Source organism: Dendrobates tinctorius, unplaced genomic scaffold (genome assembly GCF_039654945.1).
Source record: "Dendrobates tinctorius isolate UK_male_01 unplaced genomic scaffold, ASM3965494v1 ptg000151l, whole genome shotgun sequence".
Classification (NCBI taxonomy): Eukaryota; Metazoa; Chordata; class Amphibia; order Anura; family Dendrobatidae; genus Dendrobates; species Dendrobates tinctorius.
Window position 1 is genome coordinate 6,385,368 of NW_027361818.1, and position 288,358 is coordinate 6,673,725.

Consider the following 288,358-nt stretch of genomic DNA (forward strand, 5'->3'; position numbering starts at 1 on the left):
TGGGACCTGCTGCAGCACGTCCCTCAGACATCCATCTTCTTTCTTCTCTCTCCTCTAACCAACTCCGAACAACTCTCACTCTTCCCACTCTTTTGTATCATCTCACTCCACCCGCCTCCCAGCACATCTCGTGTTACAAAGCAGGGTTCCACGAGGGGTGCTCTGTTAACCTCCAGTCTGAAGCTGTTAGGTGGCCCCACTGAACTATCCTGTGTGTGGAATGCAGGTGTGGAGTGTGGTCAGGAGTTCCCACCTTACCTGGATGGTGGGGCACTACACCTTAGGAGAAGGTGCAGTACCTCTGTGGCGACTGAAGCCTCAGGGGCACCACACACTTGTCTCCGGTGCGAAGCTAAGTCAGCCGAGAAGATCAGAATGTCGTCCAGCTAGACAACAACACAAGTATAGAGCAGATCCCTGAAAAAGTCATTGACAAATTCCTGAAAAACCGCGGGTGCATTGCTTAGGCCAAACGACAATACCGGGTATTCGTAGTGGCCATCACGGGTGTTGAAGACTGTTTTCCATTTGTTTCCTTCTCGTATTCGGATCAGGTTGTAGGCCCCTCTGAGATCCAATTTGGTGAAGATCTTGGCCCCTCGGAGACGATCAAACAGTTCTGAAATAAGAGGTAATGGATACCTGTTTTTCACCGTGATCTGGTTTAGGCCCTGTTAGTCGATACAGGGCTGCAGGGATCCGTCCTTCTTTTTCACAAAGAAGAATCCTGCTCCTGCTGGTGAAGATAACTTTCGGATAAATCCTCTGGCCAGGTTGTCTTGGATGTAGTCCGACATAGCTTGAGTCTCTGCTTGGGAAAAGGGGATAAACTCTCCCACGGGGAGGAGATGTTCCGGGAACAAGATCAATCAGGCAGTCATACGACCTATGTGGAGGAAGTCTCTCTGCCTCCTTTTTCCCAAAGACATCCGAGAAAGACCAGTAAGAGGAAGGTAACCCTGGCAAGGTAACAGGATGGACAGGAAACGAAACTGGTAGGACCCAGATAAAGCATCAGTCCACACAGTAATCACCCCAGCGCAGTACTTCTCCTGTTCTCCAGTTAAGGATCAGTTTGTGCATCTGGAACTATGGTAAGCCTAAAAGCAAGGGGTGAGGCAAACCGGGGTACACATAAAAACGGATTCTTTCAGAGTTCATTAGACCTACCCAGAGTTCCACAGGCTCGGTCTGGAAATGGACGGGCTTCGTCAGTGGCTTGTCATCTATGGCGGTCACTCGCAACGGGTTAGGAAGACGCTGGACTGGTAAGCGGTAATGATCCACAAGCGCCTGCTGGATAAAGTTCCCGGCAGCTCCGGAATCCAGCAGACAAAGGTCAGAAAATTTTATTGCTTCGAAGGACACGGAGACTGAGATTTGCAATGAGGGAGAGGAATGTTGTCTACCTAGGGTGGCCTCTCCTACCGAACCTAGGCACTGGAGTTTTCCGACCTCTTTGGACAGGTACGAATCAGGTGCTCGGGACTACAACAGTAGAGGCAACTTCCTTCTTTGCAACATGCCTCCTGTCGGCGGCTGGCCAAACTTGATCAACCTCTTTATGCATCCATTAGCCCTCTGTGTCTGTACTGATACACACTTAACATTATGGCTGGTCAATACAATTAGGGCAACTGTTACCACCCACCTTTCGTGTCTCCCTTTTTTTTTCCTCATAGATTGTAAGCTTGCGAGCAGGGCCCTCATTCCTCTTGGTATTTGTTATAATCTATGTGATTATTGTTATGCTGTAATGTCTATTGTCTGTACAAATCCCCTCCGAAATGTAAAGTGCTGCGGAATATGTCGGCGCTATAGAAATAAAATTTATTATTATTATTATTATTATTATTATTAACCTCCATGACCTCAGGGGAGGGAGGCGAGGTAGCCAATAGGAGAACTAGAACCCAGGTGGTAGGGCCTTTTGTCTTGTTTGAGCTCCTTGGATCGTTCCTGAAAACGCAGGTCAATCCTGGTTGCCAAGGTTATCAGATCATCCAAGGTAGTAGGCCTGTCCCTTCCCACCAGCTCATCCTTGATTCTTCCCTTTAGGCCCCCCCAGAAGGTAGCCACCAAGGACTCGTTGTTCCAGGATAACTCGGACAAGAGAGTACGGAACTGAACAGCATACTGAACCACCGTGAGAGTTCCTTGACGTAAACGGAGCAAAGCTGAAGCTGTCGACGTGGCACGGCCAGGTACATCGAAGGTCCTGCGAAAAGCTTCTAGGAAAGATTGAAGATTATTAACCAGAGGGTCCCCTCTCTCCCATAGAAGGTTCAACCAGGCGAGAACCTCTCCAACAAGATGTGACATCATGAAGCCCACGATGGCTCGGTCAAAAGCAAACATATGCCCCAGGATTTCGAAGTGCAGAGTGCACTGATTGATGAAACCCCAAAACTGAGTGGGGTCTCTGTGGAAGCGGATGGGTGCTGCCAGGCAAGGACCTTTACTTGCCGTGCAGGCAGATACCTGGGTGCTGGTAAACGAGTCAGGTGCAGTCGAGGTCTGCAGGGAATCCATGTGGGTAGACAAGCTGTGAAGATAAGTCGTGATCTTGTCCTGTTGATCCCTTAAACGGGTCACCTCTTGGCAAAGCTCCACAGTCGGAGGCCTCTGGGATCCAGCGGGTTCCATGGCTGGAGCAATCTGTAACGAATGGAATTGGAGGCACAGATGGTGAATTTCACATTGTTTTTTTATTTTTAGAGTGGAACCTCGGGACCATGGTCCAGGGGGCTCCGATGGTGGCGTGACGAGTGAGCCCCAGGTATCTGTAGTAAAGTCCCTCGAACAGGACCAGAATGGAATACCTGGGGGACACAGATGCTACCTCCAGTTAGACTCCGGACACGTGACAGTGTCGAGGTAGCTATTTTGGGAGGGCTAAATTAACCCTTCACGGTTGATCCAGTGATTTCCAAATTATTCCAGTGTTGCTAGCAACTCAAATGACCACACGGAGACTAGGGTCTCTGTACGGGAGGATCGAGGCAGATCACTAAGCCCCTTTATTTTAGTCACATCTTTTATAATCTTTTGCTTAATTATGCAAGGTTCTCAAGTACCAATAGCATCATTTGACTTTGTAAGCCAATAATATTGCAAGAAAACCGGAAACTACATATATGTCCGTACCTAAATAGAGTAGAAAGTAGTATAATGGCATATTCTTCAGAGTTTTACACCCCCGACTCCCTTATCTTATACAGATGGGAACAGTCTGGTTTCATGACAGCCCATGCCAATTATAAAAATTTATCTTACAACAACAAAAACGGAGAAACAAAACCTCCAGAGAATGGATAAAACGAAACTTCAACTCTGATTTTAGTATTAACCCTTCACAACAGCTGTCCCAGCAGGACAAACAGGTAATAGATATAACAGATCAGATGGTACTGACCGGCAGACACCGGGTGGTATCCGTGGTGAAGCTGGCAGTGGTGAGGAAGGTCAGGTCCTGAGTAGATGATAGGAGCTGGCTTCAGTAACCTTAACGTAGTCCTCGGGTTCGGATGGCAATTGGCGGAACGGGATGGCACTTGCATAGATGGATACTGATGTTGCCTGAGATAGTTGAACACTGGTCACTGATACTCTGTGGAGACAAACAGTATGAGCAAGTGCAAACGGATTGCTAACGCAGCGCAGACAGAATAGTGACTGAACCGGATGTAGCAAGAGTAGATGCTCGTTGCTCCGTCACTCTCCCTATGGAGGAGAGGCCAGAAATAGTAATCCATGTGCTGCCATTGGATAATTGCTATTTTCAAAAAATGTGTGCTGTCCCTTTAAGAGACCAGAGGGAAGCGCGCTCACGTCCTAAGCACTCTCCCTGAAGGCCTACTGGCAGCATACAAGGAAGTGGGGGAGGTAGAAGCAACAACAGGATGAGAGACTGACAGACCATGAGGATCCAGGCAGGGACCTCGCTGAGGTACAGGGGCAGTGTGGAAAGCAGGAGCAGGTGAGGGAGCAGAACTGGGGGCAGCGCCAGAATTGGGTGCAGGGCCAGAACCGAGACCGGGTGTAACTATATGACTTTTGTTAAATATTCATGGTAAAAGCATATTTTACATTTAAATACTGAAATAAAGAAAATAATAATGAAGTAAAGGCAGGGGGTCCTGGGTTCCCTATCACACCTGGAACATATAAACAGTGACAGAACAGTAGAGCATCAGGCCACCATAACCAAAATAAATGCTTGAATGGCACTATGAACATAGAGATCAGCATGTAAACATGGAGCAATAAAAATCAAATATCAATGCTGGCAAAAATGATCATAGGTTGATATATACGCTCACAATAACAACTGAATGTGCACAGATATCTGAAGTATTGGTGGTGAAACAGTTATAATCAACTGGCACATTCAATCAAAAACACTATAGGATAAGCAGTAAATTACCTGTGGCCATGATGTAGAGAATATGTGGTATTTGACCGTGCCTCAACGCGCGTTTCACCGCCTCTGTAGTTTCATCAGGAGGTGATCAGCAGGTTCAGACAACATTAGTCTAATGTATATGGGGGCTTTCAGATGTTTTCCATTGGAGTATAGGAGCTTCAAGTTGTGCCTCCAGGTTAAGCGAAAGCTTTAGAGACTCCAGCAGAGACTTCTGACTCAGTAGGATGGAGAATAAGTTGGGTAATCCTCTCCTTATGGAGAGACCTTGCAGTAGACAACATTTGCATGAGCTCTTCTTTATGGTACTTCCTTGAAGAGAAGATATCTCAGGCCTTTAAAATGTTACATTTGATGAATTTGAAAATAAATGTATTAATCCTTTGTATTTCATCAGCTCCTTCATTACATTAAGACTGTAGATTTTGAGACTAAAGACAAAACTCGCATATTTTTTGATGATAAAGGGGATCCTCCCGCCCTCTACGACATTGTAAACTGGCAGCCGAGCTCCACTGGTTCCATGGAACAGAAGATAGTGGGAAGTTATGATTCCAGATTGCCGGAAGGAATTCGAATGAAAATTAACAATGCCGATATTATGTGGAGTACTGAGGTAGGACATTATATTCTGAGCAGGTTTAATCTCAAATGCAAGAAGAAGGATTGAGGATGTGGGAGATTTGGGAAGTAGATTGTTGTGATATTTTCCTTTCAGAGATTTTTTGTTGTCCTTTTGGGGTTATTCAGCAGCTGTACAAGTTGTCCTTGTTCTAGGGGAATTCAAAATGTTCCCCTTTAACTTCCTTTGATCTTTATTGTAAAGCTAGGTATCTGATGATCAGTGATAGCCCTCTGTCTCCCATCCTTTTCTCTAGTAATCCCCACAATTTTTAGTTATAACACATAGTCCACATTTCCTTCCACCCTTTAATCCAGCCACAAGTGCAGTTTTCAATGCAGGATCAAGTGTCCATCTTGCCATAATGTTGCAATAGAGTTCTACTGGCTTCTTCAGCTTTTAGATATATACATACAGTGCCTTGCGATAGTATTCGGCTCCCTGGAACTTTTCAACCTTTTCCCACATATCATGCTTCAAACATAAAGATACCAAATGTACATTTTTGATGAAAAATCAACAAGTGGGGCACAATTGTGAAGTGGAACAAAATTTATTGGTTATTTTAAATTTTTGTGGAAATTCAAAAACTGAAAAGTGGGGCGTGCAATATTATTCGGCCCCTTTACTTTCAGTGCAGCAAACTCACTCCAGAAGTTCATTGTGGATCTCTGAATGATCCAATATTGTCCTAAATGACTAATGATGATAAATATAATCCACCTGTGTGTAATCAAGTCTCCGTATAAATGCACCTGCTCTGTGATAGTCTCAGGGTTCTGTTTGAAGCACAGAGAGCATCATGAAGACCAAGGAACACAACAGGCAGGTCTGTGATACTGTTGTGGAGAAGTTTCAAGACGAATTTGGATACAAAATGATTTCCAAAACTTTAAACATCCTAAGGAGCACTGTGCAAGCGATCATATTGAAATGGAAGGAGTATCAGACCACTGCAAATCTACCAAGACCTGGCCGTCCCTCTAAACTTTCATCTCAAACAAGGAGAAGACTGATCAGAGATGCAGCCAAGAGGCCCATGATCACTCTGGATGAACTGCAGAGATCTACAGCCGAGGTGGGACAGTCTGTCCACAGGACAACAATCAGTCGTACACTGCACAAATCTTGTCTTTATGGAAGTGTGGCAAGAAGAAAGCCATTTCTCAAAGCTATCCATAAAAAGTGTTGTTTAAAGTTTGCAACAAGCCACCTGGGAGACACACCAAACATGTGGAAGAAGGTGCTCTGGTCAGATTAAACCAAAATCGAACTTTTTGGCAACAATGCCAAATAATATGTTTGGCGTAAAGGCAACACAGCTCATCAACCTGAACACACCATCCCCACTGTCAAACATGATGGTGGCATCATCATGGTTTGGGCCTTCTTTTCTTCAGCAGGGACAGGGGAGATGGTTTAAAATTGATGGGAAGATGGATGGAGCCAAATACAGGACCATTCTTGAAGAAAACCTGTTGAAGTCTGCAAAAGACCTGAGTATGGGACAGAGATTTGTTTTCCAACAAGACAATGATCCCAAACATAAAGCAAAATCTACAATGGAATGGTTCACAAATAAACATATCCAGGTGTTAGAATGGCCAAGTCACAGTCCAGACCTGAATCCAATCGAGAATCTGTGTAAAGAGCTGAAAACTGCTGTTCACAAACGATCTCCATCAAACCTCACTGAGCTCGAGCTGTTTGCCAAGGAACAATGGGCAAGAATTTCAGTCTGTCGATGTACAAAACTGATAGAGACATACCCCAAGCGACTTGCAGCTGTAATCGCAGCAAAAGGAGGCGCAGCAAAGTATTAGGGGCCGAGTAATATTGCACGCCCCACTTTTCAGTTTTTGAATTTCCACAAACATTTAAAATCAATAAATTTCATTCAACTTCACAATTGTGTCCCACTGGTTGTTGATTCTTCACCAAAAATTTACATTTGATATCTTTATGTTTGAAGCATGATATGTGGGAAAAGGTTGAAAAGTTCCAGGGGGCTGAATACTTTCGCAATGCACTGAATATATACAGTGGGTACGGAAAGTATTCAGACCCCTTTTAATTTTTCACTAATTCTTTCATTGCAGCATTTGGTAAATTCAAAACAGTTCATTTTTTTCTCATTAATGTACACTCTGCACCCCATCTTGACTGAAAAAATACAAATGTAGAAATTTTTGCAAATTTATTAAAAAAGAAACTGAAATATCACATTGTCATAAGTATTCAGACCCTTTGCTCAGTATTGAGTAGAATTACCCTTTTGAGCTAGTACAGCCATGAGTCTTCTTGGTAATGATATAAGTTTTTACACCTGGATTTGGGGATCCTCTTCCATTCTTCCGTGCAGATCCTCTCCAGTTCCGTCAGGTTGGATGGTGATCGTTGGTGGACAGCCATTTTCTGGTCGCTCCAGAGATGATCAATTGGGTTTAGGTCAGGGCTCTGGCTGGGTCCATCAAGAATGGTCACAGAGTTGTTCTGAAGCCACACCTTTGTTTTTTTAGCTGTGTGCTTAGGGTCATTGTCTTGTTGGAAGGTGAACCTTCGGCCAAGTTTGAGGTCCAGAGCACTCTGGAAGAGGTTTTCATTCAGGATATCTCTGTACTTGGCCACATTCATATTTCCTTCAATGGCAACCAGTCATCCTGTCTCTGCAGCTGAAAAACACCCCATAGTATGATGCTGCCACCACCATGTTTCACTGTTGGGATTGTATTGGGCAGGTGACGAGCAGTGCCTGGTTTTCTCCACACATAGCACTTAGAATTATCACCAAAAAGGTCTATCTTCGTCTCATCAGACCAGAGTATCATATTTCTCATTTTCTATGCGGGCTTTTATATGTCTGGCACTGAGGAGAGACTTCCGTCGAGCCACTCTGCCATAAAGGCCTGACAGGTGGAGGGCTGCAGTGATAGTTGACTTTGTGGAACTTTCTCCCAGCTCTCTACTGCATCTTTGGAGCTCAGGCACAGTGATCTTGGGGTTCTTCTTTACCTCTCTCACCAAGTCTCTCCTCCCACGATTGCTCAGTTTGGCTGGACGGCTAGGTCTAGGAAGACTTTTGGTGGTCCCAAACTTCTTCCATTTAAGGATTATGGAAGCCACTGTGCTCTTATGAACCTTGAGTATTCCAGAAATTCTTTTGTAACTTTGACCAGATCTGTGCCTTGCCACCATTCTGTCTCTGAGCTCCTTGGCCAGTTCCTTTGACCTCATGATTCTCAATTGGTCTGACATGCACTGTGAGCTGTGAAGCCTTATGTAGACAGGTGTGTGCCTTTACAAATCAAGTCCTATCAGTTTAATTAAACACAGCTGGACTCCAATGAAGGAGTAGAACCATCTCAAGGAGGATCACAAGGAAATGGACAGCATGTGACTTACATATGAGTGGGTGAGAAAAGAATCTGAATACTTATGACCATGTGATATTTCAGTTTTTCTTTTTTTATAAATTTGCAAAAATTCCTACATTACCAGGTTTAAAGCAGTCAAGATGGGGTGCAGAGTGTACATTAATGAGAAAAAAATGAACTATTTTGAATTTACCAAATGGCTGCAATGAAAGAAAGAGTGAAAAATTTAAAAGAGTCTGAATACTTTCCGTACCCACCGTGTGTATGTATGTGTATATATATATATATATATATATATATATATATATTCTCCAAAGTTGTTAGGCGGACAGTTATCTGAATTGTGTGGCCAATTTTAAAGTTACTTTAGGCTACTTTCACAGTTGCGTTTTTTTGCGGTGCGTTTTTTGCGCACACAAACGCATGAAAAAAACGCATCATGTGTTTGTGAGCTTTTTTTGCGGGTTTTGGTGCATTTTTTAAAAAAAAAACCACATGCTTTTTTTGCGCATACGTATGCGCACCCATAGACTATAATGGGTGTTTTGCTGTAAAAAAAAACGCATTGCGTGCGCATGCGTTTTTGGGGGGCAAGTCGGACGCACAAAAAATGCAACAGGATGCATTTTGTGCGCCCGAGCGCACACTACAAAAAAACGCATGCGCATACAAACGCGTACATACGCATGTGTGTGCGCACTTATGCGCACCCATGTAAAAGATAGGAGAAAAAACGCAAGTGTGAAACCAGCCTTAGTTCATAAATTTGCTTCCCCCCTCTTAAATGGAGTTCTAGGCACCTGCCTGTTCTGTTTTTATGTTACACTTCCACCACCTACATGCTTTAGCAGAAAACTTGAATATGAAATGTCAAGCTCTCCTTTATGAGTCTTTAAAATATTGTTCTCCAGCTTTCAATGTGTAAATACCCATTTGGTGAATTCTTATATTTAGACTCCTCAATCAATATGCAGTCCAAGTTGTCCTTTAGGAACCCGAAAGGTAACAATTCCAGGAAAGCCCACGTGCTGCTCCAAGTGCGTCCAGTGCCCAAAAGGAGAGATTGCAAATGTCACAGGTACCATAAATACAGCCATAAGCTATCATGTATCTTACATGTGGAATTTACAAACAATTTGACCCCATGTTCTTCTCTAGATGCTGTGAAGTGTCAAAAATGCTCTTGGAATACTTGGCCCAATACCCATCAGGACTTGTGCTTACGAAGAACCATTGAATTTCTCTCCTATGATGAAGCTATGGGTATCAGCTTGGCAGCGCTGTCTATTGTATCCTCTCTCATCCCCATTGGAGCTTTGAGAATCTTTATTCATTACAACACCACACCGATCGTCCGAGCCAATAACTGGTCCCTTAGCTGTCTTCTCCTCATGGCCTTATTTTTCTGCTTCCTTAGCTCATTAGCTTTCATTGGATATCCACATCCTGAGAAGTGCCTGTTACGTCAGGTGGCATTTGGCTTGGCTTTTACTCTCTGCATTTCTTGTGTCTTGGCCAAAACTATAACAGTTGTTATTGCTTTCAAGGCCACCAAGCCTGGGACTAGATTACGACGATGGACTGGGGGAAAGTTGTCCTACTCTGTTATTGTGATTTGTGTTCTCATCCAGATATCTGTCTGTGTGACTTGGCTTTTCTACTCTCCTCCATTTCCTGAGTATGACACCCAGACTCCTTCTAGCAGTATCATTTTTAACTGTAATGAAGGGTCACCTTTTGCATTTTGGGTTATGTTGGGGTATTTGGGTCTTCTCGCCACTGTCAGCTTCATCGTGGCCTTCTTGGCAAGAAGACTTCCTGACAGCTTCAATGAGGCCAAGTATATTACATTTAGCATGTTGGCCTTCCTTTGTGTCTGGATTTCCTTCATCCCAGCAACTCTCAGCTCCCGTGGGAAGTACACAGTGGCCATGGAGATCTTCGCCATCCTTTCCTCCAGTTGGGCCATAGTTGTTTGTATATTTTTACCCAAATGTTTCATCATATTGTTTCGACCTCACTTGAATGTAAGGAAAAATCTAATAAGAAACGTGTTTGACCGCAATAGGACATCAGAGCTTTATACTTGACCTCAACCATATGTGATCACGTCACTTCTACCATCAAACCCTACTAGACACTGCTTCAGAACATACAAAAAATCATCTAAAACTGACCAAAAGTGTAGTTATATCACTTATTCAATAGTGCTATATTTGGCGTATACATTGAATTTGGAGCTTAAAATTATCACGCCTCTTCTAGTATGTCAGAATAAAAGTGCTTATACCCATTGGATAGTAGTTGAGGCAAAAAAATATATATATAAAAAATGGGGTATTTGTGATATTATAAAGTTGTTTTGTTGTATAATATGCACAAGAAAAATGCAACAGGTCCGGGTAAGGGAATGTCTGTGTGACGAAAGGGGAGTGTGAGATCCGAAAGGGGTCTATGTGTGGAGAAGGTCTGAGATGCCGACTATGACATGTAACTGAAAGAAAGGTACAAGAGATGGAAGACGTGAGAAAGACAGCCGTCCTAGGTCAGGTCCCCGACACCACGGACACCCCTGAAGGAGAAAGATGGACACCGGCAATGATCTGGTAGGTGTGAGGCCTCGATCATGGCGTACCGGAGAGTGGAAGATGACAGAAGGGGAGAGTAGGGGAAGGTACACGCCATAGAGAGAATATGGGTGTACCTAGCCCAATTTGAAAGACGTTGTCATGTGGCGTGCGCGCTGGTGAGGTGCAGTAGACTGCTCAGAGCATGGTGCTCCCAGTATGGTTCGGCCCCCACGGGTAGTGGGTTTGGCCCAACAACTGGTCCGACAACAGAGTGTAGGTGAAGCTTCAGAACGACGAAGGCAGGGATTACGATTGTCGAGGACGACAGTAGACAAAGGAAGGGGGAGTGTAGGGAAGGTGACCTGACGGACTGACTTGTCAGAATAGAGAAAGGAAGGTTTGCACAGTTTAGACAGCTGTCAGTTACTACAGTGGGGAAACAGCTGGGAAAGTGTAGTGGACATGCAGTACCTTGGGTTGACCATTAGAGGGCAGGGAGGAGTGTGAGCAAAGGACTTGACATCAGCTTAGGCTTAGGAAACCATTGGTCATGGGGGCGGAGTTACAGGGAACTGGGAATGATATAAATTTGACAGGGGGGTTCCAGAAAGTTCCAGTCACCAGGGGGAGCTCCAGTGACAGGAGGACTACGACAGTTTGTGCACTGTGAGGAAAACCAAACTAGGGGGACTGAGGAGAGAGAACATCAGGGGGGTGGTCCTGACAGGAAGAACCGCAGTATAGACGAGGCACGCGGTGAAGGACACCGTATTTGGAACGACGAAACTGACCAGTAAAATGTTGATGGTGTACGGGCCTAAGGCTGCCACAGTGACTGAGCTGACCAGATCGTCACAGAGTGAAAAAGGGGCGGTACGTATAAATACGTCCCTGGTGTAAAGTACGGTGTGTGAAGCGGTCCTGGACACGGAGGGCCGTGAGAAAGATATTGCGGTGTGCTGTGAGGGCTGTCAGTCGGACGGTGGAAAATAAACTTGGACCTGTTGCACCCGAAACTTACCTCTATCTTGTGTCTGTACGTCACTGCGCGGTATACAGAGGGACCACCCCCCAGCCCGGCCCACCAACTCTTCAAATACACATTGGATAACATCAGCTGAATTAGCCCATATTGATGGGTTTTACTAAGAGTCTAATGCCAATGGAGACTCTAGACAGATGATTATCAGAAGAGATAAGGATCCGGATGGATATGTATTAAAATATAGATCCTTTTTTTCTCCAATAGATAAGCCACTTCAAAAGATGCCCGACAGTGGCTCTAGCAGAGAGCATAGAATTGTTCAGCATATCGAGCGCTTCTGTGTATGGGAGAGTTTGGCGGCATAACTGCTAGCCAATCGGTCAAAACATCGTTAACAGCTGTCTAAAGTGTTTGTTGGCCTTAATGAAATACTTGTTGATCTGACAACATTTGACAGGAATACAGCACCAGAACCACCATCAGTACATGAATACATCACTAGAACCACCATCAGTAGATGAAAACAGAACCAGAACCATCATCAGTACATTTATACATCACCAGAACAGTTATCAGTACTGGAATACATAAACAGAACCACCCGCAGTCATTTAAAAATCATGATTGCCCATTGTGTTTGTACCTTTTATCCAAGTACCTTGAAGCCGACATCTTTTCTGATTCAATCAGCTTTCATCCATTCTTAATCATCTGGTCCTGACAATATGATGGCTTTCCACATCCACAGCTCATCTCTGCAAACTTCCCTCTTCTCTATTCTTCTGCAGCATGTCTGACACAGTGCCCTAAAAAATAAGAGTGTTATTATAATACCCTGTGAATAAAATATCCTCCATACTGTGCCCCTGAATAAATGATTACCCCCTCACTGTGCTGCACAAGAAATCACCCACACACTATCCCTCAAGGTACATAGCCTCCACAATGTTCTCTTCTAAAGAATATTGCCTCCACGTTGTCCTCCCTCGTGAATTATGACCTCCATTTTGCCCCCTTATGAATTATAACCAACCACATCAACTTCCTTTACAAATTTTGGATTCTACCCTGTCCATACTTCATTAACTTATTATGCCCACGCTGCACCTTGTCAATATTGTGCCCTTCTCCTTACTATACACTGTAGCCACACTAAGCCTCCCCATACTGTGCTCTCATTGTGTCCCTCCCATTTACTGTCCCCCATATTGTTTCCTCACACTATATACTGCCTCCACATTTGGGGCACTCACACTACATACTGTCCAATCATATTGTGCCCTTATGCAATATAGTAACCCCAGTACAGTAAATTCACTTTCTATACTGACGCCCAATACTGTGCCCTCATCCTTTATATTGATTTCCATATAGTGCCCTCACTCTCTATACCGACCTTCAATACTATGCCCTCATTCTCTGCACTGCTCCCCCACTGTGCCCTCATCCTCTATACTGACACCACCATAGTTGTGCCCTCCTTCTCTGTACTGACCCCCCATATTTTGCTCTTACTTTCTATTCTGAACTCCCCCATACTGTACCCTCACTCTATACTGACCTCCCCAAAACTTTGCCCTCACCCTCTTTACTGAACCCCCCTTACTGTGCCCTCACTACCTAATCTGTCCCCCATATAGTGCCTCACGCTCTATTCTGCCCCCCCATGGTGTGCCTTCACTTTCTATACTGATATACTGAACCCCAATACTGTGCCTAGCTCACTATACTGACCCCCAATACTATGCCCTCAGTCTCTACACTGTTGCCCCCATATAGTGCCCTTAACTTCTATACTGATCCTGATACTGTGCCCTCACTCACTACACTGACCCACAGATTGTGTCCTCCCTCTGTGCTGAGTCTATTCTAGTGAGCATGGCCTCGCTCCATACAAGTGTATGGAGCAAGGGCGTGGCCGTCTAGTGGGTGTGACTGTCAAGTTAGTGCGGTCATCTAGTGGACGCATTGCTCAATGCACTTGTATGGAGCGAGGTCGTGCACACTATACGGGCTCTGCCCGGGAGTATGGATATTGTATATATCACCGCTGTTTCGGTTCAGAAACCAGCAAATCCTCGCAGTGCACCAAGCGTACTCGGAGGGGCGTCAAAAGTCTGCAGTCACAATGAGTGCCTTTTTTTAGACAAGACAATCCCTTTAAAATGTAATACTTGATCTAATATTTTTCTATCTCATATGCAATGTTTTGCGAAAACTATGTCATTGGTAGTATACTGAGAAAGACATAATAGCTAACAAAATCTCATAACGTGTGTGAGAAGAGGGCAGCTGATGGAAACTTCCAATGGCAACTACATTTGTCTGTAAATGGTATAAGAATCTTGCTCACATGGTACTAAACAGAATTGCTTAAGCTCACAATGGTGTGCACTTCTTTTCTCAGAGCACTTATGACTGAGAAAGCCGAGTCGCACAATTTGGCCCCACTGGTGATCTCATAATGTGACTTGGAGTCAAAACACAGAGCTACAACATGAGCAATGAGAAACATGAGCCTGTCACTGCATATCGGGGCTGGGAGCTGAGTGGAGTTCCACTGACCCCGAAAGTGCTAGCGCATTCGGAGGTTTATTTGAGTCTTAAAGATGCAAATGCTAATTAATGCATCATGTCTGCCCAACTCCAGTGCCTAGAGAAAAATATGGGTCTGACTGTGAGTACAATGGGATGCGGTACGCTAATGGATATCCTTTATGTTCTATGTGTCACGCTGCAGCACTGCAGGTAGTTGCAGAGTAGTGCAAACTCCACTAGATGGCAGCAGAGTAGAACAGATGTCCTGCACAGAGCAGAACCACAGAACTGCAGTGAGGCTACCACCAAGTGGCAGCAGAATAGTCAGCAAGTCGGGTCGATACCAGAGAATAGCGAAGTACAAAGGGAAATTACAAACTCAGATTCAGGGGATTGCAAATAGGTTAGTGCCAGTCAGTAGAGGAGTTATCAGAAGGAAGACACTGAATCAGGTCAGAGCCAAAGCCAAATCAAGTACCAGGGAATCCAAAAGACACAGGGGCACACAGAGACAGGACGGGCAGGGACAGAGTACACAGACACAAGCAAAGTCAGCAAAATGCAGCAGGACAAACCAGGGGTTCTCCAGAGCCAGCTACACTCACCATAGGTAAGAAATATAACTGACACTGACTGCAAGATGCAGCACAGAGATATAGCTGGCCTGACACAGGAACGAGGCAAAGAAAGTTAACCCCTGACATGACCAGACCGGGAAAGGATAGACAAGACCAAAACCCAGTCTGGATCATGACAGTACCATCCTCTCAAGGGGGGCCACCGGACCCCCAGGTTTCCCAGGATAATGTGCATGAAAAGCCCAAATCAACCGATCAGCATTGACTGATTGCGCCGGAACCCAAGATTGATCCTCAGGACCGTAACCCCTCCAACGTACTAAGTACTGAAGCTAACCACGAACCATCCGAGTGTCGACAATACGTTCAATTTCATACTCAGTTTGTCCATCCACAGAAACAGGAGGTGGGGGGGTATAGACTCAGCTGAGGAAGGTACAATCGATTTAAGAAGAAACCTGTGGAACACATTGGGGATACGAAGCGACGGAGGTAAACGTAAATGAAAGGCAACTGGATTGACAACCTCAATGATCTCATAAGGTCCAATAAACTTGGGACCCAGCTTAACGAAGGGAATTTTGAGATATATGCTCTTGGTTGACAGCCACACTTTATCTCCTACCAGAAATTTAGGTTCTACAGATCATCACTTATCAGCAAACTTTCTGTTTGCTCTGAGCCACCCCAATGTTCTTCTGGACCTCCCTCCAAACCTCCCCCAACCGTTGAACTGCCGAGTCAGCCCCTGGACACCATGAATCCAATCAGGAAAACTCACCAAAATGGGGGTGAAAACCATAGTTACAGAAAAATGGAGAGGTGCCAGTGGACTGATTAACTCGATTATTAAACGCAAACTCAGCCACTGGCAACGAGTTACACCAATCATCCTGCTGGGATGTCGCAAGACACCGCAAAATCTGTTCTAGTGACTGATTGGTCCTCTCCGTCTGACCGTTGATCTCGGGATGGCAGGCAGAGGAGAAGGTCAAACTAATACCCAATCTCAAAATAAATACAATTTTGCGCTGGTTCCAGTACACTTAGAAAGTCATGTCTCTACACTCTGTTCTAATGCTAAATGGTATATTCAACTAAAACAATATGGACAAAGGAAATTAAGTTACCTTGATTTTCACAATATAAAGTGCTGATCATATAAGCAGAATATTGCACAGAAAAAGGAGAGCAAGACCAGGGTCCTTAAAGTATAAAATTGGGTACAATTGTGGCACTGTTCCAATGTTTAATCCAAAGCTCAGTGATATATTCGATTAGAACCGTTGAGGGTTAATTTACCTTAATTCAACGGAGTGGGTTACTATTCCAATGCGGGTACTGCCATAAAGCACCCAATGAAGTCAGAAAATACATCATTAATGAAATTTTGAAAAACTGCAGGCGTGTTAGTGCGACCAAAGGTTATAACCAAATTTTCAAACAAACCCTCAGAGGTGAGAACCGCCATTTTCCACTCATCCCCCTCCCAAATACAGATAATATTATACTCTCTACTGAGATCCAACTTGGAAAACCACTAAGCCCCAGATAATGGTTTTAAAGATCTGGAATAAGTGGGAGAGGGTAAGTATTTCTCAGCGTAATTTTATTTAGTTCCTGAAAATCGAGGCAGGGGCGTAAACCACCATCTTTCTTTTTAACAAAAAAGAATCCAGCGGCCAGAGGAGAGACAGATGTGACCTTTGCGTAAACTTTTAGAGATATAATTTTTCATAGCAGTACGTTCTGGGCCGGAAAGATTGTAGAAACAGACCTTGGGCAATTTAGCACCCGGAATAAGATTAATAGCACAATCATAGGGGCGATGGAGTGGCAATACCTCAGCCTCTTTTTCGGAAAACACGTCCTCAAAATCTTTCAGGTACTCCGGAATACGCTCTTGATTAACAGACGTCATCAGCACAGCGGAAAGACAACCATTTGAACAATTAGGACCCCATTTCACAATATCCTGAGATTCCCAGTCAATTACAGGATTATGCAATTGGCAATTGTAACCAGGGAAATCCCAACACCAGTACCGCTGGAAGATTATCCAGAACATAACATAAAATTCGTTCCTGATGCAAGGAACCCACCTTGAGGAGAAACTCTTCAGAGACAAATTTAACAACATTTTTTGCCAACGGTAACTTATCAATGGCAATGATATGGATTGGGGTCTCTAGCCTAACTGTCCCTATCTTAGGCTAGTTTCACACTAGCGTTTTTTTGCGCTGTGTTTCTTGTGCACATCAAACGCATGACAAAAACGCATACAAACGCTTGTAAACACTGCTTTTTTTGTCGCCTCATCGTGCGCGTTAAGTCAAAGAAACGCAGCGTTTTTCATGCGTTTGCTTTATTTCAAAGTAGGAAAATTCTAGAAAAATTATTGCAACAGACAACACCAATGGGACATCAGGGGGCGTGTGTAATGGTAATTCTTTATATAGACCCTGTGTACAGCTGAATTCTTCACATTTGCTTGCTTTTTCTCTGGACAACATGGATCTGCGCTGGAAGAGTTTTCACTTCAACTTGGAGCTGGACGTCAGGATGGCTCAGGCTTATGCAGTTGCTTGCCATCAACAGAGGGAGAGAGAGAAACCAGCGAAGACGGCAGCGGCGGCGTATGTGGATACATCCGATTGTTGAACTCCGTGAGAGCTGTGGAGTGTACCACACCCTCTACAGCGAGCTACAGGCAAACCCGGAGAAATTTACTGATTAAACACGGATGTCCCAACAAAGCTTCAGGGATTAACTTGCTCGTGTTGAACAATCCATCCTGAGACAGGACACGCAGCTCCGTCGTGTGATTCTTCCTGAGGAACGGCTCCTGGTCACTTTACGGTATGTAATAATGTTTACAAAACAATGCCTGCATAATTTTCTTTGTTCTGCCATGTACTATTCCATAGCATGCAAATTTCTGGGTCGGCAATGTACTAAATTTTTGTTTTCTTTTGTGTTTTCAAATAACCATATAAAGCAATATTAAAATTTTCTTTCTTTGTCTGTTTCTCAGATTCCTTGCGACTGGAGAGACCCTCTCTTCACTCCACTTTCAGTACCGGATTGGAATTTCCACCTTGTCGGGAATTGTTGCGGACACCTTCCGGGCTTTGTGGAACGTTCTTGTCCAGAATTTCTGCCCCTGCCGACCACTGAAAAGTGGATGGAAATTGCTGACAAATTCTGGACTGTCTGCAATTTCCCCAACTGTTTGGGAGCTGTTGATGGGAAACACATTCAGATAATCAAATGCAAAAGAACTGGATCAGAGTTCTATAACTACAAAAAGTACTTTTCTACAGTACTCATGGCCATTGCGGATGCCGGATGTATGTTTGTAGCAGTGGACATTGGTGCATTTGGCCGTGGGAATGACTCTCAGGCTTTTAAGAACTCGGACATGGGCCAGAGGTTGTATGGCAATCAACTTAATTTCCCCATGCCACGGCATCTTCCCCACACCGAAGCTCCGCCACAGCCCTTTGTAATGGTTGGGGATGAGGCTTTTCAAATGTGCGCAAACCTGCTGAAACCCTACTCCAGCCGGGACTTTGACCACACAAAAAAAATCTTTAATTACAGGCTGACCAGGGCCAGAACTGTAGAGTGTGCTTTTGGGATTCTTGTCTCCAGATGGCGAATTCTCAGCACAGCCATTAATCTTAAACTGGAAACAGTCGATGAGGTGGTGAAGGCCTGTGTGGTTCTTCATAATTTTGTGATGGCTAAAGAGCACCCGACCTTTGAACTCGATGTTGCTGCTCCTAACCCATTGCCTGAATTCACTCAGCACCCTCTCAGGTCATCCGCTGAAGTTGGCCAAATGAGGGACCAATTTGCGGCCTACTTCATCTCAGATGTAGGACAGGTGGAATGGCAAGAGCAAATGGTGTAGAAAATTTTTATTGTGTGTATATATTAATAAATAAACCTGTACGGAGTGCACTATGTCTTTTTACACTGCAATACAATTATCAACTGTGCAAGTATTCCTGTGAATTCATGATGCTGTGTTTTGTGCATCATGAATTTACTAGCACTCCTGACTAGGTGACTATGCATACACACAATTTGTATGACCTTTATCAACTCTACAGTTTCTGTTCAATTTTTAGCGACAGTGGATAATACAAATAATATTTGTGTCACATGATCTGAAGTTAAAAATTGTGATTTGGGTATGCACTCGCATCCGTCATTTTTTATGGGACACCTGACCATGTGACTCTAAATATTATTTGTAGGATCACCACTGTGGCTTGAGTTTGAACTGAGACTGGACAGATAATAAAGTTTATACAACTTCTACAATCGCCAAGGCCTAGTGTCATGATGAAGTGAGGACTCCCAAAATAACGCATCCTGACTTCAGAATGTTATCACATCTGGCCAGGTAAATACACATATGAGTTAAACTGCAGCATCGCTACAGTCTGCGTGAAATATGTTCAGACTGAAGCAGCGCTGCAGGTTAAAAATCATATGTGTATTCATCAGACCAGTTTTGATATATAGTTATGATACTAGGCCTGGGTATTGTACATATGACTTATTTTTTAACCATCATTTCCTCAGTTAATTCAACACACACTGAATAGAGGATGTGGCTATTTACAAGGTATATCTATAGAATTCCCCGGGCTGGTCTCACAAAAAGGAGGATGGTGAAAACAGACCATCCTCAATTCAGTTTTTATGAAACCTGACAAGGTGACAATAGATATGCCTTGCACTCAACACCATCTTCTAATAAGTCTGTGCAATTTTAGCAAACTGAAGAGAGGGGTGGTCAGAATACAAGTCATATATTTGTTTTGTTGACAACACCTATTTCCTTGAAACACAAGAAACGTGTCAGTAGTGGAGATATGAGTGGGCAAATAAACAAAGTGTACGGTGCAGTGTGTGTACGGCGCAGTGTGTGCAGGCGGCGACAAAGACATTAATAAAACGTTATTATGGTAAACCATGACTGCAAGCTTATTTTAAACAAAATTAAAAATTTTTTTCATTTTTTCCTTCGTTTGGGGAAACGACTTACAGTGGATGAAGGTGTTCTAGGAGAAGGGGCGACAAAAGTTGTGGGGGAAGGGAGGTCACTGATGGAAATGGAGGTAGACAAACTAGGAGGAGATGGGGGAGGTACAGTCAAATTTTTTAGTCTTTTTTTGGCTCCTTAAAGTAGTCTGCCTGGACCTCCTTGTGCCCAATGCCCACCTTGAGTCTTGTGCATGCATAGAAGTTTGAGCAAATATGGAATGGGGGTCCCCGTTTGCTGCAGCTGTTGTGGCTGCTGTTGCTGCGGCTGTGTCTGCTGCTGTTGTGGCTGCTGCTGCTGTGGCGGCTGCTGCACAGTGGTGGCGGTGGTAGTGCTTGTCCTTGCAGGAGGACTGGTGGCGGCAGTGCTGGTCCATGTTTGTGGAGCGGTGGAGGCAGGGCTACAACATGTAGGAGGGGTGGCGGCAGGGCTGTTCCACGTTGGAGTAGTGGTCACAGTGGTAGTGCTCCAAGCAGGTGTGTGGGTGGTGGTGGTGTTCCAGATAGGAGCAGCGCTTGCCATGGTGGTGGCGGTGAGGTGACGAGCAGCACTCAGACTTGTGGTGGTGTAATAGTGGCTGTCAAGGCTTTGCATAGAGGTGGCCGTGCAGTGGTATGCAGCATAAGTCGGTACTGTTGTGAAGCTAGTCAGTGGTGGCACAAGTGGGAATGACACCCATGACTGCTGCACGTACCGATTCTGCTGCATAGACTGCAAGTAAGCAGTGTTGCAGGCCTGCAACACACTCAGCTGTTGCTCAGGAATAAGTTGATCCGCCATGCCCCGTTCGATTTTACTAAAGAAATGGTGAGCTGGTCTGTTGAGGTCGGTCTCCAGACGGTCAAGGCGCTGTTCGACAGAGTTGAACGGTGTTCCATTTGGTTAAAACCTCTTTCCATGAGGGAAAAACAGCTTTCAACTCTGTCTGACAGCGACTTGAGGCTGGCATGAAAGGCCTCGCTCAAGTGCATGAACTCGGGCAAGACAGGCCTGTCCAAGGCCCTCTGCTGCTGGCGGGTAGTGCCCGCATAACCAGTGGCAGAGACCTGGAACAGGGGAACGCCTGATTGACCAGCTTCCTGGTCACCAGCTGTCTGTGTTGCTGACCTGCAAGGTGCTTCCTGGCTGTCGGATGGCTGGCACGGGTCCGAGGAAGGACCGCTCCAGGGATAGGTTGCAGGGTGCTGTTCCAGGTGCTGTGGAAAGAAAGGAAAAACATTACTGTCATGCATTTACAAGACGCATCAGCTGTGGACTAGAAAAGCATTTATTTTTAAAACCACCAAAAAAAAAAATACTTACGCTCTGGTGGCAAGGACCGGTCTTAGGAATTCCAAATTATGATGGTGCCGGTATTTGGTTCTGGTCCTTGCCGCTAAACCACTGCGAACCTGTCCCTCAGCACGAACATCAATGTTGAAGCGGTCCTTCATCGAGTGCCACCGTGTTCTGACTTTGTTCACTGTTGGAAAAAAAAAATTATGAGTATGATGCAAGATATATTCTATGAGTAAACAAAACTGTGCCATCAGTACAAACAGTCAATGCAGCACAATTCAGCAATACAATACCCAAAGCGTTCACTATTGATCCTGATATTACGGTTGTGTTTCACATAGAATATATCTATGAGTAAACACAACTGTGCCATCAGTACAAACAGTCAATGCAGCACAATTCAGCAATACAATACCCAAAGCAGTCACTGTTGATCCTGATATTATGGTTGTGTTTACAGATAGACTATATCTATCAGTAAACACAACAGAGTAATCAAGGTCAATAGTGACTGCGGCATCACAGAGCAGGTAAATACTTACGCCTTTTTGGAGGTTGCAGGGGCGCTGTCCTAGCCATCCATCAACGCTGCGGCCACCTCATTCCACAGCCTCCGGGTCACCACATTGTCCTTGTGCATCTGGTCACTGCTGTCACACAACGGGACACGCTCCTGGACAAGTTGTATCAGGTGTTCATTATCCAGGTAGATGTCTTCATCCCGTTGTGGAACCTAGAAAAAAAATCAAAAAAATTAGAATCTTTGTGTGAATGAAAATGTTTAAAAAAAAAACAGGAAAGAAGAATGATAGAAGATTAAAAAAAAGAAAATTAAAAAAATCAACATTCAAATTGATTAGACTTACATTACGTGTCACCGCCGGGACTTGGCTTTGCTGCTCATGCTGTTCAGTGTCACTAGACGGGTCCGATGATGTTGTCTGAAAAAAAGAATAAAAATTATTAGACATTTGTATAGGCAGCAGCTATACTTACCCAAAGGATCAAAAATAATCACCTCACGCTCTGCTTGGGCCACTTCCTCCCGGGATGGGGAATAATTGGATTCAGAAGAAGACATACTGCTTGTAAAAAAAAATGCAAACCATTAGTACATAATAAACTTGACAAGCCAGGCATACATTTAGATGAAGAATACTCACATTCTTGCTGCTGAAGCTCCAAAATTCTGTGTGGTTTTGCTGTCTGCCTGCTGTCTGTAGAGTTGTGGTACAGTGCAGGCAGACACCTTATTTATCTAAACTCATCCCAAACAATGTTGCTTGTGTAGGGGGTGGTTTCAACCAGTGTCTAGACATTGTTTACTCAAAAAAAGCATGTTATGATAAGCGCTGATAAGCGCTGACGTGAGCTGAGCCATGCGCTCGTCATCACACCCATAGACTGTAAGGCTAGTTTTTGCGCATTCCGGGTGCACACGTGCGCATATGCATTTTTTCGGATGTTGGGCGGAACAAAAAATGCAACATGTAGCGTCTGGCGCGACTGGGCGCACACCTGGAAAAAACGCAGCGCACGAAAATCGCTAATGAACGCTTACATGCGCTAAACCACGCGCACACATGTTAATATAGGGGAGCAATGCACATGCGCACTATAGCGCACAAGGTGCAGCGCTAAAACATAACCTCCCTTCACGTCGTCGCTTCCTCTCCTTCTCCTTGAGGTTAGTGGCCCCAACTTCCATAGGATCCATATAGGGCATCACTTCGGGTGTAGCAAGATGGATAGGGTCCTCTCGCTGGATTACTCCTCTCTCCTGCAACCTCCGATCCATATGAATGGCATCCTCCAAGGAACTGGGTGGCAGATGGAGAGCCAGAGCGTCCTTAAGATGATCTGACAGTCCTCTCCTGAACTGACATCTTAACGCAGTCATCCCAAGATACTTCGTGGACCACCATCTAAACTCCGAACAATATCATTCCGCAGTGAGTTTACCCTGAAAGAGACCCATGATCGTGCCTCTGCGACCCTGACCTTGTCTGGTTTGTTGAAAATCAGTCCTAAAGCCTCAAAGAACTTATCACAGACACATGTTCAGGGGCAGTCACAGGTAAAGAAAAAGCCCAAGTTTGAGTACCCTCCCGGAGTAAAGAAATGATTATCCCCACCCATTGACTCTCATCACCTGAAGAAGCAGCTTACAACTCTCTCTGAATGTACAGAACTTCTCTTTTTCCCTGTAGAAAATATCAGGTTCAGGAGAGTGTAAAGAGACATCTATGGAGTCTGAGTGCTTACAGGCTAATTATGTCATAGAACCCTGAACAGACTTAACTGTCTCAGTAAGTTCCCTCTCGAGTTGATTATGGGAAGTAGCCAGAGTTCTATGTTCAACAGACAAATCCCGCATCATTTGAGTCAAATTTGACATCTCATTTGCAAGGGCATGAAGCGGATCCATAGCAAAAAGGAAAAAAAAAACTGACTATGGTCATTTATAATGTCATGCTGCAGCACTGCAGGTAGCTGCAGAGTAGTGCAAACTCAACTAGATAGCAGCAGAGGGGAGAATGAATAGAAGTCCTGCACAGGGCAGAACTACATAACTGCAGCGAGGCTACCGGCAGCAGAATAGTCAGCAAGCCGGATCGATACCAGAGAGTAGCGAAGTACAAAGGGGAATTACAAATTCAGAGTCAGAGGAGTGTAAGTAGATCAGTGCCACTCAGTAGAAGAGGTATCAGAAGGAAGACACAGAATCAGGTCAGAGCCAAAGCCGAGCCAAGTACTGGGGAATCCAAACCCAAAGGGACACACAGAGACGGGACAGGCAGGAATGAGTACACAGACACAAGCAAAGTCAGCTAAACACAGGACAAACCAGGGGCTCTCCAGAGCCAGCTTCACATGCCATAGGCAGGAAATATAACTGACACTGCCTTCAGGATGCAGCACAAAGATATAGCTGACCTTACACAGGAGCGAGGCAGAGAAAGTTAACCCCTGACATGACATCACCAGACCGGGAAAGGAGAGACAAGACCAAAACCCGGTCCATGTAGTTGGGATCGCCAACCAGGTTAATTTGTATGGGGTCCACTTGACTCTCCATTGTCAGACAATATTTACAGAGAGAAGGATTTCAGAGGCTGAACCTTTTGTTCGCCGTGGAGATAACTTGCTACCAGAAGAGTCATTCAGCCATTTTCTTAGAGAACACAGGAGCATTCAGTCAGAGTCAGGAGTGAGAGGTATTGGTCAATCATTTGGCCAGCAGTTATCTAATGTATATAGAAGGCCTTCAGTGATCTGGTGCCATCTTTCATTTTACTATTTCCAATTCCATTTTTATTGAATGCCTCTTTCATAAATAAGGCTAAGAAATACATGCTGTATAGAACTAACTGATTTCTGTTAATGGAAACTTTTACTTTTTTGTTTGCTGAATCAAAAAGTCATCAGATTTCAGACTCATCTAAGGCAGTTATTACAGGGCCTACATGAAGGGCATTGGTAGCAGTCCCAGCTGGACTCTTGTGCCAGAAGGAGCCCAATGTTCACTTGGATAATGACACTTGATAGGCAGGGGGTGTCAGAAATTTTGTTTTGACACAGGAGCTTCAGGTTAGGCTTCTGCTCATAGGGTTGTCATCCAGTTTACCACAGACCATAAATTCCCTCTTTGTTCCCTCTCCCATCTACTACTGTTACATCCAGAAAAGAGCAGGTAATGAATGAAGGCAAGGCAGATAACCTATAACATTATCATTGAAAAGCAACTGCCCATCTCCACTCTCACTTCTTACTCTTCACTTCAACCACCAACCTAAAGAATTGGTACCATGTCATCCACATCCAAATGTGGACAATTAATAATGACAGATTTTTCCTAATATGTGAGATCTGAAACAATAGTTATTATGTATGGTGACAATCAGTTTGGTAGTGTGGCACCCCAGGAGTTCGGTTGCCACAGTGGCCTTGCCTCCCTCCAGTGGGGAGTGATGTCATGCCTGGAAGCAAAGAAGGAATTTCCTTATCAGGTATTTCCAGCATACAACACAGTTCCTGCTCCAGGCCAGCAGGGGGAGCTCTAAACCCGACTTGAGGGGAGCTGCTCTCTCTGGTCAGGAGGAGGAAGTTAGTGTAGGAGTTAGAGCTTGAACAGGGAAGAGAGAGGACGTACGGAGCGAAGCTGGGGACAGGCGGTACAGAGGAGCTCATCACCAGGCTTGAACGCCTGAGACCAGATGCCGGAGTCCGAGGCTGGGTGGATACTAAAGGTCCCACAGCAGAATCCAGAGGACAGAAGGCGGCAGATCCTCTGTCCCCAAATGAAACTCGATGACATAGCCTAATTTTTTTCTTCCCTTCATCTGATGTATGGCTTCTTCTCTTCATACACAACACCATTTCTATTCAAATCTGCAAGCAGCGAGACCATAGGTCTCTTATTTCTCAATGCTTAGCCCTATCTGCTAACAAACAGGAAATTGAATTGCTGTGTGCTCATGTAACTTCTCCCTTACTGGGCTAGTCCCCAACTATTAACCCTGTTTTCTGCTAACAAACTTGCTGTGTAGAAAATAAATAAAACAACATTTCAAAACATGGCAATGCATTATATGATCTCAAGATCTTCAGGGCGTATGTGGGCAGCTTTTCCACTTCATTACAATTATACTGTTAGGAGGGCTTTGTGGGGGCCATTATACTGGGTGCAGGCCATTATATAAGGTGGAGAATTGTGTTTGGGTGATCATAATGTGTATAGGGTTGTTTAGGAGTCATCATACAGTATAGAAGAGTGTAAGGGCTGTTATACTGTATGGAGGGCCATTTTACTGTATGGAGGGCTATGTCGGGGCCATCATACTGTGTTGTGATCACTGTGGAGTCATAATACTTTGTGGGGAAGCAGGTATGTAGGATCATCAAGCTGTACATATGGTGGGTACTGTCTATGAATTCATTGTGCGGGTATTATACTGAGTTTGGTGGGGACTTTTGTTGGCATCATACTTTATGGTGGCTAAGATAGGGGTATCTTAATGCGTGAGACTACCAAGGGGCTTCAATATGAGAAAAATTACTTTGTAAGGGCTGCAAATTTGTAAGGTATGCTCTTCTGTGACCCAGGCAAATATAATTTTCTTGTTTTTCTGTGGGGGGCCTAGCTAGGACTTCTGCTATGAAACCTCATGATTTCTATGTACACCCCTGGTACTTCTGTCTGACACAATAGAGCTGCTCTTAGTTGTTAGCAGATCCCAGAATCCATCTAGAATGACTCTCAGACCCTGTGGAGTTGAGATTTCGAGTTTAGCTAAGGGTACGAGCCGGGTATGTGCATACTACAACTTTTGTCGAAAAACACACAAACACAAACATTTCTATGTAAAAATAACTTGATGTGCACATGTTCATATTTTTGGGCGACTTCTAAAAGCTTCAGGTTCCCAAAGAACACAAGTGGATTAAAGAAGTGAGTGCATCATTCTTCAGGCATCTTCTGCTATGAAGATGCTCTATACTTTAAAATTGAAGTCAATGGGAATGCTGAAATCATGGCTGGACATTTTTACAAGTGTTTTAAGACCGTTTCTGCAAAAGTGCTGGAAAAAACACTAAAAAAACTCACCAGTGGTCGAAAACGTCAAAAATGAATTGCCAAGAGATAGAGAAGGTGGAAATATCAAAAGACACTGAGATACTCTAAAGGATTCAGACAAGGCTGTGATGTGACTCTGGACACAGGTAACAACAATTCTTACGACTTCTGACAGAATGAATTATGTAAGTAAAGCAGATATACCCCAACACAGTGCAGGTGAGGGTTGGACCACCAGTCATGTCTCCTCTGGAGGTCTCAATCCAGTTTAGTCTAATCGCGTTATATTTGGAGAGTTAATTAAACAATTCTTGCAAAATTGTAATATAATGTATTTATAAAATCTACAGTAACCAAGAACATTTCCATCAAATATGTCTCAATGACCCCAACTTTCTTTTGGGAATGCCTCCTATTAGGGCAACATTTTTTATACACTGCTCAAAAAAATAAAGGGAACACTCAAACAACAGAATATAACTCCAAGTAAATCCATCTTCTGTGAAATCAAACTGTCCACTTAGGAAGCAACACTGATTGACAATCAATTTCACATGTTGTTGTGCAAAAGGAATAAACAACAGATGGAAATTATTGGCAATTATCAAGACACCCTCAATAAAGGAGTGGTTCTGCAGGTGGGGACCACAGACCACATCCCACTACCAATGCTTTCTGGCTGATGTTTTGGTCAATATTGAATGTTGGTTGTGCTTTCACACTCTTGGTAGCATGAGATGGACTCTACATCCCACACAAGTGGCTCAGGTAGTGCAGCTCATCCAGGATGGCATATCAATGCGAGTTGTGGCAAGATGGTTTGCTGTGTCTGTCAGAAAAGTGTTCAGAGGCTGGAGACGCTACCAGGAGAGAGGCCAGTACACCAGGAGACATTGAGGGGGCTGTAGGAGGGCAACAACCCAGCAGCAGGAATGCTACCTCGGCCTTTATGCAAGGAGGAACAGGAGGAGCACTGCCAGAGCCCTGCAAAATGACCTCCAGCAGGCCACAAATGTGCATGTGTCTGCATAAACGGTTAGAAACCGACTCAATGAGGATGGTCTGAGTGCCCGACGTCCACAGATGGGGGTTGTGCTCACAGTCCAACACCGTTCAGGACGCTTGTTATTTGCCACAGAACACCAGGATTGGCAAATTTGCCACTGGCACCCTGTGCTCTTCACAGTTGAAAGCAGGTTCACACTGAGTACATGTAACAGACATGACAGAGTCTGGAGACACCGTGGAGAGCGATCTGCTGCCTGCAACATCCTTCAGCATGACCGGTTTGGCAGTAGGTCAGTAATGATGTGGGGTGGCATTTCTTTGGAGGGCCGCACAGCCCTCCATGTGCTCGCCAGAGGTATCCTGACTGCCATTAGGTACCCAGATGAGATCCTCAGTCCCCTTGTGAGACCATATGCTGGTACGGTTGGCTCTGGGTTCCTCCTAATGCAGGACAATTCCAGGCCTCATGTGGCTGGAGTGTGTCAGCAGTTCCTGCAAGATGAAGGCATTGAAGTTATGGACAGGCCCGCCCGTTCCCCAGACCTGAAACCGATTGAGCACATCTGGGACATTATGTCTCGCTCCATCCACCAATGTCACGTCGCACTACAGACTGTCCAGGAGTTGGCGGATGCTTTAGTCCAGTTCTTGGAGGAGATCCCTCAGGAGACCATCCGCCGCCTCATCAGGAGCATGCCCAAACATTGTAGGGAGGTCATACAGGCACGTGGAGTCCACTCACAATACTGAGCATCATTTTGACTTGTTTTTAAGGACATTACAATCCACTTTAATTTTGTGTGTGACTCCAAATCCAGGCCTCCATTGGTTAATAAATTTGATTTCCATTGATGATTTTTGTATGATTTTGTTGTCAGCACAGTCAATTTTGTACAGAACAAAGTATTCAATGAGAATATTTCATTCATTCAGATCTGGGATGTGTTATTTGAGTGTTCCCTTTATTTTTTTTTTCAGCAGTGTATTTCTTTTATTTCGGTTGGATGATTTCATTATGAGCAGGTTGTAAATTATTCTAGTATAAGATGATGACAAGTCACTTGGGATGTTTAGTGGTTTTGACAGCTTCCTTTCCAATAATTACCCTCTAGCCTCCCAGGAACAATTCACCTTTTAAGTATTTAAACCACGGATCTTCTTGCTCTCTGAGAGATGGCATTATGTGTGTGTGCTGTGTTTGTGGAATACTTTTGCACACATGACTGAGAGTAAGCTGTGCTCGATGATAGGGACTGGCTGTGTTCTCAATATGTTCTAGACTAAAATATGTTTTTTTTTGTGGGGGATTTTGTTGGGGTGAGATATTTGATTCTCAGCCACACAAAACACCCTTCAGGGATTATTTAAACTTCTGGTACTAAAAGGACATTTTACAAGTGACTGGATATAGAGACTTTCAAGGCAAAGAAGTAAAGAAGTTAAAAGGGTAAAGGGAAGGAGGTCAGGAAGAAGGGGAGAACAAAAAAAACAGGGGAAAGGAAGAGAAAGAAGAAAAAACAATAGGAGACGAGAAAGAGAGTAAGAGTAGATTAAAGAAAAGGAAGGGAGAGAACTGAATATAAGAGAAGGGGAAGAAGGAAGGACAGGAACCCTGATAAGACAAAAAGACAAAGAAAAGGAGGGCGAAAGGACGAGGAGGAAAAGGCAAGAGAAGAGTAGGAAAAGGAAAGAAGAAAAAAGAATGACAAAAGAAGCATAAGGGAGAGAAAACAAGAGGGGAGGGAGCTGAAGAAGAAAGTCAAAGCCAAGAGAAACTAAAGGGACAAAGAAGGTGAAGGAAGCAAAGAAGGTGAAGGAAAGGCTGATGGTTTCTATAAACCCATGACTTGAATGTATCTGGTTTCTCTAAGTAGATGAGATCTCTTACTGTGTGTGTGAGCCTAAGACTATTGTCTTATTCGAAGATTTTACATTATTTGAGTAGAAGAAAGGTAGAAAATAGAAGATTGTGGCTCTTTGGGTGGTCTTCTTCACCTCATCAACTTTCTAGTCCCATATCTCTATGTGAAAGTCGATCATGACGGTTTATCTAATTTTTGATCTGCAAGTTCTGAATGCAACCTTACGACATATGCAGTGGCTATATAAGATCACATCCCTGTTGCTTTGTGAGGTTTGGCTTTTATATACCTGCTCTGTGCAAATGAATGAAGGCGTGAAGTCCAATGTAGGCTGCCAGATACCTGGTGGCAATTTCAGTGGGTATCTAGGTCAGTTTGGGGACCTGGTCATAGGAGGAACATTTTCCATTCATGTGAAAAGAATTTATTCAGAAACTCATTTTACAAGCAAACCAGAAGATCTTATATGTCAACAGTAAGTCTATCGAAATCTACAAGACTTGTATTTGTTTTCATTTGGCAGTAGGTAGATATGAAGTCCAGCACTGGTGGGGAGGGCTTATTAATACCAGATATCCGATACTAGGATGTTATATGATGGTAATTGTTACAGGACACGAGGACATGGCGTCGTTCTTTAAAGTAGATAATTATGGAAGCACAATGGCCTTTGCCAATGCCCGATAAGTGAACTTTCTCTGCTGGAACCCAATAATAAAAATAATGTTGCGGGAGAGAAACCTTCTAACTTGTTCCAGTCCTATTGGAGATATGAAGCTACCTTCTCATGGGAGCAAATACCAATTCTATGTCTGCCCTTTCTCAGTTCAGAGGTAAGTTACTAGTGAAAAATAGCCGTCATTTTAATTCTTAAGAAAAGAGAATGTTACTTCAGAAGGATCTTGGTTAGGATTTGAGAGGTTGATTAGGCTTTATCCTGAGGAAGAAGTCCTGTGTGACTTTAAAACCTGTCCTAATAAAACTTTTTCAAGGAACTTCTCGATATCCTAGAATCTCCATCAGGTACACAGGTACAGACACATCTTACCTGGATCAACAATTGAGAAGGATCTATGGAGAGATTATTAATGGGGTGAATATCAGTAGTCTTGGGTGAGTGATACATTTTCCAAATGTGAAATGAACAGATGAATTGGGACAGTATTTATAAAGGCTTTTCTTACAAAATCCTAATGTATCTCTCTATCATAACTAATCGATTCCAGGTTATACCCTTGAATCAACATTTACAGCGCCAGCCTAACGTGTTTTAAAAAAGGAAGTGGGAATTGTAGATCCATAAGACCTAAGGGATGGTTAAGGAGAATAGTATGACATGTTCTACTACATAGATACAGGTATGTGCAAAAAATACCTTCAACATCTACATTTTATTCTATTAGACTTGAAGTTCGAAACTACCAGATCATGCAAGCTCTTATATTCGCTGTAGACGAGATCAATAAAAACCCAGATCTTCTTCCCAATATCACTCTGGGATTCCAGATTTATGAAATTTGCACTGTCGTGAAAAGAGTAGCAGAAGGCACCTTGTGGATGTTATCAGGAGGGGAACCAAGAGTCCCAAATTATCATTGTGGTGAAGAAAGAACACTGGCTGGGATTATTGGTGATTCTGCATCTACACGCTCAATCCTCATGGCTCAGATCTTGGGTCTATACAGATATCCGCAGGTAAGGTGAACATGGTTCTCCTTGTTTGAGGAACAGTTTATGTCCCAGAACGGTCCTTCCTGTCTAAATAAATCCTTGTCCACATATCCACATGTTCCTTTCCTTACCACGTGTTTTATCTAAGCTACTACAAATTTTTCACCTCTGTGTTTTTATCTGAATTTTCTTGAATTGGTTCACACTACTAGCAAGGGACACATGTCAGCCCACTTATACAGTATGTGAAAGTTTGGGCATCCTGAGGTAAAATTACAGTTATTGTGAACAGTTAAGCAAATAGAAGATAAAATGATCTTTAAGAGGCCTAAAGTTAAAGATGACACATTTCCTTTCTATTTTATGCAAAATATATATGCATTTTCATCTTTTACATTTTAAAAATTACGAAAAGGAAATGGGTTGATGCAAAATTTTGGGCACCTTACATTGTTAGTACCTAGCAACGCCCCCGTTTGAGACTATCACAGCTTGAAAACACTTTTTGTGTCTTATTCTTGTTTGAAGCATTTGCTTCCATTCTTCCTTGGAAAATTCTTCCAGTTCTGTGAGATTCCTGGGTTGTTTTGCATCCTCTGATATTTTGAGGTCTACCACAGAATTATCAATGATGTTTAGATCAGAGGACTGTCAGGGCCATTGTAAACCTTCATTTTGCACCTTTTGAGGTTGTCTATAGTGGATTCTGATGTGTGTTTAGGATCATTATCCATTTGTAGATGCCATCCTCTTCCTATTTTCACCTTCAGCTTTTCTACAGATGGTGTTATGTTTGCAACAAGAATTTGTTGAAATTTCGTTGAATCTATTTTTCCCTCTACCCGTGAAATGTTGCCCATACCATTTGCTGCAACCCAATTCCAACGCATGATTGATCCACACCGATGCTTAATGGTTGGCGTTTGGTTCTTTTCCTGAGATTCTGTGCCCTTTTTTCTCCACCTTTGATCATTGTGGCAAAGTGTTGTATTTTATCCTCATCGGGCCAAAGGTCATGCTTCCAAATTCATCAGGCTTGTTTATATGTTCTTTTGCAACTTTCTGACACAGAATTTTGTGGTGACGATGCAGCAGAGGTTTTCTTCTGATGACTCTTCCATGAAGGCCATATGTTCGGGTGTCTCTGAACAGTAGAATATTGTTACACAACTCCAGAGTCTGCTAAATCTTTCTGAAGGTCTTTTTCAATCAAGTGGGGCTTCTGATTTGCCTCTCTAGAAATCTTACAAGTAGCTCTCACTGCAATTTTACTTGGTCTTCCAGACCTTATCTTGACCTCCACTGTTCCTGCTAACTGTCATTTCTTAATTACATTTCAAACTGAGGAAAGGGCAACTTGAAAATGCTTTGCTATCTTCTTATAGCCTTCTTCTGCTTTGCGGGCCTACACCTTTTTCATTTTCAGAGTGCTAAGCAGCTGCTTAGAAGAACTCATGGCTGCTGTTTTTTGTCAGAAGGTTAGAGGAGGCTGGGTTTTTATAAAGCTGAGAAAGTTGCATCACCTGGCCTTTCCTACCAATGAGAGCGAACATGCCATAACCCTAACAGGCTAATTAAGGTCTGAAACCTTGGTCAAAGTTATCTGAACACACAAATTTCCAAGTTTTACATATGCCCATTTTTCTCTTTGTAATTTTTAAAATAAAAAAATGACATTATTTATCTTTTTGCCTAAAATGCAAAGGAAGTATGTCATCTTTAACTTTAGGCCTTTTAGGAATCATTTCATCTTTCACAATAATAGGGATTTTGACCTGGGGCGCCCAAAAATGCCACTGTAACAAAAAATTAGGTCTGTCAAGTCAGATTTTGCCAGTACTTCTCTCCCTATAATTGATTACATGATGTGTGCCATATCACTGTTTAAATAGTCAATATGGCCATCATATTGATCCAAAACATATTTTTCTCTCTTTTGTCTACAGATAAGTTACTTTTCCACCAGTCCGTTCCTCAGCAATAGGAACTTGTTCCATTCATTTTTCCGCACAATACCAAGTGACACGTTTCAATCTCGAGGTCTAGCTGAGCTAATCCTATACTTTGGATGGACGTGGGTTGGGTTACTGGCCACCGATAATGATTATGGTCAATCTGGCATTCAGATAGTAAAGCAAGAACTAGTCCAAGCTGGAGCTTGTGTGGCCTTCATTGAGACTATCATGACTGGACAATCCAATAGAGGTGCTCCACGTATCGTTAATGTTATCAAAGACTCATCAGCCAAGGTGGTGCTAGTCTTGTCTGCAGATTTTGATTTCATGCCTGTGGTGGAAGAATTGACCAAACAAAACATAACTGGGAAAATCTGGATAGCCAGTGAATCATGGTCAACGTCTATACTTCTTAACATAGAAGAATTCCAACCTGTCTTGATGGGCACCATAGGTTTTGCTATTCATGGCGGGCAGATGGATGGATTTGTAGAGCATCTAAACAGTTTACACCCCTCAGAGTCTCAAAATGATCAATTTTTACTTGAATTTTGGGAGGAGACATTTTCTTGCAAGTGGATGAACCTCCATACTAGAACTGATGGCATGCCAAACCAAACAATAAATGAATGTATCGGGGAGGAAAATTTTAAAAGTGTCATGGCTAATGTGGACCTCAGAATAACATTTAATGCCTACACAGCAGTTTATGCCTTTGCGTGGGCCATACATAACTTGCTGAAATGTGAACCAGGAAATGGTCCATTCCTTAATGGTACCTGTGCCAACATCTCATCCTTACGTCCTTGGCAGGTAAAGAAGCTGCGTATTTATATTTGTAGAAGAACCAACAAAATATCCAAAGCAATGGACTAAAAGGAAATACCGGACACAAAGTATTCCAATGAAATTGCCTTAACTTCACAAATGTGGCAAACAGTGGTATTGCTAAAAGACATGTGCATATTAGGAATATATTTAAGGCAATACAGAAAAAAATAAATAGAAAGGAATGTATATATAAATCCAATGCTGAGAGTGGTGGACCAGAAAAGAGTAATTGATCACAAAAAAATGAAAAAAATATTTAAGATAAATAATCAAAAAAACAGCCCCATAAAAATGATTCAAAAATTCATGTCAACGTATATCAAAAAATGATATGAAATGTATAAAAATAATAAAAGCAACAATAAATAGTGGGCCGCCATACACATATTAGACTGTCAGCCAAACATGCTGATATCAATAGGTTTAGCCAACATTAGTCTAGTGTTTTGGGTGTTTTTAGACATTTTCTGTTGGAGCACAGGAGCTTCAAGTTGTGCCTCCAGGTTATGTGTAAGCTTTAGAGACTCCAGCAGAGACTTCTGACTCAGTGGGATGGAGAATAGGTTGGATAATCCTCTCCTTATGGAGTGAGCTTGCAGTAGACAACATTTGCATGAGCTCTTCTTTATGGTACATCCTTGAAGAGAAGATGATCTCAAGCTTTAAAAATGTTACATTAGATGAATTAGATAATAAATGTATTAATCCTTTGTATTTCCTCAGCTCCTTCATTACATTAAGACTGTAGATTTTGAGACTAAAGACAAAACTCACATATTTTTTGACGATAAAGGGGATCCTCCAGCCCTCTACGACATTGTAAACTGGCAGCCGAGCTCCACTGGTTCCATGGGACAGAAGATAGTGGGAAGTTATGATTCCAGATTGCCGGAAGGAATTCGGATGGAAATTACCAATGCCGATATTATGTGGAGTACTGAGGTAGGACATTATATTCTGCACAGGTTTAATCCCAAATGCAAGTACAAGGGGTGAGGATGCGGGAGATTTGGGAAGTGGATTGTTGAGGTGCTTTACTTTCAGAGGGTTTTTGGTTTTAATTTTGGGATTAGGAAGTAGCGGTACACGTCCTGATTCTGGGGGAATTCAAAATGTTCTCCTACACCTTCCTTTGATCTTTATTGTAAAGCTAGGTATCTGATTGATCATACACAGCCTCCTGACTCCCAATCTTTTCTCTAGTAATACCCACAATTTTTAGGTATAACACATATTCCACATTTCCTTCCACCCTTTTTATCCAGCCACAAGTGCAGTTTTCAATGCAAGATCAAGTGTCCATCTTGCGATAACGTTGCAATAGAGTATAATGGCTCCTTCAGTTTCTTTGTATGTATTTTCTCTATAGCTGTTAGGCGGATAATTATCTAAATTGTTTGGCCATTTTTAAATTTATTTTAGCTCATAAATTTGGTTCACTTATTTAAATGGCATCCTAGGCACCTGCCTGTTCTGTTTATATGTTGCAACTTCACTGTCTACATCAGGGGTGGGGAACCTTTTTCCAGCCGGGGCCATTTGGACATTTCTACCATCATTCGGTGGCCACACAAAAATGATCACCTTGAAAATTACCCCGGTATATTTAGTCAAACAATTAATTACGGGAACTCACCCTTAATGTGACGGGTTCGAGCTGCTTCTCTTTGGTGCAGCTGTGATCTTAGGTGATACTGATCATGTTGTTTCTCACTGCTGCTTTTCCAGGTTTGTGTCGGCCAGGAAAGCAGTCAACTTTTTGTCATAATAAGTTTTGTAAATCATATACATCACATTAGAGACACTGGGACTACTATATATACAACACATAGGAGACGCTGAGGCAGCTGTTATACACCACATAGGAGATGATGGGACTGCTGTCTATACATCACATAGGAGGCGCTGAGACTGCTGTATCTATATCACATAGAGGACGCTGAGACAGCTGTATATACATTATATAGGAGACGCTGGGACTGCTGTACATACGTAATATAAATAATAAAGCATAAGACAATTTCTGTTGGAAATTGGCATAAATCTCACCCAAAAAAATAAATATGTAATACAAAGCAATAGGTGAAAAATAAAACATAACCTTTAATCCGTCAATTAAAATACTAACATATGTCACCCATGTGAAATAAAAGAGCATACAAATGCTCCACTGGCAGGTGGGCCCCGAATAAGGGAAGTAAGAGCCCCACCTAAAAATTAAAGATATAGATGGTCACCTAATGATCAATTTAGGTAGACAAAACATCTAATAGATACAGCAATTGTGAAAAATCACTCATAAATGCCATAACCTAATTGCACATATATGAAAGAGTCATGTAAAATTACAAAAGGTCTCTCAAGACCAAGAAATAGACAATCAGGTGAGGAAATAATAAAAGGAACAGTCTCACCAAGTAGAGTCATGGGTCAGGAGTCACAGAAAATCCTCTGTTCAGTCCAACTGGAGGATAGATAAAGGGAAGACAGTACCCTGCCAAATCCCTAAGGGGCTAACAATAAACTGATCCCCAGACTCCTGCCCTAACAAGGGCAGTCCACAACTAGCCCTAAATTTCACACGCCCTGCACTTTCCCTAAGGCAGTGTCCCGACGCATTTCATCCAAGAACAATCTTCAGGAGACTAAGCTTGTAAAGTGCCATAGTGCTATTAATGAGAGGAAAACTTCCACTCCCTATGCTGTCCGCGGGTAGTGGAGGAAAAAGGGCATATATGTAGAAAACCTCATGTGCAATCACACATAGTTGGTAACACCTGTCGCTGCATTTAATTACCTTATATGTCACATATGCTATTCCACATGCGTGGAACATCTCTTGACGGTTCCTCCGACAAGCGCCGTTACCCACGCCATTTCCGGTTGTGGAACGCATGCCAGAAAGAAAAGAGACATCACTCAGCCTCTAACACCACCGGTGCATCCTAAAACGGCAGTCGACTTCCGGTCCAGGGGAATGACGTACGCGTCAGAGGCGTTACTCCGCCTCTGACACTGCTTGTGCACCCTAAGAACACGGCCGACTTCCGGTCCAGGGAGGTGACGCGATACGTCACAGGCAGAGACATGGCTCTGCCTAACAAAACGCTGGCGCCCAAAGTGTGTCACAAAAAGGCGGCCGATTTCCGGTCCGCAAAAGATGACAAAAGGCGGACTAAACCCCGCCTCCCAAAGCGTTGGCGCACCAAGTGCACCCTGACAAGGCAGCCGACTTCCGGTCCACAAAAAAATGTCAGACATATGGGCACAAAAGGAGTTCCTCTTACCTCCCCCGGTGACAATTACTGTATGCACATATACTTCCGGTCCATGCAGAAAAAATGCCACGGTGACATCAATCAGATGTATACCCCTATCAGATAAAAAGCGCCCCACATAAGAAATCGAGTGATCAAAGGGGATGTATAAACTCTCCCCCCCAGCACATGCATTAGTGTTGCGCCACTTAATAGACATAATCAGCCAGTCCATAATAAGACGCACTAAGCAGCGCATCACAGCACTAATCAATAACTGCTAAGCAGAAAAAAGAAACACCATCATTAAGGGGAATTGTTATTATGTCCCATTTATAGCAGACAAGTACTGGTCAAATACTGCTGAGCAGAAGAGCGCCGAAATATCCCTCCATATGCTAAAAATATAATCATTAAGGGGAGTGCCAATTAATTTTTATACATACCACTTCTAATAAGAGGGAAAGGGGGAAGGGGGGAAGGGGGGAAGGGGGGGTTTACTCCTTAATTAAGACATATATAAGGACATATAGAAGGCGACACATTTTGATTGCATATATGTAAACAAAATCCTCACATGAGGTGACAAAAGAAAGGAGATTATAGCATAGTGGTTGTAAGGCTACTGTAGGAAAAGAGGCCAAAGAAAAATTCAAATAAAACACCCAAAATTTATCTGGTCATAAAGGCCTTTGGGAGCAACTGTACCCAGGTAAAAAATCCACTTAGCCTCTCGTTGAAGAAGCAATTGGTCCCAGTTGCCCCCCCTTTTTGGTTTAAAGACCCTATCAATGGCCATAAACTTCAAAGATCCAATTTGTCCATTGTGTACACTGTGGATATGTCTCGAAATCAGGGTGTCCCTCTTATGTGACACATCCCCAACATGCTCACCGATCCTCCTCCTAAATTCACGAATAGTCTTACCCACATATCCCAATCCACAGATGCAAGTTGCCTTGTATATAACACCTTTCGTACCACAATTCATGAAATGTCTGATGTGGTGACTCTTCCCCATTACGTTACTCACAAAGCTCTTGCCCACTCCAATATATTGACATGCCACACAGTGGCCACATTTATAACAACCCACGATGTCATTATCCAACCATGTTTTTGAAGTTGGAGTGGAAAAATGACTATGCACGAGTCTATTATTGAGGGACCTGCCTTTCCTATAGGTGATTTGAGGATGATTACTCAAAAAAGGAGAAACATCATTGTCCATCTGTAAAATAGCCCAATGTTATGGAATAATGTTCCTCACAGGGACCGCCCCGTTGTTATAGGTTGTGATAAACCTCAAAGTCTCATTTTCCACACCTTTTTTGCTACTATTAGAGTTCAGCAGCTCAACCCGCTCACAGCCCTTAGCCTTTTGATATGCTTCTTTCAATACATTTTGGGGATAGCCCCTATCAAGAAATCTGTCCCTCAGATCTCTGGCTTGAGTTTCAAAGGTCATGGTATCGGAACAGTTTCTTCGGATCCTAAGGTACTGTCCCTTAGGGATAGCCCTTTTCAGATGCTGTGGGTGGTGGCTGTCCCAATGTAACAAGGAATTGGTCGATGTTGGCTTCCTGTATGTGGAAGTAACCAAATCCCCTTTTTCGGTTTTCTCTATAAGGATGTCAAGAAAGGGCAATTTAGAGGTTTCAATTACTGATGTGAAAAAGAGACCTATGTCATTACAATTCAGCCTATTCACAAAGTCACCAAAATCCTTTTCTGAGTTATTCCAGACAATTAATATATCTTCTATGTATCGTGTCCATAACTCAGGGACACGGCACATAGACGAACCATCCAACTGGTCACCCTCAAACACTACCGTCTCCTCCCACCAGCAAAGGGGGAGATTAGCATAAGCCGGCGCACAGGGGCTCCCCATGGCGGTCCCCCTCAGCTGGTGGTAGAATTTACGGTTAAATGTGAAAAAATTGTGTGTTAAACAAAAGCGGAAGAGCTTCAATACAAAATGATTATGTTCATGGTACTGGCAACCTCTCACGTTCAGAAAGTATTTTACCGCTTCCAGACCATGAACATGGGGTATAGATGAATAAAGGGCCTCAATGTCTATACTTGCCAAGTATGACTGAGGATCAATGGTGATTCCCTCCAACCGGCGGAGAAGATCCGGTGAATCCTTAACAAAGGATTGAAGAGAAGAGACAATCGGAGACAAAATCCGATCCAAATAAATTCCAGCATTCTGACAAAGACTGCCCACCCCTGAAACAATTGACCTGCCTTTAAGAGGGCTAAGCCCCTTGTGGACCTTTGGCAGGCAATAAAATGTGGCAATGACTGGATGACTAGGAAAAATAAAGTCAAATTCAGTCTTGCTGATGATTTTATCTGATAATGCCTCCAATAATATCTGTCGTAGTTCCTCACGATACACATTCATGGGATTAGAAGACAAAATCTCATAGGTATCTCCATCAGCAAGAATTGAGTCGCATAACTGTTGGTAATCAGCGACTCCCAGGATGACAACATTGCCACCCTTATCAGAGGGTTTAATAACAATGCTGTCATCCTGTTCGAGCTGTTTAATGGCCTCCATTTCGTCCCTGGAACAATTAAAGTTACGATGGAACTGAGAATGTGAAAGTTCGATTAGGTCCTGAGTCACTAAATTACAGAAAACATTCACTGCCGATAAATCACCTGTCGGTGGAGGCATTCTAGTGCTTTTACACTTTAGTTCTGTAAAAGGACCAAGGCCTATAGTATTAGGATCGACTTCTGCAATAGAATCCAATAGTCTAACATCGGGCAACATATCTTCCGGTATGCCCAATTCCAAGCTAGTATTAAAATCCTGTTTTCGAAAAAACTTTTTCGACCTAACATTTCTCAAAAACAGATTAAGATCCTTAATTGTCCTAAAAAGATCAAAATCTGTATTTGGGACAAAAGAGAGGTCCCTACTCAGCACAGATCTCTCAAAACGATCAATAACTCTTTCTGATAAATTGATTATCTGAATACTCTGAGCAGAGGACGGCTCGTTAGCTAAAGGTTCGATTACTTCTTGGTTTGGGGGGGGTCTGTTCCTGAGGGCATAAACTTGATCTAAAAAATGACCACTAGAGGTATTATCAGATCTATCCAATGGTCCCCGTGAGCCCCGAACTCTACCCCGACCTCTATTCCTCCCTCTGTTGGGGCGATTCCTACTCTCTGATTCTGAAAAGTCAGTGTCAGTGGATGAAAGTTCCGTCTCTCTTTCGACGACCCCAGTACGTGTAGCTAATACTAAATATTAGAGTTGAGCGAAACGGGTCAAAAAATTCAAAAGCCACCGACTTTCGCCAAAGTCGGGTTTCATGAAACGAAACCCGACCTTAGCGTGAGGTCGGCCACGAGGTCGGCGAATTTAGCGCCTGTAAAATAATGCATATCCTGTAAAATACTCAGGACTAGTTACCAGATAAAAATATAGTGGTTTATTTGGTTTCTTCCATCAAAGAAAGGTTATTACAGAAAAACAGGTGAATAAAAATAGGTGAAAGAGAAATTGTCCATTAGATCATGTTCTGAGATCCCACATGGCAAAAGCAACATGTATTCTTCTTCTCTCCGAGATCCTGAATAGCAAATGGCTGCTGTGTCTCAGTTCGGCTTCTCTCCTCGCCGTCAAGTAATATACCAGCTGTTATGTCATGTCATCTTGCGTCTGTCTCTCATGATGGTGAGGGAAGAAGAGAGCACCCTCTACAGTTAGCCATGAATTATATACGTCTCCTAAAGCACGTGGTCTCTACATATATGGAGCTGTCTTTCTACCATGAGCCAAGCTTAAAAATAGCTTATGTCATGTAAGCTAAAGCATTCTACAGAACTGGGTCTTATAAGAAATTAACGGATTATTAATATTTAACAATTCCCCCTTTTGAGGGAGACAGACATTAATTGGAACCCTCAAATATAACGATCTTCTTTCTTCTTTTCTTCTTCTTTGACAAAATAATTTAATATCAATAATAATAATAATAATAATATCAGATTACCGTTATAAGTACTCAATGACATAATTGATGTGAATTCATGTTATGGTAAGTCGTGAACAATATTCATATAAAATATGTATAATTATACTTCCCTAAGTCTAAATTGAAGCATCTCAGGTCCAATCATCATCATCTGATGTCATCTGGTCTTCATTTTGATGTCTTCTGTCTTCTTCTTGGTTCTTTTAAAAATACAGTTTTCTTATAACATATAGATGTGTTGTGTATCAAATCAAAGTCCATAATTTCAAATGTTAATACGAAAACAAAGTCTATGCAGCTTTAATATCTGTGCAGTGTTATCTTTAAAAACCTGGGCTTACATTGGCTCGCCTTGGATATTCTGGAATCCTCCATCGGTACTGGTCTTTGAACAGGTGTGACGTCTTTGGTCAGCAAAGCAAGGGTTAAAATGACTCTTCCTTGCTAAACATAGCACCATAACCAGTCCTTGTCCTAATGCACAGGACATATGTCAGGGTTGTAGCTTCCTGATAATTACCTTCATTGTTCACCAGCTTTCATCGAAGCTTTTCAGGTGATTGAAAACCTCTGGAACTTGATAAGAACGTGATAACACCGTTCATCTCAGCATCATAGGGTCATCGTCCTCTGGTTGTCAGGTTAGACACTTTAATTGTGACTGTCAGTGGTGGATACTGCATTTGTAATTAACAGTCTATTACTCAGTAATCATAGCTTTGTTACCTTCTGGGATTTCTGGATCGCGGCATTCTTCTTCTTGCAACTGATAAAAATCAATGAAGTTTAGAAATGTGAAAAGTCTTTATTAACATAATTTCAGTATCTTGCTTGAAGTCTTCATTCCCTATTCTATACCAAATCTGGTAATTTCCCTATCCCATAATATCACAGCGTACCATAGCAATCAGTAATATCCATATAATTATTATCAGAATTTGTACTGTATATGGATTTCAATATTTGAAATAATAAACCAATAATAAGTGATAATACATTATTATCCATTTTTTTCATGTGATAGAACATTTTTTTATGTCATAGGTGTAATTACCTTTTTCAACCCATAGGTGTCACTGTGTTTTATGTAACCAGTGTTTTCATCTTTATTAATAAGGAATATATTTATTATACTAATAATATGTAGGAATGTAAAGCCATGAACCAAAATAAGAATATATGAGTGAGCGAATGAATGAATAAAAGAATTGTTGCATATAACTCAGAAGTGAAACATTTTCCTTAGTAATAGAACCATATAATTGCTATATTTAATGAAGCAATATTCTCAGTAGATATTACTTTACTAAATATTGGTGAAAGAATTAAAAATAATGAAAAATAAGAATAAAAATAAAAATAAGAATAAGGCCTTTATGTTGATGCAGAGTAGTTATGTCTTCAGTAACATATACCCTTAATATTTCCATGATCTGGATTATTTCATAATTGTCATAAACTTGTGTTATCAAAATATTCAAATCATGCAACTTTGCATGTAATTCCTCTTAGTGTAAAGAAATGACTCTTTATAATACTTATTATTATACCCAATACTTATACCATTGTACCTTATTAATATTTTTTTTTCCTATTAAAATGTGTGAAGAAGAGGTATTAATCAAATGTGATTATGTAGTCAGGATAAAAAACATATTTCCCCCTTAATACCAAAAAATATTGTTTCATGAAATAATTCATTTATCAAAACCAAAATTAAAAATAATTAATGTATAAATTATGTGAATTTATACTTGCTTATACCATTATTTGTCTGAAGATGTGTAACCATCAAAATTAATTTGAATATCATAAAATTATCCTTTGGAAAAATTAATTTAAATGTAGTTTAAGATTAACACACTTGGACAGAGAAGGAAGGTCCACTATTCCCAGATGCAGCTGGTGAATACCAGGCTCTGTGCTGGTGCCTGTTTAAAAGAGCTAAAGCTGATAAGGAAAGAATAGATTTTCTTCCTAAACTATTTTCTATTTTGTTGTGCGATTGCACTTATCCACAATTAACTAAATCAAGAAATAATAATTACTATAGAAATATAGAAATATATGTTGTATAGATAATATTTCATTATGTATCTTAATATTCTAATAATTTCCTAAAGATAAAAGCTTTGGGGGGTTTTTTTTTTTTTTCTTTCTCTCATGCATTCAGGATCCTGAGGTCTCACAAACGTATCACATTACTCGCTCAGCAGCTGCTCATACACTCAGTCACTGTCACTCAGACAGTGTCACATATTAACTTTAATACACGTATTTTAACCCAAATTATCCTAATTATCAATGCATTGTAAACTATTTCAATTTAGTCTCTTAATATTTCTTTGAATATTCCCCAAATACACATGACATAAATATATGTATAGCTATACTTGACATTTAGGCCTGGAAAAAAAATTCCATTGCTTTGCAAAAGTTGAGACCCCCTTTAAAATTCTTTTCCTAAGGAACAGGGACATAGTATACTGGTATACTTGTATTATTAGAACAAGGTTCAAATTCCCCTGCTGTGGTTGTCATTCAAACCATGCAGTAAAAAAAACACACACCCAGAACATTTTAAAAAGCAATTGGTTATTTCCTTTTAAGGGTTAGATATATAAAATCATGCAATTATTGCAACATCCTGTGTAAATAAAGGCATAAATCCTTGGAAGAGAATTTTTCTCGATTAAGTCCTGCTTTGAAATGAAAATTCTAAGGAAACATAAAAAATAAGGTTAATATCATATTCATATTCTAAATATTATTACTGATGTAGATTTTAATTTTCATTAAAAAATACAGTTCTACTATTTCTACTTCTACAAACACTCTATATATACTGTATGACTATGTATATATCCACAAACCATAAAACTACAGGATTATACTCTATAACTCACTAATTGTATAACACTGTTACACAATATATATTACTTTTTTCCTAGCCAATTCCTACACCCATACTTATTTCTCTGCAAAAAATATCCTGAAAGGTTCTTGCCATTTTAAAGCTGATAGATTCTTGGAGCAGAGTATTCAGTTTACAGGCCATGATGTCACTCACCACCTGTTTCTGTCTGTTAAATTCGGCCATCTTTGTTACAGAAAGAAAATCAGAACTCATCATTTTTCTTAATTCAATTTGTGTCTTTTCGGTGTTCTTTTGCATCATTCCATATGGTTTATAACAAACATGTGATTTTCTTTTTCTTTCTTCGTAGATTTGATTTTGGGGAAATCTCATTTTAGAAGGCTTTGCTAATACAGGCTTCTGATAAGATTTTACTCTGCCTGTCTTTACAAAATTAGCACAATTTACTTTCCTCTCACGATTCTCGTGTTTTCTGGCAAAATCAAGAAATTGCGCACATTCAAACAAAGAATCTTTTTGTGACGCAATAACACGAGATGCAGGATTTAGAAACCAAAATTTGCTTACAAAACTCCTTATGAGGGACGGTGTTTTGACATTCTCACTCAGCATTTTGTACAAACGTTCATATATGGACATGAACGTAAAAATACATTCCTTCCGACCAATCCTTAATTTTTGAAGAATATCAATATCTGGATGATTTTCATTTGATGAACAAAAAATGAGAATTTTTAATCTGTCCTTATCAGTTAAATTCTCATGTGTCTCACCAGATAACTTTAAAGACAATCTCCTAGCAAAATTTACAGGGATCCACATTTTGAACAACTGATTCTTCTCCTCGTTAGATAAATCAAAGTTATCAGTACAACTTTCAAAGATCTCAGAGTTTCTATAAACATCTATTTTGTTGTCATAAGCAGGAATTATTTGGCATATTTTTATCAAATTCTTCCTCACGCTACTTCGGATTTGGGCCTGTGAGTCTTCTATTTTTAGTGGTACGTCTTTCCCTTGTACGTCCTCTACGTCAGTTCTGAAGTCTCCTCCTACTTCTCCATCTTGTTCCACGTCTGCAAGGTCACCTTCAATGGCTGCTACAGACACTTGATTACAGTCAATCTCACTAACTTTACAGCCAATCTCGAGAACATCACAACAATCATTTTTGGATTTCTCTGACACAGATCTATGAAATATATCTACCATCTGTAGAATATTTTTTAATCTCTCTCTTTCTCTATTGAAAAACTTAGAATCTAACCTCTGATTCTCGAGTTCACACTCGGCATATAAACTTAACCATAAAACTTCTGAATTAGAATTGTCTACAGACTTAAATTTCAATTTACTCTGCTTAGCAAGACAATTAATGACATCCATTTTATCTTACCTTGAAATGTCTCAGCTCCTTTGATGGACAACGCTGGGTTCCTGTCTTCACACGTCTGGCTTACGTCTGGTACTTTTGGCACTTGTAGTACTTCTCAATCTATCTGGTACTTCTTACTTCTAGGTTCTGTTAAATTCTTGTAAGTAGTGGAATTCCCGATAACTTGCACATATGATTTGACGTTAGCAAAGTCCAATCCCCCGTGTGGGCAAGTTGAGGGAAATCCGCAAAAAAGTACAAAAATTCAGATCTGGCTGGCTCTCCAATGTAAAATAATGCATATCCTGTAAAATACTCAGGACTAGTTACCAGATAAAAATATAGTGGTTTATTTGGTTTCTTCCATCAAAGAAAGGTTATTACAGAAAAACAGGTGAATAAAAATAGGTGAAAGAGAAATTGTCCATTAGATCATGTTCTGAGATCCCACATGGCAAAAGCAACATGTATTCTTCTTCTCTCCGAGATCCTGAATAGCAAATGGCTGCTGTGTCTCAGTTCGGCTTCTCTCCTCGCCGTCAAGTAATATACCAGCTGTTATGTCATGTCATCTTGCGTCTGTCTCTCATGATGGTGAGGGAAGAAGAGAGCACCCTCTACAGTTAGCCATGAATTATATACGTCTCCTAAAGCACGTGGTCTCTACATATATGGAGCTGTCTTTCTACCATGAGCCAAGCTTAAAAATAGCTTATGTCATGTAAGCTAAAGCATTCTACAGAACTGGGTCTTATAAGAAATTAACGGATTATTAATATTTAACAGCGCCAAAGTCACGTTTCAAAAGTTGCTTTAGCGCCCTTTTTCAAGTGATTGGCTTGCTTTGTGGGACGTCACAGGGGGGTATAAAAGGGCGTGTACGCCGACCGCCATGTTACTCATGCTGATCTCAGAATAGGGAGGGCTGCTGCTGCTTATTCTGTAGGGAGAGCGTTAGGAAGGCAAAAAGAAAAAAAAACTGCTTCTGCTGATAGCGCTTTTCACTGTAGTTACTGTGCAGTGAAAGGTGAAGATTTTTGCTTTTGTGCAGCAGCGCTGGTGGTGATTAGCCTGCCTTTTAAGGCTTGCTGCATTGCTGTGTGCACACTGGTGTTCAAACTGCTTTTTTAAAAGCAATCCAAATTTTATTGTTTTGTCCTGGTGAGGTACTGAGTGCTCATTTTTTCACACACTGTGCAGTGGTGTACGCTCCTCACACAGTACCGTGTAATGGCTGTTATCACGGCCAAATTGAAGCTATCTAAGTGTGTGACTCTGTAAGGAAAAGCCGAGGAGTTTGTCCGTTCTTACAGACCTACACCTTATAGTTTTGTCCGTTTTTCAAACAGTTTAGTATATCTGCTGTTTGATTACATTCAAAACTTGAGAGAGACGGTGTGTGTCAGTCCGTATCAAAAACACGGTGCTTGACAATTTTACATACACCGTAAAGCGGTGTACGTGTACGCTCCTCTCACAGAACCGTGTAACAGCTGTTATCCCGGCCAAATTGAAGCTATTTAAGTGTGTGACTCTAAGGAAAAGCCGAGGAGTTTGTACGTTCTTACAGACCTACACTCTAGGGAGATTCCAACTCTGCCCAATTCTATATTCACCTTGTAGTTTGTCATACACTAGGCAATTTCTGCATGTCACATTGCGGTGTAATATACACAGGGCCTGACAGAATCCAACTGTGTCCTGAAGTCTAGAGAGATTCAAATTCTCCCCAGTCCTCTATACACCTTTCTTACACCATCCAGAATCTGCCTGTCACATTGCGGTGTAATATAAACAGGGCCTGACAGAATCCAACTGTGTCCTGAAGTCTAGAGAGATTCCAATTCTCTCCAGTCCTCTATACACCTTTCTTACACCATCCAGAATCTGCCTGTCACATTGTGGTGTAATATAAACAGGGCCTGACAGAATCCAACTGTGTCCTGAAGTCTAGAGAGATTCCAATTCTCCCCAGTCCTCTATACACCTTTCTTACACCATCCAGAATCTGCCTGTCACATTGCGGTGTAATATAAACAGGGCCTGACAGAATCCAACTGTGTCCTGAAGTCTAGAGAGATTCAAATTCTCCTCAGTCCTCTATACACCTTTCTTACACCATCCAGAATCTGCCTGTCACATTGCGGTGTAATATAAACTGGGCCTGACAGAATCCAACTGTGTCCTGAAGTCTAGACAGATTCCAATTCTCCCCAATCCTCTATACACCTTTCTTACACCATCCAGAATCTGCCTGTCACATTGCGGTGTAATATAAACAGGGCCTGACAGAATCCAACTGTGTCCTGAAGTCTAGAGAGATTCAAATTCTCCCCACTACTATATACACCTTGTACCTTGTTTTACAGTACCATATAGTTGGTGGTTTTTTGGGTACATTTTCCACAAAAATGAGGAAGTGTGGTGGAAGAGTCCGTGGAAGTGGGCAGGGGTTGGCAGCTGGTAATGATGGTGTTGGATCTGCTGGTAGTGGCAAAAGCAAAATAGCACCTAATGCAGGAGGTGTTGAGCCTGCGTCATCGTCTGGCTACACAAGGCTTCGAAGGCTCCCTTTTCTGGGAGTAGGTAAACCGCTTTTAAAGCCGGAGCTTCAAGAACAAGTTTTGGCTTACATTGCTGACTCAGCCTCCAGCTCTATCGCCTCCTCTTCTGAAGTTTTAAAAAATAAAAGCACTGAGTCGTCATTGGAGGCTCATGGTCATGAACCACACCTTTCCTTGTGTCCTTCACCCCAACCAAAATTGAAGGATGCGGCAGGCCACACTACAGATTACTCCATGGAGCTGTTTTCACATATCATGCCTGGGTTATCAAGTCAAATCATGAATTACCCAGGCCAAGATGAATCTGACATGGAGTGCACTGATGCACAGCCACTGATAGATGATTCTGCTGGTACATTCACTCAGAGCACTACATTGTCCTTGCAGTGTACTGAGGCAGTGTCATGTCGGATGCTATTCACACCACAGCGTCCGGCAGGCAGCGGTAGTTCCATCTCCGTCCACTATAGCCTCAGTGGCGCCGGCTTGATTTTACTCAGGTTATCGGGGGTTAATCTAGCTGGAAATCAGGTGGAATGTTTGGTCACGCCTACGGTTTTTAAATAGTCATGCTGGCCTATGGGCGTCGCCGATTATAGCTTGTGTTTTATGCCAAGTGGTTCCGGTCTGGAGAGGAGGTGTTGGAGAGAGAAATTTGTATCTGGTGGCGTATGATCCGTTGTTACCTTTTCGCCTTCCTATATTTGTGTTTTGTTTTGCCCTGTTCACATTACGGTATTTTCCTGTGTGTATGCGGCACGGTGCGGTTTAAGTTCTCCCTGTCTGTCATTACTGTGTGGGCTTTGGTGGTTTGACGACTCACAGGGTGGAGGGTGGAGGGTTCAGCTTAGGGCTGAGCAGGAGATAAGGAAAGGTTGGAGGCTCAGGCATTTGCACCATTAGCAAAAACCCTGGGTTGAGGGTCAGACAGGGTTTTCCCTAGTTGGAGGGACTCTGCAGGGGCCCCGCGTATTTCAGCCTTCTTTGACCTAAGCCCCGCGTAACATTATAATCGGCCCACAATATTTTGGTAGTCCATGGATTCCATGACTTCCATAAACTGCCAGTTGGCGGCGCTATCCTTACAGGTCACCGAGTTGAAGGGGGCAGTTCAGCAGCAGGGCCTGGTTGTAGCTAATGTGCAAGCGGCTTCTGCAGGTGCAAGTGCAGAGCCAAAGATTCCGCTGCCTGAACGATTTGCTGGGGAACGCAGCAAATTTGTCATCTTTCGGGAGACCTGCAAGTTATTCTTTCGCATGCGCCCTGTCTCCTCAGGTAATGAGGCTCAACGGGTGGGTCTGGTGTTATCATTACTGAGTGGGGACCCCCAAGCATGGGCGTTTTCCTTACCAGCTGACTCTGCTACGTTTCATTCGGTTGAGAATGTTTTTTCAGCACTCGGGCTCATTTATGATGATCCCGACAGCCAGCTCTAGCGGAATCTAAAATCCGCGCCCTCCGTCAGAGGGAACGTATGGCGGAAGGCTATTGTTCAGAATTTCACCGTTGGGCAGTAAACACACAGTGGAACGACCCAGCGCTCCGGAGTCAGTTTATTCATGGGGTTTCAGGAAGAGTTAAACAGGCCCTCCTGATGTATGAGACTCCGGCATCGTTAGAGTCTGCCATGAGTTTGGTTATTCGTATTGATCGCCGTTTGCGTCAGGGGGCGCAGGAGACGCTGCCCCTGGGGGAAAGCAGGGGTGTAAGTGTGGTTGCTGCAGGTGAGCCCACGGAACCTATGCAAATCGCTGGGGTATCACATGTTAAGCGTCGCGTTCCTGGGTTCAGGAAGCAAGGAGCATGTTTTTACTGTGGTAAAAGAGATCATTATGTAAATGCTTGTCCTGTGCTACCCAAGAAAGTCGCACCGGCGGAAAACTGGTAAGCTCAGAGGGTATGGAAGAGGCCCAACTGAGCGTATGTATATCCTCCATGATGGTATCTCAATGTATGCTCCCTGCCAGGGTTATTATTGCGGGCAGAAAGCTACCAATATCAGTGTTTGTGGATAGCGGTTCCACCACCAATCTCATGGATGAGGAGTTTGCACGCACGGCCGGTTTTAAGATCGAAAAACTCCCTCATCCTATTTGCGTGGTTACCATTAATGCCGCTCCCCTCCCACAGGGGGAGATTACTGAGTTTGTAGCTGAGGTTAAACTCCACATTGGGGTCCTACATTCTGAGTTTGTTACATGTAGGGTACTCAATAATCTCCCAGCACAAATGGTCCTGGGTTCCCATGGTTGTCCAAGCACAACCCGGTGATTGACTGGAGAACCCAGGACATAGTCCAGTGGAGTGGTTTCTGCCAGGAAAATTGCTTGGCCACATGTGTGTCCGCCGTGAAGTCCAGCCTTCCGGAGGCATTGCTGGATTTTGCGGACGTATTCTCTGAGAGGGGTTGCTAAGAACTACCTCCACATCGAACCTATGACTGTGTGATTAGGTTAAAACCCGGGGCCAAATTGCCAAAGGCTAGGATGTTTAGTATTTCTGGTCCGGAGAGACAAGCTCTTAAAGACTACATCGCGGAGAGTCTAAGTAAAGGGCACATCCGGCCTTCATCCTCGCCTGTAGCAGCGGGGTTTTTCTTCATTAAGAAGAAAGATGGGGGGTTACACCCGTGTCTGGATTTCCGGGAGTTAAACCAGATTACGGTCCGTGATCCCTACCCGATGCCTCTGATCCCTGATTTGTTCAACCAGGTGGCTGGTGCGAAGTGGTTTTCCAAACTTGACCTCAGGGGGGCGTACAACCTCATAAGGGTCCGTCAGGGGGATGAGTGGAAGACGGCGTTTAATACCCCTGAGGGTCATTTTGAAAGCCTAGTTATGCCATTTGGGTTGACAAACGCGCCTGCTGTTTTCCAACATTTCATAAATGATGTATTCGCTCATGTGCTGGGGAAATTTGTGATTGTGTACCTGGATGATATCCTCATTTATTCGAGTGACCGGGACACTCATTTACAGCATGTCAGGCAGGTGTTACAGTTGCTCCATGAAAATAAGCTCTATGCTAAGCTTGAAAAATGCGTATTTTTTGTTCAGGAGTTGCCTTTTTTGGAATATATTGTGTCCGCCGCAGGGTTTAAAATGGACGCTGCGAAGGAGCAAGCGGTGCTGCGATCGGAACGGCCTGATAATCTAAAAGCGCTCCAGCGGTTCCTTGGGTTTGCCAACTATTATAGGAAGTTTATTAAGAATTTTTCTACTATAGCCAAACCGCTCACGGACATGACGAGAAAAGGTACCAATCTCGCTATCTGGTCTGAGGTTGCGGTGCGTGCATTTGAGCTTCTGAAAAACCGTTTTGCTTCAGCCCCCATTCTGGTGCAACCGGACATATCTAAACCTTTTACTGTGGAGGTCGATGCGCCTGAGGTGGGAGTGGGGGCAGTACTGTCACAGGGCTCGTCCTAGAGCAATATGCGTCCATGCGCCTACTTCTCCAAGAAGCTGTCGCCTGCCGAACGGAATTACGATATCAGCAACAGGGAGTTGTTGGCCATCAAATTGGCTTTTGAGGAATGGTGACACTTCTGGGAGTGAGCGGCCCACCAGGTCACAGTCATCACCGACCATAAAAACCTGCTCTATCTGGAGTCGGCCAAGCGTCTGTCTCCCAGGCAGGCTCGCTGGGCATTGTTTTTTTACACGATTTAACTTTCTGGTGACTTACCGTCCTGGGGCTAAAAACACCAAGGCGGATGCCTTGTCCAGGTGTTTTCCGGGGGGAGTACCTCGGGAAGATCCGGTACCCATCCTCCAGGAAGGTGTAGTGGTTTCGGCTCTCACGACTGAGGTAGAGGCGGAGATTGCCGAGGCCCAGGAGGAGGTACCACCAGGACTTCCCGCTAACAAGTCATTCGTACCCCTTCATCTTCGTCTTAAGGTGTTGGGGAAACACCACGACTCTGTCCTGGCCGGTCATCCAGGGGTTAGGAGTAGAGTTGAGCGACTTTTGGTTTTTTAGGGTCGCGTTTCGTTTCGTGAAACCCGACTTTTCCAAAAGTCGGGTCGAGCAAGATCGTCCGATTATAGGGAAAAGTCGGGGTCGTCCCGAAACACGAAACCCAATGTAAGTCAATGGGGAATAAAAGTCGGCAGTGAGAGGAGGACAGGAAACACACCTACAGTGCCCATTTGAATGCCAAAAGCATCAATTCTTCTTACTTAAGCTTGTCAACCTTAATTAACTTCATAATACAAGTTACGCACTGAAAAATGGGGGTTATTTGGCTAAAGTTGTGGGGGGGAGGGCTGGCTGCAGGTTTTCATGTGCCCTGGGCGAAAGAGCGCCCCTTTAACACATACCACAACTCATCATGCTCCGATACGGCAGATAAATAGCGGTATAGTACAATGAAAAATACCTCACTTTTTACATCTCATGACGAGGCCCATCTATTTCTCCATACAGAATCATTGGTCCCATATAATGTTTGAAACAGTATATGATGAGCTCCACATAATGCTACAGTATATGTTGGTCCCCATGGATGAAGCTCCACTGTCTTATGGGCCCAAATAATGCTCCAAACATAATGGGCCCCATTTCCAATGCTCTAGTGTATTATGGGCCCTGTAAATGCTGCTCCAGTGTCTGGTGTCCACCTTTGGAATGTTCCAGTGTATGGTGGGCCCCATCTATCATTCTCCAGAGTATAGTGCTCCCCAAAAATTGCTGTCCCAACATTGAAAACAATCAAATAAGTCTCCTCGCTAGGGAATCCCTGTACTTGTCTGGACAGGTGCTGTAGCTTGCTTAACAGCTCGCCAGCCGTTCTCACGCCCAGTATGGATTGCACGTGATTGCACAAAGGTTAGAAAGGGTACCGTATCCCTGGATAACATGTATGGATAGCGTACACATTCAAAATATATGTCTCAGGAGGCAGGCTCAGACGGTGTCAGGCCCAGTATGGATTGCACGTGATTGCACTAAGGTTAGAAAGGGTACCGTATCCCTGGATAACATGTATGGATAGCGTACACATTCAAAATATATGTCTCAGGAGGCAGGCTCAGACGGTGTTAGGCCCAGTATGGATTGCACGTGATTGCACAAAGGTTAGAAAGGGTACCGTATCCCCGGATAACATGTATGGATAGCGTACACATTCAAAATATATGTCTCAGGAGGCAGGCTCAGACGGTGTCAGGCCCAGTATGGATTGCACGTGATTGCACAAAGGTTAGAAAGGGTACCGTATCCCTGGATAACATGTATGGATAGCGTACACATTCAAAATATATGTCTCAGGAGGCAGGCTCAGACGGTGTCAGGCCCAGTATGGATTGCACGTGATTGCACAAAGGTTAGAAAGGGTACCGTATCCCTGGATAACATGTATGGATAGCGTACACATTCAAAATATATGTCTCAGGAGGCAGGCTCAGACGGTGTTAGGCCCAGTATGGATTGCACGTGATTGCACAAAGGTTAGAAAGGGTACCGTATCCCCGGATAACATGTATGGATAGCGTACACATTCAAAATATATGTCTCAGGAGGCAGGCTCAGACGGTGTCAGGCCCAGTATGGATTGCACGTGATTGCACAAAGGTTAGAAAGGGTACCGTATCCCTGGATAACATGTATGGATAGCGTACACATTCAAAATATATGTCTCAGGAGGCAGGCTCAGACGGTGTTAGGCCCAGTATGGATTGCACGTGATTGCACAAAGGTTAGAAAGTGTACCGTATCCCCGGATAACATGTATGGATAGCGTACACATTCAAAATATATGTCTCAGGAGGCAGGCTCAAACGGTGTCAGGCCCAGTATGGATTGCACGTGATTGCACAAAGGTTAGAAAGGGTACCGTATCCCCGGATAACATGTATGGATAGCGTACACATTCAAAATATATGTCTCAGGAGGCAGGCTCAGACGGTGTCAGTCCCAGTATGGATTGCACATGATTGCACAAAGGTTAGAAAGGGTACCGTATCCCTGGATAACATGTATGGATAGCGTACACATTCAAAATATATGTCTCAGGAGGCAGGCTCAGACGGTGTCAGGCACAGTATGGATTGCACGTGATTGCACAAAGGTTAGAAAGGGTACCGTATCCCTGGATAACATGTATGGATAGCGTACACATTCAAAATATATGTCTCAGGAGGAAGGCTCAGACGGTGTCAGGCACAGTATGGATTTGACGGCCCAGATTACACAGCGGAGGAGCAGGGAGAGGTAAAGATTGCAAATGCTGGGGCCCTGCCCAAGCAAGGGGGGCGCACTCGTGGGCGTCGGTACTGGCACTGGGCCCCTCATAGTACAGAGGTGTGTCTGACGGCGGGTGTGCACCACCACCGTCAGAGACACTTGATTGCACTATGAGGGACCCTGTGCCAGTGCCCGTGCCCAAGAGTCGGCCTACCCACCTGTCCAGGGCAACGGCACTCGCACGGTGTCGTGCGGTAGGTGGTGACCCCGGCCATGGGGGGGGAGGCAGCACAGTTAGGGAGTTTTAGAAAGTGGCATATGTTGATGTTGGACATTCAGCTGATGCAAAAGGTGAAATAGGTGAAGTACCAGGAAGAGGTGGACCAAAGCAAGCCATTTTTCTGTCACCCTATGTGTCATCAGGGGAAGGTGGGACAAAATCCTTGGAAACCCATGCGTGGTTCATTTTAATGAAGGTTAGATCATCCACATTTTGGGTTGACAGACGGGTCCTTTTTTCTGTCAGGATTGATCCAGCTGCACTGAAGACTCTTTCCGATAGCACACTTGCAGCTGGGCAAGCGAGCTCCTGTAAGGCATATTGGGCCAATTCAGGCCAGGTGTCCAGTTTAGCGGCCCAATAGTCAAAGGGGAATGACCTGTGTGGGAGAACATCGATATGGGAGGAAAAGTAGTTTGTAACCATAGTTGACAACTGCTGTGTCCTGTCACTTTCCATCGATGCAGTATTACCAGTTGTGTGAGCGGTATTTGAAAAATCAGTCCACAACATTGTCATGAAACCCCTGTCTCCAACGCCACTTCTGCTGTGTGCACCACGAACACCTCTGCCAAGCTGCCCCCGGCCCGTACGGCTCGTGTGAGAACCATCACCACTGCTGTGTGCTGGGAATGCCTCAAGCAACCGATTTACCAGAGTTGCTTGTTTATTAGCCAATATTAGGTCAAGGTTCTCCTGTGGCATGATGTTTTGTAATTTGCCTTTATAGCGTGGATCCAGGATGCTGGCCAACCAGTAGTCGTCATCGTTCATCATTTTGGCAATGCGGGGGTCCCTTTTTAGGATCCGCAAGGCATAATCTGACATGTGGGCCAATGTTCCCGGTGTCAATGATGCACTGCGAGTGCTGGGTGGAGGAGCACTTTCTGGCAAATCCACATCCCTCCAGTCACGCACAAACCCTGTACCAGACCTTGCCACGCCAACATTTTCACTTGCCCCACGAGATGCATCCTCCTCCCCTAAGTAATCATCCCCATCATCCTCCTCCTCCTCCTCTTCTTCCTCCACCTCGTCCAGGAGAGGTCCCTGAGCAGACAATGGCTGAATGTCATCAAGGATTCCCTCCTCCTCTTCCTCCTCATCAACATTGGCTGCAGACGCCTGCTCCTTAAGGTGCGTCAAAGTTTGCATGAGCAGACGCATAAGTGGGATGCTCATGCTTAGGATGGCGTCGTCTGCGCTTACCAGCCATGTGCATTCCTCAAAACACTGAAGGACTTTACAAAGGTCTTTCAGCTTCGACCACTGCACGCCTGTCAACTCCATGTCTGCTCTCAAAGTGCCTGGCCGTGTATCCTCCCACAAATGCATTATGGCCTGCCTCTGCTCGCACAGCCGCTCCACCATGTGCAGGGTGGAGTTCCACCTTGTTGCAATGTCGATAATGAGGCGGTGGTTGGGAAGGTGGAGCAATCGCTGCAGCTTCTGCATACGAACGGAGTGTACAGGCGACCGGCGGATGTGCGCGCACAGTCTTCGCACCTTCTGGAGCAGGGCTGTTAACTCCGGATAATTTTTGAGGAAGCACTGCACCACCAGGTTCAAGGTGTGAGCCAAGCAAGGTATGTGGCTGAGTTTTGAAAGGGCTATGGCTGCCACAAAATTACGGCCGTTATCACTAACTACCTTGCCTGCCTCAAGATGTACACTGCCCAGCCATGACTCAGTTTGTCTCTGAAAGTACTCGGCCAGCACCTCGGCGGTGTGTCTGTCGCCCAAACACATCATCTGCAACACAGCCTGCTGACGCTTTCCACTAGCTGCTCGATAGGGGGACACATCGTGTGCAACAGTGGCAGCTACAGATGGAGTGCTCGTACGACTGCGCTCTGTGGACGAGCTTTCGCTTCTGGAGGAGGAGGAGGAGGAGGAGGGTCGAACGCCTACAGCCAACTGTTTCCTATACCGTGGGCTAGGCAGCACTGTCCCACCACCGCTGTCCCCTGTGGACCCTGCATCCACCACATTAACCCAGTGCGCAGTGATGGACACGTAACGGCCCTGGCCATGCCGACTGGACCATGCATCAGTTGTGAGGTGCACCTTTCCGCTCACTGACTGCTTGAGTGCATGGACAATGCGGTCTTTCACATGATGGTGGAGGGCTGGGATGACTTTGCGAGAGAAGAAGTGGCGACTGGGTAGGTCATAGCGTGGTACTGCATAGGCCATGAGTTCGCGGAAAGCTGTGCTTTCCACCAACCGAAAGGGCATCATCTCAAACGAGATTAGTTTGGCAATGTGGGCGTTCAAACCCAGTGTACGCGGATGAGAGACTGAGTACTTTCTTGACCTACTCATAGTGTCTGAGAGGGTGAGCTGGACTTGAGAGCTGCATATGGTGGAAGTAGCGGTGGACAGGGCGGACTGAGAGAGGGTTGATGATGGTGATGGAGTTGGTGTTCTTTCTCATGGCCTAGAATCAGTCTTTCGTTGATATAACAGTGGGATTCCCTGACTGCTGTGGTCTTGCAACGACACCTCAACATTTGCTGCTGTGCTAACCGGTGGGCTTACAGTGGGGGAAACAATGTAGCGTTGCTGACTACCTTCGTTGTGATCAGTTGCACATGTGGCACTTGAGGTTTGGTGTTGTGTCCACGCTTGCAAGTGCATGCTGGTTAAATGTCTAAACATGCAACTGGTATTCAAATTTTTCAGATTTTTCCCTCGGCTAAAGGTCTTTGCGCGCTTCTTACAGATAACCTTGGCCTGATCATGAGGATTTTGTTCAAAAAAGTGCCACACTGCACTCTTCCTACTTTGGCAGACATTTTGCGGCCTAGCACGCTGTGATCTTTTGACCCTCTGGACAAGCTGTCCAGCAACTCTTTTGATGTTTGGAACCTGTCTTTGGAGTGCTCCGGGCCTGCCAGATAACAGCTGTTGCGATGTCGATGTCTGCTGTGGATGCTCCTCATCTGAGCTATTGGACGCAGCACCCTCTTCCCCCAATGGATGCCAATCTGAGTCAACAACTGGGTCATCCATCACCTCCTCTTCTATGTCATGTGCACCTTTCTCTGTGTCGCCGTGTATGGTGGTATAGTGTGCGGGAAGGGGCACCTGAGTCTCATCAGGGTCAAAATCTGGCTCTGTACACTGCGAGGACAATGTAGTGCTCTGAGTGAATGTACCAGCAGAATCATCCATCAGCGGCTGTGCATCAGTGCACTCCATGTCAGATTCATCTTGGCCTGGGTAATTCACCATTTCACTTGATAATCCAGGCATGGTATGTGAAAACAGCTCCATGTAGTAATCAGTAGTATGGCCTGCATCATCCTTCAATCTTGATTGGGGTGAAGGACACAAGGAAAGGTGTGGTTCATGAACATGAGCCTCCAATGACGACTCAGTGCTTTTACTTTTTACAACTGAAGAAGAGGAGGCGATAGAGCTGGAGGCTGAGTCAGCAATGTAAGACAAAACTTTTTCCTGATGCTCTGCCTTTAAAAGCGGTTTGCCAACTCCTAGAAAACTAAGCGTTCGAGGCCTTATGTAGCCAGACGATGACGCAGGGTCAGCACCTCCTGCATTCGGTCCTATTTTGCTCTTGCCACTACCATCAAATCCACCACCAACACCATCATTACCAGCTGCCAACCCCCGCCCAATTCCACGGCCTCTTCCACCAGCCTTCCTCATTTTTGGTAGAAATGTAGACAAAATCCAACAAACTATATAGTAATGTAAAACAAGGTACAAGGTGTCTATAGGACAGGGGAGATTTAGAATTTCTGCACACACTTGTGGACAGTGGACACTTTTGGATTGTGTGAGGCCCACTGATATCTGAGCGCTATGTGACAGGCTCGATGGCACAGCTGCCTGTGACCAAAGTGACGAGAGGATAATGGAGATTTTGAATCTCTGCGCACACTTTTGGACACTGGACACTTGTGGATTGTGTGAGGCCCACTGATATCTGAGCGCTATGTGACACGCTCGATGGCACAGCTGCCTGTGACCAAAGTGACGAGAGGATAATGGAGATTTTGAATCTCTGCGCACACTTTTGGACACTGGACACTTGTGGATTGTGTGAGGCCCACTGATATCTGAGCGCTATGTGACACGCTCGATGGCACAGCTGCCTGTGACCAAAGTGACGAGAGGATAATGGAGATTTTGAATCTCTGCGCACACTTTTGGACACTGGACACTTGTGGATTGTGTGAGGCCCACTGATATCTGAGCGCTATGTGACACGCTCGATGGCACAGCTGCCTGTGACCAAAGTGACGAGAGGATAATGGAGATTTTGAATCTCTGCGCACACTTTTGGACACTGGACACTTGTGGATTGTGTGAGGCCCACTGATATCTGAGCGCTATGTGACACGCTCGATGGCACAGCTGCCTGTGACCAAAGTGACGAGAGGATAATGGAGATTTTGAATCTCTGCGCACACTTTTGGACACTGGACACTTGTGGATTGTGTGAGGCCCACTGATATCTGAGCGCTATGTGACACGCTCGATGGCACAGCTGCCTGTGACCAAAGTGACGAGAGGATAATGGAGATTTTGAATCTCTGCGCACACTTTTGGACACTGGACACTTGTGGATTGTGTGAGGCCCACTGATATCTGAGCGCTATGTGACACGCTCGATGGCACAGCTGCCTGTGACCAAAGTGACGAGAGGATAATGGAGATTTTGAATCTCTGCGCACACTTTTGGACACTGGACACTTGTGGATTGTGTGAGGCCCACTGATATCTGAGCGCTATGTGACACGCTCGATGGCACAGCTGCCTGTGACCAAAGTGACGAGAGGATAATGGAGATTTTGAATCTCTGCGCACACTTTTGGACACTGGACACTTGTGGATTGTGTGAGGCCCACTGATATCTGAGCGCTATGTGACACGCTCGATGGCACAGCTGCCTGTGACCAAAGTGACGAGAGGATAATGGAGATTTTGAATCTCTGCGCACACTTTTGGACACTGGACACTTGTGGATTGTGTGAGGTCCACTGATATCTGAGCGCTATGTGACACGCTCGATGGCACAGCTGCCTGTGACCAAAGTGACGAGAGGATAATGGAGATTTTGAATCTCTGCGCACACTTTTGGACACTGGACACTTGTGGATTGTGTGTGGTCCACTGATATCTGAGCGCTATGTGACACGCTCGATGGCACAGCTGCCTGTGACCAAAGTGACGAGAGGATAATGGAGATTTTGAATCTCTGCGCACACTTTTGGACACTGGACACTTGTGGATTGTGTGAGGTCCACTGATATCTGAGCGCTATGTGACACGCTCGATGGCACAGCTGCCTGTGACCAAAGTGACGAGAGGATAATGGAGATTTTGAATCTCTGCGCACACTTTTGGACACTGGACACTTGTGGATTGTGTGAGGCCCACTGATATCTGAGCGCTATGTGACACGCTCGATGGCACAGCTGCCTGTGACCAAAGTGACGAGAGGATAATGGAGATTTTGAATCTCTGCGCACACTTTTGGACACTGGACACTTGTGGATTGTGTGAGGCCCACTGATATCTGAGCGCTATGTGACAGGCTCGATGGCACAGCTGCCTGTGACAAAAGTGACGAGAGGATAATGGAGATTTTGAATCTCTGCGCACACTTTTGGACACTGGACACTTGTGGATTGTGTGAGGCCCACTGATATCTGAGCGCTATGTGACACGCTCGATGGCACAGCTGTGACCAAAGTGACGAGAGGATAATGGAGATTTTGAATCTCTGCGCACACTTTTGGACACTGGACACTTGTGGATTGTGTGAGGCCCACTGATATCTGAGCGCTATGTGACAGGCTCGATGGCACAGCTGCCTGTGACAAAAGTGATGAGAGGATAATGGAGATTTTGAATCTCTGCGCACACTTTTGGACACTGGACACTTGTGGATTGTGTGAGGCCCACTGATATCTGAGCGCTATGTGACACGCTCGATGGCACAGCTGCCTGTGACCAAAGTGACGAGAGGATAATGGAGATTTTGAATCTCTGCGCACACTTTTGGACACTGGACACTTGTGGATTGTGTGAGGCCCACTGATATCTGAGCGCTATGTGACACGCTCGATGGCACAGCTGCCTGTGACCAAAGTGACGAGAGGATAATGGAGATTTTGAATCTCTGCGCACACTTTTGGACACTGGACACTTGTGGATTGTGTGAGGCCCACTGATATCTGAGCGCTATGTGACAGGCTCGATGGCACAGCTGCCTGTGACAAAAGTGACGAGAGGATAATGGAGATTTTGAATCTCTGCGCACACTTTTGGACACTGGACACTTGTGGATTGTGTGAGGCCCACTGATATCTGAGCGCTATGTGACAGGCTCGATGGCACAGCTGTGACCAAAGTGACGAGAGGATAATGGAGATTTTGAATCTCTGCGCACACTTTTGGACACTGGACACTTGTGGATTGTGTGAGGCCCACTGATATCTGAGCGCTATGTGACAGGCTCGATGGCACAGCTGCCTGTGACAAAAGTGATGAGAGGATAATGGAGATTTTGAATCTCTGCGCACACTTTTGGACACTGGACACTTGTGGATTGTGTGAGGCCCACTGATATCTGAGCGCTATGTGACACGCTCGATGGCACAGCTGCCTGTGACCAAAGTGACGAGAGGATAATGGAGATTTTGAATCTCTGCGCACACTTTTGGACACTGGACACTTGTGGATTGTGTGAGGCCCACTGATATCTGAGCGCTATGTGACAGGCTCGATGGCACAGCTGTGACAAAAGTGACTAGAGGATAAGGGAGATTGGATTGCTTTTAAAAAAGCAGTTTGCGGAGCAGTGGGTAAACAGCAATGCCAGCGTGTCAGGAAGCCTTAAAAGGCAGCCCAACAACCAACACCACTGATACACCACAATATAGCCTCCCCTTGCACTGCACACACAGTGACTTGTGTGTTGTGCAGGCCAAATCGCTAGCAGCAGAAGCAGTTTTTTTGTCTTCTTCCCTGCCTAACGCTCTCCCTACAGAATCAGCAGCAACCTCTCCCTATACTAAGATCGGCAGAAGTAAGATGGCGGTCGGCGTGCACGCCCTTTTATACCCCCTGTGACGCCCACCAAAGCAAGCCAATCACTTGCATGCCCTTCTGAAAGATGGTGGTGACCCGTGCCTAGGTCATCACGTTGCCCACAGTGTCCGTGGATCCTGATTGGCTGAAAAAGAGCGCAAAACAAACTTTTGAAACGCGACTTTGGCGCGTAAGTCGCCGACCTCGTGGCCGACCTCATCCTAGGGTCGGGTTTCATTTCATGAAACCCGACTTTGCCAAAAGTCGGCGATTTTTGAATTTTTTCGACCCGTTTCGCTCAACTCTAGTTAGGAGCACCTTGGAGATGGTATCGCGCCGCTTCTGGTGGCCAAAAATCCGGCAGGACGTGGTCTCGTACGTGGCAGCTTGCATCACGTGCGCCAGGGCCAAGTCGCCCAGATCCCGTCCTGCTGGCACTCTACAGCCTCTGGGGATACCTAGTAGGCCATGGACAGAAATCTCCATGGACTTTATCATAGACTTGCCTGCCTCGGCGGGGAACACGGTCATCCTGGTGGTGGTTGATCGATTTTCGAAGATGGCGCATTTTGTGTCGTTGCCTTCCTTGCCCAACGCGAAGACGTTGGCTCAGGTTTTTGTGCAGGAGGTGGTCAGACTACACGGAGTTCCGTCGGACATAGTGTCTGATAGGGGTACCCAGTTTGTGGCGAAGTTTTGGAAAGCTTTTTGCTCACGATTGGGGATCAAGTTGTCTCATTCGTCGGCGTTTCATCCGCAGTCAAATGGTCAAACTGAGCGCATGAACTAAAATATGGAGCAGTATTTACGATGTTTTGTGTCTGACAACCAAGAGGAGTGGTCGACATTCCTTCCCTTGGCCGAGTTCGTGTTAAATAATCAACGCCAAGAATCATCGGGAGAGTCTCCATTCTTTTGTGTTTACGGGCACCATCCTCAATTTTGTACCTTGCGTCAGGGTGGCTCTGGGGGCGTCCTGGAGGAGGACCAGCTAGGAGTTCAACTATCATCGGTCTGGAGGAGTGTGAAACAGGGATTGCTGAGCATGAGTGCAAGGTACAAACAAGTGGCTGACGCTAGACGCGTGCCAGGTCCGGACCTGTGTGTGGGTGATTGGGTGTGGTTAGCTACTAAAAACATAAAACTCAAGATTCCATCATTGAAATTGGGTCCAAAGTTTATTGGCCCTTTTAAGATTGCTGCCATCATTAACGCGGTTGCTTATCAGTTGGAACTTCCTGCGGTATACAAGATACACAACGTGTTTCACAGGGCTTTATTGAAAAAAGTGGTAGGCTCTGTGGACACGACGCCGATGCCACCTCCAGTCATGGTGGATGGCGATTTAGAGTTTGAAGTCTCCAAGGTGGTGGACTCTCAAGTACTGCGCCGTACTCTTCAGTATTTGGTACACTGGCGGGGGTATGGTCCAGAGGAGAGGTCTTGGGTACCAACCACGGACATACATGCGGATCGGCTGGTCAGTTCGTTTCACCGCCGTCATCCGGACAAGCCGGGTCCTGAGTCTTGAGGGCCCTGGGGTCCCTCGTAGAAGACGGGGTACTGTCATGTCGGACGCTATTCACACCACAGCATCCTGCAGGCAGCGGTAGTTCCATCTCCGTCCACTATAGCCTCAGTGGTGCCGGCTTGATTTTACTCAGGTTATCGGGGGTTAATCTAGCTGGAAATCAGGTGGGATGTTTGGTCACGCCCACGGTCTTTAAATAGTCGTGCTGGCCTATGGGCGTCGCCGATTATAGCTTGTGTTTTATGCTAAGTGGTTCCGGTCTGGAGAGGAGGTGTTGGAGAGAGAAATTCGTATCTGGTGGCGTATGACCCGTTGTTACCTTTTCGCCTTCCTATATTTGTGTTTTGTTTTGCCCTGTTCACATTACGGTATTTTCCTGTGTGTATGCGGCGCGGTGCGGTTTAAGTTCTCCCTGTCTGTCATTACTGTGTGGGCTTTGGTGGTTTGACGACTCACTGGGTGGAGGGTGGAGGGTTCAGCTTAGGGCTGAGCAGGAGATAAGGAAAGGTCGGAGGCTCAGGCATTTGCACCATTAGCAAAAACCCTGGGTTGAGGGTCAGACAGGGTTATCCCTAGTTGGAGGGACTCCGCAGGGGCCCCGGGTATTTCAGCCTTCTTTGACCTAAGCCAGGCGTAACAGGCAGAATCTGACCCTGATAAAACTCAGGTGCCCCTTCCCGCATACTATACCACCATACACGGTGACACAGAGGAAGGTGCACATGACATTGAAGAGGAGGTGATGGATGACCCAGTTGTTGACCCAGATTGGCATCCATTGGGGGTAGAGGGTACCGCTGCCAATAGCTCAAAAGAGGAGAAGGAGCATTCGCAGCGGGCATCGACATCACAACAGCTGTTATCTGGCAGGCCTGGAGCAGTCCAAAAACAGGTTACAAAAACCAAAAGAGTTGCAGGACAGCTTGGCCAGACGATCAAAATAGCACAGCGTGCAAGGCCTCAAAATGTCTTCCATAGTAGGAAGAGTGCAGTGTGGCACTTTTTTGAACAAAATGCTAATGATCAGGCAAAGGTTATCTGCAAGAAGTGCGCAAAGACCTTTAGCCGAGGGAAAAATCTGAGAAATTTGAATACCAGTTGCATGCTAAGACATTTAACCACCATGCACTTGCAAGCGTGGACGGACTACCAAAACTCATGTACCACATGTGCAACTGCTCCCAAAGAAGGTAGTCAGCAACACTACATTGTTTCCCCCCTGTAAGCCCACCGGTTAGCACACCACCAGCAGCAAATGTTGAGTTGTCGTCACAAGGGCAAATCAGTCAGGGAATCACACTGTTATTGCAAAGAAAGACTGAATCTAGGCCATCAGAAAGAACACCAACTCCATCACCATCATCAACCCTCTCTCAGTCCGCCATGTCCACAGCTAGTTCGACCATATGCAGCTCTCAACTCACCCTACCAGAGACTATGAGTAGGACAAGAAAGTACTCATTCTCTCATCCACGTACACTGGGTTTGAACACCCACATTGCCAAACTAATCTCATTAGATTAGATTAGAGCAGGGGGTTGGACCAGATGGCCCAGGAGGTCCCTTCCAACTCTACAATTGTGTGAGTCTATGATTCTATGATTCTATGATGCCTGTTATGAATGGATCACCGTGGAGGAAAAACCTAAACAAGCTAAGCCCCAGAGAGGTTGGTAACTATGCAGATTGCAGATCCCTGATCCTAACCACACAACTAGCAGCAGCCGTGGAGCGTACCTACGATGAACCTAGATGCCTCGTCACGGCCAGAGGACTAAATAAGCTTAAAGCAAGAAAAGGGGAAAACTAACTGCCCCAGAGCAGACCCCAAAGGAATAGACAGCCCCCACACATGTATTGACGGTGAAACAAGATGAAAACACAAACATAGGCAGGAAAATAGGCTGAGCAAACGATGGGGCCAAAACTAACTAGAAAGGATAGGAAAGGAAAGACACTGTCTGCAATCTGCCAAAAACCCTACAAAAATAATGTCCAACACTTCTGATAACAAAATTAACCCTGAAGTTACTAGACTTCTCCCACTATATCAGCACTCTGAAATATTCTGAGGCAGAGCAAAAAAAGGCCAATCTAATAAGGGACAAAAAGCAAATTGGCAAATACAGATAAATAAGAGTGGAAATTCAGCACAGCCCCAGCCGGGGCTGGCTGACCACACAAAAAACTGAATAGACCAACAAAATCAAGTGTGAACATTAGCAGAAAAACTTAGCTTGAGCTGACTGGAACAGAGCTGAGAACCAAGACTTGACCAGCCAGAAGGAATCACCAGCACCAGAATTGGGCGTCGGCTGTCTTAAATCCTGTCTGAGATTCCTGAGGTCCAATCGTCATCTTCCTTATCAGGTGGCAAATCTCTACTGATTAAATCAGCCTCACTACCTCCTGTTACCACCAGAGGGAGCCTGGAAGGAGAACTCACAACTGGTAGACCAGAAAATGAACTCACAACAGATGCCCTATCGGTTGGTTGAAAGCGCAGCTTTCCGCGAACTCATGGCCTACGCAATACCACGCTATGACCTACCCAGTTGCCAATTCTTTTCTCGCAAAGCCATCCCAGCCCTCCACCTTCATGTGAAAGACCGCATTGTACATGCACTCAAGCAATCAGTGAGTGGAAAGGTGCACCTCACAACTGATGCATGGTCCAGTAGGCATGGCCAGGGCCGTTACGTGTCCATCACTGCGCACTGGGTTAATGTGGTGGATGCAGGGTCCACAGGGGACAGCGGTGGTGGGACAGTGCTGCCTAGCCCACGGTATAGGAAACAGTTGGCTGTAGGCGTTCGACACTCCTCCTCCTCCTCCAGAAGCGAAAGCTCGTCCACAGAACGCAGTCACACGAGCACTCCATCCGCAGCTGCCAGTGTTGCACACGAGGTGTCCCCCTATCAATTAGCTAGTGGAAAACTTCAGCAGGCTGTGTTGAAGATGATATGTTTGGGCGACAGACACACCGCGGAGGTACTGGCCGACTACTTTCAGCGACAAACTGAGTCATGGCTGGGCAGTCTACATCTTGAGGCAGGCAAGGTAGTTAGTGATAACGGCCGGAATTTTGTGGCAGCCATAGCCCTTTCAAACCTCAGACACATACCTTGCTTCATATACCAAAAATAGACTACTTAAAAACCAAAATTTACCAAAATGTTGTTCAATTAAACAATTTTTATTAATTAAACACAGCAACAAGGATTTATTTAAAAACAGTTTTTTAAAAAAAAGCATATTAGAGGAAACAGGTCAGCATACACTATCAAAGTATAGTAACCATGACCAGGCCATATGATATCTCCAATAATTTGAAAATAATTAATATAACCACATATAATAAAATTCCAGTGCTCATGTGCAAACTATTGCTAACATATTATGCTAATAATAGACCAAGTGTCACCATATTCTAATTGTAAGTAGATCCATAAAGTGCATAATCAAAAAGTAAATCTAAATAATACTGATAATATAAAGTAAATCTGAGTCATGATAAACAAAGATTAATTTAACCGACCTGGATTCATGCCTTGCTTGGCTCACACCTTGAACCTGGTGGTGCAGTGCTTCCTCAATAATTATCCGGAGTTAACAGCCCTGCTCCAGAAGGTCCGAAGACTGTGCTCGCACATCCACCGGTCGCCGGTACACTCCAGTCGTATGCAGAAGCTGCAGCGATTGCTCCACCTTCCCAAGCACCGTCTAATTATCGACGTTGCAACAAGGTGGAACTCCACCCTGCACATGGTTGAGCGACTGTGCGAACAGAGGCAGGCCGTAATGCATTTGTGGGAGGAAACACTGGCAGGCACTTTGAGGGCAGACATGGAGTTGACAGGTGTGCAGTGGTCGAAGCTGAAAGACCTCTGTAAAGTCCTTCAGTGTTTTGAGGAATGCACACAGCTGGTAAGCGCAGACGACGCCATCATAAGCATGAGCATCCTACTTATGCGTCTGCTCATGCGAACTTTGACGCACATTAAGGAGCAGGCGTCTGCAGCCGAGGATGATGAGGAAGAGGAGGAGGGAAGCCTTGATGACAGTCAGCCATTGTCTGCTCCGGGAACTATCCTGGAAGAGGTGGAGGAAGAAGAGGAAGAGGAGGAGGATGATGATGGGGATGATTATTTAGGGGAGGAGGATGCTTCTCGTGGGGCAAGAGAAAATGTTGGCGTGGCAAGGTCTGGTACAGGGTTTGTGCGTGACTGGAGGGATGTGGATTTGCCAGAAAGTGCTCCTCCACCCAGCACTCGCAGTGCATCATTGACACCGGGAACATTGGCCCACAGGTCAGATTATGCCTTGCAGATCCTAAAAAGTGACCCCCGCATTGCCAAAATCATGAACGATGACGACTACTGGTTGGCCAGCATCCTGGATCCACGCTATAAAGGCAAATTCCAAAACATCATGCCACAGGAGAACCTTGACCTAATATTGGCTAACAAACAAGCAACTCTGGTAAACCGGTTGGTTGAGGCATTCCCAGCACACAGCAGCGGTGATGGTTCTCACGCGAGCCGTAGGGGCCGGGGGCAGCTTGGAAGAGGTGTTGGTGGTGCACACATCAGAAGTGGCGTTGGAGACAGGGGTTTCATGACCATTGTGAGAATCATGTGGGAATAGTGGATGAGGGCAGGTATATCTCGCCCGCATTCTCCACCAGTTAATCATTTAATCATTTAAAGTCCATAATGCATGTAATCTTCATCGTTGTAGTTCTTCCTGAATTTCTTCTCTTTATCTTTGTTCAAACCAGTGGTTTTCCACAATGCATACAATCAGCCAGGTCCACTGACGTTTGCTTGTTGCAGAATATACATTTACGCTGAACAGTGGTTATAAAGGTTGTCATCACTTTTGTCTGATTGATTCCTGAATTGGCCTCAATTTTGGCACTACCTTTACCTGGAAAACATTTACAATTAGAACCAAGAATTTTCTTTATGAGCAAAACAAATAGTCTTATCATTACAGCAATAACCAATATCACAAAAACTGCTTGAATTAAAAAAATGAATTATTCCTGATATCCATCCACCTATCCCCTTAAACAGATTTAAAGGATTTAACCATGCGAGCCATTCAGGAAAGGGCAAATCTTCTAAGGCATTGACCTTTCGTATTCCTTCCTTTATCAGCCTGGCTTGTTCTATATCATGAGTAACTCTCATCAATCCAGATGGATCGATATAGTGACAGCATGCGGGTCCTACTACCTGACAGAATCCCCCTTGAGATGCCGTAAGATAGTCAAGCACCATAGAATGTTGATTAGTTATAACTATGAGCTGTCTCATATAAGCAGATTCTACATTAATGGCATCAAATAGATACTCTGTCACATTATCAAAAATATCACCCAATTCTTCTATCATCTGTGCATTTCTTAAAGTTCCGAACATAACTCCCAAAGGACCAGTAAGAACCATCCCTGTCTTAAGGTACCATGGGGTATGCATTAGATGCTTAGGTGGCTGGGGTGAGGGTGCACTACGTTTCGCTATCATGTGACCAGGAACATTTTTATAAGGAAAGTCATTCTCATTCCATACCCAGGTGGCTGGCTCTAATTTAGCTAGTGTACATGCACCTTCAGCTCCTTTTGGAATCCATCTATATGCATTACTTCCACAGACTACATAAACTCCTTTTGGTAATTCAAACTGAAATTCATTAAGGAAAGCTATCGCTATTGAAACCAACCGGGTAGTGTCAGTATAAAGGCACCAAGAATCATCTAAATCTGTAGTAACTGCCCTATAATATCGTAATGGTTGGCATTCCGGTTCTGTATTGAGGCTTATAGACATCTCAGCTGCTCCATCTCCATACTGACCTTCTCTGGTTTCTTCATCTACATGAACCGCCTCTCTTGCAGTGCACTGTGTTGTATTGCCATAAAGTAATGAATGATTCCTTGTCCAATTTGTATCATGTAGGAATCGTTCCAAACACACCTGGTCACTGCAAATTTGTTTATCTCCCAGAGAAAAGGGAGTTTTTACTGCAAAGCTAAGTTTTAGCTCCTGATCGGGCACTTTCCCTATATAATTTTTATCAGTAGCCTTATTTCCCCAGTTTCCATCATATTCCTTAAATTCGAATAGATTGATCGGTCGTTTATCTACAGGTTCCTGCCTCCTAGTGAGATTTATTTGAAACCATGGCTGCTTTGTCCAACCTGTAATAGGCAAGGCAGCAGAAGTCTGACTCTGTTGTTCAGCCAGATTAAGGGCCCGCATTTCCCAACACCCTCCCCTGAACAGCTCCTCCTCTGTTAGTGGAGTTACGAAATATGGCATAGTTTTTGCAGCAATGGGGGCATGTGAACAAATCCAACAATTGGATAAATTTCGGACCTGAGCAATATAGCTATGGTACTGGACAAATTTATTAGCCCACTGTTTTGATACATCACTATCCCATGGTTCAAAAACATCATTATCTTTTTTACATTGCATAGACGACATCACAGTGAGGAGCAAGAATGGATAGTACTGCCCAAATTCCATCCTTCTTAGTTTCTGTGGAACTTTTTGCAGTGAGAAGCGTGAATCCAGGTGGTTTTTCCCTCCAGCTTAACAGATGTAGGCGTGGTCAGCTGGACCTGGTAGGGTCCTTCAAAGCGAGGATCCAGACTTTTCCTTAGATGCTTTCGCGTCACCACCCAATCTCCAGGCTTAAGATCATGTGAGCCTGATAAGGAGGACGGATCTGGAAGGGAACTGAAAACACGCGCATGAATTTGCTGTAACACCTGTTGTAACGCGCCTACATAGGCCGTCATATTTGAATGAGAGGCCTGCATCTGCTGGGGAAAGTACAATCCTGTCTTGGGAGGGCTCCCAAACAACACTTCATATGGACTTAAACTTGTCTTTCGGTTGGGAGTTACCCTAGCAGTGTACAATGCAATGGGAAGACACTCAGTCCATGGTTTACCTGTCTCTGCCATTGCCTTTTGAATTTTCAATTTCAGTGTACCATTTAACCTTTCCACCCTGCCACTACTCTGAGGGTGATAGGGAGTATGAAAAGATTGTTCCATCCCTAAGGCTCGAGTGATTCTTTGGCACACCTGTGAAGTAAAGTGACTACCTCGGTCACTTTCGATTACCTCTGGTACTCCAAATCTGCAAACAACTTCTGAGATTAACTTTTTAACCACAGTACGTGCATTTGCATGAGCACAGGGCCATGCTTCTGGCCAATTTGAGAAAAGATCCACACATACCAGCACATATTCATAGTTGCCTACCCTTGGAAGCTGAATGAAATCAATCTGCAGTCGCTGAAAAGGGTACAATGGCCTCGGGGTGCACTTTAGTGGCACCTTTACTGTTTTTCCCACATTGTGGCATGCGCAGATTACACATCCCTGTACGAATTTTGCAGCAGCATAATGGAACCCTGGTGCGACCCAACTTGCTTTTACCTGACTTACCATTCCATCCTTGGATTGATGGGTTATTCCGTGGGAGAGGGAGCACACCATAGGGTACAATGCCCTGGGCAAACAATACCTATCATCCGCTCTCCACAATCCATCTTCTTCCTTCGCACCTGAGTGCCTTTGCCATCCCTCCTTTTCTGGTGCAGAGGCCTGATCTTGCAGGTTCTGAAGTAATTGTAGACCCACCTCCCCCGACACCTGTACAGTGTATGTTCCTGCGGGAAGAGGGAATAAAGCAGCAGCCTTGGCTGCAATATCAGCTCGGTTATTACCTTCAGCTTCCTTAGTGCGCTCCTTTGTGTGAGCTTGCACTTTTACTACAGCAACTTTCTTAGGCAGCTCCAATGCTCTAAGGAGCTGGGCCACCAATTCTGCATTTTTAATGGGCTTACCAGAGGAACCAACAAACTTTCTGCTCTTCCATATGGGACCATAATCATGGCATATGCCAAATGCATAGCGGCTATCTGTGAAGATATTTGCTGTCAAATGTTCAGCGATTACACACGCCTGAGCGAGCGCTTTCAATTCAGCCTCCTGTGCAGACATTTCGGCTGGCAGTGCTTCACTCTTCACCACCTCATGCTGATCTACAATTGCATATCCTGTATGAGGTACACCATTTTGATAATACCGTGATCCGTCTACATACAACTCTAAGTCTGCATTAGAAATTGGTGTCTCTTGCACATTGGCAGGTGGTTGTGTTTCCGCCTCCATAAGCTCAAAGCAGTCATGCTGAGCTTCAATTATTTCTGAATCATCAGTGTCTGGCAGCAAAGTAGCGGGGTTCAGAACTGTACACCTTCTTATAGTTACATTCAGGGGTGTAAGCAGAGCCACTTCATACTTTGTTAACCTATTCATGGACAAATGTTTTGTCCTTGCCTGGAGCAGTAGCTCCTGCACAGAGTGTGGTACCAGAATTTCCAAGGGATTGTCTAGCACCAAGTCTGCAACTTTTTCCTTCAGCATTGCACAAGCTGCGACTGCTCTGATGCATGTTGGTGCTCCCTGTGCTACTGTGTCAAGTTTGGCTGAATAGTATCCTAGGGGGCGATGCTTCCCTCCATGTTGTTGTGTAAGCACCCCTTTAGCATGTCCCCCTGATTCATGACAGTACAAACGGAAAGGCAGGGCATAGTTTGGGATTCCTAGGGCCGGTGCAGAGACAATGGCTTCCTTCAGGTTTTGGAACCCCTCTTTGGCTTCCGAGGTCAGCTGGTATGGCTGCCCTTTATTACATGCGGATAACACGTCAAAGAGAGGCGGCATCATTTGCGATGCAGCAGGAATCCATTCTCTGCAGTAACCAATCAATCCCCAAAATGTTCTCAGTGCAGTATTTGAGGTAGGCTCAATGGCTTGGCTTATGGCCTTTTTCCTCTGTAATGTTATATGTTTTAATTGAAATGAAATGCAATGTCCCAAGAAAATGACCTTTTCCTTCGCTATCTGTAATTTGTCTTTTGACACCTTGCATCCTTCATGATACAAGAATATCAGTAATGAAGCAGTTTCCTTTAGACACACTTGCCTATCTGGGGTACAAAGAAGTAAGTCATCCACGTACTGTATCAACTGCACATCTTCCCTTTCAGGGTGCCAGGAAAGAAGGATTCCTGCCATTGCCTCGGAAAATACAGAAGGGGAAGTAGCTCCCCCTTGAGGCAATCGTGTCCAACAGTACTGCTTGCCAGCATGTGTAAAAGCAAACAGCATTTGGCTTTCTTCATCAATTGGCACCGAGAAAAAGGCATTGCTGGGATCAATAACAGTAAAACATTTTGCATTACTTGGAATCTGATTCAACAAGGTATGAGGATTTGGCACAATAGGTATGTCCACTATCATTAGTTTGTTAATTTCCCTTAAATCATGTACCATCCGGTACACCGCAGGTTGCCCTGCCACAGTCTGCTTCTTCTTTATTGGAAAAAGAGGTGTATTAAAAATGGATTCTGTGTTTCGTCCTGGCCTGGTAAACTTAGTGCCCATAGCAAAAAGCTATCTGAATCAGAAGCTGTCAAGGTCAGCCACCTCCTATCTTCAGCTCTGTCTGTCTGTTTCAGAAACTGTCAAGGTCGGCTATTCCTATCTTCAGTTCTGACTGTCTATATCGGAAACCGTCACGGTCAGCTACTCCTATCTTCAGTTCCGATATCTAGCAGGATCCCACTGGTCGATTATGATGTCCAGCAGTCTCTGCTTCTAAAGTAACAAGCTGAACTTGTACTTTCTGTTCTGCCCTGATTCTACTACACACCTTGTAGAACAGGTAACTATAAGTTGCTACAAATAATATTATTCCAAAAGCAAGCCCTACATATTCCTTATACATCAGAATCAGATCCTGAGTTTTCACTAGACTCTGAGCATGTCAAATCTATTCCTGAGTCTATTTCAGAGAGATCAAAATAAAATACTCGGTACAATTTATTTGCTCTTCTGTACTGATGAGGAACAACTGGCGTTAAATTGCTCTTTCCAAAAACCAATCAGACCTTAATCTTCTCACCCTTTTTTTTGACAAATCGTAACTGAGCACAAACAACTTCCACACGGCATGTACAAGTAACACGTACACTTCACAAACTAGTATTCATCTCAAAGTGTCTCAAAGCCACCGGACAGTAACTGGCTCCTGTACTTCCAAATCTTCGCAATATCTCTGCTATCTCACAATTGACCGGGGTATCTCGAGGCACTCTAAAATGAATATTTATAGTCAAAATATACACTCTCACAGATCCAAGCCAGGTTATGGCAGCCCACCAGCCAACTCCTCCCGTGATTTTCCCCTCAGTCTTCCAGTAACGTGGGGTCGCATCTGTCTGCAAACTCTTTATAACTATACTTTGAACACACTGATCACAGGACATTTATCAACCAATTCTTATCCTTTTACTACTTAGCTTATTCTTTCTACTACTTAGCAACTAGCAGAGCAACAAAAACACATAATAACATAATCCACCAACCAAAGAAAAACCAGAATAGCAATCAAAGTGAGAAGGGTGGAACATGTATAACACAACATTACTTTCTATTTTCAGTTCTGCCTTCTACATATAACACCCATTCAACTCACACACCTTTCAAGATTTAAGATCATTCATAAGAAAATTTTTAGCAGCACTTCTGATCTGTTGCCCGGTCTTGTACTGGCAATACAATCAAGCACACAAAATTAGAATGTTAGGATGGTTAGTATTTTTAGACAGATAAACAAATACAAATATACAACCACAAACAATACAAACTACATTAAAGCCATTAAAGCCAAGAAACAAAAGAAACAAAAATTAAAAAACTTAAAATAAAATAAAAAAAAAATAAAACAAACCTTAATTTTTGTTACCCGAGGGGATTCCCATTCAAAGATCCAGACAGACTGACCTATGTGGCCTAGTCTGGTCAGTATCACACCTGCTTGCTAATGAATAATGGGAGGTGGATATAAAAGGATGCAAGGTGGTTGTGTGAGTGTCTCAGCCTGGGAACACAGAGAGCCTGTCTGTGTGAGAGACACGTGAGTGGAAGCAGTGCCCACTGCAACTGTGGTTTGGCTGGACGGGAGAAGCCCGCCAGTTGGTAGTTAGGTTGTCCATTGTTTAGTTAGTGCCGGACAGGCAAGGATTTGTTTTATGTTTTATTTCCTTTTGCATTGCTTTCATCGTTAATAAACCTGACCCAGTGTCAGTTACACCCGAATCCCAGCTCTGCACCTGAGTTTCATGCTGAATGCACGTGACCTTTGACCCCAGCAAAGGCGATCCTGGAGTGTTTTATCACACCATGTTGTGGACTGATTTTTCAAGTCCCGCTCACACGACTGGTAATATTGCATCGATTGAAAGTGACAGGAGACAGCACTTGTCAACTATGGTTACAAACTACTTTTCCTCCCATATCGATGTTCTCCCTCACAGGTCATTCCCATTTGACTAATGGGCCGCTAAACTGGACACCTGGCCTGAATTGGCACAATATGCCTTACAGGAGCTCGCTTGCCCAGCTGCAAGTGTGCTATCGGAAAGAGTCTTCAGTACTGCTGGATCAATCCTGACAGAAAAAAGGATCCGTCTCTCGACCCAAAATGTGGATGATCTAGCCTTCATTAAAATGAACCATGCATGGGTTTCCAAGGATTTTGTCACACCTTACCCTGATGACACATAGGTTGCCAGAAAAATGGCTTTCTTTGGTCCTCCTCTTCCTGGGACTTGACCAATTTCGCCTTTAGCAGCAGGTGAATGTCCCACATCAACATATGCCATTTTGTAAACCTCCCTAACTGGGCTGCCTCCTTCCCCCATGGCCGGGGTCACCACCTAGCGCATGCAACCGTGCGAGTGCCGTTGCCCTGGACAGGTGGGTGGGCTGACTCTTGGGCATGGGCACTGGCACAGGGTCCCTCATAGTGCAATCAAGTGTCTCTGACGGTGGGTTGCACACCCGCCGTCAGACACACCGCTGTACTATGAGGGGCCCAGTGCCAGTACCGCCGCCCATGAGTGGGCCCCCCTTGCTTGGGCAGGGCCCCAGCATTTGCAATGTTAACCTCACCCTGCTCCTCCGCTGTGTAGTCTGGGCTGTCAAATCCTTCACTGGGACTGCCACTGCAAATTTGGTGAACTGATAGAAGATGATGGTTAAGACGTAGCTATGCCCTGTCCCGCTGACCGGGCTCTAGCTTCAGATGATCAATGGCTTCCATTTCTTATGGACGTCAACTCACAATGAGATGCAGTGGTGGTTTCTCATCAGCTTTCACAGTTTTCCTACCCACAGACATGTGACATTTCAGCGCACATTTTTAAATGTGTCCACTCATGCCAATCCAATTGAATCGCCTACGGCCTGTGGCTTCTGTGTTTTGCACTCCAAAATTACGTGACAGATCATGATAGGCAGTGAGCACCATGTTTACATCTCTCCCTGTGATCAAACTTGGATGGATATGAGTAACGGCGATGGGATCAACGGTACTGCGATACAGCAACACTTTCTTCACAAAAAAAGGTTTTTGCTGTCTCCACACACTAATTAATTGAGGGTCAGCATTGCCTCTGAGAATTGTGACAGAAGTTTTTCCCGTGAATAGTAATTCCTAGATTTCTGCAATCACTAGACTTTATGTCAGTAATTGTATGCATCTCATTTCCTATTGCGGAGAGTCTGGACTGTCTTACGGAGACAGAAATATATATGAAGATTAAAAAATGCCACCAATAGTGTATACTGGTGTACGCTTCAAATACATTTCCTTTTTTCGACTTTTTAGATTGTTGTCTAATACATACTGAGAACATGGAGATTTTAAATGATTAAACTATGCTATATATACCTGCTATCCAGTGATAATGTACCCTTTCTCAACTTTGTACAATCTGGTCAAATCCATACTGGACCTGAGAACGTCTGAGTCTGCCTCCTGATCTATAGACATATATTTTTGTGTTAACTATGCTATACATACCTGTTATCCAGTGATACGTTGGTAACCTTAGTCACCTTTGTCCAATCACGTCTAATCCATACTGGGCCTGAGACCGTCTGAGCCTGTCTCCTGATCTATAGATATAGGTTTTTAATGTGTAAACTATGGTATACATACCTGTTATCCAGTGATACGGTACCCTTTCTCACCTTTGTCCAATCCCGTCTAATCCATACTGGGCCTGAGACCGTCTGAGCCTGCCTCCTGATATATAGACATAGGTTTTTAATGTGCAAACTATGCTACATATATATGTGTTATCCGGTGAAACTGTACCCTTTCTCAACTTTCTAGAATTTTGTCGAATCCATACTGGGCCTGAGAATGGCTGCCGAGCTGTTAAGCAACCTACAGCACCAGTGCTTTGGACACGTAATTTTTTGCATTTTCTCAGGAATGACGGTTAGGCCTAATTCAGGAATTGCGGTTGACCTGCACTTACTGGGAAATCATCGTTCGCGGGGAATAATTGGAATCACAGATCCCCATCACTAACGGTGTTCAGTGGGTTATCTGCACCTGTAAGCGACAAAAGCTGGTCTTGCAGTGTAGCACGCATGCAGCCCTGGACATGTAAGGCCATGATAGACCTGTTATTGCTCGATCTCACGTGCCAGAGCCTCGCGTATCCCTCTAGTAAGTTTGAAGCGTACCGCGGGGGCATGCCGGAGTCTCGTTCGTTAACGAAATAAAGCTCACAAATCGCTAGCACAACTACAAATGGACATATCACACCACACACAGAATCGACAAAACTTTCAATATGTGCATCTTTTCTTAAGGTGGCATGGTTGTGGTTTCTCGGGTGGAGTCAAATTAAGCCGCAGGCTCCACTCCTGGTGGTGCCCTTTTGGATATTCCTTTAAGGTTCAGCTTTGCAATCATACTGCCCCCGGAAAGCAAAAACTTTGCCATCATGGACACTGTTTGTAGGTTCGTGGGAATAACGCCGCCCGATCGCCAGTTGGCATAATTTATTGGTGGGAAGTCCAACGGTATATGTTTTTTTTGGTTGGTATTTTACATTTTTATTCCAGCCTTTCTTGACTTCATAAGGGAATGACAAGCCTATATCTGTGTCTCCTCCACCTCCTCCTTTTACTCCTCCACCTCTTTTCTAAATGTAGTTGCCCTTTTCCATATGTTCATATTTGTCTTCTGAGCATTTTTTCGGCTTTGAGACACCTTTTAAGGTGTTTTGTAATTGTTTTCTATGTGTTAGTATGTGTTTGTGTTTGCCTGCCATTGTTTTCAATGTGGTTAAATGAACATTCGACGAACTTGCCTCCTGTGCGACGAACCAAAACACTAGCAGGGTGGCTCAACACTACTCCTGATATATAGACGTACATTGTGAATGTTTAAACCATGCTATATATTCCTGCTATCTGATGATACTGTACACTTTGTCTACTTTTTATATTCTTGTCTAATCCATACTGAGCCTGTGAGCATCTCTGTGTGACTGATGGAATATATATGGAGATTGACAACTATCCTTTGACTGAATAGAGCTGTACGCTTCTGATACAGTGCCATATATCTGATGTTATTTTGTGTCTATTTTGTGCTAAATTTTGAAGTTTGGTGGAAGAGGCCGCGGACGTGGGCATCGGGGGGCCAGCTGGTGCTGATGGTGGTGGCGCATCTGCTGGTAGTGGCAAAAGCACAATAGCAGCTAAGACAGGAGGTGTTGAGCCTGAATCATGATCTGGCTCCGAAACGCCTGAAAGGCTACCTTTTCTGGGAGTAGGTTAACCGCTTTTAAAGCCGGAGCATGAGGAACTGGTTTTGGCTTACATTGCCGAAACAGACTCCAGCAAATATGCCCTCCTCTTCTGAAGTTTCAAAAAATGCAAGCACTGAGTCATCAAGTGCTGGCTCCTGGTCAGGAAGCACCCCTTTCCTTGTGTCCTGCACCCCCACCCAAACTGAGGCAGCAGGCCACACTTTACATTAGTCCATGTAGCTCTTTCTATCATACCATGCCTGGGTTATCAAGTCAAATCGTGAATTCCCCTTTCCAAGATGAATCTGACATGGAGTGTGGGTGGCCAGCCAGGGCAGTGGGGTTAATCGGTACCGGGCCGGTGTCTCTCAGGGATGTGTCACGGTGGTGGTGACCCGTTCCGTGGCCCTGGGCGTCCATGCAAAGGGGTGAATTATGTTTATAGGTGAATTATACGTGACGCCACCTGTGGTTTCTGATTAGATTGACCAGCGCTGCAGTGTCGCTTCTCTGGGACAGATGTTGTGGTGCAGCTAAGATGTAGAAGCCCTGCACAGGTAGGGCCATAGTCGCAGGGCAGATGAAAGAGTTGGTAGATGGTGTGCAGTGCAGGATGTAGCAGAGCCGTGTGCCAGGCGCAGGAGAAAGATGACAGACACAGTTGTGCAGTTCCTTTACCTGTACTTGGTAAGTGCCGTCCAGGACCCAGAGTACAGATGGAGAAGGAGTTGGTCAGCCTGGAAGCCAATTTGGAATTCTCTCTCTGCAGATAGGTAGTGTGGCCTCCGTTCTAGCACTTATCTGAGGTACTCGCAGTGCTGAGTTCAATGAAGTTCCCTCTGTTGACTCTCTTTTGGAACTTTCTCGTAGCCTTTTCCTTCTGGCTCCCACACATCGCTGCTGGGGCCTCCGAGCCTTAGTTGGGTACAGAGCATTTGCAACTGCTACTTCCTCCGGTTTCGGCTGCAGGAACGTCAGTGTCCCTACAAACTCGGAGACCGGAATCCGGACCATGCGCTCCAGCTAGGAGTGAGCCTTAACTCTGCTCATCCTCCAGCTCCCCTTCTCACGTCCACAAACTTCCCCTTCCCTTCACAGACTGCCCCAATTTACCTCCTCCCGACCACAGAGAGCAGCTCCTCAGCAGTCAGGTTCAGAGGTCTCCCTGCTGGCCTGGAATGGGAAATGTGTTGTGTGTTGGTTTAACTGCTAGAAAGATCCTTCATTGCTCCCAAGCATGACATCACACTCCCTAGGAGGAAGGTAATGCCACTGTGGCGACCATACTCCTGGGGGCGCCACAAGTGCATTGATGCCCAGCCACTGCTAGATGATTCTGCTGGTACATTGACCCGGACGACTACATTCCCCTCGCACTCTACACAGCCAGAATCTGACCCTGATGAAGCTCAGGTTACCCTTCCCATATACTGTACCACCTTACACGGTGACAAAGAGGAAGGTGTATATGAAAGTGCAGGTTCGGCCCACCCGCCATCAGACACATTGCCGTACTATGAGGGGCCCTGTGCCAGTGCCGTCGCCAACAAGTGGGCCCCCCCTGCTTGCTCAGGATCACAGCACTTGCAAAGTTGAAATACTTACCTCTCCCTGCTCCACCGCCATGACGTCTTCCGCGTTTCCTGACAGTGATATTCTGATCAGAGAGCGCAATGACATCATGTCTGTACGCCAAGACTAGTACAGGGATTCCCTAGCGAGGAGACTTATTTAATTATTTTCAATGTTGGGACAGCAAATTTTGGGGAGCACTATACTCTGGAGAATGATATATGGGGCCCACCATACACTGGAGCATTCCAAAGGTGGACATCAGACACTGGAGCAGCATTTACTGGGCCCATTATACACTAGAGCATTAGACATGGGGCGCATTATATAAGGAGCATTATTTGGGCCCATAAGACAGTGCAGCTTCAACCATGGGGACCAACATATACTGTAGCATTATGTGGAGCTCATCATATACTGTTTCAAACATTATATGGGACCAATGGTTCTGTATGGAGAAATAGATGGGCCTCATTACTCTGTATAGTGCACTATGTGGTGGCCATGATACTGTATGGAGTAATATACTGTCCGTTTTTGGAGCTATTGGAGAATTTAAAATGGATATCAGTCATGAGATGTAAGAAGTGAAGTATTTTTCATTGTACTATACTGCTATTTCTCTGCTGTATCGGAGCATGATGAGTTGTGCTATGTGTTAAAAGGGCGCTCTTTGGCCCAGGGCACATAAAAACCTGGAGCCAGCCCTACCCCCCCCACAAATTTAGCCAAATAACCCCCATTTTTCAGTGCGTAACTAGTATTATGAAGTAAATTAAGGTTGAAATGCTTCAGTAACAAGAATTGATGTTTTTGGCATTCAAAAGGGCACTGTAGGTGTGTTTACTGTCCTCCACTCACTGCCGACTTTTCTTCCCCATTGACTTGCATTGGGTTTCGTGTTTCAGTCGGCCTTCGACTTTTCACAAAAATCGGCCGATTTTGTTCGACCCGACTTTTGCGAAAGATGGGTTTCATGAAACCCGACTCGACCCGAATAAAGGCAAAGTCGCTCATCTCTACCAAATATGCCTTGCTGTCTTTGAAGTCTTTAACGTCACACAACTACTGTATATGTTTTCTCTCTTTGAGGTGGAACTGAAAATGCTCAATATGTGGTAGGAGTTTAACTTCTTTAACTCCTAAGGCACTTTCAAGAGAAAATTTTTTGGTGATTTCAATATGCTCCTTTAATTTCTCATTCAAAAGGTTAAGGGTCACCTTCTCCTCATCTAATAGAAGCTGCATGAAACGTAAGGAACTCTCAGTAGCCTCCCGTTCCCACTTATGTATAAAAGCTGGGTTTTTATGTCTGTTACCCACTGTTAAATTAATTCTCAAACCCTGTGGGACAATTTTGGCCTTGAGGTAGTTTTCCAAACTTTGGACTTCCCACCAAGAAGTAATCTGGTCCCTATAAACTTGTTGAAGTTCTTTAAAGGCCACATTAAATGTAGGCAGATATTTCTTTTGTGTGAATGTGTTCTCAGAGAAAACTTCCTTAGCCTCTGCAAGCCAATTGTCAGTATTTAAACCTACAGATAAAAAACCTGCCATATCTCTTTATACAAATCGAAATAATAATAAAGCATAAGACAATTTCTGTTGGAAATTGGCATAAATCTCACCCAAAAAAATAAATATATAATATAAAGCAATAGGTGGAAAATAAAACATAACCTTTAATCCGTCAATTAAAATACTAACATATGTCACCCATGTGAAATAAAAGAGCATACAAATGCTCCACAGGCAGGTGGGCCCCGAATAAGGGAAGTAAGAGCCCCACCTAAAAATTAAAGATATAGATGGTCGCCTAATGATCAATTTAGGTAGACAAAACATCTAATAGATACAGCAATTGAGAAAAATCACTTAAAAATGCCATAACCTAATTGCACATATATGAAAGAGTCATGTAAAATTACAAAAGTTCTCTCAAGACAAAGAAATAGACAATCATGTGAGGAAATAATAAAAGGAACAGTCTCACCAAGTAGAGTCATGGGTCAGGAGTCACAGAAAATCCTCTGTTCAGTCCAACTGGAGGATAGATGAAGGGAAGACCCTGCCAAATCCCTTAGGGGCTAACAATAAACTGATTATCAGATAAAATCATCAGCAAGACTGAATTTGACTTTATTTTTCCTAGTCATCCAGTCATTGCCACATTTTATTGCCTGCCAAAGGTCCACAAGGGGCTTAGCCCTCTTAAAGGCAGGTCAATTGTTTCAGGGGTGGGCAGTCTTTGTCAGAATGCTGGAATTTATTTGGATCGGATTTTGTCTCCGTTCGTCTCTTCTCTTCAATTCTTTGTTAAGGATACACCGGATCTTCTCCGCCGGTTGGAGGGACTCACCATTGATCCTCAGTCATACTTGGCAAGTATAGACGTTGAGGCCCTTTATTCATCTATACCCCATGTTCATGGTCTGGAAGCGGTAAAATACTTTCTGAACATGAGAGGTTGCCAGTACCATGAACATAATCATTTTGTATTGAAGCTCCTCCGTTTTTGTTTAACACAATTTTTTCACATTTAACCGTAAATTCTACCACCAGCTGAGGGGGACCGCCATGGGGAGCCCCTGTGCGCCGGCTTATGCTAATCTCCTCCTTGGCTGGTGGGAGGAGAAGGTAGTGTTTGAGGGTGACCAGTTGGATGGTTCGTCTATGTGCCGTGTCCCTGAGTTATGGACACGATACATAGATTATATATTCATTGTCTGGAAAAACTCAGAAAAGGATTTTGGTGACTTTGTGAATAGGCTGAATTGTAATGACATAGGTCTCTTTTTCACATCAGTAATTGAAACCTCTAAATTGCCCTTTCTTGACATCCTTATTGAGAAAGCCAAAAAAGGGGATTTGGTTACTTCCACATACAGGAAGCCAACATCGACCAATTCCCTGTTACATTGGAACAGCCACCACCCACAGCATCTGAAAAGGGCTATCCCTAAGGGACAGTACCTTAGGATCCGAAGAAACTGTTCCGATACCATGACCTTTGAAACTCAAGCCAGAGATCTGAGGGACAGATTTCTTGATAGGGGCTATCCCCGGAATGTATTGAAAGAAGCATATCAAAAGGCTAAGGGCTGCGAGTGGGTTGAGCTGCTGAACTCTAATAGTAGCAAAAAAGGTGTGGAAAATGAGACTTTGAGGTTTATCACAACCTATAACAACGGGGCGGTCCCTGTGAGGAACATTATTCCATAACATTGGGCTATTTTACAGATGGACAATGATGTTTCTCCTTTTTTGAGTAATCATCCTCAAATCACCTATAGGAAAGGCAGGTCCCTCAATAATAGACTCGTGCATAGTCATTTTTCCACTCCAACTTCAAAAACATGGTTGGATAATGACATCGCGGGTTGTTATAAATGTGGCCACTGTGTGGCATGTCAACATATTGGAGTGGGCAAGAGCTTTGTGAGTAACGTAATGGGGAAGAGTCACCACATCAGACATTTCATGAATTGTGGCACGAAAGGTGTTATATACAAGGCAACTTGCATCTGTGGATTGGAATATGTGGGTAAGACTATTCGTGAATTTAGGAGGAGGATCGGTGAGCATGTTGGGGATGTGTCACATAAGAGGGACACCCCGATTTTGAGACATATCCACAGTGTACACAATGGACAAATTGGATCTTTGAAGTTTATGGCCATTGATAGGGTCTTTAAACCAAAAAGGGGGGGCAACTGTGACCAATTGCTTCTTCAACGAGAGGCTAGGTGGATTTTTTACCTGGGTACAGTTGCACCCAAAGGCCTTTATGACCAGATAAATTTTGGGTGTTTTATTTGAATTTTTCTTTGGCCTCTTTTCCTACAGTAGCCTTACAACCACTATGCTATAATCTCCTTTCTTTTGTCACCTCATGTGAGGATTTTGTTTACATAAATGCAATCAAAATGTGTCGCCTTCTATATGTCCTTATATATGTCTTAATTAAGGAGTAAACCCCCCCTTCCCCCCTTCCCCCCCTCCCCCTTTCCCTCTTATTAGAAGTGGTATGTATAAAAATTAATTGGTACTGCCCTTAATGATTATATTTTTAGCATATGAAGGGATATTTCGGTGCTCTTCTGCTCAGCAGTATTTGACCAGTACTTGTCTGCTATAAATGGGACATAATAACAATTCCCCTTAATGATGGTGTTTCTTTTTTCTGCTTAGCAGTTATTGATTAGCGCTGTGATGCGCTGCTTAGTGCGTCTTATTATGGACTGGCTGATTATGTCTATTAAGTGGCGCAACACTAATGCATGTGCTGGGGGGGAGAGTTTATACATCCCCTTTGATCACTCGATTTCTTATGTGGGGCGCTTTTTATCTGACAGGGGTATACATCTGATTGATGTCACCGTGGCATTTTTTCTGCATGGACCGGAAGTATATGTGCATACAGTAATTGTCACCGGGGGAGGTAAGAGGAACTCCTTTTGTGCCCATATTTCTGACATTTTTTTGCGGACCGGAAGTCGGACGCCTTGTCAGGGTGCACTTGGTGCGCCAACGCTTTGGGAGGCGGGGTTTAGTCCGCCTTTTGTCATCTTTTGCGGACCGGAAATCGGCCGCCTTTTTGTGACACACTTTGGGCGCCAGCGTTTTGTTAGGCAGAGCCATGTCTCTGCCTGTGACGAATCGCGTCACCTCCCTGGACCGGAAGTCGGTCGTGTTCTTAGGGTGCACAAGCAGTGTCAGAAGCGGAGTAACGCCTCTGACGCGTACGTCATTCCCCTAGACCGGAAGTCGACCGCCGTTTTAGGATGCACCGGCGGTGTTAGAGGCTGAGTAACGCCTCTTTTCTTTCTGGCATGCGTTCCACAACCGGAAATGGCGTGGGTAACGGCGCTTGTCGGGGGAACCGTCAAAAAATGTTCCACGCATGTGGAATAGCATATGTGACATATAAGGTAATTAAATGCGGCGACAGGTGTTACCAACTATGTGTGATTGCACATGAGGTTTTCTACATATATGCCCTTTTTCCTCCACTACCCGCCGACAGCATAGGGAGTGGAAGTTTTCCTCTCATTAATAGCACTATGGCACTTTTCAAGCTTAGTCTCCTGAAGATTGTTCTTGGATGAAATGCGTCGGGACACTGCCTTAGGGAAAGTGAATGGCGTGTGCAATTTAGGGCTAGTTGTGGACTGCCCTTGTTAGGGCAGGAGTCTGGGGATCAGTTTATTGTTAGCCCCTTAGGGATTTGGCAGGGTACTGTCTTCCCTTTATCTATCCTCCAGTTGGACTGAACAGAGGATTTTCTGTGACTCCTGACCCATGACTCTACTTGGTGAGACTGTTCCTTTTATTATTTCCTCACCTGATTGTCTATTTCTTGGTCTTGAGAGACCTTTTGTAATTTTACATGACTCTTTCATATTTGTGCAATTAGGTTATGGCATTTATGAGTGATTGTTCTCAATTGCTGTATCTATTAGATGTTTTGTCTACCTAAATTGATCATTAGGTGACCATCTATATCTTTAATTTTTAGGTGGGGCTCTTACTTCCCTTATTCGGGGCCCACCTGCCAGTGGAGCATTTGTATGCTCTTTTATTTCACATGGGTGACATATGTTAGTATTTTAATTGACGGATTAAAGGTGATATTTTATTTTTCACCTATTGCTATATATTACATACGTAACATAGGAAACATTGACACTCCTGTATATGCATTACAGGAGACTCTGGGGTCATATAAATTACAGGAGGGGCTTAGACATCACAGGATATGCTGGGACATATTCATCACTGGGGAGGCTGAGGGAATAGACATCACTGAGGGGCTATATACATCACTAGAAAGCGCAGACAGCACTGGGGGTATATATATATACCTGGGGGTAAAATACATTACCAGTGGGGACAAATACATCACTGGGGGCTATATACAGCACAGGAGGCTATATACCTCACAAGTGGGGGGAAATACAGCACTGGGGGATATACAGTACTCAGGGGGATATACAGTACTTCTGGGTTAAATGCAGCACTGAGGAATATACATATTACTTGGGGGCACAAACAGCCCTGGGGGGATATAAAGCACTGTGGGAGGGGGCAAATACAGCACTGGGGGGGCAGGCATCGCCAGGGAGTCACATAGATCACCGGGTGGGGCTTATAGCTGGGGGGCACAGAGATCACCAATGGGGGGCACAAAGATCACAGGAGGGCACATAGCTGGGGGACACAGAGATCACAGAGGGGCACATAGCTGGGGGAACAGAGATCACGGAAGGGCACATAACTGGACAGGAGTGCATTGGGCGCTAATCCCGCCCACTCCATTGACATCATCACTCATGTGCAGGCAGCGTTGTATAATGAACGCTGCATACCGTGCACTTGAGAATTAAAGGGCCGCCAGCTGGCCAGATACAGCTGCCAATCGAGCATTGCGAACTCTGGCTACCTGTTTGTGGAGCGCATGAAAAGTCACCGCGGGCCACATGCGGCCCATGGACCGTAGGTTCCCCACCCTTGGTCTACATGCTTTAGCAGAAAACTTAAACGTGAGTCTTTAATATATCATTCTCCAGCTTTCAATGTGTAAATGTCCATATGGTAAATTCTTCTACTTAGACTCCTCAATCAATATGCAGCCCAAGTTGTCCTTTAGGAACCAGAAAGGTAATAATTCCAGGAAAGCCAACGTGCTGCTTCAAGTGCGTCCAGTGCCCAAAAGGAGAGATTGCAAATGTCACAGGTACCATAAATACAATCATAAAGTATCATGTATCTTTTATACGTGGAATTTACAAATAACTTAACCCCCATGTTCTTCTCTAGATTCTGTGGAATGCCAAAAATGCTCTTGGGATAATTGGCCCAATACCCAGCAGGACTTGTGCTTACGAAGAATCATTGAATTTCTCTCCTATGATGAAGCTATGGGAATCAGCTTGGCAGCGCTGTCTATTTTTTCCTCGCTCATCCCCATTGTAGCTCTGAGAATCTTTATTCGTTACAACACAACACCGATCGTCCGAGCCAATAACTGGTCCCTTAGCTGTCTTCTCCTCATTGCCTTATTTTTCTGCTTCCTCAGTTCATTAGCTTTCATTGGATATCCACATCCTGAGAAGTGCCTGTTGCGTCAGGTGGCATTTGGCTTGGCTTTTACTCTGTGCATCTCTTGTGTCTTGGCCAAAACCATAACAGTGGTTATTGCTTTCAAGGCCACCAAGCCTGGGACTAGATTACGACGATGGACTGGGGGGAAAGTATCCTACTCTGTTATTGTGATTTGTGTTCTCATCCAGATATCTGTCTGTGTGACTTGGCTTTTCTACTCTCCTCCATTTCCTGAGTATGACACCCAGAATCCATCCAGTGCTATCATTCTTAACTGTAATGAGGGTTCTCCTTTTGCATTTTGGGTTATGTTGGGGCATTTGGGTCTTCTGGCCACTGTCAGCTTCATCGTAGCCTTCTTGGCTAGGAGACTTCCTGACAGTTTCAATGAAGCCAAGTACATTACATTTAGCATGTTGGCCTTCCTTTGTGTCTGGATATCCTTCATCCCAGCAACTCTCAGCTCACGTGGGAAGTACACAGTGGCCATGGAGATCTTCGCCATCCTTTCCTCCAGTTGGGCCATTGTTGTTTGTATATTCTTACCCAAATGCTTCATCATATTGTTTCGACCTCATTTGAATGTAAGACAAAATTTAATGAGATAAGTGTACGACCTATGTAGGACATCAAGTTTTATTCTTGACCTTAACGATATGTGATCACCTCACCTCTTTCAGCAAACACTACCAGACATTGCTTTAGAACAGACAAAAAAAATCACCTAAAACTGAGTGAATCAACTATAAATATAGAGTGTTGTGAAAAAGTGTTTGCCTCCTTCCTGATTTCCTATTCTTTTGCATGTTTGTCACACTTAAATATTTTAGATCACCAAACAAATGTAAATATTATACAAAAATAATACAAGTAAACACAAAATGCAGTTTTTAAATAAAGTTCTCTATTATTAAGGGAAAAAGGAATCCAAACATACAGTGCCATTTGTGAAAAAAGTGATTGTTCCCCCTTAAAACATGAATTAACTGTGGCTTATCACATCTTTGGGAAGCTGAGTTTAAATTCCCTAGCTGCATGTGGGCCTGATTACTGCCACACCTGTCCTCAATCAAGAAATCACTTAAACAGGACCTGCCTGACAAAGTGAAGTAGACCAAGAGATCCTCAAAAACTAGACATCATGCCGCAAACCAAAGAAATTCTGGAACAAATGAGAAACAAAGCAATTGAGATTTAACAGTCTGGAAAAGGTTATAAAAGGTTATAAAGCCATTTCTAAAGCTTTGGGACTCTTGCAAACCACACAGAGTAATTATCCACAAATGGTGAAAACGTGGAACAATGGTGAACCTTCCCAGGAGTGGCCAGCTGACCAAAATTACCCCAAGAATGCAGCAACGACTCATCCAATAGGTCAGAAAAGAACTCACAGCAACATCCAAAGAACTGCAGGCCTCACTTGCCTCAGTTAAGGTCAGTGTTCATGTGTCCATGATAAGAAAGAGGCTGAGCAAAAATGTCCTGCAGTTCCAAGACGAAAACCACAGCTGAGCAACAAGAACATAGACTCATCTCAGTTTGGCCAGAAAACATCTTGATCAGGGGCGGACATATCATTGGTGCAACCAGGGGCTGGCTGGCACATTTTAGGCTGGGGGGCAAGCACACATCAGTGGCCCATCACTAGTGGCCCATAATTAAAAAGGTTGTCCGATCTTAAGCTACAAGTCTAAAGTCACTATATGTGAATCCTCACATCATGTGCGCTGTGAGGATTTTCTGGTGCTGGCGGTGGGAGCGGGCACTTATGTGATCAAGTATGTGATGTGTATATTCCCGGCCATATTATAACTAGACTGTTTCTGGCCTTGCTCAATACAGGTGTAATAAGCGGGGCTGAGTAAGGCTAGTTGTCATGTATGCAAATCACATACCTGCAGTCACGCGCCTGCCGAATCACGACAGCACTGCGAGCAATGTGAGGATTTATGAGTCTGCAGTCACAGAGTGATTTGTAACTTAAATCTGGACATCCCCCTTAACATGTTTACCTCCGGCTGCTTCATAGGCTATATGCCTACTACTGTATTGCCTGTCTGAGAGCTGTTCAATGAAAAACCAGAAAGTTCTGGGATCAGCTCAGATGAGCGTTTCTATTGATCAGACAAATCACATATTATGCTCATGTATTATTAATTTTAAACTGGATATACATTTTCAGATATGTAGTAAAGCAAAGTATGCTATGCTTCTCATCATTACCTAGGATTTTTTTTCCCAGTGCTCTATACTGGTCACACCTGGACCTGCCTACAGAACCTCAGATATCACATATGGAGCTATATAAGTTTCAGTTTTAACATAGCCATGAAGCACATTATGGCTTGCTACATGTGTATATGATCAGAACCAGTAGTTGAATGAAGTGACAGAACCATCAGTAGATACATGCAGCACCAGAATCACCGACAATAGATAAATGTAGCACCAGAATCCCCATCAGTAGATGAATGCAGGGCCAGAACCACCATCAGTAGATGAATGCAGAGCCAGAACCACCATCAGTAGATGAATGCAGGGCCACAACCACCATCAGTAGATGAATGCAGGGTCAGAACCACCATCAGTAGATGAATGCAGGGCCAGAACCACCATCAGTAGATGAATACAGGGCCAGAACCACCATCAGTAGATGAATGCAGGGCCAGAACCACCATCAGTAGATGAATACAGGGCCAGAACCACCATCAGTAGATGAATGCAGGGCCAGAACTACCATCAGTATATGAATGCAGCAACAGAACCACCATCAGAAGATGAATGCAGGGCCAAAATCACCATCAGCAGATGAATGCAGGGCCAAAATCACCATCAGTAGATGAATGCAGGGACACAGCCACCATCAGTAGATGAATGCAGGGTCAGAACCACCATCAGTAGATGAATGCAGCAACAGAACCACCATCAGAAGATGAATGCAGCAACAGAACCAACATCAGTAGATGAATGCAGCAACAGAACCAACATCAGTAGAAGAATGCAGCAACAAAACCAACATCAGTAGAAGAATGCAGTAACAGAACCACCATCAGTAGATGAATGCAGGGCCAAAATCACCATCAGTAGATGAATGCAGGGACACAGCCACCATCAGTAGATGAATGCAGGGTCAGAACCACCATCAGTAGATGAATGCAGCCACAGAACCACCATCAGTAGATGAATGCAGCAACAGAACCACCATCAGTAGATGAATCCAGAAACAGAACCAGAATCAGTAGATGAATGCAGGGACACAGCCACCATCAGTAGATGAATGCAGGGCCAGAACCACCATCAGTAGATGAATGCAGGGACACAGCCACCATCAGTAGATGAATGCAGGACCAGAACCACGATCAGTAGATGAATGCAGGGCCAGAACTACCATCAGTAGATGAATGCAGCAACAGAACCACCATCAGAAGATGAATGCAGCAACAGAACCAACATCAGTAGATGAATGCAGTAACAGAACCAACATCAGTAGATGAATGCAGGGCCAGAACCACGATCAGTAGATGAATACAGGGCCAGAACCACCATCAGTAGATGAATGCAGGGCCAGAACCACCATCAGTAGATGAATACAGGGCCAGAACCACCATCAGTAGATGAATGCAGGGCCAGAACTACCATCAGTAGATGAATGCAGCAACAGAACCACCATCAGAAGATGAATGCAGCAACAGAACCAACATCAGTAGATGAATGCAGCAACAGAACCAACATCAGTAGATGAATGCAGCAACAGAACCAACATCAGTAGATGAATGCAGGGCCAAAATCACCATCAGCAGATGAATGCAGGGCCAAAATCACCATCAGTAGATGAATGCAGGGACACAGCCACCATCAGTAGATGAATGCAGGGTCAGAACCACCATCAGTAGATGAATGCAGCAACAGAACCACCATCAGAAGATGAATGCAGCAACAGAACCACCATCAGAAGATGAATGCAGCAACAGAACCAACATCAGTAGATGAATGCAGGGCCAAAATCACCATCAGCAGATGAATGCAGGGCCAAAATCACCATCAGTAGATGAATGCAGGGACACAGCCACCATCAGTAGATGAATGCAGGGTCAGAACCACCATCAGTAGATGAATGCAGCAACAGAACCACCATCAGAAGATGAATGCAGCAACAGAACCAACATCAGTAGATGAATGCAGCAACAGAACCAACATCAGTACAGCAACAGAACCAACATCAGTAGATGAATGCAGCAACAGAACCAATATCAGTAGATGAATGCAGTAACAGAACCACCATCAGTAGATGAATGCAGGGCCAAAATCACCATCAGTAGATGAATGCAGGGACACAGCCACCATCAGTAGATGAATGCAGGGTCAGAACCACCATCAGTAGATGAATGCAGCCACAGAACCACCATCAGTAGATGAATGCAGCAACAGAACCACCATCAGTAGATGAATCCAGAAACAGAACCAGAATCAGTAGATGAATGCAGGGACACAGCCACCATCAGTAGATGAATGCAGGGCCAGAACCACCATCAGTAGATGAATGCAGGGACACAGCCACCATCAGTAGATGAATGCGGGACCAGAACCACCATCAGTAGATGAATGCAGGGCCAGAACTACCATCAGTAGATGAATGCAGCAACAGAACCACCATCAGAAGATGAATGCAGCAACAGAACCAACATCAGTAGATGAATGCAGCAACAGAACCAACATCAGTAGATGAATGCAGCAACAGAACCAACATCAGTAGGTGAATGCAGCAACAGAACCACCATCAGAAGATGAATGCAGCAACAGAACCAATATCAGTAGATGAATGCAGGGCCAAAATCACCATCAGCAGATGAATGCAGGGCCAAAATCACCATCAGTAGATGAATGCAGGGACACAGCCACCATCAGTAGATGAATGCAGGGTCAGAATCACCATCAGTAGATGAATGCAGCCACAGAACCACCATCAGTAGATGAATGCAGCAACAGAACCACCATCACTAGATGAATCCAGAAACAGAACCAGAATCAGTAGATGAATGCAGGGCCAGAAACACCATCAGTAGATGAATGCAGGGCCAGAACCACCATCAACAGATGAATGCAGGGACACAGCCACCATCAGTAGATGAATGCAGCAACAGAACCACCATCAGTAGATGAATGCAGCAACAGAACCACCATCAGTAGATGAATGCAGCAACAGAACCACCATCAATAGATGAATGCAGGGCCAGAATCACTGTCAGTAGATGAATGCAGGGACACAGCCACCATCAGTAGATGAATGCACGGTCAGAACCACCATCAGTAGATGAATGCAGCAACAGAACCACCATCAGTAGATGAATGCAGCAACAGAACCACCATCAGTAGATGAATGCAGGGCCAGAACCACCATCAGTAGATGAATGCAGGGACACAGCCACCATCAGTAGATGAATGCAGGGTCAGAACCACCATCAGTAGATGAATGCAGCAGCAGAACCACCATCAGTAGATGAATGCAGCAACAGAACCACCATCAGTAGATGAATGCAGGGTCAGAACCACCATCAGTAGATGAATGCAAGGTCAGAACCACCATCAGTAGATGAATGGCAGGGACAGAACCACCATCAGTAGATGAATGCAGGGCCAGAACCACCATCAGTAGATGAATGCAGGGCCAGAACCACCATCAGTAGATGAATGCAGCAACAGAACCACCATCAGAAGATGAATGCAGCAACAGAACCAACATCAGTAGATGAATGCAGCAACAGAACCAACATCAGTAGATGAATGCAGCAATAGAACCACTATCAGTAGATGAATGCAGGGCCAGAACCACCATCAGTAGATGAATGCAGCAACAGAACCACCATCAGAAGATGAATGCAGCAACAGAACCAACATCAGTAGATGAATGCAGAAATAGAACCACTATCAGTAGATGAATGCAGCAACAGAACCACCATCAGTAGATGAACGCAGGGACAAAATCACCATCAGTAGATGAATGCAGGGACACATCCACCATCAGTAGATGAACGCAGGGTCAGAACCACCAGAAGTAGATGAATGCAGCCACAGAACCACCATCAGTAGATGAATGCAGCAACAGAACCACCATCAGTAGATGAATCCAGAAACAGAACCAGAATCAGTAGATACATGCAGGGCCAGAACCACCATCAGTAGATGAATGCAGGGCCAGAACCACCATCAGTAGATGAATGCAGGGCCAGAACCACAATCAGTAGATGAATGCAGGGCCAGAACCACCATCAGTAGATGAATGCAGCAACAGAACCACCATCAGAAGATGAATGCAGCAACAGAACCAACATCAGTAGATGAATGCAGCAACAGAACCAACATCAGTAGATGAATGCAGCAATAGAACCACTATCAGTAGATGAATGCAGGGCCAGAACCACCATCAGTAGATGAATGCAGCAACAGAACCACCATCAGAAGATGAATGCAGCAACAGAACCAACATCAGTAGATGAATGCAGAAATAGAACCACTATCAGTAGATGAATGCAGCAACAGAACCACCATCAGTAGATGAACGCAGGGCCAAAATCACCATCAGTAGATGAATGCAGGGACACATCCACCATCAGTAGATGAACGCAGGGTCAGAACCACCATAAGTAGATGAATGCAGCCACAGAACCACCATCAGTAGATGAATGCAGCCACAGAACCACCATCAGTAGATGAATCCAGAAACAGAACCAGAATCAGTAGATACATGCAGGGCCAGAACCACCATCAGTAGATGAATGCAGGGCCAGAACCACCATCAACAGATGAATGCAGGGACACAGCCACCATCACTAGATGAATACAGCAACAGAACCACCATCAGTAGATGAATGCAGCAACAGAACCACCATCAGTAGATGAATGCAGCAACAGAACCACCATCAATAGATGAATACAGGGCCAGAATCACTGTCAGTAGATGAATGCAGGGACACAGCCACCATCAGTAGATGAATGCAGGGTCAGAACCACCATCAGTAGATGAATGCAGCAACAGAACCACCATCAGTAGATGAATGCAGCAACAGAACCACCATCAGTAGATGAATGCAGGGCCAGAACCACCATCAGTAGATGAATGCAGGGCCAGAACCACCATCAGTAGATGAATGCAGGGACACAGCCACCATCAGTAGATGAATGCAGGGTCAGAACCACCATCAGTAGATGAATGCAGCAACAGAACCACCATCAGTAGATGAATGCAGCAACAGAACTAACATCAATAGATGAATGCAGGGCCAGAATCACCATCAGTAGCTGAATGCAGGGACACAGCCACCATCAGTAGATGAATACAGGGTCAGAACCACCATCAGTAGATGAATGCAGCAACAGAACCACCATCAGTAGATGAATGCAGGGTCGGAACCACCATCAGTAGATGAATTCAGCAACAGAACCACCATCAGTAGATAAATGCAGGGCCAGAACCACCATCAGTAGATGAATGCAGCACCAGAACCACCATCAGTAGATGAATGCAGGGTCAGAACCACCATCAGTAGATGAATTCAGGGCCAGAACCACCATCAGTAGTTAAATGCAGGGCCAGAACCACCATCAGTAGATGAATGCAGCGCCAGAACCACCATCAGTAGATGAATGCAGCAACAGAACCACCATCAGTAGATGAATGTAACATTAGAACCACCATCAGTAGATGAATGCAGCGCCAGAACCACCATCAGTAGATGAATGCAGCAACAGAACCACCATCAGTAGATGAATGTAACATTAGAACCACCATCAGTAGATGAATGCAGCAACAGAACCACCATCAGTAGATGAATGCAGGTACACAGCCACCATCAGTAGATGAATGCAGGGACAGAACCACCATCAGTAGATGAATGCAGGGTCATGAATACCATCAGTAGATGAATGCAGCGACAGAACCACGTCAGTAGATGAATGTAACATTAGAACCACCATCAGTAGATGAATGCAGCACCACGCTTATTACAGTGGTCAATTTCAGTGTTAGATCAGCCCCATGATACACTTGTATGACATGAACATGGAGCTCCCAGTATGTCCTTAACTATGGTAAGAAGATACTGGGAGTTGTTGCTACCTTTATCATCAGACAGCGGACCATACAGGAACCTCACTACTTATGAGATGTGGTCAGTATTAGAGATATCAATGAATTGGCACCCTTACACCAGATACAAATCCAACCAATTACCGAAATTGCAAAAATCACTGACTGTGGTGGAAAAATAATAAAACTTAACTTTTAATAAATTGTGAATAAATAATATATCAAATCATCCACCGTGCTTGTGTGCAGTCTGTCCAATCAACCCCTACCACAAGAGGGGGTCATAAAGGACACTAATATAATTATACAGCATTGTATTCATGGACTCCAAGACACTCTTTAATGAGGGAAGATCTCACTAGGCATCCTTTTTTAAGGGAAGTGTTTAACAATTATTGCATATATGGATATACCATTGCATCATTCCCAATCATTAATAGCCAATTTTACACTCCAATATCCGTAGACTAAAGTGCTAATGCTATTGCACATTGTCCCCAATAGAATAACGGAATCTCCCTAATACAGTGTCATCCGTTGACTACACAAAGGCTCCTTTGCCCAATTGAAACAGATGCCAGCCAGTGACCGAATGATTTATCTCACTCACTCAGTCCGTAGATGTCACCTCTCACATGCACATGCTTATTCACATGGGAGTAACATTAATATAGTCTTCCAGTAGACTGAGCCATAAACGTAAGGCTCTACCACATCCCGGCAATTTTGCCTCATCCCCGTACTCATAATGGGATTAATATGTCCACAATGTGCCTGAGATGGTAAGCCGTGATATTAAGCTCTTCACACCTCGGCAATGTTGCCTCAACTCGTATCATATTAGGGTACATCAGGAGGCTTAGCCCTTTTGCTGTGCGCTTATGATTTTACAACGGCGCAAAATACTCCTGGCCACGATGAGAGCCGCGTGCGGCGGCGCGGACGCCAAGCTTTTATAAACAACGTGCGTGGCTCTCATCATGGCCAGGAGTATTTTGTGCCGTTGTAAAATCATTATACTGTCAGCAAAGTATAAATATCTACCATGTTGTGCCCCTGACGAAATAATTGCCCTTCAATGTGCTTCCTGCACAAAAAATCCCCCTAGACTGTCTCTCTCCATAATATCCCTCCCACATCACCCTTCTCTATAATATACCCCCTACACCGCACCTCCCCATAATATACCCTCTACACCACAACTCCCCATAATATACCCCCTACACCACCCCTCACCATAATATGCCCCCTACACCACACTTCCCCATAATATGCCCCTACACCACACTTCCCCATAATATGCCTCTACACCACACTTCCCCATAATATGCCCCCTACACCGCACCGCCCCATAAGATACTTCCCACACACTGCACCCCTCCCCATAATATACCCCCCACACCACCCCTCTCCATAATATACCCTCCACACAACCCCTCTCCATAATATACCCCCTGCACCGCCACTCACCATTATACCCCCCACACCTCCCCTCTCCATAATATACCCCCACACCACCCCTCTCCATAATATACCCCCTACACTGCCCCTCACCAAAATATACCCCCACACATGCCGCCCCTCCCCATGATAAATGTCCCTCTCCATAATATCCTGCCTACACTACCCCTCTCCATAATATCCCCTTCACTGACTCTCCCTATAATATACCCCATACACCACCCCTCTCCAAAACATACCTCTCCATCCCATAATATCCCACCTACACCGTCCCTCTCCATAATGTTCGTCTCCATAATGTCCCCCACATACTGCCCCTAGTCTCTATAATGTCCTCCCTCCACACTGCCCGTCTGAACACACACACACATACACACACTCACTTACACATACTCATACACACACACACTCATACACACACTCATACACACACACACAGTCATACACACACTCATTTTCACATACTCACACACAGTCACTTACACATACTCATACACACACACTCATACTCACACTCACTTACACATACTTATACACACACACACTCATATACACACACTCACTTCCACATACTTATATACACACACACTCATGCACACACACACACACACACACAGTCATACACACACTCACTTACACATAATCATACACACACTCACTTACACATACTCATACACACACACTCACTTACACATACACTCACACACACTCATATACACACACACCACACTTACACACACTCATACACACACACTCTCATACACACAATGCTGTGCGGCTGCCCTTGTGGACTAACACCATGGATTCATGCCCCATACCTTATGCATGCACAGCAAATGACAGCTCTCGAATCTTCAGCAGCTCAGCTCCTGCTCCTCATTTGAGCGCTGCTGCTCACCATTTTTCCCGCCGGCCGCCTTGTCCCCACCTCTTCTTCCCTGCTCTGCGTCGCCAGCAGCAGTGTGAGGAGGTCGCAGCATGATGACTTCATCACTCTGCTGCACGCTAGGCCGCGGAGCAGCAACAACGGCGATGCTCTGCTCTGTGCCATATATAATGCATTCAAATGTATTCGCGTCTCAAAGATGCAAATACATCTGGATGCATCATTCATGCGCGATCAGGAAGGAGTCTGCCAGCCCGGCCGCAAATGAAGTTTTGGCGGCCGCAATAAAAAGTACAGTGCCAGGCCTCCGGCGGCCCTGAACAGCCGTCTGGGGACCGGCCCGGGGGGCAAATGCATCCCTGCCACCCGGCCCAGCCCGCCACTGGGTGCAACCTAAGAAACCGTACAGGGGTCCCAGAGATAAGAAGGCCCAATTGTACCTCCAAAGCAGGTGCAATTTTCCATTTTTAAGAGTTCTTGGACTTCAAAGGGCACATATATTGTTCTTGCACATGGGCCCTTTACTGTCTGTGACCGCCAGTGATCTTGATGCCCCCCAAGCCTTTTGGGAGAATACTCTTTGGACTGCAAGACAAAAGTTGAACTTTTTGGAAAGTGTATATCCCATTACATCTTGCGTAGAAGTCACACAGCATTTCAGAAAAGGAATATCATACTAGCAGTAAAATAAGGTAGTGGTAGTGTGATGTCTGGGGCTGTTTTGCTGCTTCAGGACCTGGAAGACTTGCTGTGGTAAATGGAGCCATGAATTTTGCTGTAAAAAAAAATCCCAAAGGAAAATATCTGTCCATCTGTTCAGACCTCAAGCTGAAGTGCACTTCTGTTATGCAGCAGAAAATGTATCCAAAACACATCAGTAAGTCCACCTGTTAGGAACGGCGGAATTAACTAAATAAAAATAATAATAAAGTGCGTTCGCTGCTCGGGGTCCACCGTGCAGTAGATGATATGACTGCTGCTAAGTGGTGGCAGGCAAGCAATATGGCGGAAATGCGCACGTGGGTTAAACGTCACCCAGGTGCGCAGAGCAATCTCTGTTAAGTCATAGAGGTGCCAACAAGACAAATACAATAAGGCTGAGCCTGTTGGAGTCACAGTACTCAGAGTAAATGCACACACGGTATTTGGTCACAGGAGCAGAGCCAAAGACAGCGTAATTGCGTCCGTCTAGACCTACCGTGCGTGCGACATCGCAACTGCAGACGCCAAGGAGGGCTGCAACTGCAGCGCGGCGTAGGACACTGCCGCTAGATGACAAAGCTAGTACGCAAGCGCAATGTCAGACGCTAGCAACTGTGGATGATGTAGTAGTGGCGCGCTGGCGCTGACTCTAAGCTTAGTTCCTGTCCACATACGTAATATCAGAGGGAAGGGGTTTCAAATGAGTCAGTCACCAGAATCATACATCCATCATCATTCACACAGTAGCAACTAGAGACTATACTAGCGCATGGCGGAACGGCCATGCGTGCTTTTTATAGCAGCCGGGACCTTCCGGAAGCTTCCAGATCTCTGAGATGGACCAATGAGATCTGGAGCAGGACCTGAGCACATGACTCCCGATCTCCAATGGAAAATCGTCTCATGAGCATGCTCAGTAGGAGGACAGAGGGACTTAGCCCATGGAGAGATTTGCTGCAAGGCAATCTCCTCTGCGGTAGATAAACAGCAAGAGACCGCAGAATGTAAGGGTCTGGATTCCTGCAGAGCAGACACAGAAACCTGACGCCTAACCCCACCTCTGAAAGGCTTAAGAAAAACAAAATTAAGACTTTGAAGTGGCCTAGTCAAAGTGCTGACCTTAATCCGACTGAGATGCTTTGGTATGACTTTAACCCCTTTAAGCCCACGGGTGGCTTGCATGTTAATGACGGGTCAAATTTTACAATTCTGACCACTATCCCTTTATGAGGTAATAACTCTGGAACGCTTTCATGGATCCTAGTGATTCTAACATTGTTTTCTTATGAAATATTGTACTCCATGATAGTAGTAAAATTTGTTTGATATGACTTGCGTTTATTTGTGAAAAAAATGGAAATTTGGCGAAAATTTTGAACATTTTGCAATTTTCCAACTTTGAATTTTCATGCCCTTAAATCACAGAGATATGTCACATAAAATACTTAATAAGTAACATTTCCCACATGTTTACTTTACATCAGCACAATTTTGGAACCAAAATTTTTTTGTTAGGAAGTTATAAAGGGTTAAAATTTAAACAGCGATTTCTCATTTTTACAACACCTTTTTTTTAGGGACCACATCACATTTGAAATCACTTTGAGGGGTCTATGTGATGGAAAATACCCAAAAGTGACACCATTCTAAAAACTGCACCCCTGAAGGTGCTCAAAACCACATTCAAGAAGTTTATTAACCCTTCAGGTGCTTCACAGGAATTTTTGGAATGTTTAAAAAAAATGAACATTTAACTTTTTTCACAAAAAATTTACTTCAGAACAATTTTTTTTACTTTACCAAGGGTAACAGGAGAAATTGCACCCCAAAAGTTGTTGTCCCATTTGTCCTGAGTATGCTGATACCTGATATGTAGGGGGGGAACCACTGTTTGGGTGCACAGCAGAGCTCGGAAGGGAAGGAGCGTTGTTTCACTTTCTCAATGCAGAATTGGCTGCATGTCGCGTTTGGAGAGCACCTGATGTGCCTAAAGAGTGGAAACCCCCCAATTCTAACTCCAACCCTGACCCCAGCACACCCCTAACCCTAATCCCAATCCTAACCATAACCCTAACCACAAACCTAACCCTAACACACCCCTAACCCTAATCCCAACCCTAACTCTAATCCCAACCACAACCATAATCCAAACCTTAAGCACAACTCTAGCCCCAAACCTAATCCTATCTTTATCCCCAACCCTAACCCTAACTTTAGCCCCACCCTAACCTAACTTTAGCCCCAACCCTAACCCTAACTTTAGCCCAACTCACTTTAGCCCAACTCTAACCCTAATGGGAAAATGGAAATAAATACATTTTTTATTTTATTATTTTTCCCTAACTAAGGGGGAGATAAAGGGGGGTTTGATTTAATTTTTTTTTTATTTTGATCACTGTGGTAGGGTCTATCACAGTGATCAAAATGAACCAATAGGAAAAAATCTTTTATTGTTGCCGGGGGCTGGCTGGCAGATCTCGGCGGGCGCACTGTGCATGCGCCCACCATTTTCTCCCAGAAGTAGAAGCCGGCAGCCTGGGGGACTTCAGGGGGCCTGCTTGGACAATGGAGGTACTGGGGGGGTGATCGGGGGACCCTATTTCTCTCTCCTGTGATGTATGATCAAATCAGAGGAGAGAGAAGTTAAATGGAAAATCGTACTCTTTTTTGCGGTCACCGTTATATCATTAATAACGGAGATGGCAACACCAGTGTCAGTAAAAACCGACCCGAATCATGTTCACTAGGGTCTCGGCTACCCCTGGCAGCCGATACAATAAAGAAATTCTGACACTGGGGGCTCTATAACCTTAACCTCAGTGCCGTTAGAAAGCGGCGCTGTGGTTTAAGTACCCTTAATTGCCGCCGTTAAAGGGCGTATCGACGATCGTTAAGGGGTTAAATATAACTCTCATCATTCTCCCCTGCTTGTGCCGATCTCTGACAGAGGAGGGGAGAATGATGAGAGCTGTGATCAGCACTCGGCAACGGGGAACAGTGCTCAATGTAACGCTTCTTCCCGGGCGCCCACACGTGTGCCGCAAGTTTTACACACACAGACACTGACATCTCCGGTACTGGAAATATCAGGACGTGTGAAAGAGGCCTTATAGCGGGTTTTTATGTTTGGCAGCTGTCACACACTAAAAGACGCTTTTTATTGCAAAAAATAGTTTTTGCATGACCACATATTGAGAGCTATAATTTTTCCATATTTTGACCCACCGAGTCATGAGAGGTCTTATTTTTTGTGGGACGAGTTGACGTTTTTATTGGTACCATTTTTGGGCACATGACTGTTTTGATCGCTTTCTATTCTGATTTTTGGGAGACAAGATGAACAAAAAACAGCATTTCATGAATTTCTTTTGGAGGGTGCGTTTATACCGTTCCGCATGTGGTAAAATTGATAAAGCTGTTGTATTCTTCTGGTCAGTACGATTACAGCGATACCTCATTTATTTTTTTTTATGTTTTGGTGCTTTTATACAATAAAAACAATTTTCTATAAAAAATAATTATTTTTGCATCACTTTATTCTGACAGCTATAACTTTTATTTTTTCGCTGATAACATTGTATTGCAGCTCGTTTTTTGTGAGACAAGATGACGTTTTCAGCGGTACCATGGTTATTTATATCCATCTTTTTGATAGCGTGTTATTCCACTTTTTGTTTGGTGGTATGATGATAAAGCATTGTTTTTGCCTTGATTTTTTATGATGTTCAATAAAGGGGTGAACTAGTGGAACATGCAGCGATACCAAATATGTGTACTTTTATTGTTTAGATTTTTTTTTCATTCAAATATTTATTCATTTATAGAGTAAATATTGATTTTTTTATTTTTTCAATATTTTTACAATTATTTAATTTTTTTTTTATTTCATTCTGACTTTTACACTTTGTCCCACTATGGGACACTCATTTGGGCAATCACATTTTCACACAGGGCCCTGTAGGTTTGGATTTCTTTTTCCCTTAATAATAAAGAGCTTAATTTAAAAACTGCATTTTGTGTTTACTTGTGTTATCTTTGTCTAATCTTTACATTTGTTTGCTGATCTGAAACATTTCACCCCTTAGTGACAGAGCCAATTTTGTCCTTAATGACCTAGCCTATTTTTACAATTCTGACCCACTGCCGCTTTATGAAGTTATAGCTCTGGAATCCTTCAATGTATCCCACTGATTCTGAAACTAATTTTTCGTGACTTATTGTACTTCATGTTAGTGGTAAAATTTCTTCGATATGAAAAAAAAAGAAAATCTTTAAAATTTTTCAATTTTCAAAGTAAATTACCCTTAAACCTGAGAGTGGTATCACATACAATAGTTAATATATAACATTTACTACATATTAACTTTACATTAGCACAATTTTGGAAACTTTTTTTTTTGTTAGGAAGTTATAAGGGTTAAAAGTTTACCAGCAGTTTCTCATTTTTGCAACAAAATTTACAAAACCATTTTTTTAGGGACAGGTAAAAAGGAAAAAGTACAGCTCACCCCATTATGTCCAGGTTCCTTGGCTGGTCATCAGCGCACGGAGACGCACTGGTCCCGGCGTTATGGAAATCCAATGTGCAAGAATGTCTGTCTGTTACGCTGAGATGTAATCCATGATTAAGACTGTGTAGGTTGAAACATGTAGGATTTTCCTTTCACTAGGATTGCCCATATCTGCATATCTGTGCTTTTTAATATGATGATCAAATAAACGTCAAGTTTTAAGAATCATATTTCCTGTGGTCGCTGGAGACAACTTTTCTTGCACATTTTTGAGGGACCACCACATTTGAAGTGAGTTTGGGGGATCGATATAACAGAAAATTCCCAAAAGTCACATCAGTCTAAAAACTGCACCCTTCACGGTGCACAAAACCACATTCAATAAGTTTATTAACCCTTTAGGTGCTTCACGAGAACTAAAGCAAGGTTACCCCATATGTGGTGGAAATCCACTGTTTTGAAGGCATGGCAGGACTAAGAGGGGAGGGAGCACCATTTGACTTTTTGAGCTAAAAAATGGCTGGAATCATGTCGCCATGTCGCATTTGGAGGCCCCCTGATGTAGCTAAACAGTGGAAAATCCCCAATTCTAACTCCTATCCTAACAGTCCTAAACCCAACCCTAACCCCAGCACAACCCTATTGTCCCAAACTTAACCACAACCATAACCCCAACACAATCTTAACCTCAACACCACCATAACCCCAACACCACAACCATAACCCCAACATAACCATAACCCAACACAACCCTAACCCTAACACAACCCTACTTTAGCCACAACCCTATCCCTAGCCCAACCTTAACCCTAGCCCAACCCTTACCCTAGCTCTAACAATAGTCCCAACCCTAACCCTAGCTCTAACCCTAGCCCCAACGCCAACCCTAGCCCAACTCTAACCCCAACTCTAACCCTAGATCAAACCCAAACCCTAGCCCCAATCCTAACTGCAAAGAATGGAAAAAATGCATTTTTTAATTTTATTATTTTTACCTAACTAAGGGGATGACAAAGGGGGTTTACTATTTTTTTTTATTTTGATCACTCTGATAGGGTCTATCACATTGACCAAAATGAACCAATATGAAAAATCTCCTATTGTTGCCCGGTGCCAGCCGGCAGATATCCGCAGGCACACTGCACATGAGACCATGATTTTCTTCTTGAAAAGCTACACGGAGGGTCGGGGATTGGAGTCGGGAGGTCCATGATATTCTAATTTAGTGAGAAGCACTTCCATATGGGTGACCTTTAGTGATCTGGTGCCAACTTTTGTGGTACAATCTACGATTCCAATTTTGTTGAATACCTCAGTCATAAATAAGGCTAATAAATACATGAACTATAAAACTAATTGTAATCTTCTTTTTTGTTTCCTATATATATATATATATATATATATATATATATATATATATATATTAAAAAAATCATCAGATTTTGTGTGAAAAATATTCATAATTGAGAGTCCTCAGTGGTTGATACCTTTTAATGGCTAACTGAAAAGATGGTAACACATTGCAAGCTTTCCAGACTACTCAGGTCTCTTCATCAGGCTAGACTAATACAACATCTGAAGAATCACATATTTATACACAAGACAGCACAGAAATAACGCAATAGATGAGACAAGTGACGTGAAGCAGAATTATCCTTATGGGAGAGGGATAAACAGTTGTGGCCACAAATATTGGAACAGTTCATAGATAATGAGTGTGTGTGAATGTTTTATAGTCCTCTGATTGAGGTCTGGTTCTGTTATGTGATGCTCCAATAAGGTCATAAGGTCTTATTTTGTGTGGCACCAACTAATGGCAGCCAATACATTGCCTACAGTCAGGGACATTGTTAGCAGTCATATCTGGAACCCAGTGCCTGGGACACCAGGATTATTAATTACACTTAATAGGCAGGGGGGGCTAGAGCTTTTGTTTTGAAACCCACGAGCTTCAAGTTATGGCTCTACTCATAGGGTTGTCACCCATTTTTCCACAGACCATTCTGTAAATTCCCACTTGTGGTTTTACACTGTCTACTGTTCTATGTAAGGGTTGGACTTTACTATTGCATTCTTGCCCTTGAAGACAACAATGGCATCATGCATATAGTGCCATGCGTCTCTTACATATATTGTCATGTGAAGTGTTCACTATGTCCTGCAGTTTATAGTGCATATTGTGATACGTAAACCTACATAGTGTGAATCACAGAGAGTTAGAGTTGGAAGGGACCTCCTGGGTCATCATGTCAAACGCCCTGCTCAATGCAGGATTCACTATACTATCACAGACAGATGTCTGTCCAGCATCTGAAGGTAATGCATAATGCGAGTAGTGTATAGTGCAGAATATGTATAGGGTATGATATAGTTTAGGGCTTAGGACGTAAGCTAGGTAGGATAAGATACTTACAATAAGGTAACATAGACTGTGATAAGCATTGTAAGAGTAATATGCTTTGTGCATACTCTTATAAGATGCATAGTGTTTGTAAGGGAGGTCTTCCCAGCAACATGATGCAGGGACAGAAAAATGTAAGTGTTGGGACTAGCCCAAAGGGGGAGGCCTTAATTTTAGGGACAGGACTGTGCTTCCTAGATAGAGTTAGAGTTTGATGAGTAGAGTGACAATATCAAGTTAAAAGTGCAGTGGGCTTGATAGCAAGAAGAGTACATATTGTTCTGGGCAGTATGAAGCCCTGCAACATTCCAGCAATGTTTAGAGCTAAAGGCTTGATACAGGTGCTAGAGTACCTCAATCCCTTCTGTACAGCGGAAAATAGGAGTGGGACCGCATGTGGAAAAGGTTTCGGGTCTCGGTAATACTGTGGAACTGGACTGAGTATACCTGGCGCTGGCAGGAACAGTGAACATAGGTATAGTCCAGGCAACAAAAATCCCATAGATAAAAGGTGATAAGGAGACAAGGGACAACCAGCTCCAACACCCTAAGCGCAAGCTCAAGACATATTAATAATAGGAGGAAAAACATAGGAGCACACAATAAATTCCATATAGAAAAATACAAATTTTTATTAAATATATAACAGCAATACAAAATGGATAGCAAAAGATGTGCTCATGAACAATTTGAACAATATGTCCCATGAACCAACCTCACACCCCCCAGATGGAAAACCCGGTGAGTAAAAACCATGGACCATAGATCATATCCCCAATCAGGATGCCACACCAGCAACTATAGGGTGAATCGCCTTGATAGCGGTGACAAAATGTAATATTACCAATGCCCACTAACAATGAGGGTCAAAGATAAGCCCAATGCTGGTTGGAGTCAGAGGACCGCATACTAAAGACCATGGAGCAACTTACCAGGGAGGGGAGGAGGAGGGGGTCCAGCAGTGGGGCCTCCGACATGCGTTTCGCGACGTCCCCTGCCGCTTTATCAAGGAGGAGAGTGAGTACAGAAGTCCCAGTAGGGCCTTCAAATAGCCCATGACCCCGGTCACATGACCGGCGTCCACCAATAGAAATGGCACAAGCGGCGCATGCTCTATGGTGTCTGCAGGTCCTGTGCTGCAGCACGGCGTCCACACACTGCGCACGCGTCGGGAACCCGGAGCAGAGCGCACTGTGTTTAAGGACACCGACCACAGCATGGAGCCACACACCACACGGCGATGCGCACGGCCATGCAGGGATTGTAGGACACATTGTATATAATCCCAAATACAGGGATCTACATCAAAAGACCAAAATGGTGTAGAGATACACCCCATATCATAGTGCAATATTGCATACAGTATAATTAAAGGCAACCACGCAGTATAAAATATAGTAAATATACATTACGCGCTGTAAATGGTATACAAAGGACCCCTCACAGTAGTATATATAACCATACAATAAAGTATAAAATCAAGATAATAGTTATAATAATCAAATATATGATCACTACAAATAAGGTACATTAGAATATACAATCAGAGAGGGGAAAGATGACCATATTCAAATATACAGCATGTTGCAAGTTGACAGATCTGTGGGGGCATCCATAGGTATCCTTGATTGTAGAAAGTAGAGCATCAGATCCACTATATAGGGCTATTTGGAGCCGAACAGAGACACGTAAAGTGATAAACTGAAAATGACAAACAAAGAGTATATCTATTTGTTAAAAACAATATGAGAATAAAAAGAAAAATAGTATTAAAAACAACCACTGCAGAACGACATGGGAAATATGAAGTCATGCGGGAACCACCAACAAAGGGAACCATATCACACATATTCCTTCAGAATAAAATCTAAACCCAAAAGGAGGAGGAGGGAATGTCGCGTTATACAAGAGGAGGAGAAGGAAAAAAAATATATATTTGATTATTATAACTATTATCTTGATCTTATTGCACTATGATATGGGGTGTATCTCTACACCATTTTGGTCTTTTGATGTAGATCCCTGTATTTGGGATTATATACAATGTGTCCTACAATCCCTGTATGGCCGTGCGCATCGCCGTGTGGTGTGTGGCTCCATGCTGTGGTCGGTGTCCTTAAACACAGTGCGCTCTGCTCCGGGTTCCCGACGTGTGCGCAGTGTGTGGACGTCGTGCTGCAGCACAGGACCTGCAGACACCATGGCGCATGCGCCGCTTGTGCCATTTCTATTGGTGGACGCCGGTCATGTAACCGGGGTCATGGGCTATTTGAAGGCCCTACTGGGAATTCTGTACTCACTCTCCTCCTTGATAAAGCGGCGGGGGACGTCGCGAAACGCACGTCGGAGGCCCCACTGCTGGACCCCCTCCTCCTCCCCTCCCTGGTAAGTTGCTCCATGGTCTTTAGTATGCGGTCCTCTGACTCCAACCAGCATTGGGCTTATCTTTGACCCTCATTGTTAGTGGGCATTGGTAATATTACATTTTGTCACCGCTATCAAGGCGATTCACCCTATAGTTGCTGGTGTGGCATCCTGATTGGGGATATGATCTATGGTCCATGGTTTGTACTCACCGGGTTTTCCATCTGGGGGTGTGAGGTTGGTTCATGGGACATATTGTTCAAATTGTTCATGAGCACATCTTTTGCTATCCATTTTGTATTGCTGTTATATATTTAATAAAAATTTGTATTTTTCTATATGGAATTTATTGTGTGCTCCTATGTTTCTCCTCCTATTATTAATAGGTATAGTCCAGGTATAACGGAGAGAAAATGTACTATATTACAGAAACAATGAGCAGAGGATGCTTTAACCGACAGTGTGTATTAGTATCTGATGAACTTGAACTGTCGAGTAAACTTTTGTGTGTTAAAACGAGCTGGGTGTCCCCTGATCTGTGCTAGGGCAGCTCCTGTACCTGAAAAGGTGGAGATGGCTGAGGACTGCGTCTTTCAAGTGAGTGTGATGCACCCCACAAGTGACAGTACACTGGGTCTGGGACACAATTTTCTTGCAAAGTGCCAGGGTGTCATGGAGCAGCAGTTCAACCATAGCTATTGTCCTCTGGCACATTACAGCTACATACAGAAAATATAGGGCTACGTAATGAAGGGAACGCAGATCATTTCTTTATTATTCAACAGCAACTGTCCGTCTTCACTACCACTTCTTACTCTTCACTAGAAAATTTGCTCGGATTTTGGGCTCGGATCTGATTTTGACAAATTCGGGCCATATTCGAACATGATTCTTGCCGAATTTATGTCTTATGTTCGGTTCAGAACATATTCGGAAATTCCTACTCCCATTGACTCTAATGATGTTCGGATGTGTTTAACGAATAATGTGAAACAAAAATTCAAATCCGATCGTATTCGAAACCGAATTCGAACAAATTCGCTCATCTCTACTCTTCACCTCAAAAACCAACCAAAATTTTTAGTACCATTTCATCCAAATACAAATGTGGAAACTGCATATTGCTAGTACGAATGGAAGACTCTGCCTAGTCCGTGAGATGTGGAAGCCATGGTTATTATATATGGTGACATTCAGGTTGGTAGCATGCTGTGCATTGCCTAGTATGGACTAAAACACCAATGACAAAGGAGGGAATGTTGAGATTTGCATCATCTGTGGTGAAATACTTAGGGAGTTGCTTGATTTTCATTGTACAAGTCTCTCAATGTTAACTACATCATGACCACAGGAGAAATAAAGCATTGCATGGTGGTACTCATTAAAATCAATGTGATGTGGATGAGTTGGTTCTCCAAGAAGTTCTCTCATCAGGATTTCTTTTTTGCTTTTTTATTAGGAATTTAGATAACGACAAACACCAGGGATGTAAAAAGTCTTCTAATCTTTTTTTATCAAGATATGTTAAGAAACTTACTTCGAACCTGACAGTAGAGAAAATGTTCATCACGAAACACAAAATTGCGTAATTTCCACAAAAAGTAGATGATACATATGCGATATACACACACTGTATATACAGTCTTTTGTACATTCTGAAAGCACATTTTTTTAACAATGTCTTAATGTCCCTCCCAAAGATGGCGTCATGTCATAAAGTAGAATATCAAAGACCATGTGTAAGGGGTTGTCTAAACCCGTGATATACTTGCCTCTTATCTATGTTATGCATAGTTAATGTTCACCATATGCTTTTGTGTATGCTTCCACATACTACAGAAGTATTGTTTATAGTATTTATGTAGGGAAAGAGTACCCTAGTTGGTCCACTAGATGGAGGTAGGATGATGCTTAGCTTGTAATTAGTTAATGTAGGAGGGGCTAACTGCGGTTAAGCCAGGGAGCATCAGGCATTTTAGTCAGTTGGGCTAGGGTGCCCTCACAGGGCAGTCAGCCCCATAATGTTTAAGTACACGAGCCCAGCCACACGGGGCCTGAGGGCCATAGAAGACAGCTACAAAGATAACAGCAGTGCAGTTCTCCTTAGCACAGAACATAGTAATGAAGATTGCAGCGGTACAGAGTATCACACTACAGATAGCAGGATGACAGTGGCAGCAGTTCAGCCACACAGGTCGCTCATCATGCGGCAGAATTCTATGTGGGTGGATGCCCTCCTGTCTGGGGTGAAACGGATAGGGGAACTCCCTAGAGTAGTGAAGCTGAATGGTGAGGACGCTGTGCTGATGGCTGGGACAGGACAACCCAGGGATATGCTGAAGAATGATAGTGAGAGTATAGGGAAAGTGAAGAAGGAAAACTGTGTGAAACCTGATGTGTACACTGTAATTGATGTGAACCGGCTGAGATTGGATAACAGTAAAGTTACTTGTTTGAAGTTGGAAATGAACTGTGACTTTGTTTGTTCCTCAGCATCTGAGGAAAATAAACAGCAGCTGAGAGAAAGCACAGAGGGAGAGACCACAACAGGTATGCGGATGATGACCTGTGATTTTCATGTGAAAGGAGAACAGGGCACATCAGAGCTGTCTACCTCAGCCACAACTACGGCCCTGTCTTTCCCTCACATGTGCATGATGTGCCCATAGGGGTATAAACAACAAAAAACACCAGTTTTTCATGGACCTGCATCAATTGTGGCCACAAGCATCAAGCAGTGGCCTGTTAAGTGGCTCTATGTTCCTTTTTAATCGCCGAAGTTCCAGAAATGCAGGTGTTCACATGATTGACTGATCAAAAAGGGTCCCCAATCAAGTTAGGACCTGGATAGGCTTGATGCCACATTGGGTGAAGAGGTTAAAGTTGATCATGGAAAAATTATGTAGGGAAAACTAGGAGGCCCCTAAAAGTGAGAATTTGGGGAGCACTTTGGCGATATTAAACACAAAAGGGATACATCACTGGCTCGCCATATAGTCAGTGTCCACCAGTCCCAGAGGCTGGCTGGGTGACTGGAACAGAAGGATCCTACAGAGGGAAACACAATGGATATTTCTTATTTCTGTTAGAGTCCATGAGTCCAGGGGGGATTAACTGCTAGGAATCCAGGTTTGTGTGCACTTGCACCTTATGCAGATAATAGGCCTATTTACTTGCCTAAGATTTAATGGCTAGATAATCCATGCACAGCGCTTGCACCTTATATTGTTTTCATGTCTACCCAATTTACTTAGGCCTCTTTCACACTTCAGTTTTTTTGCATCAGTTCAAATCCGCCAAAAAGTCATACAAGCGGATCCGTTGTTAACTGATGTGAACGGATGGCACAGGATCCGTTTTTAGACGGATCCTGAAAATGCGGAAATTCTGGCGAGAGATAGAGAGAGAGAGAGAGAGAGAGAGAATTTTTTTTTTTTTGGCCGGCACCCAGAAAGAATTTCGGGTTAAATGAGTGTCTGGAGGATCCGCCACAGAAAAAAACGTTACAAGCTCCGTTTTGAAATCTTTGAGGATGGTGACGGACAGCAATTTTTGGCGGATCCTCAAAAAAAACGGATGCAACGGACAGCAATCCGTCACAATCCGCCATTAATGCAAGTCAATGGGGAAAAAAACGGATCCTCAAAAAAAATTTGAGGATCCGTTTTTTTCAAAACCTGGCGGATTGTGACTGATTGTAAAAAACGGAAGTGTGAAAGAGGCCTTAGGATCTCATTGCTGGACAGTTTAGCATAGGACTTTGATTGGCATATTGTGCATAGCACTTCATTTGGCATACAGTTGTGCTCAAAAGTTTACATACTCCAGCAGAATTTTTGCTTTCTTGGCCTTTTTTTCAGAGAATATCAATGATAACACCAAAACTTTTTCTCCACTCATGGTTAGTGGTTGTGTGAAGCCATTTACTGTCAAACTACCATTTTTTCTCTTTTTAAATCATAATGACAACCCAGAACATCCAAATGACCCGGATCAAAAGTTCACACACCCCATTTCTTAATACCGTGTATTGCCCTCTCTAACATCAATGACAGTGTGAAGTCTTTTATGGTAGTTGTAGATGAGGTTCTTTATTTTCTCAGATGGTAAAGCTGCTCACTCTTCTTGGCAAAAAGCCTCCAGTTCCTGAAAATTCCTGGTCTGTCTAGCATTGACTGTGCACCTGAGATCTCCCCAGAGTGGCTCAATGATATTGAGATCAGGAAACTGAGATGGCCACTCCAGATAATTCACTTTGTTCTGCTGTACTTAATGACAGGTCGACTTGGCCTTGTGTTTTAGATTGTTGGATTGTTCAAATGCGTCCTATTGCGCAGCTTCCGAGCTGATGATTGCAAATTTGCCTCCAGTATTTGCTGATAACGTGCTGCATTCACCTTTCTTTCAACTTTGACCAAGTTTCCTGTGCCTTTGTAGCTCACACATCCCCAAAACATCAGCGATCCACCTCCGTGCTTTACAGTAGGAATGGTGTTCCTTTCATCAGGCCTTGTTGACCTCTCTCCAAATGTAACGTGTATGCTTGTGGCCAAAAAGTTCAATTTTGGTCTCATCACTCCAAATTACCTTGTTCCAGAAGTTTTGAGGCTTGCCTCTGTGCTGTTTTGCGTATTGTAGGCGAGGTACTTTGTTGCATTTGTGCAGTAAAGGCTTTTTTCTGGCGACTCAACCATGCAGCCCATTTTTCTTCAAGTGCCTCCTTATGGTGCATCTTGAAAAAGCCACACCGCTAGTTTTCAGAGAGTCCAGTATTTCAGCTGATGTTATTTGTGAGTTTTTCTTTGCATCCTGAACAATTTTCCTGGCAGTAGTGGACAAAATTTTTGTTGTTCTACCTGACCGCGGTTTTGTTTTTACAGAGCCCCTGATTTTCCATTTGTTAATCACAGTTAGAACGCTGCTGACTGGCATTATCAATTCCTTGGATATCTTTTAGTATCCCTTTCCTCTTTATACAGTTCAACTACCTTTTCCCGTAGATCAGTTGACAATTCTGTTGCTTACCCCATGACTCAATCCAGAAATGTCAGTGGCTGGATGAAAGATGCAAGAGTCTGTCTGGATCCCAGAATCTCACTCAGCTTTTATGCACACACACTGATTACAAGCAAACAGGTCACAGGTGAGGATGTTACCTTTAGTAGCCATTCAAACCCATTTGTGTCAACTTCTGTGCATGTTATCAGGCCAAAATCACCAGGGTATGTGAACTTTTGATCAGGGTCATTTGGATGTTTTGGATTGTCATTATGATTTAAAAGAGAAAACACAGTAATCTGACAATAAATGGCTTCACCCAACCACTAACCATGAGTGGAGAAAAAGTTTTGGTGTTATCATTCATATTCTCTGCAAAAAGGTCAAGAAAGCAAAAATTCTGCCGGGGCATGTAAACTTTTGAGCACAACTGTATATGTAAAGTATATATATTCTTTTTATTTTGATGAAATCCCTTTTTTAACATCTTTTGCACAGCACTTTATTTATTAATCATGTACTGTATATGACCATTCAATAATAATTTTTTTTCACTTCATTATATTTACGTAACTGTTTGGACACTACACATATGATGTATTGATCATTTTTTGGCTATGTAATTTGGATTCATTTTTACCTACATGATCTCACACCGGTGGCTATTCCTGTTTTACATCTTCAACATTTCTCTATATTTTTTAAATAAACATTTCTTGTCTTTTTATTCATTACTAATAAGAATTATGACTTTTACAGGGGCTCAGCACTTCTACTTTTCTCTGTAGGTTATTTCTGATTTTTTTTTAAGTTTGCCCCTATATATTTCTAGCCTCCCCCCGTTTCTAGGAATTATTGTTGTGCGGCTGGAGGTTGGACCACCAGTCATGTCTACTCTGGACGACTCCATCTAGTCTAGAGTAATCCTGGTATATTTGGAGAGTTAATTAAACAATTCTTGTAAAACTGTGATTTAATTTATTTATAACAGGGTTCCCCAACTCCAGTCCTCAAGGCCCACAAACAGGTCATGTTTTCAGAATTTCCTAGTATTGCCCGGTGATAATTGCATCACTTGTACAATACAAGGGAAATCCTGAAAACATGACCTGTTGGTAGGCCTTGAGGACTGGAGTTGGGGTACTCTGATTTATAAGATCTACACTATCCAAGATCATTTCCATTAAAAATGTCTCAATGACCCCAACTTTCTTTTGGGAAGATATTGCCTAATGCCTCCTATCAGGGCAACATTTGAGATATTTCTTTTATTTCAGTTGGAGGATTGCATTATGAGCAGGTTGTAAATTATACTAGCAAAAGATGATGACAAGTCACTTGGGATGTTTAATTGGTATTGACATCATCATCCGTTCCAATAATTACCCTCTAGCCCCCCAGGACCAATTCATCTTTTAAGTATTTATACCACTGATCTTGTTGCTCTCTGAGAGATGGCATTATGTGTGTGTGTTGTGCTTGTGAAATACTTTTGCACACATGAGTGAGAGTAAGCTGTGCTCGATGATTGGGACTGGTTGCGTTCTAGATATGTTCTAGACTAAAATATCATTTTTGAGGGGGATTTGGTTGGGGTGGAATATTTGATTATCGGCGACACAAAACAGAACACAAGGATTATTAACATTTCTGGCACTAAAAGAACATTTTATAAGTGACTGGATATAGAGAATTTCAAGGCAAAGAAGGAAAGAAGTTAAAAGGACAAAGAGAGGGAGGTAGGAAAGAAGGCGAGGGGAAAACAAAAAGGAAGAATAGGGGAAAGGAAGAGAAGGGAGAGAAAAGAATAGGGATAGAGAGCGAGAAAGTGAATAAGAGTAGAATACAAAACGGGAAGGGAGAGACGTGAATAAAAGATAAGGGAAAGAAGGAAGGAGAGGAATGCTGGTAAGAGAAAAAGAGGGAGAAGAGAAGGAAAAGGCAAGAGAAGAGTAGGGAAGGGAAAGAGAAGCAGAAACAAGAATGACGAGAGAAGCATAAGGGAGAAAAAACAAGGGGGGGAAGGTAAAAAAGACAAGAGAAAATAGAGGGTGAAAGAAGGTAAAGGAAACAAAGAAGGTGAAGGTAAGGATGATGGGGTCTATAAACCCATTACATGAATGTATCTGGTTTCTCTAAGGTAGACCTATTAGTATGTATGTGAGCCTAAGACTATTCTCTTACTGGAAGATTTTACACCATTTGAGTAGTATACATTAAAAATAGAAGATTGGGGCTCTTTGGGTGGTCTTCTTCACCTCATCAACTCTCTAGTCCCATATCTCTATGTGAAAGCCGATCATGACATTTTATCCAATTTTTGATCTGCTGTTTATGAACGTAACCTTACGACATATGCGATGTCTATATAAGATCACATCTCTGTTGCTTTGTGAGGTTTGGCTTTTGTATATCTGCGCTGTGCAAGGATGTAAAGGTGTGACGTCCACTGCAGGCTGCCATATGCCTAATAGCCATTTCAGTGGGTATCTAGGTCAGTTTGGGGACCTGGTCATAGGAGGAACATTTTCCATTCATGTGAAAAGAATTTATTCAGAAACTCATTTTACAAGCAAACCAGAAGATCTTATATGTCAACAGTAAGTCTATTGAAATCTATAAGGGTTGTATTTGTTTTGATTTGGCAGTATGTAGATATGAAGTCCAGCACTGGTGGGGAGGGCTCATCAATACCAGGTATCTGATACTAGGATGTTATATGATGGTAATTGTTACAGCAAAACCAGGACACAAGGACATGGCGTCGTTCTTCAAAGTGGCCAGTGCCCAGTATTATTATTTCTTTATTATTATTATTATTTATTTATTTATATAGCACCATTGGTTCCATGGTGCTGTACATGAGAAGGGGTTACATACAAATTACAGATATCACTTACAGTAAACAAACTAACAATGACAGACTGATACAGAGGGGAGAGAACCCTCCCCTTTCGGGCTTACATGCTACAGGATGATGGGGAAGGAGACAGTAGGTTGGTGGGTTGCAGCAGTTCTGGTGTTGGTTGAGGTGATATCTCTGGTAGTGGTGAGAGAGAAGGAGGTAGCGGGGTCATTGCTGGCTGTAGGCTTTCTTGAAGAGGTGGGTTTTCAGGTTCCGCCTGAAGGATCCAAATGTGGTTGATAGAGGGACTTGTTGAGGCAAAGAATTCCAGAGGATAGGGGATATTCGGGAGAAGTCTTGGAGGCAGTTGGGTGAGGAGCGAATAAGTGTGGAGGAGAGAAGGAGGTCTTGGGAGGACCGGAGATTACATGAGGGAAGGTATCGGGAGACTAGTTCAGAGTCATATGGGGGAGACAGGTTATAGATAGCCTTGTAGGTCAGTATTAGTAATTTGAACAGGATACGCTGAGGGAATGGGAGCCAGTGAATAGATTTGCAGAGGGGAGAAGTGGAGGAGTAGCGAGGAGAGAGATGAATTAGTCAGGCAGCAAAGATAAGGATGGACTGGAGAGGTGCGAGGGTGTTAGCAGGGAGACCACAGAAAAGGATGTTGCGGTAGTCAAGGCGGGAGATGATGAGGGCATGCACAAGCATTTTAGTAGATTGAGGGTTGAGGAAAGGACGGATTCTGGAAATATTTTGAGCTGGAGGAGGTGGAAATAGCTTGGATGTGCGTTTCAAGGACAGGGCAGAGTCAAAGGTTACTCTGAGGCAGCGGACTTCCGGTACTGAGGAAAGTGTGATGTCATTAATTGTTATAGCTAGGTCAGGTAAGGAAGATCTGTGAGATGGAATAAAGATGATGAGCTCAGATTTGTCCACATTGAGCTTGAGGAAGTGAGAGGAGAAGAAGGAGGATATGGCTGATAGACACTCTGAGATTCTGGACAGCAGAGAGGTGACGTCTGGGCCAGAGAGGTAGATCTGAGTGTCATCAGCATAAAGGTTGTACTGGAATCCGTGGGACTTTATGAGTTGCCCCAGACCAAGTGTATAGATTGAGAAGAGTAGGGGGCCTAAAACAGAGCCTTGGGGGACTCCAAAAGAGAGAGGGAGGGATGAGGAGCAGTTGTGGGAGTGGGAAACGCTGAATGTATGATTGGAAAGGTATGAGGAGATTCAGGATAGGGCAAGGTCTTTGATGCTGAAGGAGGAGAGGATCTGTGGTAGGAGGCAGTGGTCAACTGTGTCGAATGCAGAGGACAGTTCTAGAAGCAGGAGTATAGAGTATTGTCCATTTGATTTGGCTGTAAGTAGGTTGTTAGTAATTTTGGTCAGGGCTGTCTCAGTGGAGTGATGGGGGCGGAAACCAGATTGTAGATTGTCAAAGAGCAAGTTAGATGATGGGTGGGAGAAAAGCTCAGCGTGGACGTGCTGTTCCTGGAGTTTGGAAGTGAATGGGAGCAACGATATTGGGCGATAGCTGGACATAGCGGTTTGGTCAAGGGTTGACTTTTTAAGGATAGGCGTGATTGTGGCATGTTTGAAAGCAGAAAGGAAGGTATCGGACATTAGTGATAGGTTGAAGAGGTGGGTTAGGGATGGGATAAGTGTGGTGGTGAGGTTGGAGAGGAGGTGGGATGGGATAGGGTCGAGTGCACAGGTTGTGAGGTGCGATTTGGAGAAGAGACAATTAAGCTCTCCTTCAGTGATGTTGGAGAGTGAGGTTATGGGGTTTGGGCATTGGTCTGGTATACAAAGGGGTTGTGGTGGTTGAGTGATGAAGACTTGCCTTGTTTGGTCAATCTTATTTTTGAAGTGTGTGGCAAAGCCCTCGGCAGAGATGAGGGAGGTTGGAGGAGGCAGTGGTGGGCGGAGGAGTGAGTTAAAAGTTTTGAATAACTGTTTGGGGTTGTAGGATAGGGAAGATACGAGGGTTGTGAATTAGGCCTGTTTAGCAGAGGTGAGGACAAATTTGAAATCGAGTATTGCCTGTTTGAATGCGGTGAAGTCGTCTTACGAATTTGTTTTCTTCCAGCGCCGCTCTGCAATCCTGGACACGTGCCGGAGCTTTTTAGTGGTGTTATTGTGCCAGGGTAGTCTGTTGATACATCGCATTCTGCTATGAACAAGAGAGGCAACCGCATCAATAGCTGATGCGAGAGTGGCATTGTAGAAAGCAGGGGCACCGTCTGTGTCGTGGAGTGAGGATATGGATGCCAGTGGTAGAATAGAGTCAGAGAGCGTGTGGGTGTCTAGGTGTGCAAGGTTTCTGCGGGGGTGCGCGTGTTGCTGGACATGGGTGACAGGTGAGGAGGACAGGGATAAGAAAGTGAGTAGATGGTGGTCAGATAGAGGGAGAGGGGAAGTGGTGAAGTTAGAAAGAGAGCAAAGGTGGGTGAAGACCAGGTCTAATGTGTGTCAGTCTGTGTGGTTGGCTGAGGAGGACCACTGAGTAAGTCCAAAGGATGAAGTAAGGGACAGGGGTTTGGAGGCTGCTGACTGAAGGGAATCAGTGGGGATGTTGAAGTCACCCATGATGATAGTGGGGGTGTCAGTTGAAAGAAATTGAAGAAGCCAGGTAGAGAATTGGTCAATGAAGGCAGTGGACAGGCCTGGAGGTCGGTATATGACGGCCACTTGGAGGTTGCAGGGAGAGTAGATGCGGACAGAGTGGACTTCAAAAGAGGGGAGGATTAGGGAGGGAAGAGGTGGTATTGGGTTGAAGGTACAGTTAGAAGAAAGGAGAAGACCCACTCCTCCACCATGTCTATTGCCAGGGCAAGGAGTGTGGGTGAAGGGGAGGCCGCCGTAACACAGCGCAGCAGGGGAGGTGGTGTCAGAGGGTGTCAGCCATGTTTCTGTGAGGCCAAGGAACGCAAGATTGCGAGAGAGAAAGAGGTCATGAATCACATGGAGCTTATTGCAGACGGAGCGGACATTCCAAAGTGCTCCCGAGAGAGGGAGCAGGGGGTTGGGTGTCAATGGCAAAGGTTTTAAGTTGGAAAGATTGCGGTAGTATGTGAACTTTCTCTGCCGGAACCCAATAATAAAAATAATGTTGCAGAAGAGAAACCTTCTAACTTGTTACAGTCCTGCTAGAAATATGAAGCTACCATCTCGTGGGAGCAAATACCAATTCTATGTCTAATCGGCCCTTTCCTCAACCCTCAATCTACTAAAATGCTTATGCATGCCCTCATCATCCCCCACCTCAACTACTGCAACATCCTTTTCTGTGGCCTCCCTGCTAACACCCTCGCACCTCTCCGAGTCCATCCTTAACTCTGCTGCCCGACTAATTTATCTCTTTCCTCGCTACTCCTCCGCTTCTCCCCTCTGCAAATCTCTTCACTGGCTCCCGTTCCCTCAGCGTATCCTGTTCAAATTACTAATACTGACCTACCACGCCATCTATAATCTGTCTCCTCCATATATCTCTGAACTAATCTCTCGATCCCTTCCCTCACGTAATCTCAGGTCCTCCCAAGACCTCCTTCTCTCCTCCACACTTATTCGCTCCTCACCCAACCACCTCCAAGACTTCTCCCAAATAGCCCCCATCCTCTGGAATTCTTTGCCCCAACACCTCCAACTATCAACCACATTCGGATCCTTCAGACAGAACCTGAAAACCCATCTCTTCAGGAAAGCTTACAGCCTGCAATGACCCCGCTACCGCCTCACCACAATCGGACATATCGCCTCAACCAACACCGGAATTGCTGCAATCCCCCAACCTACTGTCTCCTTCCCCACCATCCTGTAGAATGTAAGCCTACAAGAGCAGGGTCATCTCCCCTCTGTATCAGTCTGTGATTGCTAGTTTGTTTACTGTAAGTGATATCTGCAATTTGCATGTAACCCCTTCTCAGGTACAGCACCATGGAATCAATGGTGCTATATTAATAATAATAATAATAATAATAATAATAATAATAATACCCTTTCTCAGTTTAGAGGTAAGTTACTAGTGAAAAATAGCTGTCATATTTATTTTTAAGGAAGGAGAATGTTACTTCAGAAGGATCTTGGTTAGGTTTTGAGAGATTGATTAGGTTTTGTCCTGAGGAAGAAGTCCTGCGTGACTTTGAAACCAAAATAAAACTTTTTCAAAGAACTTCTCGATATCCTAGAATCTCCATCAGCAGCGCAGGTACAGACACTTCTTACTTGGATTAACAATTGAGAAGGATCTATGGAGAGATTATTAATGTGGTGAATATCACTAATCTGGGGTGAGTGATACATTTCCCAAATTTTAAATGGACAGATGAATTGGGACAGTATTTATAAAGGCTTTTCTCATAAAATCCTAATGTATCTCTCTATCATAACTAATCTAGTCCAGGTTATACCCTTAAATCAACATTTACAGCGCCAGCCTAACGTGTTTTAGAAAAGGAAGTAGAAATTGTAGATCCATAAGACCAAAGGGATGGTTAAGGAGAATAGTACGACATGTTCTACTACATAGATACAGATATATGCAGAAAAAACCCTTCAACCATCTACATTTTATTCCATTAGACTTGAAGTTCGAGCCTTCCAGATCATGCACGCCTTTATATTCGCTGTGGAACAGATCAATAAAAACCCAGATCTTCTTCCCAATATCACGCTGGGATTCCAGATTTATGAAATTTGCACTGCCGTGAGAAGAGCAGCAGAAGGCACCTTGTGGATGTTATCTGGAGGAGAACCAAGTGTCCCAAATTATCATTGTCGTGAAGAAGTAACACTGGCTGGGATTATTGGTGATTCTGCATCTACACGCTCAATCCTCATGGCTCAAATCTTGGGTCTATACAGATATCCACAGGTAAGGCGCACAGCGTCCTCCTTGTTTGAGGAACAGTTTATGTCCCAGAAGTGTCCTTCCTGTTTAAATAAGTTCTTGTCCATATATTCACATATTCCTCTTTCCTTACCAGATGCTTTATCTAAGCTACTACCAATTTTTCACCTCTGTGTTTTTATCTGAATTTTCTTGAATTGGTTCACATTAGTGTTGAGCGAAACAGGTCGGTCAGATTCAAAAGTCGCCGACTTTCGACAAAGTCGGGTTGCATGAAACGAAATCCGACCACAGTGTGAAGTCGGCCAAGCGGTCGGCGACCCAAGCGCCAAAGTCGGGTTTCGCCGAATGCTTGCACGTGACTTTTTTCAGCCAATGAGAGAAGCAGAGCATAGCATAGCGGAAGCATAGCTGGAGTGGGAGTGGGAGATAGAGAGAGGGAGAGGGAGAAGAGAGGGAGAAGATAGAGAGAAGAGAGAGAGAAGAGAGAGCGATTTTGCCGCCTCTAGGGTTAAGCCCTTCCTGACATCAGACGTACTATCCCGTCCATGGGACCCGGGCCCCTATGCCCATGGACGGAATAGTACGTCTAGCGCGATCAGCGGCGCCCACGTGGTGAGCGCCGCTGATCGCGGCCGGTTGTCAGCTGATTATCACAGCTGACACCCGGCACTATGTGTCAGGGGTGGTCACGGACCGCCCCCGACACGTTAACCCCTTGCAAACCGCGATCAAACATGATCGCGGTGTACCGGGAGTTAAAGGGAAGCATCGGCAGGGAGGGGGCTCCCTCCGTGCTTCCCTGAGCCCCCCACGGCAGCGCAATGTGCAGCGCTGCTGCGGGGGACTCCTTTCCTCCAGGCCCCCGGATCCAAGATGGCGACGGGGGCCTTCGGGGGCCTGGAGGAAGCTGGCTTCCTCAGTGCCTGCAAAGCGCAGGCATGAGGAAGCCTTGTGCACTGCCTGTGACAGATTGCTGATCTGTCACAGTGATCTGTGATGTGACAGATCAGCGATCTGTCACAGGACAGTGATGTCCCACCTGGGACTATGTAATAAAGTAAAAAAAAAATTAAAAAAAAGTGTAAAAATAATTTTAAAAAAATCGCCAAATAAATTAGTAAAAAAAAAAAAAAATATTCCCCAATAAATTCATTTTTTGAAAATAAAAAAAAACCAAAACAATAAAAGTACACATATTAGGTATCGCCGCGTCCGTAACGACCCGCCCTATAAAACTGACCCAATAGTTAACCCCTTTAGCGAACCCCTTAAAAAATATAAAAAAAAAACTAAGCAAAAAATAATGATTTATTATCATACCGCCAAACAAAAAGTGCAATAACGCGCGATCAAAAAGACGCATATAAATATCCATGGTACCGCTGAAAACGTCATCTTGTCCCGCAGAAAACGAGCTGCCACACAGCATCATCAGCAAAAAAATAAAAAAGTTATAGCTCGCAGAATAAAGCGATGCAAAAATAATTATTTTTTATATAAAATAGTTTTCATTGCATAAAACCGACAAAACATAAAAAAAGACCTAAATGAGGTATCGCTGTAACCGTACTGACCCGAAGAATAAAACGGCTTTATCAATTTTACCGCACACGGAACGGTGTAAACGCACTCCCCCAAAAGAAATTTATGAAACGCTGGTTTTTGTTCATTCTGTGTCCCAAAAATCGGAATAAAAAGCGATCAAAAAATGTCACGTGCCCGAAAATGGTACCAATAAAAACGTCAACTCGTCCCGCAAAAAATAAGACCTCACATGACGCGGTGGGTCAAAATACGGAAAAATTATAGCTCTCAATATGTGGTGATGCAAAAACTATTTTTACAATAAAAAGCGTCTTTTAGCATGCGACAGCTGCCAAAAATAAAACCGCCATAAATAGTAAATCATAAATAGGGAAAAATAATAAAATTAAAAAAATGTATTTATTTCCATTTTTCCATTAGGGCTAGGGTTAGGGCTAGGGCTAGCGTTAGGGCTAGGGTTAGGGCTAGGGTTAGGACTTGGGTTAGGGCTGAGATTAGGGTTAGGGGTGTGTTGGGGTTTGGGTTGGAGTTAGAATTGGGGGTTTCCACTGTTTGGGCACATCAGGGGCTCTCCAAATGCAACATTGCGTCTGATCTCAATTCCAGCCCATTCTGAGTTGAAAAAGTCATATGGTGCTCCTTCCCTTCCAAGCTCTGCCATGCGCCCAAACAGTGTTTTACCCCCACATATGGGGTATCAGCCTACTCAGGACAAATTGCAAAACAATTTTTGGGGTCCAATTTCTCCTGTTACCCTTAGGAAAATAAAAAATTGGGGGCAAAAATATCATTTTTGTGGGAATAAATTTTTTATTTTCACGTCCGAGCGTTATAAACTTCTGTGAAGCACTTGGGGGTTCAAAGTGCTCACCACACATCTAGATAAGTTCCGTGGGGGGGTCTAGTGTCCAAAATGGTGTCATTTGTGGGGGGTTTCCACTGTTTTGGTACATCAGGGGTTTTCCAATCGCGACATGATGTCGGATCTCAATTCCAGCCAAAAACGTCAAATGGCGCTGCTTCCCTTCCGAGCTCTGCCATGCGCCCAAATAGTGGTTTACCCCCACATGTGGGGTATCAGCATACTCAGGACAAATTGCACAATAACTTTTAGGGTCCTGTTACCCTTGGGAAAATAAAAATTGGGGTGAAAAGATCATTTTTGTGGAAAAAATATGATTTTTTAATTGTACCGCTGTACGTTATAAACTTCTGTAAAGCCCTTGTGGGTTCAAAGTTCTCACCACATATCTAGATAAGTTCCTTGGGGGGTCTAGTTTCCAAAATGGGGTCACTTGTAGGGGGTTTCCACTGTTTAGGTACATCAGGGACTCTCCAAACGTGACATGGCGTCCGATCTGAATTCCAGCCAATTTTGCATTGAAAAAGTCAAACGGCGCTCCTTCCATTCTGAGCTCTGCCATGCGCCGAAACAGTCGTTCCCCCCCACAAATCAGGTATCAGCGTACTCAGGACAAATTGCACAATAACTTTTGCAGTCCAATTTCTCCTGTTACCCTTGGTAAAATAAAAAAAATTGAACCTGAAGTATTTTTCTTGTGAAAAAAAGTTAGATGTTCATTTTTTTTAAAATATTCAAAAAAATTCCTGTGACGCACCTAAAGGGTTAATAAACTTCTTGAATGTGGTTTTGAGCACCTTAAGGAGTGCAGTTTTTAGAATGGTGTCACTTTTGGGTATTTTCTATCATATAGACCCCTCAAAGTGGCTTCAAATGTAATGTGGTCCTAAAAATAAAATGGTGTTGTAAAAATGAGAAATCGCTGGTCAACTTTTAACCCTTATAACTTCCTAACAAAAAAAAATTTTGGTTCCAAAATTGTGCTGATGTAAAGTAAACATGTGGGAAATGTTAGTTATCAAGTTTTTTGTGTGCCGTATCTCTGTGATTTAAGGGCATAAAAATTCAAAGTTGTAAAATTGCAAAATTTTCAAAATTTTTGCCAAATTTCCATTTTTTTTCACAAATAAACGCAAGTTATTTGAATGAAATTTTACCAGTAACATGAAGTACAATATGTCATGAGAAAACAATGTCAGAATCACCGGGATCCATAGAAGCGTTCCAGAGTTATGGCTTCATAAAGGTACAGTGGTCAGAATTGTAAAAATTGGCCCGGTCATGAACGTGCAAACCACCCTTGGGGGTGAAGGGGTTAAAATTCATGCCAGTTGTGTTTAGTCCTCCACTCACTGCCAACTTTTCTCCCCATTGACTTGCATTGGGTTTCGTGTCACGACTAGAGTTGAGCGACTTTTGGTTTTTTAGGGTCGAGTTTCGTTTCGCGAAACCCGACTTTTCCAAAAGTCGGGTCGAGCAAGATCGGCCGACTATAGGGAAAAGTCGGGGTCAGCCCGAAACACGAAACCCAATGTAAGTCAATGGGGAATAAAAGTCGGCAGTGAGAGGAGGACAGGAAACACACCTACAGTGCCCATTTGAATGCCAAAAGCATCAATTCTTCTTTCATAAGCTTGTCAACCTTAATTAACTTCATAATACAAGTTATGCACTGAAAAATGGGGGTTATTTGGCTAAAGTTGTGGGGGGGGAGGGCTGGCTCCAGGTTTTCATGTGCCCTGGGCGAAAGAGCGCCCCTTTAACACATACCACAACTCATCATGCTCCGATACGGCAGAGAAATAGCGGTATAGTACAATGAAAAATACTTCACTTTATACATCTCATGACAAGGCCCATCTATTTCTCCATACAGAATCATTGGTCCCATATAATGTTTGAAACAGTATATGATGAGCTCCACATAATGCTACAGTATATGTTGGTCCCCATGGATGAAGCTCCACTGTCTTATGGGCCCAAATAATGCTCCAAACATAATGGGCCCCATTTCTAATGCTCTAGTGTATAATGGGCCCTGTAAATGCTGCTCCAGTGTCTGATGTCCACCTTTGGAATGTTCCAGTGTATAGTGGGCCCCATCTATCATTCTCCAGAGTATAGTGCTCCCAAAAATTGCTGTCCCAACATTGAAAACAATGAAATAAGTCTCCTCGCTAGGGAATCCCTGTACTAGTCTGGACTCCTCGTCGTTCCCAAGGTATTTCAACCTTGCAAGTGCTGTGATCCTGAGCAAGCAGGGGGGGCCCACTCGTTGGCGACGGCACTGGCACAGGGCCCCTGATAGTACGGTGGTGTGTCTGATGGCGGGTGGGCCGAACCTGCACTTTCATCTGCAGCTACCTCTTTGTCACCGTGTAAGATGGAACTGTATATGGGAAGGGTAACCTGAGTTTCATCAGGGTCAGATTCAGGCCGTGTAGCGTGCGAGGGGAATGTAGTGGTCTGGGTCAATGTACCAGCAGATTCATCGAGCAGTGGCTGGGTATCAGTGCACTTGTGTCGCCCCCAGGAGTATGGTCGCCACAGTGGCATTACCTTCCTCCTAGGGAGTGTGATGTCATGCTTGGGAGCAATGAAGGATCTCTCTAGCAGGTTAACTGATTGGGCGGCGTTATTCCCACGAGTCATGACCCTCCAAACAGCGTTCATGAAGGCAAAGTGTTTGTTTTACGTGGGCAGTATGGTTGCAAAGCTGAACCTTAAAGGAATGTCCAGTAGGGCACCACAAGGAGTGGAGCCTACGGTTTAATTCAACTCCACCTGGGAAACCTCAACCATGCCAGCTACAGAACAGATGCACACATTGCAAGCTTAATTCCGTTAACGAACGAGACTCCGTCATGCCCCGCGGTCCGAGTCCGGCTTACTAGAGGGACACGTGAGGCTCTGGCACATGAGATTGGCCAATAACTGGTGTGTCATGCCCTTACATGTCCGTGGCTGCATGTGCACTACACTGAAAAGGCCAGCGTTTGTCGCTTACAGGTGCAGATAACCCGCTGAACAACGTTAGTGATGGGGATCTGTGATTACAATTATTACCCGCGAATAGTGTTGAGCATTCCGATACCGCAAGTATCGGGTATCGGCCGATACTTGCTGTATCGGAATTCCGATACCGACTTCCGATATTTTTTCAATATCGGAATTCGGCATCGGAATCGGAAGTTCAGTTGATTGACGGCCTGACGTCATCATGATGCGCGGTGTGTGCGCATCATGATGCGCCGTCATTTCGGGCCTTCCGGGGGTCTCTGCCGGCCTGCCGGGGGGCTGTGCCGGCCTGCCGGGGGGCTGTGTGGACTGCCCGGGGTCTCTGCCGGCCTGCCGGGGGGCTGTGCCGGCCTGCCGGGGGGCTGTGCACCCTGTGGGGGGCTGTACCGGCCTGCCGGGGGGCTGTGCCGGCCTGCCGGGGGGCTGTGCTGATGTCCGGGGGTCTGTGCAAGCATCGTCCGATGGGACTACAAGTCCCATCGGGCGATGCCTGCTACCATGACAGTGATTGACACATTAGCCAATGATGGGACAGTAGTAGTCCCATCATCCGGCTAATGTGTTAAATGTTAAAAAAAAAAAAAAAAAAATACTACATACATACTACATGCTACATACATACTACATATATACTACATACATACTACATACATACTACATACATACTACATGCATGCTACATACATACTACATATATACTACATACATACTACATACATACTGCATGCTACATACATACTACATACATACTACATACATACTACATGCATGCTACATATATACTACATGCTACATACATACCACATACATACTACATGCATGCTACATATATACTACATGCATGCTACATACATACTACATATATACTACATGCATGCTACATACATACTACATGCTACATGCATGCTACATACATACTACATACATGCTACATATATACTACATACATACTACATATATACTACATGCATGCTACATATATACTACATACATACTACATATATACTACATGCATGCTACATATATACTACATACATACTACATATATACTACATGCATGCTACATATATACTACATACATACTACATATATACTACATACATGCTACATATATACTACATACATACTACATATATACTACATACATACTACATATATACTACATACATGCTACATATATACTACATACATGCTACATATATACTACATACATACTACATATATACTACATACATGCTACATACATACTACATACATACTACATATATACTACATGCATGCTACATATATACTACATGCTACATACATACCACATACATACTACATACATGCTACATATATACTACATGCATGCTACATACATACTACATATATACTACATGCATGCTACATACATACTACATGCTACATGCATGCTACATACATACTACATACATACTACATGCTACATACATACCACATATATACTACATACATACAATACATTCATACAATACATACATAGACATACAGTACATATAACATAGAGTAACATACTTACCAATACTTGTCACATTGTTCCCCGAAGCCATTGTCTTTCCGGAATAAATATTAACATAACAAACCACAAAAATACTCACCCACGATCCGAAGCAGTCCACGAGTGTGTCCCACGACGATCTTGGGTAGAGAACTGCAGCATCAGATGATGCTGCCGTTCTCTACGGGCTGCAGGAATCCAATGACGGAAGGTAGGTATCCTTCCGCACTGTATTCCTCCGCCACTTAAAAAAAAAAAAAGTCCCTAGTCTCACTTTATGCCATTGCTGTGTGGGAAATTCCCACACAGCAATGGCATAAAGTGAGACTAGGGACTTTTTTTTTTTTAAGTGGCGGAGGAATACAGTGCGGAAGGATACCTACCTTCCGTCATTGGATTCCTGCAGCCCGTAGAGAACGGCAGCATCAGCTGATGCTGCAGTTCTCTACCCAAGATCGTCGTGGGACACACTCGTGGACTGCTTCGGATCGTGGGTGAGTATTTTTGTGGTTTGTTATGTTAATATTTATTCCGTAGACGACAATGGCTTCGGGGAACAATGTGACAAGTATTGGTAAGTATGTTACTCTATGTTATATGTACTGTATGTCTATGTATGTATTGTATGAATGTATTGTATGTATGTAGTATATATGTGGTATGTATGTAGCATGTAGTATGTATGTAGCATGCATGTAGCATGTAGTATGTATGTAGCATGCATGTAGTATATATGTAGTATGTATGTAGCATGCATGTAGTATGTATGTGGTATGTATGTAGTATATATGTAGCATGTATGTAGTATGTATGTAGCATGCATGTAGTATATATGTAGTATGTATGTAGCATGCATGTAGTATATATGTAGTATGTATGTAGTATATATGTAGCATGTATGTAGTATGTATGTAGCATGCATGTAGCATGTAGTATGTATGTAGCATGCATGTAGTATATATGTAGTATGTATGTAGCATGCATGTAGTATATATGTAGTATGTATGTAGTATATATGTAGCATGTATGTAGTATATATGTAGCATGCATGTAGCATGTAGTATGTATGTAGCATGCATGTAGTATATATGTAGTATGTATGTAGCATGCATGTAGTATATATGTAGCATGCATGTAGTATATATGTAGTATGTATGTAGTATATATGTAGCATGCATGTAGTATATATGTAGTATGTATGTAGCATGCATGTAGTATATATGTAGCATGCATGTAGTATATATGTAGTATGTATGTAGTATGTATGTAGCATGCATGTAGCATGTAGTATGTATGTAGCATGCATGTAGTATATATGTAGTATGTATCATGTAGTATGTATGTAGCATGCATGTAGTATATATGTAGCATGCATGTAGTATATATGTAGTATGTATGTTGCATGTAGTATGAATGTAGCATGTATGTAGTATGTAGTATGAATGTAGCATGTATGTAGTATGTAGTATGAATGTAGCATGTAATTTTTTTTTTTTTTTTTTTTTACATTTAACACATTAGCCGGATGATGGGACTACTACTGTCCCATCATTGGCTAATGTGTCAATCACTGTCATGGTAGCAGGCATCGCCCGATGGGACTTGTAGTCCCATCGGACGATGCCTGCACAGACCCCCGGAGCCTGCACAGACCACCGGCAGGCCGGCACAGCCCCCCGGCAGGCCGGCACAGCCCCCCGGAGCCTGCACAGACCACCGGCAGGCCGGCACAGACCACCGGAGCCTGCACAGACCCCCTGGCAGGCCGGCACAGCCCCCCGGCAGGCCGGCACAGCCCCCCGGCAGGCCGGCACAGCCCCCCGGAGCCTGCACAGACCACCGGCAGGCCGGCACAGACCACCGGAGCCTGCACAGACCCCCTGGCAGGCCGGCACAGCCCCCCGAAAGGCCCGTACAGACCCCAGAGAGGCTGTACAAGGGCAGGAAAGGGTTTTTCTTATTCCGATACCGGAAGTCCCATAGACTTGAATGGGACTTCCGGTATCGGAATCGGCGATACCGATACTTTTTTTAAAGATCGGCCGATACCATCCGATACGATACTTTGAAGTATCGGATGGTATCGCTCAACTCTACCCGCGAACGATGATTTCCCAGTAAGTGCAGGTCAACCGCAGTTCCGGAATTAGGCCTAACCGTCATTCCTGAAAAAATGAAAAACTTACGTGTGCAAACCACAGGTGCTGTAGCTTGCTTAACAGCTCGCCAGCCGTTCTCAGGCCCAGAATGGATTACACGTGATTGCACAAAGGTGAGAAAGGGTACCGTATCCCCGGATAACATGTATGGATAGCATAGTGTACACATTCAAAATATATGTCTATACATCAGGAGGCAGGCTCAGACGGTGTTAGGCCCAGTATGGATTGCACGTGATTGCATAAAGGTGAGAAAGGGTACCGTATCCCCGGATAACATGTATGGATAGCATAGTGTACACATTCAAAATATATGTCTATACATCAAGAGGCAGGCTCAGACGGTGTCAGGCACAGTATGGATTTGACGGCCCAGACTACACAGCGGAGGAGCAGGGAGAGGTAAAGATTGCAAACGCTGGGGCCCTGCCCAAGCAAGGGGGGCCCACTCGTGGGCGTCGGTACTGGCACTGGGCCCCTCATAGTACGGCGGTGTGTCTGATGGCGGGTGTGCACCACCACCGTCAGAGACACTTGATTGCACTATGAGGGACCCTGTGCCAGTGCCCGCGCCCAAGAGTCGGCCTACCCACCTGTCCAGGGCAACGGCACTCGCACGGTGTCGTGCGCTAGGTGGTGACCCCGGCCATAGGGGGGGAGGCAGCACAGTTAGGGAGTTTTAGAAAGTTGCATATGTTGATGTTAGACATTCAGCTGATGCAAAAGGCGAAATAGGTGAAGTACCAGGAAGAGGTGGACCAAAGCAAGCCATTTTTCTGTCACCCTATGTGTCATCAGGGGAAGGTGGGACAAAATCCTTGGAAACCCATGCATGGTTCATTTTAATGAAGGTTAGATCATCCACATTTTGGGTTGACAGACGGGTCCTTTTTTCTGTCAGGATTGATCCAGCTGCACTGAAGACTCTTTCCGTTAGCACACTTGCAGCTGGGCAAGCGAGCTCCTGTAAGGCATATTGTGCCAATTCAGGCCAGGTGTCCAGTTTAGCGGCCCAATAGTCAAAGGGGATTGACCTGTGTTTGAGAACATCGATATGGGAGGAAAAGTAGTTTGTAACCATAGTTGACAACTGCTGTCTCCTGTCACTTTCCATCGATGCAGTATTACCAGTTGTGTGAGCGGTACTTGAAAAATCAGTCCACAACATTGTCATGAAACCCCTGTCTCCAACGCCACTTCTGCTGTGTGCACCATGAACACCTCTGCCAAGCTGCCCCCAGCCCGTACGGCTCGTGTGAGAACCATCACCGCTGCTGTGTGCTGGGAATGCCTCAAGCAACCGATTTACCAGAGTTGCTTGTTTATTAGCCAATATTAGGTCAAGGTTCTCCTGTGGCATGATGTTTTGTAATTTGCCTTTATAGCGTGGATCCAGGATGCTGGCCAACCAGTAGTCGTCATCGTTCATCATTTTGGCAATGCGGGGGTCCCTTTTTAGGATCTGCAAGGCATAATCTGACATGTAGGCCAATGTTCCCGGTGTCAATGATGCACTGCGAGTGCTGGTTGGAGGAGCACTTTCTGGCAAATCCACATCCCTCCAGTCATGCACAAACCCTGTACCAGACCTTGCCACGCCAACATTTTCACTTGCCCCACGAGATGCATCCTCCTCCCCTAAGTAATCATCCCCATCATCATCCTCCTCCTCCTCTTCTTCCTCCACCTCGTCCAGGAGAGGTCCCTGAGCAGACAATGGCTGAATGTCATCAAGGATTCCCTCCTCGTCAACATTGGCTTCAGACGCCTGCTCCTTAAGGTGCGTCAAAGTTTGCATGAGCAGACGCATAAGTGGGATGCTCATGCTTAGGATGGCGTCGTCTGCGCTTACCAGCCGTGTGCATTCCTCAAAACACTGAAGGACTTTACAGAGGTCTTTCAGCTTCGACCACTGCACACCTGTCAACTCCATGTCTGCTCTCAAAGTGCCTGGCCGTGTATCCTCCCACAAATGCATTATGGCCTGCCTCTGCTCGCACAGCCGCTCAACCATGTGCAGGGTGGAGTTCCACCTTGTTGCAATGTCGATAATGAGGCGGTGGTTGGGAAGGTGGAGCAACCGCTGCAGCTTCTGCATACGAACGGAGTGTACAGGCGACCGGCGGATGTGCGCGCACAGTCTTCGCACCTTCTGGAGCAGGGCTGTTAACTCCGGATAATTTTCGAGGAAATACTGCACCACCAGGTTCAAGGTGTGAGCCAAGCAAGGTATGTGGCTGAGTTTTGAAAGGGCTATGGCTGCCACAAAATTACGGCCGTTATCACTAACTACCTTGCCTGCCTCAAGATGTACACTGCCCAGCCATGACTCAGTTTGTCTCTGAAAGTACTCGGCCAGCACCTCGGCGGTGTGTCTGTCGCCCAAACACATCATCTGCAACACAGCCTGCTGACGCTTTCCACTAGCTGCTCGATAGGAGGACACCTCGTGTGCAACAGTGGCAGCTGCAGATGGAGTGCTCGTACGACTGCGCTCTGTGGATGAGCTTTCGCTTCTGGAGGAGGAGGAGGAGGGTCGAATGCTTACAGCCAACTGTTTCCTATACCGTGGGCTAGGCAGCACTGTCCCACCACCGCTGTCCCCTGTGGACCCTGCATCCACCACATTAACCCAGTGCGCAGTGATAGACACGTAACGGCCCTGGCCATGCCGACAGGACCATGCATCAGTTGTGAGGTGCACCTTTCCACTCACTGACTGCTTGAGTGCATGGACAATGCTGTCTTTCACATGATGGTGGAGGGCTGGGATGGCTTTGCGAGAGAAGAAGTGGCGACTGGGTAGGTCATAGCGTGGTACTGCATAGGCCATGAGTTCGCGGAAAGCTGCGCTTTCCACCAACCGATAGGGCATCATCTCAAACGAGATTAGTTTGGCAATGTGGGCGTTCAAACCCAGTGTACGCGGATGAGAGACTGAGTACTTTCTTGACCTACTCATAGTGTCTGGGAGGGTGAGCTGGACTTGAGAGCTGCATATGGTGGAAGTAGCGGTGGACAGGGCGGACTGAGAGAGGGTTGATGATTGTGATGGAGTTGGTGTTCTTTCTGATGGCCTAGATTCAGTATTTCGTTGATATAACAGTGGGATTCCCTGACTGCTGTGGCCTTGCAACGACACCTCAACATTTGCTGCTGTGCTGACCGGTGGGCTTACAGTGGGGGAAACAATGTAGCATTGCTGACTACCTTCTTTGTGATCAGTTGCACATGTGGTACTTGAGGTTTGGTGTTGTGTCCATGCTTGCAAGTGCATGGTGGTTAAATGTCTAAGCATGCAACTGGTATTCAAATTTTTCAGATTTTTCCCTCGGCTAAAGGTCTTTGCGCACTTCTTACAGTTAACCTTGGTCTGATCATGAGGATTTTGTTCAAAAAAGTGCCACACTGCACTCTTCCTACTTTGGCAGACATTTTGCGGCCTAGCACGCTGTGATATTTTGACTCTCTGGACAAGCTGTCCAGCAACTCTTTTGATTTTTGGAACCTGTCTTTGGAGTGCTCCGTGCCTGCCAGATAACAGCTGTTGCGATGTCGATGTCTGCTGTGGATGCTCCTCATCTGAGCTATTGGAAGCAGCACCCTCTTCCCCCAATGGATGCCAATTTGGGTCAACAACTGGGTTATCCATCACCTCCTCTTCAATGTCATGTGCACCTTCCTCTGTGTCACCGTGTATGGTGGTATAGTGTGCGGGAAGGGGCACCTGAGTCTCATCAGGGTCAGAATCTGGCTCTGTACACTACGAGGACAATGTAGTGCTCTGAGTGAATGTACCAGCAGAATCATCTATCAGTGGCTGTGCATCAGTGCACTCCATGTCAGATTCATCTTGGCCTGGGTAATTCACCATTTCACTTGATAATCCAGGCATGGTATGTGAAAACAGCTCCATGGAGTAATCAGTAGTATGGCCTGCGTCATCCTTCAATCTTGGTATGGGTGAAGGACACAAGGAAAGGTGTGGTTCATGAACATGAGCCTCCAATGACGACTCAGTGCTTTTACTTTTTACAACTTCAGAAGAGGAGGTGATAGAGCTGGAGGCTGAGTCAGCAATGTAAGCCAAAACTTTTTCCTGCAGCTCTGGCTTTAAAAGCGGTTTGCCAACTCCTAGAAAAGTAACCCTTCGAGGCCTTGTGGAGCCAGACGATGACGCAGGCTCAACACCTCCTGCATTCAGTCCTATTTTGCTTTTGCCATACCATCAGATCCACCACCAACACCATCATTACCAGCTGCCAACCCCCGCCCAATTCCACGGCCTATTCCACCAGCCTTCCTCATTTTTGGTAGAAATGTAGACAAAATCCAACAAACTATATAGTAATGTAAAACAAGGTACAAGGTGTCTATAGGACAGGGGAGATTTTGAATTTCTGCACACACTTGTGGACACTGGACACTTATGGATTGTGTGAGGCCCACTGAATATCAGAGCGCTATGTCACAGGCTCGATGGCACAGGTGTGAAAAAAGTGACTACAGGATAAGGGAGATTTTGAATTTCTGCACACACTTGTGGACACAAACACTTATGGATTGTGTGAGGCCCACTGAATATCAGAGCGCTATGTCACAGGCTCGATGGCACAGGTGTGAAAAAAGTGACTAGAGGATAAGGGAGATTTTGAATTTCTGCACACACTTGTGGACACTGAACACTTATGGATTGTGTGAGGCCAACTGAATATCAGAGCGCTATGTCACAGGCTCGATGGCACAGGTGTGAAAAAAGTGACTACAGGATCACGGAGATTTTGAATTTCTGCACACACTAGTGGACACTGGACACTTTTGGATTGTGTGAGGCCCACTGAATATCACAGTGCTATGTCACAGGCAGAAATTGGCTAGTGTATCACAAACTACAAGGTGTATATAGAATTGGGCAGAATAGGAATCTCCCTAGAGTGTAGGTCTGTAAGAACGGAACATGTCCTCGACTTATTCTCACAGAGTGACACACAGATAGCTTCACTGTGGCTGTGATAACAGCCGTTACACGGTACTGTGTGAGGAGTGTGCACCGCTGTATGGTGTGAAAAAATGCACGCTCAGTACCTCAGCAGGACAAAAAAAAAAATTGGGATTGCTTTTAAAAAAGCAGTTTGCAGAGCAGTGGGTAAACAGCAATGCAGCCGTCAGGAAGCCTTAGAAGGCAGCCTAACAACCAACACCGCTGATCCACCAAAATATAGCCTCCCCTTGCACTGCACACACAGTGACTGGTGTGTTGTACAGGCAAAATCGCTAGCAGCAGAAGCAGTTTTTTTTTCTTCTTCCCTGCCTAACGCTCTCCCTACAGAATCAGCAGCAGCACCTCTCCCTATGCTAAGATCGGCAGAAGTAAGATGGAGGTCGGCGTGCACGCCCTTTTATACCCCCTGTGACGCCCACCAAAGCAAGCCAATCACTTGCATGCCCTTCTGAAAGATGGTGGTGACCCCTGCCTATGTCATCACGTTGCCTACAGTGTCCGTGGATCCTGATTGGCTGAAAAAGAGCGCAAAACAAACTTTTGAAACGCGACTTTGGCGCGTAAGTCGCCGACCTCGTGGCCGACCTCATCCTAGGGTCGGGTTTCGTTTCATGAAACCCGACTTTGCCAAAAGTCGGCGACTTTTGAAATTTTTCGACTAGTTTCGCTCAACTGTAGTCACGACTTTTCCCTATAGTCGGCCGATTTCGTTCGACTCGACTTTTGAGAAAGTCGAGTCTCATGAAACCTGACTCGACCCTGTCGCTCATCTCTAGTTCACACTACTAGCAAGGGACACATGTCAGCCCACTTATACAGTGCCACGTAAAAGTTTGGGCACCCCCTAAATTAAAACTACTGTTATTGTGAACAGATAAGCAAGTAGAAGATAAAATGATCTTTAAGAGACCTAAAGTTAAAAATGACACAGTTCCTTTGTATATTAGGCAAAATATATATATTTTTTCATCTTTTACATTTTAAAAATTACAAAAAGGAAAATGGGCTGATGCAAATGTTTGGGCACCCTACATGGTTAGTACCTAGCAGCACCCCCTTTTGAGATTATCAAAGCTTGTAAACACCATTTGTAGCCAGAGAAGAGACCTTTTCTTGTTTGAGGGATTTTCTTCCATTTTTTCTTGGAAAATTCTTCCAGTTCTGTGAGTTTCCTGGGTCGTCTTGCATCCTCTGCTAGTTTGGAGAACTAGCCACAGATTCTCAATGATGTTCATATCAGGGGACTGTGAGGGCCATTGTAAACCTACATCTTGCACCTTTTGAGGTTGTCTGTTGTGGATTATGACGTGTGTTTAGGATCATTCTCCATTTGTAGAAGCCATCCTCTTCCTCTTTTCACCGTCAGCTTTTTTACAGATTGTGTTATGTTTCCAACAAGAATTTGTTGAAATTTCAAAGAATCTATTTTTCCCTCTACCCGTGAAATGTTCCCCATGCCGTTCTCTGCAACCCATCCCAATGCATGATTGATCCGCCCCGATCCTTAATGGTTGGTGTTTGGTTCTTTTTCTGAAATTCTTTGCCCTTTTTTCTCCACCTTTTTTTTTCAATTGTAATTTTATTTTTTATTTTATAATAGGATAGAAGGACAAGGGAAGGACAAAATCAGGAACAAAATCGATAGACGAAATCCAAGTCAGGAAGAAGCCGGGGTCAGATACCAGGTGATCAGTAACAGCCCAGTCTGCGTGCAGTATAGATACTGTGGAACCTGGTGACAGAGGCCATACCGAAACATGTCTGGGCAGAGATGTAACAGTCAGAAGGCCGCAGGTAGATGGTGACGGTCCTTCTATACAGCTCCAGCAGTGATGGTGGATCTGCTGGACTTCATGCCGCTGGTTCTGAGGTTTCCCATCTTTTAGATGACTCTAGGGGAACAGTGAAAACATGTAAATACATGAGCAGCCCTGGATAATCCGCACGGGCAGGATGATAAGATCTGGCGGAAGATGGAACCTCGTCTCTTTTTCCCCTTTTCCACATTTTATGATTTTTATTGTTCTCACAATGGGGACAAGGATGGCAAGCTGTGTATAGCATCATCTCTATCAGATTCAGGAAAATACTTTTTATGCATTCCTGAGATGTTTCTGCCTGATGCTGGGGTACACACTAGAGGGGACTTGCGATCCTCGTTGTTTGTCATCTTGTGTCCTCTGTTATGATGAGTCACCGCAGGAGGAAAATACAAAATACCAGCTAAGTCCAGAAAAACCAGAGAGGTTGGCAGCTATCGGATTGCAGACCCCTGAACCTATCCACAACAACTAGCAATAGCCGTGGGGGGTTACTACGGTGCCCTAGACCCCTCGATCACAGCCGGAGAACTATATAGCCTAAAGTGTTATGAATGAGTCACCGTAGGAGGCAGACACAAAAATAGCAGCTAAGTCCAGAAAACCGGAGAAGTTGGCAACTATCAGATTGCAGACCCCTGAACCTAACAACACAACTAGCAGTAGCCGTGGGGGGTTCCTACGGTGCCCTAGACCCCTCGATCACAGCCGGAGAAGCTAAATAGCCTAAAGACAGAAAAAGGAAATCTAAACTGCCCCAGAGCAGACCCCAAAGTAAAAGGCAACCCCCAACATATAATGACGGTGAAGCAAGATGAAAAAACACACACACAGATAGAAAGATAGGCTGAGCAAACAATGGGGCCCAAGCTAACTAAAAATAGGACAGGATAGAACAGCTGCTGTCTGCAATCTGCAAAAAACCCTAAAAAGACAATAGCCAACAGGCTGATATGGAAAAAGGCCCTGAAGCAGCTAGGCTTCAAAAACTATATCAGCACTCAGGTATTTTCTGAAGACAGAGCTAAAGGAATTCAGATCACCCCAGCAGGGAATGACAGAAATCCAGCAAAACAAAGACAACGTACAAATGCAAACGGCAGAGCAGAAAACTTAGCTTTTGGAGAGCAGGAATTCAGACTGGTATCCAAGGATCCCACAGAGAAATCACCCGCAGAGCAGGAGGGCATGGACAGCCTTATATCCAGTCAGAAACTCCACTCAGCCAATCATCATCATTAGACCCAGATGCCTGATAATCAGGCTCACTATCTTTCTTTACTAGAAGAGGGTGTCAGGAATCGAACCTGGAACCTCTTGTCTGCTGGCCAGCAGCTCAGCCATCTGAGCTATGCGGCTGCTTGGAAGATCCCATGCGAAACCAGATACCAGTGATTCTTGTTCTTGATCAGCTCCACCCTGTGCTCTCCTAATTGGCTCATTGATTGCTAATTGCCCACCCTATATAACCTCAGCCAGTACACTTCCTCATTGTGTGATTATTGTGCTTCCAGCCTGTAGTCAAGCTCCTTCTCCTGCTGCTGCTGCAGCTGCTCCATCTGCTAAGTATCGCTGATCCCGTGTACCGACTTCTGGCTTTTCCTCTGACTTCGTTAGCCGCCTGCTCCATCTGCTAAGTATCACTGATCCCGTGTACCGACTTCTGGCTTTTCCTCTGACTTCGTTATCCGCCTGCTCCATCTGCTAAGTATCGCTGATCCCGTGTACCAACTTCTGGCTTTTCCTCTAACTTCGTTATCTGGCTGCTCCATTGCTAAAGTATTGCTTATCCAGTGTACTGACTTTCGGCTTCACCTGACTACGCTTCCTGCCTTGCTCCCTCTAGTGGTTGCAATAACACTGGCTCCAACCTGAACCAGATCGTGACAGAGGGAGTTCATCGGGCCTCAGTGGTAAAGGGGAAAATGAACTCACAACACTAAAGACAGAAAGGGGAAAAACTAAACTGCCCCAGAGCAGACCCCAAAGCAATAGGCAGCCCCCAACATATAATGACGGTGAAGCAAGATGAAAACACTAACGCAGATAGAAAGATAGGTTGAGCAAATGATTGGGCCCAAGCTAACTACATAGGACAGGATAGGAAAGCTGCTGTCTGCCATCCGCAAAAACCCTGTCAAAATGAGCCAACCGACTGATAGGAAAAACAGGCCCTGAAGTCGCTAGGCTTCAAAAGACTATATCAGCACTCAGGTATATTCTGAAGACAGAGCAAAATATCAACAGATCAGAGACAAAAATGGAATTCAGCTTACCCCTGGCAGAACTCCCAAGAAACAAGGCAAAATTTGAACAAAACTGAAGAGTACAAAGCAGAGCAGAAAAACTTACCTTTGAGATGAGATGCAGGAATCAGACTGGTCTCCAAGAATCCAGCAGGAAAATCACCAGCCAAGAAGACGGGCATCGGCAGCCTTATATCCAGTCCTCAATCCCAGCCACCCAGTCATCATCTAGCTGCCCAGGTGTTTGGTAATCAGTCTCACTACCTTCCTTCACTAGAGGAGGGAGTTCATCAAACCTCAATGGTGAAGGGAAAAATGAACTCACAACAGTACCTCCCCCTTGAGGAGGGGTCACCGAACCCTCATCCATGCCACCAGGGTGATCCGGGTGAGCCCGATGAAAGGCACGCACCAATCTTTCGGCATGAATATCAGAGGCAGAGACCCAGGAATTATCCTCCTGACCATAACCCTTCCACTTAACCAAATACTGGAGTCTCCGTCTAGCCAGACGGGAATCCAGTATCTTCTCTAACTCATATTCCATGTTACCTTCAACCAATATAGGGTCAGGAGGTGCCACCACAGGAACTACTGGTTCAACAAACCTCTTCAACAAGGACTTATGAAACACATTATGAATTTTAAATGTGACAGGAAGAGCCAACCGAAAAGACACCGGATTAATAATCTCCAAAATCTTGTAAGGTCCAATAAATCTAGGCTTAAACTTAGGAGAAGCCACCTTCATAGCGATATTTTTTGATGACAACCAAACCATATCACCCACCTTAAACTGGGGACCCACGGTCCTACGCCAGTTGGAAAACCGCTGGGCCTTTTCCTGGGAGAGAGACAACTTATCCACTACTTGGTCCCAGATCTGTTGCATTCTCTCCACCACAGTGTCAACGCCTGGGCAGGCAGAAGGCTCCACCTGCCCTGAAGAAAATCGAGGGTGAAAACCAAAGTTACAAAAAAAAGGTGACATCAAAGTGGCAGAACTAGCTCTATTATTTAAAGCAAATTCGGCCAAGGGCAAAAATGAAACCCAATCATCCTGATCGGCAGAAATAAAACATCTCAAATACGACTCCAAAGTCTGGTTTGTTCTCTCCGTCTGCCCATTGGTCTGAGGGTGAAACGCAGAGGAGAAGGACAACTGAATTCCCAGCTTGGAACAGAAAGTCCTCCAAAATCTAGACACAAACTGAACTCCTCTGTCAGATACAATGTTCTCAGGAATCCCGTGCAAGCGAACCACCTGTTGCAAAAACAAGGGCACCAACTCAGACGAAGATGGCAACTTAGGGAGTGGTACAAGATGGACCATCTTAGAGAATCTATCACAAATCACCCAAATAACAGTCATTCTCTGAGAGACAGGCATATCAGAGTTAAAATCCATTGAAATATGGGTCCATGGCCTCCTGGGTACCGGCAAAGGCATCAACAAGCCACTAGAGCGAGAACAAGGTTTAGACCGGGAGCAAGTCCCACAGGACTGCACAAAATTCCTGACATCACGAGACAAGACGGGCCACCAAAAAGATCGACTCACCAGATCTCTAGTACCAAAAATACCTGGATGACCAGCCAATGCAGAGCAATGAACTTCAGACATCACTCTCTTCCTCCACTGGTCAGGAACATACAACTTTCCACTGGGACAACGCTCAGGTTTGTCCTCCTGAAACTCTTCCAGAGCACGTCTCAATTCAGGCGAGATGGCAGAAAGAACTACCCTCTCGCCTAAGATGGTAGCAGGCTTAGTCACAACAGGAGAATCAGCAAGGAAACTCCTAGAGAGGGCGTCTGCCTTGACATTCTTAGTGCCCGGAAGAAAAGAGACCACAAAATCAAAACGTGTGAAAAACAAGGCCCACCTAGCCTGTATAGGATTCAAGCGCTTGGCCGACTCCAGGTAAATCAAATTCTTGTGGTCAGTAAGGACCATGACTTGGTGTTTGGCTCCCTCCAACCAATGTCTCCACTCCTCAAATGCCCATTTCATGGCCAACAGTTCCCGATTCCCCACATCATAGTTACGTTCGGATGGGGAGAACTTTCAGGAAAAGAAAGCACAAGGATTCATTTTAGATGTCACAGGATCTTTTTGGGACAACACCGCTCCTGCACCAATCTGAGAAGCGTCCACCTCCACCAGAAACGGGAATGAGACATCAGGTTGCCGCAAAACCGGAGCAGAAGTGAATCTTTGCTTCAGCTCCTGAAAGGAAGAAACAGCACATCAACACCCTTCCTAGTCAAATCCGTCAATGGCTTGGCAATACCAGAAAAATTAGCTATAAATTTCCGATAAAAATTAGCAAAACCCAAAAATTTCTGGAGGGCCTTCAAAGAAGTGGGCTGAATCCAATCATAAATGGCCTGTACCTTGGCCGGGTCCATTTCAATAGTTGACGGAGACAAAATAAATCCCAAAAATGAAATCCTCTGTACCCCAAAAAGGCATTTCGATCCCTTGACATACAGGGAATTCTCCCTCAAAATCCGGAACACAGTCCGAACATGTACCACATTAGAGTCCCAATTCTTGGAGAAGATCAAAATATCATCCAGATAGATAATCAAAAACGTATCCACAAAGTCTCGGAATGTATCGTTCATGAAGCACTGGAAGACAGAAGGGGCATTAGTGAGCCCAAAAGGCATCACCAGGTACTCAAAATGTCCCTCCGGAGTATTAAACGCCGTCTTCCATTCATCCCCATGCTTAATGCGAATAAGATTATACGCTCCCCTGAGGTCAAGCTTGGTAAACCAGCAAGCACCTTTAACTCTGGAGAATAGATCAGAAATCAGGGGTAACGGATACTGATATTTTACAGTAATTTTGTTGAGGGCACGATAGTCAATACAAGGCCTTAATGAACCATCCTTTTCAGCCACGAAAAAAAACCCAGCACCCAAGGGTGAAGAGGATGGTCTAATATGACCCTTCTCCAATGCCTCCTTAATATAGGATCGCATAGCCTCGTGCTCGGGTACAGATAAATTGAAAAGCCAACCCTTGGGGAATTTACACCCCGGGTTCAGCTCAATAGCACAGTCATAACTCCTATGAGGAGGCAAAGACGCAGACTCATTCTCACTAAATACATCATAAAAGTCAGCCAAATAGTCAGGAGCATCATGTGACTGGGGAGAGGTGGAGAAAACAGTAGCATCACTAAGGGCACACCGACAACCGCAACTCACCACAGACAAAGATTTCCAATCCAGAACTGGATTATGGATTTGCAACCAGGGAAACCCCAGAACAATGGTATCATGCAAATTATGCAACACCAAAAATCTGCAATTTTCTTGATGGTCTGGGACGACCCGCATTACCACCTGGGTCCAAAACTGAGGTTTATTCTTCGCCAAAGGAGTAGCATCAAAACCCCTCAAAGGGATAGGCGTTCGCAGAGGTGTCATAGGAAATCCACAACGTTTAGCAAAATCCAAGTCTGTTGTGAGTTCATTTTTCCCTTCACCATTGAGGTCTGATGAACTCCCTCCTCTAGTGAAGGAAGGTAGTGAGACTGATTACCAAACACCTGGGCAGCTAGATGATGACTGGGTGGCTGGAATTGAGGACTGGATATAAGGCCGCCGACGCCCGTCTTCCTGGCTGGTGACTTTCCTGCTGGATTCTTGGAGACCAGTCTGATTCCTGCATCTCAAAGCTAAGTTTTTCTGCTCTGCTTTGTACTCTTCAGTTTTGTTCTTGTTTTGCCTTGTTTTTTGGGAGTTCTGCCATCCCCGGCCAGGGGTGAGCTGAATTTCATTTTTGTCTCTGATCTGTTGATATTTTGCTCTGTCTTCAGAATATACCTGAGTGCTGATATAGTCTTTTTGAAGCCTAGCGACTTCAGGGCCTGTTTTTCCTATCAGTCCGTTGGGTCATTTTGATAGGGTTTTTGCGGATAGCAGACAGCAGCTTTCCTATCCTGTCCTGTGTAGTTAGCTTGGGCCCCATCATTTGCTCAACCTATCTTTCTATCTGAGTTAGTGTTTTCGTCTTGCTTCACCGTCATTATATGTTGGGGGCTGCCTAGTGCTTTGGGGTCTGCTCTGGGGCAGTTTACTTTTTCCCCTTTCTGTCTTTAGGCTATATAGTTCTCCGGCTGTGACCGAGGGGTCTAGGGCACCGTAGGAACCCCCCACGGCTACAGCTAGTTGTTGTGGATAGGTTCAGGGGTCTGCAATCCGATAGCTGTCAACCTCTCTGGTTTTTCTGGACTTAGCTGGTATTTTGTTTTTTCCTCCTGCGGTGACTCATCATAACAGAATCACCAGCCATACCGCAGATCCTAGGGTGCTCAGTAGCAGGAGAGAATTGTAAAAAAAAAAAAAAAAAAAAGGGTCAGAATTTTTTTTTTTTTGTGTGCATATTTTTTCCTCTATATCTCTGAGGCCGTAGGGGGAATTTTTCTCTCAATGGAGATGAAGCAATTGTCTGATCGTGTGGAGCAGCTCACTACTGAAGTGCGGGGAATTTCCGCCTATCTTGCTCATTCACATGCTGCTGAACCAAAGATTCCTTCTCCTGATGTATTTTTGGGGGATTGGTCTAAATTCTTGAATTTCAAGAATAATTGTAAATTATTTTTTGCCTTGAAGCCTAACTCGTCGGGGAACTCCGCGCAGCAGGTTAAAATTGTCATCTCTTTGCTGCGCGGCGATCCCCAGGATTGGGCGTTTTCTTTGAAACCTGATGATCCTATTCAGAATAATGTGAACGCATTTTTTCAAGCCTTGGAGATGTTGTATGATGAACCTAATGCTATTGATCAGGCTGAAAAGACCCTGTTGGCATTAAGCCAGGGTCGGGATTCGGCAGAGTTGTACTGTCAAAAATTCCGAAAGTGGGCGGTCCTTACTACCTAGAATGATGGTGCCTTGGCAGCCCTCTTTCGGAAGGGTTTGTCAGAAACTGTAAAAGATACTATGGTGGGAATTCCTGTTCCCTCTGGTCTTGAGGATTCTATGTCATTAGCCATTCAGGTGGATCGGCGTCTACGTGAACGCAAAACTACACGAGATGTTACCACCTGTTGAACAAATGTCTGAACCTATGCAATGTGTGAAGAGTTGAGCGATACCAGCCGATACTTGAAAATATCGGATCGGAATGGATCGGCCGATCTTAAAAAAAATTATCGGTATCGCCGATTCCGATACCGGGAACCAATGCAAGTCAATGGGGCCAAAATATCGGAATTAAAAAAAACCCTTTCTTTCCTTGTAGGTTAATTCTACATGAAGAAAAACAACTAAGAATAATGTAGAATGTATTGTGGGAGGTGGAGGAGACATTAAAGCCATAGAGGTTTAGCCCAATCAAATGGAATAGCAGGAATTAAACTTTTTTTTTAAAGACGTTAGGAGTTACAAAGATATTGACTATGTTAGCCTCATTTATATTTTGCCAGACATGTATGTCTTCTTCTTCTTTCTTCTTTCTTCTTCTTCTTCTTCCTTTTTTTACCTTCTTCTTCTTCTTATTCCTTTTTTTACATTCTTCTTCTTCCTTTTTTTACATTCTTCTACTTCCTTTTTTTACATTCTTCTTCTTATTCCTTTTTTTACATTCTTCTTCTTTTTTTAAATTCTTCTACTTCCTTTTTTTACATTCTTCATATTCTTCTTATTCAACAATTATTATTCTACATATTCAACTTCTTCATCTTCTTCCTATTCTTCTTCATCATATTCTTGTTTGTGTCAGGCATTCCTGTAGTTGTTATCTAGAAAAGTTAGAAGTTTACACCTTCCGTTCTGCCTGTCACAAAAGATTTACAACAGGATTTGTCCGCGTTCAGTTTGGCCTGCAGCAGCAGGCCTTTTCCAGGGGCACCACGAGGAGGAACGGACTCACCCCCATACACTGCTTAGTCTTCTTCTGCTTATAAATAAGATAATATCATTTGCTCAGAGTATTAGTCTTATGCTTAATGTTCTTCTGCTTTGTTTTTTTATGCTTCTTTGTCTTCTCTCTCTTGTTGTTCTGCATCTTGGTGGTTGTCTTCCTGTTCTTTGTTCTCTTGAACCAGCTGACGGTACTGGCACCCGGAGGGGCAGCAGAAGGAACAAGAGCCAATGGCACAACCGAGGACCAGCTGACGGTGCTGGAACCCGGTTACTAAGCAGGAGGTACCTGTGCTACAAAGCACTACCAAGGACCAGCAGACGTTGCCGGAACTCGGATACCGAGATGGAGGCACCTAGGCCAAAGGCTCTGACGAGAACCAGCTGACGGTGCTGGAACCCGGAGGGGTAGCATAAGCTGCAAGAGCAAATGGAAGTAGCGAGGACCAGCTGACAGTGCTGGCACCCGGAGGGGCAGCAGATGGAATAAGAGCCAATGGCACAACCGAGGACCAGCTGACGGTGCTGGAACCCGGTTACTAAGCAGGAGGTATCTGTGTTACAAAGCACTACCAAGGACCAGCAGACGTTGCCGGAACTCGGATACCGAGATGGAGGCACCTAGGCCAAAGGCTCTGACGAGAACCAGCTGATGGTGCTGGAACCCGGAGGGGTAGCATAAGCTGCAAGAGCAAATGGAAATAGCGAGGACCAGCTGACAGTGCTGGCACCCGGAGGGGCAGCAGAAGGAATAAGAGCCAATGCCACAACCGAGGACCAGCTGACGGTGCTGGAACCCGGTTACTAAGCAGGAGGTACCTGTGCTACAAAGCACTACCAAGGACCAGCAGACGTTGCCGGAACTCGGATACCGAGATGGAGGCACCTAGGCCAAAGGCTCTGACGAGAACCAGCTGACGGTGCTGGAACCCGGAGGGGTAGCAGAAGTTACCCCTGAAAAGCAAAGTTGGCATGCCGCAAGCTGGCCGCAGTTACCGAATCACACAGTCCTACAGGGGGTGCTTGTCCTACTGGCACTACGGAACAAGCCTTTCTTACCAGAACCCGCAGTCCACATAGGAAGCACCTAAACTGCTGGCACCCTAGCCTCGGCTAACCCAACCGCAACACGACATGGCAACTTGGGGTGGCAAACTGACATTGACACTTCCCGGAAACAGCAGGCAGGGCTGGAACCAAGCTGGGCAGGAGGGAGTACCCGTGCCAAAGTCAGTTATGAGCAGCAACTGGCGATGTTGGAGCCCAGGGACAAGAACTTAGCAGGCTGAGGCCTGATGTGCTGTCAATTGGGAGGCAGCAGGACAGATTGCCATCAAAACAGCAGGGGAACAGCTGACATTACTGAACCCCACAAATACAGGAGCTAGTGTTTTACTCTGTGAAGACGGCACTTCCGAGCAACAACTGGCTGTGTTGAAGCCCAGGGACAAGCACGGAGCAGGCTGAGGCTGCATTGAAGAAATTTTAAGATCGGTTGTAGACTTCTACTAATTTTAACCAAGCTCCACTTAGGCCTGTGGCTTCACTGATTTTCGTATTTCCCCTGTCCTCCAACCCCGCCAGTTACAGCTCCGAAATGGCGTCTGCACAATCCACACTTGTTCCTGTGTTACAGGTGTTCAGTCCGGTCAGTTAATCCCCTGATGTGTGTCCGGCAATGTCGCCTGCTCTGTCCACATTCCCATAACTAGTGGACAGAGCAGGCGACATTGCCGGACACACATCAGGGGATTAACTGACCGGACTGAACACCTGTAACACAGGAACAAGTGTGGATTGTGCAGACGCCACTTCGGAGCTGTAACTGGCGGGGTTGGAGGACAGGGGAAATACAAATATCAGTGATACTCGTATTTCCCCTGTCCTCCAACCCTGCCAGTTACAGCTCCGAAGTGGCGTCTGCACAATTCACACTTGTTCCTGTGTTACAGGTGTTCAGTCGGGTCAGTTAATCCCCTGATGTGTGTCCGGCAATGTCGCCTGCTCTGTCCACATTCCCATAAGTTATGGGAATGTGGACAGAGCAGGCGACATTGCCGGACACACATCAGGGGATTAACTGACCCGACTGAACACCTGTAACACAGGAACAAGTGTGGATTGTGCAGACGCCACTTCGGAGCTGTAACTGGCAAGGTTGGAGGACAGGGGAAATACGAGAGACAGTGGAGCCACAGGCCTAATTGGAGCACGGTTAAAAATCAGTAGTGGTACGACTGTGTAGGCAGCAGGAGACTTTGCCATCCACACAGCAGGGGATCAGCTGACGTTACTGAACCCCACTGAGACACGGGAGCAAGTGTCTCTTTCCGTGTGGACGGCACTTCCGAGCTACAACTGGCTGTGTTGAAGCCCAGGAAATAGGAGGGTGTAGGCAGAGGCCTACTGTCTTTGGAATGTGGTGACAGCAGGAGAGACTGCCATCCACACAGCAGGGGATCAGCTGACGTTACTGAACCCCACTGAGACACGGGAGCAAGTGTCTCTTTCCGTGTGGACGGCACTTCCGAGCTACAACTGGCTGTGTTGAAGCCCAGGAAATAGGAGGGTGTAGGCAGAGGCCTACTGTCTTTGGAATGTGGAGACAGCAGGAGAGACTGCCATCCACACAGCAGGGGATCAGCTGACGTTACTGAACCCCACTGAGACACGGGAGCAAGTGTCTCTTTCCGTGTGGACGGCACTTCCGAGCTACAACTGGCTGTGTTGAAGCCCAGGAAATAGGAGGGTGTAGGCAGAGGCCTACTGTCTTTGGAATGTGGAGACAGCAGGAGAGACTGCCATCCACACAGCAGGGGATCAGCAGACGTTACTGAACCCCACTGAGACACGGGAGCAAGTGTCTCTTTCCGTGTGGACGGCACTTCCGAGCTACAACTGGCTGTGTTGAAGCCCAGGAAATAGGAGGGTGTAGGCAGAGGCCTACTGTCTTTGGAATGTGGAGACAGCAGGAGAGACTGCCATCCACACAGCAGGGGATCAGCTGACGTTACTGAACCCCACTGAGACACGGGAGCAAGTGTCTCTTTCCGTGTGGACGGCACTTCCGAGCTACAACTGGCTGTGTTGAAGCCCAGGAAATAGGAGGGTGTAGGCAGAGGCCTACTGTCTTTGGAATGTGGAGACAGCAGGAGAGACTGCCATCCACACAGCAGGGGATCAGCAGACGTTACTGAACCCCACTGAGACACGGGAGCAAGTATCTCTTTCCGTGTGGACGGCACTTCCGAGCTACAACTGGCTGTGTTGAAGCCCAGGAAATAGGAGGGTGTAGGCAGAGGCCTACTGTCTTTGGAATGTGGAGACAGCAGGAGAGACTGCCATCTCCACAGCAGGGGAACAGCTGGCAGTGCTGAACCCCACTAACACTCGAACGAATGTGTTTGGTGCTGTGGAGACGACACTTCTGAACACCAACTGACGCTGTTGGAGCCCAGGATTAGGCGTGGAGCAGGCTGGGGCCTACTGGATTTTGGCAGGTGAAGGCAGCAGGAGACTTGCCATCTCCACAGCAGGGGAACAGCTGGCAGTGCTGAACCCCACTAACACTCGAACGAATGTGTTTGGCTCTGTGGAGACGACACTTCTGAACACCAACTGACGCTGTTGGAGCCCAGGATTAGGCGTGGAGCAGGCTGGGGCCTACTGGATTTTGGCAGGTGAAGGCAGCAGGAGACTTGCATCTCCACAGCAGGGGAACAGCTGGCAGTGCTGAACCCCACTAACACTCGAACAAATGTGTTTGGCTCTGTGGAGACGACACTTCTGAACACCAACTGACACTGTTGGAGCCCAGGATTAGGCGTGGAGCAGGCTGGGGCCTACTGGATTTTGGCAGGTGAAGGCAGCAGGAGACTTGCCATCTCCACAGCAGGGGAACAGCTGGCAGTGCTGAACCCCACTAACACTCGAACGAATGTGTTTGGCTCTGTGGAGAGGACACTTCTGAACACCAACTGACACTGTTGGAGCCCAGGATTACGCATGCCGCATGCAGAGGCCAATGGGCAGCGGTTTTTATGGAGGTTGTTGACTACTACTGATTCTAACCATGCTCCACTTAGGCCTCTGGCTCCACTGTCTCTACTATTTACCCTGGCCTCCAACCCCGCCAGCTACATCTCTGAAGTGGCGTCAGCACAATCTACACTTGTTCCTGTGTTACTGGTGCTCAGTCCCGTCAGTTGATCCCCTGATGTTTGTCCGGCAAGTTCGCCAGCTCTGTCCTCATTCCCACTACTGGTTATGGGAATGTGGACAGAGCAGGAGACCTTGCCGGACACACATCAGGGGATAAACTGATGGGACTGAGCCACAGGAACACAGGAACAAGTGTAGATTGTGCTGACGCCACTTCAGAGATGTAGATGGCGGGGTTGGAGGTCAGGGGAAATAGTAGAGACAGTGGAGCCAGAGACCTAAGTTGGGCACGGTTAAAAATCAGTAGTGGTTTGAATGTTGATGGAGCTGGTGACTTTGCCGTCCACACAGCAGGGGATCAGCTGGCGTTACTGAACCCCACTAACACAGGAGCTAGTGTGTTTCTCTGTGCAGACGACACATCTGAGCGACAACTGGCTGTGTTGAAGCACAGGGATTATAGTTCAGGTGGTAGAAAAATGAACACACCAGCAGACCTGGATACAGTTGCCAACCACTAATTTAGTGTGTAAGAGGCATGGCAAAGTCTTTGGAGATCCAGGCCTTGTTCATTTTCAGAAAAGTCAGCCGGTCAACATTATCGGAAGATAGTCGCGTGCGACGGTCTGTTAGTACACCACCTGCGGCACTAAAGACACGTTCCGATAATACACTGGCAGCAGGGCAAGCCAGCACCTCCAATGCATACTGGCTAAGCTCTGGCCATGTATCCAGCTTAGAGACCCAAAACTTGAAGGGGGAAGAGCCATCTGGGAGTACAGTGACAGGGCAAGACATGTAGTCTGACACCATCTGACGGAAGCGTTGCCTCCTGCTGACTCGAGGCGTCGCTGATGGTGTAGACAATTGTGGTGGACACACAAAACTTTGCCACATTTGGGCCATAGTGGTCTTGCCTTGTGCTGCGGCACTGCCTCTGCTCCCTCTTTGTGCAGAGTTTCCTCCACTGCCTCGACGCACAGAGCTGCTTTGTAAAGCAATAGCAACAATGCTGTCGGGTGGAATGGAAAACATTATGGACTGCACCAGTGACTCTTCGTACTCCCGCAGTTTACTCTCCCGGTTCAACGTTGGTATGAGCCTTTGTACGCTGTCCCGGTAGTGAGGATCTAGGAGGGTGTACACCTAATAATCAGCCGAGACGAGAATGTGGGCGATGCGGCGGTCGTTTCTCAGGCACTGCAGCATGAAATCAACCATGTGCTGCAGACTCCCAACTGCCAAAGAACCGCTGTCCCCTGTTTGAGGCGTGACCTCGGCCTGCTCTGCATCACCCCACCCTCGCTGTACATACTGAGTAGAGGTTTGTGTACCTCCCTCCTCTGGAGAGATGTCTTCCTCCTCCATCGACTCCTCCTCATCCTCCTCACAAAGTGTCCCCTGCCTAGGCCTTTGTGAGGAAACACGTAGCGCAGACTGTCCAGAAGCAGATGGCATTTGGGACTCCTCATCCTCCACCTCTTCCGAAACCTCATCCCTTAGTGCTTGCAGTGTTTGTTGAAGCAGGCAGATAAGGGGGACAGTCATGCTGACTAGTGCATCATCTGCACTCGCCATCCGCGTGGATTCATCGAAGGCACGCAAAACGAGGCAGATGTCCTTCATAGAGGCCCACTCAATGGTGCTGAAGTGTGAACGGCGCACAGTGCGACTTGTTTGCGCCTGATGCAGCTGGTACTCCATGACTGCTGCCTGCTGCTCACACAACCGCTCCAACATATGTAACGTTGAATTCCACCGGGTGGGTAGGTCACATATGATGCGATGTTCCGGAAGGCCAAATCGTCGCTGCAGAGCAGCGAGGCGCGATCTTGCCGTGCTGGAACGCCGCAAGTGAGCGCACTCTATGCGGACCTTCTGCAACAGTGCATCAAGATCCGGATAGTCCCTCAGAAAGCTCTGCACGACCAAGTTAAGCACATGTGCCAGACATGGGATGTGTGTGAGGTTGCCTAGGCCAAGAGCTGTCACCAGATTTCGGCCATTGTCACACACTACCAAGCCCGGCTGGAGATTCGCTGGCCCAAACCACACATCGCTCTCCAGCTTGATAGCATTCCAGAGCTCCTGCGCTGTGTGGCTTCGATTCCCCAAAGAAATTAATTTGAGTACAGCCTGTTGACGTTTGGCCACGGCTGTGCTCATATCGGTCGTAACAGGCTCCTGCTCTGCTGTTTCTGAGGAACTTGAGTAGAAGGAGGAGTCTATGTGTACAGATTGGAGTCCTGCAATCCGTGGCGTTGGAAGAACACATACAGCGCCACTCTCCAGATCTGTACCCGGCTCCACAACATTGACCCAGTGGGCAGTGAGGGAAAGGTATCGTCCCTGTCCATGGTTACTGGTCCACGCATCGGTGGTCAGGTGGACCTTGCTACTAACGGCGTTTAGTAGCGCATGTTTTATTTTGCCCTCAACATGTTTCTGCAGGGCAGGGACGGCTCGCCTGCTGAAATAAAAGCAGCTGGGCACGTTGTATTGGGGGACTGCCAATGCCATTAAGTCCCGGAAGGTGTCAGTGTCCACCAGCCTGAATGACAGCATTTCAACTGCCAGAAGTTTGGCAATGCCAGCATTCAGAGACTGTGCTCGGGGATGGTTTGCCGAGTAAGGGCGCCTTTTATCCCATGCCTGTGCTACCGATGGCTGTGATGGATGGGAACGTGCTGCTATGGGTGGAATCTGACAGGGTCTCCGGACAACAGTGGCAGAGGTTCTTCCTTGGCGATCCTGTGAGGAAGCCGAACCAGCAGTGTGTGAGCTGGAGGAAGAGGCCCCAACACGAACTGAAGAGGTGGTAGGTGGTGCTGTACGTTGGCCTACGTCTTCAGTGTGTCTCTGCAACTCCAACTCGTGCTTGGTGCGCACATGTTTCCACATATTTGTGGTATTGAGGTTGCTGACATTTCTCCCTCTTTTGACTATCTGATGACACAGTTTGCATTTGACAAAGCAAATGTCATCTGCAACTGTGTCAAAAAAGGACCACGCACTGCAACTCTTGGGAGCGCCCGTTTTGCCTTTGGAATGAGGAATGCTCCTAACGGGTGCCGAAGTGGAGGGTACAGGCAACCAAGTCTTCCCCCTCCCTCTGCCTCCTGTTTTGGCCGGTAGGGGAATCTCTTCCTCCGAGCTGCTCCCACCACCTTCCTGTTCCTCACGCCATGATGGGTCAAGGACCTCATCATCTTCCCTCCCCTCTTCAAACAGCTGCTTCTCTGGGGTTGTCTCGCCAGCACCGTACGCACCAGAAAGTGGCAACTGAGTCTCGTCATCATCTGATGCGTACTGAGGTGTGCTGACCATAGGCACTGGCCCACTCGCCTCTTCAGATTCAGAGGGACAAAGAAGTTGCGCATCACTGCATACTCCCTCTTCTTCACATTTAGGAATGCTGCTTGGCTGGCCCCCTCTTTCCAAGCCAACAGATTCCGAGAACAGAAGTAGAGACTGTGATGGCTCCTGTCCATGTCTCTATGACGGCCTGGGCACTTTGGCAGGTGGTGAAGAGACAGATGGTTGCTCTTCGGTGCTCTGGTCCTGAGAGGCTGTGGAAGTAATTGAAGTCGATGCGTTAGCTGCCATCCATCCGACAACGGCTTCAATTTGTTCCTAGTATAGGTAATGGGGTGCTCACCACAATAAAGTGGGTGCTCAGGGGTAAAGAAAATACTAATAGAAAAGATAACCCCGGCACACTCATATGAATTTCGAGAAAAAGATGCACATAACTGCTAATAGTTTTTATTCAAAAAATTTTTTAAACGGACCAAAAAAAATGAAAAATACAGACAAAATTATCCAACGTTTCGGCTCGCAGGCCTTTATCAAGGAATTATCTGTAATAATAAACAAATCTTTCAGAACCATGTAAATATTCTTATGTTCACAAAAATAATGTAATATTGTGAAATATTTCCACAAGAGAAAATATAAATATACATATATATTTTTCTCCACCCCAACATATAAGTATCTAAGTGTATATGTATATTTATATTTTCTCTTGTGGAAATATTTCACAATATTACATTGTATTTTTGATTATTCTTATTGTATTTTGATAATTCTTATGTTATAATGTGTATTTGATTATGATACTTGGATGTACTATATGGACCTTTTATTATTTTTTTCCTTATTTTTGTGAACATAAGAATATTTACATGGTTCTGAAAGATTTGTTTATTATTACAGATAATTCCTTGATAAAGGCCTGCGAGCCGAAACGTTGGATAATTTTGTCTGTATTTTTCATTTTTTTTTTGGTCCGTTTAAAAAATTTTTTGAATAAAAACTATTAGCATTTATGTGCATCTTTTTCTCGAAATTCATATGAGTGTGCCGGGGTTATCTTTTCTGTTTCAATTTGTTCCTCCCGCAGCAGTGGGGTACGTTGAAGTCCTACAAAGCTGCGCATAAAGGACTGTTGCCTGCTAAAACTGGGGGATGCTGATCCACTGGTGCCCGCAGCAGGCCCAGAATCCCCACGTCCTCTACCTGCAGAATCCCCACGTCCTCTCCCTGCAGAATCCCCACGTCCTCTCCCTGCAGAATCCCCACGTCCTCTCCCTGCTGAAACTCCACGCCCACGCCCACGCGCCTTACTCCCTGCCTTCTTCATCTTGCAAGACTGCTTAAGATAGGCAGAAAAGTACAAAGGGGGGCCTTAGTGTGCTTATTCCTGAACAGCTGGTTACAGGTACAAGAAACACTAATTTTATGAAGTGTGTGTGTGTGGACTACACTTTAATAGGAGCTGATGTGGCCTACACAAGTTCCAAATGTAGTGTTTGGTGAACTTTTTTTGTGGTTTCTTTGTTGGAAACAAACTCAAAGTATGTGAACAAAGAATTGAAACTGATAGTATCACCAACTTTTTGGAGCTATTACTATGCAGGCAGGTAACCTACAATGCAAAAGATGAGGCTCCAAAAAAATTGGGTAATACTAATCTGGCTGCGCCGGCAGGGCACAAGCCAGAAAAAAAGGCTCCTCTATCTACTCCTATATAGTGTTTGCAACCAACCAATGTTGATGGATACGGATGGATGCACACTAATAGGAGAAGAAAAAATGAGCTGCACTCAAAGACAAATATGTGTGAGGCAGTGACGCACGTTGAGCGTCCTACAACCAGACGTAGCTGCAGGATACTCTACTCAGCGTGAGCTGCACTCACACACAGTCAGAGACCTCTCAGACAGCCGTCAACAGTGCAGCTAAGTGGGCACTTGCACTGACAGGCTGCAGAAAGGCTCTGCTGTGTACTCCTATATAGTGTTTGCAACCACCGTAGATGGAGACGGATGGATGCACACTAATAGAAGAAAAAATGTGCTGCACTCAAATACAAATATGTGTGAGGCACTGACGCACGCTGAGCGTCCTACAGCCAGACGTAGCTGCAGGACACACTACTCAGCGTGAGCTGCACTCACACACAGTCAGAGACCTCTCAGACAGCCGTGAACAGTGCAGCAAAGTGGACACTAGCACTGAAAGGCTGCAGAAAGGCTCCGCTGTCTACTACTAGTGTTTGCAACCAACGTATATGGATACGGATGGAAGCACACTAGATAGAAATTATGTAAAAAATGCAGCTCAAAAATTAAAAGATGTATGAGGCAGCAGTGATCACACTGGGTGGCCTACAGCCTGACGTGGCTGCAGGACCCACTCCACAGCGTGAGCTGCACTCACACAGCCCTTGCAGACAGCTATTAAAACAGCGCTGCTGGGCTAAAAAAATGCTACTGTGGTGGATTATGTAGCCTGGGTAGAGCAATAGATATGTTTGATGATCGCTATTTCTAACTGTCCCTCACAGTCTTCAACAGCAGCCTGTCCTTAACTGAATTCACAGCAGAGTGAACCAGAAATGGCGGCTGCAGCGCTTTTTATAGTGCATCATGACATCATTTCGGCAGCCAATCACAGCCATGCCAATAGTTAACATGCCTACATGCCTAACAGGATGTGCCCACACTTCGGAGGATTCCCATTGGCTTAATCAAAGCAAGCAGGCTCATAGCATGATGGGAACTTCCGATTCCGATTCCGGAATCCGATATGACAAAAGTATCGGAAGTCAGTATCGGAATTCCGATACCGCTAATATCGGCCGATACCCGATACTTGCGGTATCGGAATGCTCAACACTAGTAATAAGTAGAGTTGAGCGAAATGGGTCGAAAAATTTCAAAAGTCGCCGACTTTTGGCAAAGTCGGGTTTCATGAAACGAAACCCGACCCTAGGATGAGGTCGGCCACGAGGTCGGCGACTTACGCGCCAAAGTCGCGTTTCATAAGTTTGCTTTGCGCTCTTTTTCAGCCAATCAGGATCCACGGACACTGTGGGCAACGTGATGACATAGGCAGGGGTTACCACCATCTTTCAGAAGGGCATGCAAGTGATTGGCTTGCTTTGGTGGGCGTCACAGGGGGTATAAAAGGGCGTGCACGCCGACCGCCATCTTACTTCTGCCGATCTTAGCATAGGGAGAGCTGCTGCTGCTGCTGATTCTGTAGGGAGAGCGTTAGGCAGGGAAGAAGAAAAAAAAACTGCTTCTGCTGCTAGCGATTTGGCCTGCACAACACACCAGTCACTGTGTGTGCAGTGCAAGGGGAGGCTATATTTTGGTGGATCAGCGGTGTTGGTTGTTAGGCTGCCTTCTAAGGCTTCCTGACGGCTGCATTGCTGTTTACCCACTGCTCTGCAAACTGCCTTTTTAAAAGCAATCCCAATTTTTTTTTTTTTGTCCTGCTGAGGTACTGAGCGTGCATTTTTTCACACCATACAGCGGTGCACACTCCTCACACAGTACCATGTAACGGCTGTTATCACAGCCACAGTGAAGCTATCTGTGTGTCACTCTGTGAGAATAAGTCGAGGACATGTTCCGTTCTTACAGACCTGCACCTTCTAGTTTTGTCTAGCTTTCAAACAGTTAAATATATTTGCTGTTTGATCACATTCAAAAAACTATAGAGAGACAGCGTGTGTCAGTCCGTATACTTAAAAAACACGGAGCTTGACAATTTTACGTACACCGGACAGCCGTGTACGTGCACGCTCCTCTCAGTACCGTGTAACGGCTGTTATCACGGCCACAGTGAAGCTATCTGTGTGTCACTGTGGAAGGATAAGTGGAGGACATGTTCCGTTCTTACAGACCTACACTCTAGGGAGATTCCTATTCTGCCCAATTCTATATACACCTTGTAGTTTGTCATACACTAGCCAATTTCTGCCTGTGACATAGCGCTCTGATATTCAGTGGGCCTCACACAATCCATAAGTGTCCAGTGTCCACAAGTGTGTGCAGAAATTCAAAATCTCTGTGATCCTGTAGTCACTTTTTTCACACCTGTGCCATCGAGCCTGTGACATAGCGATCTGATATTCAGTGGGCCTCACACAATCCATAAGTGTCCAGTGTCCACAAGTGTGTGCAGAAATTCAAAATCTCCCCTGTCCTATAGACACCTTGTACCTTGTTTTACATTACTATATAGTTTGTTGGATTTTGTCTACATTTCTACCAAAAATGAGGAAGGCTGGTGGAAGAGGCTGTGGAATTGGGCGGGGATTGGCAGCTGGTAATGATGGTGTTGGTGGTGGATCTGATGGTAGTGGCAAAAGCAAAATAGGACCGAATGCAGGAGGTGTTGAGCCTGCGTCATCGTCTGGCTCCACAAGGCCTCGAAGGCTTCCTTTTCTAGGAGTTGGCAAACCGCTTTTAAAGCCAGATGTGCAGGAAAAAGTTTTGGCTTACATTGCTGACTCAGCCTCCAGCTCTATCGCCTCCTCTTCTGAAGTTGTAAAAAGTAAAAGCACTGAGTCGTCATTGGAGGCTCATGTTCATGAACCACACCTTTCCTTGTGTCCTTCACCCCAACCAAGATTGAAGGATGACGCAGGCCATACTACTGATTACTCCATGGAGCTGTTTTCACATACCATGCCTGGATTACCAAGTGAAATGGTGAATTACCCAGGCCAAGATGAATCTGACATGGAGTGCACTGATGCACAGCCACTGATAGATGATTCTGCTGGTACATTCACTCAGAGCACTACATTGTCCTCGCAGTAACAAAGGAGTGAACGACCAACAGTCAAGAGACCCATAAAAAGTAACATTTTATAAGTATACATCACAGAAATAAACACAGGTTCACATGAAAAGGGGGGGTACGAAGGCATATAAAATGGCAGAATAAGCCATACATGCTGTCTACACCATACAGGACTCTAGAATATAATAATAAAGGAAACATCCCTATAGATCATATATACAGTGGGGAAAAAAAGTATTTAGTCAGTCAGCAATAGTGCAAGTTCCACCACTTAAAAAGATGAGAGACGTCTGTAATTTACATCATAGGTAGACCTCAACTATGGGAGACAAACTGAGAAAAAAAAATCCAGAAAATCACATTGTCTGTTTTTTTTTCATTTTATTTGCATATTATGGTGGAAAATAAGTATTTGGTCAGAAACAAAATTTCATCTCAATACTTTGTGATATATCCTTTGTTGGCAATGACAGAGGTCAAACGTTTTCTGTAAGTCTTCACAAGGTTGCCACACACTGTTGTTGGTATGTTGGCCCATTCCTCCATGCAGATCTCCTCTAGAGCAGTGATGTTTTTGGCTTTTCGCTTGGCAACACGGACTTTCAACTCCCTCCAAAGGTTTTCTATAGGGTTGAGATCTGGAGACTGGCTAGGCCACTCCAGGACCTTGAAATGCTTCTTACGAAGCCACTCCTTCGTTGCCCTGGCGGTGTGCTTTGGATCATTGTCATGTTGAAAGACCCAGCCACGTTTCATCTTCAATGCCCTTGCTGATGGAAGGAGGTTTGCACTCAAAATCTCACGATACATTGCCCCATTCATTCTTTCATGTACCCGGATCAGTCGTCCTGGCCCCTTTGCAGAGAAACAGTCCCAAAGCATGATGTTTCCACCACCATGCTTTACAGTAGGTATGGTGTTTGATGGATGCAACTCAGTATTCTTTTTCCTCCAAACACGACAAATTGTGTTTCTACCAAACAGTTCCAGTTTGGTTTCATCAGACCATAGGACATTCTCCCAAAACTCCTCTGGATCATCCAAATGCTCTCTAGCAAACTTCAGATGGGCCCGGACATGTACAGGCTTAAGCAGTGGGACACGTCTGGCACTGCAGGATCTGAGTCCATGGTGGCGTAGTGTGTTACTTATGGTAGGCCTTGTTACATTGGTCCCAGCTCTCTGCAGTTCATTCACTAGGTCCCCCCGCGTGGTTCTGGGATTTTTGCTCACCGTTCTTGTGATCATTCTGACCCCACGGGGTGGGATTTTGCGTGGAGCACCAGATCGAGGGAGATTATCAGTGGTCTTGTATGTCTTCCATTTTCTAATTATTGCTCCCACAGTTGATTTCTTCACTCCAAGCTGGTTGGCTATTGCAGATTCAGTCTTCCCAGCCTGGTGCAGGGCTACAATTTTGTTTCTGGTGTCCTTTGACAGCTCTTTGGTCTTCACCATAGTGGAGTTTGGAGTCAGACTGTTTGAGGGTGTGCACAGGTGTCTTTTTATACTGATAACAAGTTTAAACAGGTGCCATTACTACAGGTAATGAGTGGAGGAAAGAGGAGACTCTTAAAGAAGAAGTCAGGTCTGTGAGAGCCAGAAATCTTGATTGCTTGTTTCTGACCAAATACTTATTTTCCACCATAATATGCAAATAAAATGAAATAAAAAACAGACAATGTGATTTTCTGGATTTTTTTTTCTCAGTTTGTCTCCCATAGTTGAGGTCTACCTATGATGTAAATTACAGACGCCTCTCATCTTTTTAAGTGGTGGAACTTGCACTATTGCTGACTGACTAAATACTTTTTTTCCCCACTGTATATCAAATGACACAAAGATTTTTGGTTCTTAGTAAAACAGTTAGCATTGGTCATATGGCCATCAAATAGGAACCAATAACATGTGGTAACAATAATCACATAGAAGCAAATCGCAGGTCACTACAATAAGTCTATCAGTCAACTAGAGGCTATAGAGCATATATAAGGCACCAGTGTACATTATCACCCATATAGACCGACCAGACCCACTGTAGATGAATGAATAAGGGACCAAAATAATAACATATGTAAAGTATAAACAGCGTTACCTGAATGGATTGGAGACAGACACGCAGGCTAACCCAGACGCGCGTTTCGGAGCAGGGCAGCTCCTTCCTCAGGGGGCGTTATTGGAGCGCAACTATAGTAAGTTTATATAGCGCTAGCCAAAAAGATTATTGGACGTGCAATCTGTCCATCATGCACAGGGCAGCTCCTCCCCAGAAGAAACCGGAAACACGCGGGCCCCACGTGATCAGGCGCATCTGAGAGAGGAAACAGCCACTGGGCTGACTAGACAGTGCACAGAGCGCATGACAGGAAGAATACTACCAACCATATTGAAGGAGGCAATAACAGACAGGACAGGAAAAGTACTACCAACCATATTAGAGGAGGCAATGACAAAACACAAACAAAGGAAATAAAATCGAATCAAAAACGCTCCATATCCTAAATATTATAAAGCGGTCATACTAAATAGACAAGATAGAAAAATAGTAGAAGGTCTAAGATATATTAATATCAAAGCATTTATAGATGGATAAATACACTATGGGCAACAAAAAGAGGCAAAAGCCAGTGTCCATACTAGGAATAGAATAACATATGATTTATAAAAATGCAGAAATTATACATCCATAGAAGTTATCCAGATATACAGCAATTATTCAATATAGCTGACCAAATATGATTTAATTAGAAAATAGATCAATATATGTAGAAAAATATATAATATAATAATATATAATATAATATGTAGTAGTATATAGAATGAATCACTTCTTTATGGACAGTATATACAGGAGACACTTCCGATATCTTCATATAGACATGGAGAAAACTGACAACTTGATCAAGAAGACGTCACTGGCATACTTCACAGAAATACATATAGTCATGCGGAACAACTGAAAGAAAAAATTAAAATTAAAAACAATAAAAAGGTTAAAAAATAAAGCCATATTAATGCCGATGTCCAGTGAGCGGGGACTACAAAAATGGGGCATAGGATATGCTCTCATTTAGGCCATCTGGATGTAACGTACCTAGTATCCAAATCCACCTGGTCTCTAGTTGAGCTAGGCGGTTGGAAAGTCTACCACCTCTTATGTTCATCTTAAGAGCATCGATGCCACGGATCCTCAGTAACGTACTGTTGCATTGATGAAACTCTTTAAAGTGTCTCGGCAACGTTTTAAGAAGAGAATCATCCGTGCAAGTTAGTGCGGCCTGTATTCCTAGGACATGTTCCCTAACACGGACTTTCAACTGCCTCGTCGTCATGCCCACGTAGATTAGGCCGCATGGGCATGTCGCATGATAAATTGTATAACGAGTGGTGCAGGATATCCAGTGTCTAATTACAAACGATTTTGTACCATCAAAGTTAGTAAAAGAGGTACAACGTTCAATGTTAGGGCAGGCCACACATTTACCGCACGGAGAACATCCATGTCTAGGCCCAAAATTATCCAAAAAGGTTCGTATAGGACGACTCGCATAGTGACTAGATACCAATTTGTCACGTAAATTGCTGGCTCGCCTAAACGTAATGGAGGGCTGGTCCGGGAGAAGTCTACCCAGAATGGGATCAGCTTTAAGAATCGGCCATGCCTTCATCATCACCCTACGCATCATCTCATGAGAGGAATGGTATGAAGTGATAAACCTCACTGTATTATCCATTTTTGGTCCGTTCACAGTAGAATTCTTATAGAGGAGCTCATTACGGGCTATATGTTTAGCTCGATTATAGGCTTTTTTGACACAGCGCTTACTATAGCCACGTGACAAAAAACGTGCCCGTAGTTCCTTGGCTCTTATTTGAAAATCAACGTCGGATGAGCAAATCCGACGCAGACGTAAGAATTGACCCACCGGAATGGATTTAATGAGGTGATGCGGATGGCAAGAGGAGGCATGGAGAAGCGTATTAGTAGCAGTTTCTTTACGATAAATATCCGTCTGGATGAATCCATCCGCAGCTTTCTTGATAGTTACATCAAGGAAATTGATTTTTCCCATATCCCATACTAGGGTTAATTTGATGTTAAGATCATTGTGGTTCAAGAGAGACATGAAATGCAGGAGGTCGACGGAGCTACCCTGCCAGACAAAGAAGATATCGTCAATGTAGCGTGCCCATAATTGGACACGCTCAATTGACCCCTGTTTGTCCAACAGGAAGAGATCCCTCTCCCACAGCCCCAGGAAGAGATTTGCATAGGCCGGCGCAAAAGCCGCGCCCATAGCAGTCCCCTGGAGCTGCAGGTAAAAGGACCCCTTAAACACAAAAAAGTTGTGTGTGAGAGAGAACTCGAGAAGCTCCAGGATGAGGTCCATGAGTGACACTGAAATGGTGAATGTATTAAGAAAGAATCGAACCGCCGTCAATCCATCCTGGTGTCTAATGCTAGTATACAGGGACTCAACATCAACAGAAGCCAAAAGAGTATCACTCTCCATGTAGAGTCCATCGACCTTCCGCAACAAGTCACTCGTGTACTTTAGGAATGAAGGGAGGCAGGTCACTCTACATGTCAAAAAAGCCTATGTCAAAAAAGCCTATAATCGAGCTAAACATATAGCCCGTAATGAGCTCCTCTATAAGAATTCTACTGTGAAAGGACCAAAAATGGATAATACAGTGAGGTTTATCACTTCATACCATTCCTCTCATGAGATGATGCGTAGGGTGATGATGAAGGCATGGCCGATTCTTAAAGCTGATCCCATTCTGGGTAGACTTCTCCCGGACCAGCCCTCCATTACGTTTAGGCGAGCCAGCAATTTACGTGACAAATTGGTATCTAGTCACTATGCGAGTCGTCCTATACGAACCTTTTTGGATAATTTTGGGCCTAGACATGGATGTTCTCCGTGCGGTAAATGTGTGGCCTGCCCTAACATTGAACGTTGTACCTCTTTTACTAACTTTGATGGTATAAAATCGTTTGTAATTAGACACTGGATATCCTGCACCACTCGTTATACAATTTATCATGCGACATGCCCATGCGGCCTAATCTACGTGGGCATGACGACGAGGCAGTTGAAAGTCCGTGTTAGGGAACACGTCCTAGGAATACAGGCCGCACTAACTTGCACGGATGATTCTCTTCTTAAAACGTTGCCGAGACACTTTAAAGAGTTTCATCAATGCAACAGTACGTTACTGAGGATCCGTGACATCGATGCTCTTAAGATGAACATAAGAGGTGGTAGACTTTCCAACCGCCTGGCTCAACTAGAGACCAGGTGGATTTGGATACTAGGTACGTTACATCCAGATGGCCTAAATGAGAGCATATCCTATGCCCCATTTTTGTAGTCCCCGCTCACTGGACATCGGCATTAATATGGCTTTATTTTTTAACCTTTTTATTGTTTTTAATTTTAATTTTTTCTTTCAGTTGTTCCGCATGACTATATGTATTTCTGTGAAGTATGCCAGTGACGTCTTCTTGATCAAGTTGTCAGTTTTCTCCATGTCTATATGAAGATATCGGAAGTGTCTCCTGTATATACTGTCCATAAAGAAGTGATTCATTCTATATACTACTACATATTATATTATATATTATTATATTATATATTTTTCTACATATATTGATCTATTTTCTAATTAAATCATATTTGGTCAGCTATATTGAATAATTGCTGTATATCTGGATAACTTCTATGGATGTATAATTTCTGCATTTTTATAAATACATATGTTATTCTATTCCTAGTATGGACACTGGCTTTTGCCTCTTTTTGTTGCCCATAGTGTATTTATCCATCTATAAATGCTTTGATATTAATATATCTTATACCTTCTACTATTTTTCTATCTTGTCTATTTAGTATGACCGCTTTATAATATTTAGGATATGGAGCGTTTTTGATTCGATTTTATTTCCTTTGTTTGTGTTTTGTCATTGCCTCCTCTAATATGGTTGGTAGTACTTTTCCTGTCCTGTCTGTTATTGCCTCCTTCAATATGGTTGGTAGTATTCTTCCTGTCATGCGCTCTGTGCACTGTCTAGTCAGCCCAGTGGCTGTTTCCTCTCTCAGATGCGCCTGATCACGTGGGGCCCGCGTGTTTCTGGTTTCTTCTGGGGAGGCGCTGCCCTGTGCATGATGGACAGATTGCACGTCCAATAATCTTTTTGGCTAGCGCTATATAAACTTACTATAGTTGCGCTCCAATAACGCCCCCTGAGGAAGGAGCTGCCCTGCTCCGAAACGCGCGTCGGGGTTAGCCTGCGTGTCTGTCTTCAGTCCATTCAGGTAACGCTGTTTATACATTACATATGTTATTATTTTGGTCCCTTATTCATTCATCTACAGTGGGTCTGGTCGGTCTATATGGGTGATAATGTACACTGGTGCCTTATATATGCTCTATAGCCTCTAGTTGACTGACAGACTTATTGTAGTGACCTGCGATTTGCTTCTATGTGATTATTGTTACCACATGTTATTGGTTCCTATTTGATGGCCATATGACCAATGCTAACTGTTTTACTAAGAACCAAAAATCTTTGTGTCATTTGATATATATATATGATCTATAGGGACGTTTCCTCTATTATTATATTCTAGAGTCCCGTATGGTGTAGACAGCATGTATGGCTTATTCTGCCATTTTATATGCCTTCGTACCCCCCCTTTTCATGTGAACCTGTGTTTATTTCTGTGATGTATACTTATAAAATGTTACTTTTTATGGGTCTCTTGACTGTTGGTCGTTCACTCCTTTGTTGTTGTTCTTGAATTTTGACAGTTGCCCTTCATAGTCCTGCATACATATATGTGTCCTACAGGGATATTTTCATCATGTAACCTGGTTTCCCTGGTTACATTTTTTACACATATATGTATTATGCATATCACAATCTTATTATATTGTCCTCGCAGTGTACAGAGCCAGATTCTGACCCTGATGAGACTCAGGTGCCCCTTCCCGCACACTATACCACCATACACGGTGACACAGAGGAAGGTGCACATGACATAGAAGAGGAGGTGATGGATGACCCAGTTGTTGACCCAGATTGGCATCCATTGGGGGAAGAGGGTGCTGCTTCCAATAGCTCAGATGAGGAGCATCCACAGCAGACATCGACATCGCAACAGCTGTTATCTGGCAGGCACGGAGCACTCCAAAGACAGGTTCCAAAAATCAAAAGAGTTGCTGGACAGCTTGTCCAGAGGGTCAAAATATCACAGCGTGCTAGGCCGCAAAATGTCTGCCAAAGTAGGAAGAGTGCAGTGTGGCACTTTTTTGAACAAAATCCTCATGATCAGGCCAAGGTTATCTGTAAGAAGTGCGCAAAGACCATTAGCCGAGGGAAAAATCTGAAAAATTTGAATACCAGTTGCATGCTTAGACATTTAACCGCCATGCACTTGCAAGCGTGGACACAACACCAAACCTCAAGTACCACATGTGCAACTGATCACAAAGAAGGTAGTCAGCAACGCTACATTGTTTCCCCCACTGTAAGCCCACCGGTCAGCACAGCAGCAAATGTTGAGGTGTCGTTGCAAGGCCACAGCAGTCAGGGAATCCCACTGTTATATCAACGAAAGACTGATTCTAGGCCATCAGAAAGAACACCAACTCCATCACCATCATCAACCCTCTCTCAGTCCGCCCTGTCCACCGCTACTTACACCATATGCAGCTCTAAAGTCCAGCTCACCCTCCCAGACGCTATGAGTAGGTAAAGAAAGTACTCAGTCTCTCATCCGCGTACACTGGGTTTGAACGCCCACATTGCCAAACTAATCTCGTTTGAGATGATGCCCTATCGGTTGGTGGAAAGCGCAGCTTTCCGCGAACTCATGGCCTATGCAGTACCACGCTATGACCTACCCAGTCGCCACTTCTTCTCTCGCAAAGCCATCCCAGCCCTCCACCATCATGTGAAAGACCGCATTATCCATGCACTCAAGCAGTCAGTGAGTGGAAAGGTGCACCTCACAACTGATGCATGGTCCAGTCGGCATGGCCAGGGCCGTTACGTGTCCATCACTGCGCACTGGGTTAATGTGGTGGATGCAGGGTCCACAGGGGACAGCGGTGGTGGGACAGTGCTGCCTAGCCCACGGTATAGGAAACAGTTGGCTGTAGGCGTTCGACCCTCCTCCTCCTCCTCCTCCTCCAGAAGCGAAAGCTCATCCACAGAGCGCAGTCGTACGAGCACTCCATCTGCAGCTGCCACTGTTGCACACGAGGTGTCCCCCTATCGAGCAGCTAGTGGAAAGCGTCAGCAGGCTGTGTTGCAGATGATGTGTTTGGGCGACAGACACACCACCGAGGTGCTGGCCGAGTACTTGAAGCGACAAACTGAGTCATGGCTGGGCAGTGTACATCTTGAGGCAGGCAAGGTAGTTAGTGATAACGGCCGTAATTTTGTGGCAGCCATAGCCCTTTCAAAACTCAGCCACATACCTTGCTTGGCTCACACCTTGAACCTGGTGGTGCAGTGCTTCCTCAAAAATTATCCGGAGTTAACAGCCATGCTCCAGAAGGTGCGAAGACTGTGCGCGCACATCCGCCGGTCGCCTGTACACTCCGTTCGTATGCAGAAGCTGCAGCGATTGCTCCACCTTCCCAACCACCGCCTCATTATCGACATTGCAACAAGGTGGAACTCCACCCTGCACATGGTGGAGCGGCTGTGCGAGCAGAGGCAGGCCATAATGCATTTGTGGGAGGATACACGGCCAGGCACTTTGAGAGCAGACATGGAGTTGACAGGTGTGCAGTGGTCGAAGCTGAAAGACCTCTGTAAAGTCCTTCAGTGTTTTGAGGAATGCACACGGCTGGTAAGCGCAGACAACGCCATCCTATGCATGAGCATCCCACTTATGCGTCTGCTCATGCAAACTTTGACGCACCTTAAGGAGCAGGCGTCTGCAGCCAATGTTGACGAAGAGGGAATCCTTGATGACATTCACCCATTGTCTGCTCAGGGACCTCTCCTGGAGGAGGTGGAGGAAGAAGAGGAGGAGGAGGATGATGATGGGGATGATTACTTAGGGGATGAGGATGCATCTCGTGGGGCAAGTGAAAATGTTGGCGTGGCAAGGTCTGGTACAGGGTTTGTGCGTGACTGGAGGGATGTGGATTTGCTAGAAAGTGCTCCTCCAACCAGCACTTGCAGTGCATCATTGACACCGGGAACATTGGCTCACATGTCAGATTATGCCTTGCAGATCCTAAAAAGGGACCCCCGCATTGCCAAAATGATGAACGATGACGACTACTGGTTGGCCAGCATCCTGGATCCACGCTATAAAGGCAAATTACAAAACATCATGCCACAGGAGAACCTTGACCTAATATTGGCTAATAAACAAGCAACTCTGATAAATCGGTTGCTTGAGGCATTCCCAGCACACAGCAGCGGTGATGGTTCTCACACGAGCCGTACGGGCTGGGGGCAGCTTGGCAGAGGTGTTTGTGGTGCACACAGCAGAAGTGGCGTTGGAGACAGGGGTTTCATGACAATGTTGTGGACTGATTTTTCAAGTACCGCTCACACAACTGGTAATACTGCATCGATGGAAAGTGACAGGAGACAGCAGTTGTCAACTATGGTTACAAACTACTTTTCCTCCCATATCGATGTTCTCCCACACAGGTCATTCCCCTTTGACTATTGGGCCGCTAAACTGGACACCTGGCCTGAATTGGCACAATATGCCTTACAGGAGCTCGCTTGCCCAGCTGCAAGTGTGCTATCGGAAAGAGTCTTCAGTGCAGCTGGATCAATCCTGACAGAAAAAAGGACCCGTCTGTCAACCCAAAATGTGGATGATCTAACCTTCATTAAAATGAACCATGCATGGGTTTCCAAGGATTTTGTCCCACCTTCCCCTGATGACACATAGGGTGTCAGAAAAATGGCTTGCTTTGGTATACCTCTTCCTGGGACTTGACCTATTTCGCCTTTTGCATCAGCTGAATGTCCAACATCAACATATGCCACTTTCTAAAACTCCCTAACTGTGCTGCCTCCCCCCCCATGGCCGGGGTCACCACCTAGCGCACGACACCGTGCGAGTGCCGTTGCCCTGGACAGGTGGGTAGGCCGACTCTTGGGCGCGGGCACTGGCACAGGGTCCCTCATAGTGCAATCAAGTGTCTCTGACGGTGGTGGTGCACACCCACCGTCAGACACACCGCCGTACTATGAGGGGCCCAGTGCCAGTACCGACGCCCACGAGTGGGCCCCCCTTGCTTGCTCAGGATCACAGCACTTGCAAGGTTGAAATACTGTGCAGTGAGATGGAAGATGGGAACGACGAGGAGTCCAGACTAGTACAGGGATTCCCTAGCGAGGAGACTTATTTCATTGTTTTCAATGTTGGGACGGCAATTTTTGGGGAGCACTATACTCTGGAGAATGATAGATGGGGCCCACCATACACTGGAACATTCCAAAGGTGGACATCAGACACTGGAGCAGCATTTACAGGGCCCATTATACACTAGAGCATTAGAAATGGGGCCCATTATGTTTGGAGCATTATTTGGGCCCATAAGACAGTGGAACTTCATCCATGGGGACCAACATATACTGTAGCATTATGTGGAGCTCATCATATACTGTTTCAAACATTATATGGGACCAATGATTCTGTATGGAGAAATAGATGGGCCTTGTCATGAGATGTAAAAAGTGAAGTATTTTTTATTGTACTATACCGCTATTTCTCTGCCGTATCGGAGCATGATAAGTTGTGGTATGTGTTAAAGGGGCGCTCTTTCGCCCAGGGCACATGAAAACCTGGAGCCAGCCCTACCCCCCCACAACTTTAGCCAAATAACCCCCATTTTTCAGTGCGTAACTTGTATTATGAAGTTAATTAAGGTTGACAAGCTTAAGTAAGAAGAATTGATGCTTTTGGCATTCAAATGGGCACTGTGGGTGTGTTTCCTGTCCTCCTCTCACTGCCGACTTTTATTCCCCATTGACTTACATTGGGTTTCGTGTTTCGGGACGACCCCGACTTTTCCCTATAGTCGGCCGATCTTGCTCGACCCGACTTTTAGAAAAGTCGGGTTTCACGAAACGAAACTCGACCCTAAAAAACCAAAAGTCGCTCAACTCTAGTAATAAGCTGTGTTTTTTTTGTGGAGATGCCTCGCATATTATTTCTGTCTGCCCTAAACGAGAGAAACGTTGTGCACACACGTTTTCTGTGGGTGGTGTTCAACCTAAGTTTCTTCTGACAATTACTCTGATCTGCTCCCTGTCCACATTTTCCGTCAAGGCTTTTGTGGATTCAGGAGCAGCTCTGAACCTGATGGACTTGGATTTTGCTAAACGTTGTGGATTTCCTATGACACCTCTGTGGACGCTTATCCCTTTGAGGGGTATTGATGCTACTCCTTTGGCGAAGAATAAACCTCAGTTTTGGACACAGGTGGTAATGCGGGTCGCCCCAGACCGTCAAGAAAATTGCAGATTTTTGGTGTTGCATAATTTGCATGATACCATTGTTCTGGGGTTTCCCTGGTTGCAAATCCATAATCCAGTTCTGGATTGGAAATCTTTGTCTATGGTGAGTTGGGGTAGTCGGTGTGCCCTTAGTGATGCTCCTGTTTTCTCCACCTCTCCCCAGTCACATGATGTTCCTGACTATTTGGCTGACTTTTATGATGTATTTAGTGAGAATGAGTCTGCGTCTTTGCCTCCTCATAGGAGTTATGACTGTGCTATTGAGCTGAACCCGGGGTGTAAATTCCCCAAGGGTCGGCTTTTCAATTTATCTGTACCCGAGCACGAGGCTATGCGATCCTATATTAAGGAGGCATTGGAGAAGGGTCATATTAGACCATCCTCTTCACCCTTGGGTGCTGGGGTTTTTTTCGTGGCTAAAAAGGATGGTTCATTAAGGCCTTGTATTGACTATCGTGCCCTCAACAAAATTACTGTAAAATATCAGTATCCGTTACCCCTGATTTCTGATCTATTCTCCAGAGTTAAAGGTGCTTGCTGGTTTAACAAGCTTGACCTCAGGGGAGCATATAATCTTATTCACATTAAGCATGGGGATGAATGGAAGACGGCGTTTAATACTCCGGAGGGACATTTTGAGTACCTGGTGATGCCTTTTGTGCTCACTAATGCCCCTTCTGTCTTCCAGTGCTTCATGAACGATATATTCCGAGACTTTGTGGATAAATTTTTGATTATCTATCTGGATGATATTTTGATCTTCTCCAAGAATTGGGACTCTCATGTGGAACATGTTCGGACTGTGTTCCGGATTTTGAGGGACAATTCCCTGTATGTCAAGGGATCGAAATGCCTTTTTGGGGTACAGAGGATTTCATTTTTGGGATTTATTTTGTCTCCGTCAACTATTGAAATGGACCCGGCCAAGGTACAGGCCAATTATGATTGGGTTCAGCCCACTTCTTTGAAGGCCCTCCAGAAGTTTTTGGATTTTGCTAATTTTTATCGGAAATTTATAGCTAATTTTTCTGGTATTGCCAAGCCATTGACGGATTTGACTAGGAAGGGTGCTGATGTGCTGAATTGGTCTCCGGAGGCTGTTTCTTCCTTTCAGGAGCTGAAGCAAAGATTCACTTCTGCTCCGGTTTTGCGGCAACCTGATGTCTCACTCCCGTTTCTGGTGGAGGTGGATGCTTCTGAGATTGGTGCAGGAGCGGTGTTGTCCCAAAAAGATCCTGTGACATCTAAAATGAATCCTTGTGCTTTCTTTTCCCGAAAGTTCTCCCCATCCGAACGTAACTATGATGTGGGGAATCGGGAACTGTTGGCCATGAAATGGGCATTTGAGGAGTGGAGACATTGGTTGGAGGGAGCCAAACACCAAGTCGTGGTCCTTACTGACCACAAGAATTTGATTTACCTGGAGTCGGCCAAGCGCTTGAATCCTAGACAGGCTAGGTGGGCTTTGTTTTTCACACGTTTTGATTTTGTGGTCTCTTTTCTTCCGGGCACTAAGAATGTCAAGGCAGACGCCCTCTCTAGGAGTTTCCTTGCTGATTCTCCTGTTGTGACTAAGCCTGCTACCATCTTAGGCAAGGGGGTAGTTCTTTCTGCCATCTCGCCTGATTTGAGACGTGCTCTGGAAGAGTTTCAGGAGGACAAACCTGAGCGTTGTCCCAATGGAAAGTTGTATGTTCCTGACCAGTGGAGGAAGAGAGTGATGTCTGAAGTTCATTGCTCTGCATTGGCTGGTCATCCAGGTATTTTTGGTACTAGAGATCTGGTGAGTCGATCTTTTTGGTGGCCAGCCTTGTCTCGTGATGTCAGGAATTTTGTGCAGTCCTGTGGGACTTGCTCCCGGTCTAAACCTTGTTCTCAATCTAGTGGCTTGTTGATGCCTTTGCCGGTGCCCAGGAGGCCATGGACCCATATTTCAATGGATTTTATCTCTGATATGCCTGTCTCTCAGAGAATGACTGTTATTTGGGTGATTTGTGATAGATTCTCTAAGATGGTCCATCTTGTACCACTCCCTAAGTTGCCATCTTCCTCTGAGTTGGTGACCTTGTTTTTGCAACAGGTGGTTCGTTTGCACGGGATTCCTGAGAACATTGTATCTGACAGAGGAGTTCAGTTTGTGTCTAGATTTTGGAGGACTTTCTGTTCCAAGCTGGGAATTCAGTTGTCCTTCTCTGCGTTTCACCCTCAGACCAATGGGCAGACGGAGAGAACAAACCAGACTTTGGAGTCGTATTTGAGATGTTTTATTTCTGCCGATCAGGATGATTGGGTTTCATTTTTGCCCTTGGTCGAATTTGCTTTAAATAATAGAGCTAATTCTGCCACTTTGATGTCACCTTTTTTTTGTAACTTTGGTTTTCACCCTCGATTTTCTTCAGGGCAGGTGGAGCCTTCTGCCTGCCCAGGCATTGACACTGTGGTGGAGAGAATGCAACAGATCTGGGACCAAGTAGTGGATAAGTTGTCTCTCTCCCAGGAAAAGGCCCAGCGGTTTTCCAACCGGCGTAGGACCGTTGGTCCCCAGTTTAAGGTGGGTGACATGGTTTGGTTGTCATCAAAAAATATCGCTATGAAGGTGGCTTCTCCTAAGTTTAAGCCTAGATTTATTGGACCTTACAAGATTTTGGAGATTATTAATCCGGTGTCTTTTCGGTTGGCTCTTCCTGTCACATTTAAAATTCATAATGTGTTTCATAAGTCCTTGTTGAAGAGGTTTGTTGAACCAGTAGTTCCTGTGGTGGCACCTCCTGACCCTATATTGGTTGAAGGTAACATGGAATATGAGGTAGAGAAGATACTGGATTCCCTTCTGGCTAGACGGAGACTCCAGTATTTGGTTAAGTGGAAGGGTTATGGTCAGGAGGATAATTCCTGGGTCTCTGCCTCTGATATTCATGCCGAAAGATTGGTGCGTGCCTTTCATCGGGCTCACCCGGATCGCCCTGGTGGCATGGATGAGGGTTCGGTGACCCCTCCTCAAGGGGGAGGTACTGTTGTGAGTTCATTTTTCCCTTCACCATTGAGGTCTGATGAACTCCCTCCTCTAGTGAAGGAAGGTAGTGAGACTGATTACCAAACACCTGGGCAGCTAGATGATGACTGGGTGGCTGGAATTGAGGACAGGATAGAAGGCTGCCGACGCCCGTCTTCCTGACTGGTGACTTTCCTGCTGGATTCTTGGAGACCAGTCTGATTCCTGCATCTCAAAGCTAAGTTTTTCTGCTCTGCTTTGTACTCTTCAGTTTTGTTCTTGTTTTGCCTTGTTTTTTGGGAGTTCTGCCATCCCCGGCAGGGGGTGAGCTGAATTCCATTTTTGTCTCTGATCTGTTTATATTTTGCTCTGTCTTCAGAATATACCTGAGTGCTGATATAGTCTTTTTGAAGCCTAGCGACTTCAGGGCCTGTTTTTCCTATCAGTTGGTTGGCTCATTTTGATAGGGTTTTTGCGGATGGCAGACAGCAGCTTTCCTATCCTGTCCTGTGTAGTTAGCTTGGGCCCCATCATTTGCTCAACCTATCTTTCTATCTGAGTTAGTGTTTTCATCTTGCTTCACCGTCATTATATGTTGGGGGCTGCCTAGTGCTTTGGGGTCTGCTCTGGGGCAGTTTACTTTTTCCCCTTTCTGTCTTTAGGCTATATAGTTCTCCGGCTGTGATCGAGGGGTCTAGGGCACCGTAGGAACCCCCCACGGCTACTGCTAGTTGTTGTGGATAGGTTCTGGGGTCTGCAATCCGATAGCTGCCAACCTCTCTGGTTTTTCTGGACTTAGCTGGTATTTTGTTTTTTCCTCCTGCGGTGACTCATCATAACACAAGTCCATCAGGTTCAGAGCTGCTCCTGAATCCACAAAAGCCTTGGCGGAAAATGTGGACAGGGAGCAGACCAGAGTACTTGCCAGAAGAAACTTAGGTTGAACATCACCCACAGAAAACATGTGTGCACAACGTTTCTCTCGTTTAGGGCAGACAGAAATAATATGCGAGGCATCTCCACAAAAAAAACACAGCTTATTACGCCTTCTGAACTCCTGACGTTGCTCCCTAGACAAAACTCTATCACATTGCATAGGTTCAGACATTTGTTCAACAGGTGGTAACATCTCTCGTGTAGTTTTGCGTTCACGTAAGCGCCGATCCACCTGAATGGCTAATGACATAGAATCGTCAAGACCAGAGGGAACAGAAAAACCCACCGTAGTATCTTTTACAGTTTCTGACAAACCCTTCCGAAAGAGGGCTGCCAAGGCACCATCATTCCAGGTAGTAAGGACAGCCCACTTTCGGAATTTTTGACAGTACAACTCTGCCGAATCCCGACCCTGGCTTAATGCCAACAGGGTCTTTTCAGCCTGATCAATAGCATTAGGTTCATCATACAACATCCCCAAGGCTTGAAAAAATGCGTTCACATTATTCAGAATAGGATCATCAGGTTTCAAAGAAAACGCCCAATCCTGGGGATCGCCGCGCAGCAAAGAGATGACAATTTTAACCTGCTGCGCGGAGTTCCCCGACGAGTTAGGCTTCAAGGCAAAAAATAATTTACAATTATTCTTGAAATTCAAGAATTTAGACCGATCCCCCAAAAATACATCAGGAGAAGGAATCTTTGGTTCATTAGCATGTGAATGAGCAAGATGGGCGGAAATTCCCCGCACTTCAGCAGCGAGCTGCTCCACACGATCAGACAATTGCTTCATCTCTACTGAGAGAAAAATTCCCCCTACGGCCTCAGAGATATAAAGGAAAAAATATGCACAAAAAAAAAAAAAATTCTGACCCTTTTTTTTTTTTTTTTTTTTTTTTACAATTCTCTCCTGCTATTGAGTACCCTAGGATCTGCGGTATGGCTGGTGATTCTGTTATGATGAGTCACCGCAGGAGGAAAAAACAAAATACCAGCTAAGTCCAGAAAAACCAGAGAGGTTGGCAGCTATCGGATTGCAGACCCCTGAACCTATCCACAACAACTAACAGTAGCTGTGGGGGGTTCCTACGGTGCCCTAGACCCCTCGATCACAGCCGGAGAACTATATAGCCTAAAGACAGAAAGGGGAAAAAGTAAACTGCCCCAGAGCAGACCCCAAAGCACTAGGCAGCCCCCAACATATAATGACGGTGAAGCAAGATGAAAACACTAACACAGATAGAAAGATAGGTTGAGCAAATGATGGGGCCCAAGCTAACTACATAGGACAGGATAGGAAAGCTGCTGTCTGCCATCCGCAAAAACCCTATCAAAATGAGCCAACCAACTGATAGGAAAAACAGGCCCTGAAGTCGCTAGGCTTCAAAAGACTATATCAGCACTCAGGTATATTCTGAAGACAGAGCAAAATATCAACAGATCAGAGACAAAAATGAAATTCAGCTCACCCCTGGCCGGGTATGGCAGAACTCCCAAAAAACAAGGCAAAACAAGAACAAAACTGAAGAGTACAAAGCAGAGCAGAAAAACTTAGCTTTGAGATGCAGGAATCAGACTGGCCTCCAAGAATCCAGCAGGAAAATCACCAGCCAAGAAGACGGGCGTCGGCAGCCTTATATCCAGTGCTCAATTCCAGCCACCCAGTCATCATCTAGCTGCCCAGGTGTTTGGTAATCAGTCTCACTACCTTCCTTCACTAGAGGAGGGAGTTCATCAGACCTCAATGGTGAAGGGAAAAATGAACTCACAACAGTCCTCCTCCTCTGAGTCCATTGGATTGTCTGGATCAGCGTGATTGATAAATAAGCTGGTGTCCACATCCGACACAAGCTGAGGAACATACTCTGGCTTCTAACTTAGAAGGTTGTCAAAATCTGTTACTCAGGAATGAATAACTCTTGATCTCAAATGCTCCTCCTGTCCCAAGTCTATGTGCAGGATTTCTTCTCAGCTGGTCACTGATGAGGTCCTGAGCATCGGGGGAAGGAGCGCAATCCCAATGCCAAATTAGGTCTCCACTGACAATATTTTCATAGAGCTCTTGTGACGGTCACCTCCTCCAGCAGGGCGAAATTCTATTACACACGTGACCCTGGATACACCGCCTCCAGTAGGGCGAATTTAAATAATATAACGTGCAGCCGGAAACACCGCCTCCAGCAGGCGAATTTCAGTATTACATGTATAACTGGATACACCGCCTCCAGCAGGGCGAATTTAAATAATAAAGGGAAACACCAGGGAAACTGATACAATGGAGGGCCCTGCGATAGGGAACGTGGAGACCTCCTGCACTCCCCTGAGCCAGTCTCTACACTCCTAACAGTCCCTATACAGGCTCCGCACCTGTTGCCGAGCTGGAACCTAAGAACCCTAGCTCGCCCTGCACCTAGTCCTTTCTAATGAAATGGATGGTGCAGAAACTAATCCCACCACTGCACTAAAACACACACAAGGGAAGTCACAAACAGGGATAACACCACTTAGCTTTGCTCTGTTGCTCTTGCTCCCAGCAACAGAGTCCTCCACCAGAATGCAGCTTTCCTCCAGAATCGCTGCTACTTCACCAAGCTTTGTCAGAGCTGCAAGGAACTCTCTCTAGCTCCTTCCACACCAGGACTCTGACTCAGCTGCCAGGAACTCTCTCTAGCTCCTCCACCAAGGATGTTTGAAATGACCAATATCACCAACAGTGATTGCAACACCTGACACTCTCTTATAGCAGACCCAGAGCAATCACACCTGCTTTACAATCACGTGCACTAAACTAAAGTAACCAACATGCAATGACCCTAACGGCCACCGGGGGCAAAACTAGAACTGAAACCACCACAGTGCAATGACCCTAATGGCCACTGGGGCAAAACTATCTTTAAGCACACACCTCAAGGAAAAAAAAGGTTACTAGTGCATTTATCTGTCATAATCCCACCTTGATCATGACAGTACCCTCCCTTAATGAGTAGCCTCTGGACCCTCAAGACCGCTCCTCATCAGGGAACCACCTACATCGGGGACACCCCGGTCCAGAGTTCACCCCAGCAACTACATGCACTTCAGGTTTATGACAAACAAGCACCGCTGGTATTGGCAAAGTATGTTCTGGAGGCACCACACATGTCCAAAGCGACGACCTGGGGAACAAGTTGTGTATGTGCATGTTTGGAGGTATCTCCAGCTGGTAAGTCTCCGGGCCCTGGATAGCCAACACCAGATACGGCCCAATCACCTGAGAATTCCAGACCCTCACAACACACTTCCACTGGATGTTTTTGGTGGCCACCCATACATGCTCGTTCACACACAGGTCCGGACCTGAACTTTTATTGCCACACATTTGTTTGTCACAATATGGTGAACTCTTTCTGGAACTGACAACAGAGGCGTCCCCCTGTGTCACCACACTCACACACCCGCAATTCACCAAGTGGTACACCACCCTCCAACCCCTTCCACCACGAGGTCTCCGTCTCCCAGGGTTGGCTAATGGCAAGGGTTGAGACTTGCCCCTACTCTCCTGCAGCCCCTCCGCTGCTTTCACTCTAGAGGAAGGGGACGTTTGTAGAGAGACGGCAGAGACAGTAGCCCCTAGGCAGCAGCCCTCACACGACTACTCCCAGCTGACTACTTCCCTAGTCCGCCAATCCAAAACCGGGTTGCGATTTTTAGACCAAGGGGGCCCACGATGATAGGTGCTGGATTTCTCTCCAAGACGTAGTATGACGGACTCATCATGATGTTCACTATACAGCACAATGTCTTCTATGACTTGGTTTAACCCCCCTGGCTCAGTGGGATGGAGTTAATGGCCTGGACGCTTATGGGTTTGTCCGGCATCTCACAACTCAGACCATGAGTCTGGACAAACTAAGCATCCACCAGACTGACTTCAGCTCCACTGTTCACAAGCACCGGTATGCCCTCAGGTACCTCGCCAACCATCACCTCTGCTGACATAGTACCTTCTGAGGGTGAGGAGGAAATATACACTCCCACGTCGTCTTCCGCCACACGACCCGGGGGGCACGGCTTCTCTGACAGTACAGAAATTTCGACGTCATTGCCAAGGACTAAATCATTAGTCTGCTCACTTCAGGGATGTACCCCTTCACCTTGGGGAACACCAGGCAGCACCATGGGGACACCAACTCCACCCACCTGCCTTGGTATGTCCTCCTGTATAAGCAAGTCCTGCTCCCCAGCAGTGACTCCACAGCACCTCCTCACCAAAGCCGTATATGGACCCTCTAGTTGAGGCAGAGGGTAGGCCTCAGACCCATAATTGCGCTGCATGTGCTGCTGAAACACATCTTTCAGCACCTCACTAACCTCAGTGAGGGCCAGCAGCAACTGCTCCCCGGTCTGCACTTGGCCCATGGCTCAACAGAGAAAAATGTTATGGTTGGTGATAATGTGATGGTCAACGTGTGACTGGACACACTGCCTCCAGCAGGGCAAATTTCTATCACACACATGACCCTGGATACACCGCCTCCAGTAGGGCGAATTTAAATAATATACCGTGCAGCCGGAAACACCACCTCCAGCAGGCGAATTTCAGTATTACACGTATAACTGGATACACCGTCTCCAACAGGGCGAATTTAAATAATAAAGGGAAACACCAGGGAAACTGATACAATGGAGGGCCCTGCGATAGGGAACGGGGACGTGGAGACCTCCTGCACTCCCTTGAGCCAGTCTCTACACTCCTAACAGTCCCTATACAGGCTCCGCACCTGTCGCCGAGCTGGAACCTAAGAACCCTAGCTCGCCCAGCACCTAGCCCTTTCTAATGAAATGGATGGTGCAGAAACTAATCCCACTACTGCACTAAAACACACATAAGGGAAGTCACAAACAGGGATAACATGACTTAGCTTTGCTCTGTTGCTCTTGCTCCCAGTAACAGAGTCCACCACCAGAATGCAGCTTTCCTCCAGAATCGCTGCTACTTCACCAAGCTTTGTCAGAGCTGCAAGGAGCTCTCTCTAGCTCCTTCCACACCAGGACTCTGACTCAGCTGCCAGGAACTCTCTCTAGCTCCTCCACCAAGGTGTGACGTCTGCCTGCGGTCTGGACTGCAGCCAGACAGCACCCCGAGAAACACTGAGACCCTTTACCCCTATACAGGGATCTGGATTTATAGCAGAGCCCAGGAGGCGCTGTCTGAATAGGAGCAATGACCAGAGCAGGACGGTCGCCAGAAAGGTGTTCCAATACAGGACACAGAGGCAATGATATCCGAGACTAAACCAGTCAGGCAGAAATGGTATAAAAACAGTAGACAGTAGCAGAGTCAGATTCCAGGTCGAAGCCAGAGTCATAAACCGGGAGGGCAGCAGAGGTACAGAATCGTTAGGCAAAAGCAGAGTCAGAATCCAGGCCAAAGTAAGAGTCATAAACCAGGAGGGCAGCAGAGGTACAAAGTCGTTAGGCAGAAGCAGAGTCAGAATCCAGGCCGAAGTCAGTGTCATAAACCAGGAGAGTCGCAGAGGTACAGAATCGTTAGGCAGAAGCAAAGTCAGAAGTCCAGGCAAAAGTCAGAGTCAGTAAAACAGCAATTCACACAGTAACACGCAGGGGAACCAAGAATATATCCGGCGGCCTGCAAGAGCAGTCCCAAGGTATTTGAGGGATCAGGTCATCCCTTACAGGCCCGTGGCCTGATGATGTCATCCGGACCGCCCCCAGGACCAGGCTGGATGGTAATGCACCAGCCCCTTCACGACTGACCGAGGAGCGAAGCCTGCGTCCAGCGGACGCCTGTGCAGGAGCCTCATGACTATCGCCGCCACCACTCGGGGTTGAAGCACAACGCCTCCCAGAGACCAAGGCCGAGACCAAGGCCACGGGTCAGACGGTGATAGGACAGTCCGGCGCCTCCTAGTGGTCGAGGCCGGAACAGCAGGCCCTGAGTCTGACGGTGATGTGATAGTCCGGCGCCTCCTACTGGCCGAGGCCGGGACAGCAGGCCCTGAGTCTGGCGGTGATGTGATAGTCCGGCGCCTCCTACTGGCCGAGGCCGGGACAGCAGGCCCTGAGTCTGGCGGTGCCGTGACAGTACCCCCCCCTCTAAGAGGGGCCTCCGGACCCTCAAAACCCGGTTTGTCAGGGTGGAGGAGGTGAAACCTGCTAATCAACCGCTTTGCACGAATGTCACTAGCGGGGACCCAGGACCTCTCCTCTGGGCCGTAGCCCTTCCAATGCACCAAGTATTGTACCGAGTTTCTCACTAGACGGGAATCAAATATGCCTTGGACCTCGTACTCTAAGGCGCCCTTGACCAAAACTGGAGGAGGAGGGGACCGGACGGGACGAATTGGGGAGCGGTATACCTTGAGGAGGGACTTATGAAAAACGTTAGGAATTTTAAAAGACTGCGGGAGTTTTAACCGAAACGCTACTGGGTTAATTACCTCTAATATTTCATATGGTCCGATGAACCTGGGACCCAGTTTGGCTGACGGTACCTTAAGTTTGATGTTTCTTGTAGAGAGCCAAACCTTGTCACCAACTCCCAGGTGCGGCCCCTGGGATCGTCGTCTATTGGCTGCCGAAGTCTGTCTAATTTGAGCCCCTTTTAAATTAGAGTTTACTTCGGACCAAATAGTCTTTAGACGATGTATACTTTGCTCAACCCCTGGGATTTCCGACATCTTGGCCGAAAATGATCCAAAGCGCGGATGTAGACCGAGGTTACAGAAGAAGGGGGTGGTTTTGATGGAGTCTTGGTATCTATTATTGAGAGCGAACTCTGCCAATGGCAAATGTTCCACCCAACCTGACTGATGTGCTGAGACATAGCAGCGGAGGTATTGCTCCAGCGTTTGGTTGGCACGCTCAGTTTGACCATTCGTCTCGGGATGGTATGCCGAGGAAAAAGACAACTCAACACCAATACGTCTACAGAACGCCCTCCAGAACTTCGAGACGAACTGGGTACCCCTGTCGGATACGATATTTGCCGGAACGCCGTGCAGACGTACAACGTGAAGAACAAACAACTTGCTTAAGGTTTCAGAGTTGGGTAAGCCGGACAGGGGAACAAAGTGAGACTGTTTACTGAACCTGTCCACCACCACCCAAATACAAGTTTTCCCCTCGGAAGGTGGCAGGTCAGTAATGAAGTCCATGGAGATGTGGGTCCATGGACTTTCAGGGGTGGGCAAGGGCTGAAGCCAGCCGGCAGGACGGTTATGGGGGGACTTGGCACGGGCACAGACTTCACACGCTGAGACGTACTCCTTGCAGTCCTTGGCCACCGTTGGCCACCAAAAGTTCCTGGTTACCAGCCTAGTGGTATTATTAAGACCAGGGTGGCCTGCCAGGACGGAGTCGTGAGATTCTTTTAACACTCGTAAGCGAAAAGTAGCTGGGACGAATAATTTTTTGGGGGGCGTAGAGTCAGGAACTTGTTCTGATGACCTACGGATCTCCTCCAGAAGGTCCAGAGATACTGCCGACACAACAATGCCATTTGCCAATATGGGAGCTGGTTCATAGTCCTTGGTGTGTGTGTGACAAAAGCTGCGGGAGAGGGCATCTGCCCTCACATTTTTGGTTCCGGGGCGAAAGGTGATTAAAAAAATCGAACCTGGAGAAAAACAAGGCCCACCTGGCCTGCCTAGGGTTTAGTCTTTTAGCCGACTCTAGGTAGGTTAGGTTTTTGTGATCGGTAATAACAGTAATTTTGTGTTTGGCGCCTTCGAGGAAGTGGCGCCATTCCTCGAAGGCCCACTTAATTGCCAATAATTCTCGGTTGCCGATGTCATAGTTTCTCTCCGTGGCAGAGAATTTGCGGGAGAAAAAGGCACATGGACGAAGCTGAGTGAGGGATGCAGAGCCTTGTGAGAGCACTGCTCCCACTCCGACTTCGGAAGCATCCACCTCCACAATAAACGGGTGGTCCAAGTTTGGTTGAATCAACACCGGGTTGGCCACGAAGCACCCTTTTAGTGTGGAAAAAGCCCTGGTTGCCTCAGGATTCCAATTAGTCACGTCCGCCCCTTTCCGGGTAAGGTCCGTGAGTGGCTTGGCAATCTCTGAGAATCCCCTGATGAATTTGCGATAATAATTCGCAAATCCCAAAAATCGCTGGAGTGCTTTCAGCGATTTGGGTTGTACCCAATCCTTAATGGGTTGAATCTTGGCGGGATCCATGCGGAACCCCTTGCCTGAGACCATGTATCCTAAGAACTGCACCTCTTCGGCAAAAAAAACACATTTTTCAAATTTCGCGAACAAAGAGTTTTCGCGCAGTCTTTGCAGTACTGAACGGACGTGTTGAGCATGAGTCACAGGATCAGCAGAATAAATCAAAATGTCGTCCAGATATACGACGACATACACCCCACAAATATCTCTAAAAATATCATTGACGAAGTGCTGGAACACTGCAGGAGCGTTACTGAGTCCGAAGGGCATTACCAGGTACTCAAAATGGCCAAGGGGTGTATTAAAGGCCGTTTTCCATTCGTCCCCATCTCTTATGCGGACCAGGTTATATGCCCCCCGGAGGTCAAGCTTAGTAAACCAGCGAGCTCCCAGTAACTGGTTAAACAGATCAGGAATGAGTGGCAGCGGGTATTGATTTTTTACCGTTATGGCGTTCAGCTCACGGTAGTCAATGCATGGTCTGAGTCCACCATCTTTTTTCTCTACAAAGAAAAACCCAGCTCCTACAGGTGAGGTGGAAGGTCTAATGAAGCCTTTTCGAAGGCTGTCTGCAATGTATTCCTTCATGGCTACACGCTCAGGACCAGAGAGGTTGAATATTCTCCCCTTAGGGAGACGGGCACCAGGGACCAATTCGATAGGACAATCGTATTCCCTGTGAGGAGGTAGTTTCTCCGACTCCACTATAGAGAAAACATCTTCATAATCCCTAAACGCATATGGAATAGAAGGTGTTTTAATTTTAATCTGGTTCACTGAAAAAGACATACAGTTACTCTGACACCATGGACTCCAGCGTACAACGTCACCTATGCGCCAGTCAATAATCGGATTATGTTGGTGCAACCATGGCATGCCTAACACCACTGGATCTGATAAATTGTATATAACAAAAAATGACATTTGTTCGTTATGTAACGTCCCCACTGACATAGAAATTTCGGCAGTAACGAATTCCACGCCTCCTTGGAATATAGATGTACCATTAATAGCAGTAGTCTGAATAGGCGCTTTAAGCCTTGACAGAGGTACACCAAGGCTCTTAGCAAATAAAAAATCCATAAGGTTGACGGCAGCACCACAATCCACATAAGCCTTCACACACAGACGTTTCTTAGCAAAAGAAAGGGAAACTGGTAACAACAGTTTGGCCGCATTTGCGGGCAATACCTGACCCCCAACGCTGTCCAGGGGGTGATGGTCCAGGAATGTGGATTTCCAACAGCCAGCATTTTCCTTGAAGCTTCCAGGCTGCAGCATGTTTGAGCCTGAGAGTGACTTCCCAGGCTGAGCAATGTAACAGGTGTTTGGGCCAAGAATCAGCTCAGTCAAGAGGAAGGAAAAAAAAAGGTGAGGAAAACTGCTTTTATCTGTGTTAAGTATAGACACAAAAAGCCGTTTTATTTTTATGGCCGGATATAATGTGACGTCTGCCTGCGGTCTGGACTGCAGCCAGACAGCACCCCGAGAAACACTGAGACCCTTTACCCCTATACAGGGATCTGGATTTATAGCAGAGCCCAGGAGGCGCTGTCTGAATAGGAGCAATGACCAGAGCAGGACGGTCGCCAGAAAGGTGTTCCAATACAGGACACAGAGGCAATGATATCCGAGACTAAACCAGTCAGGCAGAAATGGTATAAAAACAGTAGACAGTAGCAGAGTCAGATTCCAGGTCGAAGCCAGAGTCATAAACCGGGAGGGCAGCAGAGGTACAGAATCGTTAGGCAAAAGCAGAGTCAGAATCCAGGCCAAAGTAAGAGTCATAAACCAGGAGGGCAGCAGAGGTACAAAGTCGTTAGGCAGAAGCAGAGTCAGAATCCAGGCCGAAGTCAGTGTCATAAACCAGGAGAGTCGCAGAGGTACAGAATCGTTAGGCAGAAGCAAAGTCAGAAGTCCAGGCAAAAGTCAGAGTCAGTAAAACAGCAATTCACACAGTAACACACAGGGGAACCAAGAATATATCCGGCGGCCTGCAAGAGCAGTCCCAAGGTATTTGAGGGATCAGGTCATCCCTTACAGGCCCGTGGCCTGATGATGTCATCCGGACCGCCCCCAGGACCAGGCTGGATGGTAATGCACCAGCCCCTTCACGACTGACCGAGGAGCGAAGCCTGCGTCCAGCGGACGCCTGTGCAGGAGCCTCATGACTATCGCCGCCACCACTCGGGGTTGAAGCACAACGCCTCCCAGAGACCAAGGCCGAGACTGCAGGCCATGGGTCAGACGGTGATAGGACAGTCCGGCGCCTCCTAGTGGTCGAGGCCGGAACAGCAGGCCCTGAGTCTGACGGTGATGTGATAGTCCGGCGCCTCCTACTGGCCGAGGCCGGGACAGCAGGCCCTGAGTCTGGCGGTGATGTGATAGTCCGGCGCCTCCTACTGGCCGAGGCCGGGACAGCAGGCCCTGAGTCTGGCGGTGCCGTGACACAAGGATGGTTGAAATGACCAATATCACCAACAGTGATTACAACACCTGACACTCTTTTATAGCAGACCCAGAGCAATCATACCTGCTTTATAATCACGTGCACTAAACTAAAGTAACCAGAGTGCAATGACCCTAACGGCCACCGGGGGCAAAACTAGAACTGAAACCACCACAGTGCAATGACCCTAATAGCCACCGGGGGCAAAACTATCTTTAAGCACACAGCTTAAGGAGGAAAAAAGGTTACTAGTGCATTTATCTGTCATAATCCAACCTGGATCATGACAGCTCTGTTAGGGAATCTCCATGAAATGGTACATAACCCAGAATAAATTTATGCAGGATTATCCCCACTGACCACCAGTCTACCAGTCTTCCATAGCCTTTCTTCAGGATGATTTCTGGGACCATGTGATCATTGTGGCCAAAGAGTTGTATTTTATCATCATCGGTCCACAGGACTTGCTTCCAAAATGCATCAGGCCTGTTAAGATGTGCTTTTGCAGACATCTGACACTGAATTTTATGATGAGGACACAGAAGAGGTTTTCTTCTGTCGACTCTTCCATGAGGGCCATATTTGCACCAGGAGAGCTGTGGTTAAAGTGGATAAGGGTCAATGATCCACTGCAGCTCCAGTCGTGCACCTCCAATGGAGGATAGTGAAATAGGACAATGAAACTGAATGGTCAGTGGAGCGTTGAGAATACGAATACACCACAATGGATTCTTCTTTAGTCCACCAAAGGCTAAAGAAGAATCCATTGTGGTGTCTTTGTATTCTCAGCGCTCCACTGAACATTCAATTTCATTGTCCTATATTTGCACAGGTGTCTCTGAATAGTAGAACAATGTACCACAACCCCAGAGTCTGCTAAACCTGAAGGTCTTTTGCAGTAAAGCGGGGCTTCTGATTTACCTGTCTAGCAATCTTACGAGTAGCTCTCACTGCAATTTTTCTTGGCCTTCCAGACATTATCTTGACCTCCACTGTTCCTGGTAACTGTTATTTCTTATTTACGTTTTGAACTGAGGAAAGGTCAACTTGAAAACTCTTTGTTATCTTCTTATAGCCTCCTTCTGTTTTGTGGGCATCCCCTATTTTCATTTTCAGAGTGCTAGGCAGCTGCTTAGAAGAACCCATGGCTGCTGTTTTTTGTAACAAGGTTAAAGGAGGCTGGGATTTTATAAATCTGGGAAATTTGCATCACCTGGCCTTTCCTAATGATGATAGCGAGCAAGCAGCACTCTTACAGGCTAATTAAGGGCTGAAACCTTGGTCAAATTTATCTGAGAACACAAATCTCCATGGGTGCCAAAATGTAGCATCTGCCCATTTTCCTTTTTGTAATTTTTAAAATAAAAAAATGACAGTATATATCTTTTTGCCTAAAATATAAATGAAATTTGTCATCTTTAACTTTAGCCCTTTTAAAGATCATTTCATCTTTCACTTGCTTAACTGTTCACAATAACAGTGATTTTGACCAGGGTCGCCCAAACTTTTACACGCCACTGTAACAAAAATCAAGATTTGTTAGGTCAGATTTTTCCAGTACTTCCCCCCCTTATAATTGATTATGTGATGTGCGCTATATCGCTGTTTAAATAGTCAATATGGCCACCATATTGATCCAAAACAAACTACCGAAGATCCTCAAGTAAGAGAAGGCTACTTTTTATTTGCTTATAGACATATTTTTCTTTAATTTGTCTACAGATAAGTTACTTTTCCACCAGTCCGTTCCTCAGCAATAAGATCTTGTTTCCTTCATTTTTCCGCACTATACCAAGTGACACATTTCAATCTCGAGGTCTAGCTGAGTTAATCTTGTACTTTGGATGGACATGGGTTGGGTTACTGGCCACTGATAATGATTACGGTCAATTTGGCATTCAGATAGTAAAGCAAGAAATAGTCCAAGCTGGAGCTTGTGTGGCCTTCAATGAGAATATCCTGACCGGACAACCCAACAGAGGTGCTCCACGTATCGCTGATGTTATCAAAGACTCATCAGCCAAGGTGGTGCTAGTCTTGTCTGCAGATTATGATTTCATGCCTGTGGTGGAAGAATTGACCAAACAAAACATAACTGGAAAAATCTGGATAGCCAGTGAAGCATGGTCAACTTCTAGCCTTCTTAACATAGAAGAGTTCCAACCAGTATTGATGGGCACTATAGGTTTTGCTATTCATGGGGGGCAGATGGACGGATTTGTAAAACATTTAAACAACTTACACCCCTCAGATTCTCAAAATGATCAATTTTTACTTGAATTTTGGGAGGAGACATTTTCTTGCAAGTGGATCAACCTACATGCTAGAGCTGATGGCATGCTCAACCAAACCATCAATGAATGTATCGGGGATGAAAAATTTGAAAGTGTCATGACTAACGTGGACTCTAGAATATCATTTAATGCCTACACGGCAGTTTATGCCTTTGCATGGGCCATACATAACTTGCTGCAATGTGAACCAGGAAAGGGACCATTCCTTAACGGAACTTGCGCCAACATCTCATCCATACATCCTTGGCAGGTAAAGAAGTTGTGTGTTTATATTTTTGACTAGAGAAGAGCAAATATTTCAATTTTCGGTTCTGATTATGGTGGTCAAATTTGCAATATTTGCCGATTAATTCATCAAATATTTTCCGAACACTGCCAAAAGCCATTCACGTTAATAGGAGGCAAAAACAAATGCGTGCACAACACCTTATAATGGCCCGAAATGCTGCCAAAACACTTCAAATGAGGGACAGAAACCAGGAAAGTGGCCTCAATTCACCCACAGTACAAATTTTAGCATGGAACTGCAGCAATCAGCAAGGCATGAGGTATCGGGGTCTGGGACAGCATTTACAGCTTTCAATTGAACGTCACAGTAAGACGAGGTGGGTGAGGGATCGGTGTACTGCCCCTTTCCTGGGAGTCCTGATATCATATGCAACACCTCTACCTGCTTTCATGCTGAGCCACACCCAGGTGGCACAAATATCAGTTTTCTAGACTACCATTGTCAGAAAAATTTAAGGATAGTAACACAGGTAGTTGAGTCCAAGGAAGTGGAGGACTGACGGTGTCGGATGCCTACTGCTACAGGCAACACATGGAGACCCAACCAGGAGTGTTCACATTTCCAAAAAAATATTGGCAGACACCATCAAAGTTGCATCAATTTCACCACAGTAGTAACAGTATAATAGGGACCGACAGGTCTTTCACTACACCCAATGCGGCAGATGGACACTCAACAAGTAGTGTTCACATTTAAAGAAATGAGAGCCTTACCTCACATAAGTGGCATCAATTTCACCACAGTAGAAATAGTATAATAGATACGACAGGTCTTTCACTACACCAAATGCAGCAGATGGACACCCAACAAGGATTGTTTGGATCGCCCTCCCAGAGCCGTGGGGTACTCGGAACTAGTCCCGTTGATTTCAATGGGAGATGTCACAGTGGCGGAGACCCGGTCCGTGGCCCTGGGCATCCATGTAAAAGAAATAGTGTGGCTGATGATTAAAGTTTGTAGGTGGATGATTCGTGACGTCACCTGTGGTGTTCGGCAATGAAGATGTTAAGCCGACGCTGTAGACAGATCCTCTGGGACAGATGGTGTGGTGCAGCAATGATGTTGTGGCCCTCCACAGGTAGGGCTGCAGTCCCAGGGTAGTGTAGATGGAGAGGTAGTGAGGAGAGAAGAACGGTGTAGTGTTAAGCACAGAGATGTAGCAGTGCTGAGTGGGTTGGCGCAGGAATAAGCGTAGGACACCAAGGCATGTAGTTCTAAACCTTTACTCACAGTCTGTTGTGCATACAGGTGCCCGCATCCGTGCCGTGTCCTCCAGGTCAGGAGCTCAGCTAACCTCCAGGCAAGATGAAGTACTCCGTTCCAACACTCAGCCAACATATATGCCTTTTCTGAACGTCTCCTTTCTAGCGCTTGTAATGAAGTACTTGAGGTTGTGTGTTAAACCCAAGTTCCTCCTGTAAGATGTTCCTTTGAACTCTACTTGTACGGCAGACAGCTGTAGCCTGCTTCGGGGACTCCTTGCTACTAAGTCCCGGCTCTCTATCGATGCTGTTGTGCCCCCAAGTCTTGTGTGGGAATAATGTGGTGACAACTTCTATTCCTCCGGTGTCTGCTGCAGGACCATTAGCATCCATACAACCTCGGGGAGCGGACCCCGGCCATGCGCTTAGAACTTGAGGAAGAGTTCCACTCCGACCTTAATCCTTAGTTCTCTTCTCCTTACGTTCCATACAAAACTATCTTTCTTATGGAGAATTAGGCTTTCTAGATATCTCTTACCTGTGCCAGCAGACCCAGGTCACTGAGGTCTGCTGCAGCACTTCCTTCTTCCATCCCACTCAGGGGATCTCCTCTCACAGACTGACCTAGTCCTAATAATCTCCCGCTCTCTTGTGCAACTAAGCTCCACCCACCTCCCAGCACTCTTCGTGTTCCAATCAGGGAGCCACCAAAGGTGCTTTGCTACACTACTATGTTGTGTGGGATGCAGGTGTTGGAGTGTGGTCAGGTGTCTCCACCTTACCTGAATGGTGGGGTACCACACCTCAGGAGGAGGTGCAGTACCTCTGTGGCGACTGAACCCTCAGGAGTGCCACATGTTCACATTTTATAAAATGAGGGCCTGACACCACAAAAGTGGAATAACTGTCACGAGAGCAGAAATAGTATAATTGAGACGGAGAAATCTTCCACTACAGCTAACCCAGAATATGTAGACCAACCATGACTGTTCACATTTGGACAAATTTGTGTTAACAACAGTAGCAGCAGCCACAGCAGGCACAGAAGCCACACTAAATATTTCACATAGTGCAGTTACGTGACATTAATGCATCACACTAAAAAATGCAATATCACCTAGTCTGTACAGTCTGCGATTGGGGTGCAAAAGTCCTTGGAGATCCATGATTTGTTCATCTTGATGAAAATTAGGCAGTCTACACTTTCAGGGGATAGCCAGATGTGCTTATCCATCAGGACACCACCAGCAGCACTGAAACACATTCTGAGAGAACGCTGGCTGCCGGGCACGATAAAACCTCCAAGTCGTGTGAGGCGATCTTGAACCTTTGATAACAGTTTGTGTTATCACCAGCCCCCCTTGATAGCAGTAATCCACCCTCCCTTGGCACCCGCCTGTGTGACGACAGTCTTGAACTTAGAGACAATGTTATCCCTTCCATAGTCTCCTCTGCATCCTCATCTTCTTCTTGGACCACCATCTCCTCCCGCAGGCTATTCAAAGTCTGCTCCAGCATATAGATGACCAGAATAGTGATGCTGATGATGGCGTCATCAGCGCTAACCATCTTAGTATCCATTTCAAAACTGTGCAGAAGGGTGCAGAGGTCCTTAATCTGTGCCCACTCTGTAAGCATGATATGCGCCACGTCTGTGCTGCATTGGCCCGGGCTCTATGACTTGACATACTGCGTCAGGGTTCGTTGCTGCTTCCACAGTCGCTGCATCATGTGCAGAGTGGAATTCCTTGTGTCGGCACTTCGCATATCAACCAGTTAACTGGCATGGACAAAGACCTCTGTATCGATGCAAGTCGATGACCAGAGGGGTGCGGACATTGGAAATGGGGATAAAGCTTATGTGCTTTCTGAAGCAGCTCACCCAGGCCAGGATAATGTCGGAGAAAACGCTGTATCACGAGGTTGAGGATGTGAGTCATGCAAGGCATGTGTGTGAGCTTGCCTCGTCAAAGGGCCGCCACCAGGTTTGCACCATTATCAGACACAGCCTTCTCTGGATGCAGTTTCAGTGGAGACAGCTATTGATCAACTCAGCCTGGAGAGCTGTCCACAACTCTTCAGCTGTATGACTGCAATCTCCAAGGCATATCAATTTATACAGTATACTGCCTGATTGCGGTGAGCCCTGCCTGCGCCGTACGGAGGTGGTGGGGGTTTGCTCTGCACTGTTGGATAGCATGTCTCGTTAAGGCAGACGTTGAGGCCGGAGGTGGAGGCCCAGAGGAGATAGTGGAGGCAGAAGCAGTGGAGGAAGTGTTAAATGTAGAGATTTGTCCTGCAAGCCTTGGGGATTCCAAGACTTGTGGAGCAGCGCCTGTCCCCACAGCCACCAGAGTCACCCAGTACCCTGCAGCCAGATGTAACACCCTTGGCCATGCTTACTCCTCCAAGTGTCTGTGGTGAAATGCACTCTGGCAGACAGAGATTTTGTCAAGGAACGGGTGATGTTGTCTGCGACATGCTGGTGTAGTGCAGGCACAGCTTTCTTAGAAAAGTAATTGGTACTGGGGGGACTGCGACGACCATCAGCTTTCGGAAACCGTCTGAATCTACTAGGCAGAAAGGCATCATTTCCGTGGCCAACAGATTGGAGATAGTGGAGTTCAACCTCTTAGCTTTGTCATGTGTAGGAGGGAGCAATCTTTTAAGTGACCACAACTGCAGAACCATGGACTGGCTGCAGTGCTGAGAGAGGATGGAGTACGGTGAACCCGACAAACTGCTGGACCATGAGAGAGGTACAGGCAGAGATGTTACGGTGGATTGAGAAACTTGTGGTGTGCTCGTTCTCTGAGATTGGTCAAAAACAGCAGGCATGTCCACTGATGTTACAGTTGAAGGCGGCCTCTCAGTCAGCTTGACTGGAGCTGGTAAAGAACTTGAGAGTCTGCAGTTGAAGACCTGCGTCTCAATAGTGGGCATGGTAACAGAGAAGGAGGAAGAAGCAGCAGATACAATTGATGGGGCAGCTGATGATTGTTGAGGTCCGCTGGTCTGCATTTTTGTGCAGTGGGTTTCCCACATTAAAGCATGTTGATTGAGCATGTGAAGGTTCATACATGTAGTAGTCAAATTATTGCACTTTTTACCTCAACTCAGTTTTTTCTTTTTGCAAAGTTGGCAAATTACATGAGTTGGCTCATTCTTTCCAGTATCCAAAAAGACTCAGGCTAGGCAACCCTTACCACCCCTGCGAGCTGCAGACCCGTGGACGCTGCTGGTCAGAGGCACAGTTGTGGCTGAGGATGCATCGCTTGTCGTGCCTGCAACACTACATGTCTGCGCCGGATGGCGCAAAGTAACCTTCTTGTCTTACTCCTCAGATGACATACTCAGCTGTGTGCCTCTATGTTCACACCAACTGGGATTTAACACCTCATCATCAACCTCTGTGTTATCACATTCCTGGCCCTTGGAGTCACCGTCCTCCTCTTGCCCTGATATCACAGTACAGTCCATGTGAGATATCTGAGTCTCATCAAGATCACCTCCCTCCCCACCTCCCATCTTCTAGCGATGACGTCCTCCTCCTTACTTCTGCCGCGGCTCCTGCACAGGCGTACTTTATATGCCCTTATGAGGGCAGAGCAGAGCACTGCACTGCGAGGCCGCCGGGAAAGGTCAGAGAGGTCCGGCACACAGGCGATAAAGTACGCATGCACAGGAGCCGTAGCAGAAGTAAGGAGGAGGACGTCATCGCTAGAAGATGGGAGGCACTGGACCGTAACCGCAACACACATCGGACCGGACCCCCGGGTGAGTATAATCTAACTCGTTTTTCTTATCTTTCAGGTTACATCGGGGGCTTATCTACAGCATTACAGAATGCTGTAGATAAGCCCCTGATGGTGGTGGCTGCAGCTCATAGAGCAAAAATTAAGTGACAGATTCCCTTTAAACTCTGCACCACCTCTGCAAACAGCTGAATTTCAGCAACAGTAAATTCAAAGTTAAAATATGGCGTGGTGTATCGTGTTAGTCGCAGAAAAAAAAATTGTTTGAGTTTGGATGAGGCCTGTATGACAAAGAAGTTATGCTACAAATAATTTTAAAGTCAGGTCCCCTACTGTTTGACACTAGGAACAGAAGAATTCTTTGTGGCCTATGGATCAGGCCTCCACAGCTTAATTTCAACCCAACCAAATGACAAAGTGTGATAAGGCGTTGTATGTGTTTGCAACTGAAAAATTACATTTTTTTAATGTGCCTTAGGTCTGCAGACAGTTTCATATCACCGCAGCACTAAATTACAAGGTGGGATACAGCAGGCTGTTTAATATTTTTTCACTAGCTACGTATGAATTAGAATGCTATACTCGAGCATGGAGTACAATAGAAGCAGTGCACAACACGTGCCCTTCTGGCTTTCTTTGTGGACCTCAGTAATGTCCAAAAAAGAAAAAAAAATTGCTGGAAAGTAAATTTAACAGCCACACTGGACAGTAGCTCGCTACACTATCTGACTGATATACAAGCACCTAACTAGCTAAAATGTGGGATACAGCAGGATTTTTCCCATTTAGCTAGTGAAAAAATATTAATTAGAATGCTATACTCATGCATGGAGCACAATAGAAGCCGTGCACATCACACTTGTAGGACATGTGCCCTGCCGGCTTTGTCTGTGGACCTCAGTAATGGCCCCCCCAAAAAAAATTTGGATGGTAAATTTTACAGCCACACTGGACACTATCTAGCTACACTATCTGACTGCTATATGAACCAATATATCCATAAATAAGAGGGCACTTCTACAAGTAATGTCACCAAACTCCAATTTATCATAGAATACTCATGGGAATATGAAGAGATCCCGAACACAGTAATGTTAAAAATAACTTTTATTTGTGAATAATATAAAAACAGAATGAAAACCAAGTAAAAAGCGAAAAATACTGTCAAGAGGACACCAAGTGGTAAAAACACCAAAATAATAATGACATATATAAGCATGAACAATTATGCCTTATAGATTTAATTTATGAGGCACTTAGGCTGGTTTCACATTTGCGTTTTTTAGCGCTGGAAAAAAACGCATATGTGCGCATGCGTTTTTCCCCTATATTTAACATGGGTGCGCATACCTGCGCGCTTGTAAGCGCATGTATGCGATTTTCATGCGCTGCGTTTTTTTGGGGTGTGCGTTTGTATTTTCCAGACGCAGCATGTTGCATTTTTTGGCCCTGCAAAAAAGCGCATGCGCACATATGCGCACGTTTTGCGCTAAAAATGGCCATTATAGCCTATGGATGCGCATATGTGCGCACTGGCATGCTCATGTATGCGTTTTTTTGCATATGCGTTTTTTTTTTTAACCATGGAATTTAGGGGTTTGGGTTAGAGTTAGGGTTAGTTAAGGGGGTTTAGGGTTAGGGTTAGGGTCAGGGTCAGGGTTAGGGTTGGGGTTTGGGTCAGGGTTAGGGTTAAGTATGGTTTGGTTAAGGGTTAGGGTCAGGGTTAGGGTCAGGATTAGGGTTAAGTATGGTTTGGTTAAGGGTTAGGGTCAGGGTTAGGGTTAGGGTTAGGGTCAGGGTTAGGGTTAGGGTTAGGGTTAGGGTTAGGGTCAGGGTTAGGGTTAAGTATGGTTTTGTTAAGGGTTAGGGTCAGGGTTAGGGTCAGGATTAGGGTTAAGTATGGTTTGGTTAAGGGTTAGGGTCAGGGTTAGGGTTAGGGTTAGGGTTAGGGTCAGGGTTAGGGTTAGGGCTAGGGTTAGGGTCAGGGTTAGGGTTAAGTATGGTTTTGTTAAGGGTTAGGGTCAGGGTTAGGGTTAGGATTAGGGTTAAGTATGGTTTGGTTAAGGGTTAGGGTCAGGGTTAGGGTTAGGGTTAGGGTCAGGGTTAGGGTTAGGGTTAGGGTTAAGTATGGTTTTGTTAAGGGTTAGGGTCAGGGTTAGGGTCAGGATTAGGGTTAAGTATGGTTTGGTTAAGGGTTAGGGTCAGGGTTAGGGTTAGGGTTAGGGTTAGGGTCAGGGTTAGGGTTAGGGTTAGGGTTAGGGTCAGGGTTAGGGTTAAGTATGGTTTTGTTAAGGGTTAGGGTCAGGGTTAGGGTTAGGGTCAGGTTTAGGGTTAGGGTTAGGGTTAGGGTTAGGGTCAGGGTTAGGGTTAGGGTTAGGGTTAGTTAGGGTTTAGGGTTTGGGTTAGGGTTAAGTATGATTTGGTTAAGGGTTAGGGTCAGGGTTAGGGTTAGGGTTAGGGTTAGGGTTAGGGTCAGGGTTAGGGTTAGGGTTAGGGTTAGTTAGGGTTTAGGGTTTGGGTTAGGGTTAAGTATGATTTGGTTAAGGGTTAGGGTCAGGGTTAGGGTTAGGGTTAGGGTCAGGGTTAGGGTTAGGGTTAGGGTCAGGGTTAGGGTTAGTAAAGTCATGGTTTGGGTTAGTGTGAGGGGCCACCTAATGTTGGGAAAAAACGCAAACGCGGTAAAAACGCACTAAAAACGCATACAAACGCATAAAAACGCTGCGTTTTTTTCATGCATGCTCATAAAAATGCTTGAAAAAAACGCAGCAGTTGTATGCTTTTGTATGCGTTTTTTCAATGCGTTTTTTTGCGGGAAAAACGCGCTGCAAAAAAAAGCAAGTGTGAAACTAGCCTAAGAATAAACAATTATAATAACTAATATGTATGATAATACTAATGCAATCTAAGTAACAATGAGAACCCTGCATATTACTAAATGACAAGGGACTAAAAAGATGTATAAATTTGATGACACTAATGTGCCTTTAACATGCAACTATTAGAGGCACCAAGAATATAACAATCAACATGTAAGGTTATTAGTCTAAAACTGCAACATCATACAACACATGTGTAAAGTCCCTGCACATTTCACCAAGACCAGGGACTCATAAAGGCCTCAATACCAGCGTTATCAAAATAAGTCCTAAAATAATAATTTACCGATAAGGCAGGTGCTGTGTGTCCACTCGGTGTCCCCTCACCCCAACGCGCGTTTCGCCACCAGCTTCTTTCGGGGGAGGTGTCAGGGTGAGAGGAAGCCGAATATTTATGTGACGCGCCTCCAATCAGCACTTTGCAAGGGAGGAATCTGGTGGAAGAAGCTGGTGGCGAAATGCAATATATCTGGCAGTGCCTTATCTCTTGAGAACTTAAAGTGCGCCTGTCACCTGTTTTGGCTGCTATAAGATGTGGCCACGCCTTTCAGGGCTTATGTACAGCATTCTATAATGCTACAGATTAGCCCCCAGTCCAAACTGCAATATTAAAAAAATAAGTTTTATTATACTCACCAGGGGGCGGTCTGCTGTGCTCAGTCTGATGGGTGTCGCAGGTCTGGGTCCGGCGTCTCCCATATTTTTGCGATGCCGCCCTCCTGCTTGCTTCATAGCTCCCCGGCATTGCGCTTCTGCACAGGCATACTGATCTGCTGGGAGGGCAGAGCAAAGTACTGCAGTGTGCAGGCAGTGGGCCTTTCTGGCCTTTCCCAACACTCCAGAAGAGACTTCTGACACAGCGGGATGGAGGATAGTTTGGGTAATCCTCTCGTTATGTAGAAAGCTCGCAGTAGACAACATTTGCCTCAGTCCTATAGTAATCCTCTTACAAAAATATGTAAGGATCCCTTCAAACCAAAATATCATAAACCAATAGAATAGAAGGAGCAGCACGATCAAGAATGATAAAATATGTCACTTTTATTAAATATTTGTGGTAAAAGCATATTTTACATTTAAATACTAAAATAAAGAAAATAATAATGAAGTAAAGGCAGTGGGTACTGGGTTCCCTATCACACATGGAACATATAAACAGTGACGGAACAATAGAGCATCAGGCCACCATAACCAAAATAAATGCTTGAATGACACTATGAACGTAGAGATCAGCATGTAAGCATGAAGCAATAAATATCAATGCTGGACAAAAAGGGTCATAGGTTGATCTATACGCTCACAATAACAACTGCATGTGCATAGATGTCTGAAGTATTGGTGGTGAAATAGTTATAATCAACTGGCACATTCAATCAAAAACACTATAAGATAAACAGTAAATTACCTGTGGCCATGATGTAGAGAATATGTGGTCTTTGACCATATCTCGACGCGCGTTTCACCGCCTCTGCAGTTTCATCAGGAGGTGATCAACAGGTTCAGACAACATTAGTCTAATGTATATGGGGGCTTTCAGACATTTTCCATTGTCGTATAGGAGCTTCAAGTTGTACCTCCAGGTTAAACGAAAGCTAGAGACTCCAGCAGAGACTTCTGACTCAGTAGGATGGAGAATAGGTGGGGTAATCCTCTCCTTATGGAGTGAGCTTGCAGTAGACAACATTTGCATGAGCTCTTCTTTATGGTACATCCTTGAAGAGACGATATCTCAGGTCTTTAAAAATGTTACATTTGATGAATTAGAAAATAAATGTATTAATCCTTTGTATTTCATCAGCTCCTTCATTACATTAAGACTGTAGATTTTGAAACAAATGACAAAACTCGCATATTTTTTGACGATAAAGGGGATCCTCCAGCCCTCTACGACATTGTAAACTGGCAGATGAGCTCCACTGGTTCCATGGAACAGAAGATAGTGGGAAGTTATGATTCCAGATTGCCGGAAGGAATTCGGATGAAAATTAACAATTCAGATATTATGTGGAGTACTGAGGTAGGACATTATTTCTGCACAGGTTTAATTCTAAATGCAAGTAGAAGGGTTGAGGATGTGGGAGATTTGAGAAGTGGATCGTTGTGATATTTTCCTTTCAGAGTTTTTTCTGTTGTCATTTTGGGGTTATTCAGCAGCTGTACAAGTTGTCCTTGTTCTGGGGGAATTCAAAATGTTCCCCTTTATCTTCCTTTGATCTTTATTGTAAAGCTAGGTATCTGATGATCAGTGATAGCCCTCTGTCTCCCCTCCTTTTCTCTAGTAATCCCCACAATCCCCTGTAATCCAGCCACAAGTGCAGTTTTCAGTGCAGGGTCAAGTGTCCATCTTGCCATAACGTTGCAATAGAATCTACTGGCTTCTTCAGCTTTTCTTCTTTCTTTTCTTTTTTTAGTTCATAAATTTGGTTCCCCACTCTTAAATGGAGTCCTAGGCACCTGCCTGTTTTGTTTATATGTTACATCTACATGCTTTAGCAGAAAAATTTTAACGTGAAATGTCAAGCTCTCCTTTATGAGTCTTTAATATACTGTTCTCCAGCTTTCAATGTGTAAATACCCATATGGTGAATTTTTATATTTAGACTCCTCAATCAATATGCAGTCCAAGTTGTCCTTTAGGAACCCGAAAGGTAACAATTCCAGGAAAGCCCGCCTGCTGCTTCGAGTGTGTCCAGTGCCCAAAAGGAGAGATTGCAAATGTCACAGGTACCATAAATACAGTCATAAGTTATCATGTATCTTATATGTGGAATTTACAAACAAGTTGACCAACATGTTCTTCTCTAGATTCTGTGGAGTGCCAAAAATGCTCTTGGGATACTTGGCCCAGTACTCAGCAGGACTTGTGCTTACCAAGAACCATTGAATTTCTCTCCTATGATGAAGCTATGGGTATCAACTTGGCAGCGCTGTCTATTGTTTCCTCTCTCATCCCCATTGGAGCTCTGATAATCTTTATTTCTTACAGCACAACACCGATCGTCCGAGCCAATAACTGGTCCCTTAGTTGTCTTCTCCTCATTGCCTTATTTTTCTGCTTCCTCAGCTCATTAGCTTTCATTGGATATCCACATCCTGAGAAGTGCCTGTTACGTCAGGTGGCATTTGGCTTGTCATTTACTCTCTGCATTTCTTGTGTCTTGGCCAAAACCATAACAGTGGTTATTGCTTTCAAGGCCACCAAGCCTGGGACTAGATTACAACGATGGACTGGGGAAAAGTTGTCCTACTCTGTTATTGTTATTTGTGTTCTCATCCAGATATCTGTCTGTGTGACTTGGCTCTCCTGTGCGCCTCCATTTCCTGAGTATGACACTCAGACTCCTTCTAGCATTATCATTTTTAACTGTAATGAGGGGTCTCCTTTTGCATTTTGGGTTATGTTGGGGTATTTGGGTCTTCTGGCCACTGTCAGCTTCATCGTGGCCTTCTTGGCTAGGAGACTTCCTGACAGTTTCAATGAGGCCAAGTACATTACTTTTAGCATGTTGGCCTTCCTTTGTGTCTGGATTTCCTTCATTCCAGCAACACTTAGCTCCCGTGGGAAGTATACAGTGGCCATGGAGATCTTCGCCATCGTTTCCTCTAGTTGGGCCATTGTTGTTTGTATATTCTTACCCAAATGTTTCATCATATTGTTTCGACCTCATTTGAATGTGAGGCAAAATTTAATGAGAAAAGTGTATGACCAAAGTAGGACATCCAAGTTTTATCCTTGACCTTAACCATATGTGATCGCTTCACCTCTTCCAGCAACCCTACTAGGCATTGCTTAAGAACAGACAAAAAAAATCATCTAAAACTGAGCGATTCAACTATAAATATGCAGTGGTGTGAAAAAGTTTGCCTCCTTCCTTATAACCTATTCTTTTGCATATTTGTCACACTTAAATGTTTCATATTACCAAATAAATGTAAATATTAGACAAGGATAGCACAAGTAATCACAAAATGCAGTTTATAAATGAAGGTTTTCATTATTAAGGTGAAAATAAATCTAAACCTACAGTGCCCTGTGTGAAAAAGTGATTGCCCCCCACTCTTAAACATAAATTCACTTTGGTTTATCACATCTTTGGGAAGCTAAGTTCACATTCCCTAGCCCCACCCAGGCATGATTAGTGCCACTCCTGTTGTAACTCGAGAAAGCACTTTAATAGGACCTGCCTGACAAAGTGAATGTGACGAGCGTCAGCTTACGCTGAGTCGTTTTTCTTCTTAGAGTGGACCCTCTGGGCCATGGCACCCACCCACCTAGGGCGAGCTGACCTAGTGAGAACCCACCCCCTGTACAGGGAGTGTCAGGGGCAAGACCAAGGGGGTGAGCCATCACGGCAGCTGGACCAGATGGCCGGGTCAGGGAGACACTATTGAGTGCCTGGCAACAAGACGAACAGGATAAGAAACATAAACGAGGTCACAGGGTTTCTTCAGCAAACGTGGTTACACACTTTAATCAGATACAAGGCAAAAACAGAGAATCAGGTGCAGGGCACAAATAGTGAAACACGGCAAGGTGCGTGCAAGGGCACGCCAAATGTTCCAGACATAACACGTGCAGAAAACATACCGGAGTCCAGGGCATGGTACGTGTTAGGGGGTCTCACCAGAGTTCCTAGGAAGGGTGTGTGCTAGGACATGCTAGAGTCCAAGACAAGGTGCGTGCTGGGAAATACACCAGAGTCCAAGGCAGAGTGCGTGCAAGAAGACAAGCCAGGGTCCAAGGCAGGTGCGAAGGCATCGGACTCCGGACGACTGGCAAGGACTGACAGGATCCAGGCATCAGGATGTAGTCATCTGGTTCCGGACCTGTGGCAGCGGTCGTCAGGCTTCGGGAATCCGGCAGCCAAACCAGGATATGAGACAGGATGCGTGCTAGGAGACACGCCAGGGTCAGGTTCAAGGACGGAAGCCTGCTGGTGCTGTGGGCATGCCAGGGACAGGTACAAGGACGGAGGCCTGCACATGCAGAGGGTACGCCAGGGACAGGTACAACATACAAACAAGGTGCGTGTATAAAGACACGCCAGGGTCAGATTCAAGGCAGAGTCCTGCGCGTGCAGAGAGACACACCAGGGTCAGGGTTCGAGGCCGAGTCCTGCGCATGCAGAGAGGCATGCCAGGGTCAGGTTCAAGGCGGAGTCCTGTGCGTGCAGAGAGACACACCAGGGTCAGGGTTCGAGGCAGAGTCCTGTGCGTGCAGAGAGACACGCCAGGGTCAGGTTCGAGGAAGAGTCCTGCGCGTGCAGAGGGCATGCCAGGGTCAGAGTGCGAGAGCAGGGTTATGGCCTGTGCATGCAAGAGGGCATGACAGGGTACATGGCAAGACCTGCGCATACTTTTACAGAAGCATGGGGAGGTATGCCAAGGAGCAGGCGAGGGCCTGCGCGTGCATTAGAGAGCATGTAGAGCACAGTGCAGAAACAGTGTGAGGAGTAAGGAAGCACAGAGAGCACAGATTGGGCACTGGCTAGCTGGACGGGCTGCAGCACTGATAGACAGACAAGACTCCAGCGAACCCAGCTGAGGCATAGCAGGCGACACAGCTGTCACTGACCGACGAGCATGGCTGAGGCACAAGCAGGCGGGCACGGCTAGAGCGGGCACGGCTGAGGCACAAACAGGAGGCTAGGAAGGCCAGGTGTATGCAAAGGGCACACGAAGCAACAAGACAAGGCAAAGCAAGAAACAAGGCAAGGCAGGGAGTGGAACACAGAGAGCAACATAGGCAGAAACACAGAGTCAGGTCAGAGAGAGAACAGAGCTAGCAGGGGAGCGTAGGCCAAAGCCCAGAGCCGGGCCAAGGCTGAGCCTTGGGACTAGCCAGGAAACGAGACATAGAACTAGCAGCGGAGCGTAGGCCGCAGCCCAGAGCTGGGCCAAGGCAGAGCCTTGAGACTAGTCAGGGAGTGTGCTAGAGAGCACCAGAGGACAGAGTCTAGCAGTGGAGCGTAGGCCGAAGCCCAGAGCCGGGCCAAGGCAGAGCCTTGGGACTAGACATAGAAATGTGCAAGAGAGCACAAAAGGTAAGAGAGGAGGAACCGTGCGTGTGCCATGAGGCACTACAGAGCACCATAGGAAGAGAGCGAGGCAGAACAAGCAAAGACCGAGAACACAAGAATGAACACAAGGCAGAGTAAAGTGAAGGCAAGACATGGCAGAAACAGGCAAGGCAGAGAACAACGGAAAGACAACAAGTCCAAGCAGGGCAAGGATGAAACATGGCACAACGGACAAACATAAGACAAGGCACAGGACAAGAGACGGAGTACAAGCACGGAGCGTGTGCAGAGACGCACGACAGGGCAGAGTGCAGGGGCACAGAATAGATGGAGTGAACCAGCAGACCAAGCAGCCATGTAGGGAAGCAACACAATACTCAGACCCTGACCATAGGGAGGGGCGGTCTGATATAGTACCATAGCACCAGTACTTCCGGGTCAGGACCAGGGAGGGACTTTGGGTTCAGATCCTCCAGGATCATAGAGAGCATAGCTAGAACAGCCTGGGTAGAACCATAGAGCAGGTCACATGATCAGGAGTTCCAGGAATACAGCAGATTGCAGAACCAGAGCAGGGCTGGAACATAGGAAAGGTCACATGATCAGGGGTTCCAGGAGTACAGCGGATTGCAGAACCAGAGCAGGGCTGGAACATAGGAAAGGTCACATGATCAGGGGTTCCAGGAGTACAACGGATTGCAGAGTCAGACAGAGACAGATGGTTACCCAGCAACAGCGTGCAGCCATGAGGTAAGGCGCGCGTGCACACTGCTCCAGGCAACTTGCGGCATAACAGACATGGCGGACATGGCGGACATGACAGTGAAGTAGATCAAAAGATCCTCAAAAGCTAGACATCATGCCACGATCCAAAGAAATTCTGGAACAAATGAGAAACAAAGTAATTGAGATGTAACAGTATGGAAAAGGTTATAAAGCCATTTCTAAAGCTTTGGGACTCTAGCAAACCAGAGTGAGAGCCTTTATCCACAAATGCCGAAAACATGAAACAGTGGTGAGCCTTCCTAGGAGTGATCAGCCGACCAAAATTGCTTCAATAACGCAACGATGACTCATCCAGTGGGTCACAAAAGACCCAACAACAATGTACAAAGAACTGCAGTCCTCACTTGCCTCTGTTAAGGTTAGTGTTCCTGACTCCATGATGTCTCCAAGAAAAACGCTGGGCAAAAATGGCCTGCACGGTAGATTTCCAAGATGAAAACCACTGCTGAGCATTAACAACATAAAGGCTCATCTCAGTTTTGCACGAAAACATCTTGATGATCTCCAAGACTTTTAGGAGAATACTCTGTGGACTGACAAGAACAAAGTTGAACTTTATGGAAGCTGTAATGTCCCATTACATCTGGCGTAGCAGTAACACAGCATTTCAGTAAAAGAACATCAAACTAACAGTAAAATGTGGTGGCAGTGTGATGGTCTGGGGATATTTTGCTGCTCCAGGACCTGGAAAGCTTACTCTGGTAAATGGAACCATGAATTCTGTGGTCTAACAAAAAATCTTGAAGGAGAATATCCGTCTACTTGTTTGTAACCTCAAGCTGAAGCACACTTGGGTTATGCAGCAGGGAATATATCCAAAACACATCAGCAAGTCCATCTCTGAATAGCTTAAGAAAAACAAAATTAAGACTTTTGCGTGGCCTAGTCAAAGTCTTGACCTTAATCTGATTGAGATGCTTTGGCATCATGCTCGGAAACTTGCTTGGAAACCCTCCAGTGTGACTGAGTTACAGCAATTCTGCAAAGATGAATGGGCCAAAATTCTTCCATAGTGTTGTAAAAGTCTCATTGCCAGTTATCGCAAACGTTTGATTGCAGTTGGGCAATCACTTTTTCCCACAGGGCCCTGTAGGTTTGGATTTCTTTTTTCCGTCAATAATAAAAGTCCTTCATTTAAAAACTGCATTTTGTATTACTTATGTTATCTTTGTCTAATATTTAAATTTGTTTGGTGATCTGAAAGATTTAAGTCTGACAAACATGCAAAAGAATCAGGAAGGGGACAAACACTTTTTAACACCACTGTATGTATAAAAATGAAGTTATCTTATTTATTCTATACAGTGTGAACAGGGCCATACTTGACGTATACATTGCCTTAGGCACTTAAAATGGTAGTGAATTTTTTAGTATGTCAGACTAAAAGTGCTTATACCCTTTAGATAGTAGTTAAGGCCTCAATACACATTGGAGTAATATCAGCTGAATCGGCCAATATTGACGGGTTTGGCTAACAGATGAATGTGCATGGAGACCATAGACACATAATTATATCAGATGAGATAAGGATTTGGGTGAATGAAGATTTGACTGTAGATTTTTTTTTCTTTCGAAGAGATAAGCCACTCTTAAAGATGTCTGACAATGGCTCTCACAGAGAGCACAGAAGTGCTCAGCATATCGAGCGCTCCAAGGTATGGGAGAGTTTGTTGAGATAGTAGTCAGTCAAACAACCATTCAAAACATAATTAAGCCAACAGCTTTCTAAGGTGTCTGTTGGCTTTTATGAAGTACTTGTTGAGCTGATAACATATAACAGGAATACAGAGCAAGAACCACTAGCAGTACATATATATATATATCACTAAAACCAGCATCAGTGCAAGAATACAGCACCAGAAACAATATAGTACATTTATACATCACCAGAACCATCAACAGTACTGGAAAACATCAACAGAACCACTAGCTGTCTTTTAAAAATCATGTAGTTGTACCCTTATATCCAAATACCTTAAAATTCCATCTTCTCTGATTCAATTGTCTTTTATTTCTTTCTTCATCTTCTGGTATTGATAACATGATAAATTTTCACATCCTCAGCTCATATCTGCAGACTTCCCTCTTCTTCACTCTTCTGCACACAAGGCTCTTAAAAATAATAGTTTATTATAATGCCTTCTGAATAAACTATCCCTCATCCCTCAAAATAAGGCCTATGCTGTGCTCCTGAATAAATAATTACCTGTCACTTTGCTGCACAAAAAATGACTCCCTGTTGTGAATTCCCTTGCTCTGACTTCTGGGCTGAAGCTCCCTCTGGTGGTTACTGGGAGTAGTGGAGCTGGCCGGTCTGATGGAGGTTTGCCACCTGACGATGATGATTGGAAATCTGAAATTACTGGCTGGGAGCATATAAGTGAGCAGGCTTCGATTAGTGGTTGCCGGTGATTTCCTCCTTGTGCATTTTGAGCTCTTCAGTCTCCTGCCTGATCTGCATGGTTCAGTTAAGTGATTCTTTTGCTAATCCTTTGCATCTAATCTGGTTGTGCTTTTTTTTGCTTTCTGCTGTGTTGCGAGGGTTCAGTATACTCCCTGCTGGGGGCAGCGCTGGCCCCCGCTCCATATGTTACAGCTTATGCTAGTTTGTTCAGTCCCCTTGTTATATTAGTATCTTTTGCTTTGCTTCCAGTTCACACCAGAGTGCTGATCTAGTGGGGGTGAGGTCATGTGGCCTCAGGTTTTTTGTATATCAGATGTGTTGGATTTTTCAGGGTTTTTGCGTGATTGCAGACAGTGTCTTTTCTGTCCTGTCCTATCTAGACAGCTTGGGCACCACCATTTGCTCAGTCTATTTTTTTGCCTGTGTTTGTGTTTCATCTTGTCTCACCGACAATATATGTTTGGGGGCTGTCTATTCCTTTGGTGATCTGCTCCGGGGCAGTTTAGATTTATCCTTTCTGGCTTTAGGCTTAGTTAGTTCTCCGGCTGTGCTGAGGCATCTAGGGCATCGTAGGAACGCTCCACGGCTACTGCTAGTTGTGTTGTTAGGATCAGGGGTCTGCAATCCGCTGAGTTACCAACCCCTCTGGTTTCCTGGTGGCTTAGCCTGTTCCTGCCATCATCCTCGGTGACCCATTCATAACAACTCCCACTCTGTTTCTCTTATGTTACATGGCCTCCACTGCGTTCTCCTCTACAAAATATTAACTCTACTTTATCCTCACTCATGTATTATGAGATCCACTCTACCTTATGAATTATAATCCACCACATCAACCACCTTTACAAATTTTGGATTTCACACTGTTCGTACATTATGGACTCCTTATGTTAATGCTGCTCCCTCTCAATATTGTGTATCTTTTCCACTATGGTTCCTCATACTGTGCCCTCATTTAGTCCATCCTGTTTACAGTTCACCATACTGTTTCCTCACCCTATTTACAATCTTCACATTCTGGGCCCTCACACTACATACTTGCCCCCCAAACTGTGCCATCACACTATATACTGCTCACCCATACTCTATCCTCACTCTCTACACTGACCCCCCCATACAGTACATTCACTCTATATTGAGCCCCCTATTGTGCATGCATTCTTTATATTGATTTCCATATAGTGCCCTCACTCTCTTTACTGACTTCCATACTGAGTCCTCACTCTCTATATTGACCCCTAGATTGTGTCCTTTCTCTCCATGCTTAGCCTTCCATACTGTACCCTCTCTCTATACTAACCCCCATACTGTGCCCTTACTGAGCCCTTCCCTTTCTATAGTAAAATCCCCCATTACCTTCAGCTCTATGAGCACTTACCTGATCCCTATTCCGGCGACTTCTCCTCCTCTGCGGTACTGCAATGGCGTTGCAGTATGAAGAGGTGATCCCATTGTGCTGCAGCGATGTCAGTGGTATAGAAGGGTTAATATTTAGCTCTATATTCTATATTTTTTAGTATTTACTAGTCTCATAGTCTTATACTTTGCTTAATATTTATCTTAAAGGGGTTGTCCGGTCTAAATCAGTCTGCAGTCACTCTGTGTGGCTGCAGACTTTTGAATCCCCCCAGTGCATGTACTGTGCGCTAGGGGGAATGAGAACACGGCGGTCCAATGGACGTGGCCATCTAGTGGGCAAAGCCTCGCTACATGCACTTGTATGGAGCAAGGCTGCACTCACTATACCGGCTCTGCCCGGGAGTATGCATAGTGCATAAATCACTGCTGTTCCTGACTCAGAAACCGGCGAAGTGTCGCACTGCACAGTGCGTGAGCTGAGGGGAATTTAAAAGTCTGCAGTCACATAGAGTGCCTGTAGACTTATCATTTTAGACTAAACAACCTCTTTAAAATTTCATATTGGGTGCAATATTTTCCAATCTCATATGCAATGTTTTGGGAAAACTGTGCTACTGGTAGTATACTAAGAAAGACATAATAGCGAACAAAATCGCACAACATGTATGTGAGAAGAGGGCAGCTGATGGGAATTTTTAATGGCAACTACATTTGCCTGTAAATGGTATAAGAATCTTGCTCACATGGTAATAAAGAGAAATCCGTAAGCTCACAACAGTGTGCACTTCTTTTCTCATAGCGCTCGTGAATTTGAGGGCCGAGTCCTATAATTTGGCCACACTGGCGATCCCATAATCTGACTGAGTCAAAACACAGAGCTACGACATGAGCAATGTGAGCAATGAACAACATCAGCAATGAGCAACATCAGCAATGAGCACCATGAGCAATGAGCAACATGAGCAAAATGAGCAATGAGTAACATGAGCAACATAAGCACCATCAGTAACATGAGGAACATGAGAACCATGAGCAAACGAGCAACGTAAGGAACATGAGCACCATGAGCAATCAGCAACATGAGGAACATCAGCAACATGAGCAATGCGTAACATGAGCAGCATGAGCAACATGAGCAGCATCAGTAACATGAGGAACATGAGGAACATGAGAACCATGAGCAATGAGCAATATGAGGAACATGAGCAACATGAAGAACATGAGCACCATGAGCAACATGAGCACAATGAGCAACATGAGAAACATGAGCACCATGAGCAATGAGCAACATAAGGAACATGAGTAACATGAGAAATGAACAACAGGAGCAATGAGCAACATGAGGAACATGAGCACCATGAGAAATGAACAACAGGAGCAATGAGCAACATGACGAACATGAGCACCATGAGCAATGAACAACAGGAGCAATGAGCACCATGAACAATGAGCAACATGAGGAACATGAGCACCATGAGCAATGAGCAACATGAGGAACATGAGCAATGAGTAACATGAGCACCATGAGCAGCATGAGCACCATCAGTAACATGAGGAACATGAGAACCATGAGCAATGAGCAACATGAGGAACATGAGCACCATGAGCAATGAGCAACATAAGGAACATGAGTAACATGAGAAATGAACAACAGGAGCAATGAGCAACATGAGGAACATGAGCACCATGAGAAATGAACAACAGGAGCAATGAGCAACATGACGAACATGAGCACCATGAGAAATGAACAACAGGAGCAATGAGCACCATGAACAATGAGCAACATGAGGAACATGAGCACCATGAGCAATGAGCAACATGAGGAACATGAGCAATGAGTAACATGAGCACCATGAGCAGCATGAGCACCATCAGTAACATGAGAACCATGAGCAATGAGCAACATGAGGAACATGAGCACCATGAGCAATGAGCAACATGAGAAACATGAGCACCATCAGCAATGAGCAACATAAGGAACATGAGCAACAAGAGCACCATTAGTAACATGAGGAACATGAGAACCATGAGCAATGAGCAACATGAGGAACATGAGCACCATGAGCAATGAGCAACATGAGAAACATGAGCACCATCAGCAATGAGCAACATAAGGAACATGAGCTACAAGAGCACCATTAGTAACATGAGGAACATGAGCACCCTGAGCAATGGGCAACATGAGCAATGAGCAGTATGAGGAACATGAGCAATGAGCAACATGAGGAACATGAGCACGCCACTGCATGTCGGGGCAGGGAGCTGAGTGGAATCTCACTGACCACCGGAAGTACTAGCGCACTTGGAAGTTCATTTGAGTCTTAGGCTAGCTTCACACTAGCGCATTTTACATGCAGCGCACGGTGCCGCTAAGCCCCGCCCCCTGCCCGCCCCATCTGGTCATCTCCTACTATCGCACACGGCCACATGCGACCTGCGCACCCTATCTTTATAACAAACAAGCAAAGGTATATAACAGCATCATGTGTACTAAAATTATATAGGATGCCGATAGTACTGGATAAACCAGGGATCAGTCGTTTGAATACATAGCATGGAGGATGTGGAGACCACAAATTACGACCAAAAGATCCAATAGAATCATAAATATTTTATTAGGGAAATAACACAGAACGGGAAAAATGGGGGAGCATATACAAAGAAGGCAAAGTGCTGCAGTGCAAGAGGACACGCGACCTAACCCTGACCTAATCTACATGTATAGATGTGTACAAAAATGGGTAAATAACATCATTCCTGAAGCCTATGTAACCTAGTGGGCCCTATGTTAAATGAGGAAATTTAATCCTCCTTTCCTATCAGTGTACATTTATACTCATTTGTGAACTTTATTACCATGGGCAACCACAAGTACTCAGGGCATAATATCCACCCCTATAACTGGCACAACTACAAGTACCATGCTAGATTTAAATAATCAAGTAATAAAGCAACAGTGTACTCAGGGCCTAATATCCACCCCTATATCTGGCACATACTCTGCCCACCCACACACAGGTGGACGGCGCCGGAGCAGAAAAATTACCTTCAGGAAAGAATGAGTAGATGGCCGGGCGGTCAGCGCGTCACCCCAATCTTTAGCATAGGGTGCGCAGACCATGCGCTGGCCATGCGCTAATAGGATTTTTGCATGCGCTGCGCACTTTTGAAAGTGCGCCGTGCGTGCCAAAATGCAACATTGTGCGTTCGGCGCACACCGGCGCACCTTCAAAAGTGCGCAGCACACGCAAAAATCCTAGTAGCGCATGGCCAGCGCACGGTCTGCGCACCCTATGCTAAAGATAGGGTGTGCAGATCGCATGCGGCCGTGTGCGATAGTAGGAGGAGATGACTGGACGGGGCGGGCAGGGAACGGGCAGGGGGCGGGGCTTAGCGGCGCCATGTGCTGCATGTAAAATGCGCTAGTGTGAAGCTAGCCTTAAAGATGCAAATACTAATTAATGCATCATGTCTGCCCATCTCCGGTGCCAGGTGAAAAATATAGGTCTGACTGTGAGGACAATTGGATGTGACGTGCCCATGGAAATCCTTTATAGCCTATGTCTTGCAGTTTACTCTCGTCATACTGACATTGTTCGGATCCAAGTCAACGTCACCACAAAGTTTCACATAAATAGAGGTGTGATTAGTGAAAGGCCGGAGTCACACATAACGTATAAAAAATCGGTCGGTTTTTCGCGGCCGAGAATCGCATCAATGTTTCATGAACAATGATCCATATGTCATCCGTGCTCAATGCGTGGATGCGATTTCCTCGCATGAAAGTATCCATGTGACATCCGTGTGACATCCGTATGGCGAGATTTTCTTGCAACCTTGCAAAATGGACATATAACGGTTCCTTGGCCTGAAAATGATTAAAATCTTAATCAAAAACCCTATTTATTACCTCCACAACAGGTGACAGCCTCCAATCTTTACATTTTAGTCCGGGCTTGTGTTGTGGCATTGCTTTTTTGTGTCACATATATCAGACAGACTTACTTTCAACACAATTGAGCGGGTGCTATACAACTGGGTTTTGTCATGCCGCTGTGGGCAGCCATACCCAGTGATTGCGGATCCGAGGAGGTGAAGATGAATGTGGGTCCATCCGCTTTGGAGGCAACGGCTCACTAAAGGCCATTTCCACCGTCTCTATGCATCTCTGCCGACCCATAATGACAAGTTCTACCATAATAACAAACAAGATGGAAGAACTAGAAGCAGAAATATCTACAGTTAACTATGACATAGTGGGAATAACCGAGACATGGTTAGATGAAAGCTATGACCGGACAGTTACCTTACAGGGTTACAGTCTGTTCAGAAAGGATCGTAAAAATTGGAGTGAAGGAGGAGGGGTTTGTCTTTATGTAAAGTCTTGTCTAAAGTCCACTTTAAGGGAAGATATTAGCGAAGGGAATGAGGATGTCGAGTCCATATGGGTGAAAATACATGGAGGGAAAAATAGTAACAAAATTCTCTTTGGCATCTGTTACAAACCCCCAAATTTAACAAAAATCAAGGAAAGTTTACTACTAAGGCAGATAGATGAAGCTGCAACCCATAATGAGATCCTTGTTATGGGGGACTTTAACTACCCGGATATTAACTGGGAAACTGAGACCTGCGAAACCCATAAAGGCGACAGGTTTCTGCTAATAGCCAAGAATGATTATCTCTCACAATTGGTGCAGAATCCGACCAGAGGAGCAGCACTTTACACCTAATACTACCTAATAGACCTGACAGAATAACAGATCTGCAGGTTGTTGGGCATCTAGGAAATAGCGACCACAATATTGTACAGTTTCACTTGTCTTTCGCTACGGGGACATGTCAGGGAGTCACAAAAACACTGAACTTTAGGAAGGCAAAGTCTGACCAGCTGAGAGATGCCCTTAATCTGGTGACTGGGACAATGTCCTCAGAAATAAGAATACAGAAAATAAATGGGAAATGTGTAAGAACATCCTTAATAGGCACTGTAAGTGGTTTATACCTTGTGGGAATAAAAGGACAAGAAATAGGAAAAACCCAATGTGGCTAAACAAAAAAGTAAGAGGGGCAATTAATAGTAAAAAGAAAGCATTTACACTACTAAAGCAGGATGGCCCCCGCTGAAGATCTAAAAACTATAAGGAGAAAAATTCTTTATCTTAAAAAAATAATTAAAGCTGCCAAAAAGGAAACAGAGAAGCACATTGCTAAGGAGAGTAACACTAATCCCAAGCTGTTCTTCAACTATATCAATAGTAAAAGAATCAAAAGTGAAAGTGTAGGCCCATTAAAAAATTGTGAGGAAAGTATGGTTGTAGATGATGAGGAAAAAGCTAATGTATTACACACCTTCTTCTCCACGGTGTTCACGGTGGAAAATGAAATGCCGAGAGACAAAGAAAACCCCATATTAAGGGTCACCAATCTAACCCAAGCAGAGGTGCAAATCCGGCTAAATAAGATTAAAATAGATAAATCTCCGGGTCCGGATGACATACACCCACGAGTACTAAGGGAACTAAGTAATGTAATAGACAAACCATTATTTCTTATATTTAGAGACTCTAAAGCGACGAGGACTGTTCCACAGGACTGGCACACAGCAAATGTGGTACCAATATTCAAAAAGGGCTCTAAAAATGAACCTGGAGATTATAGGACAGTAAGTCTAACCTCTATTGTTGGTGAGATATTTGAAGGGTTTCTGAGGGATGTTATTCTGGATTATCTCAGTGAGAATAACTGTGTTACGCCATATCAGCATGGGTTTATGAGGAATCGCTCCTGTCACACCAATCTAATCAGCTTTTATGAAGAGGTAAGCTATAGACTGGACCAAGGTGAGTCATTGGACGTGGTATATCCTGATTTTTACAAAGCATTTGATGCCGTGCCACACAAGAGGTTGGTGCACAAAATGAGAATGCTGGGTCTGGGGGAAAATGTGTGTAAATGGGTAAGTAACTGGCTGAGTGATAGAAAGCAGAGGGTGGTTATAAATGGTATATTCTCTAACTGGGCCGCTGTGACCAGTGGGGTCCGCAGGGGTCGGTGTTGGGACCTTTTCTCTCCAACATATTTATTAACGATCTGGTAGAAGGTTTGCACAGTAAAATATTGATATTTGCAGATGATACAAAATTATGTAAAGCAGTCAATACAAGAGAAGATAGTATTCTGCTACAGATGGATCTGGATAAGTTGGGAACTTGGGCCGAAAGGGGCAGATGCGGTTTAACAATGATAAATGTAAGGTTATGCACATGGGAAGAAGGAATCAATATCACCATTACACACTGACGGGAAACCACTGGGTAAATATGACATGGAGAAGGACTTGGGGATCCTAGTTAATGATAATCTTACCTGGAGCAGCCAGTGCCAGGCAGCGGCTGCCAAGGCAAACAGGATCATGGGGTGCATTAAAAGAGGTCTGGATACACATGATGAGAGCATTATACCGCCTCTGTACAAATCTCTGGTTAGACCGCACATGGAGTACTGTGTACAGTTTTGGGCACCGGTGCTCAGGAAGGATATAATGGAACTAGAGCGAGTACAAAGGAGGGCAACAAAATTAATAAAGGGGATGGGGGAACTACAATACCCAGAGAGATTAGCAAAATTAGGATTATTTAGTCTAGAAAAAAGACGACTGAGGGGCGATCTAATAACCATGTATAAGGATATAAGGGGACAATCCAAATATCTCTCCGAAGATCTGTTTATACCAAGGAAGGTGATGGTCACAAGGGGCATTCTCTGCGTCTGGAAGAGAGAAGATTTTTCCACCAACATAGAAGAGGATTCTTTACTGTTAGGGCAGTGAGAATCTGGAATTTCCTGTCTGAGGAGGTGGTGATGGTGAACTCAGTCGAAGGGTTCAAGAGAGGCCTGGATGTCTTCCTGGAGTGTAACAATATTGTATCTTACAGTTATTGTTAGGTTCTTTAGAAGGGCGTAGATCTGGGGATTTATTCTGACAGAATTTTATAGGCTGAACTGGATGGACTATTGTCTTTTTTCGGCCTTACTAACTATGTTACTATGTTACTATGTTACCAGTATTGTTGGATGAACATGGTCACCTTTGACAATCTGATGGAGATCGTGCGCCCTGGGATCATCTTTAAGGACACCAGGATGCGCAAGTGTATTTCTGCAGAGGAGCGCCTTTTACTCACGTTACGGTATGTATTCATCCTCTATGTTGATGATGTATCAAACACCCTTGTTTATTTAATGCACTCATCCCTTACTTTTTGTGTTTCTTGTTTTATATTTGTAGAATACAATGTTTGAACATTCCCAATATATTCTGGTATTATGTAGAGCAAAACCATTGCATGTAGTTTAATGTTGTAAAGGCATGGCTTCTTAGCTATTGAGTCAAACTTTTAAGAATGAGTAAACTGTTTTTTGTGGAATACATGCTCATTTTTTTATCTTTTTCGGTTTACTTTTAGCTTCCTTTCCACTGGCCTTTCCTATGCGGCACTGCATGTGGAATTTTTAATAGGAAAATGCACCATCTCAGGCATTGTCCGGTCTACGTGCTCCGAAATATGGTCCTGACTGCATCAAGTGGTCATGCTGGAGCCCAAAATGGAGGACTGGTTGCAGATAGCCCATGGCTTTTTGGAGACGTGCCAGTTACCCAACTGTATTGAAGCACTGGATGGGAAGCACATCTGTGTGCGTAAGCCGCCCAACTCAGGGTCCCAATTTTATAATTATAAGCAGTGTTTTTCTATAGTGCTGTTGGCCCTGGTCGACAGTGGCTACAGGTTTATAATTGTAGATATTGGGGATTATGGAAGAACTGGTGACTCCAGAGTCTTCAATTCTTCCATTATGGGTCGGAAGCTGCGCAAAAATGAGTTGGACCTACCACCAACACGTCACCTACCAGGGTCCACTTTGGAAGCTGTGCCTTATGTGATGGTTTCAGATGAGGCCTTTCAATTAACCCATCATGTCATGAAGCCCTATCCCCGTAGAACCCTGGACCATCGGCGCAGAATATTTAACTTACGCCTATCCCGCGCACGGTGACTGGTGGAGTGTGCCTTTGGCATTCTTTGTGCCAAATGACGTGTTCTGCAGTCAGCTATTCAGGCTGGTGAATCTAATGTGAATGAGGTGATTAAAGCGTGTGTGATCCTTCACAATTTTACCAGAATACATGATTGCTCCTCATCTGATGGGGATGAAGTTGTGTTATCAGTGTTGTGAGGCCTATTACACATGTGATACCTCGCCGTCATCAGCCCTCTGGACTAAAAGTGCGGGATGTGTTGACAAGTTATTTTGTTTCACCATAGGGAGCTACTACATGGCAAGATAATGCTGTTTCTATGTTGTAAATTTGAATTATGTGTTGAATTAAAAATCATGTTTATGTTTGGTGTGTGTTGTATTTCCCTTATAATGTGTAAACTGTGTAAATCAGAAGATGAGCAATATCGTCATTAAATCAGACATAAGTCATATAGTTAGAACTGTTTTTAATCCAAGCGTAGTGGTTTGAAAAACCAAATACCATCTTATTAGCATATGGCTTTTTTGGCCAATCAAACTGGCCCAATAAAGTAATAAAAAATTAGCAGAAGAAAAACAAAAATATTACAATCACATTTTTCAATAAAAAAATAAACAAAATTATAAGTTATGGTAGGTTGGGGGTGGTGATGGCGGGAGGGCAGCTTGACCAGTTTGCTGCGTTTGAGGCGCATGTTGTACCTCACCCTGTGGGTTTACATAATCAGCCCCAGGATGGTGTATCTGGCCAGGATCCTGTGTTGGAGGAAAGAAATGGGATGAGTGATACTGTTGTGGATACTCCTGGATATTTGGGTACCCACGTGGTTCATAATCCCCAATATGGCCATGTTGACCATACCCATGTTGGGACCAGCCTCCAACAGTGGGTTTGATCATGTGGCCATATTGGGCAGGTGCATTATAGGCTGACCTTTCGCCCAGTGTAGGCCAATATAGGGTTGAGGGGGATTTGGCTGTGGTGTTGGCACCCGTGGAGGAGGTGGCTCAGATACTGAAGGTGCTTGCACTTGTGTTATTGGCAGCATTTGAAACTGATTACTATTGGACAGCTGCCACTGTTCCAAAAATTCAAATACCGTGTTGGGGATATTGGGGGGTGTGCAGACATCTATCAATATATCAATATCTGAATAGCTCCTTGGGCATGCAGCCTGACCTCCCAGGGTATTTGCTGGAGGTACCAGGCATAGGCTTCCTCATCATCATCGTGGGCAGCCCTGGTCAAATAGTTTAAGACCCCGGTATCAACATGCCTCCTGGCGTCAGAGGCTGTAATGTTTCTCCTGCATCAGGCACGGTATGGCTGCTGCTGTTTCCCTGGTCCTCCTCTGGATGATCCTCCTGTTGTGCTGAGGCCAGTGCTGGTGCTGGTGGTGGTAGGTGGATGTGTTGACATATGCAACAGATCAGGACTTATTATAAGTGAAGGGAGGACTTTACACTAGCCTGACAGCAGATAGTGTGTAGTTATATGTTTGCTGTATTGTGGGGAGGGAAGTTCTCTATTGTTGTTGTACTTTACTTTCGCTTTTGAGTGTATTATACCAGCAGCATGGGCTGTGTGCTACTGAATTCTATTATCTCATGTTTCCCCATATGAAGTAAATACTGTTTACTCAAGATAACTTGCTCAGTGAACTTCTCTTATGTATGGGTGGTCATTCTCAGAAGATGCACTCTGCTACAGGTTATGGGCCCAGGAGATAGCCTCAGACACACAGAAGATAGTCCCAGGCAATAGCCCCAAGCAATAACCTCAGATACTGAAGAAGCAGATAAGCTCTGTAAACAGAAGGAGAAAAAACCCAGTGAACGGAGGCTGAAAAAATCCAGATACAGAGGGACAAAGGAATTCATGATCCCTGGAACCGGAGGACCGCACACTGGAGATAATTACAGAGAATCACCACACATACAGGATATACAGGAACTCTCAAGAAGAAAGAAGAATATCTTCACTACAACTCTCTAAAACAAGTAAGACTATATAAAAATGATGTGCAGCACTGAGCTGAAATTCACAGTAGCTAAGCTGAACAGTGAAAATTATCAGTTATGGAAATTCAAAGTAGAGATGTTGTTATCTAAAGATGATTTATGGGAAGTAATTACTACAGATAGACCTGATGAAGATAATCAGACATGGGATAAGAAAAATAGAGAAGCGAGAGCCACCATTAGCTTATTAGTGGATGATGCTCAATTAATACACATAAGAAATGAAGAAACAGTGAAAGGAATGTGGGAAGAATTAAGAAAATTACATGAAAGACCCAGTTTAAATCACAAGTTATTTCTATTAAGAAAGTTTTACAATATGAGATTGAGTGCAAATGACGACATGCAGAAGCGCATATTCTCAATGATGGAAGTAATATTACAGCTAAGGTTTATTGGTGATGACATTAAAGAAAGTCATGTAGCAGCAATATTATTGTGCAGTTTACCAGATTCGTATGCAGCCTTGATAAATGCCCTTGAGACAAGAACAGAAAAAGACATCACATTAGAATTTGTGAAGACCAGACTCATAGATGAATATCAGAGAAGAAAAGAACAAACAAATGATTCTTCTACTGAAAAGGACAGTGGAAACGCTCTTAAAGCTACAGAATTCAAAAAACCCTACAGGAGCTATGGAGAGGAACCGCATGTGGAAAAGGTAATGCATCTCTGTAATACTGTGGAACTGGACTGGGTATACCTGGGGCTGACAGGAACAGTGAACATAGGTATAGTCCAAGTAGAGCGGAGAGAAAATGTACTATATTACAGAAACAATGAACAGATGGTGCTTTAACCGACAGTGTGTATTACTATCTGATGAACTTGAACTGTCGAGTAAACTTTTGTGTGTTAAAATGAACTGGGTGTCCCCTGATCTGTGCTAGGGTAGCTCCAGTGACAGTGAGTGTGATGTAACCAACAAATGACAGTACACTGGGTCTGGGACACAATTTTCCTGTAAAGTGCCAGGAGGTCATGGAGCAGCAGTTCGACCATGGCTATGGAACCTTATAGTTACATACATAAAATATAAGGCGACGAATGAAGGGAATGCAGATTTCTTTATTATTAAATAGCAACTGCCCGTCTTCACTACCACTTTTTACTGTTCGCCTCAAAAAAACCCCAAAATTTTTAGTACCATTTCATCCAAATACAAATGTGGAAACTGCATATTGGTAGTAATAATGACAGAATGACAGATTCTTCTTAGTCTGTGAGATCTGGAAGCCATGGTTATTATATATGGTGATATTAAGGTTGGTAGCATGTTTGGCATTGCCTAGTATGAAACAAGAACATCAAGGTCAGAAAAGGGAGGGAATGTTGAGATGTGGATCATCTCTGGTGGAATACTTAGGGAGTTGCTTGATTTTAGTTGTACAAGTCTCTCAATGTTAGCTAACTCCGGTGATCAACTGTGATCGTTTGGGAAATTGACTGGCAAGAATTCCGTACAGCATGACCACAGGAGAAATAAACTATTGCATGGTGCCCACTGAAATCAATGTGATGTTGATGAGTTGGTCCTCCAAGAGGTTCTCTCACCAGGATTTTTCTTCTTCTTGTATTAGAGGTTTAGATAATAACAAACACCAGGGATGTAAAAATTCTTCTTATCAAGATATGTTAAGTAATGAACCTGACAGTAGAGAAAATGTTCAGCACGAAACACAAAATTGCTTAAATTCCACAAAAAGTAGATGACACACATGCGATATACACATACTGCATATATACAGTCATTTGTACGTGCCAAAAGCTAATTTTTTCACGATGTCTTAATGTTCCTCCCAAAGATGACGTCATTTCGTAAAGTAGAATATCAATGACTGTTCTCCTTACCATGCATGATGTGCCCCTAGGATTTAAAATAACAAAAAACACCAGTTTTTCATGGACCTGCATCAATTGTGGTCATACCCCTCAAGCAGTGGCCTCCTAAGTGGCTCTATGTTCCTTTTTAATCACTGAAGTTGCAGGTGTTCCCATGATTGACTGATCAAAAAGGGACCCCAATCAACTTAGGACCTGGACAGGTTCGTCGCCAAATTGGGTGAAGAGGGTAAAGTTGCACATGGGCCTGGTTTCATGTTGCAAACAATGTCAGACAGTTCAGGGTAGAGATGAGGGAACTTGTCGGGAAAACATTCGCCAATCTCAAATTCAGCATAAACGTAGCAAATTCGGATTCGTGTTCACTTTCACAAGCATTTTTACTCAAAGTCAGCAAAATTCAGTCACAGTTCGGTAAATCATCAAGTTTCCACTGCTTTTGTTATTACTTTGGCTAGAATAGTGGTTCTGTATGATGAGCAGGGGGACGTGTTTGAAGAGGGGAGGAGGTGGGGAGAAGTTAGAGGAGCAGCACGATCCCGTTTTTTTCCTCTTAACTTTATGTGTGTTGATTAGCCCAATCAGGGCTCAGAAGGCTCAGAAATCATCCACAACGACATGACACAAGGCCTTCTGTGGCTGCAAAAGTCACTTGTCCCTGGCCATATAAAGAGCTGACATTTTGCTTTGCTGGTGCCATTGTCTCAGTGTCACAGTGCAGAGGTCGCTACTGCGCTAGTACTGGTGCTGAAAGTGAACTTGTCAGTTAACTAGATAGGATCCTGTCCTGTGTTAAATCGATCTTCCAGCATCAAAGTAGATTGTGCAAATGCTGTGTGGCAGTCTCCGGAGGCCCCATTTGCTACTCCAAATCGTTTTAGATGAAACTGTGTTTCAGTGGCAAATCAAAAGGCCTGATTTCCACTTAAAAATCATTAGACCTAATATCGGGGTGCAGCCTGGAGGGCCAATTAGCTAATCCAAATTGTTTGTGAAAAAACTGTGTTTTAGTGGCAAATCAGAAGGCCAGAATTTCACTTAAAAATTGTTAGTTATAACGGTGTTGTTCAGGCACACTATCTAAGAAAATAAATAGTGATTGTTCATTTAGTGACAGGTGACTGACAGCTATGATCCTAAGGTTGGGAAACAGCAGGTTACAAGAGGGGAAGGCTACTTACAACATGAGTGGGAAAAAGCGAGGTCGTTCTGAAAGGGGGAATAAGCTTGGTATTCGACGTGTACGTGGGTTAGGTTTTAATGTTAATGAAAGCTTAACTGAACATTCACCTTCTCATCATATCCAAACACCACTGAACATATGTTACTGGATGGGCTACTCAACTCCCTTTCTTTGGCAGCTGCACAGCGGTATGCCTTGTAGATGAGACTCAGAAAGAGCATAAGCTCCAGTTAATGGCAAGTACTACATCAAGTAACCTCTCCTCCTCTTCCTTCACCTTAACATCACACACAGTCCAATCCTCAGAAGTGGCACCCCAATCACCCTTGTTTCCCCCAGCTTCAAAAATTTCCAAACGCTCAACTGACCGTGGGGAACCACAGATGGGCCATTCTCCTGAACTGTTCACACACTCAATTCCATGGGCATCAGAGGTATACTCTGAAGAATCACAGAATCTAGAGGAGGAAAGCACCTGCACCGAGGCCCAAAATGTTTTCATGTTGGACCCGGGGCTGGATGAAGCGGGGTCCAAGCAGAACCCAGACCCTCATCACCAGACGTTAACCACCAAGGTTGGAGGCGATCCTGATGAGACTCAGATACAAGAGGCACATACGGACTGTACAGTGGTGTCAGGGCAGGAATAGGTGGAGGGTGACTCTCAGCGTGAGGAGTGTGAGAACAGAGAGGATGATGATGAGGTTGTAGATCCCACTTAGTGTGAACCCAGCAGTACGCAGCTGAGTAGCTCAGTAGAAGAGGTGGAGGAGGAAGATGAGGAGGTTACGTTGCGACTTCCCACACAGACACGAAGTGATGCAACCACAACAAGCGGCTGCGAGAGTGCATTTTGAGGGGGCGGCAATGGTTGCCTAGCCTGGGCATTTTTTGAGGTCGCAAAGGATGACCGAACACACATTATCTGTCAAACTTGCAAAAATAAAACCTCAATAGAAGCAAAAAATTACAATATTTTGACAACTACATGCATGAACCTGAACCTGTGTGATCAATTTGCCTTAGTGTGGGAATCTCACTACGCTAAAATGCGGACTAGCGTGCCTCGCCAACCACCGGCCGTCCCATCAACCCCATCTGCTGCTTCCTCCTCTGTCACCATGCCAAGTCTTCTCACACAGGTCTCCGGACGCAGAAACTACACTTGTTTACCCCTTACAGTCGGGATGAGTGAGAGCCCGTCAGCTGTTACCGAAGTAGACATGACTGCTGTTTTTGTGTCATCTAGCACAACACATTTTTCTCAATCCACCATAACTTCTCCGCCTGCACTTCACTCATATCACAGTCCAGCAGTTTGTCCTGTTCTCCGTACCCCACCCACTCTTAGCACAGCAACCAGCCCTCGGTCCAGCAGCTGTGGTCACGTAAAAGAATGTTTCCTCCTACACATGCCAAAGCTAAGAGCTTGAACTATACCATCTACAATATGTTGGCCATGGAAATGGATACAGACAGTTTCAGAAAGTCGATGATCGTCACAGTACCCCAGTACCAGTTGCCCAATCACCATTACTTCTGTAAGAAAGCTGTGACTGGGCTACACCAGCATGTCGCCAGCAACATCACCCATTCCCTGAAAAAATCTATGTCTGCCAGGGTGCATTTGATCACTGACACTTGGACGAGCAAACATGGGTAGGGGCATTACATCTCACTGACTAAGCATTGGGTGACTCTAGTGGCTGTGGGGGCAGGTGGTCAAGGGGCTACTCCACAAGTCTTTGAATCCCCAAGGCTTGTGGGACACAACTCTGTATCTAATAATAATAAATAATAATAATTAATAATAATTTTTATTTATATAGCGCCAACATATTCCGCAGCACTTTACAATTAAGCGGGGACATGTACAGACAATAAATTCAATACAAGTTAAGACAATTCAAACAGTGACATTAGGAGTGAGGTCCCTGCTCGCAAGCTTACAATCTACAAGGAAATGGGGGGACACAGTAGGTGAGAAATGCTTGTTAATTCAGGTCTGGCAATTATAATAGGGATTTTCATATAAAGCTGCATGATCCGGTCATCAGCCCGTGTGTTTAAGTGCAATAGACAAGTATCAAGTGCAGTTATCATGTGCATGAAGGGTGTGGAGACAGATGAATAGTAGGGTGCAGATTCAGAATAATATTTGGAAGGAGGGAACAGGGCAAAGTTAGCTTGCTGAGTAGTTGATGTGGTAGGCTTGTTTGAAGAGATGGAAGTTTGCGATGGAAGAGATGGAGTTTGAAGATCTAACACTTCCTCCACTGCTTCTGACTCCTCCACCTCCTCTAGGGCCTCCACCTGTGCCCTCAACCTCTCCCTTAGTCACACATTCCAACAGTGCAGATAGAATCCCCCCACCTCTGTACTGCGCAGCCATAACTCACCGCAATTAGGCAGTGTTCAAATTAATATGCCTTGGGGATCACAGTCACACAGCTCAAGAGTTGTGGACAACTATCCAGGACGAGTTAGAGTAATGGCTGTATCCACTGAACCTGGAGCCAAGGAAGTCTATGTGCGATAACAATGCAAATCTGGTGGCGGCCCTATGCCTGGATGTGCTGCTACAGAAAGCACGGTTGCTGTGTCCTCACTTCCGATTATCTCACCCCACAGCTCATAGACTTGCATCGCTACAGAGGTCTATCGGCCTATGCGATGTTCCGACACGGTGGAATTCCACTCTGCACACGTTGCAGCGACTGTGACAGCAGCGATGAGCCCTGGTGCAGTTTGTCCTTTTGCATATCCTGGGCCAACGCAGTCTGGACTTGGTGTAAATCACGCTTGCGGAGTGGGCACAGATGAACGACCTCTGCACCCTTCTGCACAGTTTTGAAATGGCTACTATGATGGTTACCGCTGACAATGCCCTCATCTGCATCACTATTTCTGTCATCTACATGCTGGAGCACACTTTGAATAAACTGCATGAGGAGGTGGTAGTCCCAGAAAAAGAGGTGGAAGCAGAGGAGGATGCGGAAGGGATAAAAATATCTCAAATTCCCTGGTGCCATGGGAGGTTGTCTTACAGCTATCAAGGGGGGCTCATGGTAGCAGACAAACTGTTTGCGAAGGTGCAGTAGCCAAGGAACAAATGGAGGAGGAAGAGGTGACGGGCACCAACAGTCAGGAGATGAAGAGGATAATAATCCCCTCTCTATTGTCCGTGTTTGATGAGAGGGGACGGAGGAAGAAACCTTGAGTGTTAACTCACCACCAACACACCATGGATTTACATATCATGGAAGCACCTGACACATGAGCGCCTTCTTACTGCACTACCTTCAACATGATGACTGTATTCTTAGAGTTAGAAATAGTGCTGACTACTGGCTTGCCACTCTGTTAGATCCACAGTACAAGGGTAAATTTAGCCCGATGCTTTTCCCCATGGAAAGCGAAGCGCGCATGCTGGAGTATCAAAACATGCTTGTAGATTATCTTAAGAGTGGTTTTCCCCAAGACACCAGTGAGGCACAGAGTGTGCATCCCAGTTCTAGAAATCCAACTTTGGGAATGTCAAGGCATCATCACAAAAACATCAGCAGCAGTAGTAGCAATGTAAGTGGCATAAGCAATTATTGTGAGTCGTTTCACACATTTTTTAGACCAGCCCATGCATGAGCAGAACAGAGTAGAAATCTGACAGGTTGTGAACAACTGGAGAGGATGGGGCAGGAGTTTCTGAAGCTCAATATCAATGTCATCGTGGGGGGTTTGGATCCTTTTACATTTTGGTCTTCAAAAATGGAAAAGTGGCCGGTGCTCAATTGTCACGCCTTAGAGGCTTTGTTATGCCCTGCTGCTAGCATTCTCTCAGAACGTGTCTACAGCACTGCTGGTGGTATCCTGATGAATAAGCACATCTTGCTGTTGCCAGAAAGTGTAAACCGCCTAACTTTCATCACAATGAACAAGTCATGGATCTCCAATGACTTTTGCACCGCAGTTGCTGACTGGGCAGACTAGGCGATGGTTTCATTTTTAGTGTCATTGATCTCGCCTTATGACAGTCTGTGCCGTCATTGTGGTGTCTTCTGTGCCTGTGGTTGCTTCTGCTGCTGATGTTACAAACATTTTTTTCAAATTTGGAGACTCCAAGTTGGGTCTCCATATTGTGGGTTGCCTGTAGTAGAAGGTGTGTCAGAGGCCTATTATACTGTTTCTACTCTATGGAATTTGATGCCACTTTAGTGGTGTGTCACAATTATTTTTTGAAAGTTTGGTCTCCATCTGCTGGGTTACCTGTGTAAGTAGGGCTCCCAGACAGGCAGAACTGCACTTGCTTTCTGTCAACTACCAGTGTTACTTTCCTTAATTTTTATATTAATATTACTGCATGAAATTTAAGTTTGTGCCATCTGAGTGTGGCTGGATTAAAAAAAAATGTACATGTTGCATGAGGCATCAGGTCTCCCAGGTAAGAAGGCTGACATCGCTCCCTTAACCACCAGGTCCTCATTGAAACTTCAATTCCAAGCTGCAAATGCTGGGCCAGACCCTGATACCTCATGCATGGCCCTTGGCTGACTGCTGTTGATTCATTTGCAAATTTCTACAGTGCGTCAATTGATGCCACTATTCATGGTGTTTGTGTCATGATCCAGACCGGGTTTTAAGTCCTGTCTACCCCTTTCCCAGTCTGGTCACGTCAGGGGTTAACTTTACTTTGCCTCGTTCTGGTTTTAGGTCGGCTATTTCTCCCCGCTGCATTCTGCAGGCGGTGTCAGTTATATTTTCTGCCTACGGCATGAGTATCTGTCTCTGATGGTACCATGATTTGTCCTGCTGCATTTACTGACTTTGCCCGTGTCTGTTCCTTCCTCTCTGCCCGTCCCGACTTAGTGTGTCCCTTTCTGTTTGGATTTCCCGATGTTTGACTCAGCTTTGGCCCTGACCTGACTTTGTCTCTTGCTTTTGGTACTTCTGCTTTTGTCTGGTGTTGACCCTTTGGCGCTCCACTGACGGTCTAGGTTTTGACTCGGCTTGTTTGACTACTCTGCTGCCACCTGGTGGTAGCCTCAATGCAGCACTGCAGGTTAGCTCTTGCAGACTTGCTGTCCTCCTTCCACTCTATTGCCATCTAGTGGAGCTCACAGCTACCTGCATAGCTGCAGCGTGACAGTCTGCCTCTAATTGTAGCTGTTTAGACCTCATTTCTCAGTTTTACTGGTGGCCCTCTCTCCGCCAAGACGTGGCTGACTTCACTGCCTTGTGCCCCTCCTGTGCCAAGGTCAAGTTCCCTAGACAGTTGCCTTTTGGGCTTCTGCTTCTGTTACCTGTTCCATCGTTTCCGTGGCAACACATAGCCTTGGATTTTATCACGGACCTGCCCCACTCTTCCGGTTGCACAGCTATTCTGGTGGTGGTAGACCGGTTCTCTAAGATGGCGCATTTTGTTCCGCTACAAGGACTACCCTCCTCCCCTGAATTGGCAAAGGTCTTCGTCCAGTACATCTTCTGACATCATGGGTTGCCACAATATATTGTATCTGATCGTGGAGTTCAATTTACGTCTCGATTTTGGAGGGCCTTATGTGGTCTCTTGGAGATAACTTTGGATTTCTCTTCTGCATACCACCCTCAAACCAACGGCCAAGTGGAGAGTGTGAATTAAGTGTTGACGTCCTGTCTACGTCACTTTTCCAACTCACATCAAGATGACTGGTCCTGCCTTCTTCCGTGGGTTCAGTTCGCCTATAATAACCATCCCAACGAGTCCTCAGCCAAGTCTCCATTTTTTGTGGTTTTTGACATGCATCCCAGTATTCCTCTGCCAGTTTCTGCCACCTCCGGGGTGCTTGTAGCCGACTCCATGAATTTGGCAAGAAACTAAGGAGGCGCTCAGGAGAGCCGGAGAACATATGAAGAGGCCTTGGGAACCCCAGGAGAACATTATTGCGCCCTGTACTCTTAGGTTTTTGTCCAAGGGTGGAGGAGGGGGATGTAAGAGAGGGGGTACTGTTATACCCTTGCTCACCGCCACCGTGCCCGGGCCTGTCGCTGCCAGAGCCACTGCTCTCATGCTGCCCTGGGCATCCCTGCATCCTGCTCCTGCTCCCCGCCGGGCGTTTGCACAAGCCCTCTGGCGCACTCCTTCTCTGCCGCCGGCCGCGCGCTCCATCTGCTCACGCATGCACCTTAGGGCCTGACCGCGTGTGCACCCGCAGGCTTTATCCTCCAGTGTGACCTGATCTGGCAGTGCTGCCTGTCCAATGGAGGGCAGGCACCAGGTATTTCAGGCCACCCTCACTTAGTGGAGGCGCCTGATTATTGAGTTCTTCTCCCATACTTAGGCCCCGTCTTGCTGCCGCAAGTTGTTACCCTGTGTAGCTTGCGTTTTAACCCTTTGTCTCCTTCTGTCTCTTCCAGAGCCCGCTCCAGCCCTGCATCTTCCTGGTGCCTCCATATCATCTCCACATCGGCTCTCCTCGTATGCATACCATCTCCACCTCCGCTTCCCTCTGCCCTCATACCCTCTCCATCTTGTGAGTTACCTTCTCTGTACCTCTACTGCTCCTTTCCTGCTCAGTCATTACCCTCTCCCTACTACCCGGCTCATCTCCGTTTTTGTGTTGGTCCCTGAGCCGACCTCTGGTCCTGGCATCCTTGGTACTAGAGGTCCCTGAGCTTGCTCCCTAACGATCCCTGTATAGGGGTTGGTCAAATCTGGTGTGCTCGCTCGGGGGAGTTTCGGTATCACGGTCCAGTGGGTCCACTCTTGATACTCGCCGCCTGCGGGTAACAGTGGTGTTGTTGAGACCTGCTTGGACTCGTCTCATCAGGTCACGGTTGTCACATTTAGCACATTGCCCTTCCTCAGTGTTTGGGTGTCATATCCTGGCATCACTCAGATCACAATGAAAGTATACAAAAGCCATAGAAACTTCAAATATGAATAGCCAAGCTGTTACACCGCTCCGTCATACTCACCCGGCCTCCGCTCCCACGCCGCAACTGGTCTCTGCTCCCACGCCACAGCCTCTCCCTGCCCGGCGGCCGCTGCAGTCACCACTGACGGGCTCGCGGCCGACGCCATCCCTGCATGCGCCATTGGCCGCGGCCGCGCCTCCCATCTGCTTCTTGTGCTCCGGCTGTGCCCTGACCCGGAAGCACATGCTCAATTCTCATGGCTCAAATATTGGGTTTATACAGGTATCCACAGGTAAGGGGAACATTGCCCTACTTTTTTGCGAAGTACTTTATGCACCAGAATTGTTCTTTCTAGCCCAAATAAGTCCTTGTCCACATATCCCCCTTTCCTCACCACATGTTGTATCTAAGCTACTATAATCTTTACACCTCTGAGTTTTTATCTGAACCTACTTCAACTGATTCACACAAAGTGCAAGGGCCAAATGACAGCTTACATATAACAAAAATCAAATTTTTCCAATGCCCAACTGTCCAGATTTGATTAGTTGATGTGACCATAGTCACTTATTAAGTAATCACTATGGCCACCATATTGATCCAAGCCTGGACAAAACAAAATCCTGATGTTCCACAAGTATGAGAAGGCAACATTGCATTTGTTAAGACAGTTCTTTTTTTCCATTTCTCTACAGATAAGTTATTTTGCTACCAGTCCGCTCCTCAGCAAAAGAAACTTGTTTCCCTCATTTTTCCGCACAGTACCAAGTGACATGTTCCAAACTAGAGGTCTAGCTGAGCTAATCTTGTACTTTGGATGGATATGGGTCGGGTTACTGGCTTCTGATAACGATTATGGTCAAATTGGTATTCAGATAGTAAAGCAAGAAATAGTCCAAGCTGGAGCTTGTGTGGCCTTCATTGAGACCATCATGACTGGACAACCCAACAGAGGTGCTCCACATATTGTTAATGTTATCAAAGACTCATCAGCCAAGGCGGTGCTAGTCTTGTCTTCAGATGCTGATTTCATGCCTGTGGTGGAAGAGTTGACAAGACAAAATATAACTGGGAAAATCTGGATAGCCAGCGAATCATGGTCAACTTCTATCCTTCTGAACAAACAACATTTCCAACCAGTCTTGATGGGTGCTATAGGTTTTGCTATTCACTGGGGGCAGATGGATGGATTTGTAGAACATCTAAATGATATACACCCCTCAAAGTTTCCTAGTGATCACTTTTTACTTGAATTTTGGGAGGAGATATTTTCTTGTAAGTTGGACAACTTCCATACTGGAGCTGATATCATGCTCAACCAAACCATTAATGAATGTATCGGGGATGAAAAATTAGAAAGTGCCATGGCTAACGTGGACCTTAGAATAACATTTAATATCTACACAGCAGTTTATGCTTTTGCCTGGGCTATACATAACTTGCTCCAATGTGAACCAGGAAAGGGACCTTTGCTTAATGGTACTTGTGCAAAAATCTCATCCTTACGTCCTTGGCAGGTAAAGAAGTTGTATATTTACTGTATATTTGTGACTTCTAACGGCTTCTGAGCTCCAACAGATGAACATCGATGAGTTCTCACAATGGCGTGTTGTCATTTCAGAAGATAGAGAGGTATAAGCTACACCCAGGCCCTGGTATATGTGGAGACATGAAAGGTTTTGCATAAAATAAGAAGAAGAATAAAGTTTTGGCATCTATATCAGCCAACTCGCCATTCTTAACTCCACCAATAATCATATGTCGGGGGGCCCCATACACATTAGACTGTCAGACAAACACATTGATATCACAAGCTTCAGCTAACATTAGTCTAGTGTTTCTGGTGTTTTTAGACATTTTCTATTGGAGTATAGGAGCTTCAGTTGTGCCTACAGGATATGTGTAAGCTTTAGAGACTCCAGCAGAGACTTCTGACTCAGAGAGATGGAGAATAGGTTGGGTAATCCTCTCGTAATGTAGAGAGCTTGCAGTAGATATTTGCATGAGCTCTTCTTTGTGGTACTATCTTGAAGAGAAGATATCTCAAGCTTTAAAAATGTTACATTTGATGAATTAGATAATAAATGTATTAATCCTTTGTATTTCATCAGCTCCTTCATTACATTAAGACTGTAGATTTTGAGACTAAAGACAAAACTCGCATATTTTTTGACGATAAAGGGGATCCTCCAGCCCTCTACGACATTGTAAACTGGCAGCCGAGCTCCACTGGTTCCATGGAGCAGAAGATAGTGGGAAGTTATGATTCCAGATTGCCGGATGGAATTCGAATGAAAATTAACAATGCCGATATTATATGGGGTACTGAGGTAGGACATTTGGCAAGTGGAGAGTTGTGGTACTTCCCATTCAGATATCTTTTGTTGTTGTTTGCATGGGTTTCCTCCAGGTACTCCGGTTTCCTCCTACATTCCAAAGACATACTGATAGGGAATTTAGATTGTGAGCCCCATTGGGGACAGTGATGATAATGTATGCAAACTGTAAAGCGCTGCGGAATATGTTAGCGCTATATAAAAAAAAATAAAGATTATTATTAAAATAAAAAAATAAAGATTATTTATTTTAGGTATTATTGTAAAGCTACTGTTGGGGCCAAAAGTATTGACACCCCTGCAATTCTGTCAGATAATACTCAGTTTCTTCCTTAAAATGATTGCAAACACAAATTCTTTGTTATTATCTTCATTTAATTTGTCTTAAATGAAAAAACACAAAAAGAATTGTCCTAAAGCCAAATTGGATATAATTCCACACCAAACATAAAAAAGAGGGTGGACAAAAGTATTGGCACTGTTCGAAAAATCATGTGATGCTTCTCTAATTTGTGGAATTAACAGCACCTGTAACTTACCTGTGGCACCTAACAGGTGTTGGCAATAACTAAATCACACTTGCAGTTGACATGGATTAAATTTGACTCAACCTCTGTCCTGTGTCCTTGTGTGTACCACATTGAGCATGGAGAAAAGAAAGAAGACCAAAGAACTGTCTGAGAACTTGAGAAACCAAATTGCGAGGAAGCATGAGCTATCTCAAGGCTACAAGTCCATCTCCAAAGACCTGAATGTTCCTGTGTCTACCGTGCGCAGTGTCATCAAGATGTTTAAAGCCCATGGCACTGTGGCTAACCTCCTTAGATGTGGACGGAAAAGAAAAATTGACAAGAGATTTCAACGCAAGATTGTGTGGATGTTGGATAAAGAACCTCGACTAACATCCAAACAAGTTCAAGCTGCCCTGCAGTCCGAGGGTACAAAAGTGTCAACCCGTACTATCCGTCGGCATCTGAATGAAAAGGGAATGTATGGTAGGAGACCCAGGAAGACCCCACTTCTTACCCCGAGACATAAAAAAGCCAGGCTGGAGTTTGCCAAAACTTACCTGAAAAAGCCTAAAACGTTTTGGAAGAATGTTCTCTGGTCAGATGAGACAAAAGTAGAGCTTTTTGGGCAAAGGCATCAACATAGAGTTTACAGGAGAAAAAAAGAGGCATTCAAAGAAAAAAACATGGTCCCTACAGTCAAACATGGTGGAGGTTCCCTGATGTTTTGGGGTTGCTTTGCTGCCTCTGGCACTGAACTGCTTGACCGTGTGCATGGCATTATGAAGTCTGAAGACTACCAACAAATTTTGCAGCATAATGTAGGGCCCAGTGTGAGAAAGCTGGGCCTCCCTCAGAGGTCATGGGTCTTCCAGCAGGACAATGACCCAAAACACACTTCAAAAAGCACTAGAAAATGGTTTGAGAGAAAGCACTGGAGACTTCTAAGGTGGCCAGCAATGAGTCCAGACCTGAATCCCATAGAACACCTGTGGAGAGATCTAAAAATGGCAGTTTGGAGAAGGCACCCTTCAAATATCAGGGACCTGGAGCAGTTTGCCAAAGAAGAATGGTCTAAAATTCCAGCAGAGCATTGTAAGAAACTCATTGATGGTTACCGGAAGCGGTTGGTCGCAGTTATTTTGGCTAAAGGTTGTGCAATGAAGTATTAGGCTGAGGGTGCCAATACTTTTGTCTGGCCCATTTTTGGAGTTTTATGTGAAATGATCAATGTTTTGCTTTTTGCTTCATCTCTTTTGTGTTTTTTCATTTAAGACAAATTAAGTGAAGTTAATAATACCAAAGAATTTGGGATTGCAATCATTTTCAACAACTGTAGGTATGTGATTGATGGACATCGATAGCCTCCTGTCTCCTATCTTCTTCTCTAGTAATCCCTACAATTCTTAGTTATAACACATATTCCACATTTTCTTCCACCCTGTACTCACTCCACGCGTGCAGTTTTCATTGAAGGGTCATGGCTCCATCTTGCCATAATGTTGTAATAGAGTCTACTGGCTCCTGCAGCTTCTCTTTCTGCATTTTCTCTAAAGCTGTTAGGCGGACAGTTATCTGAATTGTATGGGCAATTTTAGAGTTGCTTTAGTCCGTAAATTTGGTTCCCCTACTTAAATGGCGTCCTAGGATCCGCCTGTTTTGTTTATATGTTGCACCTCCACCGTCTACATTCTTTAGCAGAAAATGTTAAACATGAATTGTCAAGCTCTTCCTTATGAGTCTCTGATATCTTGTTCTCAAACTTTCAATATGTACACTAAATTTCCATATGGTGAATTCTTATATTTAGACTCCTCAATCAATATGCAGTCCAAGCTGTCCTTTGGGATACCAAAAGGCAACAATTTCAGGAAAGCCCACGTGCTGCTTCAAGTGTATAAGGTGTCCAAAAGAAGAGATTGCAAATGTCACAGGTACCATAAATACAGTCATAAGGTATCATGTATCTTATATGTGGCAGTTACAAACAATTTGACCCTCATGTTCTTCTCTAGATGCTGTGGAGTGCCAAAAATGCTCTTGGGATACTTGGCCCAATACTCAGCAGGACATGTGCTTACCAAGAACCGTTGAATTTCTCTCCTATGATGAAGCTATGGGTATCAGCTTGGCAGCCCTGTCTATTGTTTCATCACTCATCCCCATTGGAGCTCTGAAAATCTTTATTTCTTACAACACAACTCCGATCGTCAAAGCCAATAACTGGTCCCTTAGCTGTCTTCTCCTCATGGCCTTATTTTTCTGTTTTCTTAGTTCATTAGCTTTCATTGGATATCCACATCCTGAGAAGTGCCTGTTTCGTCAGGTGGCATTTGGCTTGGCTTTTTCTCTTTGTGTCTCTTGTGTCTTGGCCAAAACCATAACAGTGGTTATTGCTTTCAAGGCCACCAAGCCTGGGACTAGATTACGACGATGGACTGGTGGAAAGTTGTCCTACTCTGTTATTGTGATTTGTGTTCTCATCCAGATATCTGTCTGTGTGACTTGGCTTTCTTACTGTCCTCCATTTCCTGAGTATGACACTCAGAATCCATCCAGTGTTATCATTCTTAACTGTAATGAGGGGTCACCTTTTGCGTTTTGGGTTATGTTGGGGTATTTGGGTCTTCTCGCCACTGTTAGCTTCATTGTGGCCTTCTTGGCCAGGAGACTTCCTGACAGTTTCAATGAGGCCAAGTATATTACATTTAGCATGTTGGCCTTCCTTTGTGTCTGGATTTCCTTCATCCCAGCAACTCTCAGCTCTCGTGGGAAGTATACAGTGGCCATGGAGATCTTTGCCATCCTTTCCTCCAGTTGGGCCATTGTTGTTTGTATATTTTTACCCAAATGTTTCATCATATTGTTTCGACCTCACTTGAATGTAAGGCAAAATCTAATGAGAAAAGTGTTTGACCAAAGTAGGACATCAGAGTTTTATCCTTGACCTCAACCATATGTGATCACTTCACCTTTACCAGTAAACCCTACCAGACATTGCCTAAGAACAGAGAAAAATAATCTAATATTGAGCCACTCAACTATAAATATTTGTCTAAAAGTGTAGTTATCTTGTTTATTGTCCATTGTCAACAGGGCCACTCTGTTCCTTTATAACTTACAACCCACCAAATCATCCTACTTTACACATTTTGGATTCTACACTATTCATACATCATGGACTCATTATGTCCGTGCTGCTCTCTCTCAATATTGTGCCCCTCCCCCATACTGTGCACTCTCTCCATACTATGCCTCCACATACTGTGCCCTCATTCTGTCCCTCCTGTTCACTGACCCCCATACTGTTTCATCACACTATGCAATGCCTCCACATACTTTGCCTTCAAACTACATACTGTCCCCCCATACTGATATACTGCCTCTGTGGCACCCCAGGAGTCCGGTTACCACAGTGGCATTACCTCCCTCACAGGGGGGTGATGACATGCCTGCAAGCATGGAGAGGTTCTCTGACCAGATAACACTTACATCCAACACTTTTCCTGACTACAGACCAGAAGGGGGAGCTCTAAACCTGGTTTAAGGGGAACTTCTCTATTAGTTCTGGCCTGGAGGTGGGGTCAGTCAGTCAGTGTCTGGGACTGAGAAAGACAGAGTCTGAGTGAAGAGTGGAGAGAGGAGAAGTGAAAGATAACCTGGGGAGTGGAGCTGTGAACAAGCTCACCCCAGAGTACAGAGCTAGAAGCCAGACGCTGGAGTCCGTGGCTGACGGGTACAACAGTCCGAGCAGCTAATTCCGGAGGGCAGGGAATTGCAGGTCTCCTGGCCCAGCAAACACCCAAAGGCACAGCAGCACACCTGAGCCTGGAGCCACCACAAAGGAGTGACACCTGCAATAGGCTCAAGCTGCCTGCCATAAGGGCAAGTACTTCAGAACAATAAGGAACAGAGGACTGAGCATAACTTTAGGCAGCAAGGAGCTCAGAGGACAGCGCAGTAATGAGACCTCAAAACCCATCTGGCTTAGTGGATCCTAAGTTGCTTTCAGGCTCCCTGGGCCTCCATTGCCATCTGTAACTAGTGCCTGGGCCTGCACTTCAAACCGTGAGTAAAAGTGTGGAAACTGCACCCTGCTGTGTCCTCGGAGTTATTTACTGCATCATCCACCCTGCACTACATCCATCATCACCATCTCTGACAATATAATTGCCCTGGGACTAAGCTCTACCTGTGGAGAACTGTATCAACTCTGCTGCATCACTATCAGCCCAAGCGGTCTCTCTAAGCAGCGTCGGCAATCCTTGGCCAAGTACCACAGGTGGCATCACGAATCATCTCTTATAAACTTTATTTCCCCTTTAATCATCAATTTTCATTGGATGCCCAGGGCCAAGGACCGGGTTACTGCTGCCGTGACACATCTCCTTAAGAACCGGCCCGGTACCGAGTATCCCTACAGCCCTGGTGGGCGCTCCACCTCCCCATACTATACCCTCATTCTCTATACTGACCCCCATACAGAATGCCCACTGTCTATACTGACCCTTCATACTGTGCCCACATTATATTGATTTCCATACAGTGCCCCCACTTTCTATGCTGACCCTCCATACTGTGCCATCACTCTCTACACTGACCCCCCATAGCTGTGCCCTCCCTCTCTATACTGCTTCCACATAAAGTTCTCTCACTCTCTATACTGAACCCCCATACTGTGCCCTCACCACCTATACTTCCCTCCATACAGCGCCTCACTCTCTATTCAAATTTCCATTATATTCCCTCACTCTCTATACTGATATACTGAACCCCCATGCTGTGCTCTCTATACTGACCCCCAAACCCCCAATGCTGTGCCTTCAGTTCCTGTACTGATGTCCCAAATATAGCCCCCTCAAACCATGTCCTCACTCTCTATACTGACCCCTAGATAGTGTCCTGACTCTATATGCTGAGTTTACCATACTGTACCCTCTCTCTATATACTAACCCCAACACCCCAATACTATGCTCTCAGTTACTATACTGATGTCCCCCATATATCCCTCAACCTCTATACTGATTCCCATACTGTGTCCTCAATATCTATACTGACCCTCAGATAGTGTCCTGACTCTCTATGCTGATCCTTCCATACTGTACCCTCATTCCCTATACTAACCCCCCAAACTATGCCCTCATGCTCTATACTGAACCCCATATTGTACCCTACTCTCTATACTGACCACTTCCTACTGTGCCCTCACTCATTTTACTGAGCCCTTCCCTCTCGTCGACTTCTCATCTGTGGTGTTGCAATGATGTCTGCATTGTGAAGAGGTGACCATATCGTGCTGCAGCGATTCAGTGATATAGAAAGGTTAAGATTTTCCTCTAGGTTCTAAATTTTTTACAATTAGTCTCAGTCTCAGATTTTGTTTAATATTTTTATTAAAGAGGTTGTCCAGTCTAAAATGACAAGTCTGCAGTCACTCTGTGAGACTGCAGACCTTTGAATCCCCCCAGCACACGCACTGTGCGCTTGGAAGAATTCACCAATTTCTGAGCAGGGAACGGCAGTGAAGTTTGCAGCTTTATTTCAGCTAGATCCTTCCCCGATCTCTCAACTTTTCTTGATGCATGGATAAATCCTGCTGACTATGCCAAATGTAAAGTGGAGCAGAGTGTTAGTCGGGACCGAGCTGCTGTCCGGTTGCGCTCTGGCACTTTAAAGAGAAGGCGTGTCCCAGTCCCAGTGTGCGGTAGAGTGTGGGGTGTGTCACACTCACTTGTAGGCCGCAGGCCTCCGCTGTCTTCAAGCTTATGTCCTCAGGAGCCGCCGCACACAATGCATGGGACACCAGGTTCTTTGTAACAGTCAAACTTTTACTAAACAGTCCAAGTTCATCAAGGGTATACAGGTGGGATACAGGACAGGACAGCAATTTCCACTTTCTTCCTCTTTAGCACAACTCTTCTGTTCTACCACACATTCATTCTGGACTTCCCCCAAGCCTGCTGACTTCACAGCCCCAGAGATTCGTTGTCCACTTCAGCAGTGCACCTGGGTCCAGCTACCTGCCCCTCATATAACTCCATCTCCACCGACCTCGTGATGTCAGAAGATCAGACCCGCTCAATGATACCTGTGCGTCTGTTGTCTTCAGGGGTAGGAACGGGGTTAGACAGTCCACATTCCTACACCACAATTTGGCCTCACTGGTGATCCAGAAATTTGACTTTGAGTCAGATCACACAGCTACAATATCAGCAACATGAGCACGACGCTGTATGTCAAGGCAGGGAGCCCTGATGTCAATGATGACCCCCAACTTAAGTGCTTTAAAATGGCTGTAAGGGCTAGAGGGCAGAAAAAGGAAGCTAAATGGGGTAAGAGCAAGACAAGTGCCCTGCAAACAAATGTGGATAGAGAAATTACTTATAATAACATAAAATCCAAAAAAGGACCCCCACTGCGGCAGCAGGTCCAAGCCTCAAAGAGGCGCTGCATAGGCCCCCATGCTCTCATCCTTCTCCTGAGCAACCCGGTGCATCACCTTGGGTGCGGTGGGTCACAAAGCAGGGTGGCCATGGTGTCCTCTGGAGGCCATCCACCTCACCCTTCATGTGCAAGGGTTGTTATCTGTACGCCAGCCTCTTCAGAATCTGCCCACACAGTGAGCCACTCTCTTCCAAAAAACCCAGTTTCCAAACATTCCATGGTTCTATTTCAGAGAGACAGCGTGATAAACAGGTACCACATCCAAGGAAGGCAGCAGTCAAGCAAATGAACCATTCCTCAACTGAGTTAGCAGTTGATGTTGTAAGACACAACGGCCATCCATGACAATGTAGAGGCTCAGTAATTGAAATGAGTAGAGTTGAGCGAAACGGGTCGAAAAATTTCAAAAGTCGCCGACTTTTGGCAAAGTCGGGTTTCATGAAACGAAACCCGACCCTAGGATGAGGTCGGCCACGAGGTCGGCGACTTATGCGCCAAAGTCGCGTTTCAAAAGTTTGTTTTGCGCTCTTTTTCAGCCAATCAGGATCCACGGACACTGTGGGCAACGTGATGACATAGGCAGGGGTCACGACCATCTTTCAGAAGGGCATGCAAGTGATTGGCTTGCTTTGGTGGGCGTCACAGGGTGTATAAAAGGGCGTGCACGCCGACCGCCATCTTACTTCTGCCGATCTCAGTATAGGGAGAGGTTGCTGCTGATTCTGTAGGGAGAGCGTTAGGCAGGGAAGAAGACAAAAAAACTGCTTCTGCTGCTAGCGATTTGGCCTGCACAACACACCAGTCACTGTGTGTGCAGTGCAAGGGGAGGCTATATAGTGGTGTATCAGTGGTGTTGGTTGTTGGGCTGCCTTCTAAGGCTTCCTGACATTCCTGCATTGCTGTTTACCCACTGCTCCGCAAACTGCTTTTTTAAAAGCAATCCCAATTTTTTTTTTTGTCCTGCTGAGAAGAAAAAAAAACTGCTTCTGCTGCTAGCAATTTGGCCTGCACAACACACCAGTCACTGTGTGTGCAGTGCAAGGGGAGGCTATATTGTGGTGTATCAGTGGTGTTGGTTGTTGGGCTGCCTTTTAAGGCTTCCTGACAGGCTGGCATTGCTGTTTACCCACTGCTCTGCAAACTGCTTTTTTAAAAGCAATCCAATCTCCCTTATCCTCTAGTCACTTTTGTCACAGCTGTGCCATCGAGCCTGTGACATAGCGCTCAGATATCAGTGGGCCTCACACAATCCAAAAGTGTCCAGTGTCCAAAAGTGTGTGCAGAGATTCAAAATCTCCCTTATCCTCTAGTCACTTTGGTCACAGCTGTGCCATCGAGCCTGTCACATAGCGCTCAGATATTCATTGGGCCTCACACAATCCAAAAGTGTCCAGTGTCCAAAAGTGTGTGCAGAGATTCAAAATCTCCCTTATCCTCTAGTCACTTTGGTCACAGCTGTGCCATCGAGCCTGTCACATAGCGCTCAGATATTCATTGGGCCTCACACAATCCAAAAGTGTCCAGTGTCCAAAAGTGTGTGCAGAGATTCAAAATCTCCCTTATTATTATTATTATTATTATTATTTATTGTTATAGCGCCATTTATTCCATGGCGCTTTACATGTGAGGAGCGGTATACATAAAAACAAGTACAATAATCTTAAACAATACAAGTCATAACTGGTACAGGAGGAGAGAGGACCCTGCCCGCGAGGGCTCACAATCTTCAAGGGATGGGTGATAATACAGTAGGCGAGGGTAGAGCTGGTCGTGCAGCGGTTTGGTTGATCGGTGGTTACTGCAGGTTATAGGCTTGTCGGAAGAGGTGGGTCTTCAGGCTCTTTTTGAAGGTTTCGATGGTAGGTGAGAGTCTGATATATTGTGGTAGAGAGTTCCAGAGTAGGGGTGATGCGCGAGAGAAATCTTGTATGCGATTGTGGGAAGAGGAGATAAGATGGGAGTAGAGAAGGAGATCTTGTGAGGATCGGAGGTTGCGTGCAGGAAAGTACCAGGAGACGAGGTCACAGATGTATGGAGGAGACAAGTTGTGGATGGCTTTGTATGTCATGGTTAGGGTTTTGTAATGGAGTCTCTGGGCAATTGGGAGCCAGTGAAGGGATTGACAGAGGGGAGAAGCTGGGGAATAGCGGGGGGACAGGTGGATTAGTCGGGCAGCAGAGTTTAGAATAGATTGGAGGGGTGCAAGAGTGTTTGAGGGGAGGCCACAGAGCATGAGGTTGCAGTAGTCAAGGCGAGAGATGATGAGGGCATGGACTAGGGTTTTTGCAGATTCTTGGGTGAGGAATGAATGGATGCGTGAAATATTTTTGAGTTGAAGTCGGCAGGAAGTGGAAAGGGTTTGGATATGTGGTTTGAAGGAGAGATCAGCGTCAAGGATTACTCCGAGGCAGCGAGCTTGTGGGACTGGGGAGAGTGGGCAGTCATTTACTGTAATTGATAGGTTCGTGGGGGGGTCACGTGAGATGGGGGAAAGATGATGAATTCTGTTTTGTCCATGTTGAGTTTCAGATATCTAGTGGAGAAGAAGGATGAAATAGTGGACAGACATTGAGGGATTCTGGTTAGTAGGGAGGTGATATCTGGTCCAGAGATGTAGATCTGTGTGTCATCAGCATAAAGATGATACTGAAAGCCATGAGATTCTATGAGCTGTCCCAGGCCAAAGGTGTAAATAGAGAACAGCAGGGGCCCAAGGACTGAACCTTGTGGGACTCCGACAGATAGGGGCGAGGTGAGGAGGTGGTGTGTGAGTGGGAGACGCTGAATGTCCGGTCTGTTAGGTATGATGAGATCCAGGAGAGGGCCAAGTCTGTGATGCCGAGGGATGAGAGGGTCTGTAATAATAGGGAATGGTCCACTGTGTCAAAGGCAGCCGACAGGTCCAGGAGGAGGAGGACAGAGTAGTGTCGCTTGCTCTTGGCAGTTAAGAGGTCATTGGTGACCTTAGTAAGGGCAGTTTCAGTGGAGTGGTGTGACCGGAAGCCAGATTGTAAGCGGTCGAAGAGGGAGCAAGAAGAGAGATGGAAGGACAGTTCAAGGTAGACGTGTTGTTCCAGTAGCTTGGAGGCGTATGGGAGAAGTGATATAGGGCGATAGCTAGATACAGAGGATGGGTCAAGAGAGGGCTTTTTGAGGATAGGTGTGATGGAGGCATGTTTAAAGCTTGAGGGGAAAACACCAGTTGTTAGTGATAGGTTGAAGAGATGGGTTAGGGTTGGGATGAAGACTGTGGTGAGGTTTGGGATGAAGTGGGATGGGATCGGGTCGAGTGCACAGGTGGTGAGATGTGATCTTGAGAGTAGAGTGGAGAGTCGATCTTCTGTAATGGTGGAGAAGTTGGTTTTGAAGGTGGAGGGCTGGGAAGTCGGGAGGAAGGGCTCTGGGGGTTGTTGACCAAAACTGTCCCTGATGTTATCAATTTTCTGCTTGAAAAATGAGGCAAAGTCTTCAGCTGAGATGAGTGGGGAGGGAGGAGGTGCTGGGGGGCAGAGGAGAGAATTGAAGGTGTTGAATAACTGTTTAGGGTTGTGAGACAGGGAGGATATGAGAGATGAGAAGTAGGTTTGTTTAGCTGTGGCGAGTGTGGTCTTGAAAGTAGTGAGCCTGTCACATAGCATTCAGATATTCATTGGGCCTCACACAATCCAAAAGTGTCCAGTGTCCAAAAGTGTGTGCAGAGATTCAAAATCTCCCTTATCCTCTAGTCACTTTGGTCACAGCTGTGCCATCGAGCCTGTCACATAGCGCTCAGATATTCATTGGGCCTCACACAATCCAAAAGTGTCCAGTGTCCAAAAGTGTGTGCAGAGATTCAAAATCTCCCTTATCCTCTAGTCACTTTGGTCACAGCTGTGCCATCGAGCCTGTCACATAGCACTCAGATATTCATTGGGCCTCACACAATCCAAAAGTGTCCAGTGTCCAAAAGTGTGTGCAGAGATTCAAAATCTCCCTTATCCTCTAGTCACTTTGGTCACAGCTGTGCCATCGAGCCTGTCACATAGCGCTCAGATATTCATTGGGCCTCACACAATCCAAAAGTGTCCAGTGTCCAAAAGTGTGTGCAGAGATTCAAAATCTCCCTTATCCTCTAGTCACTTTGGTCACAGCTGTGCCATCGAGCCTGTCACATAGCGCTCAGATATTCATTGGGCCTCACACAATCCAAAAGTGTCCAGTGTCCAAAAGTGTGTGCAGAGATTCAAAATCTCCCTTATCCTCTAGTCACTTTGGTCACAGCTGTGCCATCGAGCCTGTCACATAGCGCTCAGATATTCATTGGGCCTCACACAATCCAAAAGTGTCCAGTGTCCAAAAGTGTGTGCAGAGATTCAAAATCTCCCTTATCCTCTAGTCACTTTGGTCACAGCTGTGCCATCGAGCCTGTCACATAGCGCTCAGATATTCATTGGGCCTCACACAATCCAAAAGTGTCCAGTGTCCAAAAGTGTGTGCAGAGAATCAAAATCTCCCTTATCCTCTAGTCACTTTGGTCACAGCTGTGCCATCGAGCCTGTCACATAGCGCTCACATATTCATTGGGCCTCACACAATCCAAAAGTGTCCAGTGTCCAAAAGTGTCTGCAGAAATTCAAAATCTCCCTTATCCTCTAGTCACTTTGGTCACAGCTGTGCCATCGAGCCTGTCACATAGCGCTCAGATATCAGTGGGCCTCACACAATCCAAAAGTGTCCAGTGTCCACAAGTGTCTGCAGAAATTCAAAATCTCCCCTGTCCTATAGACACCTTGTACCTTGTTTTACATTACTATATAGTTTGTTGGATTTTGTCTACATTTCTACCAAAAATGAGGAAGGCTGGTGGAAGAGGCCGTGGAATTGGGCGGGGGTTGGCAGCTGGTAATGATGGTGTTGGTGGTGGATCTGATGGTAGTGGCAAGAGCAAAATAGGACCGAATGCAGGAGGTGTTGAGCCTGCGTCATCGTCTGGCTACATAAGGCCTCGAACGCTTAGTTTTCTAGGAGTTGGCAAACCGCTTTTAAAGCCAGAGCATCAGGAAAAAGTTTTGTCTTACATTGCTGACTCAGCCTCCAGCTCTATCGCCTCCTCTTCTTCAGTTGTAAAAAGTAAAAGCACTGAGTCGTCATTGGAGGCTCATGTTCATGAACCACACCTTTCCTTGTGTCCTTCACCCCAACCAGGATTGAAGGATGACGCAGGCCATACTACTGATTACTCCATGGAGCTGTTTTCACATACCATGCCTGGATTATCAAGTGAAATGGTGAATTACCCAGGCCAAGATGAATCTGACATGGAGTGCACTGATGCACAGCCGCTGATGGATGATTCTGCTGGTACATTCACTCAGAGCACTACATTGTCCTCGCAGTGTACAGAGCCAGATTCTGACCCTGATGAGACTCAGGTGCCCCTTCCCGCACACTATACCACCATACACGGTGACACAGAGGAAGGTGCACACGACATAGAAGAGGAGGTGATGGATGACCCAGTTGTTGACCCAGATTGGCATCCATTGGGGGAAGAGGGTGCTGCTTCCATTAGCTCAGATGAGGAGCATCCACAGCAGACATCGACATCGCAACAGCTGTTATCTGGCAGGCCCGGAGCACTCCAAAGACAGGTTCCAAACATCAAAAGAGTTGCTGGACAGCTTGTCCAGAGGGTCAAAAGATCACAGCGTGCTAGGCCGCAAAATGTCTGCCAAAGTAGGAAGAGTGCAGTGTGGCACTTTTTTGAACAAAATCCTCATGATCAGGCCAAGGTTATCTGTAAGAAGTGCGCAAAGACCTTTAGCCGAGGGAAAAATCTGAAAAATTTGAATACCAGTTGCATGCTTAGACATTTAACCAGCATGCACATGCAAGCGTGGACACAACACCAAACCTCAAGTGCCACATGTGCAACTGATCACAACGAAGGTAGTCAGCAACGCTACATTGTTTCCCCCACTGTAAGCCCACCAGTTAGCACAGCAGCAAATGTTGAGGTGTCGTTGCAAGGCCACAGCAGTCAGGGAATCCCACTGTTATATCAACGAAAGACTGATTCTAGGCCATCAGAAAGAACACCAACTCCATCACCATCATCAACCCTCTCTCAGTCCGCCCTGTCCACCGCTACTTCCACCATATGCAACTCTCAAGTCCAGCTCACCCTCCCAGACACTATGAGTAGGTCAAGAAAGTACTCAGTCTCTCATCCGCGTACACTGGGTTTGAACGCCCACATTGCCAAACTAATCTCATTTGAGATGATGCCCTTTCGGTTGGTGGAAAGCACAGCTTTCCGCGAACTCATGGCCTATGCAGTACCACGCTATGACCTACCCAGTCGCCACTTTTTCTCTCGCAAAGCCATCCCAGCCCTCCACCATCATGTGAAATACCGCATTGTCCATGCACTCAAGCAGTCAGTGAGCGGAAAGGTGCACCTCACAACTGATGCATGGTCCAGTCGGCATGGCCAGGGCCGTTATGTGTCCATCACTGCGCACTGGGTTAATGTGGTGGAAGCAGGGTCCACAGGGGACAGCGGTGGTGGGACAGTGCTGCCTAGCCCACGGTATAGGAAACAGTTGGCTGTAGGCGTTCGACCCTCCTCCTCCTCCTCCAGATGCGAAAGCTCGTCCACAGAGCGCAGTCGTACGAGCACTCCATCTGCAGCTGCCACTGTTGCACACGATGTGTCCCCCTATCGAGCAGCTAGTGGAAAGCGTCAGCAGGCTGTGTTGCAGATGATGTGTTTGGGCAACAGACACACCGCCGAGGTGCTGGCCGAGTACTTGAAGCGACAAACTGAGTCATGGCTGGGCAGTGTACATCTTGAGGCAGGCAAGTTAGTTAGTGATAACGGCCGTAATTTTGTGACAGCCATAGCCCTTTCAAAACTCAGCCATATACCTTGCTTGGCTCACACCTTTAACCCCTGGTGGTGCAGTGCTTCCTCAAAAATTATCCGGAGTTAACAGCCCTGCTCCAGAAGGTGCAAAGACTGTGCGCGCACATCCGCCGGTCACCTGTACACTCCGTTCGTATGCAGAAGCTGCAGCAATTGCTCCACCTTCCCAACCACCGCCTCATTATCGACATTGCAACAAGGTGGAACTCCACCCTGCACATGGTGGAGCGGCTGTGCGAGCAGAGGCAGGCCATAATGCATTTGTGGGAGGATACACGGCCAGGCACTTTGAGAGCAGACATGGAGTTGACAGGTGTGCAGTGGTCGAAGCTGAAAGACCTCTGTAAAGTCCTTCAGTGTTTTGAGGAATGCACACGGCTGGTAAGCGCAGACGACGCCATCCTAAGCATGAGCATCCCACTTATGCGTCTGCTCATGCAAACTTTGACGCACCTTAAGGAGCAGGCGTTTGCAGCCAATGTTGATGAGGAGGAAGAGGAGGAGGGAATCCTTGATGACATTCAGCCATTGTCTGCTCAGGGACCTCTCCTGGACGAGGTGGAGGAAGAAGAGGAGGAGGAGGAGGATGATGGGGATGATTACTTAGGGGAGGAGGATGCATCTCGTGGGGCAAGTGAAAATGTTGGCGTGGCAAGGTCTGGTACAGGGTTTGTGCGTGACTGGAGGGATGTGGATTTGCCAGAAAGTGCTCCTCCAACCAGCACTCGCAGTGCATCATTGACACCGGGAACATTGGCCCACATGTCAGATTATGCCTTGCAGATCCTAAAAAGGGACCCACACATTGCCAAAATGATGAACGATGACGACTACTGGTTGGCCAGCATCCTGGATCCACGCTATAAAGGCAAATTACAAAACATCATACCACAGGAGAACCTTGACCTAATATTGGCTAATAAACAAGCAACTCTGGTAAATCGGTTGCTTGAGGCATTCCCAGCACACAGCAGCGGTGATGGTTCTCACACGAGCCGTACGGGCCGGGGGCAGCTTGGCAGAGGTGTTCGTGGTGCACACAGCAGAAGTGGCGTTGGAGACAGGGGTTTCATGACAATGTTGTGGACTGATTTTTCAAGTACCGCTCACACAACTGGTAATACTGCATCGATGGAAAGTGACAGGAGACAGCAGTTGTCAACTATGGTTACAAACTACTTTTCCTCCCATATCGATGTTCTCCCGCACATGTCATTCCCCTTTGACTATTGGGCCGCTAAACTGGACACCTGGCCTGAATTGGCACAATATGCCTTACAGGAGCTCGCTTGCCCAGCTGCAAGTGTGCTATCGGAAAGAGTCTTCAGTGCAGCTGGATCAATCCTGACAGAAAAAAGGACCCGTCTATCAACCCAAAATGTGGATGATCTAACCTTCATTAAAATGAACCACGCATGGGTTTCCAAGGATTTTGTCCCACCTTCCTCTGATGACACATAGGGTGACAGAAAAATGGCTTGCTTTGGTCCACCTCTTCCTGGGACTTGACCTATTTCACCTTTTGCATCAGCTGAATGTCCAACATCAACATATGCCACTTTCTAAAACTCCCTAACTGTGCTGCCTCCCCCCCCCCATGGCCGGGGTCACCACCTAGCGCATGACACCGTGCGAGTGCCGTTGCCCTGGACAGGTGGGTAGGCTGACTCTTGGGCGCGGGCACTGGTACAGGGTCCTTCATAGTGCAATCAAGTGTCTCTGACAGTGGTGGTGCACACCCGCCGTCAGACACACCGCCGTACTATGAGGGGCCCAGTGCCAGTACCGACGCCCACGAGTGGGCCCCCCTTGCTTGGGCAGGGCCCCAGCATTTGCAATCTTTACCTCTCCCTGCTCCTCCGCTGTGTAGTCTGGGCCGTCAAATCCATACTGTGCCTGACACCATCTGAGCCTGCCTCCTGATGTATAGACATATATTTTGAATGTGTACGCTATCCATACATGTTATCTGGGGATACGGTACCCTTTCTAACCTTTGTGCAATCACGTGCAATCCATACTGGGCCTAACACCGTCTGAGCCTGCCTCCTGAGACATATATTTTGAATGTGTACGCTATCCATACATGTTATCCGGGGATACGGTACCCTTTCTAACCTTTGTGCAATCACATGCAATCCATACTGGGCCTAACACCGTCTGAGCCTGCCTCCTGAGACATATATTTTGAATGTGTACGCTATCCATACATGTTATCCGGGGATACGGTACCCTTTCTAACCTTTGTGCAATCACGTGCAATCCATACTGGGCCTAACACCGTCTGAGCCTGCCTCCTGAGACATATATTTTGAATGTGTACGCTATCCATACATGTTATCTGGGGATACGGTACCCTTTCTAACCTTTGTGCAATCACGTGCAATCCATACTGGGCCTAACACCGTCTGAGCCTGCCTCCTGAGACATATATTTTGAATGTGTACGCTATCCATACATGTTATCCGGGGATACGGTACCCTTTCTAACCTTTGTGCAATCACGTGCAATCCATACTGGGCCTAACACCGTCTGAGCCTGCCTCCTGAGACATATATTTTGAATGTGTACGCTATCCATACATGTTATCCGGGGATACGGTACCCTTTCTAACCTTTTTGCAATCACGTGCAATCCATACTGGGCCTATCACCGTCTGAGCCTGCCTCCTGAGACATATATTTTGAATGTGTACGCTATCCATACATGTTATCCGGGGATACGGTACCCTTTCTAACCTTTGTGCAATCACGTGCAATCCATACTGGGCCTAACACCGTCTGAGCCTGCCTCCTGAGAGATATATTTTGAATGTGTACGCTATCCATACATGTTATCCGGGGATACGGTACCCTTTCTAACCTTTGTGCAATCACGTGCAATCCACACTGGGCCTAACACCGTCTGAGCCTGCCTCCTGAGACATATATTTTGAATGTGTACGCTATCCATACATGTTATCCGGGGAAACGGTACCCTTTCTAACCTTTGTGCAATCACGTGCAATCCATACTGGGCCTAACACCGTCTGAGCCTGCCTCCTGAGACATATATTTTGAATGTGTACGCTATCCATACATGTTATCCGGGGATACGGTACCCTTTCTAACCTTTGTGCAATCACGTGCAATCCATACTGGGCCTAACACCGTCTGAGCCTGCCTCCTGAGACATATATTTTGAATGTGTACGCTATCCATACTTGTTATCCGGGGAAACGGTACCCTTTCTAACCTTTGTGCAATCACGTGCAATCCGTACTGGGCCTAACACCGTCTGAGCCTGCCTCCTGATGTATAGACATATATTTTGAATGTGTACGCTATCCATACATGTTATCTGGGGATACGGTACCCTTTCTCAATTTGTGCAATCACGTGTAATCCATACTGGGCGTGAGAACGGCTGGCGAGCTGTTAAGCAAGCTGCAGCACCTGTGGTTTGCACACGTAAGTTTTTCATTTTTTCAGGAATGACGGTTAGGCCTAATTCCGGAACTGCGGGTGACCTGCACTTACTGGGAAATCATTGTTCGCGGGTAATAATTGTAATCAGTGATCCCCATCACTAACGTTGTTCAGCAGGTTATCTGCACCTGTAAGCGACAAACGCTGGCCTTTTCAGTGTAGCGCACATGCAGCCACGGACATGTAAGGGCATGACACACCAGTTATTGGCCAATCTCATGTGCCAGAGCCTCACGTGTCCCTCTAGTAAGCCGGACTCGGACCGCGGGGCATGACGGAGTCTCGTTCGTTAACGGAATTAAGCTTGCAATGTGTGCATCTGTTCTGTAGCTGGCATGGTTGAGGTTTCCCAGGTGGAGTCGAATTTAACCGTAGGCTCCACTCCTGGTGGTGCCCTTCTGGACATTCCTTTAAGGTTCAGCTTTGCAACCATACTGCCCACGTAAAACAAACACTTTGCCTTCATGAACGCTGTTTGGAGGGTCATGACTCGTGGGAATAACGCCGCCCAATCAGTTAACCTGCTAGAGAGATCCTTCATTGCTCCCAAGCATGACATCACACTCCCTAGGAAGAAGGTAATGCCACTGTGGCGACCGTACTACTGGGGGCGACACAAGTGCACTGATGCCCAGCCACTGCTCGATGAATCTGCTGGTACATTGACCCAGACCACTACATTCCCCTCGCACGCTACACGACCTGAATCTGACCCTGATGAAACTCAGGTTACCCTTCCCATATACAGTTCCATCTTACACGGTGACAAAGAGGAAGCTGCAGATGAAAGTGCAGGTTCGGCCCACCCGCCATCAGACACACCACCGTACTATCAGGGGCCCTGTGCCAGTGCCGTCGCCAACGAGTGGGCCCCCCGTGCTTGCCCAGGATCACAGCACTTGCAAAGTTGAAATACTGTGCAGTGAGATGGAAGATGGGGACGACGAGGAATCCAGACAAGTACAGGGATTCCATAGCAAGGAGACTTATTTGATTGTTTTCAATGTTGGGACAGCAATTTTTGGGGAGCACTATACTCTGGAGAATGATAGATGGGGCCCACCATACACTGGAACATTCCAAAGGTGGACATCAGACACTGGAGCAGCATTTACAGGGCCAATTATACACTAGAGCATTAGAAATGGGGCCCATTATGTTTGGAGCATTATTTGGGCCCATAAGACAGTGGAGCTTCATCCATGGGGACCAACATATACTGTAGCATTATGTGGAGCTCATCATATACTGTTTCAAACATTATATGGGACCAATGATTCTGTATGGAGAAATAGATGGGCCTCGTCATGAGATGTAAAAAGTGAGGTATTTTTCATTGTACTATACCGCTATTTCTCTGCCGTATTGGAGCATGATGAGTTGTGGTATTATGTGTTAAAGGGGCGCTCTTTCGCCCAGGGCACATGAAAACCTGCAGCCAGCCCTCCCCCCCCACAACTTTAGCCAAATAACCCCCATTTTTCAGTGCGTAACTTGTATTATGAAGTTAATTAAGGTTGACAAGCTTAAGAAAGAAGAATTGATGCTTTTGGCATTCAAATGGGCACTGTAGGTGTGTTTCCTGTCCTCCTCTCACTGCCGACTTTTATTCCCCATTGACTTACATTGGGTTTCGTGTTTCGGGACGACCCCGACTTTTCCCTATAATCGGACGATCTTGCTCGACCCGACTTTTGGAAAAGTCGGGTTTCACGAAACGAAACGCGACCCTAAAAAACCAAAAGTCGCTCAACTCTAGAAATGAGTAGTCCTTTAATGTGCATCTATTGGAGGGCAAACTTGGTGCAAGCAGCAACGGTAATTCCAGCTCGAGTAGCGTACACTAAAGTCTCCCGCCACTACTGTGCCCACACGGATAATACAGTGAAACTGAAAATGGTCATTAAACAAGTTAATTTTGACTGCACGGTGGCTCAGTTGATAGCATTGCTGACTTGCAGCTCTGTGGTCTTGGGTTCAAATCCCACCAAGGGAACCTAGATTGTGAGCCTCAATGGGGACAGTGATGATAATGTCTGTAAAGCGCTGAGAAATTAATGGGGCTATAGAAGTGAGTAAAACGAATACATTTCTGACTACAGATCAATCGTATAAAACATGAATCTGTCAAAGAATGTATAGAAGAAAGCTATCCACATATGGACTGTGGAAGAGATATTTGTGACCAGAATGAACACTCATTTCCAGCTGATGATACCGACATGCAGCAACAAGAAACATAACAAGAAGGCAAAAATTAATAACTTGATGGCCACATCTGCATCCTTTAGTTGATGCTCCTCTTTTTTTTTAACTGTTTTTTAGGCAAAGTACTCCCACAAACACGGTTGCAAATTTAAAAAAAAAATGCTTTTACGTACAGTACTATCAGAGACATGGGTGCATCTATATATATAATCGCCTTAAATTGTCCGTCATTCACTTCCCACAATCCACCGCGCCGACCGGAAGCACGACAACCGCCATATTGAAATACCCAAGTGATGGGTATTTCAATATGGCACCTGCTGGTGGTACCAGGCCCTTCCACAGTACCACCAGCGGGACACCGCAAGGACCCCCCACTGCCGCCGGACCCCCCCGCCGCCGGGTCCCCGCACCAGACCCGCCGCTGCCTGCCCACCCACCTCCATCACAGCTGGCAGGAAAGACCGTGGCTTGCAGCCTGTGCACAGGCCTCAAGCCGCGGTCTTTCCTACTGGCTGGCTACCGCCAGGACCCCCCGCCGCTGGACCTGCGGCCGCTGAACCCGCCGCTGCCTGCCCACCATGTACACACACACATGTACGTACACACACACATACACATATACACACATGTACGTACACACATACATACACTCACGTACTCACATACACACACACATGTACTCATATTCACACACATACTCACATCTCCAGCACAGGCCACCCTCTTTCCTGCCGGCTGTGACTGCACGGGGGTGGGTGGGCAGGCATCTGAGGGACACACACACGAATGTACACACACATATGTATTCACACACACGTACAGTACACACACACACGTACTCACACACACACACCCCACACACACACATATGTACTCACACACACGTACAGTACACACACACATATGTACTCACACACACGTACAGTACACACACACACGTACTCACACACACACCCCACACACACGTACTCACACACACGTACAGTACACACACACACGTACTCACACACACACCCCACACACACGTACTCACACACACGTACAGTACACACACACACGTACTCACACACACACACCCCACACACACACATATGTACTCACACACACGTACAGTACACACACATATGTACTCACACACACGTACAGTACACACACATATGTACTCACACACACGTACAGTACACACACACACGTACTCACACACACACCCCACACACACGTACTCACACACACGTACTCACACACACGTACAGTACACACACACACGTACTCACACACACACCCCACACACACGTACTCACACACACGTACTCACACACACACCCCACACACACACATATGTACTCACACACACGTACAGTACACACACACACGTACTCACACACACACCCCACACACACACATATGTACTCACACACACGTACAGTACACACACACACGTACTCACACACACACCCCACACACACACATATGTACTCACACACACGTACAGTACACACACACACGTACTCACACACACCCCCCACACACACACATATGTACTCACACACACGTACAGTACACACACACACGTACTCACACACACACCCCACACACACACTTCCCTCCCGATGCGATAGCATCAGGCATACCTCTAGTAAGAGTAGAAAACATTTCTTTGACACACAGTACTATCAGAGACAAGGGTGCATAAGAGTAGAAAAATGTGTTGTGCTGCACATGACTCCCACAGACACGATTGCAGATTACAAAAACTGTTGGGTGCACACAGTACTATGACAGACATGGGTGCAGAGTATGTAAGGTTCTAGCAGGAACGCGGGATGCAGTGACGAGCAGGAGGCAGAGCAAGAGTTAACGGGTATTTTTATAAGGAGTTCTTATAAACTGTAAATACTCCACACAGAGGCAGGTGATAAAGATGAACAAAGTGTATACCACAATAGAGCAATAGTATGAACTCAAATAAAGGGTTAACTTCTTGTTAGGGGCTAGCAGAACGCACCAAGTAAAAGATGGAAACAAAGGTGCGTTTGCAGCACGGGGTGCACCGTGCAGAGTTGTTACCTGCTGCTCGGTAACAATGAAGGTTTATGCGGCAAAACAACAGACGAATACATGCGGCTTAGCGTCACCCGGTGTGTACTGGAGCGAGTTCTGTTGCGTCACAGAACCGCGTAGCCGAAAGTATAAATACCGAGGCCCGTTAACCTCATGGGGATCGTCCGGGTGAGCGCTAGTAAACGGTCACAGGTCTCTGCCCCTAGACACAGGGCTAGAGTCCCTCTAGACCACCAGCGCTTGGCGCCGCAGCTGCGGTGCCAGCAAGATAGTCGCTGGAATAATAGCACACTAAGTGCACACTGCACCACTCTGGTGGACACCACTAACCTCCCCGACTAGGGCGAGGAAAGCGCTTGACTTGCGCATGGCGCCACACTGGCGGTTGCAGCTACTTAGTGCGATACAGAGCTGCCTTGTGCTGAATGGCACAATATGGCGCTAAATGAAGTGCTGTGACTTGGAGTACAGTGGCGACAGACAATGCCACTAGTAGGCCCCTTAGATGCTGCTCCAGTGTCTGATCTGCCCAATTTACAATGCTCCAGTACATGATGGGCCTCATGGATGATGCTCCAGTGTATGATTGGCTCCAATAATGCTCCATATATAATGGGCCCCATTTGTAATGCTCCAGTGTATAATGAGCCCCTTAGATGCTGCTCCAGGGTCTGATCTGCCCCATTTACAATGCTCCAGTACATGATGGGCCTCATGGATGAAGCTCCAGTGTATCATGGGCCCTAATAATGCTCCATATATAATGGGCCCCATTTGTAATGCTCCAGTGTATAATGTGCCCCTTAGATGCTGCTCCAGTGTCTGATCTGCCCCATTTACAATGCTCCAGTGCATGATGGGCCTCATGGATGATGCTCCAGTGTATCATGGGCCCTAATAATGCTCCATATATAATGGGCCCCATTTGTAATGCTCCAGTGTATAATGTGCCCCTTAGATGCTGTTCCAGTGTCTGATCTGCCCCATTTACATTGCTCCAGTACATGATGGGCCTCATGGATTCATGGATGATGCTCCAGTGTATGATTGGCTCCAATAGTGCTCCATATATAATGGGCCCCATTTGTAATGCTCCAGTGTATAATGAGCCCCTTAGATGCTGCTCCAGGGTCTGATCTGCCCCATTTACATTGCTCCAGTACATGATGGGCCTCATGGATGACGCTCCAGTGTATGATGGGCTCCAATAATGCTCCATATATAATGGGCCCCATTTGTAATGCTCCAGTGTATAATGTGCCCCTTAGATGCTGCTCCAGGGTCTGATCTGCCCCATTTACAATGCTCCAGTACATGATGGGCCTCATGGATGATGCTCCAGTGTATGATGGGCTCCAATAATGCTCCATATATAATGGGCCCCATTTGTAATGCTCCAGTGTATAATGGGCCCCTTAGATGCTGCTCCAGTGTCTGATCTGCCCCATTTACATTGCTCCAGTACATGATGGGCCCATTTTTAATTTACCCAGGCATGGTATGTGAAAAGAGCTCCATGGAGTAATCTGAGGTGTGTACTTCCACATCCTTCACTTTTGGTGTGGGTGAAGGACACAAGGAAAGGGGTTGCTCCTGACCAGAAGCCTGCACTGACGACTCAGTGCTTGCATTTTTTACAACTTCAGAAGAGGAGGCGATAGAGCTGGAGGCTGTTTCAGCAATGTAAGCCACAAACAGAAATATCCAAAGAGACAAGAAAAGCATTGCCATAAAAAGTGTAATTTTTATTAAAGCTTGATAACTGAACAATAAAAGCACATAAAAAGAGATTCCAGTCCAAAAACCAAACAGGATGAGTATATACATGTGAGAACAGTTGTACCAATGGGAGATACAAAATTTCCGATCTCTCAATTTCATGTCATAATGACTGCTGGGAAGCCTCCTACCATGGTTCACACTCTACTCTGCACAAACTAGCGTGAATGTGACAGTACTACATACATATACTGCTGCAACTGCACCTGTTCATTGTGTGCACAGTGCTATGTCTCCTGTGCACTAGCCATAGCCCCTATAATAGTACCAATAAAAATACATATAGCCAACATGCAATAGTATGTGGATACATTACACAAATAGGGGGTGTGTACTGAAGTCACATTATAGGGACTCACTAAGTTTGAGTACACCTATTGCAGAGTGTAAGATATAGGTCCATAGTGCTATCAGCAGTGCCAGCAGCAACTGACATAGACGCTGCACAAAATCACATTCATCTATACATAGCCCAGTGGAGTGCTATAATACTAAAAGTAACAACCTAAGAACAGAAAAATACAAAATAAAGTGCAGAGTGCATGAGAGAAATATACAACTTTGTTGGTCACTATCTCCTGGGGGATAGTGACCAACAACGTTGTATATTTCTCTCATGGGCTATGTACTGTATGGATGAATGTGATTTTGTGCAGCGTCGTGTGGTTTTTGGACTGGAATATCTTTTTATGTGCTTTTATTGTTCAGCTATCATGCTTTAATAAAAATGACACTTTTTATGGCAATGCTTTTCTTGTCTCTTTGGATATTTCTTGATGCTTTAAAGTGCCATTATTGGTAGACTTGATATTTTGGATATGTAAGCCACAAACAGTTCCTGATACTCCGGCTTTAAAAGCGGTCTACCTACTCCCAGAAAAGGGAGCCTTACAGGCCTTCCAGAGCTACACCATAACACTGGCTCAACACCTCCTGCCTTAGCTGCTATTGTGTTTTTGTCACTACCAGCAGATGCACCACCACCACCACCATCAGTACCAGGTGGCCCTCCACGCTCACATCCGCACCCTCTTCCACCACACTTCCTCATGTTTTAGAAAATGGACCCAAAATACCAGCAGATATATGGTACTGTATCAGAAGCGTACAGCTCTATACAGTCTATGGATAACAGTAAATCTCCGTATATATTTCATGAGGCATACACAGACGCTCACAGGCTCAGTATGGATTACACAAGAATATGAAAAGCTGTAAATGGGGTATGTAACACAAGCGTACAGCTGTATAAAATGTTGGGGTAATCTTAAAGTTCCAAATATATTGCCGGAGCAACAGACAGACATTTACAGGCTCATTATGGATTACACCAGAATCTAAATAGCTTAAAAGGTTACTGCATCAGAAGCGTTCTGCTGTATACAGTGTTGGCCAAATTGAAAATATCGGTATATATTTTCCGTAGTCACCCTCAGACGCTCACTCAGTTTGGTTTGAGCATAATAAAAAATGTTGTAAAAAAGGTCCTGGATAACAAGATAGCAAGTATATATTTTTTAGGGTACAATTGAAATCGCCGTATAAATAGTCCCATAGTCACTCTCAGACGCTTACACAGTATGGATTTGACCGGAATGCTAAATATCGAACAAAGGTACTGTATAACAAGATACAAGCTGTATCGAGTATAGTGTAAAAATTTGTTTCTCTGATTCACCATATATATAGAAGGCGTAAACCACACACGCTTACTCACTATGGATGATGTAGGGAAGGTGGACTGACAGACAAACCAGCCTGTAGTGAGAAGCAGAGGTATAGCGCAGTGTAGGTGTGAAACCGCTAAGATAAAGAGAAAGGGTGCAGTGTTTTAGCTTGCCCATTGGAGGGCAGTGGAGAGTGTAGGAGTGGGACTGAATAACTGCCATTGGTCAGAGAAACTGTTAGGTGATGGTGGGCGGAGTTACCAGAACTGGAAGTTTAAAAGGCTGAGGGAAGGTTCTGGAAGAGTCAGTCAGCGAAGGGAGCACAGTAAAGAGGAAGTTCTCCTGAGGAAATAGAGACAGTGGAAAGACTCCAGAGAGGACTGATAGTTGAGGCGGTCATGGGGGAGTGGCCCAGAGGACGGTAGCCGCAGATGAAGACGGCCTGGGGCTATCATACGGACGGTGTGCTCAGACTGGTGCAGCGCTGTGGTGGTTGGGCCTAGGCCAGCTACAGTGGAAAAGCCACAGAGGACACCACGATTATAGTTGCAAAGGAAGTGACGGTACCGGGCCTGTGTACAGAGAAATGTGAAATGGCTGTGGTGAATTGCTGTTGTCGACAGAAGGATGGGCACTAAAAACCAACCTATTCAATACAAACTCTGTCTCAGTCTCGTGTTTGTCTGCGGCAAGAAGAGGGTCCCCCTCCCACAGTTGGTTATCCTACAGATGATACCTTAATACAAATTTTTGAAACAAGGTACTGCATCAGCACATACCAGGTGTGTCCAGTCTAGGGTTAAATTTCCATCTATACTTCTGGAGTCAGACACAGACACTCACAGGCTCACTATGTATTACACCAGAATTACAAAAGTAGAAAAAGGGAAAGGTATTCATAGCGTACACCAGTATACAGTGTTGTGGTACTTTTAAATCTACGTATTTATTTCAATCTCAGTAAGCCAGTCAAGAATCTCCGCTAATGGAAACTACATGGATACAAGTATAGACGCAAAGTCAAGTATTAGCAGAAATTTTGGAATTACTCATCGCGGGAAAACCTCCCGGTAGATGTTGCAGAGGCGATGCAGACCCTCAATTACTGTGTCTGTGGAGAAAGCGAAAAAGGTTCTTTGTGAAGAAAGGATTGCTGTATCGCAGTACCATGGATCACATCACCGTTACTCGTCTCCATCAAATAGTGATCACAGGGAGAGATGTACCCATGGTCCTCGCTGCCTATCATGATGTGTCTGGTCATTTTGGAGTGCAAAAGACAGAAGCCACAGGCCGTAGGCGATTCTATTGGATTAGCATGAGAGGAGACATTGAAAAATGGTGGCAGGAATGTCACACGTCTGTGACTATCACAACTGTGAAAGGTGATCATAAACCACCACTGCATCCGCTTGTAAGTTGACGTCCATTTCAAATGGTAGCCATTGATCATCTGAAGGTAGAGGCCAGCAGGAGAGGCCATAGCTACATCTTAACCATCATTGATTAATACACCAAATTTCTAGTGGCCGTCCCTGTGAAGGATTTAACTGCACAGACTACACAGCGGTGGAGCAGGGAGAGGTAAGGATTGCAACTTGCAAGTGCTGTGGCCATGACCAAGCAGGGGGGGCACAATCGTGGTCGATGGTATTGCCACAGGGCCCCTCATAGTATGCTGGTGTGTCTGACGGCGAGTAGGCCCTCCCACCGTCTGAGACACTGTATTGTACTATGAGGGACCCTGTGCCATTGCCGTCGGCCATCAGTGGGCCCATCCACCTGTTCAGAGCAACGACACTTGCCCGGGTGCGCCAGGTCTTGACCCCAGCCGTTGGGGGAGGGGTGGGCAGCCCAGATAGGGAGGTTTAAAAATTGGCATATGTAGATGTGTTGGCTGAACATTCAGCTGCTGCAAAGGGCGTAATTGGGAAAGTCCGAGGAAGAGGAGGAAAAAACCGAGGCACTTTTCTGGTAACCTATGTGTCATCAGGGGAAGGTGGGACAAAATACTTTGAAACCCATGCATGGTTCATTTTAATGAAGGTTAGAATATCAACATTTTGGGTCAACAGACGGGTCCTTTTTCCTGTCAGGATTGATCCAGCAGCACTGAAGACTCTTCAAAATAACACATTAGCAGCAGGGCAAGCGAGCTCCTGTAAGGTATATTGTGCCAATTCAGGCCAGGCGTCCAGTTTAGAGGCGCAATAGTCAAGGGGGAATGACCTGTGAGGGAGAACATCGATATAGGAGGAAAAGTAGTTTGTAACCATAGTTGACAACTGCTGCCTCCTGTCACTTTTAATCGATGCAGTATTAGCAGTCGTGTGAGCGGTACTTGAAAAATCATTCCACAACATGGTCATTAAACCCCTGTCTCCAACGCCACTTCAGCTGTGTGCACCACGAACACCTCTTCCATTGTGCCCACTACGGCTCGTGGGAGAACCAGCACCACTGCTGTGTGCTGGGAAAGCCTCAAACAGTTTACCAGGGTTGCTTGTTTGTTTGCCAGTATTAGCTCTAGGTTCTCCTGTGGCATGAAGTTGTGTAATTTGCCTTTGTAGCGTGGATCGAGGATGCTGGCCAGCCAGTAGTTGTCATCCCTCATCATTTTGGCAAAGAGGGGGTCCCTTTTTAGGATCCGCTAGGCATAATCGCACATGTGGGCCAATGTTCCAGGTGTCAATGATGCACGGCCAGTGGTGGGTGGAGGAGCAGTTTCTGGCAAATCCACATCCCTACAGTCACGCACAAACACTGTCCCTGACCTTGGAACGCCAACATTTTCTCTTGGCCTCTGAGAAACAGCCTCCTGCCCAAAATAATCATCCCCCTCATCCTCATCCTCCTCCTCTTCGTCTTCTTCCTCCACCTCGTCCAGGACAGTTCCCTGACCAGACAATGGCTGACTGTCATCAAGGCTTCCCTCCTCCTCCGCTGCAGACGCCTGATCCTTAATTTGCGTCAAACTTTGCATGAGCAGACGCATAAGTGGGATGCTCATGCTTATGATGGCGTCGTCTGCGCTTACCAGCCGTGTTCATTTCTCAAAACAATGAAGGACTTTACAGAGGTCTTTCAGCTTTGACCACTGCACACCCGACAATTCCATGTCTTCCCTCAAACTGCCTGCCCGTGTATCCTCCCACAAATGCATTACAGCCTGCCTCTGTTCGCACAGCCTCTCAACCATGTGCAGGGTGGAGTTCCACCTTGTTGCAACGTCTATGATTAGGCGGTGCTTGGGAAGGTGGAGCAATCGCTGCAGCTTCTGCATATGACTGGAGTGTATGGATGTGCGAGCACAGTCTTCGCACCTTATGGAGCAGGGATGTTAACTCCGGATAATTATTAAGGAAGCACTGCACCATCAGGTTCAAAGTGTGAGCCAGGGAAGGTATGTGTGTGAGTTTTGCACGGGCTATGGCTGCCACAAAATTAAGGCCGTTATCACTGACTACCTTGCCTGCCTCAAGATGTAGACTGCCCAGCCATGACTCTGTTTGTCACTGCAAGTAGTCGGCCAGTACTTCCGCGGTGTGTCTATTGTCCCCCAAAGACATCATCTTTAACACAGCCTGCTGACGCTTACCACTAGCTGTTCGATAGTGGGAGACCTCGTGTGCAACACTGCCAGCTGCGGATGTAGTGCTCGTGCGACTGCGCTCTGTGGACGAGCTTTCGCTGATAGACGAAGAGGAGGAGGAGCGAAAGCCTACAGCCAACTGTTTCCTATACCGTGGGCTAGGCAGCACTGTTCCACCACCGCTGTCCCCAGTGGAGCCTGCATCCACCACATTAACCCCGTGCGCAGTGATAGACACGTAACGGCCCTGGCCATGCCTACTGGTCCATGCATCCGTTGTGAGGTGCACCTTTCCACTCACTGACTGTTTTAGTGCATGGACAATGCAGTCTTTCACATGCCGGTGGAGGGCAGGGATGGCTTTTCGAGAAAAAAGTGCCGACTGGGTAGGTCATAGCGTGGGACAGCGTAGTGTTATGAATGGGTCACTGAGGAGAAAAAAAGCAGAAAAAGCTAAGTCACAGAAAACCAGAGAGGTTGGTAACTATGCAGATTGCAGATCCCTGATCTTACCAGCAACTAGCAGTAGCCGTGGAGCGTGCCTACGATGTTCCTAGATGCCTCGTCACGGCCGGAGGACTAAATAAGCCTAAAGCAAGAAAAGGGAAAACTAACTGCCCCAGAGCAGACCCCAAAGGAATAGATAGCCCCCACACATGTATTGACGGTGAAACAAGATGAAGGCACAAACACAGGCAGGAAAATAGGCTGAGCAAATGAAGGGGCCCAAACTAACTAGACAGGAAAGGAAAGGAAAGACACTGTCTGCAACCTGCAAAAAGCCCTACAAAAAACATGTCCAACACTTCTGATGGCAAAATTAATCCTGAAGTCACTAGACTTCTCCCACTATATCAGCAGTCTGAAATATTCTGAGACAGAGCAAAAAGAGACCAAACTAGTAAGGGACAAAAAGCCAATTGGCAAAATACTGATAAATAAGTGTAGAAATTCAGCACAGCCCCCAGCAGGGGCTGGCTGAACACAACAAAAAACTGAATAGACCAACAAAAGCAAGTGTGAAGATTAGCAAAAAAACTCAGCTTTAGATGACTGGAACAAAGCTGAAAACCAAGAACTGACAAGTCAGAAGGAATCACCAGCAGCTGAATAGGGCGTCGGCTGTCTTAAATCCAATCTGAGACTCCTGAGATCCAATCGTCATCCTCATTCTCAGGTGGCAGATCTCCACCGATCAAATCAGACTCTTTACCTCCTATTACCACCAGAGGGAGTCTGGAAGGAGAACTCACAACTGGTGAACCAGAGAATGAACTCACAACAGCGTAGGCAATGAGGTTGCGGAAAGCTTCGCTTTCAACCAAACGGTAGGGCATCATCTCTAATGAGATTAGTTTGGCAATGTAGGCGTTCAAACACAGTGTACGCGGATGAGAGGATGAGTACTTTCTTGTCCTACTCAGAGTGTCTGGTAGGGTGAGCTGGACTGGAGAGCTGCATATGGGGGAAGTAGCGGTGGACCAGATGGAGTGAGAGGGGGTTGATGATGGTATTTGTGGTGATGGCCTAGATTCAGTGTTGTGTTGCAAAACCATTGTGATTCCCTAAGTGCTTTGGCCTTGCGACAACACCTCCACATTTAGTGCTGGTGGTGTGCTTAATGGTGGCGGTGGTCTTACAGTGGGGGTAGCGATGGCGCCTTGTTGGCTACCTTCAGTCGGAACAGGTGCACATGTGCTACCTGAGGTTTTGTAGTCTGTCCACACTTGCAAGTGCATGTTGACTAAATGTCTAAGCATGCAACTGGTATTCAAATTTCTGAGTTGTTTACCTCGGCTAAAGGTCCTTCTGCACTTCTTACAGGTAACCTTTGCCTCATCAGTAGGATTTTGGACAAAGAAGTGCCACACTACACTCTTCCTACTATGGTAAACAATTTCTGGCCTTGCACGCTGTGCTAAGTTGATAGTCTGGTCAAGCTGTCCTGCAACTCTTTTAGTTTTTGTTCCACGTTTTAGGACAGCTACGGGCCTGCTAGATAACTGCTGCTGCGATGTCAATGCCTGCTGTGGATCCTTCTCCTTATCTGAACTATTGCCAGCTCCACCCTCCTCCCCCAATGGATACCAATCCGGGTCCAGAATTGGGTTATCCATCACCTCCTCTTCAAAGTCATCTGCACCTTCCTCTTTACCTTCCTCTGTGTCACCGTGTAAGGTGGTATAGTATGCGGGAAGGGGCACCTGAGTTTCATCAGGGTCAGATTCTGGCTCAGTAGACTGCGAGGGCAATGTAGTGCTCTGGGTCAATGTACCAGCAGAATCATCTAGCAGTGGCTGTGCATCAGTGCACTCCACGTCAGATTCATCTTGGACTGGGGAATTCAAGATTTGACTGGATAACCCAGGCATGGTATGTGAAAGGAGCTCCATAGAGTAATCTAAAGTGTGGGCTGCCGCATCCTTAACTTTTGGTGGGGGTGAAGGACACAAGGAAAGGGTTTTTTTATAACCAGAACCCTGCACTGACGACTCCGTGCTTGCAGGTTTCGACCGTTCAGAAGAGGAAGCAATAGAGGTGGTGGCTATTTCGGCAATGTACACCAAAACCTGTTCCTGATGCTCCGGCTTTAAAAGCGGTTTTCCTACTCCAAGAAAAGGCAACCTTACTGGCCTTCTTGGGCCAGAGAATGACGCAGGCTCAACACCTCCTGCCTTAGCTGCTATTGTGCTTTTGCCAGAACCAGCCGATGCACCACTACCATCAGTACCAGCTGCGCCCCCCTGCCCACGTCCGCGGCCTCTTCCACCATACTTCCTCATGTTTGGGAAAATGTACCAAAAATACCAGCAGAGAGATGGTACTGTATGAGGAGCGTCCAGCTGTGTAAGGTGTATTAAACAAATTAAATCAGCGTATATATTATGTTAGTCACGGACGCTCTCACAGTATGTATTGGACCATAATCCAACAAGTAGATATACGGAACTGTATCAGAAGTGTACAGCTGTATACGATTTTTATGCAACTAACAATCTCCGTATATGTATTTACGGAGTGTCACACACACGCTGACTAAGTAGAGTTGAGCGACTTTTGGTTTTTTAGGGTCGCGTTTCGTTTCGTGAAACCTGACTTTTCCAAAAGTCGGGTCGAGCAAGATCGTCCGATTATAGGGAAAAGTCGGGGTCGTCCCGAAACACGAAACCCAATGTAAGTCAATGGGGAATAAAAGTCGGCAGTGAGAGGAGGACAGGAAACACACCTACAGTGCCCATTTGAATGCCAAAAGCATCAATTCTTCTTACTTAAGCTTGTCAACCTTAATTAACTTCATAATACAAGTTACGCACTGAAAAATGGGGGTTATTTGGCTAAAGTTGTGGGGGGGGGGCTGGCTGCAGGTTTTCATGTGCCCTGGGCGAAAGAGCGCCCCTTTAACACATACCACAACTCATCATGCTCCGATACGGCAGAGAAATAGCGGTATAGTACAATGAAAAATACCTCACTTTTTACATCTCATGACGAGGCCCATCTATTTCTCCATACAGAATCATTGGTCCCATATAATGTTTGAAACAGTATATGATGAGCTCCACATAATGCTACAGTATATGTTGGTCCCCATGGATGAAGCTCCACTGTCTTATGGGCCCAAATAATGCTCCAAACATAATGGGCCCCATTTCTAATGCTCTAGTGTATAATGGGCCCTGTAAATGCTGCTCCAGTGTCTGATGTCCACCTTTGGAATGTTCCAGTGTATGGTGGGCCCCATCTATCATTCTCCAGAGTATAGTGCTCCCCAAAAATTGCTGTCCCAACATTGAAAACAATCAAATAAGTCTCCTCGCTAGGGAATCCCTGTACTTGTCTGGACAGGTGCTATAGCTTGCTTAACAGCTCGCCAGCCGTTCTCACGCCCAGTATGGATTGCACGTGATTGCACAAAGGTTAGAAAGGGTACCGTATCCCTGGATAACATGTATGGATAGCGTACACATTCAAAATATATGTCTCAGGAGGCAGGCTCAGACGGTGTTAGGCCCAGTATGGATTGCACGTGATTGCACAAAGGTTAGAAAGGGTACCGTATCCCCGGATAACATGTATGGATAGCGTACACATTCAAAATATATGTCTCAGGAGGCAGGTTCAGATGGTGTCAGGCCCAGTATGGATTGCACGTGATTGCACAAAGGTTAGAAAGGGTACCGTATCCCTGGATAACATGTATGGATAGCGTACACATTCAAAATATATGTCTCAGGAGGCAGGCTCAGACGGTGTCAGGCCCAGTATGGATTGCACGTGATTGCACAAAGGTTAGAAAGGGTACCATATCCCTGGATAACATGTATGGATAGCGTACACATTCAAAATATATGTCTCAGGAGGCAGGCTCAGACGGTGTTAGGCCCAGTATGGATTGCACGTGATTGCACAAAGGTTAGAAAGGGTACCGTATCCCCGGATAACATGTATGGATAGCGTACACATTCAAAATATATGTCTCAGGAGGCAGGCTCAGATGGTGTCAGGCCCAGTATGGATTGCACGTGATTGCACAAAGGTTAGAAAGGGTACCGTATCCCTGGATAACATGTATGGATAGCGTACACATTCAAAATATTTGTCTCAGGAGGCAGGCTCAGACAGTGTTAGGCCCAGTATGGATTGCACGTGATTGCACAAAGGTTAGAAAGGGTACCGTATCCCCGGATAACATGTATGGATAGCGTACACATTCAAAATATATGTCTCAGGAGGCAGGCTCAGACGGTGTCAGGCCCAGTATGGATTGCACGTGATTGCACGAAGGTTAGAAAGGGTACCGTATCCCTGGATAACATGTATGGATAGCGTACACATTCAAAATATATGTCTCAGGAGGCAGGCTCAGACGGTGTTAGGCCCAGTATGGATTGCACGTGATTGCACAAAGGTTAGAAAGGGTACCGTATCCCTGGATAACATGTATGGATAGCGTACACATTCAAAATATATGTCTCAGGAGGCAGGCTCAGACGGTGTCAGGCCCAGTATGGATTGCACGTGATTGCACAAAGGTTAGAAAGGGTACCGTATCCCTGGATAACATGTATGGATAGCGTACACATTCAAAATATATGTCTCAGGAGGCAGGCTCAGACGGTGTTAGGCCCAGTATGGATTGCACGTGATTGCACAAAATTTAGAAAGGGTACCGTATCCCCGGATAACATGTATGGATAGCGTACACATTCAAAATATATGTCTCAGGAGGCAGGCTCAGACGGTGTCAGGCCCAGTATGGATTGCACGTGATTGCACAAAGGTTAGAAAGGGTACCGTATCCCTGGATAACATGTATGGATAGCGTACACATTCAAAATATATGTCTCAGGAGGCAGGCTCAGACGGTGTTAGGCCCAGTATGGATTGCACGTGATTGCACAAAGGTTAGAAAGGGTACCATATCCCCGGATAACATGTATGGATAGCGTACACATTCAAAATATATGTCTCAGGAGGCAGGCTCAGACGGTGTCTGGCCCAGTATGGATTGCACGTGATTGCACAAAGGTTAGAAAGGGTACGGTATCCCTGGATAACATGTATGGATAGCGTACACATTCAAAATATATGTCTCAGGAGGCAGGCTCAGACGGTGTCAGGCACAGTATGGATTGCACGTGATTGCACAAAGGTTAGAAAGGGTACCGTATCCCTGGATAACATGTATGGATAGCGTACACATTCAAAATATATGTCTCAGGAGGCAGGCTCAGACGGTGTCAGGCACAGTATGGATTTGACGGCCCAGATTACACAGCGGAGGAGCAGGGAGAGGTAAAGATTGCAAATGCTGGGGCCCTGCCCAAGCAAGGGGAGCCCACTCGTGGGCGTCGGTACTGGCACTGGGCCCCTCATAGTACAGCGGTGTGTCTGACGGCGGGTGTGCACCACCACCGTCAGAGACACTTGATTGCACTATGAGGGACCCTGTGCCAGTGCCCGCGCCCAAGAGTCGGCCTACCCACCTGTCCAGGGCAACGGCACTCGCACGGTGTCGTGCGGTAGGTGGTGACCCCAGCCATGGGGGGGGAGGCAGCACAGTTAGGGAGTTTTAGAAAGTGGCATATGTTGATGTTGGACATTCAGCTGATGCAAAAGGCGAAATAGGTGAAGTACCAGGAAGAGGTGGACCAAAGCAAGCCATTTTTCTGTCACCCTATGTGTCATCAGGGGAAGGTGGGACAAAATCCTTGGAAAGTTGTGTGAGCGGTATTTGAAAAATCAGTCCACAACATTGTCATGAAACCCCTGTCTCCAACGCCACTTCTGCTGTGTGCACCACGAACACCTCTGCCAAGCTGCCCCCGGCCCGTACGGCTCGTGTGAGAACCATCACCGCTGCTGTGTGCTGGGAATGCCTCAAGCAACCGATTTACCAGAGTTGCTTGTTTATTAGCCAATATTAGGTCAAGGTTCTCCTGTGGCATGATGTTTTGTAATTTGCCTTTATAGCGTGGATCCAGGATGCTGGCCAACCAGTAGTCGTCATCGTTCATCATTTTGGCAATGCGGGGGTCCCTTTTTAGGATCCGCAAGGCATAATCTGACATGTGGGCCAATGTTCCCGGTGTCAATGATGCACTGCGAGTGCTGGGTGGAGGAGCACTTTCTGGCAAATCCACATCCCTCCAGTCACGCACAAACCCTGTACCAGACCTTGCCACGCCAACATTTTCACTTGCCCCACGAGATGCATCCTCCTCCCCTAAGTAATCATCCCCATCATCCTCCTCCTCCTCCTCTTCTTCCTCCACCTCGTCCAGGAGAGGTCCCTGAGCAGACAATGGCTGAATGTCATCAAGGATTCCCTCCTCCTCTTCCTCCTCATCAACATTGGCTGCAGACGCCTGCTCCTTAAGGTGCGTCAAAGTTTGCATGAGCAGACGCATAAGTGGGATGCTCATGCTTAGGATGGCGTCATCTGCGCTTACCAGCCGTGTGCATTCCTCAAAACACTGAAGGACTTTACAAAGGTCTTTCAGCTTCGACCACTGCACGCCTGTCAACTCCATGTCTGCTCTCAAAGTGCCTGGCCGTGTATCCTCCCACAAATGCATTATGGCCTGCCTCTGCTCGCACAGCCGCTCCACCATGTGCAGGGTGGAGTTCCACCTTGTTGCAATGTCGATAATGAGGCGGTGGTTGGGAAGGTGGAGCAATCGCTGCAGCTTCTGCATACGAACGGAGTGTACAGGCGACCGGCGGTTGTGCGCTCACAGTCTTCGCACCTTCTGGAGCAGGGCTGTTAACTCCGGATAATTTTTGAGGAAGCACTGCACCACCAGGTTCAAGGTGTGAGCCAAGCAAGGTATGTGGCTGAGTTTTGAAAGGGCTATGGCTGCCACAAAATTACGACCGTTATCACTAACTACCTTGCCTGCCTCAAGATGTACACTGCCCAGCCATGACTCAGTTTGTCGCTTCAAGTACTCGGCCAGCACCTCGGCGGTGTGTCTGTCGCCCAAACACATCATCTGCAACACAGCCTGCTGACGCTTTCCACTAGCTGCTCGATAGGGGGACACATCGTGTGCAACAGTGGCAGCTGCAGATGGAGTGCTCGTACGACTGCGCTCTGTGGACGAGCTTTCGCTTCTGGAGGAGGAGGAGGAGGAGGAGGAGGGTCGAACGCCTACAGCCAACTGTTTCCTATACCGTGGGCTAGGCAGCACTGTCCCACCACCGCTGTCCCCTGTGGACCCTGCATCCACCACATTAACCCAGTGCGCAGTGATGGACACGTAACGGCCCTGGCCATGCCGACTGGACCATGCATCAGTTGTGAGGTGCACCTTTCCGCTCACTGACTGCTTGAGTGCATGGACAATGCGGTCTTTCACATGATGGTGGAGGGCTGGGATGGCTTTGCGAGAGAAGAAGTGGCGACTGGGTAGGTCATAGCGTGGTACTGCATAGGCCATGAGTTCGCGGAAAGCTGTGCTTTCCACCAACCGAAAGGGCATCATCTCAAACGAGATTAGTTTGGCAATGTGGGCGTTCAAACCCAGTGTACGCGGATGAGAGACTGAGTACTTTCTTGACCTACTCATAGTGTCTGGGAGGGTGAGCTGGACTTGAGAGCTGCATATGGTGGAAGTAGCGGTGGACAGGGCGGACTGAGAGAGGGTTGATGATGGTGATGGAGTTGGTGTTCTTTCTGATGGCCTAGAATCAGTCTTTCGTTGCTATAACAGTGGGATTCCCTGACTGCTGTGGTCTTGCAACGACACCTCAACATTTGCTGCTGTGCTAACCGGTGGGCTTACAGTGGGGGAAACAATGTAGCGTTGCTGACTACCTTCGTTGTGATCAGTTGCACATGTGGCACTTGAGGTTTGGTGTTGTGTCCACGCTTGCAAGTGCATGCTGGTTAAATGTCTAAGCATGCAACTGGTATTCAAATTTTTCAGATTTTTCCCTCAGCTAAAGGTCTTTGCGCACTTCTTACAGATAACCTTGGCCTGATCATGAGGATTTTGTTCAAAAAAGTGCCACACTGCACTCTCCCTACTTTGGCAGACATTTTGCGGCCTAGCATGCTGTGATCTTTTGACCCTCTGGACAAGCTGTCCAGCAACTCTTTTGATGTTTGGAACCTGTCTTTGGAGTGCTCCGGGCCTGCCAGATAACAGCTGTTGCGATGTCGATGTCTGCTGTGGATGCTCCTCATCTGAGCTATTGGAAGCAGCACCCTCTTCCCCCAATGGATGCCAATCTGGGTCAACAACTGGGTCATCCATCACCTCCTCTTCTATGTCATGTGCACCTTTCTCTGTGTCACCGTGTATGGTGGTATAGTGTGCGGGAAGGGGCACCTGAGTCTCATCAGGGTCAAAATCTGGCTCTGTACACTGCGAGGACAATGTAGTGCTCTGAGTGAATGTACCAGCAGAATCATCCATCAGCGGCTGTGCATCAGTGCACTCCATGTCAGATTCATCTTGGCCTGGGTAATTCACCATTTCACTTGATAATCCAGGCATGGTATGTGAAAACAGCTCCATGGAGTAATCAGTAGTATGGCCTGCGTCATCCTTCAATCCTGGTTGGGGTGAAGGACACAAGGAAAGGTGTGGTTCATGAACATGAGCCTCCAATGACGACTCAGTGCTTTCACTTTTTACAACTGAAGAAGAGGAGGCGATAGAGCTGGAGGCTGAGTCAGCAATGTAAGACAAAACTTTTTCCTGATGCTCTGCCTTTAAAAGCGGTTTGCCAACTCCTAGAAAACTAAGCGTTCGAGGCCTTATGTAGCCAGACGATGACGCAGGGTCAGCACCTCCTGCATTCGGTCCTATTTTGCTCTTGCCACTACCATCAGATCCACCACCAACACCATCATTACCAGCTGCCAACCCCCGCCCAATTCCACGGCCTCTTCCATCAGCCTTCCTCATTTTTGGTAGAAATGTAGACAAAATCCAACAAACTATATAGTAATGTAAAACAAGGTACAAGGTGTCTATAGGACAGGGGAGATTTAGAATTTCTGCACACACTTGTGGACAGTGGACACTTGTGGATTGTGTGAGGCCCACTGATATCTGAGCGCTATGTGACACGCTCAATGGCACAGCTGCCTGTGACCAAAGTGACGAGAGGATAATGGAGATTTTGAATCTCTGCGCACACTTTTGGACACTGGACACTTGTGGATTGTGTGAGGCCCACTGATATCTGAGCGCTATGTGACACGCTCGATGGCACAGCTGCCTGTGACCAAAGTGACGAGAGGATAATGGAGATTTTGAATCTCTGCGCACACTTTTGGACACTGGACACTTGTGGATTGTGTGAGGCCCACTGATATCTGAGCGCTATGTGACACGCTCGATGGCACAGCTGCCTGTGACCAAAGTGACGAGAGGATAATGGAGATTTTGAATCTCTGCGCACACTTTTGGACACTGGACACTTGTGGATTGTGTGAGGCCCACTGATATCTGAGCGCTATGTGACACGCTCGATGGCACAGCTGCCTGTGACCAAAGTGACGAGAGGATAATGGAGATTTTGAATCTCTGCGCACACTTTTGGACACTGGACACTTGTGGATTGTGTGAGGCCCACTGATATCTGAGCGCTATGTGACACGCTCGATGGCACAGCTGCCTGTGACCAAAGTGACGAGAGGATAATGGAGATTTTGAATCTCTGCGCACACTTTTGGACACTGGACACTTGTGGATTGTGTGAGGCCCACTGATATCTGAGCGCTATGTGACACGCTCGATGGCACAGCTGCCTGTGACCAAAGTGACGAGAGGATAATGGAGATTTTGAATCTCTGCGCACACTTTTGGACACTGGACACTTGTGGATTGTGTGAGGCCCACTGATATCTGAACGCTATGTGACAGCTCGATGGCACAGCTGCCTGTGACCAAAGTGACGAGAGGATAATGGAGATTTTGAATCTCTGCGCACACTTTTGGACACTGGACACTTGTGGATTGTGTGAGGCCCACTGATATCTGAGCACTATGTGACACGCTCGATGGCACAGCTGCCTGTGACCAAAGTGACGAGAGGATAATGGAGATTTTGAATCTCTGCCCACACTTTGGGACACTGGACACTTGTGGATTGTGTGAGGCCCACTGATATCTGAGCGCTATGTGACACGCTCGATGGCACAGCTGCCTGTGACCAAAGTGACGAGAGGATAATGGAGATTTTGAATCTCTGCGCACACTTTTGGACACTGGACACTTGTGGATTGTGTGAGGCCCATTGATATCTGAGCGCTATGTGACAGGCTCGATGGCACAGCTGTGACAAAAGTGACTAGAGGATAAGGGAGATTGGATTGCTTTTAAAAAAGCAGTTTGCGGAGCAGTGGGTAAACAGCAATGCCAGCGTGTCAGGAAGCCTTAAAAGGCAGCCCAACAACCAACACCACTGATACATCACAATATAGCCTCCCCTTGCACTGCACACACAGTGACTTGTGTGTTGTGCAGGCCAAATCGCTAGCAGCAGAAGCAGTTTTTTGGTCTTCTTCCCTGGCTAACGCTCTCCCTACAGAATCAGCAGCAACCTCTCCCTATACTAAGATCGGCAGAAGTAAGATGGCGGTCGGCGTGCACGCCCTTTTATACCCCCTGTGACGCCCACCAAAGCAAGCCAATCACTTGCATGCCCTTCTGAAAGATGGTGGTGACCCGTGCCTAGGTCATCACGTTGCCCACAGTGTCCGTGGATCCTGATTGGCTGAAAAAGAGCGCAAAACAAACTTTTGAAACGCGACTTTGGCGCGTAAGTCGCCGACCTCGTGGCCGACCTCATCCTAGGGTCGGGTTTCGTTTCATGAAACCCGACTTTGCCAAAAGTCGGCGACTTTTGAATTTTTTAGACCCGTTTCGCTCAACTCTATGACTAAGTATAAAAGTGACTGTAATGCGAATGGCAGATATACAATACTGTTGGAGAATCGGACAGCTCTATACGATGTGTGTAAGCAAAAATTGTCAAGCTCTGTGTATTTGTATATGGACTGACACACGCTGTCTCTGTCTAGTTTAGACCGTTATCAAACAGCAGATATACGAAACTGTTTGAAAAATGGACATGACTCTAAGGTGTAGGTCTGGAAAAACTCCTCGTTTTTTTTCCAGAGTCACACACAGGTAGCTTCTATTTGTCCGTGCTAGATGGCAGTACACGGTAGTGTGTGAGGAGCATACACCGCTGTACGGTGTGTGTATGGAAAATTGTCAAGCTCCGTGTTTTTGTATACGGACTGACACACGCTGTTTCTGTCTAGTTTTGATTGTAATCAAACAGCAGATATACGAAACTGTTTGAAAAACGGACACAACTCCAAGGTGTAGGTCTGGAAAAATGGACAAACTCCTCGGCTTTTTCTTCCAGAGTCACACCCAGACAGCTTCTATTTATCCGTGATACCAGCCGGTACACGGTAGTGTGTGAGGAGCGTACACCGCTAGACGGTGTGTGAAAAAATGAACACTCAGTAACTCACCAGGACGAAATAATAAAATTTGGAATGCTTTGAAAAAAGCAGTTTGAACAGCAGTGTGCACACAGCAATGCAGCCAGCAGGTAGTCTTAAAAGGCAGCCTAATCACCACCAGCGCTGCTGCACACAACAAAAATCCTCCCCTTTCACTGCACACTAACTGTACAGTGAAAAGCGCTACCAGCAGAAGCAGTTTTTTTTTCTTCTTCCCTGCCTAACGCTCTCCCTGTTCAGAATCAGCAGCAGCACCTCTCCCTATTGAAAGATCGGCAGAAGTAAGATGGTCGGCGTTCACAGCCTTTTATAGCCCCTGTGACGCCACACAAAGCCAGCCAATCCATTCAATGCCCTTCTCTAAGATGGTGCTGGCCGCTGCGCATGTCATCGCGTTGCCCACAGTGTGCGTCCTCCATCATTGAATGAGAAAAGGCGCTGAAAGCATTATTTGAAACGCGACTTTGGCGCGCTGATTGGTGACCTCATGGCCGACCTCACGCTAGGGTCGGATTTCGATCGGCGAAACCCGACTTTGGCGAAAATCGGCGATTTTTGAATCTGACCGACCTGTTTCGCACAACTCTAGTCACGACTGCATGCGAGACCACTGAAGGCAAGGCTCGGGATTCCTCCTGTGCAGAGGCAGGAACCCAACGCCTAACATTACCCCCCCTCCTAGGGCCCCTCCCCCCTGAGCCTCACTAATCTCAAAGGCCGCAATGAGCAGAGGAGCGTAGATGTTCTCCACAGGTTCCCAGGCCCAATTCTCTGGGCCATGACCCTTTCAGTCCACCAGATAATACTTTTTGCCACGTACCACCTGGCACCCCACAAGGGCCTCTACCTTATACTCATCCGAGGACAAGCCCGATGTCTCGGCAGATGACTCGGAGAACCGGGACATGTCGACAGGCTTAAGGAGGGAAACGTGGAAGGTGTCGGTGATACCCAGGCGTGGAAGAAGGGCCAGCTGGTAGACCACAGGGTTAACCTGTTCGAGGACCTTGAAGGAACCTATGTAGCGAGGCGCGAACTTAGTGGACTCGACCCGCAGCCTGATATCATGGGCGGAGAGCCACACTAAGTCGCCAGGGGTGAAGGTCGTAGCAGGGCGCCGGTGTGCGTCTGCCAAGACCCTCATTCTCTCCTTGGAGGTCCGGATGGCATCCTGAGTGCGGTCCCAAATATCACGTGCCTCCACCACCCAGTCTGCCACCCTAGAGTCAGTGGACGACACGAGCATGGGCACAGGGATGCGTGGATGCTGGCCGTAATTAAGGAGGAATGGGGTCTGACTGGTGGAATCGGCCACAGCATTGTTCAAGGAAAATTCCGCCCACGGTAGCAAGGATGCCCAGTAATCCTGCCTAGCCGAGACAAAATGTCGTAGGTATGTGACCAGGGTCTGGTTGGCCCTCTCTACCAACCTGTTTGTCTCGGGATGATAAGCTGAGGAGAGATTTAGCTCAATACTGAGCAATCGACAGAGCTCTCTCCAGAACCGACATGCAAACTGGGGACCTCGGTCACTGACAATCTTGTCCGGCATGCCGTGTAGGCGAAAGACATGTTTGATGAACACTGCCAGGCCCCGTGCGGAAGGTAGTCAAGAAAGGGGCACCATGTGCACTATTTTAGAGAAATGGTCAGTGACAACCGAAATCACCGTGCTGCCACTGGACTTGGTCAGGCCCACCAGGAAGTCCATGCAAACCATTTCCCAGGGCCTGTCTGCAACCGGCAGGGGGTAAAGTAGCCCAGCGGGCCATTGTCAGGGAGACCTATTCTTGGCACAGGAGACACACATCCGAATGTAGTCTCCGACGTCACGGGCCATATGCGGCCACCAATAGGTCCTCGCCAGTAGCTCAGAGGTCTGCTTCGTCCCCAAGTGTCCACACACCCTGGACGCATGAGTCCAAGAGAGGACCTCCAGTCGCAAACGGGCAGGGACAAATTTCTTGCATGGGGGCACCGACTCAAGGGCGACTGGAGCCTCAGTCCTCAGACCCTCAGAAGGGACAATTAGCCGAGGCTCCTTATCCTCCTCCTCCACTGACACCACGGAGCGAGAGCGAGCATCGGCCCGGACGTTCTTCTCACCAGAAAGGAAATGAAGGGTGAAGTGGAATGGGAGACAAAAAGGGACCATCTGGCCTGGCGAGAATTCAGCCGCTGGGCTGTCTGTAGGTATACCAAGTTCTTATGGTCGGAGAACACCTGGAAAGGGAACCGAGCCCCTTCCAGAAGGTGTCTCCACTCTGAGAAGGCCAATTTCATTGCTAGCAACTCCCTGTCCCCGATGGAATAGTTCCTCTCCGCCAATGAAAAGGACTTGGAATAGAAGAAGCAAGGGTGCTTCTGACCCTGAGCATCCTTCTGGAAGAGGACTGCACCAGCACCCACGGAAGAGGCATCCACCTCCAAGATGAATGGCTTATCTACATCGGGGCGATGTAGAATGTGAGCGCTAGCAAAGTGGGACTTGATGGAGGAAAAGGCCTTGGAGGCCTGTTCCGACCATAACTTGAGGTTTGCGCCCTTCTTGGTGAGGGCAACCAAGGGAGCTACCAAGGTGGAGAAGTGGGGAATGAACTGGCGGTAGTAGTTCACGAACCCCAGAAAGCGCTGCACTGCTTTGAGGGAGTGGGGTTCCTGCCAGTCCATTACCGCCTGCAGTTTGGCAGGATCCATAGCCAAACCCTGGGCAGAGATAATATAGCCCAGGAAAGGCAAGGACTCTTGCTCGAACAGTCACTTCTCCAACTTGGCGTAGAGGGAGTTGGCCACTAAGTGTTTGAAGACCTTGCAAACCTCTCTCCAGTAAGAGTCAATATCTGGTGAGAAGATGAGGATATCATCCAGATAGACCACCACCGAGGTGGAGAGCATATCTCGAAAGATATCATTTACAAAACTTGGAAGACAGCTGTGGAATTACAGAGCCCAAAGGGCATGACAAGGTATTCGTAACGGCCATCCCTGGTATTAAAGGCCGTCTTCCATTCATCTCCCTCACAGAGGCTCCCCGCAGATCCAGTTTGGAAAAACCCCTCGCTCCTCGTAACCTATCAAACAGTTCCGATATCAGGGGCAGAGGATACTTGTTCTTAACTGTTATGGCATTAAGACCCCTGTAATCGATGCAGGGACGTAATTCTCCATACTTCTATGGGACAAAGAAGAATCCCGCTCCCGCCAGTGACACCAACTTCCTAATGAATCCTCTTGCCAGATTCTCCCTGATATACTGAGACATGGCCTCTGTCTCTGAGAGGGATAGGGGATAGACACAGCCCCGAGAAGGCTCAGCATCAGGCAAGAGGTCAATAGTTCAGTTGCAGGGCGGTGCAGCGGAAGACTCTCTGCCGCTATCTTGGAGAAAACATCTGCATACTGTCGATAAGGCTTGCGAAGCGAGGAGAGATAGCGGGAACCTCTGTGGTAGCAACCTGCACCCCAGACATCTACCCTCACAGGACTTGCTCCAACTGAGAATTTTCCCCGAGGACCACTCTATATGAGGAAAGTGAAATCGTAACCAGGGAACCCTTAAGAGTACCTGGTCGATACTCTTGGGCATTACAAGGAGAGATAACGTCTCCTGATGGAAAGGAGACAGTGAGAGCCTCAGCGGAGCAGTCTGGTGGGTGATCTGGCAAGGTAGTGTCACACCATTCACCACTCTGATAGTGACTGGTTGGGGTAGCAAGACCAGGGGGATTGTGTGTCGTTGGGCGAAGGCAGATGACATGAAATTGCCCTCCGCCCCGCAGACCACGCAAACCTCCACGATCAGAGTGGAAGAGTTGAACTCAAGCATCCCCTTAAATGAGAGCTTGGAGGAGAAAGTCGTTGTGTCTAGTAGGCCCCCTCCGATAACCACTCAACGCGATCGTTTCCGGATCACTGTGGGCACTTGATCGGGTGGAAACACTGCTCAAATGACACAGGGACATCATGGAGATCGCCCGTGGAAGCATTCCTGACTCCTAGTTCACACTTTTAAACAATGTTGTCAGAGTTTCATGCCATTTTTACTGATGCACCAAAAAACCTACCAAAACTAAACCAAAACGTATTTTGCTGGGAAATGTGTTAAGGAACATCTTTCCAGGTTAATGACTTGTATATAAGGCAAAATAAATAACCCCAGACCAAAATGTTCCGCCACCACTTGGGCTATGTTCAGATGCAGCGTTTTTGAAGAGTTTTTCAACTTTAACATTGCTTTCAGCCATAACAAATGCATTCTCTGTGAAATGTCATTGTAACATTTAACAACCCTAACTGGCCATGTGGTGTGTGACACATAAGCAGACCCATCTTGTTTCATTTATGAAGGAGGGACTCTTAAAGTCACAGAGCCTATTTTTACGGGGGGAACATCAGGCAGCATTAATCTGCTTAAAGCGCCATTATTAAACAGTGGGTCTCCTAAACTGTTATAGCCTATGCAGGGAGTGGCTGGGCTGCCAAGAATTACAATGCACCCCAATACCCTTTTCACAAGATGTCCATGATGGCTTTCATAAAAAATGTTACATTGACTGCAAGGCCTGCCCTGCTACCAAGTCATACCAAGCCTTGGAAGAAACATGGAGGAGGGCCTCTTAACAAAAAATGTCCCATTAAAAAGGAGCGTGTCTCCTAGACTTGTAATGCCCATACACTAAGTGTGTCGGCTGGCAAACATGTTCCCCTGTGTGGTACACCTCAACCTTTTCCATAACAAGTATTTTACGCCCAGCAAAACCACCCACCCTTGTTTGTGTGACGACTCCTGTAGTGGACCCTCTTGGCCGTGATACCAACCCACCCCGGGCAAGCTGACCTAGTGAGGACCACGCCCTATACAGGGAGCGTCAGTGGCAGGCCCAGGGGAATAAAGTGCCACGACTGCTGGACCAAGGTGGCCAGCTCGTAGGAGGCACGAAAGACCGTGTTTAGCAGGGTGAAGACGGGGGCACGCAGGGTACAGGAATATGTAAAGCGTGTATTCGGGGCACGCTGGGTACGGAAGTGCATACAGCGTGTACTCAGAGGCACGCAGGGGACAGGATAGTGCAGGACATGTACTGGGAAGCATGCCTGGGCACAAGACAGAGCAGAGCGCGTGCTGGAAAGCACGTCTGAGTACAAGACAGAGCAGAGCGCCTGCTGGGAAGCATGCCAGAGTACAAGGTAGTGGACCTGAGTACAGAGAGTCACCATGCCGGCACCAAGAAGGCCTACCAAAGGAAGCAAAAGCGATAATCAGGCTCCGCCTACAGGAAGAGGCGTCCTGATATAGGGAATGCGTGCCGGGACTTCCGGGTCAGGTCCTTTAGGACCATGGAGTCAGTGTGGGCGCAGTCAGAGCTGTGGGTTGTGCGCAAGCGTACCGGATGGGAACAGGTACCGGGCGTGCTGCCGCAAAGTCAATACGGGACATCAGAGCCGGGCGCGAGGCCGGAAGTGAAGAAGTCAGGCAGTGTGCACCAGCTGCGGAGGTACACGGTGAGAGCAGCGTAACAGTTCGGAATTTGACACTGGCTGTAGCAGCAAGGAACACATTAACCCTGTCGATCTAGTGGGGGTGGATGATGAGACAGGGAGGAAGGCCTGATTTAAAACTATGCCCAATCTAAAGGAGCCAGTCTCCTAGACTTGGAATGCCCATACACTAAGTGTATGAGCTGACAAACATCTCCCCCTGGGGGTACATATCAACATAGTGTGTAAATATTTTTTAGGGGCATCATAAACACCTTGCAAATCTGTAACATGGTTTCCTACAGAGTTGCTGCTGGGAAGGTGCAGGTTTTTATTAAAAATATGGCGGATGAATCGTTGGATGAAGTGATCAGAAAAAGGGGCATGGTGATGACAGGAATGGGAACGTACATGATTAATAACAGCAGGGGCTATGGGAGGTATGAGATCTAGGATACATCCTACAATGATTCGTCATTTTGCCACCATCAATTACCAGAATGGGTTTCATGCCCATCAGAAGATCGGTGTAACAGATGCGCGTGTGAGACTCGGCCTAAGAAATGCCCGTCGAAAATATGTTGCCAAGATGCACGAGTCTGTATAAATGACAAAGTGCAACATGTTCGTGAGATGCTGAATTAGAGAAAGCAGATCAGTGTTGGAGTAAAACCAAACCAACTGATGGATGAAAAACTGAGTTGAAAGAGGAGTGCACCGTACGTTACTATAAACACACCCGTGCACAAGCTTCTTCATCTTCACCCATACATATTACCAATAATATACAAATGTCACAGTCTAAATTTATTTGTCCTAGTGTAACTAACACTGCTGAAGGAATACCACTAAACGTACATAACCACGACCCTTGAAAACACCAGATTTCCTCTTTACAAGATATGGACGATGATGGTACTGATGCCGACTTTGAAATTTACCAAATCCACACCAAGAAGATGAAGATCACAGCTGCAAACAATGTGCAAAAAAGGCCGTGAATTTTTGAAAAATCATTTTCTCTTGGGCAAAGTTTCCCTCTTACTAAAGTGGTACATAGAGTTGAGCGAAACGGGTCGAAAAAATTCAAAAGTCGCCGACTTTTGGCAAAGTCGGGTTTCATGAAACGAAACCCGACCCTAGGATGAGGTCGGTCACGAGGTCGGCGACTTACGCGCCAAAGTCGCGTTTCAAAAGTTTGTTTTGCGCTCTTTTTCAGCCAATCAGGATCCACGGACACTGTGGGCAACGTGATGACATAGGCACGGGTCACCACCATCTTTCAGAAGGGCATGCAAGTGATTGGCTTGCTTTGGTGGGCGTCACAGGGGGTATAAAAGGGCGTGCACGCTGACCGCCATCTTACTTCTGCCGATCTCAGTATAGGGAGAGGTTGCTGCTGATTCTGTAGGGAGAGCGTTAGGCAGGGAAGAAGACCAAAAAACTGCTTCTGCTGCTAGCGATTTGGCCTGCACAACACACCAGTCACTGTGTGTGCAGTGCAAGGGGAGGCTATATAGTGGTGTATCAGTGGTGTTGGTTGTTGGGCTGCCTTCTAAGGCTTCCTGACAGGCTGGCATTGCTGTTTACCCACTGCTCCGCAAACTGCTTTTTTAAAAGCAATCCAATCTCCCTTATCCTCTAGTCACTTTGGTCACAGCTGTGCCATCGAGCCTGTCACATAGCGCTCAGATATTCATTGGGCCTCAAACTGCTTTTTTAAAAGCAATCCCAATTTTTTTTTTTTGTCCTGCTGAGAAGAAAAAAAAACTGCTTCTGCTGCTGATAGCAATTTGGCCTGCACAACACACCAGTCACTGTGTGCAGTGCAAGGGGAGGCTATATAGTGGTGTATCAGTGGTGTTGGTTGTTGGGCTGCCTTTTAAGGCTTCCTGACAGGCTGGCATTGCTGTTTACCCACTGCTCCGCAAACTGCTTTTTTAAAAGCAATCCAATCTCCCTTATCCTCTAGTCACTTAGGTCACAGCTGTGCCATCGAGCTTGTCACATAGCGCTCAGATATTCATTGGGCCTCACACAATCCAAAAGTGTCCAGTGTCCAAAAGTGTGTGCAGAGATTCAAACTCTCACTTATCCTCTAGTCACTTAGGTCACAGCTGTGCCATCGAGCTTGTCACATAGCGCTCAGATATTCATTGGGCCTCACACAATCCAAAAGTGTCCAGTGTCCAAAAGTGTGTGCAGAGATTCAAAATCTCACTTATTCTCTAGTCACTTAGGTCACAGCTGTGCCATCGAGCCTGTAACATAGCGCTCAGATATTCATTGGGCCTCACACAATCCAAAAGTGTCCAGTGTCCAAAAGTGTGTGCAGAGATTCAAAATCTCACTTATTCTCTAGTCACTTAGGTCACAGCTGTGCCATCGAGCTTGTCACATAGCGCTCAGATATTCATTGGGCCTCACACAATCCAAAAGTGTCCAGTGTCCAAAAGTGTGTGCAGAGATTCAAACTCTCACTTATCCTCTAGTCACTTAGGTCACAGCTCTGCCATCGAGCTTGTCACATAGCGCTCAGATATTCATTGGGCCTCACACAATCCAAAAGTGTCCAGTGTCCAAAAGTGTGTGCAGAGATTCAAACTCTCACTTATCCTCTAGTCACTTAGGTCACAGCTGTGCCATCGAGCTTGTCACATAGCGCTCAGATATTCATTGGGCCTCACACAATCCAAAAGTGTCCAGTGTCCAAAAGTGTGTGCAGAGATTCAAACTCTCACTTATCCTCTAGTCACTTAGGTCACAGCTGTGCCATCGAGCTTGTCACATAGCGCTCAGATATTCATTGGGCCTCACACAATCCAAAAGTGTCCAGTGTCCAAAAGTGTGTGCAGAGATTCAAACTCTCACTTATCCTCTAGTCACGTAGGTCACAGCTGTGCCATCGAGCTTGTCACATAGCGCTCAGATATTCATTGGGCCTCACACAATCCAAAAGTGTCCAGTGTCCAAAAGTGTGTGCAGAGATTCAAAATCTCACTTATTCTCTAGTCACTTAGGTCACAGCTGTGCCATCGAGCCTGTCACATAGCGCTCAGATATCAGTGGGCCTCACACAATCCAAAAGTGTCCAGTGTCCAAAAGTGTGTGCAGAGATTCAAAATCTCACTTATTCTCTAGTCACTTAGGTCACAGCTGTGCCATCGAGCCTGTCACATAGCGCTCAGATATCAGTGGGCCTCACACAATCCAAAAGTGTCCAGTGCCCAAAAGTGTGTGCAGAAATTCAAAATCTCCCCTGTCCTATAGACACCTTGTTTTACATACTATATAGTTTGTTGGATTTTGTCTACATTTCTACCAAAAATGAGGAAGGCTGGTGGAAGAGGCCGTGGAATTGGGCGGGGGTTGGCAGCTGGTAATGATGGTGTTGGTGGTGGATCTGATGATAGTGGCAAGAGCAAAATAGGACCGAATGCAGGAGGTGTTGAGCCTGCGTCATCGTCTGGCTACATAAGGCCTCAAACGCTTAGTTTTCTAGGAGTTGGCAAACCGCTTTTAAAGCCAGAGCATCAGTAAAAAGTTTTGTCTTACATTGCTGACTCAGCCTCCAGCTCTATCGCCTCCTCTTCTTCAGTTGTAAAAAGTAAAAGCATTGAGTCGTCATTGGAGGCTCATGTTCATGAACCACACCTTTCCTTGTGTCCTTCACCCCAACCAAGATTGAAGGATGACGCAGGCCATACTACTGATTACTCCATGGAGCTGTTTTCACATACCATGCCTGGATTATCAAGTGAAATGGTGAATTACCCAGGCCAAGATGAATCTGACATGGAGTGCACTGATGCACAGCCGCTGATGGATGATTCTGCTGGTACATTCACTCAGAGCACTACATTGTCCTCGCAGTGTACAGAGCCAGATTCTGACCCTGATAAGACTCAGGTGCCCCTTCCCGCACACTATACCACCATACACGGTGACACAGAGGAAGGTGCACATGACATAGAAGAGGAGGTGATGGATGACCCAGTTGTTGACCCAGATTGGCATCCATTGGGGGAAGAGGGTGCTGCTTCCAATAGCTCAGATGAGGAGCATCCACAGCAGACATCGACATCGCAACAGCTGTTATCTGGCAGGCCCGGAGCACTCCAAAGACAGGTTCCAAACATCAAAAGAGTTGCTGGACAGCTTGTCCAGAGGGTCAAAAGATCACAGCGTGCTAGGCCGCAAAATGTCTGCCAAAGTAGGAAGAGTGCAGTGTGGCACTTTTTTGAGCAAAATCCTCATGATCAGGCCAAGGTTATCTGTAAGAAGTGCGCAAAGACCTTTAGCCGAGGGAAAAATCTGAAAAATTTGAATACCAGTTGCATGCTTAGACATTTAACCAGCATGCACTTGCAAGCGTGGACACAACACCAAACCTCAAGTGCCACATGTGCAACTGATCACAACGAAGGTAGTCAGCAACGCTACATTGTTTCCCCCACTGTAAGCCCACCGGTTAGCACAGCAGCAAATGTTGAGGTGTCGTTGCAAGGCCACAGCAGTCAGGGAATCCCACTGTTATATCAACGAAAGACTGATTCTAGGCCATCAGAAAGAACACCAACTCCATCACCATCATCAACCCTCTCTCAGTCCGCCCTGTCCACCGCTACTTCCACCATATGCAGCTCTCAAGTCCAGCTCACCCTCCCAGACACTATGAGTAGGTCAAGAAAGTACTCAGTCTCTCATCCGCGTACACTGGGTTTGAACGCCCACATTGCCAAACTAATCTCGTTTGAGATGATGCCCTTTCGGTTGGTGGAAAGCACAGCTTTCCGCGAACTCATGGCCTATGCAGTACCACGCTATGACCTACCCAGTCGCCACTTCTTCTCTCGCAAAGCCATCCCAGCCCTCCACCATCATGTGAAAGACCGCATTGTCCATGCACTCAAGCAGTCAGTGAGCGGAAAGGTGCACCTCACAACTGATGCATGGTCCAGTCGGCATGGCCAGGGCCGTTACGTGTCCATCACTGCGCACTGGGTTAATGTGGTGGATGCAGGGTCCGCAGGGGACAGCGGTGGTGGGACAGTGCTGCCTAGCCCACGGTATAGGAAACAGTTGGCTGTAGGCGTTCGACCCTCCTCCTCCTCCACCTCCTCCAGAAGCGAAAGCTCGTCCACAGAGCGCAGTCGTACGAGCACTCCATCTGCAGCTGCCACTGTTGCACACGATGTGTCCCCCTATCGAGCAGCTAGTGGAAAGCGTCAGCAGGCTGTGTTGCAGATGATGTGTTTGGGCGACAGACACACCGCCGAGGTGCTGGCCGAGTACTTGAAGCGACAAACTGAGTCATGGCTGGGCAGTGTACATCTTGAGGCAGGCAAGGTAGTTAGTGATAACGGACGTAATTTTGTGGCAGCCATAGCCCTTTCAAAACTCAGCCACATACCTTGCTTGGCTCACACCTTGAACCTGGTGGTGCAGTGCTTCCTCAAAAATTATCCAGAGTTAACAGCCCTGCTCCAGAAGGTGCGAAGACTGTGCGCGCACATCCGCCGGTCGCCTGTACACTCCGTTCGTATGCAGAAGCTGCAGCGATTGCTCCACCTTCCCAATCACCGCCTCATTATCGACATTGCAACAAGGTGGAACTCCACCCTGCACATGGTTTAGCGGCTGTGCGAGCAGAGGCAGGCCATAATGCATTTGTGGGAGGATACATGGCCAGGCACTTTGAGAGCAGACATGGAGTTGACAGGTGTGCAGTGGTCGAAGCTGAAAGACCTCTGTAAAGTCCTTCAGTGTTTTGAGGAATGCACACGGCTGGTAAGCGCAGACGACGCCATCCTAAGCATGAGCATCCCACTTATGCGTCTGCTCATGCAAACTTTGACGCACCTTAAGGAGCAGGCGTCTGCAGCCAATGTTGATGAGGAGGAAGAGGAGGAGGGAATCCTTGATGACATTCAGCCATTGTCTGCTCAGGGACCTCTCCTGGACGAGGTGGAGGAAGAAGAGGAGGAGGATGATGGGGATGATTACTTAGGGGAGGAGGATGCATCTCGTGGGGCAAGTGAAAATGTTGGCGTGGCAAGGTCTGGTACAGGGTTTGTGCGTGACTGGAGGGATGTGGATTTGCCAGAAAGTGCTCCTCCACCCAGCACTCGCAGTGCATCATTGACACCGGGAACATTGGCCCACATGTCAGATTATGCCTTGCAGATCCTAAAAAGGGACCCCCGCATTGCCAAAATGATGAACGATGACGACTACTGGTTGGCCAGCATCCTGGATCCACGCTATAAAGGCAAATTACAAAACATCATGCCACAGGAGAACTTTGACCTAATATTGGCTAATAAACAAGCAACTCTGGTAAATCGGTTGCTTGAGGCATTCCCAGCACACAGCAGCGGTGATGGTTCTCACACGAGCCGTACGGGCCGGGGGCAGCTTGGCAGAGGTGTTCGTGGTGCACACAGCAGAAGTGGCGTTGGAGACAGGGGTTTCATGACAATGTTGTGGACTGATTTTTCAAATACCGCTCACACAACTGGTAATACTGCATCGATGGAAAGTGACAGGAGACAGCAGTTGTCAACTATGGTAACAAACTACTTTTCCTCCCATATCGATGTTCTCCCACACAGGTCATTCCCCTTTGACTATTGGGCCGCTAAACTGGACACCTGGCCTGAATTGGCACAATATGCCTTACAGGAGCTCGCTTGCCCAGCTGCAAGTGTGCTATCGGAAAGAGTCTTCAGTGCAGCTGGATCAATCCTGACAGAAAAAAGGACCCGTCTGTCAACCCAAAATGTGGATGATCTAACCTTCATTAAAATGAACCACGCCTGGGTTTCCAAGGATTTTGTCCCACCTTTCCCTGATGACACATAGGGTGACAGAAAAATGGCTTGCTTTGGTCCACCTCTTCCTGGTACTTCACCTATTTCGCCTTTTGCATCAGCTGAATGTCCAACATCAACATATGCCACTTTCTAAAACTCCCTAACTGTGCTGCCTCCCCCCCATGGCCGGGGTCACCACCTACCGCACGACACCGTGCGAGTGCCGTTGCCCTGGACAGGTGGGTAGGCCGACTCTTGGGCGCGGGCACTGGCACAGGGTCCCTCATAGTGCAATCAAGTGTCTCTGACGGTGGTGGTGCACACCCGCCGTCAGACACACCGCTGTACTATGAGGGGCCCAGTGCCAGTACCGACGCCCACGAGTGGGCCCCCCTTGCTTGGGCAGGGCCCCAGCATTTGCAATCTTTACCTCTCCCTGCTCCTCCGCTGTGTAATCTGGGCCGTCAAATCCATACTGTGCCTAAAACCGTCTGAGCCTGCCTCCTGAGACATATATTTTGAATGTGTACGCTATCCATACATGTTATCCAGGGATACGGTACCCTTTCTAACCTTTGTGCAATCACGTGCAATCCATACTGGGCCTAACACCGTCTGAGCCTGCCTCATGCTGTATAGACATATATTTTGAATGTGTACGCTATCCATACATGTTATCCAGGGATACGGTACCCTTTCTAACCTTTGTGCAATCACGTGCAATCCATACTGGGCCTAACACCGTCTGAGCCTGCCTCGTGCTGTATAGACATATATTTTGAATGTGTACGCTATCCATACATGTTATCCAGGGATACGGTACCCTTTCTAACCTTTGTGCAATCACGTGCAATCCATACTGGGCCTAACACCGTCTGAGCCTGCCTCCTGAGACATATATTTTGAATGTGTACGCTATCCATACATGTTATCCAGGGATACGGTACCCTTTCTAACCTTTGTGCAATCACGTGCAATCCATACTGGGCCTAACACCGTCTGAGCCTGCCTCCTGAGACATATATTTTGAATGTGTACGCTATCCATACTTGTTATCCAGGGATACGGTACCCTTTCTAACCTTTGTGCAATCACGTGCGATCCATACTGGGCCTAACACCGTCTGAGCCTGCCTCCTGAGACATATATTTTGAATGTGTACGCTATCCATACATGTTATCCAGGGATACGGTACCCTTTCTAACCTTTGTGCAATCACGTGCAATCCATACTGGGCCTAACACCGTCTGAGCCTGCCTCATGCTGTATAGACATATATTTTGAATGTGTACGCTATCCATACATGTTATCCAGGGATACGGTACCCTTTCTAACCTTTGTGCAATCACGTGCAATCCATACTGGGCCTAACACCGTCTGAGCCTGCCTCATGCTGTATAGACATATATTTTGAATGTGTACGCTATCCATACATGTTATCCGGGGATACGGTACCCTTTCTAACCTTTGTGCAATCACGTGCAATCCATACTGGGCCTAACACCGTATGAGCCTGCCTCCTGAGACATATATTTTGAATGTGTACACTATCCATACATGTTATCCAGGGATACGGTACCCTTTCTAACCTTTGTGCAATCACGTGCGATCCATACTGGGCCTAACACCGTCTGAGCCTGCCTCCTGAGACATATATTTTGAATGTGTACGCTATCCATACATGTTATCCAGGGATACGGTACCCTTTCTAACCTTTGTGCAATCACGTGCAATCCATACTGGGCCTAACACCGTCTGAGCCTGCTTCATGCTGTATAGATATATATTATGAATGTGTACGCTATCCATACATGTTATCCAGGGATACGGTACCCTTTCTAACCTTTGTGCAATCACGTGCAATCCATACTGGGCCTAACACCGTCTGAGCCTGCCTCATGCTGTGTAGACATATATTTTGAATGTGTACGCTATCCATACATGTTATCCGGGGATACGGTACCCTTTCTAACCTTTGTGCAATCACGTGCAATCCATACTGGGCCTAACACCGTATGAGCCTGCCTCCTGAGACATATATTTTGAATGTGTACGCTATCCATACATGTTATCCAGGGATACGGTACCCTTTCTAACCTTTGTGCAATCACGTGCAATCCATACTGGGCCTAACACCGTCGGAGCCTGCCTCATGCTGTATAGACATATATTTTGAATGTGTACGCTATCCATACATGTTATCCAGGGATACGGTACCCTTTCTAACCTTTGTGCAATCACGTGCAATCCATACTGGGCCTAACACCGTCTGAGCCTGCCTCATGCTGTATAGACATATATTTTGAATGTGTACGCTATCCATACATGTTATCCAGGGATACGGTACCCTTTCTAACCTTTGTGCAATCACGTGCAATCCATACTGGGCCTAACACCGTCTAAGCCTGCCTCCTGAGATATATATTTTGAATGTGTACGCTATCCATACATGTTATCCAGGGATACGGTACCCTTTCTAACCTTTGTGCAATCACGTGCAATCCATACTGGGCCTAACACCGTCTGAGCCTGCCTCCTGAGACATATATTTTGAATGTGTACGCTATCCATACATGTTATCCAGGGATACGGTACCCTTTCTAACCTTTGTGCAATCACGTGCAATCCATACTGGGCCTAACACCGTCCAAGCCTGCCTCATGCTGTATAGACATATATTTTGAATGTGTACGCTATCCATACATGTTATCCAGGGATACGGTACCCTTTCTAACCTTTGTGCAATCACGTGCAATCCATACTGGGCCTAACACCGTCTGAGCCTGCCTCATGCTGTATAGACATATATTTTGAATGTGTACGCTATCCATACATGTTATCCGGGGATACGGTACCCTTTCTAACCTTTGTGCAATCACGTGCAATCCATACTGGGCCTAACACCATCTGAGCCTGCCTCCTGAGACATATATTTTGAATGTGTACACTATCCATACATGTTATCCAGGGATACGGTACCCTTTCTAACCTCTTGCAATCACGTGCGATCCATACTGGGCCTAACACCGTCTGAGCCTGCCTCCTGAGACATATATTTTGAATGTGTACGCTATCCATACATGTTATCCAGGGATACGGTACCCTTTCTAACCTTTGTGCAATCACGTGCAATCCATACTGGGCCTAACACCGTCTGAGCCTGCTTCATGCTGTATAGATATATATTTTGAATGTGTACGCTATCCATACATGTTATCCAGGGATACGGTACCCTTTCTAACCTTTGTGCAATCACGTGCAATCCATACTGGGCCTAACACCGTCTGAGCCTGCCTCATGCTGTATAGACATATATTTTGAATGTGTACGCTATCCATACATGTTATCCGGGGATACGGTACCCTTTCTAACCTTTGTGCAATCACGTGCAATCCATACTGGGCCTAACACCGTATGAGCCTGCCTCCTGAGACATATATTTTGAATGTGTACGCTATCCATACATGTTATCCAGGGATACGGTACCCTTTCTAACCTTTGTGCAATCACGTGCAATCCATACTGGGCCTAACACCGTCTGAGCCTGCCTCATGCTGTATAGACATATATTTTGAATGTGTACGCTATCCATACATGTTATCCAGGGATACGGTACCCTTTCTAACCTTTGTGCAATCACGTGCAATCCATACTGGGCCTAACACCGTCTAAGCCTGCCTCCTGAGATATATATTTTGAATGTGTACGCTATCCATACATGTTATCCAGGGATACGGTACCCTTTCTAACCTTTGTGCAATCACGTGCAATCCATACTGGGCCTAACACCGTCTGAGCCTGCCTCCTGAGACATATATTTTGAATGTGTACGCTATCCATACATGTTATCCAGGGATACGGTACCCTTTCTAACCTTTGTGCAATCACGTGCAATCCATACTGGGCCTAACACCGTCCGAGCCTGCCTCATGCTGTATAGACATATATTTTGAATGTGTACGCTATCCATACATGTTATCCAGGGATACGGTAACCTTTCTAACCTTTGTGCAATCACGTGCAATCCATACTGGGCCTAACACTGTCTGAGCCTGCCTCATGCTGTATAGACATATATTTTGAATGTGTACGCTATCCATACATGTTATCCGGGGATACGGTACCCTTTCTAACCTTTGTGCAATCACGTGCAATCCATACTGGGCCTAACACCGTCTGAGCCTGCCTCCTGAGACATATATTTTGAATGTGTACGCTATCCATACATGTTGTCTGGGGATACGGTACCCTTTCTCTCCTTTGTGCAATCACGTGTAATCCATACTGGGCGTGAGAACGGCTGGCGAGCTGTTAAGTAAGCTACAGCACCTGTCCAGACAAGTACAGGGATTCCCTAGCGAAGAGACTTATTTGATTGTTTTCAATGTTGGGACAGCAATTTTTGGGGAGCACTATACTCTGGAGAACGATAGATGGGGCCCACCATACACTGGAACATTCCAAAGGTGGACATCAGACACTGGAGCAGCATTTACAGGGCCCATTATACACTAGAGCATTAGAAATGGGGCCCATTATGTTTGGAGCATTATTTGGGCCCATAAGACAGTGGAGCTTCATCCATGGGGACCAACATATACTGTAGCATTATGTGGAGCTCATCATATACTGTTTCAAACATTATATGGGACCAATGATTCTGTATGGAGAAATAGATGGGCCTCGTCATGAGATGTAAAAAGTGAGGTATTTTTCATTGTACTATACCGCTATTTCTCTGCCGTATCGGAGCATGATGAGTTGTGGTATGTGTTAAAGGGGCGCTCTTTCGCCCAGGGCACATGAAAACCTGGAGCCAGCCCTCCCCCCCCCACAGTTTGTAGCCAAATAACCCCCTTTTTTCAGTGCGTAACTTGTATTATGAAGTTAATTAAGGTTGACAAGCTTAAGAAAGAAGAATTGATGCTTTTGGCATTCAAATGGGCACTGTAGGTGTGTTTCCTGTCCTCCTCTCACTGCCGACTTTTATTCCCCATTGACTTACATTGGGTTTCGTGTTTCGGGACGACCCCGACTTTTCCCTATAATCGGACGACCTTGCTCGACCCGACTTTTGGAAAAGTCGGGTTTCACGAAACGAAACGCGACCCTAAAAAACCAAAAGTCGCTCAACTCTAGTGGTACAGAATGATGCATACACAGCTCTCATGTCTAGTCAGCATGAGATGATTGAAAGATGATGTATTGCGATTTATCCATGTCCACTTTTTGAAAGCGAGCAGAAAAGAAGGATGATATAGCGGGAAGACGTGTGCATTTGGTCTGTAAGGAGGTGATGTCAGATAAAGATAGGTAGATCTGCGTGTCATCGTCGTAGTGATGAGATTGCAAACCGTGCCATTACATCAGCTGTCCCAGGCCAAAGGTGTAGATGGAGAAGAGTAGGGGTTCTAGAACTGAGCCTTGGGGAACACCGAAAGACAGGTGTCGAGGTGAGGAGGTGGTGTGGGAGAGGGATACAATGAATGTCCACCTAACAGTCTTGTTGGTTTTTAAAGACTCTGCCAATAACCTCAAAAAGGCCATTTGCACCACCAGCCATGCCCTCATCAGCAGGGGTAGCAAAAATACCAGCCTTACCACCACCAGCGTGATCAGGCACATGGCAACAAAGCACCCGACTTTGTTGGTTGAACACGAGGCTCCATGAACAGTGTCTGTGCATGATACCACTGTTTCTTCCGCTGTAGTGCATGCAAGCCAATCCCCTGTCCAAGGTGCATGCAAAGATGCCTCCTGCCTTGCATCTGTAGTTGTACACAAACTCAACTAGCACCATTAACAAGCACGTCCACGTCCTTGTCCCAACGCAGCTTTCAGATGTCCATACCCCAGTACTTGGAATGCAAGCGGAAATACGCAGCCAACGCCACAGTACTAAATTCACACCTTTCTTGTCTGCTTGCACTTATTTTCGACTCGCGGTAGACGGAAGCTTCCCGCAACCTGATGGCGGTGTCTGTCACAAGGTACTTGGTCCCCAGCTGCCACAATTTCTCCATGTCTGCCGTCACGACATTACACAAGCAAGCACGTGTCCCACATTACCCGGGTCCTCAACAATGCTGTTACAGGGAAAGTGCACCTAACCACGGACACGTGGACAAGTGCTTGTGGGCAGGGATGCTATATATCGATGACGGAATAGTGGGTAGCATAGAAGAAGTTATGACCCAGTTGGACATTGTGAGACCATGTCACAGATGTATGGAGGTGTCAGGTTGTGGAAGGCTTTGTATGTCATAGTTAGGGATTTGAACTGTAGCCTATGGGCAATAGGAAGGCAGTGAAGGGCCTGGCAGAGTGGAGAGACTGGGGAATACCGAAGGGACAGTTGGATTACTCTGGCAGCAGAGTTTAGGATAGATTTGAGTGTTGCAAGAGTGCTAGAGGGGAGGCCAGAGAGTAGAAGGATGCAATAGTCTAGGCGGGAGATCATATGGGCGTGGACAAACATTTTTGAGCTGTAGTGGGCAGGAGGAGGCAAGGACTTGGACATGTACTGTAGCTTGAAAGAGAGGGCAGAGTTGAAGATCACCCCGAGGCCACGAACATGCGGGACTATTTGTCCTGGTGTGCAGTCCCGGCATTACACAGGCACGTGTCCCACAACATTACCCGTGCCCTCAGCAATGCTGTTACTTGTAAAGTCCACCTAACCACAAACACATGGACAAGTGAATGTGGTCAGGGACAGTACATCTCACTGAGGGCACACTAGGTTAACATAGTGGAAGTTGGGACCCACTCCGACCTTGGTATGGTGCACATCCTTCCAACCCCGAGTATTGTCGGCCCTACGTCAATCTGGGTTGCCCCCCAGTCTACAGCTCCTGCACCTCCTCCTCCTTCGCCTCCTCTTCAGCCTCCATCTCCAAAAGTTGCATATCAGTCACAAGCTGGAAGCACTGCAGCACTGCCTCATTAAAGCGGCAACAGGCTGTGCTGAAGCTAATATGCTTAGGTGACAAACCGCACAATGATGAAGAGTTGTGGACAGCTCTGAAAGAGCAGGCAGATCGGTGGCTGACACCGCAGAACCCACAGCCAGGCATGGTTGTGTGTGCCAATGGCTGGAACCTGGTGGCTGCTCTGTGGCAAGGCGAGATCACGTACATGCCATGCCTGGCTCATGCGCTTAACCTAATTGGTCAACGTTTTCTGAAAACTGACACGAAGCTGCCAGATCTGCTAGGAAAAGTACAACATTCTGCTTACCCCTTTTAGAAAGTCAGCTACAGTTTCATCCACCCTTGCTATGATTCAGCATCGCTTGCAGTTTCTGGCTCACCGACTGGTGTGTGAAGTCCCCAGGCAATGCAACTCTACACTGCAGATGTTGGAAAGGATTTCTGAGCAGAAGAGGGCAGTTGGTGACTAATCTACCAGCATCAACAAGGTTGTCGGTATTCAGTTCTGTCTTCACACAACATCTGAGGTGTGGACATGGATGTCTGACATGTGTACCAACCACCAAAACTTTGAGGACTCCACCAAGGGGGTGAGCATCAATAATACCATAATTATTTACTCGAAGTTATTTACAATGATGTTTGTACTATGATCTTACTAAGGTTTGTCGTAAATGTTGTAGGCCTGAGGACAAGGAGGAGGAGGACAGCATAGTCAGTTGTCCCCTTGGTGACGACACGGAAGTGTTGCCTGTTAGCAGTCTGGGACACATTGGCTGACTTTATGTTGCGCTGCATTTACCGTGACCCTCGTAATATAAACTTTTTCGGTGACACTCATTACTGGTTGGTGACACTTCTAGACCCACACTATAAGGAGAACTTTCAATCTCTTCTTCCAGAGGCAGAGAGGTGTTTAAAAATTTTGCTGTACCAGAGGGCCCTTTGTTATGAATGGGTCACAGAGGAGGAGAGCAAGACCAAGCCACAAAAAACCAGAAAGATTGGTGACTAAGCAGATTGCAGACCCCTGATCCTATCCACACAACTAGCAGTAGCTGTGGAGCTTACCTACGATGATCCTAGACGTCTCGACACAGCCGGAGAACTAAATAAGCCTAAAGCAAGAAATGGGAAATCTAAACTGCCCCAGAGCAGACCCCAAAGGAATAGATAGCCCCCAAACATATATTGTTGGTGAGGCAAGATGAAAACACAAACGCAGGTAGGAAAATTGACTGTGCAAACGATGGGGCCCGCACTAACTAGACAGGACAGGAAAGGAAAGACACTGTCTGCAATCACGCAAAAAACCCTGCAAAAAAATGTCCAACACGTCTGATAGAAAAATACTGAAGTCACTCGACTTAGCCCACTATATCAGCACTCTGGTGCTTTCTGAAAGCAGAGCAAAAAGAGGCCAATCTAATAAGGGACAAAAACAAACTGGCACAAGCAGTAACAAAAGGATGGAAATTCAGAACAGCCCCAGCCGGAGCTGGCTAACCACACAAACCTGAAATAGACAAAACCAGATCAAATGTGAACAATAGCAAAAGAACACTTAGCTGAGCATGCAGGGACTGAGCTGGAAACCAAGACCTCAGGAGGCAAGAAAAAATCACCAGCAGGGATAGAGGGAGTCGGCTGTGTTAAATCCAGTCAGAAACTCCAGATGTCCAATCGTCCTCTTCATTATCAGATGGCACGCTTCTGTTAATTAGATCAGCTCCATTACCTCCTGTAACCACCAGAGAGAGCCCGGAAAGAGAACTCGTGACCCCTCTGTCAATATAACCAGCTCCACTACCTTCACTAGTAACCAGAGGTAGGCCAGAAAGTGAATTCACAACAGTACCCCCCCTTGAGGAGGGGACACCAAACCCTCATCCACGCCACCAGGCCGATCAGGATGGGCCCTGTGAAAAGCACGAACCAATCTATCGGCATGAATGTCAGAAGCAGAGACCCAAGAATTATCCTCCTGGCCATAACCTTTCCATTTGACCAAGTACTGGAGTGTCTGTCTAGCTAAACGAGAATCCAAAATTTTCTCATATTCCAACATTGCCTTTAACCAATACAGGGTCAGGAACTACTGGCTCCACAAATCTCTTCAACAGGGATTTATGAAACACGTTATGGATCTTAAACGTAACTGGAAGAGCCAATCGAAAAGAAACAGGATTAAGAATCTCCAAAATCTTATACGGTCCAATGAATCTTGGCTTGAACTTTGGAGACGCAACCTTCATAGGAATATTCTTTGACGACAACCAAACCATATCACCCACTTTAAACCGGGGACCAATGGTCCTATGCCGGTTAGAAAACCGATGGGCTTTTTCCTGAGAGAGGGACAACTTATCCACTACTTGGTCCCAAATCTGCTGCATTCTCTCTACCACAGTGTCCACACTTGGGCAGGTCGAAAATTCCACTTGCCCTGAAGAAAATCGAGGATGAAACCCAAAGTTACAGAAAAAGGGCGACATCAAAGTGGCAGAACTAGCTCTATTGTTTAGTGCGAATTCGGCCAAGGGCAAAAATGAGACCCAATCATCCTGATCAGCAGATATAAAGCATCTCAAATAGGACTCCAAAGTCTGGTTTGTTCTCTCAGTCTGCCCATTAGTCTGAGGATGAAATGCAGAGGAGAAAGATAACTGATTTCCCAGTTTGGAACAAAAAGCTCTCCAAAATCTGGAAACAAACTGGACTCCTCTGTCCGACACAATGTTCTCAGGAATCCCATGCAACCGAACCACCTGTTGTAAAAACAAGGGCACCAACTCTGAAGAAGATGGCAACTTTGGGAGTGGTACAAGATGGATCATC

The 288,358-nt window shown here is 45.7% G+C and overlaps 4 protein-coding genes across 4 annotated transcripts; all 4 read left to right on the forward strand.

Annotated features, from left to right (window-relative positions):
* The first annotated feature begins 4,650 nt into the window (after positions 1-4,650).
* LOC141049898 (vomeronasal type-2 receptor 26-like) lies at positions 4,651-10,565 on the forward strand. The gene is made up of 4 exons (XM_073546737.1): positions 4,651-4,728; positions 4,821-5,039; positions 9,374-9,497; positions 9,578-10,565. The coding sequence occupies exons 1-4, from the start codon at positions 4,651-4,653 to the stop codon at positions 10,507-10,509; spliced, it is 1,353 nt and encodes a 450-aa protein (XP_073402838.1). The 3' UTR covers positions 10,510-10,565.
* A 19,486-nt stretch (positions 10,566-30,051) lies between these two features.
* LOC141049899 (extracellular calcium-sensing receptor-like) lies at positions 30,052-87,468 on the forward strand. Its single transcript, XM_073546738.1, has 6 exons — positions 30,052-30,350; positions 31,279-31,570; positions 33,493-34,314; positions 35,056-35,274; positions 86,369-86,492; positions 86,576-87,468. The coding sequence occupies exons 1-6, from the start codon at positions 30,052-30,054 to the stop codon at positions 87,466-87,468; spliced, it is 2,649 nt and encodes an 882-aa protein (XP_073402839.1).
* Positions 87,469-109,472: 22,004 nt separating this feature from the next.
* On the forward strand, positions 109,473-196,507 carry LOC141049901 (extracellular calcium-sensing receptor-like). The gene is made up of 7 exons (XM_073546739.1): positions 109,473-109,818; positions 114,761-114,866; positions 119,702-119,993; positions 184,077-184,898; positions 194,569-194,787; positions 195,371-195,494; positions 195,576-196,507. The coding sequence occupies exons 1-7, from the start codon at positions 109,473-109,475 to the stop codon at positions 196,505-196,507; spliced, it is 2,841 nt and encodes a 946-aa protein (XP_073402840.1).
* A 20,308-nt stretch (positions 196,508-216,815) lies between these two features.
* Positions 216,816-229,115, forward strand: LOC141049902 (extracellular calcium-sensing receptor-like). The gene is made up of 5 exons (XM_073546740.1): positions 216,816-217,007; positions 224,019-224,840; positions 225,435-225,653; positions 227,979-228,102; positions 228,184-229,115. Exons 1-5 carry the CDS (start codon positions 216,816-216,818, stop codon positions 229,113-229,115), a joined length of 2,289 nt encoding a protein of 762 aa, XP_073402841.1.
* Positions 229,116-288,358: the final 59,243 nt, after the last annotated feature.

Coding starts and splice junctions, on each gene's coding strand:
- LOC141049899 (XM_073546738.1), top strand. CDS start 30,052: ATGACGGTTTATCTAATTTTTGATCTGCAAGTTCTGAATGCAACCTTA. Junction 30,351..31,278: donor GAAGATCTTATATGTCAACA/GTAAGTCTATCG, acceptor TTATTCTATTAG/ACTTGAAGTTCGAAACTACC. Junction 31,571..33,492: donor GTCTATACAGATATCCGCAG/GTAAGGTGAACA, acceptor TTTTGTCTACAG/ATAAGTTACTTTTCCACCAG.
- LOC141049898 (XM_073546737.1), top strand. CDS start 4,651: ATGGAGAATAAGTTGGGTAATCCTCTCCTTATGGAGAGACCTTGCAGT. Junction 5,040..9,373: donor ATATTATGTGGAGTACTGAG/GTAGGACATTAT, acceptor TCTTATATTTAG/ACTCCTCAATCAATATGCAG. Junction 9,498..9,577: donor AGAGATTGCAAATGTCACAG/GTACCATAAATA, acceptor GTTCTTCTCTAG/ATGCTGTGAAGTGTCAAAAA.
- LOC141049902 (XM_073546740.1), top strand. CDS start 216,816: ATGGGCCATTCTCCTGAACTGTTCACACACTCAATTCCATGGGCATCA. Junction 225,654..227,978: donor ATATTATATGGGGTACTGAG/GTAGGACATTTG, acceptor TCTTATATTTAG/ACTCCTCAATCAATATGCAG. Junction 228,103..228,183: donor AGAGATTGCAAATGTCACAG/GTACCATAAATA, acceptor GTTCTTCTCTAG/ATGCTGTGGAGTGCCAAAAA.
- LOC141049901 (XM_073546739.1), top strand. CDS start 109,473: ATGCGGCAGAATTCTATGTGGGTGGATGCCCTCCTGTCTGGGGTGAAA. Junction 109,819..114,760: donor AGAGGGAGAGACCACAACAG/GTATGCGGATGA, acceptor GTGGGTATCTAG/GTCAGTTTGGGGACCTGGTC. Junction 114,867..119,701: donor GAAGATCTTATATGTCAACA/GTAAGTCTATTG, acceptor TTATTCCATTAG/ACTTGAAGTTCGAGCCTTCC.